General features: G+C 31.5%; 23 protein-coding genes, 1 long non-coding RNA gene, 1 other non-coding gene and 3 pseudogenes across 60 annotated transcripts; 13 read left to right on the top strand and 15 right to left on the bottom strand.

Moving 5' to 3' along the window:
- Positions 1 to 9676: 9676 nt before the first annotated feature.
- Positions 9677 to 12846, top strand: LOC111280430 (putative pectinesterase/pectinesterase inhibitor 34). Its single transcript, XM_022867823.2, has 3 exons — positions 9677 to 10801; positions 11155 to 11291; positions 11996 to 12846. Exons 1-3 carry the CDS (start codon positions 9831 to 9833, stop codon positions 12691 to 12693), a joined length of 1806 nt encoding a protein of 601 aa, XP_022723558.2. The 5' UTR covers positions 9677 to 9830; the 3' UTR covers positions 12694 to 12846.
- Positions 12847 to 17887: 5041 nt separating this feature from the next.
- LOC111280408 (uncharacterized) lies at positions 17888 to 23268 on the bottom strand. Of its 5 annotated transcripts, XM_089746331.1 has the most exons (7): positions 22955 to 23199; positions 22766 to 22854; positions 21996 to 22463; positions 20913 to 21107; positions 20104 to 20133; positions 18755 to 19855; positions 17888 to 18589 (listed from the first exon to the last, which is right to left on the bottom strand). In XM_089746331.1, the coding sequence occupies exons 3-7, from the start codon at positions 22443 to 22445 to the stop codon at positions 18038 to 18040; spliced, it is 2328 nt and encodes a 775-aa protein (XP_089602457.1). In that variant the 5' UTR covers positions 22446 to 22463; positions 22766 to 22854; positions 22955 to 23199; the 3' UTR covers positions 17888 to 18037. The 5 variants fall into 5 exon arrangements, with proteins under 5 accessions (XP_089602457.1, XP_022723517.2, XP_022723537.2 ...); XM_022867782.2 differs by lacking the exon at positions 22766 to 22854 and having other exon boundaries at positions 22955 to 23268; XM_022867802.2 differs by lacking the exon at positions 22955 to 23199 and having other exon boundaries at positions 21996 to 22141; positions 22766 to 22954.
- A 1580-nt stretch (positions 23269 to 24848) lies between these two features.
- On the bottom strand, positions 24849 to 29621 carry LOC111280401 (calcineurin B-like protein 4; annotated as a pseudogene). Its single transcript, XR_016329138.1, has 9 exons — positions 27137 to 29621; positions 26899 to 27045; positions 26496 to 26578; positions 26309 to 26368; positions 26007 to 26115; positions 25841 to 25883; positions 25443 to 25523; positions 25221 to 25356; positions 24849 to 24981 (listed from the first exon to the last, which is right to left on the bottom strand). The product of XR_016329138.1 is annotated as a calcineurin B-like protein 4 (transcript).
- Positions 29622 to 33349: 3728 nt separating this feature from the next.
- LOC111280383 (pentatricopeptide repeat-containing protein At3g49240, mitochondrial-like) lies at positions 33350 to 35780 on the top strand. The gene has a single exon (XM_022867733.2). It carries the CDS (start codon positions 33442 to 33444, stop codon positions 35398 to 35400), a length of 1959 nt encoding a protein of 652 aa, XP_022723468.2. The 5' UTR covers positions 33350 to 33441; the 3' UTR covers positions 35401 to 35780.
- Positions 35781 to 36943: 1163 nt separating this feature from the next.
- LOC111280392 (E3 ubiquitin-protein ligase SINAT5-like) lies at positions 36944 to 39800 on the bottom strand. Its single transcript, XM_022867743.2, has 3 exons — positions 39256 to 39800; positions 37783 to 38169; positions 36944 to 37474 (listed from the first exon to the last, which is right to left on the bottom strand). The coding sequence occupies exons 1-3, from the start codon at positions 39520 to 39522 to the stop codon at positions 37112 to 37114; spliced, it is 1017 nt and encodes a 338-aa protein (XP_022723478.1). The 5' UTR covers positions 39523 to 39800; the 3' UTR covers positions 36944 to 37111.
- A 1367-nt stretch (positions 39801 to 41167) lies between these two features.
- Positions 41168 to 47656, bottom strand: LOC111280357 (CLP protease regulatory subunit CLPX1, mitochondrial-like). Its single transcript, XM_022867659.2, has 15 exons — positions 46847 to 47656; positions 46514 to 46575; positions 45851 to 45951; positions 45417 to 45496; positions 44756 to 44806; positions 44329 to 44403; positions 44178 to 44255; positions 43890 to 43946; positions 43579 to 43649; positions 43377 to 43476; positions 43174 to 43278; positions 42765 to 42827; positions 42527 to 42649; positions 41514 to 41669; positions 41168 to 41429 (listed from the first exon to the last, which is right to left on the bottom strand). Exons 1-15 carry the CDS (start codon positions 47441 to 47443, stop codon positions 41358 to 41360), a joined length of 1791 nt encoding a protein of 596 aa, XP_022723394.2. The 5' UTR covers positions 47444 to 47656; the 3' UTR covers positions 41168 to 41357.
- Positions 47657 to 48717: 1061 nt separating this feature from the next.
- On the top strand, positions 48718 to 48789 carry TRNAQ-CUG (transfer RNA glutamine (anticodon CUG)). Its single transcript has one exon. It is a non-coding gene; the product is annotated as a tRNA-Gln (tRNA).
- A 231-nt stretch (positions 48790 to 49020) lies between these two features.
- Positions 49021 to 49838, bottom strand: LOC111280378 (uncharacterized). Its single transcript, XM_022867721.2, has 2 exons — positions 49703 to 49838; positions 49021 to 49608 (listed from the first exon to the last, which is right to left on the bottom strand). The coding sequence occupies exon 2, from the start codon at positions 49578 to 49580 to the stop codon at positions 49191 to 49193; it is 390 nt and encodes a 129-aa protein (XP_022723456.2). The 5' UTR covers positions 49581 to 49608; positions 49703 to 49838; the 3' UTR covers positions 49021 to 49190.
- A 141-nt stretch (positions 49839 to 49979) lies between these two features.
- On the bottom strand, positions 49980 to 55103 carry LOC111280364 (protein DEFECTIVE IN MERISTEM SILENCING 3-like). Of its 3 annotated transcripts, none has more exons than XM_022867707.2 (8): positions 54996 to 55103; positions 54134 to 54277; positions 53815 to 53929; positions 52297 to 52534; positions 51728 to 51919; positions 51312 to 51632; positions 50633 to 50858; positions 49980 to 50516 (listed from the first exon to the last, which is right to left on the bottom strand). In XM_022867707.2, the coding sequence occupies exons 1-8, from the start codon at positions 55014 to 55016 to the stop codon at positions 50475 to 50477; spliced, it is 1299 nt and encodes a 432-aa protein (XP_022723442.2). In that variant the 5' UTR covers positions 55017 to 55103; the 3' UTR covers positions 49980 to 50474. The 3 variants fall into 3 exon arrangements, with proteins under 3 accessions (XP_022723442.2, XP_089602455.1, XP_089602456.1); XM_089746329.1 differs by having other exon boundaries at positions 49980 to 50510; XM_089746330.1 differs by lacking the exon at positions 54996 to 55103 and having other exon boundaries at positions 53815 to 53959; positions 54134 to 54267.
- Positions 55104 to 61440: 6337 nt separating this feature from the next.
- On the top strand, positions 61441 to 62982 carry LOC111280350 (phytolongin Phyl2.2 pseudogene; annotated as a pseudogene). Its single transcript, XR_016329137.1, has one exon. The product of XR_016329137.1 is annotated as a phytolongin Phyl2.2 pseudogene (transcript).
- A 1916-nt stretch (positions 62983 to 64898) lies between these two features.
- Positions 64899 to 69627, bottom strand: LOC111280339 (PP2A regulatory subunit TAP46-like). Its single transcript, XM_022867626.2, has 9 exons — positions 69323 to 69627; positions 69121 to 69243; positions 68780 to 68866; positions 68493 to 68597; positions 68209 to 68370; positions 67320 to 67355; positions 67151 to 67222; positions 65675 to 65955; positions 64899 to 65439 (listed from the first exon to the last, which is right to left on the bottom strand). Exons 1-9 carry the CDS (start codon positions 69401 to 69403, stop codon positions 65193 to 65195), a joined length of 1194 nt encoding a protein of 397 aa, XP_022723361.1. The 5' UTR covers positions 69404 to 69627; the 3' UTR covers positions 64899 to 65192.
- Positions 69628 to 78261: 8634 nt separating this feature from the next.
- Positions 78262 to 82112, top strand: LOC111287743 (uncharacterized). Of its 12 annotated transcripts, none has more exons than XM_089746326.1 (7): positions 78295 to 78356; positions 78507 to 78625; positions 78800 to 78935; positions 79004 to 79096; positions 79213 to 80424; positions 80592 to 81499; positions 81624 to 82112. In XM_089746326.1, exons 5-7 carry the CDS (start codon positions 79236 to 79238, stop codon positions 81969 to 81971), a joined length of 2445 nt encoding a protein of 814 aa, XP_089602452.1. In that variant the 5' UTR covers positions 78295 to 78356; positions 78507 to 78625; positions 78800 to 78935; positions 79004 to 79096; positions 79213 to 79235; the 3' UTR covers positions 81972 to 82112. The 12 variants fall into 12 exon arrangements, with proteins under 12 accessions (XP_089602448.1, XP_089602449.1, XP_089602443.1 ...); XM_089746318.1 differs by having other exon boundaries at positions 78324 to 78356; positions 78800 to 78893; positions 80589 to 81499; XM_089746321.1 differs by having other exon boundaries at positions 78324 to 78356; positions 78800 to 78898; positions 80589 to 81499.
- A 1723-nt stretch (positions 82113 to 83835) lies between these two features.
- On the top strand, positions 83836 to 85480 carry LOC111287726 (uncharacterized). 4 transcript variants are annotated; one of them, XM_022878407.2, is made up of 4 exons: positions 83836 to 83979; positions 84174 to 84270; positions 84386 to 84435; positions 85132 to 85480. In XM_022878407.2, exons 1-4 carry the CDS (start codon positions 83900 to 83902, stop codon positions 85244 to 85246), a joined length of 342 nt encoding a protein of 113 aa, XP_022734142.1. In that variant the 5' UTR covers positions 83836 to 83899; the 3' UTR covers positions 85247 to 85480. The 4 variants fall into 4 exon arrangements, with proteins under 4 accessions (XP_022734142.1, XP_022734136.1, XP_089601931.1 ...); XM_022878401.2 differs by having other exon boundaries at positions 84386 to 84441; XM_089745805.1 differs by having other exon boundaries at positions 83844 to 83979; positions 84198 to 84270.
- Positions 85481 to 86803: 1323 nt separating this feature from the next.
- LOC111280327 (RNA-binding KH domain-containing protein RCF3-like) lies at positions 86804 to 91942 on the top strand. The gene is made up of 8 exons (XM_022867590.2): positions 86804 to 87833; positions 89155 to 89628; positions 89878 to 90126; positions 90303 to 90566; positions 90890 to 90969; positions 91173 to 91281; positions 91382 to 91508; positions 91621 to 91942. Exons 1-8 carry the CDS (start codon positions 87132 to 87134, stop codon positions 91638 to 91640), a joined length of 2025 nt encoding a protein of 674 aa, XP_022723325.1. The 5' UTR covers positions 86804 to 87131; the 3' UTR covers positions 91641 to 91942.
- Positions 91943 to 92736: 794 nt separating this feature from the next.
- PTAC7 (plastid transcriptionally active7) lies at positions 92737 to 94522 on the top strand. 2 transcript variants are annotated; one of them, XM_022867603.2, is made up of 4 exons: positions 92739 to 92901; positions 93011 to 93061; positions 93150 to 93209; positions 94068 to 94522. In XM_022867603.2, exons 1-4 carry the CDS (start codon positions 92839 to 92841, stop codon positions 94401 to 94403), a joined length of 510 nt encoding a protein of 169 aa, XP_022723338.2. In that variant the 5' UTR covers positions 92739 to 92838; the 3' UTR covers positions 94404 to 94522. The 2 variants fall into 2 exon arrangements, with proteins under 2 accessions (XP_022723346.2, XP_022723338.2); XM_022867611.2 differs by lacking the exon at positions 93011 to 93061 and having other exon boundaries at positions 92737 to 92901.
- Positions 94523 to 95775: 1253 nt separating this feature from the next.
- LOC111287707 (protein phosphatase 2C 57-like) lies at positions 95776 to 98969 on the top strand. 5 transcript variants are annotated; one of them, XM_022878383.2, is made up of 11 exons: positions 95776 to 96272; positions 96382 to 96510; positions 96649 to 96754; positions 96947 to 97057; positions 97255 to 97334; positions 97449 to 97502; positions 97720 to 97836; positions 97965 to 98019; positions 98147 to 98179; positions 98270 to 98316; positions 98727 to 98969. In XM_022878383.2, the coding sequence occupies exons 1-11, from the start codon at positions 95950 to 95952 to the stop codon at positions 98848 to 98850; spliced, it is 1179 nt and encodes a 392-aa protein (XP_022734118.2). In that variant the 5' UTR covers positions 95776 to 95949; the 3' UTR covers positions 98851 to 98969. The 5 variants fall into 5 exon arrangements, 4 of the variants coding, with proteins under 4 accessions (XP_022734118.2, XP_089602440.1, XP_089602441.1 ...); XR_016329135.1 differs by having other exon boundaries at positions 95777 to 96272; positions 96379 to 96510; positions 97965 to 98033; positions 98727 to 98784; XM_089746314.1 differs by having other exon boundaries at positions 95777 to 96272; positions 96379 to 96510; positions 98270 to 98359.
- A 1199-nt stretch (positions 98970 to 100168) lies between these two features.
- LOC149513989 (uncharacterized) lies at positions 100169 to 101152 on the bottom strand. Its single transcript, XM_089746316.1, has 3 exons — positions 100986 to 101152; positions 100859 to 100914; positions 100169 to 100718 (listed from the first exon to the last, which is right to left on the bottom strand). Exons 1-3 carry the CDS (start codon positions 101053 to 101055, stop codon positions 100593 to 100595), a joined length of 252 nt encoding a protein of 83 aa, XP_089602442.1. The 5' UTR covers positions 101056 to 101152; the 3' UTR covers positions 100169 to 100592.
- A 9596-nt stretch (positions 101153 to 110748) lies between these two features.
- LOC111280301 (importin subunit beta-1-like) lies at positions 110749 to 114873 on the bottom strand (annotated as a pseudogene). The gene is made up of 3 exons (XR_016329134.1): positions 114725 to 114873; positions 111748 to 114118; positions 110749 to 111642 (listed from the first exon to the last, which is right to left on the bottom strand). The product of XR_016329134.1 is annotated as an importin subunit beta-1-like (transcript).
- Positions 114874 to 117086: 2213 nt separating this feature from the next.
- On the top strand, positions 117087 to 120490 carry LOC111280306 (luminal-binding protein 4-like). Its single transcript, XM_022867557.2, has 8 exons — positions 117087 to 117219; positions 117340 to 117607; positions 117693 to 117907; positions 118038 to 118280; positions 118380 to 118859; positions 118973 to 119127; positions 119249 to 119331; positions 119421 to 120490. Exons 3-8 carry the CDS (start codon positions 117721 to 117723, stop codon positions 119914 to 119916), a joined length of 1644 nt encoding a protein of 547 aa, XP_022723292.2. The 5' UTR covers positions 117087 to 117219; positions 117340 to 117607; positions 117693 to 117720; the 3' UTR covers positions 119917 to 120490.
- LOC111280317 (acyl-CoA-binding domain-containing protein 1-like) lies at positions 120318 to 124220 on the bottom strand. 2 transcript variants are annotated; one of them, XM_022867577.2, is made up of 7 exons: positions 124109 to 124220; positions 123279 to 123672; positions 122681 to 122786; positions 122455 to 122555; positions 121379 to 121470; positions 121169 to 121266; positions 120318 to 120874 (listed from the first exon to the last, which is right to left on the bottom strand). In XM_022867577.2, the coding sequence occupies exons 1-7, from the start codon at positions 124143 to 124145 to the stop codon at positions 120698 to 120700; spliced, it is 1005 nt and encodes a 334-aa protein (XP_022723312.1). In that variant the 5' UTR covers positions 124146 to 124220; the 3' UTR covers positions 120318 to 120697. The 2 variants fall into 2 exon arrangements, with proteins under 2 accessions (XP_022723312.1, XP_022723303.1); XM_022867568.2 differs by lacking the exon at positions 124109 to 124220 and having other exon boundaries at positions 123279 to 124027.
- Positions 124221 to 155006: 30786 nt separating this feature from the next.
- LOC111280294 (uncharacterized) lies at positions 155007 to 159976 on the bottom strand. Its single transcript, XM_022867523.2, has 7 exons — positions 158279 to 159976; positions 158071 to 158161; positions 157763 to 157920; positions 157607 to 157658; positions 156915 to 156994; positions 156728 to 156821; positions 155007 to 156545 (listed from the first exon to the last, which is right to left on the bottom strand). The coding sequence occupies exons 1-7, from the start codon at positions 159452 to 159454 to the stop codon at positions 156013 to 156015; spliced, it is 2184 nt and encodes a 727-aa protein (XP_022723258.2). The 5' UTR covers positions 159455 to 159976; the 3' UTR covers positions 155007 to 156012.
- A 13859-nt stretch (positions 159977 to 173835) lies between these two features.
- LOC111280281 (uncharacterized) lies at positions 173836 to 175539 on the bottom strand. 2 transcript variants are annotated; one of them, XR_016329133.1, is made up of 4 exons: positions 175403 to 175539; positions 174759 to 175073; positions 174580 to 174656; positions 173836 to 174482 (listed from the first exon to the last, which is right to left on the bottom strand). It is a non-coding gene; the product is annotated as an uncharacterized LOC111280281 (long non-coding RNA). The 2 variants fall into 2 exon arrangements; XR_002689014.2 differs by having other exon boundaries at positions 174580 to 175073.
- Positions 175540 to 175989: 450 nt separating this feature from the next.
- On the top strand, positions 175990 to 181298 carry LOC111280259 (3'-5' exonuclease domain-containing protein). Of its 3 annotated transcripts, none has more exons than XM_022867476.2 (8): positions 175990 to 176355; positions 176443 to 176571; positions 177281 to 177404; positions 178629 to 179056; positions 179347 to 179423; positions 179579 to 179714; positions 179842 to 180045; positions 180949 to 181298. In XM_022867476.2, the coding sequence occupies exons 1-8, from the start codon at positions 175990 to 175992 to the stop codon at positions 181006 to 181008; spliced, it is 1524 nt and encodes a 507-aa protein (XP_022723211.2). In that variant the 3' UTR covers positions 181009 to 181298. The 3 variants fall into 3 exon arrangements, with proteins under 3 accessions (XP_022723211.2, XP_022723217.2, XP_089602438.1); XM_022867482.2 differs by having other exon boundaries at positions 180276 to 181298; XM_089746312.1 differs by having other exon boundaries at positions 176342 to 176355; positions 177295 to 177404.
- An 8818-nt stretch (positions 181299 to 190116) lies between these two features.
- Positions 190117 to 192234, top strand: LOC111287699 (dof zinc finger protein DOF4.6-like). Its single transcript, XM_022878373.2, has 2 exons — positions 190117 to 190282; positions 190756 to 192234. Exons 1-2 carry the CDS (start codon positions 190259 to 190261, stop codon positions 191554 to 191556), a joined length of 825 nt encoding a protein of 274 aa, XP_022734108.1. The 5' UTR covers positions 190117 to 190258; the 3' UTR covers positions 191557 to 192234.
- A 3443-nt stretch (positions 192235 to 195677) lies between these two features.
- On the top strand, positions 195678 to 198366 carry LOC111280228 (pentatricopeptide repeat-containing protein At2g13600-like). Its single transcript, XM_022867438.2, has one exon. It carries the CDS (start codon positions 195811 to 195813, stop codon positions 198295 to 198297), a length of 2487 nt encoding a protein of 828 aa, XP_022723173.2. The 5' UTR covers positions 195678 to 195810; the 3' UTR covers positions 198298 to 198366.
- On the bottom strand, positions 198152 to 201346 carry LOC111280234 (uncharacterized). Its single transcript, XM_022867447.2, has 5 exons — positions 200731 to 201346; positions 200434 to 200639; positions 200027 to 200125; positions 198995 to 199068; positions 198152 to 198730 (listed from the first exon to the last, which is right to left on the bottom strand). The coding sequence occupies exons 1-5, from the start codon at positions 201059 to 201061 to the stop codon at positions 198505 to 198507; spliced, it is 936 nt and encodes a 311-aa protein (XP_022723182.2). The 5' UTR covers positions 201062 to 201346; the 3' UTR covers positions 198152 to 198504.
- A 982-nt stretch (positions 201347 to 202328) lies between these two features.
- LOC111280247 (protein yippee-like At4g27745) lies at positions 202329 to 204256 on the bottom strand. Of its 4 annotated transcripts, none has more exons than XM_089746311.1 (3): positions 204088 to 204256; positions 203362 to 203489; positions 202329 to 202952 (listed from the first exon to the last, which is right to left on the bottom strand). In XM_089746311.1, the coding sequence occupies exons 2-3, from the start codon at positions 203452 to 203454 to the stop codon at positions 202725 to 202727; spliced, it is 321 nt and encodes a 106-aa protein (XP_089602437.1). In that variant the 5' UTR covers positions 203455 to 203489; positions 204088 to 204256; the 3' UTR covers positions 202329 to 202724. The 4 variants fall into 4 exon arrangements, with proteins under 4 accessions (XP_089602437.1, XP_089602434.1, XP_089602435.1 ...); XM_089746308.1 differs by lacking the exon at positions 204088 to 204256 and adding an exon at positions 203649 to 204034; XM_089746309.1 differs by lacking the exon at positions 204088 to 204256 and adding an exon at positions 203699 to 204034.
- A 3359-nt stretch (positions 204257 to 207615) lies between these two features.
- Positions 207616 to 208524, bottom strand: LOC111287689 (protein yippee-like At4g27740). The gene is made up of 3 exons (XM_022878363.2): positions 208367 to 208524; positions 208159 to 208266; positions 207616 to 208057 (listed from the first exon to the last, which is right to left on the bottom strand). The coding sequence occupies exons 1-3, from the start codon at positions 208415 to 208417 to the stop codon at positions 207833 to 207835; spliced, it is 384 nt and encodes a 127-aa protein (XP_022734098.1). The 5' UTR covers positions 208418 to 208524; the 3' UTR covers positions 207616 to 207832.
- Positions 208525 to 243793: the final 35269 nt, after the last annotated feature.

Genomic DNA, 243793 nt, shown 5'->3' with positions numbered 1-243793 from the left:
ATTATCAGATACGATACATCTTATTTTAACACGAAAAATTAAATAATTTATCTATCTTTAAATTTTTTCCTAAAAAAAAATAAAAACTTTTCCCTCGCCTATATCTTATGTGCCCAAATGTGCTAAAAAAGATTTTTAGCCCAAATGTAACTTTTCGGAAGTCTGAAGACTTGGGTAAAAAAATTAAATAATCCCCATTTTCGGCATTAATTTGATGTGGGATCCAGAGGAATTCAATCACCAATTAAATGTTCAACCCATTGCAAATTAATTCTTTCTTCTGTTACCTCCCAAATCAGAAGTCCAAAGAAACTCTAATTACTTGCACCATTAAAATTGACGTCTTAAAAAAATCTGAAATGATCAAATTTATGGCCACAAAGTACTGGTACAGGTGGCTGGTTATGTTTTCCAAACATATAACATCAGGGTCACACCAATAAAGAAACATAATCCTTTTCATAAAAATTGTACTGTGATTGGTACGACCCACACAAAATCGACCTCCAGTCTTCATCTGGAGTTTCTAATTGGAAGATGGATGGACGGAAAGCAAAACAAAAGGAAATAAAAAGAGAGTAAACAAGGTTGTGGCTAACGCAGAAACGGCCATATACATACATATATATATATATATTATATAATAAAATACATAGACAAAATTTATCATATGAATATTTATATAGAACAAGGTTGTGGCTACCGATGAAACGGCCATATACATATATATATATATATATATATTATATAATAAAATACATAGACAAAGTTTATCGTATGAATATTTATATAGACAATTCTTTTAAATGATATATTAGATAATTTTTTAAAAAAATAAGATATTTTTTTAATTATAAATTAGATATTTTTGAATTTATTTAAATATTTAAATTATTTAAATTATAATTAAAAATCAGATAAATTTAGAGATATTTATTTGAAATTAAAATATAAAATATAGATTTTATTTTTTTAATAAATAATATTAGTTGTTTACATAATAACCTTATTTAAAAATTATTTAATTATCAAAATCTTTTAAATATGTTTAAAAATTACAAAGATTAAGTTTATTCAAATCTTTCAATAAATTTTTTATCTTAATTTAAAAAATTATTTTTTAAAAAAATTTACGCAAAACTTTAAAAATTCAAGTAATTTTATGTAGGATTTTGAAAATTCAAAAAATATTCATTTTAACTTTTTAAATAATAAAATTATCAAAATGATTATATCCATTTAAACTCTAATTATTATATTTATATTCCAAATTAATACAAAAAATTTAATATTATCTTTATCACTTATTATGTCTATTTTAAATTTTAAAAAATTAATTTAAAAATTATCTATTTAATTCTAATTATCACTAAAGAATTCTTCTATAAATTTAAGACTACAAATATAATGTGTTATACATCATTTTTTATTTTTTCAATAATTTTTTAAAGATATATTCTATTACTATTATAATTTTTTTGTTTATAACTTTTTTAAAAAATATATTTTATTATTATTATAGTTTCATTCTTATAAACTATAATTTTTTATTTTTTTTTTCTTTCAAATATTTTCTAACATTTTTCATATTTTGTATAATAATATAATTAAGATTACTAAAGTAAAAATATGTTAATTTTCTTTATTATTTAATTTATCATTTAATAATATATAGTTTATTTTTTAAGAAAGATATAATTTATTTTTATTTTATATAATATTACAAGTGTATAAATATTATTGTAAATAATAATATTAAAAAAAGACAAATTTTTTTACTATTTTCATAAAATTTATTTTTTAATGATAAATTAATATATATAAATTTTATATATACAATAAATTTAAAATTTTTAAATATAATTTTTAAAAAATCAATATATATTTATATTAAATAAATAAAATTATTTCATAAATCATACGGATTATAATATAATGAAGACATATTCTAGGTAGCAGCTATAACTAGGGTTGGCATCGGGTCAGGTTCGGGGCGGGTTTTGCTCGCCCCGAACCCGACCCAACCCGAATTTTTTTTTTTCATATCCGAACCCGACCCGACTTCGATATTATGTAAACCATACCCGATCCGATCCTAATTAATAAAATATTATTTTTTAAATATAAATATTTAAAAATATCATTATATAAATATATATAATAAAAAATTAAATAATTAATTAAAAATTAATTTTTTATATAATATCGAACTGGATCGAGTCGAGTTTTAAGTAAACTCGATCCCAACCCGACATTAAATATTTTTTTATTTTATCCGACTTGATTCGATCTCGAAATCCGAATTTAAAAAAAAAAAACCGATTTCATAAAATCAAAACGAGCCAAAACCCATCGAGAACGGATTAACTCGCCATCCCTAGCTATAACGTGATAACAGTGACCTTCGATATGTGCTGAGGGCCTTGGGATTATATGGCTTATCCTTTCCTATATTCTAGCAGATGGCATGCTTTGTTTTTCTTTTTTTTTTTTTTTTTTTCATGACTGTTTTGATGGAACTCATGGGGTTGACTGATGGGCCTTAGCTAGTCAATGCTTTTGATGGACTAACAGAACATAACAAAAGGGGCTATGTTTGGTTTTAAAAAATATAGTTTTATATTTTTAAAAAATAAAGAATAAGATGAAAATGTGTATGATGAATAATTGGAAAAATCTTTTTTAGAGAATAAAATTGAGAATATGCTTAATTTTGGAAACAATAAAAAAAAGTTGTTTTTCACTATTTTTAAGTGCAATAAAAAATATAAAAAATGATAAAAACAATAAAAACACAAATATAAAATAATTTTTAAAATTTATATTTGATATATTAGTAGTGTATAATATATTATTAATGAATAGTAAATTATAAAATAATTAATGAGTAAATTTAAAATTAAAAATTATGTAAAAATAAATGAAAGTTAATTTTTATTATTTATGTTTTAAAATTTTTAATTTTTAAAATTTATTTATTAAAAATATAATAATTTATAATTTATTAATAATATACATTAAATACGAAAATTAATTTTTGTGCTTTTGTGCTATCCAGCTGAAAAACGGTGTTCAAATCTCAGAGATTTAAAGCATTATTTTTACAATTGACGTGTCATCACTTTGTTGGTTAAAATATTTCCTTTGCTTGCCAACTGACGTCCAATCAAATTATGATTCTGCATCCCAAAGGCTTTGTATTGCTTTTTTTCTTTATTTGACTACTTTCATCTAAAGAAAGGTAAAAAAATCTGAAATCAACGGGTTCGATCCGAACTGATTTTTTAGAATCGATGTTTTTTTTTTATTAAATTTGGATATCGGAGGTCGATGATATGAAAAAAAAATTAAAGTCGGATTTGAAGTTGAGTTTTAGGTAAATTCAATCCGATATATATATAAATAATTTTTTTAATTATTTTTTTAATTTTATAATTATTTTTATATATTTTATATATATTTAATTTTATATTTATATTAAAAATAATATTTTATTAATTTCAGATCGAATCAGATATAATTTTATACAATATATAATCGAATCGAACTTGTGTATAAAAATAATAAAAAAATTATTGAATCCGATTGAATTCAAATTTTACATGTTTAAAAATTATATCAAATTCAAGATAAATAAAAATCCGACCCGACACGATCCGTTTTCATCCCTTTCATCACCTTCATGTCCAAGTACGTTTTCACTATTTTTTTTATTTTTTAAATTTATTTTTCATTTAGATTTATCGAACACATTTTCAATAAAAAAGAAAACATAAAACTGTTTTTAAGAAATGAAAATAGAAAATGAAATTGAAATTGAAAAATATTTTTTGGAACCAAACTTTGACCTAGTTTTTCACATGAAATATGCAGTGTGGAATAAGCACACTAATATATCAATTATGACTTTTTTTTTATCTAATTAATTATATACTTAATTTTTCTCATAGGAATTTTTTTGATACTAAAATTGGTACAAAAGAATAATGTTGCAAAAGATAACATGGAGGAAAAATTTTCTACCAACAAAATGACACATATTTGTTGAAAATTTTTATTTAATTTTATTTAGAAACAAGTATATCTAGTGAGATTTGAACCCAAAATTTTATTTAGATAAATGATAAAATTAATTACTATAAAATTAAAAATAATAATAAAATTTATTATAATTGTGATTAAAAAAAATTATTATAATTATAATTAAAAATATTTTAATAAAAAATTTATACTAATTTAATCTTATTGAAATTGACAATTTAGATTCAACCAAAATATAATGAACTTAATCACACCACATAAAAAATACAATAAAATCCAAACAACTATTGAGTCTTATCATACGTGCAAAAAATTTAAACACACAAATATTACTTATTATTTTATATTAAAACACGAAATTTACATCTTAATCACTATTTTGCATATCTAGGGTGAAATACAACTTTGTTAATTTTTGTTCAATCTAGATAAACAGCTTTAATAGATTGTAATCACATTTAATTTTTTAAAATGTGAAATTAAAAATAAATTAAGACCAATTTAATTAATTATTTAGTTTCAAAATAACTAAATAGAAGCATATATAGATGATAATTAATGACCCAGCACCTCAATAATTAATTAAACAAAAAAAATTCAAATATTAAGAAAGTGATTGTTGCACGTCATATGGCAAATCATGTGATGGAGTTCGGGAAATAAGCTCCGATGTCTCCTACCACCATAGAAGTGGTCACGTGCTTAATTAATTTGCCTTTGGCTTTTTGGACTTTGGATTTTGCTTGGTGCCGCGTGGACTTCAAATTTTCTGCTTTTCTTTTTTTTATATATTCTTTTCTAATTGGTCGAATTGCTTCTTTTTTTTTTCTCCAATCTGTTTTCATGCAAGAACTTGTATGGCTAAGAATACTTGGTGAAATCAATTTGGGAATTAGCTTGGGAATTACAAAGAAAGACAAACCCGACATTAAATCCTAGGAATAGGTCGATGAATTTCTCATTCTAATTCCAAGGAAACAATTATACTTTTTTTTTTAATTTACTGTATAGAATCAAGTAGGTCATTTGCTTACTTGTTTTCCTTTCTCTACAGAATGGACAAACAAAAAAGAAGTAAGACAAAAGTTGTGAGTCATCCTATGTTAGAAAATAAAAGAGAAAAGTGGATGCTATTTTCATAAACTGCCCAAATATTTTACATTGACTCTCGTACTCATGGATGTTTACATTAGTCCTTGTTTGAAATCAAGAAGTGAAACCCCTAATTCTTCTGCTCCTTCTTTCCTGGGAACCAAACACGGTGCAAGAGTTTGCGAGAGAAACATGGTGCGATGGGGGAACAAAGTCCAAAAGCTGATGTGGCAAGTGACAAAAACGACGAAGTATATCTGGCTTTATTGATATTTTCTTCAAGAGATTTGAATTCCAACATAGTGAAATGTAACGAGTATCCAAAGAATTTGGTAAGATAATCAACTATCATATTTAACTTTATTATTAATTTTACTCTCATAATTATTATATTTAATTTTATCATTAATATATTTTTAATTTTACCATCCAGTCAAATATATTAATAATATGACTAATATTGAGAGTGAAGAATCTTGAATCACAGCTCTTTTCCCTTCCGATAACTAGAAAGAAAAGGCATAAGACCTCCACTATTTATTTTTCTTGTTTTGTCCCTAAAATATATATAAACTTGTTTCTTATTTGTTCTTCCTTAATTTCTTCGAAACAAAATAATATGTTCTTTAGAATCTCATCTGTTTTGGAAAAATTTATGAAGCATGCTTTGTATACATATGCAACATTATTTAATAGTCCATTAGCTTCATTCAATTAATAATATCTTCCGGAATGCTTTGGATAAATAAGAGCTTGGTTTCATTTTTTTTTTGGTATGAAATTACATTTAGCAATAAAATTAATTTTTTAAAATTTAAAGTTATTGATATTTAAATTTTGATTATTTAAATTAAAATTTGAATAATATATTAAATAAATTTAATATACATTAAAAATTAATTAGCAAATTAAACTAATAATTGGACCACACTGACACTAAATGACAGTTAAACTGAGATTTGAACAAATTAAACAAATCTCAAGCTATCCTTTTTAACCATTGAAACAGGGCTTTAAGTTGTTTGCTTCGGTAATTAGGTATGAATTGTGTTTTATTACTCAAATATTGTAGGCAAACGCAGATGCAAGAGTTGCAAAAGAATTCTTTTCAGTCACACGGCCTTACGAGGAGTGATAATAATTTGAATTCGATTTAATTTTTTAAATAATATATAAAATTATAAATTTTGAAATAATTTTTTATACAATTCAATTAAATCAAATTATACCATTTTGGTTAAATTTATCAAATTTTTAAATTTATTTTTATATATTATTTTAATATAATTTTAATATATTTAAATAGATTTAAGTATAAAATAAATATTTTTATTTTATAAAAATTAATAAAAATATATAATTTAATTCAATTAAAATTTTCACCTCTTAATATAAAATATATTTAATATTTGAATATAATTCAGACCAAATAAAAAAAATCCAAACAAAATTGAACAATATAATTTTGAATTGATTTTTTATTTTTAAAATTTTTTTCTCACCCCTAAATCTGACTAACCTACTAATAATAAATTAATCTCTATTAATATTTATCATTTTTTTTACATCATTAATGCTTTAATTAAGCAGTTTTTTTTAAGGAAGATAGTGTAAAAGAAGAGGATACTTATTATACAAATGTAAAAGTGACATTGATTTAATTACAAAATAATTTTTTATATATAAAAGAGACCGTAAATTAAAAATAAAAAATTTATAAGTATAAGATTTTAAAATTTTAAATTATTAAATATTATTTTTTAAGGGTTAAATCAACTTACATTAATATAAAATTTTTTAATTTTAAATATTTTTTAACCATTCATTTTAATAAATTCAAAACACGAAAGAGATAAATAAAAAATAATTTAATTTAATTTTTTAAATTTATTAAAATTAATGATTAAAAAAATAAAATTAAAAGTTTTGGACTTATATAAATTGATTTAATTTATTTTTAATATTATTTTTTTGGATAACTCAAAATTGTATCAATAATTTTTTCCGTAACCGGTAGCTGACAAGACAATCATCTTAATTTATGACAATGCTACAGTGATAAAGTACAGTGCATGAATGAAAGAGCAGCCTGCTCACGTTATTCACTTTCATTTCAAACTCAGAAAGTCAGAGAGAGCAGGTCACGACAATTTATTTGCTAAAAAATCACTACTCTAACAACTGTCGGTGGAGTCTTACTTCACACCGCGTGTCCTTCGGGGCTCAATTTACACGCTTTTATTTTTTTTATTAGCTCCAACCGTTTGTTTTAATTTAACTTTATTTATAAATGAAATTCAAAGTCTTTTCCAATAAATTTAATCAAATTTTGTTACCTAACTTATTAAACATTTTCATATATCTTTCTTATTTTTATTTTTGAAAGCGTATATTTCATTTAATTAATTATAATAAAATAATAAAATTTAAATAATTATTTAATTTTAGTTTAATTATATATAATTTTATTAGGTCCATGCAAATATATATGGTTTTATTCATGCAAAATTTTTTAATTTATCAATAATTATGTAACTTATTAATAAAAAACCTAACACTTTTTAATAATTAATTTTCAAATCCTAATAATTATAAATAAAAAAAATTCCAATCAGTGACCTTCAAAGTTTCAGGTATGTTATGTTTCCAACATTGTTTAATTATCAAATTAATATTTGTATACAACTTGTAGATACTAATATTTACCCCAGTTTCCGTGACTTTATCTTTTAATTTCCCCATAACTTTTCCTCTCTACCAGAAAAAAAATATTGTACTAATTTAGATAAACACCTTTTTTTTTTTTTTCTTTTTTTCTTTGTTCTTTTCATTCTCTTTACGAGCCTCACTTCTTTGTGGATCTCCACTAACCAAATGATAGAACGAAGCAAGTTTAGGAAGCAAATTACGTAATTGTAAAGGTAGAGGGAAAAAAAAAAAAGAAAAAGAAAAAGGATGAATTGGATGATATGGAAAGGATGAAAAAGCATCTTAACCAATTGCTTATGCATGCATAGAAGATTGGACAGGGGCATAATCTAAAAGATTAGAGAATAACAAGTAATCAAGTAATAATTTATTAGTATAATTTAAATATAATAATTCGTGTATTTATATTTATTTATTAAATATTTAATGCATTTTATTATAATTTGTGTCAATAAATTAAACATAATATTTTTTTTATCAAAATTTTATATAATTTTTATTAAAATTTTAAATTTTATCATATTTTTATATTTTTTATTATATTTTAAATTATTGAATTTAATAGAATTCAGTATGAGTAGTTCTCGATTATACAATTCATGAATTGTGCATGATCTTCTTTCACTAGTTTCATACAAACATGATTAAAATTGGGATTCTTTTAGCAAAGCCGGTGGGATTGTGCTATAATGGTATAAATTCTTCTGCTTAATACATTTTGGCATAACATATAATCTTCGTGAAGCACTAAATATTATTACTTTACTCCCTTCAAAAGAGGGGGCATAAAGCAAAGAACATAAAGGACCTACTTTTTGAGCAGACATCGTGCAATTAGCAAAGCCATTACAGAGTGTTAGTCCTTCATGTATATCTTGTTGGCTAAGCAATTACATGCATGATTATTGATTTGTCTTTGTGCCTCGTTTCTGCAATTAACTTCTTCTACCCTTGTTCAATTGTACTAATCAACAAAAATTGAAAATTAAAGGGTAATCATAATTAAGTACAATATTCATATAATAATATCATTGAATTAAAATTTGAAAATACGTTTGATCATATTATTAAAAAACCTAAAACAAATAAGAGTATAATCTTAATTGTACGTGATTTAAATAATACTTACTTTATCCGTACAGAATTAAACTAAAATTTAAAGCATACCCTTTTAATTTTTATATGTAGTTTGAGTGGAATAAGATTGAAATCAGACCTTGGTCATGAGAAAAACAAAGCAATGCAGACTTAAACATATGCATAAAAATCCAATTAGCCAATAAAGAAAAAAAAAAAAATCCTAACTACTGTCTCATAAAAATACCACAAAGAGTTTTAATTAGATTCTGAAATCTCTGTTTAAGTTCAATTATGTTCACAACTAACAGACATTTTATGAATCACAAATCCATTTTTATATATAAAAAAAAAAACCAACAAATCCACTCATAAATTAAACTTGTTAACTAAGTCTTCGTCCTATAACTGGTTAAAAGCAAACAAAAAATTCTGTCAACTTTCTGTCTTTCTTAATCATATCTCTATCGTTTCCTTAGTGCATCGAATCATTTTTGTATTTTTTTTTTATCACTCACTCTTTTTATCCAAAATATGATATGATATAATATGATAAAAGCAAAACAAGGAGATTTGTTTTTATTTTTTTTATTTTTGGTGGATGGGACTTGGGAGTTTAATTTGTAACCCAACCCAGTGGGCCAAAAGAGCTGAAAGTAGAGGACAGCTCATGCTTGGGACATAGACTTGACCCCAAACGTCTCTACTTCAACCATTTCTTTTTTATATATAACCACTGAACCACACACTCTTATTTATGTACGTACGTTCACATTTTCTTTCAACTTTATAACGTTGTAGATGTAGTGATATTTATAGCTTTACCGACCTCTAATTTATTTTCTAATTTCACTCTACATTTTCAAAGTTACTGATTTTGGAGCCACCGCAGACAAGAAAGGAAAAGAGAAATGGGATACGACAGGCTCCGACCTTCAGGACCTGGAGGCTCTGGAAATCCTCAGCAGCAGCAACAACAACATGAAGAACCCAGAGCTAAAAACAACAAGAAAAAGCTTCTTATCATTTCAGTTATTGCCCTGGTTATGATCATTGTCTCAGCTGTCTGTGCTGGCCTCGTAATTGGGCTCCGTGAAGGAGGCGCCGACCCTGTTGGCACCCCAATCCGCCGTAAGCCCACCCAAGCTATTTCCAAGACATGTAGTAAAACTCGGTTCCCAAACCTCTGTGTCAACTCACTCCTCGAATTCCCTGGCTCGCTGACTGCTAGTGAGCAAGACCTCGTCCACATTTCCTTCAATATGACGTTGCAGCACTTCAGCAAAGCTCTTTATATGACCACGTCCATCTCCTACGTCCAGATGGATCCGCGTGTACGGTCAGCATACGATGACTGCCTCGAGCTTCTGGAAGATTCTGTCGACGCCCTCTCCCGTTCTCTCTACTCCGTCATTCCTTCTCAGGACGGCGACAATAAAGGCGGGTCCACTCAGGATGTGATGACGTGGTTAAGCGCGGCGTTGACGAATCAGGACACGTGTACGGAGGGATTTGAGGGAGTGAGCGGGGCGGTGAAAGATCAAGTGGCCGCCAAATTGAATGACTTATCGGAGCTCGTGAGTAACTGCTTGTCGATTTTCGCGGCGAGTGGCGGAGACGATTTCGCGGGAGTGCCGATACAGAACAGGAGGTTGCTGGCGTTGGACGACGATAAATCAGGAGAAAACGTCGATGAGGAGAATTTCCCAAAATGGCTGGGGAGAAGAGAGAGGGAGCTATTGGACACTCCCGTGTCGGCGATCCAGGCTGACATAATCGTTTCGAAAGATGGAAACGGCACCGTAAAGACGATTAATGAGGCGATTAAGAAGGCACCGGAGCATAGTACTCGGCGGATCATCATATATGTGAGGGCAGGAAGGTAAATTGTGGTTATATTATGGATCCAAATTTACTAGGACAGCCTTTTTCTTGGGGCTTTTCTAAAATTACCTTTCCATACTTTTCCTCTTACTTTTCGTCACTGTTGTTTTATAACTTAAAACGACGAAAGTAGTCTTGTATTGCAGTTCGTCATTGAACTTTTTCCAGTTGATGATTGCATTTTTTCACTTCACCGCTTTTGGGAAAATTTTCTTCACTTTTTTTTAAAAAGAAATTATTTTTTATTTTTTATTTTTCTGAAATTAAATTAAATATAAAAATTGACTGGTTTTCTATTTTTTGAAATTACAACTGTCTGAAGATTACAAAGTTAGTAATAAAAATTTACAGGTACGAAGAGAATAATTTAAAGGTGGGGAAGAAGAAAATAAACTTGATGTTTATAGGTGACGGGAAGGGTAAAACAGTCATTACAGGAGGAAAAAGTGTATTTGACAACATGACTACATTCCACACTGCTGCCTTCGGTAAGTTTACCCTTCAACTATTTTTTTTATTCTCCTTCAACTAATGTATTCTCCTTCAAATAAAACAACTTATTTGTTAGGGGAAATGGAAAACCATTGGACCCAAACCACTAAACATGCATGAAGTAGAAATTGCACGTGGGCTGTTATTCTAGACAGACAAAGTCCTAGAGTCCTGTGGCCACTTCACCTTACCACCTTCCTTGTCCACACAACTGGAAATTACAATTACCCTTCCAGGAAACCTGAAAGCAGAAACAATATTAAAAAAAAAAAGAAATTTAAGGAAACTGTTGGGAAATGAATGGAATAATGACATTGCTTAAGCTATGTTTTTGTTGATTGCTAGTGAATTAGTATTGAGGCTGAAGCTCTCATTGGAATAATCAGAATGTTCTAATTCCCCTCTCTATCATAAAACATGCGCTTTTGGTTATCCAATTATCTACAAAATTTAATGCTAAAATGTTGATATTCTTGGAGGTGGTTCATGCGGCTATCTCCTTTCACTAATTGGCATCTTATTATTATTTTTATTTTAAAAAATATATAATTATTGAAATTAAGAATATAATATTCTATCAACGAATTACACATTTATTGGCGGCAACTTTCTGATCAAAAGTTAAATAAATACTAATGTTTGCCTCATTCTAAGAGAGAGCTGTATTCATTGGTCGTTTCATTTTTTTTTTTCCTTTCAGCGGCAACTGGGGCTGGTTTTATTGCACGAGACATGACATTTGAGAACTGGGCCGGACCAGCCAAGCACCAGGCAGTGGCTCTTCGGGTTGGGGCAGACCATGCTGTGGTTTACAGGTGCAGCATCACTGGATACCAAGACACTTTATATGTTCACTCCAATCGCCAATTCTACCGTGAATGTGACATTTACGGAACGGTGGATTTTATTTTTGGAAATGCCGCTGTGGTACTCCAGAACTGTAGCATTTACGCCCGGAAGCCCATGGCCCTACAGAAGAACACTATTACTGCCCAGAACCGAAAGGACCCGAATCAAAATACTGGTATTTCGATCCATGCATGTCAGATCCTACCGACACCGGATCTCGCCGCGGCCAATGGTAGCTTCCAAACGTATCTAGGCCGTCCATGGAAGTTGTACTCTAGAGCTGTAGTCATGTTATCATACATGAGTGACCACATTCACCCTAGGGGATGGCTGGAGTGGAACGCTGCATTTGCCTTGGACACACTATACTACGGTGAATACATGAATTATGGGCCAGGTGCAGCAACTGGGCAACGGGTCACATGGCCCGGGTACAGAGTCATCACTTCAGATATTGAAGCGGCTAAATTCACCGTGGCTCAGTTTATTTATGGATCATCATGGTTACCATCAACAGGGGTTGCTTTTTTGGCTGGTCTACAAGTTTAAAAATTAAATGTTCTTTTACCACTTTTTTTTAGTTTTTAATTGTATGAAATATAATTTTATCTTTCTAAATTTTTCGCGAATATTTTAATAAGCGTCACTGTTCTTGTTGATTTAACTCCAGACATGTAAGAATTACTACTACTACTTTCCTTATTTTTTTTTTCTAGTTATAAATTCCTTAGTCAAAATCTCGTTGTAATAATGAAATGAAGTTAGATATGTTTCTTCGTTTTGACCGTTTGTCACCTCGATGGGTTGTTGCTGCAACTTTTTGATTACGTGAGGCTCAGGTTTTCCTGTAAATTATTGGTGTCGGTGATTGACTGGAGAAATAAATGCTTAGCCACTACATTGTTGATTTGTTGGTCATTAAAGCAAAGCCCATGGGTGTTGAGATCAACCCACAGGTTTGCGGACCCAGGGGTTTAAAACGATATGGCCTACTGCACCTGGGTCCATTCGAGACATATGGAACTTTGTCCACCCTGTTTTTTATCAAACACCTGCCTCGATGGGGTAAGAGTTCAATCTTTTTAACCAAGAATAATGCTTTTGCAACACTGCATCCAGCTTGTGGCAATTGACATGTTCCATTAAAGTCAGGTACTTTGGATCAATTTTTCACACAAAATTTTGTTATTTTGTCGAGGGGTGGATGCAAGTGGGACACCCCTACAATAAGAAAGTTAGGCAGGAAAAGGCTAGCTAAAAGCCAAAGGATGCATAGCCAGCTGTGTGGAATAAATTTTTTGGTACTCTTGGTTCTAGATGGTGGCGCCAACCAGATCTTACTTCACATGGCCGAACCATTGGAGGTAAAGAAAGAGCATAAATGCCAAAAAAGCCAATAAATAAATTTAATGAGATACTGTACCAATACTATGAAGTTATATATACTATTATTGACATAGCTATAACCAAACAACTAAAATCTCCCCAATACAATTTGTGCTTGGATAGATTGCTTAAGGGCATTTCCAGGTAATAGACTATGGTTCGAGGATGTGCTGCAAAGGAAAGTTGGCTCTACGAACAAAATAAAACAGATGATAAAAACACAAGTTCCAGCAACATCCCAGTGTTACCCAGAACTTATGCAAGACCATTTAACAAAAATATGGACTACCATCATCCTTCTGCAGTATATCCGCATTGTCGAAGATGCAGACATGCAAAGCTACCTAACTGGTTGCCTTGGGGCTTACAAGGTCAGTTCATCAAGAGGATGATCCAAATGATGAGAATATTAATTCAGAGATTTGTTAGATATTATTTTATGAATAAAAAAATTACAAAAAAATAATTTTAAGAGGAAATTTTTTTTTGATAAGTAAGTTTATATATTTATAAATAAGTAAAATTTTTATAGGATTAGGTATAAAAAAATGATGTAATAGATTTATAGGATTTTATGAGATAAATAACTCATAATATTACTGAAGATTTATATCTTATAAGTGTATATGTATGTTTGTGAGTAGATTAAAAGTTATTAATATGGTTCATATAGATATGGTGCCTAAGTGCACATAAATATGCGTTTATTTAGATTAAAAATACTCTATAAAATTAAAAAAGATTAAAAGGATCTATAAATATTAATTATGAGTAAAATTAATTTATTTTGATATAATTTTTTATAACTAATAGATTTTATTTTTCATTTATAGACGTAAATTGATTGAATCAAATCATATCAAATTATTATTTTTTATGTAATTAATTAATTAATTAATTTTATTTTCTTTAATGCAATTATTTAATTGGATTGGGACTAACAATTGATAGACTGTTTAATTTTATTTTTGTTGACATAAATGTTCAATTTAATTGATTGAGGCTTTTTTATCATATCAAAGCTTTCGCAATCCCAACACCATGATCAATGCCACAGCTTCAAAATGAATCACCATCAGTCATTCTAGGGAGTAGAATTTCCTCTGATTCTCTACCAATCTGCTCGATCACTGACTCCTGTTTCACTGTTTCCCTACACATGATTCTTCCAATAGCAAAGGGTGTGAATCCTCTCTCTACGCCTTTCTTTAGAAGCATGGTGAAAATGCCAAGGGTGCGAGCACACAGACGTGGCATCTCCCAACCATGACACTTCAAAAGTTCAGTGTCTTGTTCAGCGTCCAGTAACTTAACATAATTGATGACATCAAGGGAATAAGGTTCATGAGCTTGAAGCCAGTAGAGCCAGTCAAATGTGTGTAGATATCATATTTGTCCAAGTTATATTTTTGTCCATTAGAAGTTTAATTGGATTTAATTTTATGTTCTTTTTAATTTTATAATGTTTAGTCTGGATTAAAATTGCTAAAGTCTTTTTGAGGTCAAATTCTTTTGATCTAGGATAATTGTTTCGTAAGGTATTTAAAGGTTAATTAGATTTTAATTTTGTACACGTTCTGGATTAAGAGAAAATTAAGAAATTGTGTTTGATTAAAATTTTGAGATTAAATAAGAGTGAAAGAAGATTCTGAAATCCTCTTTGAAATTGAAATCCTATTTAACCTCGAACAAAAAACCTATTTAACGACCCACAATTAATACAAAAGAATCAATTAGCAAAAAGAAAAATTCTAGCAATTTTTTAGTAAATTTCTTAGTGTGATTTTGGGATGGTGTGATTTAGACAGTAATGATTTAGAGAAACGAAAAAAGAATCCAACTTTGGGTTTAGAGATTTTTTTTTTTTTGAATTTTCTGAAAATTTTAATTTTTTTCATGATAAAATTTGAATTTTTTGATCCAATGATGTTTGAATTTTTCAAAGAAATTTAAATTTTTCATTGAAGTTTTCAACGACACTTTAAAGATTCCGACCAGCATTTAAAGTTTTCTAGAGAAAAGTTAAAAGAGAATCGGCTACCGAAAGGGAAAGAGGAAAGTGAGGGAAAAAAAAAGTGAAAAGAGCTAAAATATTTTGCAAAACCTGACTCGGCAAGATCTGCACGTCAACTTGACTCATTTTGTTTTTTTTTTTTTTTTTTTTTTTTTGATTATTGATTATTTTATTTGATTAATTTATTTGTTTTGATTAATTTTATCATATATTTTAATTAATTTGTAAAAATAAAATAATTAAAAATAATAACCTTTTGCCCAATGATAAAATTCTAAGTTACGAACAAGTAATTTTCGTAAAAATTTTTAAATAATTTTTTTTTTAATTTGATCAAGGAGTTACAAAAATTTTAAAATAGGCTTTAAGAATTTTTAGTTATTTTTAATTGGAAAAATTAAAATTGAGAATAAGTTATTGTGATGTAATTTCTTTTCATGATTAATTATTTTAAAGTGTGATTATATGTATTAACTTTTGTAGTTAGCCTTATATTTGATTATTATTATTATTATTATTATTATGAATTTGTATATTTAAATTATCATATATTAATAATTAATTTTATTTCATAAAATATTTAATAAATCTAAAGCTTTTTCAAAGAAAAAACATGTTACTTAAATACTTTTGAAATAAAAAATATTTTTAAAAGGTCGATCAAGGTGTTGGAAACAACTTAAAAATATTTTTAATATTTAAATATTAAATTAATAAAAATAAATTAGGATCATGTTAATTAAGGTTAAAAAGATAATTTAAGATTAAGTAGTATCGATTTATAAGTATTGTCAATGTGCTATAACTTTCATTACATGTAATTAAACTTTTTAATATAATATTGTTTAAAAGAGTAGAACCTATTATTTTTAGAGGCGTTTAGTCAAATTTTAAGATAATTTTAAGAAAGAATAGATTTGTTTAAGTAGTCAATCATATCTAATTAAATATCTAATGGATTAGTTCTCATAATTATGAGAATGTGCAATCCTCAAACTGCAGCAAAATAAAGAGCAATATCAAGGTGATGCAAATTGATGCTAAAGAAGCTCTAATCTCCCACAACAAAAGTTTGTAACAGTCGACAAATTTCAAGAATTTCAAAGTGAAGAAGGTAAAAGAGATTTACTGTTTTGTCAGACAATTTGGATTTGTAAAACAGCTTTAATTTCGAAAGCTAAGTTCCTAGCAGCTTCAATATAGAACCAAGAGTTCAAGTAATGACATGTTTAATAACATGAAAAGCAAAGCGTTTTCATAGCTATAAGAGGTTTTATGTTTTATGAACATAAAGATCACCATACAGTTAAACTAGAAACTCCTTTTTATGTATTTGACTTGAGTAATTCGCGAGCTTAATCGAATTTTTATATTTAAATATATTTTTATTATTTTAATTAATAAAATATTTCGAGTTCGAGCATGAATAATCGAATTCTTATCGAGTATACGAATCGAGCTTATTTTTACATATTAATCGAGCGAGCTCGAGTAGCTCGAATTCGATCACGAATCGAACTCGAACTTGAAAAATAAAACTCGATCGAGTTCGAACCGAATATCGAACTCCGAATTGTGAGTCAAATTCGAGTTCGAATTTCTCATTATTCAGTTCGGTTCGGCTCGTTTACAGCCCTAATTGTGCCTATCTGCATTTGCCAACCTTACGTCCAACACACAGATCTTGTGCATCTCATACAGTGGGAAAGCTCAAGGGCCCAATCTTTAAATCTACGGGCCAGTTATAGTATCGCAGACGCACATAGCATGTAAATATGCAAGTTTCGGAGAGATTATTAATTAAATCACAAATCACATGTATTTTAAAAGACTGAATTATTCTTTTTTATGCGTATTTAATAATAATAAATTTTCGATTGATAATATATATTGAAAAATATATCATTCTTGATTGAAAGAATAAAAATATCAAATTAATTTAAAATTTTATATGATTGACAATTTCAAATATATTGTTAAGTTTAATTATTAATAGTATACAAATTTATGAAATAATAATTTCATTTTTTCTCTTTTGTTTGGGAGTCTTTTGCTTGTTTCTCATTTTAATTGGTTGCTTAGAATAAAAGCCTAAAATATAAAATTTAATTTATCAACTTTAATAATTATAAATTTAATGTGAACTAAGCAATTACAACCCCATTTTTTAAAATTAAAAGATGATATTATTTTCTTTTTTTTTTTTTTATACTTTAAATTTCATATTTGATATAAGATCGTTTATTAATTGGAAGTAAATGAAGTGTTCTTTTTTTTCTTTCCGGACCTGGTACTTTGCTGTTAGACTGAACCAACAGATCGCATCCACGTCAAAACCAGCTCGGGACAAAAAGTTAAATTGCAATTTAAAAATTAAGAGAAATTGTCCAAGATTTTATGAAATTTGGAAAGAGGGTAGAAAAATCCGATGCTCTTTCCCAACAAACAACATTAGACTATGGTGGAGATGATGTATAAATAAGAAGTGTTACCTCACAAGCTCCTCTCAATGAATTCCCATATCCTCTCTTCCATATAAATTCGGTCCCTATGACGGCGTGGCATGTGCCGTTCATCTGGAAAAATCAATAGCTCATACGGCTTTCCGTTTGCAACGAGCGCGTTCACAAGCCTCGCCGTGTGCCTAAAATGGACGTTTTCATCGATCATGCCGTGAATCAATAGTAGCCTTCCTTTCATCTTATTAACATGGTGCATCACGGAGCCGTACTCGTAATTTTCAGCATCCTCGGAAGGCAGTCCCATGTATTTCTCGGTGTAAAATGTGTCGTATCCGTCCCATGATGTAACAGGAGCACCAGAGACAGCGCATTGGAAAACATCAGGGAATCTGGCCAAGACCATGGCAGAGAGATAACCACCATAGCTCCAACCGTACAAACCAATATGGCCAACCTTTGCCAGCCCTTGTTTAATTAGCCATTCAGCTCCGGTGTGCTGATCCTCCGCATCAACACGGCCTATGTTGTTTCTGAGACAGCCTTCGAACTTCAGTCCACGTCTAGCCGTTCCTCTATTATCCAACTGCAAAGAGCATATGTTAGGTGGGAAAGTAAAGGGATGCGGAAGATGTAATAATGATCTTCATCAACGGATAGAAACATGAACATGCATGAACCCCTGCAGTGAACTTCAAAGAAACTTAAGAACACAGATATGACGTAAGTTGTCAATGCAAGAAAGACAAACCTTCCAAACTAAAATGCCTTTGCTCCGCAAGTATTGCGCTCTCATGTCAACGGTATTTATCCAAGAATCACAAACAAGTTGTACACTAGGACCACCATACACACTGATCAAGGTTTTGTATGGGGGAGGTCCAAATCTTGTTGCATCAGGCTTATATAAAGCCCCATATAGTACGGTACCACCATTTGCCTGTATCTGAAATATCTCTGGAGGCTCAAGTTGAAGTCTTTTAAGCTCGGGAATTGTTAATGGCTGCTCATAAATAGACATTAATATACTTCCATCAATCAAGCTGCAAAGCAAAACCGTAGGGGGGGAATCAAGAGAATCATAAATATCAACAAACTTCTGCATGTGGTGATCAAGCACAACCACATGTTTTCCCTTGCCATTAGTCAATCTGACAGGGGGCTGCAATGTTGAATTTTCATCTGGGCATAGTCTAGCATGGTAAAGGTGTGATTCTAAAGGTCCATCAAGAGTTCCAGTGAAATACACAAGCCCAGCAGCCTCATTTACACCAGCAATTTGCTCAACCATCCATTCACCCTCTGTAATGGGTTCTAAGCAAGTCCCATTAGCATCATGCAGATAAAGATGTCTGAATCCTGTTCTTTCACTTGCCCAGATGAACCCCCCAGAATATCTGGTGACTCCTTTGTCCAGAGGTGTAAAGCAATCATGTAGATTAATCCAAGGTTTTAGTTCTTCGATCATTAAAACAGTTTTTTGGCCTGTCTTGATATTAAACTTAAGGATCTGTAGTTTGGAGTGAGACCTATTCAAAACTTGTGCTGTAAGAACATTTCCATGCATCCAGTTGACTCTAGCCAAATATTCATCATTGTAGTTTGGTCCCCCACAGATAATATCCATCCAAGTGACAGTACCACCAGTACTGGTGACCACCCCAAGGCGAACTTTGACATTTGAAGCTCCTGCAAAAGGATAAGCATGGTCTTCCTGGGCCTCTAGACCGACTGAGCTTTTACCTTGATGCATAATTCTAAAAAGAGGTATTTCCGAATAATCAACCTCTGTAAATGCAATGAACTTGCCATCAAGTGACCACCAATACCCAGTTTTACGATCCATCTCCTCCTGCAATTAGGGAAATTCCCAAAATATGAGGGTCAAGAATTTACATGCACAACATAGAGATTAACGAAAAAGGAAAAAGAATGAATTTTGGCATCATTGGTAACTTTATGGCATTGACTGTATGCCCCTGAAAGAAACTGTAATTTCTCTTTGCACTCAAAAATAGTAAGTTCCAAACTCATAGTAATCAGTGACCAAATTTACATAAATATGCTAACCAAAGGAAGGAGATTGAAAGAAATTGTCACCTGAGCTATATACTCAGCAAGTCCATGAGTCTGCAATTATTAAAAATAGTGTCATATTCAAGACAGTTTAAAAAAAAAAACCTAAACAAATGTCAAATGTTAAAGCCTAACTTGCTTCATTTGCCACACCCACACAGCAGATTGAAACCAGGTAAAAATCGTACAAATAATCCAAAAACTTGCCTGCCACCAAATTTAGAAGTCTGATTGATCCGTTTTAACAATTACAGCCTATTGTATTTAGAATTATTGCATTCACTAATTTTTATGAAAACCAGGAAAAGTTGCCCGATGATTTCTAAGCTGTATAATGTAGTTAATGAATTGGCAATGTGCCAGAGAACTTAGATAACTTTTCCAGGTTATCTAAGCTGTATAACTTTTACAGGTTGATTTGCTTCTTTCCAGGCAGTGTTGCTGTTAACAATCATTGCTCCCGCCGATAAGAAGCAACAAGGTAAAAGTAAAAAAGAGAAATTAGATAAAGCATAGACCAGACAACGAGGGAGCTGGCCCTATGTAGTCGGAGCTTAGGATGTCCTGCAATTAGCTGACTGAGCAAAGTGTTATACCATTCTATGTTTGCAGCCAAATATCAAATTGCTTGTTCTAGATGGCTCTGAAGGCCATATATGTATTGCATCATTAAAATTTCACATACTTTCTTCTAACAACTACCTTCCCCTCTCCCACAAAAAGGAGGGAAGAAGAAAAGAAAAGAAAAGAAAATTTGTTGTAAATATACAAACATCCAAAGATGTGATGCAATTAAAATTCTAACCATAAAGACACTGTTAATATAGACTTACCACAATGTTCCCATTGGCACCATATGTTAACTGTCTTTGTTCATTGTACAAAAGATTCAGAACATGCAGCTCATAATCTCTTATGTAAGCAAGCATAGTACCATCTGGGGAAAGATGTGGATCAATAATTGATGACGATGACATACTTGGAAGCATGAGAACTGGTTTTGAAGCAGAAAGGTCCTGGAAATAAATCTGCCCACAAAAAAGAGAACAAATTATGAGGGAAAACAGAATTTCTAAACTGTATGTTGTTAGCAAGACTTGGATAAAAGAATACACACACACACACAAGTAGCATAAAAGATAACAGTGCTAAGGGATCTGAAGTGGTAGAAGGTCGGGTGCAAAATGATTACATTGCAGGGAAACATGTAATTTGACCAGCTAATTCACACAACAACTGGGAATTTTTAGTAATAACTGAAGCTAAAATTGAATGTGGAGGGTATAAAGTTTTGACCAATTTGCAGGTGAAACACTGCCGGAGATGTTAAAGTGGTGCTACAAGTGATACGATAAGGTGATAAGCAGGCAGGTTGGTGTGGTGATGGTGTTCGAATTTGGTGTATCAGTACAAACAATGGGTATGGGGGGGTCTAGGAAATGATCAAAAGGAATCTACAGTGGTGGGGCAGCTAATAGCAATAGCAGCATCATGGTAGCGTCACTGAACCAGCATGAAAATCAGCGAATTGTGGTTAATGAAGAACCGAGAAAAAGGTTCAAAAGAACACACTTATTTCACCTCAACATACATATCGTTGCCCTTAGAAACATGCCCTGGTGACCCCAATTAAACAACAAAAAAAAAAAACAAAAAGACTTAAAGGCACTCTATTGGATAAGTGATATTACCAATAAAGAATATTCCCCCTAATTGGTTCAATTAGTTTCTAAGTATATTTTAAGATTAAAACAAAATTTATTAAAAAAGATAAATCAAACACGAAAAATCACAATGCTAAGATTTTGGGGAAGAAGTCATATGTAGGCTACCATAACTCATGCAGAACACAATGTGGACTAAATAAACCTTTATAATGGTACATTCAAATCAATAGATGGGATTCTTTAACATACCCCTCCAGGTAAAGGAACCATAATAGTGTTCTTCTTCGAGATACGCTTCACCCATTCATAACGTGTAACTCCCAGCCCACGCTCCCTGGACCTCTCCCTCCTCAACTTCTCTTCCGGTGATATATTACTCTCCTCGAGTCCACCATCTGGGGGACAGAAGAATAACTCTTGCTTGCCAGCATTGAGATCAAAGGCGAAAACCTTTCTACTCAAAGTATGACCAGGACTAAATAGAAAAGCTATCAAACTATCATCTGGACTAAAACTAACAGAAGTAGGTGCTACATATCCTGGTAATGGTGATTGAACTATCTCTTCAACAGGGAAAAGATTGCAATCATCAGGAGTTTGCGTAGCAGTGCTGTTGGTCACAGGCATATTGCGAGGGGATGATGATCTTGATCGTTTCAAACTCGTCTTCTTTTCTTTACTTTTATCAACTGATTGCATTAAAAATTGACGGAACTCCTATTGGTTCAAATTAATGAAGTAAAACATCATCATGAATTCAAGATTGAAAAGTTTTATTCTTTTTATTTTCCTCCAAATTCAACAATCCAGCTAATTAAATCCAAGTTATTCTAAAATGTTCCTTCCATTTACTAAAGCTGCAAATACCACATTTTGAAAATTGAACTCGTTATCATTTTTTTTTCTCTGTAAAAACCATAAAACGGCCTCATTTAAAGATTCACTCTGTATTTCCATAGTTTTCTTGGCAACCAAACAGAAAATTAATTACAAAAAAGAACACTTAAGAGAGCCATTACCTGCTAATCCAGCGGATCCGATCACAGCCTACTGAACTAAACCGAATCCACACTTTTTCCGCGAAAACCAAATCTTTTTTCTTCTTTTACTTTAATCATAAACTACACTAAATTACAAAGCAGCAGAGAAAAAAAAAGTGCAACTTTTTCTCTCTTTTCTTTCCAGAAGGAATAGGATTCGAATATTACCTGCAAAAAAAGCTGAGCCGATCTGTGACGTCAATATAATTTTTTTTAGAGCTTAAATTAAAAAAAAAAAATAGAAGAAGAAGGAATTAATGGAGTTGGATTCTGTGGGGGATTTTAATGATTTTTGTAAAGGTAGGGAATGATCTATTCATGTAAGAGCGTTGTTGGACTAACCGGCGTTAAAATGACAGACAGACAGACACTGACAGACAGGTGATAAGATAAGAGAAGAGAAGAAACTATTTGAGCTTTAATTAAGCTGCTTCTTGTTTTAATCTTTCAACTTTGGGAAATTTGAATCACTCTTTTTCTTTAATTACGCGCAACTATTGCGCGTTACGATGTCAAGGGAAAAACTGGGAAAGTAACCGATAATTATTCTTTTTTTTTTTCCTATTTTTGTTTATTTTAGCTTTCAATTTCTTAAGAGATGTTGCTTGTCAATTATATAATTTAACAATCCACATGATTTAGTTTAATTGATAAAAAACTTTTATTTTTTTATTAATTAATATTTAAATTTTATAAAAATAATTTTAAAATAAAATTTGAAAATATTAAGTGAATATAAAAAATATTATGTACTTTTAAAATTATTCAACCAATAAATTAAGTTCATGTAGAACTTAAAAATACTATTAATCAAATTAGATAAAAAAAAAAAAGATAAGTTCACTAAAAAATAGTAATGGTGAGAATTTTATCATTATCATTTAAATCTTATCTATAAAAAAGAATTTTATTTTGTAGTACCAATAGTTTTATAGAAGTTATTTATTATAAATAATATCTTAATTATTTAAAAAATATATCTTTGAAGCACTCAATAACAAAAATTTAAATTTAAATTACAAAAATTATTATATGTTTTATAAAAGGATTTTGCCACCTCAGCTATGAAATCTGGGATCATACTGTAATAGTACAAAAGTTTATTCCACCGCTCTGCAGGCGCGTGGAACTCTTTTTTCAATTTCCGGAATCTCTCGAAGAAAGAAAAAAAAAGACAGATAGGTTTCATAAAAAAAAAGGGGATAGAATCCTCAGTGTTTTCGGAGAACCAAAGTTCCTAAATGATTCACTGTCTGTGCGCCACGTGTTGTACCTTTTGTTTGGAAGAAAGTTGAAGTGCCTTTTGTGCTCGGGCAAGGGTGTAGATTAGGACATCCCTCCTTGGTGTATGGCGGACCATAACTCCAAACTGGCCACTAGGAAACTGACAACTAACACGTTAGATGGCTGTATCAGATTGGGGCCTTCCAATTAATCAAAGCTCTTAATTTGATGACAGCAGTTAGTTCAATTTTTTTTGGAGGAATGACTATGTTGTTTGAAGCATTAATTTGATGTTGTCATGTTGATGTACGAATATCACAATTTATGAAAATCATAATAAATTTAGTCATTTTTAAACCTCAATTTCTTGATATCATAAAAATATGATGTCGTAATTATTTATTAGTTCGAACGATAAAAAATTTAATTTTTTTTAAATAAACATTAATTTCGAGTCAAATTTTATAAATAAAAAAATATTTAAAATATTTTATTTTTTTTATAAAATTTAATTCGATTTGATTTTAAATTAATTGAAATTAAAAATAATTATCAAATATCAAAAATATTTTAACAAAAAAAGAAAAAGCATACGACGTCTTCAAGGATTGGATTGCAAATATTTCTCATAAAACCGTTTTTATCACAAAATTTCTGATGCTCAACATCAATGTACAAACCCCCGAGTTCCAACAACATTGAACAGCTGATGATGGCAGAATAAAGTTGCAGGTCGTGATTTGTGAACCTGATCTTGGTTCTTGGCTGCGCACAGTATCTTCTTCCAAGCTCAGGTTTGTCACCTTCAAAATTAATGAGACAGCACAAAACATTTTGACAAAATCTGATATGTATCTCCAATACCATTGACAGCATGATTTATGTCCTTTTAGCTTTAGCATTAAGCCTAGACTTCGAAGTCTTCGATTTCAGACCTAACCACAAAGCTGGGGAAAGCTAAGGTTAAATCCCTGCAAGACAGAATCCACTAGGGAGATCAGTACAAAAACAATTGATTCAAAACTCAGCAACTCTCTCACTCCACGACTAAGGTAAGTTGAGTGAATTTTGACTAGGATCAACTTGAAAGTTAGACCCAATGCACAAGGAAATCTGTTGATCACGAAACCAAATGCGGAACGTTAACAACTTCAAAGTTCATCTTACTGCTATGCTGCTATATGTTGTGAGTTTTAAAATCGGGCCGAACCTCTTATAACACTTGCTACTCACTTTAAATATGGGAGCGTCATGTTCTTTATCAGAGATGGATACTTTGATACAAAGTCCTTCCACTCTTCTGAATCAATTTTTCCATCACTTTTTGTGTCTGCTTCACTAAATGTCTGAGGAAAAGGTGAAAAAATAGATTTAGGACGTCCATATCAAATATGAATTGATAAGATAGTTGACAGGTTGGAGTTTTCTACACCTTATCCACAATTGTTTCAACAACAGCCTCTGGAAGAACCAGATCTGATTCATGCAAAAGTGCCAAAACCATCTCCTTCAACTGTGAGTTGATGACTATTTTAGCAAGTAACCAAAGCCCAAAGGTTGATTAAGAAACAGATCTTAAGAACCAAGAATCATGATGTACATTTATATTTTATACCCAAGGATCAAGATTTTTTTTTCTTTATCATCCTATAGAAAACAATTATAAGAAAGCATATAGACATTAGCAATATTTTGGAATTCACCCAATTGTTGGCGTGATGTTTTCTTAGATCAATAGATAAACCTATACAATTTGGTGGCCACCTATCAACAATATAAATAAAAGATTTGTAGACAGTGAAACTCATAGGTCACTGTTACAATACGAACCTCCTCACGCTCAATTGTCTTAGGTCATAAAGCCTGAAAGCAACTGCAAAAAGATTGTCCCAACTTAGAACATATTGCATTAAGCATGATATTTGAAGGCTACTTATGAAGAAAGGTTCATCATTTGTAGATATACTATCCAGAAAATTCATAAAATTGACCTTACATGCAATTTTGTCAGCCTCAGGTGCATGGGGGTGAAAGACACCCAACGATCGAACAAACTCGCCAAACTTGATAACCCCATTACTTTTGATATCAAATACATCAAAAACCTGCAAATCCACAGACGATGTTATTTAAAAAGAGGGAACAATAACATCACAGAAAAATAAATGTTCTGTCCTAGTGATCTGGCATTATGACAGTTGAAAATTCCTGAAATATTGGCCAAAGTTATTTTACGTTTCAGCACATTAATAAAGTTAGACAACCCAATACAAGAAATGTGGAGCTAACATTACACACCCTGTCTGCAAAAAAATTTCTCTGATTTCTGTTCTTGAAGAGGGCCAGATGGAATTCTTCCTAATCATAAAAAGCACAAAATTGTCAAAACTTCACAGCAATTAATTAATGTCTACTTATGGTTAGATTTGAATCGTAAATATCGAATAAATTATTAGTACTAAGTACTAACCACTGGCATTCATACCTTGTGAATAAGCCCATCAGCAATTATTGAATTGCTTATTTTCTTAAAAAGCTCATGCAAGGACTGTACTTCATTAACTGTAACTGCAAAGAAGAGAAAACATTTCATGCTCCGAATGACCAACTACTTAGCTATTTCAAACAGAAATTACCCTGGTGGTAATAAAGGCTAAATTCAGAAATTGTTCTCAACTTGCAGATATCTTGACATCTACTGTATTTTTCCAATACATGTCTAGATATAAGCTTAACAAGGTATATTGAAAAACCAATAGATTTCTTTAGAAAGATGCTAAGAATCATCGTGGATTTATGAGCAGCAATGTTGGAAAGAGACAGACAAGCAGAGGCAAACTTTGGTGGCATATTTGCAAACTACGTAAAGAGCTGGAATTGTTGCTCACAAGGTGTTTCAGCAGCAAGAACGGTCGGCTCTTCATAGCCAGGTACTCTTTTGCTTCTCTTCGAGCTTACACAGCCCATGACAACAACTAGTATTATTCAATCACAAAAATTAATGACAATGCACTCATTTGCTGCAGAAGCTTCACCTGCCAATATCAAAAGTATATATTTATCAAAAATCACTAGCCTCATCCAAACTCAAAATTCCCAAAATTTAAGAATTTTGTTAATACTCACAAGTATCATTCCAGAAGATTTATCTGTGGCATCTTATTATAAACTCAAGCAACAGCTGAGCAAAATCTTCTAGGACCATATCCTCCATGCCTGAGACAAAGTCAATTTCTAACAACAACAAATAAACATGACTCAAAAATCAATCTCATTATGATATGGTGAACATTGTTTTCAATTCTTAAACAATACAGAATAAATGATTCTAGGTGACTGTTTACCCAGAAGACTTCCTATATAAGACTGCTTGCCAAAACAGCTTCAAAGTATTAGAATGCACTGTTTTAGAGCTATTGCTTTTCCATGCTAGCTCTCCTATTAGGTTTTATGCTATTTAACATAGTCTCAAATCAAAATGTGGGCTATCAATAAAATGAAAAAGAATAAAGGTAGCTCAACTGCATCCACATGTTAAGAGTAGTTATATTAAGTAAATAACATACTTGACATCAGGACATCCTACAGATAAGTAAACTACCACAGTTCAAGATTAAGTGAGATAATAGATTGACTCCCTGGACCCGGAAAGAAAAAGATTAAAATTCAACTATGGTCACCATGTGACAAATTAGTTTGACAGCCATCCGGTAGAAAAACAGCTGTCCTAAGGGTCAACAACTCAAAAGAATAAAGGGGAAAGACAATTGGAAGAGTGACATAATTCGAACTTTGGTCATTTACAAGCTGTTGCTTGAGAGCAGGCACAGGAAAAAGAACATGGAGTAAAAGATATTAAAAGCCACGCTTATCTCAGCAACCACCCAGTTACTTTCCATGAGAGTGCTTATCCTCCGTCTGGTCTAACCATCTAATCTACACACTGGATATTTTCCAAAAGCCCGAAGACCAAAAAACTTAGGTCTATTCGTCTATGTATAATATTGTTTTGCTACCAAAAATCCACAATAATGGTTCTCAAACAGGTTGCTTTGATTGTAGTATAAAATTTTTGTTCAGCAGGCCTTAGACAATAAACAGACCTGAGAACACTCTAAGTTATTGCAGCAAAGCCTTTAACATAAAAACTTCAAAGTAAGGCTGTCAAAGTTCATTCATCAAGCATACGCTCTCATTATAGCTGACATTGTAAAGAAAGGAAAAAAACCATGAAAGCAACTTTATCAAACCCAGCAGGCCCTTTAGATGAAGCAGAAATTAACCATTAAGCAAGTAATTCCATATATGATCTTAGTCTCCAATTTAGGTCACAATATCTAGTAGGAGCAACAATGAACAAACAAATACATCATTAGCAGTCTGAAAACTCCATTTCATCCTATTCAAAGATATAACTAAAAAAAATGGCATCGAAAAACCAGAAGATTACAATAGCAAAAGTTTTTCTTACATAAATCAATCATTCTCTTAATACCAAACAAACTATGCAGATCTCACCCCCCTAAAAACTTCCACAAAATATTAAAGATAACCAACAGCCTCTAGCTTTGGCTCCAATATTTTTTAAACTAAAGAAAGAGAAATTTGATAAAATAAGAATATTCATGCTCCCCATACCTCCTCTCTGCCTGCCAGAAAATGAAGACTAGAAACAGCAGATAAGCTTTGTAAACATTGAACCTTGTATAAAATTTCACTTCTAGATCTTGTATGGTTGTACCTTAACGCAAATTTACAGGGTGAGATCCTTGAACTTAACGAGGATTTGTAACCATGATAACTCAACTCGTAATAAGAATCAAGAACAAAAAACAAATTCAGATACCACAATTGGGACCGCCCACAAAACACATCAGCATGGCCTAGCCGCCTTTACATAAAATTAAAAAATTTTCTCTTTTGAGTTTTTCCTTTTGTTTTCTCAGCAACCAAGCAGAGGCTGTATTCAATTTGTTTATAATGTGATTCTAGCTTCCTACAGTCTTCAAACTACTATGATCCACAAAAATCATGTGGCTTAGGCCTTAAAATCTGTCATTTGAGTAAAGAATAACTACCAAAAATTCATATTTTGAGCTTTTTAATTATCATTACTTTCTAAAATGCTTGCCTAGAAGTTAGAAAATAGAACCTCATCAAGACTCAAAATAAAAAAAAATTAAAAAAAAAGAATAGAAAATTAATTTCCTTTTGTTTTTGGGATGGTACCCGGAACAAAATCATAAATTCTTCAATAAAAAGCTTTAAATCCTAAGAACCTTACAAAGAAAATTAGGTAAAACATAAATTATTTAACAAAGATCCAATGGACCTGCGCTGCAACTACCATCTTTTCATTCTTATATTTTTGTGAGATTCAAGGCAAATTCCAACAATATTTTCTTAGCAAACAAACAGAAATCCAAATACCCACAAAGAGAAGCAAAAAGATAAAATTGAAAACGAATCCATTCCGAAGAAAAACCTCAAAAGCAGAGGGACCCAACACTCGAAAGATAATAACGATGATAACTGAAGAAAGCAATGTCAGTCAGATAACAACAAATCAAAAACAGCAAAATGATAATTGAGTGTGATAGAGAGAATCAACGGACCTGTTTGAATGGTGCAACTGACATTTAAGGCCGTGAGAGTTGAGGTTTGATTTTATGCTTATTCTTCTTTTCTTTTGCAACATGTTACCTAATTAAGAACAGATTCAAAGACAATAACGAAGGGAAAGCGAAAGAAGGATTGGAGTTTAAGACGGACAAAGATGTAACAATTGTATTCAGTTTTAATTTTTAATTTTTAATTCTTATAAAAAAATCATAATTTAAAAATAAAAAAATATTATAAATTTAAATTTATAAAATACTATCTTTTAAGATTACAGATTACATAATTCAACTAAATTAAATTTTAAATTCAATTTTTTTTTTTATTTTCTTTCTACTTTAAATGTACATCATAATTTCAAAAGTTTACAAAGAATAAAAAAAACCAATATTTTGGTTTGAAATTTGGATGCCAAATTTTAGAAAGTATTGTTCATTCACGAGCACATTATACGTATTACTAAATTCATGCTTCAAAATTAATCATCTATATAAAGATTCAAAAAGGCCAAAAAAAAAAGTTACAAAAATATGAAGAAGTATTTTTATCTCAATGAACATGCATGAAAATAGTATAAAATCATAGATTAATTAATTAATTAATTATAACTGTTGATGCTAAAATTATGGTCCTGTATCTTCTTTGAAATAAATTTATAAATAAAAAATAAGAGGTAAGCCGATGTTTATATTTAATTAAAATTTAGTTTGATTTGTTTTCTTGATAAAGCATGAATTATAAATAAAGCAACAAATATGAAAAAATACCTTTTAATTATATGATGATTGATTTAATGTTCATTTGATTCAATCGTATTTTTTATATAATATAATTAAATTTATTATATCATTAATTAAATTTAAATATTTATTTTGATAACATTTATTTAATATAAATTTTTTATTAAAAATTTTTAATCATAATTATAATAATTTTTTTAATTTTAATTACAATAATTTTATTATTATTTTTAATTTCATGTAACTAATTTCACGGCCTCTAAACTAAAACTTAGGCTCCAACTGTTTTTTCTTACTTTTCCTCAAGCGCCGAGACCAAATAATTGCGTTCGCTGCATCTTGTCAGCTTCTGATGAGAGTGTGACGCATTTTGTGGGAAGTGGAAACAAATCCATGTCCTGCATGTCTGATACGTATACATTAGTTTTTGTCCGCGACTTGAGGTTTAATATCTAAACTAGATTAGGAGCGTAAACGAGATATATGATTCACACTTAATTTGTATAAAAGTTAAATTCGGTTTAATTGACCTTGAATTTAAGTTATGGAAAGAGTTAAATTTAAATATTTTAATATCCATCTCAAATGTTTTGTGAATTTAACCAAAAAATTTTATTTTAATATATATTTTATTATTTTAATTAATAATTAATGATTTTTTTCTTAATATTTATAAAAAAAATCTCAATTTAAATTCAAAATTGAGTATAAATAATTTAGCTTAAAACCGATTATGAAAATCAATTTTTTTTACTTGATAAATAAATCTAATCAAATAAATTTAAATAATTTATTTTTTTTAAAATTAAACTAGAATTTAAAAAATAAAATTCAATTAACCTTGAGATAAATTTTTAATTTCTAATTTAAAATCTAGCTCAATTTAATGATTTTATGACTCGATTATATCATCAGTTTAAATTAAATACGTGTTAATTTTTTTTTTCATGATAAAGACTTCATATTAATTTTGATATAATACTCCTAAAAAGAATGTCTGAACTGATCTGATCTAAAGTTTGAAATTCTACTTTCTTCCACGACCGTTCAATCCAGCAGAAAATAATAATGTACATAGTTAAATCATTGAATAAAAAAGTGTTTTTTCAAGACACTTTCCATATGGAAAACAAAGCAACGTGGATTATTGGAGGCTTCATCCTTTATCAATCCTCCTACTTGTATAATAATTAATACTTACTCGTTTCGGTATTACAGCAAAGCAAATTTTAAATTCAATTATTAATAAAAGTTTTCATACTCAAGTGGTGATTTTTTTTTTTTTTTTAAGAAAAATTGGTGAAGTATTTGTCTATTCTAATTTAAAAAATTTTATGATATTTATAAAAAAAATTATAAATATAATAAGATAAACTAGTATAAAACTTTTTAGTTTTATATATTTTTCTAATAATTAATTTTAATAAATTTAAGTGATGAAAAAAACATATCAAAGAAATTTTAATCTCATCTTTTAAATATATTAAATTAATAATTAAAAATATATATAAACAAAAAAAATTTGTATTGATACAAGTTGATCTCTTCTCTTTATAAATATTTTAAATTTAAATTTATTTATATTATATCACAATATTTTTTTATAAAAAAAAAAAAGCAGTAGCATTAGAATTGTTCATCCAAATTATGTAATTATTAACTTTGTTAAAACTTGATCAACATAATCATACCCTTGAGTCACCCAAAAAAAATAGTCCAAATCACCGTATCATTTGCTCTCAAGGAAATAACTTACCTTTTTATTAAGGGAATAACTATCATAACATCTCCTACATTCAATCAAATCAATTTTTTTTAAGATTAATCATTTGACATTTAATTTATTTAAAATTACTAAATATAATTTAAATTTGTATAAAATCATTAGATGCGATTAGATGCAACTCATAATCATTCATATAAATTATTTTCGAGCTTCATATATACATCAATCAACTAACAACTATTCTAATTAGGTTATCATCCATGGTCTCGTAGATAATAAAACATCTAGGTACAAAGGAGAATAACATACTCAAACTTCACTTTCTCTAAAACTTCCCACATGCACTTCATCCTCTTCTTCGTTCCTTCTTTCTTTACTTCATCTTAAATATTCTACTAATTACGCTCCGAAACAATGACTTCCACTTCTCCTAAAAGTGTTCTTTGGCCTTGGATTCTAACCATCTTTCCGACAGACAAGTCCAAGACCTTAGCGTACCTTTTCGAGCCGTTTGGTACATAGTTTTTGGGTGACGCCTGCGATGTGACAACTATGTGATTAAAAAACAAAAATCAAAATCTCAAAAAATATCCTTGGTCCGTGCATTTGCCACAAAGTTTGTCAACCCTATATTAAAGTAATCGTTCGAGTCCCTTTCTCCCACCGTCCAACTTGCAAATTTTTAGCATCAGCCTGACCTGTTTCTTCCAAGGAAGATAAGACCTAACCTGTTTCATTTGCCACAAAGGCCAATTTTATTATAATTTATTATAATAAGTCCTCCTTCTTATCACATAATTTTGTACGGATAAAAAATGAAAATTTCATCTTGATAGTTACATCATTTTTAAATCTTATAAAATTTCAGAACATGAAACAAAATAACAAACTATTCTTCCATTTGAATTTAACCTGATGATGGCTCATATTGACATAAGCAAATTTTATTATACATTATAAATATTAATTGCTCCTTCTCTTTGTAGAGTCGAAGTTGTCAAATGTGAATTAGGGTCATGATACATACGTTCCATTCACTTAAAAAAAAAAAAACCACCTTTTTTTTTTTTTGAATTACACATGAAGGAAAAGAAAATATTAAATAGTTGGGCCAGTTTTAGGTGAAAGTGTTGGACTACAAATGTGGCCCAAACACTTCCTAAGACAACATTAATCCAGTATTGATTAGTCATCATCAGTTTACAACTAGAATATCCAGTCTATCGCCAATCGCCGGCCCATCCCTTAAACCCTCGGCAGAACCCTATCAAAATTATCCCCACAGTCCCACCACTCTAACCCTACCGATCAACAAAACCAAAACCTTTCCTTTCGACCTCACCAAAATGGCTCTTTCCAAACCCACCTTCCTCACCCACCTCAAAACCCTAGCCAAACCCCACCACCGGTCACCTCCCTCTTTCATTACACTCCGCTGCCTCTCGTTTAATACCCCAGAAGAAGCCGCCGCCGAACGCCGTCGCCGCAAGCGCCGCCTCCGCATTGAGCCCCCACTTTCCTCTGCCCAACGCTCTCAACAACAGGCTCAGCAGATGTCCCCACCAAAACCAATCCAAAACCCTAACGCCCCTAAAGTCCCTGAACCCGTCACTGTGCTCACTGGCAACCGCCTCAACCTCCACAACAAGATCTTAAAACTCATCCGCGAAAACGACCTCGATGAGGCTGCTCTATACACGCGCCACTCTGTCTACTCCAATTGCCGCCCCGCAATTTACACTGTTAACGCCGTCTTAAACGCCCAGCTCCGCCAATCGAAATACGCCGATCTCCTCTCCCTACACCGCTTCATAACCCTAGCCGGAATTGCCCCCAATGTGATTACCCACAATCTTATTTTCCAAACTTATCTTGATTGTAAAAAACCCGATACTGCCCTCGAACATTACAAGCAGTTTACCAATGAGTCCCCGGTGAATCCTTCTCCTACTACTTATAGGATTTTAGCGAAAGGGCTGGTGGATAATGGGAAATTGGAGAAGGCTTTGGAAATGAAGGAGGAGATGGCGGAGAAAGGTTTGGCTCCTGACCCTGTTGTTTATAGTTATTTGATGTTGGGTTGTGCCAGGAGTGGGGATTCAGATGGGATTTTTAAGCTTTTTGAGGAGTTAAAAGAGAAGAAAGACGGGGTTTTGGAAGATGGGGTGGTTTATGGGAGTTTAATGAAAGGGTATTTCATGAGGGGAATGGATAAGGAAGCTATGGAGTGTTATGAAGAAACTTGTGGAGATAATTCAAAGGTTAAAATGAGTGCTGTTGCTTATAATTATGTTCTCGATGCTTTAAGTAAGAACGGGAAGTTTGATGAGGCTTTAAGGTTGTTTGATAGGATGAAAAATGAGCACAGTCCTCCTAGGAGATTCGCCGTAAATTTGGGAAGCTTTAATGTGATTGCTGATGGCTATTGCGCAGAAGGTAAGTTTAAGGAAGCCATGGAGGTTTTTAGGTTAATGGGTGATTATAGGTGTAGTCCGGATACTTTGTCATTTAACAATTTGATTGATCAATTCTGTCAAAATGGACTGTTGGCTGAAGCTGAGGAGCTATATGGCGATATGGGTGATAAGGGAGTTAGCCCTGATGAGTATACTTATGTTTTGCTGATGGATGCTTGCTTTAAAATGAAGAGGATTGATGATGGGGCTTCTTATTTTAGAAAGATGGTGGAGTTGGGTTTGAGGCCAAACTTGGCTGTTTATAATAGATTGGTTGATGAATTGGTTAAAGTGGGAAAGGTGGAGGAGGCGAAATCCTTTTATGATACAATGGTGAAGAAGCTTAAAATGAATGATGCAAGCTATAAGTTTATGATGAAAGCACTTAGTGATGTGGGGAAGTTGGATGAGGTGCTGAAAATGGTTGATGAGATGTTGGATGATGAAAGCGCTGATTTTAGCGAGGAGTTGCAAGAGTTTGTTAAAGATGAATTAAGAAAGGTAGGGAGAGAAGATGATTTGACAAAGCTTATGGAGGAGAAAGAGAGACTGAAGGCTGAAGCTAAGGCTAGAGAAATTGAGGCTGCGGAAGCAGCCAAGAGAAGTGCAAAAGCTGCTGTCTCTTCTTTACTTCCATCTAAGTTGTTTGGGAACAAAGATGAATCTCAGTCTACTATGGCCAGTGAAAGCACCATTGACTCTTCCTCTGGAGGTGAAGCGCCAGTGCAAGACGGGAGTCAAGGGCCTGTAGAGGAAGCTACTGTTATAGAATCTGTTGCTGTTGATACAAATTCAACGAGTGAAGCTACTGTTGCCGATTCTAATGCTGTGGATACAAAGCCATTCTGATTAAACATGGTGTAAAAGTGATGTTGCAAAAGAGAGCAGGTAATAGCTCAATGGTTTTGGAAGGAGGACTTGATTTAATATGCTTGTCTAATCAATTTATCTGTAATTAGGGAATATTGAAAAATAATCTCTAATTATTGGTGGGAATGCTAGTTGAATAATTATTGCAGCAAATGGCACAAGTTTTTCGGAGTTTTGTAGCTCATGTGTTGAGCTCCCTTCTTTCAGTGCTGGAATAGTGGTGGCATAGCTTGTATTTAATGGTAGCTTTTGAGCCTCCGAAGATTCTTCTTTTGTTTTCATTTATTTTGGCTAACAAGCAGAAAAACTGAAGATGGAATCGTATTTGGCCTGGTAAAGCAAGTTTCATTTCTACAGAATTCTTTTCTTTTTTTGAAGTAGTCTAGTCTATACCCAATCTCTGGTTAACTTGTACTGCGAAATTATATAGTTTTTGACCAGCTAGGGACTTGGACAGTTGGATATGCTTTCAATTTCATTGCACCTCTTTACCCAACCGATGAGTTTGGGACACTGTCTCTGCAGTCTACACTGAAAGTCGGGCACAAGCGTCAACTCTACGTAGCCAATACTGTGTGCCCCCAGGTAGAGCTTCTTTCCAAGTTCTCATTCCCTGGTTCTAAAGCATCCTTGCAACTCCTTTTTTTCTTCCTCTTGCTCTGCCCCTTTTCTTCATCGTTATCCTCCTCCACCCAGGACCATATATCTGCAATATATAGATGATATATATATATATATATATATATATATTCTTTCAATATAACATTATAAATAAAAGTGAAAAATAGGACTTTCACTTTTCTTGTCAGTGTAATCTGCCCAGAATCTAGCTCAGGATTGCTGGAAAGGATCAGAGGAAGCAATTGAGACTTGCCATTCCAAACTACATGATATGAATTACTTGCAGATGAACTTTCCATCATGAATCAAAAAAGTGATTTCCTTATGAATTGGGTTTTATTTCTAAAAAGGTTGCGGGCTTTCATTGAATAGATTGTCTTCCTTGGGCCAGCCTTATCAGCCAAGCAATTCTTACTCTAATAACGAAAGGGCTACACCATTAATTTAGCAGCGGCACTTTGTTGCCCATTTGTTAATTTTGGCTTCAAGGTCTCATTGCTTATGTTTAAACTCCTAAAAGTTCATTGTTCATGAAAATTACGAAATTAAATGGCCCACTGCGAAGTCCATTAATCGACAATTGCTACTTTGTATGAAGTAGAATCTTTTGCTCGAAGTGAACTTGTCAAGTAGAAAGACGAGAAGCAATGAAGCAAAGTTAAGATACTTGGGGGCTGCAAAGAAGGTGGCTTGATGTTTTCAATGGTAAACGAGGGGCAAGGACAGGATGGTTTATACCACCCGATGGTTTTGCAGCAATAAATGGATTTGATAGTAGTCAAAGTTTGGCCTCATCACTTTTATCTTGCCACATTTGTCTCAAGCTGGCACATTTTTGTGACATCACAATGCATATTCTATTCGAGCATCAGTTAAGGGTCATATTTTTGCAAACAGAAGGTTAGAGAAGAAAATATGCTTATTAAGCATTTCATACAAGCTGAAAACTTCTCAAGCCTTTTAAAAATTTCCATCCATTACAACATACCATAAAGGGTTGGCAGAGGTAGAACACACAGTGGCAAGCGTTCAAAACAAATCAAGAAAAAAGTTATAAAAATCAATTCTCTCAACTACATAAGTTTGGTATGCACACACCAGAGTCTGGATTTTGTTGTTCCTTCCATATCCTTCCTGTAACCCTCAGCTTTAGCTCCTTCCTATCCCCACCAGAGAAGAAAAGTGCCATGTTACGTTGGATAATTAGACCATCATGGCTGTCCCTGACTTTCCGGTGACTATCACGGATGCTTCGTGGGGTACCTTCCCATATAAGTTTCCGGCCATTTGCACCAACCTCAAGGCTGTAGCTATAGTTCCTAGCCTCCACCTCATCACCCATGAAACGGAGAAATGCCATGTAGACAGGGGCCACGCCCAGCTGGAAGGCTTCAAAGTGAAGGCAGAAATACTGACCAAAACAATGGAATACCTGACAAAAGAGCAGACAAGCCAGCAGATTGAGGCTCATACTAGGAAGATTATTACAAACCAGAGAATTTTATTTCTAGGCAAAAATAATGTTTCGTTTCTTTTTTTTTTTTTTTTTCTTTTTTGTGGCAGAAAGAAGTAATGCAGTTTTCTTCAGCTTGTTGAAATCTGCCCCATTGTATTCATCCCCCAAATAACTCATCAAAAGATGGCATGGCTGAACGATAGGGCACTTCTTATTATCATTTTAAAACATAGTGGGCCGCTTTGGAAAATAGTAAATGCTATATAAAAAATTATAAAACTTACTGTTAGCATCCAAGTGGCATTTTCTACTTCACGGGGGTTGGATTTCACATAACGATGGTTAAATGTGAAGCCACTGTGCATGTCCACCTTGTGGTCATCCCTCAGATGGGCAACCAGGAAAGGAATATCCCCAACAACAGAACACTCTGAACCAGCATATGGACAATTGTATGGTCTGTAGTTGCAAATTCCCTCATGCTTGAGTTTGCTGTAATAGGGAAATATTTCTGGGCATCCCAAATTGTGGTATTTGCAAGGCAATTCAAGGGACTCTGCCACCTTCTCCAATGCTAAACATCTAATATCACCAAGTTCCTGTCTACAAGTGGGGCACCGGTTGTGTACTCTTGTTTTACATGTAGAACAAAGTGTATGTCCATTGTGGCACTGCAAAAAGCTGTAGTGTTAAAGAGAGCAGCAATTTGTCCTCTAAATGAATATTTAGAGATCTCAATGTCTAGTACAACATCTCTCCTATATAAAAGCAAGTAAAAACAGAACATCTCAAATTATCCCGATATTTCTTATCTCTCTATTTGCTAGAGAATAACAATTAACAAGCACACTTTCAAATCTGAAAAAATCCTCTGTCAATCTGAAAATGTTCCAATTCGAAAGGATTCTCAATATGAAAAAGTAATCAACTAACCTTTTTAGAGTGGAACTTACAGTTGTTTCTGGCTATCTATTTTGATGAAGATTTCAGGGAAGAACTTAAATTATCCCAAAATTTTTTCCCCTGAAAACTAAACTATCCAAGTTTTCCCCCAAAAACTTGAATCAAGTGCATTAGGAATTGGATTACTACACTGTCAATGCAGTACTTAAGGGAAATTAGCATTCCAAAATCTAAGAATCACCTCTATCAAACTCAAACATGCAATCTAACAGGCTTTTCTCACAAAAAATATAAGCCAAAGACTTTGAGCTTCTAAAAAGTGACTCTGTATTAGCAGCAGATCAATCTAATAATGGCTAAATACAGTCTAAGTCACAATCCTTTATCTATATCTATTGCATCATAAGTACTACTTCATCTTTCCTTTCTAGGCATCACCACAAAGTTCTCAAATTTCAATTTTACAAACATGCTGATAACAAATTCATAACACTAATGAAGAACTCGAATTGCTACCACAGAATTGCTAAAGTAATATGTAAAAAAAAAAAAAATCATAATTCATGTTAAAATTGAAAAGAAACCACAACAAAAACAATCACAAATCAATATAATTAATAACTAGGCTTAAAAAAACCTAAACTTAAATCCAACCAAGAAACAATCATAAATCAATATCTTTCATAGCAACAAAAAGTAACGAAATCCCATTCAAATGCACAGCAAATCTATTCGAACGCATCGACCAATCAAATTCAACCAAATCAACAACAAATAGCAAAATTTAAAACAACAAAAAGGACAAAAGCCCCAAAATTACAGTACACAAAAGTAGAATGAAATTGAAGACAGACCTGATGGATTGGTGGGTACATAGAATTGGTACAAACAGGGCATTCTAACAATTCATGGACGCTGGTAGCTGGAGCGATCGCTGTAGGACCCACAATATGGTTGATGGTATTAGCATTGTTGGTGTTGTTGGTGCCATTGTGAGGCTTTGACGATGAGAATTGATGGTGGCCATGGTGAGGGTGTGGATGGTGCAGATTATGGTGATGGATCTCATCCTCGTCCATTCCATCTGTGGATGACACACACTCAATACTATCCAACTCCATTCACACACAACACCACCCGAGATCTAAGATTCTATTATTTATTTGAAACAGACCCAAAACTCCAAAGAAATTTACAAAATAAACCCCCACCCCAAATTTTCTTTTAAATTCTTTTTCTGATTCTCTTCTTCTTCCTCTTCTTCTCTCAAAATTTTCTCTTTCTTTTCCTTTTTCTCTTACTTTTTTTTCTTGAATTACAGATTACAGGAAGAAGAAGAGAAAGAGAAAAGATGATGAGAGAAGAAATTTGTAAGAGAAAAAATGGATTCCAAAGAACCAAACAGCCCCTCTTTTTCTCTCTTCTTAAAAAGAGGTTATTTTCCTCCTTGGCTGTCCCTTTTTTTTTTTTTTTTTTTTTAGTTTCTTGTTTTTTGTTTTGTGGGTAAGGCCTTTCTTTTTTCTTTCTTTATTTATTTTTTTACTACTTTCTCTCTGTTCCAATATTTCGGTGCACAGAGAGAGAGGGAGAGAAGGGGGTGATCGTTGAAATTAAAAAGTTCCAACGGTGGATGGAGAAAAATCAAACGGTTCTTATTGGGATAGGGCAATTATAGAGAAAAAATAACTAAAAAGGAAAAACAAGGGTAAGACAGACAGACACAGACACAACAAAGATTTTGGATTTTTGTTTTGGGGTTAAAAAACAGTGTTTAAGGATGTTTGAATTGAAGTAATGGAAACAAAGCAACAAGTCTTCATTTTCAGACAAACGTAATTATTAATTTGTTATGCTTTGACACTTTGGTCTTTGCAGCTATTAAGAAAGAAGAATCTATTGATTTTCTTATGTACCATAGAATCTTACAATGCGTATGGTAACTGCTAATAACAGTTGCAACTGATTTTTTTTTTCACCATTTTTAAAAGAAAAGCGGATAAAGTAATAATTATAAAAAAAAATGTTCACACAAATTAATTTAATTCATAAAGAGACTTTTTAATTAGTATTTGATTTGTAAGATATTTTAAGAAAAATATATACCATTGAAAGTCATTCAGAAATAATAAATTTGAACAAAATCTAAAAAAAACTCTGTAATTTTGTATAATAATAGATTTTAAATTATGATGTATTAATTGGTATATAAGATCAAACTTGGATTTTGATCCTGACTTAATTAGGAACTTAATTTCATAAATCTACCTGATAAAAACTCACTTTAAATTAGACATTTGATAAAGAGAGTAATAATGAGGTTGTTGTTAGTCGTGCTGAAAAGCCTAATTCTAAAAAGCTTTAATGACAAATTATGAGCTGGTGAAGGTTAAGGTGAAGGGTGCAATCAGAGTCTACACAAAGACTATGCCAACGTGCATGATTTAATCATATGCATACTTTTTATTACTGCAAATATAAAAGCATCTTCCAATTTCATTCACTCGCAACAATTAATATAAATATGTACTGATAAGCTTCATGATACATAAACCATTAATATATATACATACAATTTACTCCATACATCTTATTCATAAACAATTCAAACTCAACTCAATTATTGTCAAATCATCAAACAGACCGAATTCAAATATCTTGATGCATGGTAATTTGCAAATCTAATGAAATTTTAATATATGTTTTTATGTTTTTATTCTAATATTATCCATTAGTACTTGAAAATGTAGCGGCTCATACAACAATGAATTTTTCAATCACTAATATCATTGATATAAATGAACCGAAATCAATCAAAATATCCATTTGGGGGGTTGGGGTTGGTTGCTGCTACTAGCTAAGTGGAATTAAAACTGCATGTTTTGCGTAAAATGGTAGTAATTGTATGTATAATCTATTATGTACAATTAAGTTACATTGTACAGGTTCATCACAATGATCACATGATGGCAACAACTGAAGGAAGCTCTGTTTCAACCTCGGGCTCCCCATCGGTTCCCTCTACGGTTGTCTGCAACACATAGTTTTGAATATTAGCTTAGCTACTGATCTAAATGCAAAGTCACGTAAATGATATTGGCCAAGTCATACACACCTCCAAGTCCTTCAATTTTTGTTGTGAAATGTAACGGTCCAATGCACCTTTACCATAAAGAATCTTCGCTCCATTTCCATGGCCTTCAGATCCAACGGCCTCCTCATCAACTACTACTGCATCTATTACATCATCACCAGTCCGAACATCTGGTATCTGCAAGCAGAGATTAAAGAAAATCCATGAAATTAAAGTTGCATGGCATCTAAAAGCAATTCGTTAAAACAAGTAACTTAAGAGTGACCGAAAGGAATAGAAATTCAATCTAACTCAATGATATCTTGTTCTAAATTCAATCTAGTCAAAGGTTCACGTTTGTTTAACCCCACAAACCGATAGTTTAGTGAAACTTTCTGCTGCATTTCACAAGATCTCCAAATGCATATGCTCGTGAAAGCATCGAGCTCAGTAAAACATGCCACTGGGTTTTAGATGGCAAAGAAATTCAGAAGGGGGTAGGAGCTGGATTGGAGAGAGACAAAGGTCACATTAAACAGTTATGGTCCCACCAGAGTGGGGCCCATAGAGGGATGAACTGGAAATGGTCCTTACAGTCAGAGCACTTGTCATAGTAGTGCTCAAGTTCATATAAGGCCAACGGGAGCCAAATAAATGCCAAATAAGATAGTTCTAACCATACATAGCACATTTCTCTAGATGGTAGGGTCTGTGGCGAGAGATACAGAGAAGTCCGATTAAGAAAGGCAATCTCAGTTCTAATCAGGGAAATTTAGAATATAATTCCAATCATGGCCACAGTTTTGATAGCCACCAAAATTTCCTAATGTTTAATCTGTGACATACCTTGGGGAAAGCAACGGATTTATGCATTCAGAAATTGTGGAATAGCGCATAGTCATGTAATAAACAGGCCATATCAAGCATAAATCAACTTTGAATAACTTTTTTCACTTAATTACCAAATCCACTAAAATTGGTTTCCAGATAGAATACCGGCAATCTATGGTCTTAATAGCTGGTGACAAAAATCAGAGTAGCACAACACAGCATACCTCATACATGGCATCCATCAAGATACTCTCCAAGATGGATCTTAAGCCCCGGGCCCCTGTATTTTTAGATATTGCTTTTCTGGCAATTAACTTCAAAGCATTTTCTGTGATATGCAGTTTGACCTGAAGGAAAGAAGATCAAAGTGAAATCAATTGCTGCACATAACGGCAGGCAAATTAAATGTACTGAATACAAATGGAATTAGCATTTCAAAGTAGGGACATATAAAGAACTTACGCCATTCATTTGGAACATCTTTTTGTACTGCTTGCCTAGGGCATTTTTTGGCTCTGTTAGGACCTAAAAAAGTATTGGTGCCAGTAATAGTCACATATGATGCTGAATTAAACAATCATATCACTTGTGCAAGAAAGGAAACTTCAAAGACCATAATTAAGTGGATAAATTGCATAGACTATTAATTTTCCATTAAATTTTTTTAAGATCATTTGTAGAGATAAAAGATAAGGTAAGACAAGTACACTTTTCATTCATGAAACCTAATAAAAGAATTCAAAACTGTGACTGCAATACTGTCAACAATCACTTCCTGCCATTCTTCACCATCCCTTAATAACCTAGTAAAATATTATTAGCAAAAAATAGTTTGCAGACTAGACAGCAAGAAACAAAGTAAAACATTCACCTGAATAAGTTGTTCTTCAGTTAGAGCCAATAAGCTGACAAGAACCGGGAATCGTCCAACAAATTCTGGTATCAAACCATATGCAATGAGATCACTACTTTCAACCTGCCAAACACAAGTGGTTCATATAGAATGTGAGTATCTAAGCTTTTATGTCTAAGCTATTTAAGAATTAATCATCTTGAATGCTATAGAGCACTTACAGTCTCCATTAAAGATGATGCCACAGAAGCATTTGTAACACCACCTGCTCTCATGTTTGCACGCACTGGGGCTCCAAAACCAATAGAAGAATCTTGACGTCTGAAATGCATTCAAGAAAGTTTAAATTGACGTTGGGTAAAAAACTAGCTGTATGTTAAAAAGTATTGGACACAAATAGTGTAATTTCTATGTTGGTATAACCTTTCTGAGATTGTTTTCTCTATGTCAATAAAGGCACCCCCGCATATGAAGAGTATCTCCTTTGTGTCAATCTGCGAAAAAAGTACAAAAAGAAAATCAACAATAACAAAGTGGTCCCCAATAGAGGGGGAAATGAGCACAAAAATGCAAAACCCAGCAAAGTCAGAGCCATAAAAATTTTGCTATGATGAAGTCCTGATCAAATCTTGAAAAAAATGCACAGCAACATATTTATCCATCTGCTTGACATAGTAAATAATGTAACTAGGTAAACACCCAATAAACAATGTTACAACTCAGACTGTGTATACCTGAATATTTTCACCTCTAGGATGCTTTCTAGCTCCCTTCTCAGGAACATTAACAATCTGGATCATCAAAAAATGCTCCATGGATCAGGATAGTGAATCACTTAATTAAATCAACCTGACTAAATACTAATTACAATTAGTGAATAGTCAGCTTATGAATACGATTTGCAATTTCATCTGATCTGGAGTTTGATCCATAACCAGAGACAATAATCCTAATATCTGGTGCCAAGCTTCTAATTCTCATTTACAATATAACATTTCCACAGTTAGGAACCATGCACTTACTGTTCCCTCTAGCATCTTTAGTAATGCCTGCTGAACACCCTCCCCAGACACATCCCTGCTAATGTTAAGGCTCTCAGCCTGCATAGCAAGAAGAGATGAATAAAAAGCAATAAAAAATAAACAGAATTTTGCAAAGAAGAAGGAAAGGAACCTTTTTGGTAATCTTATCAACTTCGTCAATGTAAACAATGCCCTGCTGTGCAGCTGCAACATTATAGTCAGCAACCTGAAAAGGTGTACAAAAGAAAATTCATAAAGGGGTTATTAATCAACAACAGACATAAGAGTACAACCCCAAAAAATTTCTCATGAGATAAAAGAAGTCCCATTTACATTATGCTGGCCTAACAGCAATTGACTTTGATATGCCAATAAAATTTTTCACTTTTACTAATGCTACTTGAAAGTTTATCATATGAAGACCTATCCAATTCAAAGTTTATATTCTTCCATAAATAATAAAGCTAACTTCGGTAGAGATAGGAAATGCATGCCATTAAAAAGTATTGTGAAATGAACAAAGAGTTGCAATTGAGAACTTTTAATTCATGCAGAGTACAAAAGGCTCTTGAATTTACCACGAGGAGCTTGTATAATATAGATTCAACATCTTCACCAACATACCCTGCCTGCACATAGCATATGAAGGACACAACTGAGTTCCGAGCAAAATGTATGTAAATAACCAAATTTCAAACGAAGAGGCATAATCAATGATGAAATGTTTTATAAAACAAATGAAGAATAACAACAATGAATTATATAAAAACATATATTCACTCTTAATTTCATCAAATAGAAAATGCCAAAGAAATTCAATTTATTATCATTGTCAATAGCTGATGTCTAGCAAAGAGATACCCCTGGAGGGGGAACATTAACAGAGCATCAAACTCTGATATTAAAAAGTACTCCACAAAGACCCTTAGGCTGGGGTGGGGGAAGACAATGCAATTGAAGGGAAACTCTATATGCTCCATTGAGCAATTTGATCATCTTTTTTAACTAAGTTTAATAAAATGATGCTCTATAAACACTTGTAGAATCACATCAGAAAAATTGAAAACAAAACAAATTCCATGACCTATTAAGGTTATTACAATTAATTAAACAGGACTAAGTTGTTTATTGCAGAGCTAATTAAATGAAAATGAAAAGCACCAGAAGAGGAAATAAATTCATTTAAGAAGGAAATTAGCAAAGACATATAAACACAACAATCAAGAGTAAGTGGCTTGCCTGAGTCAAGGTAGTTGCATCTGCAATAACGAAAGGAACATTCACAAAGCGAGCCAAGGTTTTGGCAAGTAATGTTTTCCCTGTCCTTGAAACGATGTCAAAAGGGAACAAGTGAGACTAGTAACAGAAAATAGAGAAAATTATATTCAGGTAAAAATTGAAACTACCAAAGATAATCTAGAATTGGCTGGAAAACAAGAAAAAGATAACAACTTAAAAATAACGAGCAAAAGTGGAGGTCAATGAATCCTCATATCTTGATTTAAATGATTAATTAAAACGAAGAGGAAGACATAGTGATACATTAAGAAAACTGCAACTCAATCAAAGAAAATCTATCTTGAAATGAACCTAGGAGAAATAGTTAACAATCACAAAGCAGAAATATAGAAGTAGAATGCTGAGTTTTCGCACCAAGTACGATGAAAAATTACCTGAGCCTGTTGGCCCCATTAAAAGAATGTTACTTTTCTCCAGTTCCACCGTATCATCATCTAGTACATCTGCTATATTGCTACCTGAATCTCCTGCAGGCCTAGCTTACCAAAGAAACATGTTAACAACAGATATTCCCCTTAAAAAACAAAGTAACACAGCAGCACATGCAAAGACAGAGACACACGTACATCTGCACGCTACAAGAAAAGACAGCTACTACCTTTCGAAAGCTGAAGTTGTAATTCAAAGATATCCTTGCCATGCTCAAATTCACTAAAAAAATACTGGTATTACAACTGGCAGTCACAACTAACAAGAATAGACCATATCTAAGGATCTTCAATATGCTAAAAGTTTATGTCTATTGCTTTGACATTTTCCTTTCCTTTTCTTTTCTTCTTCTTTTTTTTTTTTTTTTTATCTAAATATTTCAAACATTCTAAATATTTCATCTTATTATGTGAAATTTAATGTTTTTTAGACATATGCAAAGCTGCGTGTCTGACAATTAACTACCTCAACCATCTATATCATTACAAATTTGTGTCTAAGAATTAACTACTTCTACCATCTATATCATTACAAATTTATAAGTTTAGCAATGAAAAGAAGGAAACAAATTAAACAACAACTGCATATCTTGTAGGTACTAAACTAACCGTTTCTGTAATGACTCATGGTAGATTCTCATATAGTGGTTGTAAACTGCCACTGATAGAAACTGCATTCATGGTATAACATTAGACCAGAAAACAAAATGTAGAAGGATGTTTACATCCTATGTAACTTCAAGAACTGTTATTATTCAATTTTTACCGCCTCATTAATGAAAACACACCCCACAAGTGGTATGGTGTATTAGCAATCAAAGCAGTTTGTAATTTCTAAATACTTTAATTACTTTCAATAGCCCAAACTAATGGCCATTTTCAGTTGAAATGGCGTATAATAATAATTCATAAATAAATAAATAAAACAATGATAACCAACACCTTTTTTGCCCTCTCCTGCCCAATCACAAACCTGTCCAATCCTTTACAAATCTCTTTGGGTGTGGGAAAATTATGCCCCAAATTAGATCCCCCCCAACAACCATCCTTTGAACCCAGCCCAAACCCGCCTCCAGAGCCCGGAGTTGCCCCTCCTCCTCCACCTCCACCTCCACCTCCACCAGCACCGCGGCCCACATTCACCCCACTAACCCGAATCGCAACCCCATCACCAGGTGGCTGCCAAACCTCCGGTGGGTCCCCATAAGAACTCAACACCGTATAATTAGCATAACTCAATTTCTCTCTCAATTCTACATCGAAATCCTTATTTAAACCGTGGGAATTCCTCCTAATATCCAAAAATTGGGAACCCTTTTCAACGAGTTCGCCGCGAAGCGAGAGGGGCTTGAAAGAAGTGAAGTAATAAGGAGTGTTGACAAAGTGGTCCTCCCATTTGGTACGGTTGGTGGTATAGTGAAAGGAGCTAGCCATGCGACCACAGTGCATGTAATTGGATAGAAAGTGCCTGAATTGAGAGACTGTTAAAGATGCTGTTTCGACGTAACGTTTGGATCTGATTGCAGCAGCTGCAGCCATGGGAAGAAGAAAGACAAGCAATTCAATGGAAATTTGGGGTAAAAAAGATGGTTGATTTTAAGGGTTCATAAGAAGGGTTCTTCAAGACAGAATCTTTTTAAAGGGGTTTGAGGATTTATGGGGTGAATTGAATTTGGTTTTTCTTGGATTTTGGGATTATCATGCACATGAGAGGGAATTTTTTGGTAGAAGGAGATAAATTGGGAAAGATGCAATGAAGAAGTGAAGAACGGACATGTTTTAAAGGATAGAAGATGAAAAAAAAAATCATAAAATATCTAATTACAGAAGAGGACAGACTAGTTTGGAGATACATTTCTTGACATTGGGGGTAAAAAGGGTAATCTGAAGTTGGAAAACGACGACATCTTAGAAATAAAAATGAAAAACAACATTTATCTTTTGTTGAAGATAACATTTAATCCTATAATTTTGGTAAAGAAGTTTTATTATAGGCTTGGCTTGAGATAACCTTGACCAATGCTGCAATCTGACAAAAATGGGCAAATTATTTAAAGTCTTATAAGAATTAGTTTGAATATTGCTTTGTAAATGGCTTCTTAAGCTTCGTTTTGCATTTATTAATGAATGGACAAAACTCTTTCTGGGGATATCTTCCGATATTTTGAATCATAATCGGATTTGGCAACCTTACATTTTGGTCCAAGCTTACAGACAAGGGGACTCTGATGCTAGGATCTATATATTTTGACATGATTTTTAAGATAGTAGCCAGAAAAGGTTGAAGTAAAGGAAGAAATAGATTGAAAGAAGTCAATGATTTTCTTGTCTTAATATGACGTTGACACACTAACCAAAGATAAAATTGCAGACAACAGCAAAGAAAAAGGATGAAAAAGATGGAAGACTGCAAAAATAGATGGTAATAATGTTCAAGAAACCTTCTCAGTTCTCACACAATCACACCAAATTGCATTACATGCATGTCTCCTGCAGCATCAAGAACAGACAAAAAAGAAGTTGCGTATTAAGTTGTGCAGAATGACTAAGGTGCCAGTGCCACATCTAAAGTAGCTGGTGACATCAAAATATGTACAGGTATATGCAAGCATGCAAGACAGACAGACAGGAGCACAGAGAAAGTACTCAAAAGGCATTCAAATCTAAAACAAATCTGAAAACAGCCAATATAAACATTACTAACCCAGAAGTCTTGGTAAGTGCTTGCTGGTAAGTAGATATGGTTAGCTGCAGCACCCCCCATTAGATTTTGTTGGCCATTTAATATAATGATAAAATTTTAGTTGCCAACAGGTTCCATGGTCTAGCGGTTAGGACATTGGACTCTGAATCCAGTAACCCGAGTTCAAATCTCGGTGGAACCTACGACTATCTCTTTTGCTCGTTCCTGTTTTCTACTACTTGGGATTAGAATTTTGTTCCAAATTAGGATTCAATAATGATTTACAAAGGATTGGGATATATGTCATCAAGTTCATCAATATCTTTGGACATAGCTTTGCGCAAAGAGCTTTGAACTTGTTGGTTGTCGATGCATTCTTCTGGGAAAAGAAGTACAGTGCGTTGTATGAAATGAATAACTGCCAAGACAAACAGGCTAAAAAGATCTGTATAAAAATTCAGACAATACATAATCTAAGCAGATTCCCAACATTGAGTTCATCGGTACAAGATTTGGCATTTGCAAATTCCAAACCCAAAATCTTTTCTTATTTTGACCCAAAAAGAAAAAACAAAGGAAGAAAATATGTAAATATTTTGAGATTTATTTTTCTTTCAATTTCTCCTCTTCCTTCATTTTCATCTCCCACCTACGTTTCTTATAAGCAAGCAACATCTCAGGCATTTTCTGCATCAAATTAGCAGTATTCTCCCTTTTCTCAGCGGCAACTCTGTCACACTTGTGACCTTTCATCTTAGTTCTCATTTCTTTCCTCTCTGGATCGTACGGCCAATCTTGCCCTGCTAAAAGCACTTCCTTGCGGAGCCTGGCTCGACGGCGAGCGCTGATGCCCAGAGGCTTCCAGGCTCCGAGTTCCCAATACCCCCACACTCCCTTTGATAACTCTACTTTGTATTTGGCCAATTTTTCACGCCATGGGTATTGGTATTCCCCCACTGCCTTCCCCAAAGATTGCGCTGCTTTTCCGGCCATTAAAAATAACTCCTTTTTTGGTGGGATCCTGAGATCGACGAAATTTGATTTCTTAAAATGTGTTTGATAAAATTGGTTGATATAAAAGAAAACAAAATTTGAAGTTTGAGATTATGACTTACACAAGATCAATCCGATGGATGAGAAAACGAAACGCTTTTTTCAACTGAAGCCCTCTACTAAGACTGAGGAAATTAGGGTTTTTGCTGCAACCAGAAAATTCGTTCCATTAAAACCAGGGACAGGGATTGGGCATTGTAGGCCCAACTCATTTTTGCCACTGGACTTCGGCTACATAAGCTGTTCAGAACAGAATGGGCCAAAGGGCCAAAACCTAATTGATCCTACCATTTTTTTTTTCTTTTTATGCACTAAAAATTTTACGCTCTTCATGGCAGATGCACGAGGACCAGAAAATTGTACAGCATTTAAAGATTAATGTGATGTACACTGTACAGATGACTAAAATGAATCATCAGAAAAAACACAGTTCAGAAGTTGGGGACTTCGGACATTAATGAAGCAAAGCTAAAATCCTCTTAAAACAGTTTACAACATACAGGTCCTGCCTTCAATGAACAACCACTCATTACACTTTCCTTTTGTCGATATTAAGGACCAAGGGATGCCTTCCGTGGTCTGTCAATTTCTGGTTCACAATGGTGCCTGTGTCCACATTTGAGAAAAAAACTAGTCCCAGTTTTGACATGTGAAAGCAGAAGCTTATCAAGGAAAAAAAAAGTCTCAAAAAAGAACATTTGCTTTTGCCTTTCCTCCAATTATTCTGTGTCCGCCACAAGGCAAAAAAAATTTACCATGGTGGCAGCAGCTGAAATTTTGTGTTTAAGGCTTTTGCACTCTTTTCAATCTGCTAGCTAGACCAAGTTGTTGTCGTCATCTTGGAGTTGACCTATCTCTTGCCGCCTGAAACTGATGCTGCCATAAAAGTGATGTTATGTTTAAGAAAACTTGAAGGGATACTGCAATTTGCAAAGAAAGAAAAGAAATGAAAGGGAGAATCTCATTTCAGTTCAAAGTAGGATTCAGATTACCTGAGTTGCATACGATGAGCTTTGAGCAAGAAACTTGACAAAGTCTTGCTTCTTGCTTTCAAAATTGAACTTCACACTATTCAGCAATGCAAGTTCCCTCTTCATATCCTCTACCAACTTCTCTTTTTCCCATCTCATCTCTTTCATCTGCTTCTCAGTTTCAATGTAATTTTGCGGCACGTCTGATGTTGCAGAGGGTTTCAGGAATCTCACATCTACCTCTTCCCTAGAATCAGACAGAGTGAGAACAAAGATGCAACAGCAAACTAATCCCTATTATTATTAATCAATAAAAAGTTAATCTAACATAAAATTTTAATTGGTGAATAACAATACCAAGATCATTTTTCTAAACAAGTCAAATGCCCTTATGTGCTGCAAGTAAAATGGTTCACAATTTTTCTAAGGTTCAACTTTGTTTGAAAACATATTTGAGAGATGGAAAATATGTATTCTGTCTTAGAATAAGTAATTTCATATTACCATAAATAGAATAGTATTATTAATGCATTATGAATTTCGACAACCTCCTTACATCCAAAGACATATGCATCACAAGCTAACTGTTAATTTATTGCCAAATTGATAAAGTTTAACAGAGAAAAGTATAAAAGAAGTTATCTGTATAATTTATTCTTTCAAAAATGAAATCTAGCTCTTGCCAGACAGAGCTTCTTACCGACTGCCTAGGGAAAACACACCAGGGCTTCTGATCATCCCACCGTCCAGAGAGACTGCTCCTTCACTTATACAAGGGAGAGCAAGAACCATCTCTGCCCTTGTTCTGTACACTTGAAGGCGGGAGAACAGATTGTAAAATAAAGTCTCTCTGAGGCCATCCCCACTGGCAGTATCATAAAATAAGTTTGAGCTGTCCACATGTATCATATTCACTGCAAAGCCAAGAAAGCCTGGAGGACATTCCCCATTTGGTAATCTTGGCATTAAAAGATCAAGCCTCCTCTGGGGGTCATCAGCTACAAAATCACCAGCATAAGGTCTGCAGGGAAAAGGGCAGAAAGGAAAAGAAAAAGATTTTTACTATGTCTTTAGTAAACCAGATTGTAATCAGAAACAAATATAAGAGATTGATACCTTAAACTTTCAAGACAAATTACAAGATATCGGCCATCTAAAGACCGTCCAACGGAAGCACCAAGCCCGTGCAGACCAGAAGTTTTATCAATGCAGCCATCCTGGTTGTATGTTTCCAAAGCTTTAATACCTTCATAAGTTTTACAAACAATTGCCAACATAGTCTGCACTCCCAGGTACTCCGAGAAAAGCCTACATTTAAATAAAGAAATGTAAAGCCACACATCAATTACATAGAAGCATTAACAGTTGTCATAAATCCCTCAATCAAGATGCCCAATTGGTAATTTATTTAATAAACATGCAGGCTATTCACTTGAAATTCCATATGTTATGATGAAGCCCATGCACTCATGCATCACTATTCAAAAACACAAGACATGGTGACACTAACCCACTTGTACATAAGGCCCCTATGCATGGCCTATCCATAGCAGGGGAAGGATAAAGGTATAGCTTTCTCATGCAAAACATCCAAGATATTCCAAACAATAGATGGATAATAAATTAAATGTTGCTAGGCATGATGCGGAAAGATAAAGAAAATAATAAATACAATTCAAACATACCTACTAAGATTTTCATCATCTACTTTGCCAAGTGCAGCAACAGGACCAAGTACATCCTTTGTCAAAGTCAGATGGGAAGCCTGAGTGCCATGACGAGTTTTCAGCTGACACAGAATTCCTGCTGCTGACTTTTCATGCCGAAGAATCTGTTCAGTTGTTTCCTCCTCACTTTGAAGGTGCAACTGGTCCTTGTTTTCAGTCTTAGGTGCACTAGAAGAGTGATACTTGCCAAGCATGACTGAGAAAAGATCAATTGGTAACCAGAGATACGGAAAATAAATATGCAACAACATATGGTTACCAAGAGTCAATATTTATGTTACATGGACTCAGGTATGAGTATCTGATACGGGTATCTTTCCATGTGTCAGACTAGTCTTTTTTTTTAAATATTTGACTCATAGATTTGGCTAAAAAGTGTCCAAAAATAATATACAGATACAAGGATCCTTCTAAAAGTTTTTATGGAATATAATAATACTACTTGTATAAGTTAGAAATTTTGAAAAATCCATTTCACTCGAACAAAACCTTGTTATAAGGGCCTAGTATGAAAAAAGCTACAAAAAAAAAAAAAAAAGAAATTATCCTACCTTGCCCAAACAACCTTAAGCTCATAATTCTTCTTTTCTTTCCCTTTTTAATTGGGTTTACGACGACACAATAACAATGCTATTGCCTTGAATTGTGTTTTTTCCATTTTAACAGAAAACCCAACCACTAGCACTTATCTGTCATTTGTCTATCTAGAATCTTCTTATTGTCTCTTAATCTTCCTTCTCTTCATTTACCCAAAAAAAAAAAAAAAACCTTCTCTTCTCCGTAACAATTTCATTTCCTTTTTCGTTTTTTTTTTCCCTCATTTTCTTGATCCTCTTTTTCTCTATATTTGCCAGAATGCTTACTCTTATACTCCCTCTCATACTTTCTTTCATGATGCCATCTGGTTATCTTTTCTTTGGTCAATTTGTGATTTTTTTTTTTTATTTGCTGCTAACTTGAAAGAGCCAAGTCTGAATAACCAGTGCCATATCATGTGCGTATTCCACACCCAAATCCATATCGTGATATAATGACACAGGTATGGAACACTAGGATGCTGAGTCCATGTAACACAGGTCAATAACTCAAAATCATCCCATTCAAAAATAACTAATACTAGCTGGCTACCTTATTTGCACCTAATGCTGAGTTAATAACATCTCTTAAACCTTATGACTAACATCCAAATTAGAGCAATATTAATTACATGGACTTATGGGTGGAAAGTACGAAGAGTCGGATCTAGGCAATTAAACACAAGTGAAATAGTATGTCACAGTGTAGCTGGATGTAAACCCCTGATAAACAAAATCTAACAAAAGTGTATTAATTTCTTGTCTTAACAAACAGTACATTAACTCATTCCGATCATCATTGGTAGCAGCCTGCCCAAATATTTTCAGCATCTTTAGTTCCTTTCCAGAATTGCAAAATGGAGTTTATGCCATGCATGCATTCAGAATAATAGAAGTATACCTTGCATATCAAGTATAGAGTCATCTAGTTTGTTCTTCTGAGTCTTTAGAAGTTTTATGCTATCCTCGTGCTGCTTGATTTTCATTCCCAACATGCGAAGATCATCTTGACGTTTCTATATAGAGCACGTTATATCAAAATTTACCTTAAAAAAAAAGAGGCACAAACACAAAAAATTAAAAATTAAAAAAAAAAGAAAAGAAAGAATGTTCATATCCTTTTATGACTTCTAATGTCCAAATGAACCAAACAAGAATAGATTACCATTCTTTTACTCTCTACTGAAACACTGTAAAAGAAAGTTCAAAACCAAAACAACCTTAGAACTCTCAATGATGGATTTGGCTTGTGAAAATTCTCCATTTTGCATTTCATCCCTGGCAACGAAAGAGGCTTCGTTCTTATCCACTTGCATTGAAGTAGTGGAATCAACAAGAGCTGACGGCCTCGGTTGACTTGAAAACTGCAAAGAGTGAGGGTAATTAGCTTAGATCTGAGTCTATCTTGTTGACAACATCAGCACAAGAAACTCAAAAACAAATTAGGCTTCCACATTTAAAAAGATAAAAAAAAACCTAAACTCAAAAATCTTTCACTTCAACATGAAAATATATTGCAATGCACTAGCTAATTATGAGTTGTCTTGTATCCCAAAAATTTTCTCAGTGAAAAAACAACAAAATAATAACGCTATCATGAGCATTTAAACAGCGTCCAAGTGAAAGCAAAAGGGTACTCCAACTTAAAATTTCAAGAATAAATACTATTAACCTAATTCATGAAAAATCTTCCCGATAAAAGAAAATATGATGCCAGGAAACGTATGAAATCTTTTCCAGATTGTCATTTGAAAAAAAATAAAAGCTGCAATCTTTTTTCCTTTTTACTTTTTGAAGTTCCTGACTCTGAAATTGAAGCAGTAAGTATAAACAAGGGAAACACATGCATGCATGACAGACATTGACCATTAAACGGCCGATCGATCCAAGACAAAACATCGGAAAAAGGGAACAAATAAAAGAACTTTGCGTTTTAAAGTAGTAAATGCCAGAACTTGTGCATGAAATTACAAAAAAGAAATAAAAATTTTTTATTTTCTTTCTTCCCTTTTGCGACATTTTCTCGGTGATCAAACAGAGTGTTGAGTAATTGAGAAAGAATCGAGAGAGAGTGAACCTCACCTGGTTGTTAGACGGAAGCATTGCTGAGTTGAGCTTTAAGTGGCCTCCTGGTTTTTTGTTTAGGAAATAGAGAGCATTAAAGTTTTAACTTAGGAATTTGGAATTTGTAATCGGGTTTTCATGTTTTAGGAAATATCAACAACGTCCCCAACTCTTTTTAAAATATCATATTCCACACAGTTTTTTTTTTTTTTTTCAAATGTTCAAAAATCAGTAAAATTTTTAATTTAAAGCTTTTTGGATATAAACTACCAGAAGGAATCTATGCACAAAGAAAAAAAAAAAGCGTGAATGAGTTAAAATTTTTGTTTAAAAAAAGTGTTACTATAATTAGAAAATAAAAATAATCGTTTAAATTTAGAAAAAAAATTTTCATTTTGTTAGTAATAATATAAAGGAGAGTGGAATGTTAACCTTGCATAACATGTAAACATTAAGAAATGAACCAAGCTTAATATAGATGAATCTACAATATATATCTTCATACGTATCGATATCAATTAAATATATATAATGAAATATATGTAATGTATATAGTATCTCAATTTTATTTCTTCACTTGATCTATTGTATTTGTATTGATTTCAATCAATTTAAAATAATTAAAAAATAAATCTTACGATTTTTTAATTCTTTCATTTTATAGAACCGATTTTAAATTTAATTATTTTTCTTTGATCTATGATATGAAATGAGTTAATAAAATATGTCATAAATGAAATTCTCACTTGGACAGTTTCGAGGTCAACGGAGTCTTTACGTGCGCAAATTGTGCATAGTTTAAAAAACCATTAGATTGTTGCTCTTGGTAGATAATGAAAAAATTCGTTTTGTTTTGAATAATTTTTTTGTCTTTTTTAGCAATAACGTGGATGAGAGTGAAATGCTAACCTTGCATAACATATAAGTACTAAATAGGAAAGAAAATAAATAATCTTACTTGGATGGTCTGGACTTAGTATTGACGTGCATATATTGTGCATAATAAAACTTATATAAGTTTTTTAAATGAAGTTTACAATATTTTTTTAAATGATTTCATAAAAATTTTAGTAAAAAATCTAAATCAATAAATTAATAAAATTTAATATAAAAATTAATAATATGTAAAAAATTATTTATAATTTAAATTTGATAAGTACTTATTCAATAACAAAAATTTTATTAAAATTTTTATAAAAAAAAAGCTTATATAAAACATATATAAAATTTATTTATTATTTTTTTCAAAATTTACATGATATGTATAACAACATCTTTTAGTCTATTGGTTTTGGTTTTTTATTTTAATTTTTATTTAATCATTTTTAGTGGAAAACTACATGAACTTAATCTAAATAATTTCATTTAAGTCTTTCTCTATTGTGTATAGGTTAATAAACTATTAGAGTGTGTGATACAACCCAAAAGATAAGATTGTTGTCAAGCTTAATTATGCAGAAAACAAAGAATAGTCAAGAAGAATTGATAGTGTTCTAAGAGTAAAAGAAGAAACACAAATAGCAAGAATAGCTATAAACAAGAGAGTAATTTTTTTGTTATGGTATTCCTTCTTTCATACAATGCTCATTTGTCTTTATATATATTTGTTTCTGCTCATCCATTACTAACTCTGCTAATTAAACATTTAAACAACAATGAACTAATTTAATGATTAATAAAACATAAGCAAATATTGGAATTGGGTCTTGAATTCTTATTGGGCCTATATTAGTATGCTTGCCAGAGTGAAGAAGTGAAATCATGGATAGGAAAAGGTAGAAAGTGAAAAGAAAATGACTTTTAGGTGTGATTGGTAGGAAAAGAAAAAAAAAAATTTTTTACTTTTATTTTTTCTTTACTAAGCAACGAATAGCATTTTTCAACTTTTTTATTTTTTTGAAGCAACAAACACATGTTTTTCATTTTTTTCAATTTTTCTCTCTTTCAATTTTTTATCTTTTCAATTTCTTTCCAATTTTCTATCTTCCCATTTTTATATCCACCAACTAAAGTTTTAAAGGTTTTGTTTTTGATTAAATAAATAGATATATGTGCCAGTTGTAAGTTGTCCATAATGCTTTCCCTTATTGACACGCAATTAAGAAAAAGAAACGAACTCCCTTATTTGGACGGTTCGAAGTCTTAACATTAAAAAAAGGTTTTTGTGAGGTTGGAGAAGATAAGAGCCATTGTACATGGGTATAAGTGTAAATGATATATATTTATTTATAAATTATTTGAGTTTGATTTAAATATAATTTAAATTTAAATAGTTTGATTTATCGAATAAATCGTTTTTAAATATTTAAATATTTAATTTAAATAATTCGTAAATTTATTTTAATATATATTTTATTATTTTATTACGAAATTATTATTTTACCCATTCTATATATACATAAGTAACCTAATCTAAAAAACGCTAACTCAAAATCTATTTACTCACTCGCTCTCCCAGCAAACCAACGGCACCTCTTTCCTTTCATATCCACTTTCTGTCGCTAACATTTTCTTCCATCATGGCTCTAGAAGCAACTATTTCATCTCTACTCTCATCTAGTGGTGACCCTTTCTTTTTCTAAGCCTTCGAAACAGTAACTCCTCACTCTAGGTTTCAGCTTGTTGTTCACCTCAGGCATTTTCTCGATCCTTCAGTCTCTCACCTTTTTTCTCTCAGTATGATTTTCTCAATTATTCATTCTCTTGCGTCTTAAGTATTAAAATATATAGTAGATTTTTATTAAAAAGTTTGATCATCTAAAAGCTTAAGAGCAATTGCTCAAATAAGGGCCTTTTACCTTTTACATGGTGATTTACTTCTCAATTAAAGTAACCTATTTGACTTCCTGCTTGTGTTTAAAAGGGTGCTAGTCCACAGCTTTATGCTTTTCTTTATCTGATTGCTTTTCAAACTTTGGTGGCATTAGGTAATGGGAAACGGGGTATGAGAATCAAAATTATTAAGTGTTAATAGTAGTTAAACAATAATAAATGCAGACTAATTTCAATATCGTTAAAACAAGGCATGATTAAGCATTGAACACAACTCTATTTAAAATGTATATGATGCTGTGATGGTCGTTATGCTTTATTAGTTTGTTTTAAAATTTCTTTCCATGTGATATTTGTTCTTATAAAGGTTCAAAATCCATGCCATGTCTCCTTATCCATAAGAAACTTTCTCTTATGTCTCTTATTGGCATTTGGTTTAAATTAGTGAAATTTGTTTGATCATAATGCTATTTGGAAGTGTAAATTCACTTTAACATCTAGTTTTATATTTGATTTAGAGGAAGCAAGCTCATTTTGTTTTATTCTTCTATTCACTGCTTATATTGAATTCTATCATTGATTCGAATTTGTTTTTTTGGATTCTTTATTTATAATTGAAGTTAGGGATATAATTGAGTTGAATTAAACTGATACAGTGAGAAGTTCGAGTTCGAATTCAACTCTCAACTCGTAACTCGATACTTAATTTGAATTCAATCGAGTTTTATTTTTTTTATTCAAATTAGATTCGTAATCGACATCGAAATACTCGAATTCGTTCGATTAAGTTCGATTAATATATAAAAACAAAAATTTTAATTTTGCAAGTTCCTTTTAAAACTTATGCAAATTTATTTCGAATTGATTTGAATATGAATTGTCTCACGTCTGCTACATATTATGGAATGTGCAGCAGAGCCTAATCCAACCAACTAATGCCATAACAAAATCTCGTTTACCAATTTGTGCATGAGAAAATGATAGCTCCTATAATGCAGCTTTAGTTGTTGGTGATAGCTTTCCAAGCAATCAATTTACAGCAAATATGAGTCAAAAGAAAAAGAAAAAGATTATTTTGAACTTAGCGCCACCTTTTAGGTATGCAGATAGTAAAAGTTCTCTCACTACCAACCAGTAGACATCATCTGGTTGGGTCTTGCCGGTGTCAACAACGAGAAAAAAACAACCAAATGGAAATAGCAACTAAGTGTGGCTGTTGGCCCAGACAACGCCCTACGCCTAGACAACAATTTTATTCCTGGGTTGCAGTAAGTAGATCGAGAGGTCATTCCGCCCCTTGTCCTCGAAGATAGATAATATATTCTCAACAAATGTTGTTCCAATCTGACCTAGCTGGCGAGCGATCCCAGTTCGCGACAGAGAATAAGACAGCAAGCGAGCGTACCTTTGTTTGCTTCTTCTCCAGAATATCCACCAAGTACGAAAGTTTGACCAAATATAGCAGATGCGGGGGCGACGCAAGGGTTTTTTTGGTGAGAGATGAGAGAGACAGGGATAAAGAAAATAAAATTTTAGGATTTTTTAAGTTAAAAGGTAAAATAATAATTTTATAAATAAAACAATAAAAATATATATAATAAAAAAATTTGATTAAATTTACGAATTATTCAAATTGAATATTAATATGTTTGAATTCGATTTGATGTCGAACTGTTTGAGTTTGATTTAATAATTATCGAAACGAATTTGAATTTTAATTGAATCAAATTCAAATAATTTGTAAGTATTACTGTATCATTTATATTTTTAATTGAAGTAAATCCTCAAATTTTTTCAAAATGACTAATAAATTATTAACATATGATTGTTGTAAGATTAATGAGGTAGGTTAACCAAGAAAATTTGTTAAACTATAATGCTAAAGCTACATTTTTGTTAGTATAGTTAAGTTACCATTTTTTCTTATTGTAAATTGTAATTTATTTTGCTTTGTAATTATTCTTTTGTATAGGTTTATTGAGAAAATAATGTGTGCCTAATCTTTATTTGAAGACATAAAATGGTGAAGGCTTCCTGATAGGCATATGATATTATTGTTGATTTGTTAAAACTTGTGTGGACTTATTTGATTAGATATTTAAAAAATTTTAATTATAACTTTAATTTTTAAGTTTAAATATGATTTTATTTGTATTGTATTTGAATAATTTGATGAGAAACTTTTATTTTTTTTTGAATTTAGATAATTATGGATTTAATTATTGTGTAAATTATTATTATTATTTTAAAAATATTTGACATAAAATATTTATAAAAAATTTAATTCAAATTCAAATTTAAACAAAAATAATTAAACTTAAATTAATTATTAAAATTAAACTTATTTTTTAATAATAAACAAATTTAATAAAAAAATTAAATAATTTAAATTTTATTTTACTTTAAATTTAAATTAAAAAAATAAAAATTAATTCAGTTGGATTTAAATTTCAAATTTGAAATCAAGACTTCATTTGATCCCTCGTCAGAATTGTACCATATGGAGCTTGGGATGGCGATCGCGGGATCCTATTTTTTCCTGGGTTGGAAATGGGATGTGGGACCTGATGACATGTCTGAAAAGACTGTTGATAGATGTTATGGCTTGTGACAACAACAGATTCAGGGTCGCATCGCAGAGCAGCAGCAACCGCAATCAGGGTCCAATAATGTCCTTAGTCATGTGGCTCCAATCCAATCTCCTAAGTCGAAGCTGCGAAGAAGACTCGGTCAAATAGCAACATGGAACGTGGACTATAATGAAACCTATGCCATCAACAACAAAATTCTCAGGCTGTGATTTCTCAAGTTCATTTAGAGGAGCAACAATCTACCAGGCCCCAAGGAGCCCTGACCTAAAAAATAAATGGTGCCCATAGTCTAGACGTAGTAAAGGAGGCTGTAGCCCGAATGCTGGTGTCGGTGGGGAGGATTGGAGGTCGTCTATTGGCCGTCATGGCTAGTGAACTGATTTCCGTTGCTGCCATTAAATTAAGAGTTCATCTTTCATAAATCTATTTTAATTGTTTACTCTCATCATATTCTAAAAAAAAAAAAAAAATTATACAAAAATATAAGAAATTTGGCATAAAAATATTTTAACAAAAAAAAAAAAAGACTGTTAAATGTAAATTAACTATAAAGAGTAAAAAATTTTAAAAAAACTTCAAAAGTTTAAAACATTTTAATACATACAAATTAAATTTTTTATCTAAAAATGTAAAATGTAAAAAAGAATGCACTATGATATGACCTTAAAAATTTTTATTTTGCCAGATAATTGAAAGGTATAAGTTTTTTGTTAATTAATAATAGTAAATATAATAAAAAAGATTATTTAAAAAAACATAAAAAGAAATATAAAACTGCAAGTAAATAGAGAATAAAAAAATTAAAAATAAATTATACAAATGTAATAAACAAATTAAAAATTCATATTTCATAAATCCTTTTTGATGGACAGTAGTCAATGTTTTAATCCCTTTAAGATTATTTTAATATAAGGCAGTATAGACTTTAGAAAACCATAAAATAAAATGATTGGGGTGGATTGAATGGATGAAAATGAATAAATTGAGGGGGCTGCTGTGAATGTGGAGCAGCCGAGATTCGGGGCATGTTGGTAATTACATCTCTTGAAAAATGCCGACGTCATAAAATTCTTCGTCCCGTAATTAGAATCCCTAAAGAAGGGTATTTTGACGAAATGGGAGTCGTTGTTATGTTCGTCTCAATTTTATAGTTGTTTTTTTATTTGTTTATTTCAATTTCCTACGAGGGATGCAATTCATCATCCTTCTCCTCCCAACCCTAGCAAAAACACGATTCAATCTGTAATCGGAGAAACCAGAAAACAGACACCTTTCTTCGTTTCTTTTTAGATAGAGAAACGAAAAGAGGGAGTTTTTTTTTTTTTTTTTCTTGAGAGGGGAGGGGTGAGAAATTAGGAATCCAATCAAATCAAAATCGAAGTTCCCATTTTTAAGAAGAACCCATCAAATGATTTCCGATCCAAATCTCATATTCTATGCCTGCATTGCAAAGGGACACACAATTCTTGCTGAATACTCTTCCAAAGAAGCGGGAATCGAATCGTTAGCTCGAAAATGCATCAAAAAAACCCCTCCTATGCATTCCATGTTCTCTCATACCGCTTCCAACAGATCCTACTCCTACTTAATCGATGACCCTTTTGCCTATTTCATAATATTCCACGAGGATCTTGAGAAATCTGAGTCTTTGTGGTTCTTGAATCGCCTGAAATGTGCTTTTGAGGATTTTCTTCTGAATGGTTTACTTGTGGGCACCGATAATTTGACCCCAAATTGTCTCCAATCCCATTTCAATCCAATCTTTTCAGAGATAATGACTTTGGATTTGGAGTTTGTTACATCCCCAACAAAAGAGAGTCGAAACCCAAGTTTAGATTCTAACAAAGGGAAGAGAACCGTGATGGCTCCTCTGTTAGGGAAGCCAATTAAAGGGTTGAAAAAGAAGAAAAGATTGGGTGGTTTGGACGTCAACGGGGGTGAGGCCAAAGATGTTGATGGTGGGTTTGGGATGGAGAATACGGTTGATGTGAGTGATGATTTTAGAGATTTCCCTGTTTCTATGCAAAAAGGTGGTGCTGTTGGTTTTAATGTGGGTGGTGGGGATAGGCAAAAGGCTAAGCAAACTTGGAGGAAACATGTTTGGGTGGTTTTGATATTGGATTTGTTTGTTTGTGCTACTTTATTTGGGGTTTGGTTATGGGTTTGCAGAGGCTTTCAGTGCATTGATGGTTGAAAGTTTTGTGTTTTTGCCTCTGGGGAATTGTTTTTCATTCTATTGTATAATTTGCTGGTCAAAGGAACGAGTTGAATGACAAATTCCGTTGACGGAAGCGGCATCCTGCGGGTGGACAAAGAACAGTGTAATGGGGATTGTAAAAATTGTAATAGAAAGTGTTTGATTTACTCTCAAATTTTCAGTTCTGGCTTCAACTGGTAATTCTCTTTTGAGTTACGAACTCTTTTGTTGATGATCTCAGAACAAGTCTTTGTTTTTTTCAGTTGTTGGTTTGCAAAATTACATGTAATTGTACCAAAACTGTTTATACCCACAGCCTATAGATAAATCCTCCGCTGGCATTGTTGCTGATATTCTTTTCTCTTTAATTGATAAAAGAATCAGCTTATTGCTTTTCCTTTGCTCTTTTTGTCAGTAATAGAAGTAATTCCTTTTTGAGGTAACAGTTTCCATCTTTCTCTTCAGAATAATTAATTTTTAGATCATTCTGCATTTCAATAACTTTTCTTTTGAGATTATTAATTGTTTGGAAGGTTAAAAGTTTGCGGATATCTTTCTTCAAATGTTGGTTTTAAGAAACATAATTCTATATTCAATACTCTCTGGAATTGAATTTGTGCGTCTATTAGTACTCTAAATTCCTGCTACTGTCAGTTGCAACAAATTGGCTTTCAATTGGCAACCACCAGGAGTGCATTCTTCAGGGAAAAAAAGACTACCTTCTGGTATGTCTTTTGCTGAGAAAATTGATTTGTTCAGTAGCATTAGGTTCTATGCACATTACATTACTATCTATTCTCTTTATGATACCTGATTAGCAAGATTGTTATCTTTTTTTCTGCATCAAAATGGAAATGGTTGATCTTTTATGAAATTAACCATGTTTCTGGTTTATTAGCAAGAACTGACCTGAGCTTAATGCAACAATAAATGTCAAGCCTCAGTTATCAGTTTTGAGTTATAACTCATCAGCCATTAAAAGCTAAAATGTCTACTATGCTTTTGCCCCATGAATTTTCCTTTTATGAACCGATATATAGTTTATTCAAAACGTGCAAAGACTGGACTGTAGAAGATAAAGAGTAAAATTTGTGGTGTCAATCATTTGCGTAGATGGTTCAAGTTCTTAAGAGAACTGAACTAACAAAAGGTCATGGATTCATCGGCTCTGTACATAAAAGCTGTGGCTCTGAGGTGACGTGGACTGGATGCCTGGAAGTTATTGGTAAGACTGATATATCATGTCTTAAAAACTAAACGTCATCCAATCAACATCATCAAAGTTCTCGTACAATTTGATAAGATTGTGGAACTCATTTGCCTGTCATGTTCTTAGGCAAGAATCCTTACTCCTGACACGGTAGGCACTAAATTGATAAGACTCCCTTCTATTGTCAAATAGCAGGTGTCTGCCAGAACGTTTCTGTACTTTGCATGTATTTCAATTTTTTTATAATTAAAGTTATTAGAATTTGAAACATAATTATTGAAATTAAGACTAGTATTTTATTTTATCATTCTTACCCATCGTATTTTTTCTTTTGAAATGTTCCAAAATAAAGGCGGTGGGATTTTTATTTCAAGTCCACTCAAACAGAAAAAGTTCAGTGGAGTTCACCATTCTAAATTCTGCAATCAATAGGCTTGCCGATCCTTGCCACAAATCAGCGGGCAAGGCTATTGGTAAATCTAACAAAACACTAATGACACATCCACAAACTCCAGGAGGTCTTATCCTACGAGATGAGGGATAGTTAAAATTTACTTTGAAATTGTATGCGGTTCCTTTTAACAACTGATGAAAAGTTTGTTAACTATTATCTGTCACTGGCTGGCATTGTGGCATCTTTTAAAGAATCACTTGTAGTAATCAAGAGATGGTTGCAGATGGTGGGAGAGGAAAGAGGGTTGGGAAAAAGTTGGTCTGCCAGCATTCCCACCAATTGTCAAGGGGCCGACACTTAACCGACCAAACTGACCAATTTTGGTCCTATTAAATCACTTGTTTAGTTACAGATTAGCCTGTGTTGACGCTTGGATCTGGCTTTGTGATGTAGAATACTGTAGTAAACATATAAACTAACAACTTGCTGAGGAATAAGAAGAAAGAAAAGGCTTATTTTTTTAAGAGTAAATCCTCTACCGTGAATTCCAAGCAAGAATGGTGAGTAATGGAAAAATAAACAGGCAACAAATTCAATCAAAGGGCTGTTAAGCATTCCATTTCGTTATTTGCCAATATTTACGGACACCACCCACGTTTTCAGCAGCACAGCACATGGAATGAGTCTATGAGAGTTAAGCCAGTAAATGTTTACATATTGGTGCCAATGCAGAGTACTCTACAGTGGGATCTCTATGTTTCATGCAATTTTCAAGTTCGTATCTCATTATTCTCAGTCTCAAAGTTTGGCACCTAGACATTTGCTTGAAGCCTAAAACAATCCACTCAGATGACCCAACTCGGTAAAACCTACACAGATCCAAGTTTGTTCTAATTGACATGAATTTTATACATTGCTCAAAGCAAACTGACAAAATTTTATAAGAACATCTATTAGAAAAATAGAAATTGGGAAAATGTTTCTAAAACCACCAATAATTAAGTCTGAAAGAATGCATCATAAGAGAAATATGAGAACTACTTGTCAGCTTTCATCCACAGGGGGTAAGCTTTTTATTACCAGCACCTCGAGGGTTATCATCTTTCCAGTCATCCCATGCTCTTGCCTTCTCTTGGGCAGCATCATCATCTTCATCATCTTCACTTGGTCCCAACTTTGGGCTGTCCTTATACCATGCTGAGTTGGCTTCTTCAAACATTTTTGCATTCCTCTCCTGCCATTTATTCATCATTTCCATCTCCCTCAAACCAGCTTCCTCGATACTCATAGTTGGCATCCTACCACAAGATAATTTTGATTAGGCAATTGAAAACAATACATTCAAGAAACACCAATGTTTTTTTTTTCTTTTTTTTTTTCATATGATGAGAACCAATATGTGTCCATTAATCAAATGCTAACATTGGCATAACATGGCAAGATGTTTAACAAGAGAATTTGATGCTGGAACCTCTCCTTCATCCCAGACAATAAAATAGAAAGTAAATAAAAGTTTTCAGGACAGAGATTTACCTATAACCAGGTTGGAAAACCTGTGCTGCCATCCTTTCCCTCTCATTTGTTAGGCTTCCACCTATAAGGCTTTGCGGTCCAAAGATCATTGGCTGGTGTTTGTGGTCATGTGCCTGCGAAACTTTTGCCCTTCCTTCAATAACATCTTGAGCAAATGTAGCACATGTGATAGGTGGTGTGGGTTTAGTATATCGTGCACGAGCTGCAGCATCATGATGCCATGCCTCTGCTTTCTTGGTGCGATCATCAAGGATAGCCTGAGAAAATTCCTTTTCTCCTTCCTGAAATACAAGGAAAAAGAGAAATGCCATCAATTCATGTTCACACAAGAAACTTCAAACTGCTTCATTAGGAATGGACTTTCAAATTTTAAGTAAAAAGGTAAGAAATGAATATGGTGATTCCTTTAAACAAAACTGTTATTTTATTGTCTGAAACCCCAAAAAGAAAACTATTAATCTTTTTCAACACAAGTTACCAACAGAAGCTGGCCATTAGTGCACTGGCCTAAGCAATTCACAAGAAATTGGGCATTGTTATCAGTTGGAGATACTGCCAGGTAGTAAAGTCATGGTTGGTCTGAAAGGCAATGAAAAGATTATAATGTTTATCATTTAGATCATGTTTGGTACACAAGATTATAATAGAATAGGATAAGATGATATTATGAGTAAGATTAGACTAAATAATGTCATCCTATCTTATGTTTGATGTATACAAGAATTAAGATAGGATAATTTATTTATTGATCAAAATTATCCTTCCTCAAAGTTTATTCAATTTAAACTATTGATGTAATTTTTAAGAGTATAATAGGACATAATCACATAGATTAAAAATAATCCTCTCCACTTTGGGAGGATTGAATCATCCTATACCAAGAGGATGATAATCCTTTTTGTAATCCTATCCCTCTCAATTAGATACAAACCAAACATAATATAGAATGATTATCATACTATCCTATCCATCATCCTATGCACCAAATATAACCTTAAACTACAACACTCTGCTTCAGGTGATTTAATCAAAGATTTCTGTAAATTATAGAAGACTATCCAATATTCTCCAATGTCAATGGCCAGTTGACCTTGTAGAAAGCCTAGAGTATAAAGTAAAAGTTACAAGAACTTTAATATGATAACAAGGTTCTTGTATTTACCAGAAAAATTAAGTAACCAATCTCTTAAAAGGGGTGAACATTGTCAATCTTGGCGTTCTACATTTAAATGTCCTCTTCCAACGCTTAACATCATAAAATATCTAACTTAAGTGATGCTTCACATCTCCTAAGTGGGGTATAAAGTGTCATTCTTCAAGTAGTGCTCTACTTAAAGCTTTAAATCTTCTTCTGGGGAAATTTTCAGAACAACTCATTACTAAAAAGTTCACAAGGCAGAGAAGTAAAAATTTCAGGAAAGAACACAAATACTTAATGCAACAGTTAAGCTATAGATCATTTAAGCAGATTAATACCTTTAGTTGTTTTTCCTTTATAGCAGAAAGCATTTCTTCTTCCTTCTTTAGCATTTCAAGCAGATCAAAAGCCTGCAATTGTAGTAACATGGCAGAAAGTGGAATGAAGTTATCACTATCATGGAAAAGAACTTTAAAGCTTTTACATGGCAGATTTTATAAGACTAACCTTACAAATAGTTAGCGAGATAGTAGTAAGCCAAGCCTGCACAAGGAGAACATCATTCTTTTAGAGAAACCAGAAAGTTTTGCAAAAACAAAGAAGCACAACTAATCTCTTCAACAATAAGCATTAGGAATAACATTTCTGTTTCAATGTGTGATACATTTATTCCGACAACAATAACCAAATTAATTTTCAGTATCAGCTACATTCTTCATGACATAAAAAGGACCATCATCAGAATTTTAGGGATAATAAAGGACGGCAAATATTTCCTTTCTGCATACCAAGGCAACAGGTCAAGTGTAGTTGTAATTCCCAATTGGACCCTAGTAACATCCAGTAGATAAAATATCATACCTCACAAAAGGGGAAAAAAATGAGCAAAACCTGAGTTACAAGATCTTGAATTATAACAGGGAAGTATAACCTTACATATACGATTTCAAACTGTAGATATACAGTCACCCCGAACATAATCACAATTCTAGCAAGAAATTTCTTATGACAAAACATAAAGCAAAAGAAACAAAGAAAGAACCAATTCAGGTGGAACCTTCTTATGCGCTAGCCCTAACTATACCTTCCTTGCTCCCTGGTTTCATGAACACAAGCACAATAATTTAATGAACCACAGACAAATTCAAAAGAAACCTTCTTAAATAATAACCTTAAGAAAAGCTTCCCGGCATCTTGGTTTTAACAGATAATTGATAAAACAGTTGCTAGAGATTCCTTCTGTGCCATTTCATGCATTACCTTCCATAAGTTCCGTGTATTTGCAGATTTTCATATCATAACAGTTCAGCATCTAACAGGAAAGGCTTAATAGTAGTATCATATCTAAAGAAGTGGTACTTTAAAAGGTATTTCATGAAGGCGAGTGAGGACTAACCTCCCGTTCTTCCTCCCCATCGTCATCCAGCACCTCCTCCTCTCCAACCTCAACAGGAGTGGATAAGGCAGCTGCTTTTGCTGAACGCCCGCGCCGCTCCTTCCGCTCCTTTATTTCGGTCAGTTTTGCTTCTGCAGCTCTTTGGCGTCTGAATCGAGCAATCTGTATACAGGCACAAAAACACACACACACCACAGCAGCTTTTCCATTCAAATCAAAGAACCAGGATGCGTCCAATAAAAACAAAATTCATGCTGTTACTCAGAGTATACATAACTAACTACCTTTAAGGCTCTTCGATCAGCAAAAGAATTGCAAGCTCCTTGTGCAGAAGCTTCCAACTCTTCCTTTGGTACAAGTTCCATTGCCTCACAAAATGAAATGAATTCCTAGAAGACACCACATTTTCTATAAGTTCCAAATGACATACAAGAAAAACTAATAAATTACAAGTTGAAACTGATTTTAAAAAAATAGTTATCAAATAACGTTGTTAAATTTTATCTCTAATGCTAAACTTTCACAATGAGCTTTCAACCACAGTCCGCTTCATGGTGTGAACTAAATATACCTTCAATTTTGCCTGTGAAGTTTTGAGAATCTGTATCCTGTCATCCTGGGCAAGCTTTTCAGTCAGCTCTGCAAGATAAAATGGCACCTGTAATGTAAAACAACAGTTAGAATCTACCTTTTATTAAATACTACTTAAATTACAGGCTAAGCCATAACTACTTTTATCAAAATATTCTAAAAATAAATAACTCCCAATTTATTTAAGGAGAAAAAAGAGTAATTACAGTGCTATTATAAATGAACTAAAAATCAAAACTTCAAACAAAAACTTGATGTAAATACTAAGTACTATCATTTATCGTAAAAAGTAAAAAAGAAAATAAAAATATTGATGATTACCAAAAGATACTTGAGATTGGTGGTGCTGATGTCTTCTTTGGTCTCATTGGATGAGAAAAGCCCTAGCTTGCTGATCATGTCCTCGCACTTCCCCAGCGCCTCGCATCCTTTCTTTACCAGATCCTGCGGACCCAAAAAATTCACATTTATCAGATCAAAAAGCAGTGAAGGAACATTGAATCAAGCATGGGAAGGAGCGTACCTGATCAGCACCGGACTCCGTGGCCGTTAGATGGATCTTACGAGCTTGTTCGAAGAGAGCTGGCAACGGCAAATCCTCCATTTTGCATTCACCCAAGGGTGATTCTATCAAAAACCCTAGAATTTACACCAATTCGACTTCGACAAAAGAAAAAAAATTGAAATCTTCAATTAAATTTGAATTTACAGAAATATTGAGGGTACGTTTAAAATTTTAATCTTTTTTAATGAATGAAAAAAAAAAAAAGCAAGCTGAGAAATGAACTTGAAGGAGAAGATGAAAGAGAAAAGAGGCAGTGGAAAGACAAATTTAGAGGAGGCTAATGTGTGGATATCGTCATTGCATATCAATGGACATCTCGGCCCAAATTTCGCCACGTCACCCAAATAAAATGGCTTTGAGAAATCTTAACCGTTTCCTTTGAAATACAGCATCTTTTTCATGCGGCGCGACCGGAGCTTCTCGAATCTACCAGAAAATTCTACACCGTGAACAAATTTTACATGTTAATTAAAAATTTTTAAATAATAATTATTTATAAAATATATAATTATACAAACATACACGTTATCACAAAACCTAGCCTCAATTGATGTAACAATGGAATTGGGCCTTGGAACACAACAATGAAGCATCAAAATTGGAAGTTAAGAAATCGGAGCCTGAATTAAACCCGACTCATATAAAATGGGCCCTACAAACATGTGCGGAGTTGGTCCACACAGTGATACCATGGCCCATTTGTTACCATATAGGACGTCCTTTATGTTCTTCATTTCCGTTTCCTAGTGTTCAGAGTTGCAGGCACTTTTAATAAACAAAAACCCCACTTACGCAAAAGGAGGACATCTCTTATTTTCCTTCTTGTCTTAAATCTAAACGGCAATCCGGCTCACTTCTACGCTGTCTTCACTGTCAAGTCTCCATCTCTTTCCTTTTTAAAGGCCTAAGACAGCTGCTGCTACTTTGTTTAAAATTCATCTATGGTTCTTATCACAGGAACATGGTATGTCTGTTGACCATCGGAGGTTAATTGACATTTTGTTTTTGATCTATTGACAATGTTTCGATGCAAAGATTGTTGGAGATATTTGACGATTTTGTAGGTCTGACATGACCTTTGTTTTAGTTTTGTCTCTAGAAAAAATATGTGTCGACCAGAGAGAATAAACCCTTATTTATAAATCACATGTCGGGACATTTTATGGTTAAAAAAAATAGTAGTTTTTTTTTATTAGAAGCTTTCAATAGATACAATAAAAGATAATTTTGATATTTGTGTCGATCTGACATATTCTTCGTTGCATTAGTTCAATTATGTCTTTATTGTCTTTTAATAGTTTTTTATTTTTTATTTATAAATATGAATGTTCAAGCATCATTAGGGTAAGGTTAATCTGTACTACTTTCATTCTGACTTCACTCATTTTGATTTACGTATCGGAGTGCGAAAGTAGGGAATACTCTTTACCTTTGATTCTAATCATTTTTTAATTTATTTTTTCAAGAATACCCAAAAATGTTTTTATTTATTTTTTCAAGAATACCCAAAAATGGAAACTTAGCACAAATATTTGGCACACTAGGTAACGAGCTTTTTCCACTCACTAACCGAGCATGAAATAATGCCACCTAGAAAAATAACTTTAGCAGAAGGAAAGATCGTTATTTTGGCTGAGACGAACACACACAATAGCTAACACTCAAACCAATTTGCCCCACCATAAATTGGCCCAACCAAGGAATAATTCTAGGTTATGACTGAGTAGATACATGCCCTTAAACAGATGCTGCAAACCATAACCTAACAACAAGCTTCAAAAGTGATTGACCCAATCACCCCTGACAAAGGAGCTATAGTAAGATAGCCAAGTTATGAAGAAATAGAAACCTTCTCGGCCTCTGAATAAGAAGAACACAATACCCTAGTTTGTCATTACCCTAATCATAATTTGACACATGTTATGACCTATCCAAACAGACAAACCTCAAACCTTAACCAAACAAGGACCTGGAAGCTCATATGTAGGCCATGGAGAAAGAGCTGAAAACAAAGGCAGTGGCATTCGAGGATGAGCTTAAATTTTTTAAGACATCGCATTTTGTTAAAGAGATTGATAGAGCCATGTCTCTTAGAGGGTTCAAAATACCGACCTTAAAAACTTATGACGATACTTTTAACCCTTTCGATCATTTAAAACTTTATAGGACTAATATGATGATGCAGGGTGCAAATAGAGCTTAAATGTGTAAGGGCCTTGCTACCGCTATAAAGGGTGCAGCTCGGTCATAGTATAGCACCTTGGAATCGAGGTTAATTACAATGTTTAAAGAACTCAGCTACTTTTTTTTGTCTTAATTTTTATGTAGCCAAAGAATGAAAAAGAAAACTTTGAGTTTGATATCTATCCACCAAGGTCGTAACAAATTTTTAAAGAGTTATGTCACGTGTTTTAATGCGAAAGCTCTGTAGGTAAAATACCTGGAACAAACAGCCATTGTAATCACCTTAACAAGTAAACTCAATGATAAAGAGTACTATATAAAGTTGACCTTGTTAGTAGAATCATCTAAAATTTTGGCTGACGTCTTACTTGTAGTTGAAAAATATATAAATGTAAAGCTACAATGAGAAACAATTGAGGTGAGAAAGGCTCATCCCTCTTCCTCGATGGCTAAGGTGAAAAAAGCCTATTCTCCATCCTCGATGGTAAGAAAGACAAGGATTTCTATGATCACCCCAAGAGTGAGATGATATAGAACTAGAAATCCTAGTGGAGAAAGAAATTACACTGCACTGAATATCTTTTAAGAGAGGATTTTGATGCAAATTGAAAAAAATTTTAACCTCAGATGATCGAAGCCATTGAGATAGAATATAAAGAAGGATCCGACTAAAAGATACGCCTTTCATAAGGACACAGACAATAATATTGAAGATTGTGTTAACCTAAAAAATAAGATCAAAGCTGTGATTATGCAAGGCTAGTTGAGAAAGTTTGTAAAGCAATAAAAACAATGTCAACCCAAAATGAATTACAAATTATACCTAAGAAAGCCTACATGATGTGGAAAATGAAAGCCAAAAAATAAAAGAAAAAAAGTTTAAAAAGATGAATCGAGATGAGAAAAAAGTCGAATTGATAACAACAGGCTGATCGCTAGAGTGATCAACGTGATTACATGAGGCAGCTTAACCTCAGCTAAAAAAAAGTTCAATACGGGCATGATCATGGCTGTGGGCACCTTGATAAAAAAAAGATTAAAAAAATGAACCAATCTCATTTAGCCCGAAAGACTTGGAAAGAATCCAGCACCCACATGATGATGTCATAGTAATCACAGCTATAGTAAACAATTATATAGTCAAGAGAATCTTGTTCGATAATAGAGCTCGACTAATGTTATGTACTATGGCACCATAAAAAATGGGAATCAATGAAGACTAGCTGCAATCGATCATTACGACGCTGTGGGATTTAGGAATGAACAGGTACCAGTAAAAAGAATAATCAAGTTATCGATCTCTTTGGAGATAAAATCAAAAACTGTCACTTCAATTATAGAATTTATGGTTGTGGATGTTCCATCTACCTATAATATGATATTAAACTAACCTAGCTAATTTGTTATGCGACTTATAGGACTATATGCCCTTGGACTATAAGTACATTCATAACAAGCTTACTTTTTAAAACTGGTAAAAACTAGAAAAACTTTTGCTCACTCGTCGCCCACCATAGGAAACTTACAAGAATTGTGAATATTTTGCTTGTTTTAAGAGAAAAAAGATTATAACGGTGAAAAAATTGATACCTTTTTATCTAAAAGTAAGTTTTTTAACACCCTAAGGGGTTGGAGAGGTTAGAGGAGATCAATCAATGCCATGATAGTGTTATGTCACAATAATAAAAAGAAAGACTGAAAAGCAAACCGGTCCACTGCGACAAAAGCCCAAGTTATGAAATTTATATGGAAGAATATAGTTTGTAGATTTGGCCTACTCGATCCATAATAACAGATAATGGTAAACAATTTAAAAACCTAAGATTTAATGAATGGTGTTTAAACCTTTATATAAACCTGAGATTCACGTCAGTTGCCCACCTTAATCCAATGGATAGGTCGAAGCGGTGAATAATATAATACTAGAAACCCTAGAATAGAGACTAGACGAAATGAAGGAAAAGTGGGTCAATAAACTACCAGAGGTGTTATGGGCTCTAAAAATGACCATTATGGTACCAATAAGTAAAACCCTATTCCACCTAGCATTTGGATCAGAGGTCATAGTACCTATCGAGATAGACCTTTCGAGTTTAAAGGTTGAATTAGGGTCAGAAGAAAAAAATGAAGAAGCGTTAAAGGTTGACTTGGACCTCATTGAAGAATAAAGAGATGTAGCTTTAATATGGATAACAACTTATCAACAAAGGGTATCCAGCTATTATAACAAAAAAATTGATGTAAGTATATCAAGAAAGATGATTTGGTGCTTAAAAAAGCAAAAGCTTCAGAAGTAGATGACTAAGGTGGCAAATTAACCTTGACCTGAAAAAGAATATATGTAGTTAAGAAGATCGTCCATGATACGACTTACAAGCCACATGATATGAATGGTAACATTATCTTGAGGACATAGAATACGAATAACTTAAAAGTCTATTACCAGTAGCTCGAACTAAATTGAGCTCACACTTATACTTTATACTTGAATATAAAACTCATATTATGCTCACCTGATGATGCATACGCTTACACTGAGCTTATACCTTAATCGATTTAATAAAATCTAACCTAAAACTTAGATGAATTCTCAAGTTAATTAATTCGAGATATTCTTAAATGACCAGGTAAATCGTTAAGGCATTTAACCGGGCTTGATTAAATTAACTTCAGTCAAATCAAACACTAAGTTTAAAATTGTTACCATAAATCCATAGAATTCATGCTACCATGATTAATCGAGCTTAAACTCCTATGAAAAAAATAATAAAACTGAACTGAAACTTAAACAAAATGAATAAAATATGTATTTTTTATTGGTATGATCGATACAAAAATTGTTAACTAAAGGGTTGTCATTAAAATATTCTTATTCAAGGTCGCCATAAAAATTGACCTCATATATTAGCATTTCTAAAACAAAAAAAATTACAAAAAATTAAAAAAAAATTATGTGTCATCAACATCAGTAGTAGTAGCACCCTCATCAACATGAGCAGTAGCAACGGCCTTAACCTCTTCAACCTCATCCCTCTCATGCTCAATCCCCAAAACTACCTCGAGTTTAGCATCCATGGCCACATCATTGTCTTTTTCTTCTTTCTTTTCCTTGGATTGACATGGAGGAGGCCTCGACCTAATATTGTTAATATCAATATCGAAGAGATCAAGGTTAGAGTTGATAAATTTGAATTGTACCTTATCCTTGGTCAGATCAAAGGCATCGATTATGTTGACCCTTGAGAACTCCACTTGGAGTTGGAATAATTAGCTTGAAGCCTTGAAGTCCTTAATAGCTTTCTCTTTTAGATATTTTTTTTCTCTCTTCTCAGCTTACAACTTAGACCTCAACCTTGCTATCTCGGCTTAAGCATTATTAAGCTTGAGCTTAGCCTTAACTAAGGCTTTTTTAATCAGTATAGCCTCTAACTTTATTGTCAGCTCATCATTCTTTTTCTTTTTCTACTTAGCCTTTTTCTTATATGATGCATTGAGGTTGGACCTAATATTGACCAAAGCATCTAAGCTCTCTTTGTGCTCTTCAATCAAGGTAACCATATCTTTCTTAACCTTGAATAGGTGGATCATAGCAAAGTAAGCATGGTTGAGGGCTTAGCTGGTGTTGTCTAAGGACTAAGGTGGGAGTTTCTGTTAGACTACATAGTTGGTGTTTTGCCCGCGCATTATCATCATTCCGTTACTACCCTTCTTTAGACATTAAATTGAACTAGAAGGCTATCTTATGATAATCATGACCTTTGATGATTAACGAAATTAGGTCATCATCATCATGCTCAAGCTGACCCCTTTTAGGTTATATTGTGAAACTCTCGACCTCCCTAGAACTGAAATTAGAAAACATATTTAAAAATATGTACTAAAGAAAATGAAGAAAATGGACGATTAAAAGAATAACTCTAAGGCTAAAAAACTTTTGAGGGTGAAAAGTTTAGATTGGACGGGATAACAACAAAAGCAAAAAAGTGAAAAATGAAAGCCCAAATGGTCATTTATATACCTGTTCCTCATATAAGATAAATAGTATAAACTACACTAAATGTCAGAGTAAAGATGGGAAGACATCTTTTCGTCTTCCTTTTTAAAATTTTTTCACTCAAACTACCTCTTTCCTTATTTAATGCCATCAAATTGACTAAACCAGATGGACCCTGGTCAAACCAACCAGACTGGACGACTTTTCGAGACGGACTGGACGTTCGATTCGTCATCAGAGTTCAAAATAGACACTCGAATCCAAACTTTTGAAATAAAACACAAAGTCTCACATTGAGCAGATGAACTCCAATACTAATCTCGTATCATATCAAATAATTGACACTTCAGCGACCCTCAAACTAGCTATGCACTTAACCTAAGACATATGCATAAGATCAGACCTTCACAAGGTCGGATCACAACTTAAGGCTAATTATCTCCCAATTTCAACCTTCACTGTGACATTGGTTGCAAAGAATCAGATTCCACATCATCTTTTTTTGCTTATCTAGCCTACACAAAATATATCGATTGCACACCCAACAGTATGATATTTAGATTACTTGAGAGAAAAGATAAAATGTTGGAGGGATTTGATGGTCAAAAGGGTATAATAATCTTTTTTCTTATTAGAAGCCTTCAATAGATAGCTATAAGTAATTTTGATATTTATGTTGATTTGATATGTCAGATTGACCTGACATATTCAGTATCATATTAGCTTGATCATGTCTTTATTGTTACCCGTGATCTTTATCTCTTACTTATAAATATAAATGTTTATGCATAATTAAAACAAGTTTAATCTACTAATTCTTTTTATTACTTTTTTTTCGGCTTCACTCGTTATGATTTATGCATCAAAATGTAAATATTAAAAATATTCTTTACTTTTGTCTCTAATTATTTTTTTTTTTTTTTTTTTAAGAATATCTTGAGATTAGAACTCGACGTAAACACCACAATACAATTTTAATTGGACGATTATCACATGAATTAAGTTCGAAGAAAATGCAAAATTAAAAAACAATGACAGATTTTTTTTTTGTTGAAGAATTTTAACAGGGAAGGCTCTTAATTGTCTCAATTATTGAATATAATAGTGTCACAAAATTAGTACACGTCGCTTCAGACAGGAGGAGCTTGATCATTGAAAACAAATCCAAGGTGGGTCCGGGGTGCTGTGCTTATTGATGACCCACTTAACTCAGACCCCCTAATCATGTTCTTCAATTTTTATTAGTAATTTATTCTTTATCGATTGCTTCGAGTATAATCAAACGAATTAAAGTACTTGGTTAATCCAAATTCCAAGAGCAGATCTTAGAATATATATATATAATATTAGAATTAAAATTATGGGATTAGGGTGGTCATTTGCTTTTGTATAGTTTTTTCATATAAAGAACAGATTTAGAACAATGGATTTGCTAGTATCCAAAAAAAAAAAAAAAAGATTTGCGAATGCTTTCCTGGATAAGTTCCTTCATTATGGTTCTCAATTAAATAGATTTAATAATTTATGTATTTATATATTTATATTAAATAAAATATTAAAGTTTATATTTTTATATTATATTTTATATAAAAATTATTTATAATAATTTATATTAATACAAAATATAAAATATTTTTTAATATTAAAAAATTTATATGTAATTAATAAATAAAATTTTAAATTATATTGATTTTATTTCTATTTTTCATATATATTCATATTATAATATTAAATTATATTTTAAATTATCAAATTTTAAAAAAAAAAATCAAATTGAGAGACCCTAATAGCTCTGGACCCAGGAAGAATTGGCTTCTTAGGTGGCCTCATCATGGTGGGTACGAACTGAAAGTGACCTTCTCTGTTGCCCCTCTCTGTTTAAGAAAATACTATTCACCCCAAAATTTTCCTCTTACCCACTTGGAGGAGCTTTCACAGGTATTAAATTCTATCTCATTGTTGGGAATCGGGATATCTTTTATGGGAAAATTCTTGGGTTTTTGAGGAACCTATTGAATCATTTCAATTTTTTTTTTTTCATTATTGGCAGTAATTTTCATGATTTCTGACTGTCAAATGTATCGGTCAATAATTTTGTTTGCCTTACAGTTGTAGTTGGTGTAACTAGTGGTAATATATATGACTTGATAATTTGGTCCAAGCAAAATACTTACATGGTTCATATTTTTAGTTTTTATATAATTATTATAGGTTGGTAAGAGTTGTAATCCAAAGTCACGCAATATCTTTTTTTATAAATTTATATTTGATATATTATTAATATATATATTTTAAAATATTATCAATAAATTAAATAATATCATTTTATAAATGAATAAATATTAATTTTTAAAATAAATATATAAAAATAAATATTTTTTAAAAATTATTCGTTAATAAAATAATATTATTTAATTTATTTATTAATGAGACGATATCATCTAATTCATTGATAATATTTAAAATTTATATATCTTCGAACTTTTGATTTAGTGATTAAAGATATTTGAGAGATATAAAAAATTTAATTTCGAGTCAATCTTTATTCTCTTATTTGTATTAAGATTTTATCTTTCTAATATAATAAAAAAAATTTATATGTTAATAATATATTAAATATAAATTTGTTTTTGTACGATCTTAAATCATTGAAAATGAAAATAAAATACACATGTTCAAGCATTTTATTTTTAAGGCTAAGGGCTCTCTATTATGTGATAACTGAAAAGCACTGTCATAACTATGTTGTTGCCCTTTTCAGCATTCCTTTTGATTCCTATAGAAAAAAAAAAGGTCAACTATTGAGTTGAGCAGGTTTTTTTAGATTATTATTCTATGCATTACAGTTTCAAACAATAATTTTATATTTTTAAAAGTGAAAGACACTCAGGAAATAATAAAATATTTCCAGGGTTTTCAAGGAAGATTTATTTATTTTCTTCTTCAATTCTTTTTCCTTGTTAGTAATGGTGACAAACCACCAGGAATCTACTGTTCTTGCGTCCCGTTTCTGTCATGGTTCATGACCAGTGCTGAAGGAGGAATAGATGAAAAAGTTGATTGGAAGCAAGTGGGATTATCAGGTTTGAGTCTTTCACTGAAACCAGGGAACAAGTCCTTCCATTCTGTAGAAGTTTTGCCCTTTTTAACTGATTTGGCAGACTTCTACAGGTGCAAAAACTCATGCTTTTTGGTATTCCCTGATCATTTATAACGGATAAGTTCCAAATCAAACTCGTACTTCAAATTTTCTGCAGTTGACTTTTGATAGCCCCCTTGAAAGATCTTCTTGGAAAACCAACGTTGGTCTCTCTAGGCTAATACAGTTTTCTCAAGAAGTTGTAGCTTCTGGTCTGGTTTGAATCGAAGAAAGCCTTTCAACCTTTTGTTCTTGTAAGTTTTACATTATTTTGCCATTGATTGTGCAGTTTTATAAGGTCTTTATGTTGCTAACAATGCAGGGTGTTATTATTCCTCCATTATTGTAATGCCTTTTGTGGTCAATTATTTGTACTAGACTGCCATGAATATATAGAAGTGGTTTTCTTTTATAGGTATGAATTCTGTCCTGTTAATGCCTGGAATTTCAGTTTTCTTTCTTCTTTTAACTTATTAATTTCACCTCTCAACTTGATTTCTAACTTCCTTTTTCTACCTAACATTTCCAAAGGTGAAAAGGCGAATTCCTAAGCAATGGATGAGAAGACCATCTCTGCTTCATATTTAATTATCTCCGAAGAGAAAAGTGACAGCTTGTATTCAATGTATTTTGGTGTTTCTTGTGCTTTTTTTGCTCTCAGACTCCTATCAGAACCAGAAAAAGAAGATGAGAAGTGGTCCAAATTACGGGATAAAATGCTTCAAGGAAGTGCTCAACTCTTGGGATTGCTTGTATGGAGAATCCGGAGAGAAGAAGCCAATCTAGCAAAGTGCGAGCTTCTCCAAAAGCTTGAGACAGCTGAGAAAGAGATTGAGGAGTTAAAGAAAAGGAGACATGAAGATGCAAAAGCAAATGAGAAGGTTGTCGGCATCTTTGCATCTCAAGAGCAGGGATGGTTAATTGAAAGGAAGAAACTTAGACAGCAAATTGGAGCTCTTATAAATGAATTGAGAGTCATTGAGAAAAAGAAAGATGAAGAAATTGCTAACTTGAATAAAAAATTGAACGAAATGGAGCTCTTGATGGAGTCCAAGGATAGGATGATTGAAGAAATGGAGCAGAAGGGGAAGGCATTAGAAGAAAAGGTAATGAAGTTTAAAAGTGTTGCTGAAGAATTGAGAGAAACCGCAAAGCGCGAAGCTCAGGAGCATTCTACTGAACTTTGGAAGCACAAAACCGCCTTTATTGAGATTGTGTCAAATCAAAGGCAACTTGAAGCAGAGATGGGGCGAGCCTTTAGGCAAGTTGAAGCTACAAAGCTGGAGCTTGATGCAGTCCTAGAGCAAAAAGAGGAGTCAGTTTTATTAGCACAAAAGTTGTCCATAGAAATTACAAAAATGCGCAAGGATTTGGAGCAGAAAGACAAGATTTTGTCCGCAATGCTAAGGAAATCTAAGTTGGATACGGCAGAGAAGCAGTTGCTTTTGAAGGAGGCTAAAGCTTCAAAGGCAAAGAAGAAGCAAGGTGAATTAGAAACAGAAAAGTGGAGGGCAGTCTCTGAGTCTAGACATGAGAAACATTCATTGAAGGGTGTTTTTCCTAACCAAACTGGTGCAAAATTGGATATTTCCTTGGGTGTCAAAGAGTTGTCAAACTCTGGCAAAACCAGATCGCAGCCGACTGATATTATTTTGGAATATGACTATTCAGAGTTGAAAACAAACCCAGAAGTCTTTTCTCCTCTTCCTGATTATCATTCTCCAGAAGGGAGTGAGGACTTGGGTAAGAACAATTTCCCTATAATTCTCTTGATCACCAAGCATTGTGTATGAATAGTATATGGGATCCATTCAAATGCTTAATGTGTTAAGATCGTTATCATTTCTGTATTATATTTTCTTTTCTTGTTCTGTGTTTTTATTCCATTTCTGTCCTTGCATTTGAAGTAGTGACGGTTGATGTCAAGAGGTTGGAAGGTTGGGTTCGAACAGCAGCAGAAAAGTATGAAACTGTAATTGAGAAGAGGCACCATTTGGAACTGGATGCCTTTGCAGAACAAATGAGATTGAAAGATGAGAAGTTAGAGGCTTTTCGTTGGCGTCTGCTGAGCATGGAACTAGAATCCAAGCGGCTGCAGTCCCATGTTGAAGGACTGAACCAGGATGTGTCACAGCTCAGACAGGACAATATGAAATTGGAGGCCTTGCTACTAGAGAGAGAAGAAGAATTGGATTCCTTGAAGGAGCAGTTTGCATCACAATTAAAGCCTCTGACTTGTCAGAAGACCAACCTATTAAATTTATCTTTGCATGATCCAGCATTATCACATGATTCCTTTTGGCCCAAACTCAAGATTATAAAGAAAAAGTCAACTGAGAAGGAGCAAGAAACAAAAACAACTTTGCTAGATAAGTCTCAAGAAAGACATGCCAAGAAAGAAGAGGTAATCCCATCTTACAACGAGTCCAAAAACATCAGATTGATAATCCAATCACCTGAAAAGGAGTTTGAAGATGAGAGAGAATATCCCAACCCTGATCCTCAGAAAGAAACTAATGAATCAATAGTAGTTGATTCTGTTGAAAAGTCAGCATTACCTGGCCAGTCCTTGAGTAAAACCAAAAATACCCCCTGGAGGATGGATCTCCAAGCTCTTGGAGTTTCTTACAAGATCAAAAGGCTGAAGCAGCAACTTCTCATGCTTGAAAGACTAACAGGAAAGCAAGAAAATGGAGAGGATATGAAAGGCAGTGACAATGGGATGGAAGGCTTTCTACTGTTGATATCTTTGCTAAATAAACAAGTCAGCCGCTATCAGTCCCTTCAAGGGAAGACTGATGATCTCTGTAAGCGGATGGTAAGCGAATTACTTAATTTCTAATTTACCGGCTTCCACTGATATCAATGTCTTTCACTGGTGATCTGCAACTTTTATCCATGCAAATTTTTGACCATTTTCTTCTTTATTTGTTGTTAACTAGAATTTTCAGCATGACAATGATCTAGACACGAGTCAAGGAGATTGTAGTACTACGAAAAGTAAAGGAGAAACTAAAACTCTTGAGCATTTCCTTGAGGAGACATTTCAGCTGCAGAGATACATGGTTGCAACGGGTCAAAAGTTGATGGAAATTCAATCCAAAATTGCCATTGGGTTTATTGGAGTGGAGCTAGACAAGACAGCCACCTTTGACATGAAGCGCTTCTCTAATAATATAAGATCTTTATTTCAGGATGTTCAAAGAAGTCTTGAGGTTCGCATAGCTCGAATCATTGGAGATCTTGAAGGTACATTGGCTTGTGAGGGAATGATAAATATTAGGTGGTAGGAATAATATAGGACCTATAATACGAAGGTGAAGCTCAAATATGGGTTCCATATGTTCTGTTTTGAATTCTATATTTGGATTTGTATATACGAGCTAATACAATTTACTACAACAATAATGCCATGAATTTTACTTAATTTGTCCATTCGAAATTATAAAAGAATGTCTATTATTAAAAGGAAAAACCTAACAGTATTATTAAAAGGAAAAACCTAACAGCTAAGGCTCCGTTTGGCAGCTTGGTGGGAGCATTTCCACCACAAAATATGCGATTTACGATTGAACTTATATTTGACCGATTAGTGCAATGGTTCTATCTTGAATTTTTTTTCAAAAAAAAAGGAGAAAGAATAAGGAATTAATCCCATCATCGTATCTTAAATCAGTGCAGTCGTTTTACCAATACCCTTTATTGTGCGGAATGAATATCAGTGTCATGTTATAGTCTTAAACTCCCAAATTCCTTTCTCTTTTAACAGGCAATCTTGATGTTTCTCCACTTCAAAATGGCATTATATTGGTGCATAGCATTTTGTTTACTCTACCAAATTTGTGGATGACATGCATTTGCATCTCACCTAACTAAAGGACAAGAAAAATCATCCTCTTTCACAAAATTGTGTTTGATTCTACTATTAAAATTGTGGTAAGTGGATATTTTCAAATGTCAAATGATATTTTGCAGGAAGAAAATTTTGGTTACATAAGTCAGCAAATTTTATGAAGGAAAGAACATCAATTGAATCATGGGAAAATAGATTAAATATTACCACAGACAATTACATGCAACAGCCAATTCCAGAGACTTTTGTCGATTGTTATTACTATAGACGATATAATATATAGTTTAATCATGTTTTTTTTACTCTGCATTTTTTGTGATCTTTTTTAAACGTAATCAACACATACCTACAAGCTAGTACTTTGTAAAGTGAAAAATGGATGTACATGACAATTGGTGAAGATTTTGATAACTAATATTCATGCTTGCTGTTGGGGGCATAAAAGGACGGGCAATTCTCTCAGGATGAACAAAGATTGTGATTTGCATTATAGTTATTTAATGTTTGGAAAAAGGCCTATGATTGTTCAAAAGCTAACCAGTTGAAACCTCTTTCGCCCAGTTTATCTGGATGTCCACCTTCATCTTCATCTTCATCAAGATTGGATTCTGATTTAACACCAAGTAATGCTGCCAGTGGAGTCAGGGAAGGCCTATGCTGAATGTGTGAAAAGTGACCGTGATGTTATAAACGAAGAATCCAGTAGAGTACTCAATACCAATGCACAAAAAGAACCTAATAGGAATGTGGAGGAGTCCTGGTATCTGGATGATCATCTAAGAGGATTGGAAAACAACTGCTTAATGTACGAACAGCTTTTTATTCTGATTTTGAATCTCAGTTAGTGCAAGCCGAGAAGACTGAACCTTGGTGGCGCATGACTGACAAAGATGAATTGGCTTCCATGGTTGCTCAAAAATCACTTGAGCATATTGAAAATTGTGATCTTCCACGACCACAAACCAAGGATTTCGGAAAGGGGCAACTTCCTTCTCTAGAGTTTTTTGTCTATCATCTTTAGATTGGAGATTTCAGACAGGCTTCTCTGATGTTAGCAACCATCACTGAGGAAGGACCAGCTACGTCAGTTTAGATGAAAACCAGTGCGTGTTGGGTGATATGCAACTATCATTGCCAAATTCAGATGGTTTATAAAGATGGTTTACGTATTGTAGTTTTATCATCACAAGTATTTCTTGGTCGGTCTCGGTTCGTGCATAATCGAAATTTTGGGCTTTAAAATCAACAAAATGGGCCTTGATTGGTCTGGATCAACTGCTCTCTTTCTTTCTTCCCTGACGTAAGCTAAAGCCATACACCCTTTTGTCTGTTGATTCTCTTTAGCTGAGTCTCTCACCTCTCCCGATGCAGTTCCAGCTGGGAAGACAACACATGGCTGCTGTCTCGAACTTGTTAGATTCCCAAAACCAATGGAAATTCAGCTGGTAATGTTCTCTCTTTCTCTCCTTTGCTTCTTTGAGAATTCCATGGGGTATGGGTATTCTTTGGCACTTAAAGTTACTTGGCTCTTGTGTGCGGTTTCTTTTTTAATTTTTCGGTTTTAGCTTTGCCTTCTGTTTTTTTGTTTCAGTTAAGTGGATTTGTTTCATAACGTGGGACTCATTAGTAATATCTCTAGGAACGAATTTTTGCTTATCTGCAGCGATTTGGAGGTAGATTTTGAGTCTGAAGAGAATGCTTCCATTGTCTACGCTGCATTGGTTGTTGATAAGGAGGTAATGTTTCAACTTTCAATGATACTGAATACTTTTTTTTTTCTTTTCTTTTGGCATAACTTCTATAGTTGTTTTTTTGAGCAGATTCTAAATTTGATTCCATTTTCAAATGCAGTTGCAACCTGACAAAGTGACAAGGCAAATGTCAATCTCTGATGGGAAACTGTCAGTGTAATCACTAGTTCCAACTACCTTCTTTAGTTTGAACAAAAAATTTTCTTTGAATGATTGATTTGAAACTCTTCTTTTATAGGAATTGCATGATTGGTATCTTTTGTTTAATTATTTGAAATAGGCTTAATTTAGCTTTGGGTTCCATACTTACAAATATTTGCCATAATGTTTGAAAATGATTTTTTTTTGGCCCTGTTTTTCCCTAGTCCATGAACTTCTAACTATCAGGTTTTTCTGCTGATCAACTGAACTATCAAAATTGACAACCTCATAAAATTCAAGATAATGACTTTGTGGTGTGGTAGTGCCTTAATCTTGAGTTGTAGTCATTAGAATGGATGTGTTAAGAGATGGGAAATGCTTGTCTCTTGTTGCATAATCCAACAAATGGTATCCAAAGTATACGGGACAAGAAACTTCAAGGGGTAAAATTGTTCTCAGATTATTTCGCCTTTTCCTTCCTAAATACAAATGCCAAAATTTTGATCTTAGCTTTTAATCGGACATCTTGATAGGATGATTTCGGCAATCCAGTGGGAAAACTCATTCAACCCATTTAGTATATGAGCTAACTAGATCCTCTTTTCTGTTTGCTGCTAAGTTTTTTCCTTGTGTCCTGAAACAATTCTTAGTTCAATTCTTTATTACTTTTAATGCCTTTTCCTAACTCCACTCTGAAATGATCAGGCACTTTGAAGCAGTAGAAGCAAGGTTTCTCCGTGCATCGTTTTCAGCTTTTGTCGATGTACTCACACTTGCCTCAAAAACAATTGAAGAACTTGGGCCAGGAATGGAATTGTGAGGTCTGATTATCGCAATTTGGCTATAAATGCTGTGGATTTTAGCAATAGTTTGGCATTAATGTTTTTTTTTTTTTTGTATTTCATCTTTGGAGTCTTCATGATATACATGGAACATTAATTAGAATGTAACTTTAGCTTGTAGGTTTCTTCTTATGTGTGTTGATCAGCTTTAAAAATACTTCATACATGTAACTTTGGGAAGCTATGCCAAATGCCCCTTTTTTTTTTCCAAACCTGTATCAATTGTGTTATACTAGAAATGGCTAGGCTATGAAGAGAACTATCTTGACTCACTTGAATGAAAAGTAGTTATTTTTATCCCAACTACTCAATTTGATCTTCCAACTGATGAAAACCCATCAGAGTTTCCAAACTTTTGCTAGTTAAGAAGATAGAAGAGAAGAGGCACGTCCAGAGTCTTTCCTCACTTCCTTTGACTCGCCCTTTTTTCTTTGCCTCTATCTCTGTGTCCATTTTGTTGGCCCTCTTATCATTTTTTTTTCTCTGTATTCATCCAAATTGAGTGTATAGTTAGCATCTCATCTCCGCTTTCTCTGATTTGCGACGACTAAGCAATGCTTTGAGGAGTCTTTTACTTTTGCTTGGGTACTCTTCAATGTCTTTGGAGTTGTCTTCCTCGGACTGAAGACGCATTGAAGCTGATTTTCGAGGATTTAATGCAAAGGTGGATTTAGGATTTTTTTTTATAAATAATTTATAATGTATATATAAATCTTATCAATTTCGTGAAACAGAAAAAGTGTTTAAAAAAATTTAAAGGTGTTTGAGGAATATTTTTTAATTTTTGAGATTTATATGACACTTTCCTTGTCAGTATAAGTAGATTATGCTCTAAGAGACATAAGATATATTTGATAGATGAGATTATGATAAGATAAAATAAAATAATATCATAAATAAAATTATATTAAATAATGTGATTTTATATATAATTTAAATTATTAATGTAATTTTTAAGGTATGATATGACAAATAACTTTAATCTCATAAATTAAAAATAATTTTTTTTTTATTTCAAAATTGAATCATCTTATATTAAGAAAATGATAATTCATTTTATAATCATATTTTTTTAATTAAATATAAATCAAATATAATATAAGATAATTATCATCTTATTTTATTTATCATTTTATATATCAAACATTATCATAGACGATAAAAAGCAAATTAAAGTAAAAAAGGGGTAAAACAAAGAATGAATTATAATTCATAAGCATCGTTAAAGTATGCATAATTTTTAATGCTAACACACTTCTAAAGATGTGTAGCAATGCTTCATTGACAGACTAGTTGATATTCTTCCAGTTAACCATTGAGTTATATATTAGTTAATGGCCATTCAGTCCCCTCTAACAACCATAAATTAATTTGTATATAAGATCAAAAAGAAAAAGTGAAACTAATAAAAGGGTGTTTTAGTCAATGCAAATTTTCCCAAAAACAAAACTAGAATCTCCAGACGACGTCGTTAGAACCATGTTTACCGGAAATTGAAGTCGTTTATATATATGTCCCACGACAGCAAAGCATCCAGCGTAAAATTCCTTAGCTGCTGAGCGTAGTCCGTACGACTCTGCCAACAGCTGTCTGCCTTTTCAGATTCTTCATCTCCGGTTAGGTTTTACATTTTCTCACAAAATTTCCCGAGAAACAACCTGAAAAGAACTGAAGGGACAGTCAGACTGATAATCGGCGTAAATGTTGCTTTGCTACTCTCAAAACCCTAGACCTGATCCATGACAAGGAGCAGAACCGTCATTCGTCAGCATCATGCGAATCATTGACAAAAGAAACAAATTGAAATCTTTTTGAATCGAAAGTTCAGAACCTTAAAAAAAGCTTTGAGTAAAGTATTTTTGGATGGAGAGATCTAGATCCAAGAGGAACTATTACTACGACCAAGACTATGATGGAGAGTCCATGGGTAGAACAAAACCTCGGTACAACAACCATCACTACCTACCCAATAGTCAGCGCCACCGTGGCAACAATCCCAACAACAACGGTAACATCGGTCGACCTCAGAATAAAGGTGGCAGCAGTGGCGGACAAGACTCTTCCCTAATGGTAACCACGAGCTACCGCATTCTCTGCCACGATGAGAAAGCCGGGGGCGTAATTGGCAAGTCGGGTAGCATTATCAAGTCCATAAGGCAACACACCGGCGCGTGGATCAACGTCCACGAGCTGATTCCCGGCGACGAAGAACGCATTATCGAGATATCCGACACGCGCCGCCGTGACCCTGAAGGGAGAATGCCGTCGTTTTCGCCTGCTCAGGAGGCGTTGTTCCTTATACATGAGAGGATTCTGGAGAGTGATTCGCAGTTTGGGTTTGGTGGCGGAGGAGAGGAGGAGGAGGGTTACGGAGGGGTGGTGAGAGGAGGAGGGAATAGGGTGGTGACGAGGTTGGTGGTTTCGAGGATGCATGTGGGGTGTTTATTGGGGAAAGGAGGGAAGATTATTGAGCAAATGAGAATTGAAACAAAGACTCAGATTAGGATTCTACCTAGAGACCATACGCTGCCCCGTTGCGTTTCCATGTCTGAGGAGATTGTTCAGGTCTGATACCAATTGCATTTGGATTTAGATTTGGATTTTATGCACAAAAAAATGGGGGAAGTTACTAAATCCTGATGCATGGGATTTTTAATATATGATATGTTTAAATGCAATGGCTTAATGGGAATCATTGGGCGGTTAAATGTTTATATATTGATTAAGGAATTTCAAGTTTTGATTTGGTTTTGTTTAGCACTTGAGCTGAACCCAAAATCTTGGTTTGAATGAATGCTACTCGTGGATTTTAGGAGTTACTAGTGTGGTCTACTTGCATTGCTTTTTCCCTTAGAGAAACCTGGACGACTATGTATTAAGAAGCTACCTGTATATTAAGAAGCTAATTACTAGTATATGCCATTGGCAGCGGTGTAAGTGCTGCTTGATTAACCGATTTCTAAATTTTAAACAATTTGCCCTTTGCCAGAACAAACATCTTCTTTTCATCTACTCTGCTGTTGAACTAAAGAGGGTTAAGATCCTCAGAAGGTTTTATTACGGATTTACTTGATGAATTTGAGCTGGTATATTGTTTCAAATAAGAATAACTTCAACTACTTGGGAATTTCAAACTCTTTTCCCTCTTTTGGTTGCATGCATGTGTGTTTTGGTCAATCTGTTGTGTCTTCAATTTTGTTCAAGTTGTTGCTTTATGCATAGTGCAATTTGTATGTACTTTTTGTAGATACTTGGATTCTTGGGCAGTAGGAATGTGTGTGCAAAGTACTTTTTCTTCTAATGATAGCTTACTGTTGGCATATATTGTTGATTTGAAAGCTATTATGTTTGCACATAATGTTTTATGTTTAAATGCTCAATGTCATGCTCTTTGTTATTTGAATGTATCATCCTTATAAGATGCAAGTTCTTTTGATTTTATCCCAGCAGTTCTACAAGTATTCTTCGCATATTGTTGATTATCAATTATTTATATGAATGCTACATGACTGTTAGTCTATTATCATCTTCCATTTTACACCATTTTGCTACTGAACCATCTATCTGTGATTGCTGACAAAGCAGTCTGGGTCTAGGTAATCCATGCAGCTGAGCTGCAAATGGGTCAAAAAAATTGAATAGTTCAGATCCATGTATCTTAAGTAGTATCTAACTTTTCATGCTGCATTGCAAGAATAATGCTCCTGATGGTGCTATCTATTAGGAGTAGTTTTGCTACAATAAATGAGTTATCTGGTTTAAAATCTATTATGCATATTCAGTTTGAACTTCGAATTTTCTCTCTTAATTTCCATCTGGTGGAAGATATTCAAGTTAAAGTTACTTTATGATATGGTAATTTTATCTAATGTTGTTTGTCATGCAGGTCGTAGGTGATGTGAATGCTGTAAAAAATGCTATAGCAATTATTTCATCACATTTAAGGGAGAGTCAGCATCGTGACCGCAGTCATTTCCATGGACGAATGCATTCACCAGAGCAGTTTTTCCCTGACAATGATTATATTCCACACATAAACAATGCATCACGTCGATCATCAATGGATGGGTTGACTTTTGGTTCACGAATGTCTACTACGAATTACAGAGGCAATAATTATTCCTCACGTCCATCTGGCTTCATTGAAACTGGGATTGCTCCTATGGCTGACAGTACACAGCCTCTTTATGGTGAGGATCTTGTGTTTCGAATACTATGCCCTATTGACAAGGTTGATAGTGTTTTTGGAGAGTCAGATGGCATAGTAGATTTACTCCAAAATGGAATTGGTGTGGATGTCAAGATATCTGATCCTGTGGCTGGGTCAGATGAGCAGATAATTACCATTTCTTCTGAGGAGGTACTGACCATCTCTCTTATCTTTATTTCATGAAACATGGCCACATGGGTCGATACTTGTTTGTTAAGCCTATAAAGCTCTTTCTTTCTTTCTTTTCCATCTAACTTTAGTCTTTGAGTTAAATCTTGTCATTTACAATGTTTAAACACTTGAAAGAAATTTAAAAAACAAATTGTTCCTTTCCTTCTGAATTTTGAATGATGCATGGTCATATGTGTTTCTAACATATCTTTGGTTTTTTGTCCTTAGGGTCCTGATGATGAGTTGTTTCCAGCTCAGGAGGCTTTATTGCATATCCAGACCCAGATTGTTGACCTTGTTCCTGATAAAGATAACATCGTAACTACTAGGTTACTTGTTCCATCAAGTGAAATTGGATGTTTAGAGGGAAGGGGTGGATCATTATCTGAAATGAAAAGATTAACTGGTGCAAACATACAGATCTTGTCAAGAGAAGAACTTCCTTCTTGTGTATCAGGAGCTGATGAGATTGTACAGGTTTGCTGCTCAGATACCTTATTCTTATGAAGCATGGAGAACTTAGCTTCTTGGTGTTTATTCAGTCCAGTTTGGAAGGATTCAAACCTGGGGTCTGTTAAGTTTAATAAATGAGGGTGGGATGATTGGATTGATTTACCTTGTATATTCTGAATTACATTTGATATACTCTACAGATTGTGGGGGAGATAAAGGCTGCTCGAGATGCTCTTGTTGAGATCACGTCACGATTAAGAAGTTACTTATATAGGGAATTCTCTCAGAAGGACACTGCATTATCACCATCTGTCTCTGCAACAGCATTCCTTGGGACTGTTTCAGGAATGGAGAATGCTTCTCCAAACTTAACTCCAGCTCGAGATAGTCAAACTGCCAGTGATCCTCCTTTTGGAGCCTATAAGAATGTGCAAACTTTGGCAACACCTCCATCATCATCAAAGGTTGTTCTTATGCTGCCTTTCCGTTAATTTAGACTTTTCTTTTACTTTCATTGTTAGTATTTCTTTTTCTGTGTTGCTTATGTAGTAAAAAATAAAATAAATATGCTCTCCAAACTCAACATCAATTATTTCTTTAGCTTTTTAGGATGAAAATATTTGACTGCTCTTGGTTGTGCACAAGGTGAACAGCTTGAATGTGATCTATAACTATTGACTTATCTCCAAGTCAAAAAAATAAAACTAGTCACTTATCTTGATAGTTTCTCAGGTCCTTCTTCTGTATTCTAAGAACATGATTATAAGAAGTTAATTCTTATTTATAGGAAATTGTGAACTCTGGCACTGAAGTGGCCAGGCAGATCGAAAGTGAACGCCTTGAAGATATACCAAGTGCAATTAGCAGGTGACTAAGTTTTGCGTTATTTCACTCTTATTTGGTCATCTTTTAAAATGAAGGTTGCATCACAATCTCTATGGCCTTTTGTTATTAAGTATTAATTTTTAAAAAATTTCTATTTTTAGAAAAAAGGTTCTTTCAATCTTTTTCCAGTATTTAGAGAGCCCTTCTAACAAATAATGCATGTGTTGCTTGTAATTTTCTATTAGAATCCCTGTGCCACTCGTTACTAGGAGTACACTTGAAGTTGTCATACCAGAGCACGCTGTTCCCAAGCTCATAACAAAATCGAAAAGTAAATTGGCACAGATCAGTGAGGTCGGTAACACTTCTTTCAACTACCTATTTAATTTATGTTTACTTTGATTGAATCTGATTTCAAATCATTCATCTCTTGGCTTGTCTATTATGGGTACAGTTGTCTGGTGCCAATGTAACTCTGGTAGAAGATAGACCAGATGACACGCAAAAGATCATTAGAATATCAGGTACTCCAGAGCAGTCTGAGAGAGCCCAGAGCTTGCTTCAAGGCTTTATTTTAAGCAGTAAGTTTAGCTATGTATCAGAATGTTTGTGCGTACTTCGTATGACTATTCCTTCACCCTTGTTCTTGTAAAACTGGTGTCTCACATGGCTCTTTATCTTTTTTATTGCCAGCATTAGAAGATGGACCTTAAGCTACTGCTAGTAAGTGGGTTAGAATTCAGGTGTCTGTACGCCGACATTGTCGTTAAGATTTTCTCTACATAATCTGATTCTCCAGATGTATGATTCTGGAGTGTAAGGGGCTTGGTGTGATGGTGTCCCCTGTCACGTAGGCACAAAACGATTTTTTTGTCTTTACTTAGCTGTTATTTTAGATTGAGACTGTTCGGAAGGGTGAGACAGCTGCATTGTAAATGTAAATCAGGAGCACTTGTCTAAGTCTTTTTTCTTTTTTTCTGAATTAAGAAAGACTGCAGTTCTTCTGTTGTTCAAAGTTTGTTTTGCCGGAAGCACATATCTCCCCTCACCGCGATCATGTTGCTTGTGGTGTTTCATCACAAAATGGCTTCAACAGGCGGTAACTTTTATCTCAATTACCCTTGTTTTTTTTGTTACTGTTTCTTAATTAATTTTTCTGTTTGTATTTGATAATATTTAAATATTAAAAATAAATAATATTAATATCAACAAATTATATATAATGAACTCGTCTAAACACCTTTCATTTTTTTTCTTTACATGCTCACTTTTTTTTTTTTCAAAATTATTATTAGATAAAATTGCTTAATTATTTTTTTTCATTTCAATTTTAAAGTTTTTAATATATAATATAAATCATGTAAGTTATATAATTTACGGAATGTGTAAATTTTATAAATTATAAATTACATTTAGAATTTAAAAAAAATCAGTTGAGAAAAAATAATCTTATTTCTGGAAGAATTTTTATAACATTATAAAAAATGATTTGTTTTAAATAATTATAAATATATTTATAAATTGATAAAAATATTAGGCACATGAGTCTTTAAATTTTTTTTATTTAAATGATTTGGAAAAAAACTTTAAAAGCTCATGAATTTAATAACTTTTAAAAATTTTGTGAATTTACAAATTCAAAATTAAAAAATGAGAAAGAATTAAAAAAGAAAATAATTAAATAATTTTATTTAAAAGTAATTTAAAAAAATATGAAGGAAAAAAATGTGGTGCGACTAGAACCACCAATATAGTCTCGTATAGGAAAAAGGAAAAAGGAAAAAGGTAATTCTATAGGTTTTGGACTTTTGGGACTCTAGTGGCCTCAACCTTTATTTTATCCTCAAAAATAGTCTAAGGGTATACTAAACCATCCTCGCTCGAGCTTTTGAGAAAGTGCAGGGCAAGGCCATGGCGATTGCTATTTCCAACCCAACTTGCATTTCTTCATCAATTTCACCTCTACTTGAAAGGGTAAAGGGTTCAGCCATTTTCCACATTCCAATTTTGTTCTCATAATTTACTTTTTTAAATTAAATTTTAGTTCCATTAAGTTGGATTTTTTTCTCTTGGTCTGACCCAGGCGAGAATAGGAACTAATTCATGGCGTCTCAATACCAATTTAAGCTTACGGGTTTTGCATTCCGAAACCATTTTACTTATAGAATTTAATTTTCCAAAAAATGTTTTTATTTTTCTGATAAATAAGTTCTTTTTTTTAGGTTGTTTCCCGGTTACAAAGCGAGAGTGGTGGTCGCCGTGTTTGGCGCCGGAGAAAATTGGTATAAAGTTTTATTTACTTTTTTATTTATAAATTCTTTGTTTTCTTGTGTATATGATAATTTTTAGATGAATATTTTTAATTACATGAATGCTGAAGATTGAAGAAACGTTTGATTGGTTTGAAAGTTGGGATTTCTTTATTTGATTTCTTGGATTAGTTGAGGTTGCTCTTTTCTTTATGAGAATTTATGGGATAAAGTTTTTCAAGAAAAAAGTTTGATGTCTCTGTTGAAACCTGTTTAAGTTTAATCCAATTCAAATTCGGTGTTGAAGACTGATTGTTGTTGAACATTCATTCGTTTCCTGATTTGCAAATTTATGAACATAGTGTAATTTCATGCTAGAAATACAGTTTAGAGACTGACTGAGTAACTTGCAGTGGGATATACCAAGCTTTTATTTTTCATCTTCTTTTTCTTTTTGATTCAAAATTTCTGGAAATTGGTAGGATAAAGGGTTATTCAAGTCCTTGTTCTTCTATTAAATGCATAACGACTGAAATATTCCTCTTACAACTATTTTTGTATCTTAAGAAAGGAACCTATACCAACATAAGTTCCTTTGCATTTCTGAATCTGCTTCTTGTTTCTTGCATTCCACTAAAATTGGAATGAATAAGGAGTTGAGTATAAATAAATGTTAGTATAAGTTTTAGATGTTCGAATATTGTGGAAATTGTCCGGTATTTAGGATTGAATAAGGGATCTTACACTTATCCAAACAAATTTCGAGCTATGTCTATCCTTGGTCCTTGCTTCGGTATAAATATGTTATTGTTATGCAAATATTATGCTCAAGGCAATTTAGTTGCAATGTTTATGCGGAAGTGGAAATTTAGTCTCTCTTTGTTTAAGCAGACAAAGAAGGATGAGATGTTGCAGTACAAGCTGGAGCGGATTCCTTTCCTGGAGGAGCAGGTTAGGAAGATAAGGGAAGGAGGAAAGCTGTTGTCGGTGGACATAGAGAGACTGTTGCAATCAGAGGACAACCGGTTTGATTTTGTAAATGATGTAGCAGCTGAGGCCATAGAATACGTCGAAAGTAACCGGGATGAATATGGGTTTGAAAAAAAAGCTATACTTCATGTACTTAGTAACCGTATCAATGATCTTGGGTTCTACCGGCCAGATGCATATTTTGAACCTGACCCTTTCAAGCCTGGACCTACTTATTTGAAGGAAGAACCGACATAAAAGTTTTCAAAGATTAAAGGCTGAATGCTACGCTATTATCCATTGTATTCTAGATTTTCTTCCTTTTGGCAAATTCATTCCCTCGGATTTAATGCATTGGTGTATTTCTTTGAAACCAATTCATGGTTACAGCTATAATCATGCTAAGGTTATATATCCCCTTAATATAAATGGCTTGACTGCAATAATTCATTAATTATTTACATATAAACATATTCCTTAAATATCAATGTATTCACTCGTGTATATCTTATTGCCATGATTTAACAAGTAAATGTTATGGCATTACCTATGTACATATATAATATTTTAGTAATTTTAAACCCAATGTATCTCAAAATTTTAATAAAAATTTTATATTAGTTTGATAAAAACAAAAAGATAAAATAAAATTCGACTTTGGTATGTTAACACAAATTATGACAATAAGTTTTTTATTTTATAGGTAATGCTTAGTGCATAAAACGATAAATAGGGTATGATGATAATTATTTTATATTATATTTGTTTGTATTTTAAAAAAAAGATAAGATTATAAAAAAAATTAATAATTTTTTTAGTATAAGACAATTCAATTCTCGAAAATGATTATTTTTAATCTATGAAATTAAACTTAAGATCATGTTTAGTGCATAGGATGATGGATAAGATAGTATGATAATCATTTTATATTATATTTAGTTTGTATTTAATTGAAATGAATATGATTATAAAGAAGATTATTATTCTTTTAGTATAAGACGATTCAATTTTTTTAAAGTAGAAGAAATTATTTTTAATCAATAGGATTAAACTTATATGTTCTATTATATCCTTAAAAATTATATTAATAATTTAAATTATATAAACTTTTAATAAAAATAATTTTAATCAATAAACAAATTATTCTATTTTAATTCTTGTACATATCAAACGTACGATAAAATAACATTATTTAATTTAAATCTATTAATAATATCATCTTATCCTATTCTATCATAATCTTGTGTATCAAACATAATCTATATATCTTATTATATCTCTTAAAAAATCAATAATTTAAATTATATAAACTTTAAAGAAATATAATTTTGATTAATAGATAAATTATTTTATTTTAATCTTTATATATATATATCAATATAAGATAAGATAATATTATTCAATTTAATTTTTTTATAATATTATTTTATCTTATCTTATTATAATTTTATGTGTCAAACATATCTTATATGTATTAAACACAAATAACATATTTACATATACGTGCAAGATCTATACATTACTTATAGCGTCCTATATGAAATGACGTGGCAAAATAAAAACCGCATTTGCCAAAAAAAAAAAAAAAAAGAATTCTCAAAGTGTAGTGGGAAAAATCCGTAGGAGATCCCAGCCATAGATACAATCCGTTAAAGCAGTTAGAGGCTTAACTTCGCTCTCTTATCTTCTTCGCCAAACACCATCACATTAACCGAGGAGATTCTCATCCTTGCAAAACCGAAACTCCAATATCTAATTCGTCCCCCTTGACTCAGCGGTTCAACTCACTGAGTCACTAGGATCAATGGCGTTATCGAGTCCACAGTTGCAGAGATTCCTCGCAACCGAGTTCAATTTCATCTCCAATACCAAGAACGCTAACAGGAACCACCTAACCACCACAACGGTCATAAGCGCCAGAAGCCCCTGTCGGTGCTCCGCAATCGCAATTGACGCTCCTTCTTCGCTAACCGACGTTGCGGGGATCCGTTGGGGGTCCACGAGCGTGCAGGGCACTCGCGAGGAGATGGAGGACGATCTAATCATACGATCGGACGGCCTTGATGGATTCTCGTTCGCAGCTGTGTTTGATGGTCATGGTGGCGTATCTTCCATCAAGTTCCTCAGGTACGATAATTCATAATTACATGCAAATTACTACTTTTTTTTTTTTGCATTTTCAATTGCGATTTTATTAGCAAATATAATTAATTTGAGATGTTTTGGGTTAAAGCAGAGATCAGCTGTATAAAGAGTGTGTTACAGCTTTACAAGGTGGAATTCTGTTGAAGGGAGGAGATTTCAACGCAATTAAAAAAGCATTAACAGTGGCTTTCGAAAATGCTGATAAAAAGTTGCTAAATTGGTGAGTCAAAATAGATATATGCTTTGGAACTGACAAATATTGACAATCTTTTAATTTAATCTTGTAGTCTTAATATGATTATAGATTTTTTTTGTATATTATTGGTTGAAGGATTAGCGGGTGTTTCATTTTGTAAAGGCTTGAAACGATTGGAGAGGGCGACGATGAATCTGGTTCAACCGCCACTGTTATGTTAATCGGCAATGAAGTGCTCTTGATTTCTCATGTTGGTGATTCCTGTGTGGTACGAACACCTATTCCTAGTTCCTTTTTGTACTAAAGCTGTTTTACATCCGAAACCATAAGATTTATATAAGACTACAATTTCTGGATTTCCTGTATAATAGTAGCATTTTGGGAATTAGATAGAACAACCCTTTATTCTTTGAGGGTTATATCACTTTTCATTCTTTTGTCTGCTGATAAATTGATGCAGGTTCTATCTCGTGCGGGAAAGGTAGAAGTCTTGACTGATTCTCATCGACCCTATGGGAGCAACAAGGCCTCTTTGCAAGAAATTAGAAGAATCAGAGAAGCAGGTGGATGGGTGTGTTTTCTGTTCTTGATTTTCTTTTCAGCACTCCTAATACTCATCCTTTTTAGTTCTAACTTCTAATGAGAGTTCTTATATCTTTAATTGTATAAAAGACCTAATCAGAAATTCGAGCGCCTCAGAGAAGTTTTGCTTACATCACCCGGCCCCAGTCATAATATATATTTTTTTCATGTAATGTCGTTATACAGATTGTCAATGGAAGGATTTGTGGTGACATAGCTGTATCCCGTGCTTTTGGTGACATTCGGTTCAAGACAAAGAAAAATGAGTTTGGTTCTTTCCTTGCCTTCAATTTAAAGATTTTTTGATAATAGTTTGTACATATTTTCTGTACAATGTATGTTTACATCATAATGATAACGGTATGGCATCATTTGCTCAGAATGCTGAAGAAGGGAGTTGAGGAGAGCAGATGGTCCGAAAAATTTATTTCTCGGTATATCTTCTATGGATCCTTTCTTAGCTTCATCTTCCCCCTTTTTATGTGGGTTCATTGAGCCTTGATTTATACTTTGCAGTTTAGTTTAGTTAGAGTAACATCTAGCTCAAGTGATTTTCCTTAATTAGCATTAAGTCAGATAGCTGTTTGATTTATTTCAACTGTGTTTCAAATTTACAAGATTGTTTGGCCATTATTGTTGGTTTTATTTCAGAGTAGTATTCAATGAAGACTTGGTCATTGCATCTCCAGACACCTTTAAAGTAGCTCTTGGGTCAGATGCAGAGTTTGTCCTGTTGGCATCCGATGGTTTATGGGATTACATAAAGAGGTTTTCGGAGCTATATATGCTTTTAACTCTTACTATTGTACATGAAAAGTCATTGTTTTATTATTTTGCTGTGAGTTTAACTGAGAGAAGAATGTCACTCTGACATACCTACTATTCTCTTCTTTCAGCTCTGAAGCAGTTGCCTTTGTCAGAAATCAACTACGAGAACACGGAGATGTTCAGGTGACTTTTACATTGTACGAAATATCACCACAAATAACAATGTCATGTCTTCTAGTTCTGTACATAAACTCTCAGATGATATTCTTACCTTGGTTTAGTTATAATTTTCCCCTTATTCCTGATTCAGGTAGCATGCGATGCACTTGCACAAGCTGCTCTGGTAATCAATTGCAATAGTAATTTGTCAAATCATCTTATATATGTTTGTGGACAAGTTCCAGTAACCTTAGAATCATATAATACTATGCAGGATCAAGGCTCACAAGACAACGTCAGCATTATCATTGCTGATTTAGGGTATGCGGCTGTTTCTACTAGTATGATTGCTGTTATATATGCTGTGAGTTTAAATTAAGCTGACAGATTATTTAAATCAACCTCTACTGCAAAAATAATGCTTAGATTTTTTTTTTTTTTATAGAAGCAATTAATGCTTAGTTATACAGGTGATATTAGTCTTAAATTAACTGTTACCAATACTTTCCCTGTTTCTCAATTTGATGGTGTATTGTGGCTGCTAGCTGAAATGACATAAACAGTAGCTATCGCTCAAATTCCTATATAATCTTCAATATCAGAATCTGCTTGTCTTAGCTTTCACGTGCATCTGATCAGTCTTTGGTTTATGGCTTTACGTAATTTCTATTAAAAAAAGGATCATACTGTCTCTGTTAACTTTGTGTTCCCTTGGTTTGACCTTTACACAGGCATACTGACTGGCAGAGTTTGCCACTTCAGCGACAAAGTTTTCTGTATGAATTTGGCCAAGCTTTAGCTACGGTTGGGATTGTGTCACTTGGAATATGGTTGTCATCTCAGGTTTCTTTTTGATTTTGAGTGATCAGTTGTATATAGATTTCACTGTCTGTAGAATGAAAACGTATATGACTAGCACTTTTGTTAAAATTGATCTAGTCAACTTTTAATAATTCAGAATTAATGTTTAGTTACTTTTGTTTCTTTGTATTGGTTTTTGAAATTCAGTAGTATATACCGAATATTATTGATGGGGAAAACACCAGGGCCTGAACATACGAGCTAATAGAAATCACATAGCTAGTATATCATTTTTAACCGTATTTCCTTTATTCCTAACAGATTTTTCTGGCACCTTTGATTTCTGTGATAGCCTTGACCATGTTTGAACTGATAAAAGTTGTTTATCACAGATTAGAAAGAAAGTAGAAATATGAGAGAATTACCATGAATTCTTCCGTTCAGAAGTTTTGTCAATGCTATGGCATTCTGAAGCAGAAACAAAGGAAATTGTTAGTCGAGGGTGAGGCATGCCTATAATCTGATCGATAGCTTAATTATATGATATCTTTCAAATTCCATTCTTGAACTCAATAGCAGTATCGAAAACAAAAAGGAAATTTTGGAATAAAATTTCATCCATAACATATAATCATAATTAAGATATGCTTTTTTGATTTGGGGGAGATTTTGATCATCTGGTATTCTACCCTAAATTAATATAGAAAAAAAAAAAAGAAAATTCAAAGGTGACTGATCTGCCTCACAATATTCATATAAACGTGAAAATCATTTAATTATGAAAAGGTTCTGATGAGTCGATAATGTTGGTGGAGATTAGGCTGCCCGCCGAAGCACAAATCTATATGCTTTTTTGCAGTGCATAATGGATTCTATAAAAGGTTGAGAAAAAAATTGTTGAGTAGAATTTCTGTAATTGAAGATAAATAGGTAGTCAAACATTGGATTATTAATGGGGTAGGGAGAAACATGAAAAGTATAGAAGAAACATCTCTTGATAAGTGACTAGATATCACGCTTACTTTTTTAGTTTTTGGCCGCGTCTAATGTATCTAAAAACTGGACACAAGATCCAAAAGCCTTTTTTTTTTTTTTTTTGAAAATTTTAATTTGAGAAATTTTTAATGAAATTCAACTTTTTGAATCATGAAATATCCGAGAGCTCTTGACATGATTGAGTATAAATTAATAAATACAATAAGGTTAGATATCGGAATGAAACAGTAGATTCGCTGTTGTTGCAATGATCCATCCTTTTTAATTTAGAATTAATTTTGACCCACACAATAATTCATCAATAAGTAGATATGTTTGTACAAAATTATTCCATGACTTCATCATCAATAAGTACGTATATAATTCCACCCACGTTGATAACATTCCTTATATCTTTTCAAGACCAACATGATTGAATGCAAATTATATATATTCCTACCGCCTTATTCTTTTTTCTTTTTTTTTTTTTTGAAAAAAGAAAGATGTAAAAACTTTTCATTTGTTTTTCCTTTCTAGCTATCGTACTTATAAATTGCTACTGAAATATATAACAAAAGCAGGAAAACTTCATTATTTATTCTTATGGCAGGCAATAGCAAGGAAATTATAGAAACAAAAATTTCACATCCGGATCATACAACACTAATACTGAGTAGTTAGGGTATTGTACTATACTATTATTACTATTATTACTCCCTAATAAACTCATTTAATAACACCATATTCAAAAAGAAAAAAACCATAATCCTTTCTACTTAAATATTATTCATATTAATATATTATATATATATGTATATATATCAGGGCCTGGCAGGTTTTTTCCTTGGATCGTGCTTTGGATTAGCGCCTACATCATCATAATCCATCATTGCACCCATCACCATCAACTTCCTTGATGAACTCATTTGGATCATATTAATACCCTCCTTCATAACAATAACAATCAAAATCAACAGCATTTCCATATATATATATATATATAATGTTATACGTATGTAAAATGTTATTTATCTGCATTTGCATATAAATGACCAAAACTCAATAGAGGGATTGTGCTAGTGAGTACCTGTTCAAGTGAGTATTTAGCCTGCATGTCACCCTGAAAGCCCTCATCAACCATGCCTGCCAACAAAAAGTACTCTGATCAGCGATTGGGTGTACAGTAATTGATAGAGTATTAATTTATTCATTACCATAAGAGAAAGGAGTGATTAGGAGGACCAAAGACACCAGAAGCAAAGTTTTGAACCAAAGAGCAGCCATGGCTGATGTTTTCTGCCTAATGGATAGGAGATAAGGGTGTTCGATCAGCACAATGGGGAGAGGGGAAGGTGTGCTTTTATTGTTGGGGTTTGAGGGTAGGAAATGTGGCATGTGAGAGATCAGATAGCTATAGCTATTGTCATGGTGCACACCCCACCCAATAACAACGGAATCATGATGAGGTGCTTTACCCTTCTTTTGCCCACAAGCCTAAAGTCAACTGCACTGTTTTTGTAGATTGTTACATCACAAATACCAAAAGCTATTGTAAAATTTTAGGTCAAATTTAATACTAGATCTCTTATTTTAATTATATAGTGAAATCAGTTTTTTTATTTTAATGTGTTCAAATTAAATTCTTATATTTCAATTAATTATCGAATTTAATCAAATTATTAATGGTTTAAATTTGTATTGTTAAAATTAAAAACGTGATGTTTTGACTTTTTATCACGTGGTATTTTGCTTATGTGATTATTAACTTTGTTTATGTGTCAAGTCTACGTGATCAAAGATGATGACATGATAAAATTTTTTGAGACATCAATATCTTTTTATGTCAATTTTTCTAAAATTGTATTGCTTGTTCCTATACTTTGGTTAAATAATGAAATTAATCATTCTACCTCAACATGTGTTTAAATTTGATCTTTATACATCAATTAATTATCGAAATTAAAATTTAACCTAAAATAACACATAAAAAACATAAATTATTAATTCAACCGTGACAATATTTTTTCATATTTAGATAAATTTTTTTGGATATATGAATTATTAATTGGATTAATTTGATAAATTGGGTTAATCTCAAATTAGATTATAAGTCCAATATAAACTGAATTATATATTTTCTTTATCTTTTATTTATTTATTTATTTATTCATTTATTTTGATTTTGATTTTTTGTTTATTTCTATTTTCAATATTTTTGAAATATAAAAACATAAAAAATAGATAAAAAAAACTTTAAAAAATGACAAAAAATAGATATTAGATTAGAAAACCCATAATCAACATGCCCAATAAGTCTAAATACACAATCAACTATAAAAGCAATTGTAGGCATCCCATTTTGTCCAAAAAAATTTTTGTTATTAAATGGCCTTCAAATTTCATTTTGACATTGGATTCTAAAATTGTTTTTGGATCAATTGAGCTTAATTGTGAAATTAAATTTTAAGCCCAAATTTAAAGGTACAAAAGTGTTTTATTTATTATTTACTATTTATTTTTATTGTTCAGTTTGTGAAAATAAAAAAATCAAAGTAAAAAAAAAAAGAAAATTAAAAATTGAAAAAATAAGAAAAATATGAAAATTGTTAAAAAAATTGATTTGAAAAAATTTTGAGAATTCAACAGCAGTCAACAAGAAAATGCAACAAAAACAATGACAACCAACAAAAACAATTAGAAGAATTTTTTGATTGAGAAATTCCTTTTTAGAGGTTTCAGGTCTAAAATTTTTAGGGCATTATACTCAGTTTTGCTTTGGATGACAATATAAAATAATGGTGTTGGTGGTTGATTTCTGGGTATTGGTAGTTTTTGGGACAAAATTTTTTTATGATTGTTGAATTTTTTTATCACTGGTTATTGAAAATCTATTGAAATATGAGTTTGTTATATGACATTTGTAGAAAAAAAAAGGAAAATAAGGATGAGAGAGGGGTAAAAAGGAAAATAAAAAAAATATTTTTTGTTTTTATAACATGTTGAAATGAGTAGTTTTAGAAGACAAGTCTAGCATATGTTGACTCATGCATTGACTTTGTTATGACTCAACCTATTTGTATTGAAATTTTTTTGTGCTTTATTTTAGTTTTATTTTACTTATTTTAGGCCAAATCTTAAATTCGATAATTGATTAATATATAGGGATTAAATTTGTTAGACATTAAGAACGAAAGATTAATTTCACTATTTAACCAAAGTACAAAGACAAGTAGTATAATTTAATAAAAGTTGATGTGAAAAATATTGATATGGAAAAAGTTTTTATGCTACTTCATTATTTTGACCATGTGAACTTGACATGTTAGCAAAATCAATGACCACATAGACAAAAATATCATGTCAAAATGCCATATCATAAATTTTAATAGAAAAAATTTGAACTATTAACAATTTGATTGAATTTGACAATTTATTAATATAAAGATTTAATTTGAACATATTAAAATAGAAGTACTAGTTTTACTATTTGACTAAAGTACAGAGATCTATAATACAATTTAACCTAAAATTTTATGCATATTGGACAACTACCACAGTTCTTTGTATGGCTCAAGCTTCGTATAGCCTATTTTCGGGGTTGGCTTTCTTGGGGTGCATATATCACTCTTTAAAAACATTTAAGTTGTTCGTCATTTTGGAATAAAAACGGTGATATTTCTCTCCACTTGTTTATAATTACTTAATGGAGAATTTGTTGTTTTTTTTTAAAATTTTTTTCAAACAAAAGATATCACAATCTTAAAGTAGAAAAAGAAATTGTAAGTATTAAAATTTAAAATTTAGATCTTTTAAATATTATCTTTTAAAAATGATTGTACTAACTAAACTAAACTCATATTTTAATTGTAATTTTTGATTTTTATTAAATTTAATATCAAATAGTGGCTTTTAAATCCTTCTCCTAGACTTCTTTTTCCCTGGTACCAAACACCATTTTGTTGAACAGTGCTTTTGATCCTCATGTTTCGGCTTTCATCACATTATCAGGCAATTAAACATGGAGAGACAAGCATGTTAGTGGGAAAGCATTTAAAGAATGTTTGATTCAGGGGAATCCACGCATTTCTCTTTGAAATTTTGTTTGTGGGTATTTGGTTTCAATGTTGGGTTTAAGGTAATTTGATTCCGAGGGAAAGTGACAAATTTTTAATAATACAAAAAGTCTTGAAATCAAAAATTCATCTCTCCCTGTGGTATTTTAGGATTTCGAGAGAAAAAGTTGCATTATTTATAAATTTTACTAGAATAAAAAATTATAAAATAATCGTTACCATTTTGAAAAGTATGTCTAGAAGTGACTGTAAGTCAGTTGTAAGTTTTTACTGCTAAATTTTTTTTTATATTGTAATTAATGGCTTTTGCCATGAAAAACACCTTAAATAATCTTATTCAATTTTTTGGAGGATTATTTAAGACGTTTTGGCCAGAAAACACCTTAAATAATTTTTTACAAAAAATTGAATGAGATTATTTAAGGTATTTTCTAGCAAAAAACATTTTAAATAATCCCATAAAAAATTAATCAACATTATTTAAGATATTTTATAGCCAAAAACGCCTTAAATAATCTATAAAAAAATCTTATAAATAATTCTAAAAAATAAGCGATAGAGGGTGGGGTTGAACTAATGATCTTATAATTAATAGCTATATGCTTTAACTAACTAAATTACTCTAACTTTTTTATATTTTATCTCTTAAATCTTATAAATAATGAAAAGGAACTGACCAAGCTACTTCAATTTTTTTATATTTATCTCTAAATTTTATAAGTAATGAAAAAAATTATTTAAGGCATTTTTGATCAAAAATGCATTAAATAATCCTCTTTAAAAAATGTTAAAGATTATTTAAGGTGTTTTTGATTATAAACACTTTAAATAATACCCTTTAAAAAATTGAAAGGTATTATTTAAGACGTTTTTGACAAAAAACGTCTTAAATAATCTTTTTTTAAAAAATATTAGATATTATATAAGGTGTTTTTGATAAAAACGTTTTAAATAATCTCCTTTAAAAAAATTTAGAGATTATTTAAGGTATTTTTAAACCAAAAATACCTTAAATAATCTCTTTTATAAACATAAAAATGATTATTTAAGATATTTCCCATCAGAAACGTTTTAAATAATCTCCAATATTTTTTATTTATGCTATTTTAAAATAAAAACAATAATTAAATAAAATATTTGTCTTCTTTTACTGTTAAAGGCATAATTTATCATTTGGATATTTATTATTAATAAAAACTAACAAAAAGTTATTATTATATATGTTAAGGAGATTATGATAATTATTTAACAGTTAATATTTGTAGATTCTTCTAACCAAATGAAATCTGAACATGAAATGCTCTAAAAATAAAAAAAAATCTTAAATATCACACTTTTTCAAAGATCACATTTTTTTTTTCAAATCTAAAATTCTGTGAACAAGACGTTTCTTAAAATTTTGATTTTTGGCCAGAGCCATTAGTTGGAGCACTAGCAAAAAAAAAAAAAAAAAAAGAGGAGGGGGGAGGGGGGATAACATAACACTTTGAACTCCCAACACTAATTTTAGTTTAATCATTTATTAAGATTAAAAAAGTTCAATTAATCATTTTTAAGGAGACCGTATGTTGGCAATGATGTTGTTTAAACCAAGGTAAATTGACTAATGAATATACTTAAAAATCAACTTCAACAGCATATAAATATAATCGCATTTGCGCATTTTATTTAGAAAATTCGTTTCAAACTTTTATATTTAAAAAAATAAAACATAACAACTCACAAACATGCTCACATATGATGTATGTAACATGTTTTGAATTCGTAGAAAACAACAATGGAGATTTAATCTTAAATTCAGACATATTGTGGACTCTGAGAATTAATTGAAGGAAGCCAAGCTAAGCTGATAATATTGATAGACATGTTTTTACACATCAAATGGTTCAACAAAGGCAGGATTTTGTGGAGTCTTTATAAGACTACTGCTCAAAGTGGCATATGCTATTCATTTTGGATGCTTACAATATAAAACTTCCTTTTTTTTTTTTTTGGCTTTTTCTCTCTGATTCTTCCTTCATTATCCAATAGTTTGTTTTTTCATTGCATTGTACGGCCATGAAAGGTAGTGATCAGATGAGAAGGAAGGATTTTATTACCAAAAGAAGAACAAAATGTAGAAGACTTCAATTCATGTGATCGATCCCTCGGCCATTGTTAGATATGGATGGTGGCAGTCATATCACAGCAGGTCACAGCACATTCTCTGAACTACCTTCAAAGGCATGACATGCCTACGCCATCTTTTTTTTCTCCACTAAAGGCCCTAACACCTATTTGGATGCGACAGCTAAGAAGAATTGGGTTCATCCAACTCTTTTCAGTAATATCTTCTCCTTCCTGCTAGATTTCTTCAGTTTAGAGGCATGGAGGAAAAAAAATGTTTGTGTAATTATAATGGCATAAAATTCCACCAATATATAGGAGTAAAGAGAAATTAATCGCAAGTTTTTATTTTTTTAAATGTTAAAGAATTTGAAAATGTAATGCTGACATATGTACTAAATTCGATAAACTCCAACTAATCAGAATGCCATTTCTTGTTTTAACAGCAAGGCCTTTTGAAGGTTTGAAAGGTTATTATATATGTAATATAACATGCAAACAATCTTTCTCTTTTCAAATCCTTATGTAAGACAAGATGCTACAGATCATAAAATCCAAGAACCAAGTAGGGCAGCAAGTACATCAACTTGTTGTCTTGATAATAAGCTCATTTGGGTTGTTTTTTCTTTTTTCCTGAATTTCTAAATGAAGTTGGAGTCTTAAAATTACAAGGCCTTTTTTTGTTGGATACGGTAACCCTGAGTTGTATAATTTACTGTGAGTTCATGTAATTATTTTACTTCATTTGCAAACCTTGTTCGAATCGGTATGGTTATAAAAGGCTTATAAAAGATCGGTGCACGCCCAAATCAAAGAAAAGTTTGTTTTTCTAACTTGCTCATTGTTTCATTCAAAAGCGTTATCTGAAACTCAACAAAAAAGACTAGTGCTGGCTATCCAGTGATCACCTTTGCTTCATGATTTTAAGAGAGCAGCTTTGAATATATTAAAATTCGATTAGGTATATAGTGCTTATATCACCGTAAATTATAAGTCATTTTTTAAAAAATAAAATTGTAAGATCCAATGTTTTAAAATAACAATATTTTATAAGTCCGTATGAATTGTAATATTTAATATTAAAATCGATTTATAGGTACTAATAATATCCCATTGAAGACACTGGAATCTAATTAGAGTGAAAAAAAAAAATTATGATAATCAGCTATGTATTAAAGTTTGATCAGGTATACCATATTATTCATACCATCTTCAACATGTGGGACAAAACCACTGAATTTTAATAAATCAAAGAAGGTAATACCTTAAAAATTAGTACCAAACATGACACTCTTGTATGATAAATGACTAAGATGAACTCTTTACACCACAAGTAAAATTTCTCACCACATTCTATTCCACGTCTTAGTAAACATTATAGCTCCATATTGGTCTTTGGTCAATTTGTTCTTGTCAGGCTTGGAATTGGGTTCAAGCCCCAAACAAAAACTAAAAAGTTTTTTTGAATAGGTAGCACAGTCCGAGCCAAATTTGAGCTGGCATATTGGGGTTTTGAAGCAAAAGCGTTTGATCATTTTATGTGGGATGAACGAGAAGCCTTATCTCATCTCATTCTCCGAGTAAAGTTGAATTCAATAGAACAAACAGTAAAAGAGGCTGCTGTTGAAGAATTGTTTGCTTATGAAATTAGGCTTCTATTTGACAGCAACAAGGCTGGATATCATATATGTTGCAAATTTACTTTTTAAGTTTATGCAAAGTCTTAAGAGTTACATTTCAAGAATGCTAAAAGGGTGTTGAGATATGTCAAAGGATCCAATAAACTTAAAATTTGGTTCAGGAATAATGGAAGTTCAAGATTGGTTATGACATACAGGGACTTAGTTGGCTTTCATTAAGACATGAAAAGTACTTCAAGTTGTGTATTTTTCATTGGATTAAATATGTTTAGTTGGAACTCAAAGAAATAAGGACCGTGGCTTAATCGATAGCAAAAGTAGTGTATATACCTGCTGTTAATCAAGTAATTTAATTAAGGAAAATTTTGATGAATTTGAGTCAAAAGCAAAATGATCCAACATAAATTTTTTTTGTGATAATCATTTAGCAATTGCAATGGTTAAGAATTCAGTGTTTTATAGAAGAACGAAACACATTAATATCAAGTATCACTTTATTAAAGAAATTGAAGCTAAGAATGAAGTGAAAATGGTGCATTGCAAGTCAAAAGATCAAATTGTAGATATTTTGACCAAGGTCTTACCAAATGCAAGGTTTGAAACACCAAGGAAAAGACTTGGTGTTCTAGCAAAAATACCAAAGAGGAGTGATAGCAGTTCAAGCAACCAAGTATGGCATTTTTTCTACTACAACTTATTCTAATTTTTTTTTATCAATTTATTAGACTTTAGGTAGCATAATGTATATGTTTGTGGTGATCCACAAAATTTGGCAAATAACTTATGTAGTAGTTAAAAGTTGTTAACCAAAATATTTTTGATGTTTATAAATGATGAAATGCAATCTATGCTCTGTGTGAGGCTTTTACTGCAATTCAAAGTCTTTCTTCATTTTCTTATTAGTTCTTCATACTCTTCGTATCTTTCAATACTCTTTGAAATTTTGAAGACCCATTTCTAAGTACCTATAAAACACTGGCATTTACTTCTATATTTTTAAAATGATTTTGCAAAAAAAAGTGCCTAAACACTTATTTATAAAAAATATTTTTATTAAATATAATAATTATATGATTAAAGATTAAAATAATATCCTTAGAAATTATTATATTGTCCCTTCAAATTCCAATTGTTTGATCATTGTTTGACAATGTTCAAAAGTACAATAATACATCTATTTTCATAATTGACTAAATTATTATAATGTCTTTTAAGCAGTTCTAAATACATTCATATATTTTTTTTCATTGCCTATTTTTTTTTTCAAAATTTTTAAGTAAAATTATTTAATTATCCTTCTCATATCAATTTTAAAGTTTTTGGATACGCATTTTTGACAAATTATATAACTTACCAGAAATATGTATCTGAAAGTATAAAAAAAAAATTATATTTAGATTTGAGAAAAAATCAATTGAGAAAAAAAAATCTTACAGAAAATTTTAAATTTTCGAATATGTAAATTCCAAAACTTTAAAATGCATCCAACTATAAAAATCCAAAAACTTTTAAAAGTTTTCGGATTTGAAAGTTTTGAAACTTTTAAAAGCGTCAGATTTACAAATTTGAAGCTTAAAAGTGGAATAAATGTTAAAAGAAAAGAAAGAAAGAGTAATTAAGTAATTTCATGTTAAAATGATTTTGAAAAAAATAAAGTCGTGAAAAGTAAAAAATGAGATGTAAATAGAATTTATGATAATTATGAAGATGCCCCTCCTATTATAATCTATCAAAATTATTATAATTTTTTATAATATAATTACGAAAATCCTTTAACTATCATAATTGATCAACTATAATTTAAAATAATTCCCTGAAAATTACTATATTACCTTTCTAGTTATTTGAAAATTGTTTGACACATGTCCAAAAGTATAATAATACCTTTACTCTTATAATCCATTAAAATTATTATAATATCCCTCTTACCATAATTACAACATAGCCTTTTTATCATAATTTGCCCATATTATTATAATAGCCGACTTATCAAAATTATGAAATGATATGTGGCATTTTATTTGAAATTTACTATAATATTCTTATTAAATTACATATTAAATTTTATCATAATATACAATTAATTATATATTAAATTACTAAATAAACTTGTCATTGCTTCATGTAAATTACATAAAACTTAACTAAATATTAAATTATTATAATAAAATAAATTTATATAATATATTAAAAGTAATCTCATAAGAAAAGTATTATAATGGTCCTCTCATTATATGATTAGTAATTTATACATGCCCAAATTTAACATAATGTCTTTTTTTTTTTTTTTCATAATCAACCAAAATTACTATAATGCTTTCCTACCACCATAATTACAGAAATAAACCTCTTAACATAATTGATCAAAATTACTATAATGTCATCCTATCATAATTATAAAATTATCCTCCTAATATGATTAATATAAATTATTATAATACTCTTCTTATCATAATTATGGGATGCTCCTCTTATCATAATTGATTAAAATTACTATAATACATTTATTAAATTATATATTAAATTTAATAAGGTATAAAATTAACTGTATATGAAAATTTAAAAATAGCTTTACCATTACTTTAGAAAATTTGACATGCGAAATTTTATAAAAATTATTAAAATATTTCTATTAAATTATATATTAAATTAATTAAATAAAATTTAATTACATATTAAATTACTATAAATCTGTACAATATATTGAAAATAATCTCCCATCAAAATTACTATAAAATATATATTTATTATTTTAAGATAAATAATAAATATATTTTTATAAAAAATATTAAATATACTGAAAATAAAATTTGACAAAATTATCAACCCGTCAACGCAAGAGCAAAAATCTTGTGATAAATTAAAAAAAATTAATGCATTGATAGAATATAATATTCTAAAATAATTTTACATTTTATAGAAACTTCAAAATAATTTTAAAGAGACCCTTAACCTTAATACACTGGACAAATTAACTCGTTAGGCTTGTATTGGCTACTACCACGCGTTCCATAGGATGTTTAAATGGGCCCACTTTTAAGACTTAATTTAAATGGGCCAATACAGAGATTCATTATAGTACTTTATAATGAAACCTTTTTATGAATTATACAAAATCTCAACTTTGTAGCAAAGGGAGAGATTTGTATACCCAAAGGAAACGCAAAACAGGTAATTTATAAATGCATGATATTTGAACAATTGACTCCCGACATTTGGTACCAAATGAAATTAAAAACCCACAAAAAGAAAAAAGGGAAACAACTATAATGGAATACTCCCCATAGCATATGCAGCATGCGGTTAACCCCAGATCCCTAGTATATGAAACAAGCAGCGGAGATCATATGCAACCCAGCCACTGATGTGTACTTGAGAAATATTCAGACTTGAACTACAAAACGAAGGGGTGAGGAACACCCGGAACCAGAACTAGGCGATGGAAGACGTTGGTGAAATGCAGCACTCGAGATGTCTTCAAGTGCTGCAGCACTTTGAACCAGATCCTTAGTTTGTCGCAAAACAAGAGTAGATACAGCAAGTGACCAAGCTACTTGACTTAGTCGGTCACTCCAGTATGTTACAGTTACTGACCCTCCCTGACTTCAACCCTTCAAGACCAAGAGATACTTTATCCCCAATTTCATGGAGACATTCATCTAATTCTCTGAAACCATCCCAACCATGATGATGACGACGATGATGATGATGCAAGAGTTAGTGACAACTTGAAGACTGATTACTTCTGTTGTCTTGACAATGGTGATAACTTGACATATGCAATTCTAGACCCTTAACACGCCCAAATGCATGGACTTCCCAAAGAAAATAAACATGATGAATGGCAACACCCTCAAACAGAAATGGCACGAGTAATGGCCAATTTGGCCCATTCAGCAGATTCTTTAATCATATGGTCTTCTGAAGACAAGCATTCTTTTAAAAAGTCTTTGCTTGAGAGAGATTGCTGTGTCAAAGAACCAGCAGGACTTCCCAATGTATCAGCTAGATCACCAAGGACCCCAATGGAAGTCTTCATGACCACATCATCCCTATAGGCAAATAAGTAACATAAAATACCAATAATAAACACACATCAAATCACAAGCCATTCAATAGAGTAAAAGCTTAAAAGAGTATCTTTTAACAGAACTCACATGTCTTTCTCCATGTATATGCCATCCAAGAACTGGAGAATGTGAGGCTAATAGGGAATCAAGAGCTTGATTTTGGGAGAGTTCTTAAACCCTTGGAAAATACCAGACTATTCCTCCAGAATTCCATTTCTCAGGGAATTTATGTACTCTGTCAATTCATCATCACCTGCAGCATGGGTAGACAACTCTGCTGCTCTCTGAAGAGCAGACATGGCCCACATTAAGTACTTTTCGAAATACTCTCCGACTGCCAATGCAATGTCCCCAAAGCATGAAAATATGGGAGGCTTGACAGAGTGATGCAACTGGTTGCTTGATAAGTTCTTGAGAAGTTGTGTCATAATCCCATCACAGTAAGGCACAATTTTTTCCTCCAATGCCCAGGAAATATCACCCACAACACCAACTGTGACAGCAAAGACTTGGTACTCTTCGAAATTCTGAAGACCAATTTCCGGGTACCTATAAAACTCTGGCATGTACTTTGCAAAATCTGGGCCAGTTGCATAAGCAAGGGCTCCAATTACAAGCATGGCCTCCTCATGTACGGTAGCACTCCTACAAGCAAAAACCTTTAGGAAAAGTCCCATTATCTGATCTGCATTCTGAATAATAACATGTAAACACCCACAAAGAAGGCCTTGCAATTCATTCTGCTTCTTCCTCTCATTGGTTTTCAGTTTTTGCCCCTCAAGAGTGTTATGAAGCTCCATCATGATGACAGACACCAATTGCAACACCAATGGAGCTGTCTCATCAGTTGAACACCTCACCACCTCATTCAATGTCTCATAGGCAGCAGTCCTCAGCTGGGATTCCCCAGCATCTTCTCAGTGAGTGACAGAGAGAAGGGACTGGACAATTTCCTGGAAAAAAAGGAGTTAAAGGAGATGACTGACCTACATCCTCATAACCTTGAGCAAGAAAATAGAGAGCACCACAGGCTTTCTCAGCAACATTTGGAGTGTCCTTCATAGTCTGTAGCAGAACCGTGACTATTTGTTGGCAATTTGCCTCAGAGATGATGGGTGATTCTACAGCTGAACCATGAAGGAATTCAAAGATACGTCCCAGAGTCCAGGCAGTAGTGTCTTTGACATGGCCATTGGGGTCTTTTGTCAAAGCACTGAGCATGAAGGTTAGGGCAACATTCACAAGAGGTATTAACTTTTCAGGGGAAGGGCCCTCCAAGATTGAACCAAAGGCATAAGTTGCCGCCTCTCTCTGCCTCCAATCTGGTTTTGTTATATTCTCCTCAATAAATGCCATAACAAGTGGGGCAATATCGTCTCCTACAGTCCATGCAACCAAACCAAGACAGGTTCCCCCAGCCATTGCAATATTCCAAGCCCCCTCATCCTGATCTTGATCCTCCTCCTGCTTCAATAGTGTCTCCAACAGCATAGGAACAAGCGCAGGGAGTGCCTGCTTGATAAAGTAAAAGCAAGGAGTATCAGAGTCCCCAGTAAAATCACCTCCGTATTCTTCCAAAATATCTATCTCCTCATCACATATTGATCTCCAGAACTCAATAGCTTGAAGGGCGACAGGTTCTTCGTCTTCCCTCACAGCCTTTGCCGTGATGTTAAAAATATCCTGGATAAATGGCGCTAGTTTCTCATAATAAGTTGACGAAATAGAGACCAAACACTCGAAAGCTGCTTGCCTTATCCTTACTTCTGGGGACAGGGTTGCCTCACAGACAACTCGCATGATATAATCCTGCTCCATGTCAATGCTGAAATTTGCCTTAGCAAAGCCCAGCGCATTGCAAAGTGCTCTTGTAGCAGCAATCCTCACATCAGTGTTTCCTTCTGATGTACTCATACCTTGAACTACAGCTGTAAGTATTTTATTTACTTGATCTTGATCGATAGCATCAAGGGAGACCTCCTCACACAAATACCCAAGAGGCTCCAAAGTGGCTTGCTTTGCATAAGCTGGTAGCTGATGATCATTTGATACAAGTGAACCTATCAACTCAGGCCACAGTTTCTGTGGCAACTCAATGCCAGCAATCTTGGCAATGACTTGAGATGCAGTTGACCGGGCATCAGATACTGGAGAAGAGAGAGTCTTTAATAAGCATGCCTTAATCTGGCTCTTTGTATTGGCATCCAATGACATCCATCTTTGAAGAAGCTCAAACTTCCTGGGCTGTTCCTTAGCATCCAATGCATTTTTAAGTATCAAACCAGCTAATTTACACGTTTCAACAGGCTTCTCCTCATTTGCCAACTCTCCAGAAAGTGAAAGAAAGAAACCAGGAAGGTTCTGCTCCTGAAACTGTTTCAAGCTTTCTTCAGCAGTCTTCCGAACAGCTCCATCTATCGATTGTGCATTCAAAAGCACCTGTGTAACTTCCATCACCCTAGTAGTTCCGAAAGCATCAACAATTTAATGAATTATATACACAAACTCAATAGCTAAATTCAGTATAGTGTAAATATTCCAACACCTCAATCCTGAAAATACATATAAAGGTAAAAGAACTGTATAATGAGAAACAAATCAAAACTAAAAGGAAAATAACATAAAACCCTTTCGTTAAATTTCATTTAAAAAGAGCAAACAACAGTTAAAAGAATGATACCAAATATGCAGGGAATAAATCAAATCGCTATTTTCATCTCCCCTTACATACTTAGCAACTAATAGGAACACTTAAATATTCACGGTCAATTGTGCCAGTTCAACATTAAAAACTTAAACTTTGAAATTTGACAAGTAAAATCAAAGAAAGATCCCAGATCAAATTATACCTAAGTTAAATACACTATCACGTAGAAATTCGAACACTCAAATTTTCCAAAGAAAACCTAACAACTAAACAGAACCCTAAGACTATAAAACAAAATTTGAGAGCGGATCAAAGTCATTCAATACCCAAAACCCTAATCACAAACAAAAATGAAACATTCAGAGTGGAGTTCCAAAAAAATCACCTTAAAATCAGGAAATTTGATGTAGACTTTACCTTTCACTAATCGATAAGATCAATAGCATCTGCGCTGAATAAAACCCTAATAATTGGAGAGCGAGAAAGAAAAAGAAGAAGGGAAAAGAAGAAGAACAAGAAGAAATGAAGAACAGAAGCAGAAGTGAATTTGAAGCTGGAATCGAATAATTTACTGTACAGAATCTAAATTTTAGATTATTTTTTAAATATACTAATATTTATAGTAGTAGCGTTAGCGTTGGCTGTTATTGGCTAGCAGGCTTTCCACAGTTGTTTAAATGGGCCCAGTTATAAAGTTGACCGACTTCTTTTTTCTGGGCAATTTGATAGTTAGGATTTGCTTACAGAAAAAAAGTCAGCCTACTTAACGGTTAAGATTGATTTTTTAGAAACTTGGTTGACCTGAGCAAAAGGTGACCTTTAGTCATCTTGATCGGACGGTTGAAACTCTTTAGTAAAACAGGTGGTTGATTTTGTTTTACTTATTTTATTGGGTTCGCATGAAATTACATAATAGATCAGTGTGGAGTTCGTTATCGTCGAGGCTGTCATCATAGAGTGTGCAGTTATGGAATGTGTTCGTGATTGAGCATCTCTTCATGCGTCAAATTCGCATCTTTGTTATCATCAGGCTGATGTTAAACAAAACTCAAACAATGTCAATGTCATGATGATGATACTACACTTCACCTCGTAAACCAGATAATTTGTGAAGTAATTGGCTTAAAACAGTTCACCAGAGTAAATATTTAATTTTAGAGGTGAATTATCGAATATTTAATAAATATTTAATTTTTTATAATTTTATATTTAATTTTATATTTATTAATAATTAATTTTAAATTAAATACTTAATATAATATTAAAATCAAAATTTTATCCTATGATCTTATATGTGATGGAGATATATTAAAATAAGTTATTTTATATTTAATAAACATTCAAAGTATTTTTATTTATTGTTAATTAATTTTAATTTGAATATTTAATATGATATCATCGTCATGATTTATTTTTTTTTGTTTTATATATAAGAAAGTATGTTAAAGTGAGTTATTTCATATATAATAAATATTTAATTTTTGATATTCTTAAAATGATATCAAATTAAAATTTTTTTTTTGTTTTCTTACATGTGATGAGGATACATTAAAATAGATTATTTTATATCTAATAAATATTTAATTTTTTGAATATTTAACATGATATTAGGTTAGAATATTCTTTAAGAAAATCTAAAAAATTTTGATCTATATTATATTAAATATCTAACTAAAATCAATTGAAAGAAAGTGAAAGAGTCCGACTTCAATGAGTTCAAAAAATTAGATATTCATCGGATAATATCACTCAGAGATAAAAGGAGTATGGGTCTCAATTCCTCCCTCCACCACCAGGTTTCTGCAAAAGGTCAAAGTTTGTATCGGATCATCAGCTGGGAAGAGTGGAAAACAATAAGACGTGGATTTGGGACCTGTAACTACTTGTCCTTGTTGAGATCTAGGTTTGCAAATTTGTACTGTAGCTGCAAGAGCAGCAGCACAGCTTTTGTAAATGATCATCATCCATTCGTCTGCTCAATCAGGAAAAAAAAATCAGTAGTTGATCCAGTGCATGCAAATGACAGAAGCTCATAGCTCAATTAAAAAACTAATCAGTGAAAATGTCAGGAAACTAACTTCATCTTTTCCCTCAACAATTATTTCTGAACTTCTTCATTGTAACTATCTTCTGGATGTAAGAACCGAGGGGGAAAAATTGGTTAAACTGATCTAACTTTACTGCATTGACCAAACAAGCGAGCACTTTCAACAAAAAAAATTGAAGAAAAAACCACCGCCTTCGCCATTTAATGACAACGAAAGGGATTAGAGATGCGTGGATAGTGGCAGCATAAACCGATAACAAGAAACTGCAGCGAGGAATATCGTGATTTTTATTGTTATCCATTGAAGTCAATGAACATGGGATGGCGGGAAAAACAGTTATTGGCAGTTAGAAGTGAGAGGCGCAAACATAAAGCACTCAAATTAAGAGCAGCGAACGGGGTTTTCTTCGAATTTTTTGGCTTTTTAATTTTTTTTCGAAAGCCAAAAGAAGAATGTTAGAAAGTTATGCTTCTTGCCTATTTCGTAGAATCTTCAATCTAGTTTAAATCGTCAAGGTCAACCTGTCAACCGTGTGTAACACTTCTCAAATTAACGACCAAGATTGTCCCAACACAATGCTTGTTCTGATTGGATTACATTACCAAGAGTGAGTTTTTACTCGTCCACATCATCATGTATGACAAGTTCCAACATAGGAGGTTTGAACACAAAGTCCCCAAGAGTTACGGAATAAGCTGCTATATAAACCTCAGTTGACAATCAATGTCCGTGCAGTTTATCAAGGAAGCATTTCTCATCAATTATTCAGAAGCTAGCAGATAATTCTTCACTTGGCTCACTCAATGGATTGTGCATTGAGACGAAGCTCGTCTCTGATCTCATCACTGGCAATGATTTTGTTCGGTAAGTGTGTTGTTTCTCCATTCCATTACCTGAAAGCTGCTTCAGTTTTGAGTAAAAGAAAAGAAATGGAGATAAAGATTCATCGGCTAATTTCTCTTGAACCTTTTAATTTCTTGGCAGGAAGTTTATTTGCATTCACTATTGCAAAAGAGGAGGCCACCAAGTTGGGAACAGTAATCGGGATAGACCTTGGAACTACTTATTCTTGTGTTGGTGTGTACAAAAATGGTCATGTTGAGATCATAGCCAATGACCAAGGCAACAGAATTACGCCTTAGTGGGTGGCATTCACAGACAGTGAGAGATTGATCGGTGAGGCAGCAAAGAACCAGGCTGCTGTCAATCCTGAGAGAACTATCTTTGATGTCAAAAGACTTATTGGAAGAAAGTAAATATTTCTTTTCTTAGTTTACAATGTTCATAACTTCATATATAGAATTTGTGCACTAAAAGGCTGGATGGGTTTGGGGCAGATTTGATGACAGAGAGGTTCAGAAGGACATGAAGCTTGTACCATACAAGATTGTTAACAAGGATGGGAAGCCTTATGTTCAGGTGAAAATTAAGGATGGGGAAACCAAGGTCTTCAGCCCTGAGGAGATAAGTGCAATGGTTCTTATAAAGATGAAGGAAACAGCGGAATCATTTCTTGGAAAGAAAATAAAGGATGCTGTTGTAACTGTTCCTGGTAACAATTTTTTTTTTTTTTTTTTTGGTTTTTTACATTTGCAGAAGTCAGGTCTTGTTGACTTACAGAGTAAACTATGGTTTTTGTTCATTAAGGTTGACTCGAAATTTACATGTATAAATATCAACAGCTTACTTCAATGATGCACAAAGGCAAGCTACCAAGGATGCCGGTACGATTGCTGGACTGAATGTTGCTAGAATAATCAATGAACCTACTGCAGCAGCCATTGCCTATGGTTTGGACAAAAAGGGTGGTGAAAAGAACATACTTGTCTTTGACCTTGGTGGTGGAACATTTGATGTCAGTATCTTGACCATTGATAATGGCGTTTTTGAAGTTCTTGCTACTAACGGAGATACTCATTTGGGAGGTAAGCTTCTTGCCAGCTACCATGTTGCTTTGGAAGTTAAACTCTCAGTTGAAAATTCCACAAAGAATTAGGACTAATGCAGACTAAAATTTTCTTCAGGAGAGGATTTTGATCAGAGAATCATGGAATACTTCATTAAATTGATCAAGAAGAAGCGTGGAAAGGACATCAGTAAGGACAACAGAGCTCTTGGGAAGCTAAGGAGAGAATGTGAGCGAGCCAAGAGAGCACTGAGCAACCAGCATCAGGTCCGCGTGGAGATTGAATCTCTGTTTGATGGAACAGATTTCTCAGAAGCACTAACTAGAGCTCGATTCGAAGAGTTGAATAACGATCTGTTCAGGAAGACCATGGGACCTGTCAAGAAAGCCATGGAGGACGCTGGACTGCAGAAGCACCAGATTGATGAAATTGTACTTGTTGGTGGAAGCACTAGAATTCCGAAGGTTCAACAACTTCTCAAGGAATTTTTTGATGGAAAGGAACCTAACAAGGGTGTGAACCCAGATGAATCTGTCGCTTTTGGTGCTGCTGTACAGGGAAGTATCTTAAGTGGAGAAGGAGGCGACGAAACCAAAGGTAAAAATTCTCTTTCGAAATTTTCAGTTGCCATATCTCTTTCTTTTCACTAGATCAATCAAGTTCTAAAAACTGAGAACCGACCCTTGTTTTTGTCACCAAATGTGCATAAGATGTACTTCTACTGGATGTGGCACCGCTTACCCTTGGAATTGAAACTGTTGGTGGGGTGATGACCAAGTTAATTCCTAGAAACACTGTTATTCCGACCAAAAAATCTCAGGTTTTCACCACCTACCAGGACCAGCAGACAGCTGTCTCTATCCAGGTAATATATATTTTACTCGCTTGATTGATTGAGTGCTCAATCATCGACTCCATTGTCTATGACATAAAATAACAAGCATTTGATGGAAATTAACTCCGTAAACTTGATTGTAAAAAAACAGGTTTTTGAAGGTGAAAGGAGTCTCACAAAGAACTGCAGGATGCTTGGGAAATTCGATTTATCTGATATTGCTCCAGCTCCAAGGTAATTGATTTATCAATTATCATGGCTATCTTCGATCAATTTTAAGAGAATTACATGAAAAGGCGTGCCTCATTCGTTCGTTTCTACAGAGGAACCCCCCAGATTGAAGTTACATTCGAGATTGATGCCGATGGTATATTAAACGTGAAGGCAGAAGACAAGGCCTCAGGGCGGTCAGAGAAGATTACAATTACCAATGACAAAGGGAGATTGAGCCAAGAAGAGATTGATCGTATGGTTCAGGAAGCAGAGGACTTTACCGAGGAAGACAAGAAGATGAAAGAGAAGATCGATGCTAGAAACAGCTTGGAGAACTATGTTTACAATATGAAGAATCAGATCAATGACAAAGACAAGCTTGCTGACAAGTTGGAGTCTGAAGAGAAGGAGAAGATTGATTCAGCAGTTAAAGACGCCCTGGACTGGTTGGAAGACAATCAGAATGCAGAAAAGGAGGACTTTGCTGAGAAGCTGAAAGAGGTTGAAGCTGTTTGTAACCCAATAGTTAGTGCTGTCTATCAAAGGACGGGCGGAGCCCCGGAAAGTGGATACGATGCAGATGATGACTCGCGCGATGAGCTCTAAAATCTTTGGTTGGAGCAGCAAGAGGATAAGAACTAATAGCTACACACCATCGACTACAGGAGCATTTTTCCTTTTTTGGTTGCCAAGACTAGAGACGGGTGGGGAAAAGGGGGACTGGGACACTGAGCTGGGGAGAGGATTGCTCACCTGTTTGCTTCCAATTTCCTAGATCATTTTTTTTTTTTTGGTAGAAAAGATTACATTTAAGCGAGGGTTTCGACAGGGACTTTGGTGAATTGGCGCTGCCCAGCTCTTCAGCAGAAGAAGGCAGAGGTTGGGTATTGGTTACACCATGTTCCTCGTATGCGTCCTCGTTACTACGGCTATTGCTTACATTTAAATTTAATCTCATATACCGTCACATCAAACAATAGGTAGGTTCAATGTTCACATCCCACACATGACATAACAGTATATATGATACATTCCACTCAAACCCTTTGAAGGGAAACATCCAAGTTCTCTGGATACTCCACAGTAACCTCCAGCTAGGCCTCTATCCAAGCTCTCAACTTTTACTGGATCGGTAACTCGTGATACATTGAAATTAAATAATTCACCTATCTCTATTTTACCACCTTGCAGAACAAGATTGGGAACCAGTTGTTTGCAAATTTTTTTTATGTTGGCACCCCGAAAAGTTCAATGACCAACATAGTGCCCAACAATAGCATTTGACGATGGAAAAAGAACAAAAGTTTACTTATAGCCCACATACATCCATGAGAAATTTGGAAAGAACTATCTTTAGCAGAAAGCAACCTCAGAATAAACCAAAGGGTCAATCAGCTCTGCCTGCATGTTGCAACCAAGGCCAATCTGACTCACACAAGTCAACTGGAGTGTTGCCATCAACATCCTTCATATCTTTGTCTGCATTTTGCTTCACAAGAAATTCAGCAATATCTTTCCTCTCACACACAACAGCGTAATGCAAGGGGGTTTGGCCTTCATTGTCCTTCCAATAGAAAAATAAAAAATTTAACAAGGATGACAAGACCAGAAATAGAAAGAGAAAAATATATGAAGAATATTATGCACCATGGAAGAGGTTCAAGCTGATGCATGAACTACCTAAATCCCTTTTTCTCATTTACTCCGGTAATCTTGAAAACAAACATTGCAGAGATAATTATTTCCTATTTTTTCATGCTTAACGGATCCACCAATATATTATGAATAGTTTCAGCACACAGAAAAATTATCAGGGAGTGAAAACCAATAAAACAGCAACAGCAATAACAACAATCACCTTAGCATTCACATCAGCATTCCTGCTAATAAGCGCTTCCGTAATTTTAAGATGGCCACGGTCAACAGCCCAATGCAATGGGGTCCGGCCTTCACTGTCTGCAAGCATTATAAGCAAACAGCTTGTAAGGTCAAGAAAGTCTTTAAAATCCCTGGAATGCAAGTCTAGTTCTTTCTTTAAAGGAAAGAAAACAACTAAATAGAAACAAACCTAGCAAATTCACAGAAACACCACTTTCAATGCATTTAAGCAAATTATCCAGTTCTCCTTCCCTGGCAAAAGCATGAATAGCATCCATTTTCCTGAAAAATAATATTTTTTTCACATTCCCATCAAGGTTCTCACAATAACCTCGGATATGAAGCAATAAAAAATTTTTTGTTCAAATGACAGAAGAAGGAAAGTTTAATTCATCAAAGAATCACTTATAAACATGAACTCCTGTGTCCTAACAGGAACTATTTCATAGTACAAAAAGGACAAGCATATCAACAACCAGCACATAGTTCATTAATGGATCACTTATAAACCTGCACTCCTTTGTGCTAACAGGAACTATTTCATAGTCCAGAAAAGGGCAACCATATCAACAATCAGCACATAGCAACTTATACTACACCTAAGGCATCATATATGAAAGGAAAAATCAATGCTTGTGAAAGAGAATTTAGAATCCCTGACAAACAGCAAAAAGTGAACCCATAACGTGCAGAACAAACAGTAAAATGAACTGAGTTATGCCCAAAATCAGACTTGAAAATATAAATCATAAATCCTGAAACAGGCACATTCCTTATTCATAGTCCACACTCGACAGTTAAATGACCTTTAATTATGGAGGGTTAAAAAATTGTCTGATGGCACCATAATTATATTTTATTGTATAGGCAAGTGGTAAGTAACAACCACAACTTGGCAGTAACAAGTAAAGCACACATTGTTGACTTATACCTCAAGAAAGGAAGAAGTTTTTCTATTCAAATTTTACAGAATAATCTTTCTTTTTTAAAACTAATTAGGCTACCATAAACACTAGTAACTTCAAAGGCCTAGATTTTGCTCAAGCAAATATCGCACATCTATAAGATAAATCATTAGCCGTGCCCATGCCAATAAATTCAAGATTGATCACATTCAAATATACAACAAAAGGTCCAGTTTACATCAAAATGTACCAAAAGAACAATTCAAGTAATTATCTCCTACATTGTTAACCTCAATATGACGAATAGACCTAATGAAAAGCATTTTGAAACACCTATATGATGAAGTTCTAAGAACCTTACAACTCATTTCCAGATTCCTCTTCATATACAAAAGAGCTGAAAACTGGTCCCATTGGTCCTTTGACATCTTTACTTTCAGCATTATCAGCCCCTCCTTTGGTCTTCCAGGAACAACAGCAACCAGTGAATCAGCAAAAGAGGAAGAAAAATGCAAAGAAAATAGATAAAAATAAAAACAGGATCAAGGAAAAGGTAAGATAGCAACCCAATAAGATTAAAATCGCACCATAGTTGAACCAGCAGCCCAAGTTGGATAAAGCTCTGTAACGATGTCAATGTATTTCTCCATTGCTTCTTCTGGAGGCATAGCACCTAATTTGTGCCATGCCTGCCTAAGAAAAACAAAATAACCAAAGTCAATAACTAGGGCTGCAAATTCTCAATCATTTTTCAGTCATTAAGGTATTGAATTACGTAATAGAAACACTTTTCAAGCTAAATGGCAGCACCTCGCAATGAGGGAGTAATAAAGAAGAAATAAGAAAGAAAAGGGACAATCCAACTTTCGCTTATTGAATGAGAAATCATGTTAATACTCATCAAATTTACCGAATGTCTACTCATAATAAGAGCTTCATGAAAACAAGGTGAACTTTGAATCGTAGAAAGAACAAAGAATACGCTTATCAGAACTAATTCAAAACTTTAATAAAAGAATCTGTTGTCGCCAGCGGAGTAAATTAAATTATACTCAGCGAGCTCATCTGTAGCATTCGCATTTCCAAAAAAATGAAAAACCCCACAAACAAACAAACAAAAAATTCACGAAGAAATTCAGAAAAGAAAATAAAATGAGCAGAAAACACCAGTAAGCACCGCCTTACCACTTAGCACGAGCCGTCATTTTCAACGCGGAAGGCTGAGGAGCAGTGCAAGGTCCTTCGGTGGCAATCTTGTACAAACCGTAAAGCTGCAACTGCACATCACTCGACACTTTCTGCGACAATCGATCAGCCGCCGCAGCCGCCACGAACGCCGCCGCCATACTAAACGCCTCATCCAGCTCCGTACACTCCACCCCTTCCCAATCGTCGTCATCGTCATCATCGTCATCACCATCACTCTCGTTCCTAACACTTCCCACTTCGGCGATCACCGAATCCGCCTCGTGTGGTCCCCCGCAATCAGTACGGTCATGGCGGTCGGATCCGGGTCCGGTGTCGAGTTTGTTGTGCGATTCGACATGGGTGGTTCGGGCTCGAGTGATTGAAAGGTTATCTTCTTTGAAAGAAACGACCAAGGATATTAGCTTAGCAAGAAGATAAGAGAAGATAAGACCTATGAAAATTGATTGTAAAAGCTGTTGCCACTCAGCCATAGAACCAACCCAGATTTTATTTTCTCTTTTTAAAGTCAAAATCAAAACCGAACCCAAAAATTTGAGCTTGAATGAACGGACAAAAGATGAGAGAAACAAAAAAAAAAAATACTACAAATGAATCATCGTTTTCATCGGGGTTAAAGTAAAACCCACCCTATAAATTTTTTTGAAGATTTGAAGAAAAAAAAATTTTTTCTTCCTTCTTTAAATTTTTTTATATGAGTAGCAGTTTAAAGAGAGAGAAACTTTGGCGCCGGAGGAACAGATTGCAACCCCATTAATAGGAAGAATGAACCAGGGATGTAAAATGTAAATCAAGGACATATACTTTACCAAGTGGAAGACAAAATCTTTGGTCGTACCCTGTCATTACGTGTTTAAGGACAACCTCGTTCGCATATTGCACATCTTGTCGTGTAAAAATCACCTGTATAAATAATAAAAAAAAACAAAATAGTGGGTCAGCTACATTAATAGCCCAATTAAGGTAGGTCAGCGGCGTGGAGCTTAACAACTTTTCTATTCGGCTGCATACTACTTGGTCCAATATGAAATCTATTTGTATGCACTGTATGGGCCCATAATGGAAAGTTGAAAGAAACCTCTCTATACCCAGTTTCAACCCACTTCTCGTCGATTCCAAATTTGAAACGGCACACTCTTTATATCTTCCACTGGTTAATCTTTCTGTTCTTGACGAAACCACAAGCAAGAATAGATTCTATATATGCTGGAAAGAAACCGGTGATGCAAGTGAAAAGGAGATTCATGAAACATTTATATTACAGGCATTTCCCCATGATATTTCCTTGTACTTCTTAGCAACCATTATAGTTAAAATTAAAGCACTTGGAGATATCAAACACATTTTTTGTTTCCTGGTCCACAAAGAAACTATAAAAATAAGTCCATTAATCCTTGGATCAATTGATATTTTTTTTAAAGTTGATATTTAAAGATTGCTAGTTTAATATGCAAATAATATATTCTTTAGCCAGTAATAGAATAAAACTTAAGAGGTTTAAATGTACATGAGAAACTTAAAAAAAACCTATAGAAAGAAAAGCTAGAAGAAAATTGAAACCGAATCATTTGCAATTTTATATCCTGGATGGTTGTCTGATTGAAACAAAGTGTTAGTAGTGGCACTTTCCATAGCCTACAACAGGAAAAGAACGAAATGGGTTTAAAGAAAGTTTGACAAAGGTGATCTCTATCTATATCAGAAAGAAATAGGAATGAATTAGAAAAGGGAATTAAGAAGATGCGTCGTGATCATCTGTGATGGCTCCAGTAAGCATTCATGGCAAAAGCTGCGCAAGCTCGAACAGTGGTAGGAAGGAAGCAAACGCCATCTTCTTGAATCGGTCCACGTACAGTCCAAACCCAGGCCGCAAACATAATAAATAGTCCTTTGCAAAGCATTTTCATCAGCGCATGTTTAGGGAAGACACCATTGTTTTCCCTTAGACCTTGGCGTTGGATTCAACTGTGCAGCCGTTGGCACTGGGGTTGGGTTGTTAGGAATGGATGATCCAAACCGTCAAAGCCAACCAAAACAATCAATAAAACTCATTAATTATTATTATAAATCGACGTTATCTAATAATTCATGGAATATGCTTTTACTATGATTATTAATTACTAGTGGCAGACCCGCACTTCGTTGCAGACATAATTGATTACATTAATAAATATATATTTGAAAATATAAATAAATATATATAAGTACTTGTGTAATGTAAATTTGAGTAGTAAACATATAAGATAATCATATGTTTATATTTTTAGTTGGGTAGTGTCTAAAATCTTTAAACCAAGATAGAGGTTTGTAGATGATAATGAGACAATATATAAAATACCTATAATATATTCTCAATGAGTTTTGTAAGGTATGTTCAAAATCAATAGCAGAAAATTAAATTTGATGTGTTAAGTAGACAATGAATAAGAATCACTTAGACAAATTTTGGTTTGATGTTCATTCTAGTGAATGTAAAAGCTGATGATAAGCATACCATAGAAAACGAAATTGATAAAAACTGTATATTAGAGTTGATATATATGCCTGGTACATTAGATGTCTTCTACCTTCATTGCATACTTTGCATCTTGAATTTAGATATCTCTCTTGTCAATCTCATCATTTTATAATTTAAACAAACTTTTGATATTGGTGTTATAGATGCAACAGCTTCAATTACATATAAAAAATTAAAAAATGTAAGGGTACATTATGACTTAAAAAAACCTTAAAATAATTTATTTAGAATATATAACTAAGCACACTAATTGATGTAATTGTTGCCGATTAATTCTGTAATTAAGATAACGAAAGATGTAAAGTTAAAATCATGGATAGGATATGAAGCCATCTACAACTTCTTTAAAATTAATGCACCTTGTGAAAATCACAATAATATCTCAAATAATAGTATTGAAAGGATTTTTAGGCCTTGTCATGATGTAACTCTGGAAAGAACATAAAGTTGGTCATGTGTTGAAACAGAATTTGGTAAATATAGTCCAATGATATCAAGGAACTGTTCTTCACTTTTGTTGATGGTTATAGCATAGTAAAGCTTGACAAGAAATTATTTCCTATTAAAAACAAAAGATCATTCTTTATGTATAACAGTGAGGACTATCCTAAGTATAAAGACTTTGTTCTTGGCAAAAGCACTAGATAAAATCTTTCTTTTTATAATGTTTGGAGTTAATTATACCATCAGCCATATACATTTGTTGAATAAGCTAGAAAATTGGTTCATATTTCTAAGAAGCATGATCAAAACACTTATCTTAAGTTGAGTTGATGGTTAGGAATACCAAAAAAGTTGAGCAAGTAAAAAATTTCTATAAGACATAACATTTCTCGGTTTGAATTAAAGTTTGAAAATTGCTTGATTGATTAGATGTTTTAGTTTTTTTTTTTTTTTTTTGTTCAAACAACTTAGAATTTGCAATACAATAATACCTTTATATTTTGAACTGAAAAAAGGAAGATTAAATATTAATTGTTTTTTTATTTGATAAACTAATCAACAAAACATATAAAGGCTTTAAAATGGTTAGAAGTGAGCAACTTAACCATCAAATCATATATGGTATGGTATGCTTGTACTAATGCTGTGAATGCAACAGTAGCTTGAGTATGCAAATGCACCATCAATTGTACATCTAATAGATTTTGACCTCTACTATTGGTTAAGGCATTATAGTGTGTCATTAATTGTGAAAGAATATCAGAGTCATTTGGTAATTAATAGAAACTCTGAGTGCTATTTGTAGTCCAAAATTAGGAATTAGGTTCAAAACAATATTCATTAGACAAATGGTGCTACTGTTAGTTGAACCATTATAGACAAAATTGGATTGAGACATTTTTGGTGGAGATTCAACAAAACAGTGAGCTACCACATCATGTTGTGCAATTAAGAATAACTTGAGCCTCAAGTGATGTAAGGTTGCTGCCTATGTGGATGCCAAACTCCTTTTGCATAAAGATCTTGTTCACAATCATTCTGATGAAATATTTGGAAAGACATTAAAGCACTCTCATACCATCATTTTTTTCAAGTAGGCAAAAAATCTAAATGAACAACCAATTTCTTCCTCTTTGCTAGTTCTATTATTTGTTACTACGATGAAAAATAATGTAACTTTCCAATTTCCAACTTGGTTTATATAATTATTATCTAGTATGCCTTACTGAATGAAATAAAATAATAAAGAAATGATGGAAAGATGGATATAATATTAGCATACATCCATGAGCACCAAGCTATATTAACTAATAATAGCTTTAACACTTTCTTATCGCCTATTCTGTCATGAAAGACATAATATGAGAAAAAAGTAAAAGGATATAAAGGTGGAATACAAGGAGTATGGAATATACATAAATATTGTGGATTTCATTTTTTTTTTCTTTTACATATAGGTTAAACATCACAAATAATTAATCGATATCATGTGAATATCTCACGATAACTTTTGAAATTATGAATTAAGAGATGAAATATTTTAATAAGATAATAATATTAAGAATGCCACCAAATTGCTATAACTTTTAACCATTTGAAGATCAAAAGATATAACGACATAAAGATGAAAATCCTTGTTACTCTATCCTTCAAAAAAGGTTTTAATATCATTTATGAAATTTATACTTTTTTTTTTTTTTGCTGAATAACAAAATTTATCAATTTAAAGATTCAATGTATTTCAATATTCGTTGACACATTCTTTTAATAAAAAATTAAACATGATTTTTAAATATAACATTAAAAAAAAAGTTTAAAAGGCAAAAGAACTTCATTTGACAAGAGCACAAAAAAAACTTTTATAATGTTAGCAAAAATATTAAACAACAAATAATATGAGTACATTACATTAAAATATTCATGTTAGCAAAAAGTATATTAAATGAAAAAAAAAATATGAACACTAAATGTCAAAGAAAAAATTGTCAAGACATCATTAAATATGAATTGACAAATCATTCATTAATCATCTAATTCAAAACATGAAATGAATCATAAATGAATTTAACTAAAACATTATCATCACAGTTTCCTTAACAAATTCAAAGTAAAATGAAATCAAAGTAAAATCTCATTTTATCCTCTATTGGATTAATAAGAAATTTTGACATTTAATTTTTATAATAAAGTTATTTAATTTATCTAAACAGAAATTATTGCAGCAATTGAATATCACCAAGCACAACAAACCTGCAAAATTTAAATTAAAGAAAAATTAATGCAATAAACTATAATGAAACAAAAGAAAAGTAAAAATAAGAAAATTTAATAATATTTTAAAAAACTATAAAACATTAAAAAATATTTAATTGTAAGAGATAATTGTTATGATAAGAAAACTAAGTGAATACAATTTGAATTTGACTATACTTTCATCTACTTTCATTAAGGAAGTCAACAAAGAGTGAAAAAGTTTAAAAAAGATCAAGAGTAAGCAAATTTATTTAACTTTGATACTTCGATTATTTTCTTGAAATTAAAAAAACTCTTTTGTCCCTATTAACAAGTTCAATAAAACAATATTGAATATAATAGAAAAGAATTTGTGGGCCTATTACAATTTGAATATTAAATGAAACAAATAAATAGCAATAAATAACCATATATTACTCTATATATGAATGTAGACACATATTTTGAACTTTTAAACTCTAAATGATTATAATTTAATGTTTGTCACTTCCTATAATGTAAGAAAGTATTACCAAAATGATCGACCAAGCAAAGTAATGAAAAATATACATGATGAAATCCCTTACATGAACCTTCCACCACATTTCTTATTTAATGATACTTTTCACCTACCAACTTTATGTTATTTATATATTTATGTGCTTTAGGTTGCTTGAAATTTGAAAAACCATGCGCATTAGATATCATATTTAGGAATTTATTATAAATTGGTGAGTCACATTTGAACAATATGTCACTTTTATCTTAATTATATTCGAAATGAAGAGAATACAAATCTTATGGATTTTGACAATCAAATGTATAACATAATTACATGATAAAAATAAAGTAAACAAAATTTTGGGCTTCCTTTTAACTTTAACTTCATGTGGTATAAAATATATATATATATATATATATATATATATAAAATCATCTTATATATGGTTCACCTCACCTTAGCTTAAATGCCAAAGATGTACGCTAATTCTCCTTTTTTAGTATTAGTGTTGTTTCGAAAGACTTTTTGCTATGCTTGGTATCATATAATCTTAACCTAGTCATGAATTATTTACTTAGAATGACCAACCCCCTATATGATCAAGTTGAACCTTGACCTTTAGTAACAAAAATATTTGGTTGGTACCCTTCTGAAAGTAATTTTTACTAGAATATATTGCATTACAAATATCATGTTTAATGAGATTAATTAGGTAGCTTAACCTGCCTTTATTTAAAACTATTAAAGTTTAAGATCATATTTTAACAACAGATATACTGAATTTTAAATGCTTAAAATTCTACTCATTGTCAATAATAAAATGGGTATTTCAATAAGAAAAATTTTAGAGTTTATCTTGTATACCTCACTTTTGATAAAAAAACAAAAAATTTCGGGAACTATCTTGTATGCCTCATCTGCTTATATTCCTAATGAAGACAATACAAATTTTTTTAAGATTTGGGCAATCAAATGCGTAACATAATTATTTGGTGGAAGTAGAATATATAGACTTTGGGGTTTCTTTTCAATTCCATGTTAATACTAAAATATAAAAAATATTTTTTTTTACAGGAAAAAAGAAAAAAAGAAAGTGATTTCATCTTTCTAAAGCCTTCGCTAAAGTTTTAATTTAGATGTTAACGACCTTGTCTCAAAATGGGTATACTCTGAGAGCCTTTATAACTATGAACTATACTCAGCACCTAATCAACTGAACATGTGACTTGTTAGGCACCAAGTACATTTTAATAATTTTTTTATAAATACAAAATATCACCAAAGTTTACCTTCGGTAAAAAAATGAAATCAAATATGTTAGTATCAAAATCTAAAACCAGAAAAATTTGCAAAAAATACCTTTTTTTTCATCTCCTTCTTTGTTCTTCCTTTTTAATCATCGACTTGATATTGCTTGCTTCACGTGATTTCTCTTATCCATTATATACTCTGCTCTAATCTTTTTCATTCCTGTAAAATCAACAATTCTTTTCTTAAGCTCACCCACTATCTCTCACCTCCTCCATTCTTTTCTTCTCACCCACCACCTCTTATCTTTTTTGTTTTTAAATTTAAAGGGAATGATAAAGAAAAAAAATGTCAGATCATTTTTTCTCTCTTACCAGTTGTGTTTTTTTTTTTTCAAAATTTTTAATGCTTCTTGATCCTTTTTTCTTTTTTTCTTCCAACTTTTTTTTAGTCAATCATTCTTTCTCACCCACTCTATAGAGTCTCACGTACTTTGCCTTTCCAATTTCTCCAAATAAGGTAAAAGAAAAGAAAATTCTATTTCAAATCTATTATGAAAATCAATTGTCAGATCAAAAAAATATAATGTAAAGAAAAAAAGAAAAACTTTGATGAAATGTGAAAAAGTTATAACTTGTATGAACAAAAAAATATTTCACCAACTCTTCAGATGAATTTACGAACAAATCAAATCTTTACCAACTATGACCATAAAAAAATCATAAAAATGGAATATGTAAAAATGTTTTTTTTTTTTCTCGCAAAGTCAAATCTTTTATAAAAAAAACCTTTATTCTAAAAAAAATTGATAAAGTGGTAAAGAAAATGAAAAGACCAAAGATAAAGTTCATCACGTGGGTTCTAATAAAGTGCAAAATAAAATGGAATGAAAAGGAACAAATAAGATGAATGACATGGATCAAAAAATAGAGTCAATAAAAAAAGGAAAAATCTACAACAACAAAAAAAAGATCGACTAACGTGAACAAGCCGAGAGCTCAGCAATTATTGCAAAATTAATAATATGAATTAAAAGCTCCACTGTAATGAATAACAAACATGTAACATGGTAAACATCAGCGGCAGCAGCTAGGAACAAATACCGTATAAAGACTTTGCATGGCTAGAATAAAACTTCCTATCAAAATTTAGTTTGCCACTGATATTACTTCATTGCCTACTAAAATACCGACTATATACTTATGGCTAGTGTGTGAGGTTGGATATTATCTTCCACCTATTGTTGAGAAAAATTTAGGTTGGTAAGGCTAGGAATTTGATCATTTGAAAAAGTTATTGTGATAGCAATGCCACTTGAGTTGGTGGGGGGATTTTTTTTTCAACGGTGCCATAGTTGACCCTAATTGTCCCTTCTACTCCTAGATAAAAGATATCCATACCAATTAATTATACATCTATGTTGATACAACATTTTTGCATGTGGAATATCATAGTTTCCATACCTCGGACAAGTGTTGATGCCTGAAAGAAATGAAATTACTATGACCAATATTAAGTAAGATAGGGATGAATTATTTTGCCATGGCCATGGTGGGTTAAAAAAGATGCTAAATGATGCATTGGGGAAAACTATGGCTCAAGAAGTGGAGTATGAGATGCTTTTCTTTATAAATTAAGGGCATGAAGCCTACTTTAGATGTAGCTTTAAATTATATCTTTTCTTTTGATTATGTTTCATCATTATTAATCATTCTTCTTTTTGGTTTGCAAGAAAATTTTGTTATTGTAAGTAACTATTTATGAACCAATCCGACGATGTGAACTGTGTTTTGTATAGTTAACAGCTTGGTATTGAAGTGAAAGTATCATTAACAATACAGCTTGGAGACACCCACCTATATCCGGGATCAATTGGTGTCGATTTTTTATGTGTACTAGTACTTTTATTATTGTTGTTATTATTAGTATTATTATTATTTTTATTATTCCTATTATTATTGTTATTATTACTAGGATGTTATTATTATTATTATTGTTATTATTATTATTATTATTATTACTACTATTACTCTTTTTCTTTTCCTTTTTCAATCTGAGATGGAAATAAGAAAATTGAATCTCCAATCAACCGAGTCAGAAAGATTCAATCTGTATGGTCAAGGGTTTTAACTCAAAATCAAATCAAAAGACTTGTAATTCAATTAAGACAAATCAATATAAAATCATGTTCAGGCAGAATCCAATCTCAGAATTCAAGCTTGAATTGATTATATCCAATCTTTAAAATTGCTACCTAAAGTAGACTATAAATTGGACACAATAATGCAGAATAGTTCATGAATGGGTATTTTGGAGAAAAGATTGTGTTTAAATTTTCGAAAAAAGTTTTTGGGTTGGTTTTATGGGATTTTAGTTTTGAAGTTTTTGGATTCAAGGTTATGGTGATCAAAAGGTGTTTAGAATTTTGGATTTTGGTTTGAAGAGTTGGGATTGAGATTTCGAGTTTCGAGTTTCGAGGTTCAAGGTTAAATTTTTGAAAATTTTTTAAAGAATTTGAAAAACTAGGTTTTTGATGTTGAATGTTTTAATTTTTTGGTGAGTTTTTTGGCAGAGTTTAAATTTTTCGACCAAATTTGGGTAACTTTTTTCTAGAAACTGGTAAGTTGCCTAATTTCTGGTTAAATGTTTTTTTTTTTTTTTAGAGAGAAGACAGACGATTTTGGGCTAGAGAGAAAGAGAAAGCCAGATGTTTCTGAAGAAAAAGGCTGAGGAGTTGGCTTTTATACGGTTGCCAAACGACACCATTTCGTCTAGCCTATGACATGTTTCAATCAGTTGACTTACGCGTGACCCCCGTGTTCGACCCGACCCGATCATAGGTTTTTTTTTTTCATTTTCATTTTTATTTTTTATTTTTATTTTTATCATTTTATATTTTAGGTTTAATTTTAATTTTATTTCCAGTTTTTATTATTTGTTTTATTTTACTAATTTTTTTATTATTTGTTAAATATTTTGTAAAAATTCCTTCTATTATTTTTATTTTTGGAAAACAATAAACAAAATGATTGAAAATTTTTTTTCAAATAAATTCACGAATCCTACCAAACTATTGGAAGATTTCGTGAATTTAAACTTTGTGAAATCTACCAAACTATTAGAGAATTTCATAAATCAATTTTTAGAAGAAAAATAATTTTTAATAAAAATTTTGTATTTTATCCTACCAAACAATTGGAAGATTGCATCTTAAGTTAAATCTTATCAAACTATTAGAAGATTTAATGAGTTTTTTCAAAAATAAAAATTTAAATATTTTAAAATAAAATCTCACCAAACTATTAGGAGATCTGCATCAAAGTAAACCCTACCAAACTAATTAAGGACTTTACTAATTATTTTCTTGGATAAAATACATTAATAAATCTGACGATAGAGCCTTTTTAGAGTGGGATATTAGTCTCCATTAATACTTCTAAGGTAAGAGAATTATCTTAAGTTGCTACCAAACTATTGGAGTAATCTTAAGATCAATTTTTAATGGTAAATATTTTGATAAATTATAAACATATTTAAGGCTTATATAATTTGAAACCAAACGAGTATCATCTTTTGGATGGCATTGTGGGGGTGATATAATCTTTCTCACACGTAATTGTACTTTCGAACCTAAAATTTAGTTTTATATATCAAAATTTACTATTTAAAGATACCTAAGTAAATCTTAGAACTTTTTTTTAAATGAGATAGATTCAATCAGGTAGCCAATCACATCTAAACAAAAAAGATTAGTGACAATTTCTAAAAATCATATCTAGAGGTAAGTCTACGGATATATATGTTATGACACAGCTTAAACAGCCTAAAATTCAATTTATCAATATTGACCTTTTTGTTTTATTGAATTTAGCTTTTGCTTGTGATATATGTTTACCAACAAATAGTTCAACAAACTATACTAGTAGGTATAGAATGGCGATTGGATCATGGACGCTTATTATCCAAATCAACTATCTTTGGGTTGTTAAACATTGAACATAAAACTAATTAGCTATAAGTGAAGGGATCTAACTTGAACATAAAATTATAAAAATTATATATTTATTATATGTTGAATAATGCCACTTTAACATGGGTGACTAGAATGTTAACACCTAGGCATCTACCAAATCAACCACAAACCAAGGGCAGATGCTTATACATGTTAGGATAGGTTCACATGTGAATAAAAAATCTCACATCACTAAGAAATATGAGTAAGAAGTTTTATATATACATGAAGGATATAAGAATCCAATAGCTTAAGCTTTTAAGCTCAAGCGGTATCCAACATATATGTATTAACTTTTAGTATGCTCCCATAATTTTTAAGTGTGGCGTATCTCCTCAACAATTAGTATCAGAGCCTAAAGTTTGACTTAGATGTAATGAGTATGATTATGATTGATTGCAAGCTTAAGGGGGCATTGAGACAACCCAGGCAGTAAGGTTGTGTACGATGATTAAGTATAAGCTTGAAAGGCATTAAGATAACTTAGACCCACAGAGAGACATGATTGAACGTAAGACCATCCAAAATTAGGCTTATTGAAACCATCCAAAATTAGGCTCACTGAGACCATCCAAAATGTGAGATTATCTGGCATAAGTGAATGAGAAAAATTATTAAGATAAGTTCACATGTGAGTAAAAAATCTCACATCACTAAAAAATATAAGTGAGATATCTTACATATATATATATATATGTATAAAGGACCTAAGAATCCAATAACTTAAGCTTTTGGATTTAAGTGATGTCTAATATATATGTATGAGCTCTTTAGTGTACTCCCATAAACTCTAAGTATGGCGTATCTACCCAACAATAAAAACCAGAAGGGGCAAGGCCCCCTTTCCCTCAAATTTGAAAACCCTTAGTAACATAAGGTAGAGGTGGATAGTTATACAAGCTAAAATGGCCTTTGGCCTACCAAAATTTTAAAAACAATCAAGTTTGTTAAGGAAATCAAATAATTTATATTGTTCTTGATGAGAATGCATTATATCTAGTTAACTAAATTAAATCAACTGACAATACTTTAAAATCCAAATGACATATTTGCAAAATACCAATAAAAAGATATTGTAAAGATGTTTTTTAGACAGTTACAATCCATTAATCTGTTAAGAGTCACACAAAAGAATTTTTTACCTTAACTTTGCTTCAGTGTTTATGGTCATAGATATGTACTTATCTTATACATTATAGTTTAAAAGGGATTAAAATTATATTATTTTTTGTTTATTTGTTATACCAATCAATTATTACTTACAAACCCTTAAAATCAAGAGATTTGTTGTAAGAATTTGGGATTGTATATCAATTACAATCATAATCATGTTCATTTAACAAAAGTCAAATTGTCTTCTAGTTTCTTTATAAAACTTTAAATCTACAATAAAACATGAAGCATATTTTTTTTAATCAATCTGAACTACTCTCTATACAATCTTCACTTTTAATTTTATTTTAGACTTTTTCTCCTGGCGTAATGCAATTTTTTTTCAACTCAAAAACTAAATTTGAATAAATTTTTAAAAGGTTAAAAATTATTAATTTCTAATCTCAAAATTTTAATTTTATTCTTTTAATGGTATATTTTATTTTTCTTGTTTTGATAAAAAATATACTATTTAGTAATTGGTTTATTTGTGTTTTTTTAAATCATTTACAATTTTAAGTAAAATAATTTATTTGATGTATTATGTTTCTTTGTACATTTATTTATAAATTGATAAAATTTATTTAATGTATTTCTTGTATATATATTTATCTTGATAGTATATATAATAGTTTACATAAAAAAAAAAAACTTAAAATTTAATATAATATTAATTAATTTTTTTAAAATCAAATATTAAGATTCATCACTATCACGAACTATCGCAAACTAACCGTAATTGACAACTTGAATAAGAGTAGGTAACTTATCAAACTATACCATTTTACTCAACTTACATCCTAGGCCTTTACGTACCGCCGAGAAATTATCAGACCCATTAACGTGGCAGAATGGAAGAACGCTTCTCACAACAACTCGCGTTAGCATCTAGAACTATTCGCTAAAAAGATATTTTGATTATCAGTTGCGAAAGAAAAAGCCAATTTAGCATTTCAACTCCCAATCAAAAATACGAAAATTTTATGCTGTTATGTCATAAATGGTGATGGCTACGTAAGTAATTCAGTTGCCAATAAAAATTACGAAATTTTTATTAGTAAATTAAAAAAAAAAAAAACATGTAAATTGCTTCACTATATGCCGGGGAAAAATCATGTAACCAAGATTATGAGCAAAATTTTGCAAGTTCAGTTGAAAAACGAGGTCACTCCGTATCTCAAAACAATTACCATAATCCACGATAAATGCAAAAAAATAATTTAAATGAAATTATTTAAGTGAAGTTTGTAAAATTTTTTTAATAAATAATTTAAAATTTTAATAAAAAATCTAAATTGAGTTAATGTAAAGATTAATATATGTGAAAATTATTAACAATATTAGTTATAATTAAAATTTGCTTGATACATATTTAATGATAAAAAATTTGTTAAAATTTTTACTAAAAATATTTATTAAAAAAATATATCAAAATTTATTATTATTATTTTTAAAATTTACATAATTTATATAATAAAATATTTTAATTTTTATTTCATCAATTATAATATAAAATTACAAGAATTTTCCCTTAAAAACTTTATTTAAATATTTTTCATAGAAAAAACCCAACAAAATTATTAGCAAAACCCTTTCTGCCTGCCTTGGTGAGCTGCTAATAAGCATGAATTCCAACTGCAATCAAGCATAAACCACCTATACTACCAGAAAATATCAATTCTTAAGTGAGCAAGCTCCTAATATTTCTGATGAAACAATGAATTTATCAGCTCTAAGGTAAAAAGTATGTAGTGAAGGATTCAAAAGAGCAATGCTAATCTTAGAGTAGAAACAGCGAGCTAACACCGATGAAGCATGTGTATGAGCTTTGTCTGTTTACCTGCATTTATTGAACCAAAAACTAGCAGTATACTAAAAGATCTGTTGAACCAAAACTTGTTTGTATTTTGATAACCGTATCAACATATTAACCATCAGATCAGCAAACACTACAATTTTTTACCGTTAAGTTAGCATAACTGCCAAATGGGCGACCACCTTAACTTATCCAACACTTGGCTAATATCAAATCAGTCAAACCGATCAAGTCAACACAATATATTGAATCTCATATTCACTCTCTTCCTTCCAGCCTACCGATTCTCTACCTCTTTCTCCCTTCCTTCCCCGCTCTTACACATTACGGACTCGAACAGCGGAGCGCATCTTGGAGTACTACGTACCTCTAGCACCCTTGACCACTCTTCTTGTGATAGGTTATCGAATCACCCACGCCAGCTTTCTCCTCCAGCTTCCAGCAAGCCTCCGATCTCCAGTACGAAGTGTGAGAATTTACCCGATATAGGTACTTAGCGAAGCTTTTTCATGAGCAGCAATGGGGAGCAAAAACAGGCAGCTGGTAAATTTCCACTTTTAACATTGCTTGCCCAAATGAGCATCTCAGTAACAGAAGCATATCATCAGCCAAACATACGGTGAAGAGGTGCTATATATAGAAACACCTATATTTTGGACTGAGATGCAACTGTGATTGGAATACTCATTTGAGCAAGAAACATTACAAAGAGGAATAAGTTACTTCTCTGGTTTCTGAATCATCCAAAATTGATGACCCCCAGAATCTTGTTCCGTTGTTATAAATAGAAGGTCCAGTACGATTAAAAATGAAAAGGCTAGTACCTATTGCTGAATTACCAAAATGCCTCTGCCCCATAGAAGCCCTTGTAAACAGAGACTAAATTTGCTTGTCACTATCGTTTTTTCTTTTTACTTGTTTTGATTACTAAGATGCCTCTCCAATGTAATTCAAGCCTGTTGTTCAAAGGACAGTTTGGGAAATTGACTGATAAGATGCTGGATAAATGAAAAGGCTGGTTTTTGGTGTCTAATGCTGAAGAAAATAGTTGGATTTGACATTCAGTTTAGAGAGTCCAAATAGAAAGGAATTGTAGTTGCTGAAAGAATGGCAGCTCAAGATTTTTAAACCCAACCACCTTCGGTCAATTAGAAAAAAAAAAAAAAAAACTTGTGGTGACAACTCTCTTGACATTGCAAACTCTCTGCATTATTTGCTGTAATATTATAGTGTTTCATCATTGCGAGGTCAACATCCAATGAAGAAAGATGAAGAAGTTTAGTGCATACTCAGTTTTATCTATCCATCAAGCTGTAATTCAATATGGATTAAAAATATGCTTTTCTTCCCACTTGTGCCAGCTAATCAGGTGGTGCAGACTATATATATATACATACACACACTACAAATGCAGAATAGGTCTGACTTAAAGTAATTGGATTGGAGTGAATGAGGCCTAAACATATCAAAAGAACTTACAGAGATGAGGTGATGATTCAGTTTACAGTGTGCGCAGGGATGGATCTAAGATTTTTTTTAGTGGGGATAAATTTATTATATAATATATTTATATAAAAATTTTTATTTAACGTAAAGATAATATTTTTTAAATCTAAAACAGATTTTTAATAAAAAATTTAAAATATTTCTTACAATATCCAATATATAAAAAATTTAAATAGAAATTAACACAAATATAAAAAAATTTTATAATATTAAATATATCAAAATTTTAAATATCAAATAAATATAAACACATAATATTGTTATTTTTCAAATGAAAATAATATTATATAATTGAGTTAAATGATTTTTATATGAAAAAAATGTAAGATTTTTTTTCATTATCAGCATTAACAATATATAACTTCATTCAATTTCGAATATTTCTTTTAAATTTTATTTTTTTATTAATGATATTTGTTTTTGACTAATTTAATTTTTATATACCATTGGTAAGCACATATGAAATGCAAAAATTTTATATATTTCTTTTTTCAATTTAGTTGATTTTGGATCTAACACTTCTTTGAGTGGATTCAGTACGTATTTCCATGAGTTAGAAATAACGTAAATGATCCAATGTATCAAAAAAAAAAAAAAAGGTAAATGAGAGTGGACAATTACTAAAAAGGGTAAAAAAAAAGGTGCAATGCCAGACAGTCACCCACATGTGATGAACTTGTTCTTTTTTTTTTTTTTTTTTTGGTCTTATGATAAGCCGATTTCCATATTACTGAACTAAGAGTTCATCTGTCTCTCTCTTGTGTTTCATTTCATATGTGTTTACGATTCCTTTATCAGATTTACCCAACCCACGTTGAATGTAATATATATATATATATATATATATATATATAAACAACTTTAAGAGAGTTTTTTTTTTTTTGTATATTACGTTTTTTTTTATATATTATCTCATTTCAATTTAAAATTAATTTTAAAATAATTTATTTTTTTAATATATGTATAATTAATATGAATATTTAAATTTATCATAATTTTTAAAAATATTATTTAATATCTTTAATTCTTTTTAGAAATAATCATTGCATTATCTTTAGTTTTTAAATATATTTCATAAAGAAAATGTAAAAAAAATATAAATACCAAAACAATTTAAAAAAAATTTCTCTTATACATCACCTCATCTCAATTTAAAACTAATTTAAAGTAATTTATCTTTTACAATTTATTTACCATTAACATGAGTATTTAAATTTATCATAATTTTTAAAAATATTATTTAATATCTTTAATATTTTTTTTATAAATAATCATTGTATTTTCTTCAGCTTTTCAATATTCAATATTCTTTATTTGTATAAAATAAAAATAATCTTCTGATTAATTGATATAATAGAATTATGTGCTATAAACAAAAACTTATGTACCAATTATACATTCAAATAGTGAATAATTTCTCAATTCCTATTCTTGTTATAAAACATATAACATAATTTCAAATCAGAAAATTATTTTTCATAAAAAAATAAAATTAAAAATAAATAATTCAGGGATAATCTCATCGGTAATTTTAATTTTAAATTTATTTATATTTTAACTTAAAAAAATCGTAGAAGTATAAAAGATTTTATCAGGATTCTTGAAAAAGAAAATATGAATCCTATGATAACTCTATAATTATGGAACAAAATTTTTTTTATAGCTTTTAGTATAATTTAAAAAGAAAATTTTATTTTTATTATGATTTGATATTTTAATTATATTATTTATATGTTATATATATTTTAAATATGTAAATAATTAAATAATATTAATTTAAATATTTTTTAAATTTAAATAAAATAAAAATAATCTGTATATGAAATAGTAAGTTACTGCTATATATAGCAAGTATACTTTATATAAAGTAAATATAAAGTATACTTTATATTTTGAACTATTGTCACATCAATATATGCAACCCATAACATTATTGAATTTCAAGTTTAATCGAGCCTAGGGATGGCATCGGGTCAGGTTCGGGGTGGGTTTTGCTCGCCCCGAACCCAACTCGACCCGAATTTTTTAAATATCCGAACCTGACCCGACCTGACACTATGTAAATCGTATCCGATTCGATCCGAAATTAATAAAATATGATTTTTTAAAATATAAAATATGATTTTTTAAATATAAATATTTAAAAATATCATTATATAAATATATATATATTTAATTAATTAATTAAAAAATAATTTTTTAATAATATCGAGTCGGGTAGGATCGGGTTTTAGGAATACCCGAACCCGACCCGATCCGAAACCCGAAATTAAAAAAAAAATTCGACCCTATAAGATCGGGTCGGGTCGAAACCCGTCGGGGACGGGCTTGATTGCCGTCCCTAATCGAGCCCATGCAATTTTTTATGATTATTTTATAATCATCTAATTAAACTAGTAATCTATTTACCCAAAAACGAAAATTATAAAATTCTTTGATGCACAAAGACTAAAATTATACAATTTGTTTAGTATTCATAGTTATAATTTATCACAAAAATTCAACATTTTGAACGAAAAATGATACCTGACCTGTATGTTAGTAACTCTTAGAACTTATACAATCACTTTGATTTATCTAAAAGTTGAGTCGCTCGTTTGCGTAGTAGTAAATAGTAATAAATTTTTTTTTGTAAAATTATAGTATAAAAAATTTTTTATTTATAATTAAATATTATATTTATTTTAAAATTATTAAATTAAATCATATAAATTAATCAGCAAATAATTTAATACATTTAAAATGAAATGAAATTAAATTCACACAAATTTAAATATGAAATCTCAACATTTTGAAATTTCTCTTTGCCATTAAACCATCAAGATCTCTTCGATGCTGTAATAATAAATAATTAAATATTAAGTAATCATTAAATGTAGGGTAGTGCCAATATGCGATGAAAATGATTTATCCACTTTTATATCATTACTTCAAGCAAGTCGCACCCATTGGTTTGCTCCTACCTACCATTATTTAACGTTGTCCTCCACTAATTCAAATTTCAAAGCTGTCTTTTTTTTTTCTTTGCTTCACTAATTTATCTCAATGTCTCTATCTCATATAATTCAATTTTCAAATTTCAGAAATATACATTATTTCATGTTATATCTCAAATTTCAAATGAAATGATCATTAAAAAAATTATTTATATACGATGATAAAATTATTATATTTAATATGCACTCAATAATAATAAATGATGTTAGTTTTAAATCACTAAGAATACTCATATCAATGTCTTGTAATATCTTTTAATTCTTATTCAAATTGGTATGAAATTTTTACTATTGAAGTTGAGTAATTTATAAAATTAATAATTATTAATATTATTAATTTAATATATGGATTAGATTTTTTTAAAATTATAATTATTTTGTATTATAAATGTGTATATTCTTAAACTAATATTCATTATAACAATTTAAAAAAACAATTTATGTGTTTTCTTTTAACTTTTTTTAATGTTTTATATATTAATATAATTTTTTTGTTATGTTTAATAGATTAGTTCTATTTTTTAATTTAAATGTTTTTTATATAATTTATATTATAAACATTATTTTATTTATCAATAAATATATTTGTTCTTTTAATTATATTTCACTATTAAGTAAAATAAAATATTATTAATATTTTACATATTATTATGTTTAAATAATATTTAAAATATTAACTTGTATATTATTACAATATGCACAATTATTTTGATACTTTCATACAAAATAATAATTGAATTTTAATAATACTAAACATGATCTATAATTCATAATAATTAATAACTGATGACAAAATAAAATGATTCAAAATCACGAGTGATAAGATCAATTAGTGATTAAATTATCATAATAATATTAAAAATGATACCAAACATTATCTTGAATAATTATTTTCATAATTATTAAATGTTTGATATGCAACAGGTTAAGATTACTTTCATCTCTTTTAAAAAAATTAGATAAACATATGAAAATGTTTCCTTCAGCTTTTTTATTAATAATTAATTTTTAATTTAGTCAATTTATATAACTATATAATGATGTAATATAAATCGGATATATATATATATTTTTACATAAAAAGTCATATTTTGGAGATAAAAAAAGAGGTTATAGGTGTTGATATTCAAATTTCAAACTTATTAGATATCATTTCTTTAAAGATATTTAGATGAACTAATTGAATTATGTTTCAAATTCTATAATCAGATATTTATATCTTTAAAATTCAAGAAAAAGTACATTGGTATTATATATAGTAATTTTTTCGCTTAATTTTAGCTAAGCTTCATATTTTTATTTTATATTATTTTTCAGCTCAAATCTACATATTACATTTAAAAATGTCTAACTCAACAAAGCAGCTTAACCAAAGAGCTTGAGCTTGGATTCAACCCAACCAAAAAGCTCAAATCTATATATCATTTTCAAAAAGGCCCAAATTAACAAAGCAGCTTGGCCAACGAATTCGATCTCAACTTAGCCAAAACGCTTGGATTTATATATTGCTTTAAAAAATGCCTAACTCGACAAAACATTTAGGTTAAAGAGCTTAAGTTCGAACTCATTTTGGCCTAAGAGTTCAAATCTACATATTGCTTTCAAAAAAGCTTAACTCAATAAAGCTCGACCAACTCGACCAAGAGCTCATTTCAATAATTTACCTTCATAACGGCTTAACTTTGCCACTTTGGTCAAAGTACTCATTTCAACAAATTATCTTCATAAAAGCTTAGTTTGGTCAAAAAACTCACATAGATAAATTACTTTAATAAAGGCCTAACTCAGTAAAAAAGTTTGTTTCTATAAATTGTCTTCCTAAAGGCTTAGATCGACCACTTTAACCAAAGAGTTCATTCCAACAAATTACCTTTATAAAGGTACAACTCGACCAAAAGAGCTCAGCATATTTAAATTTTCTTGATAAAAGATCAACTTGACCAAAAAGTATTAATAAATAAATAGCTAGGCTAAATTTCATTAATAAAAGCATTAGTTTTGCCAATTTAGCCCCAAAAACTTAGCTCAACTAAATTTTATTGATAAAGTATCAACTCTACCAAATTTTTTTCATAAAGGATTAGTTTGGCCAAAATAGCTTAACTTGGCAAATTGCCTTTATAAATGATCAACTCGATTAAGTTTCTTGATAAATTATCAACTAGGTCAAATTTCTCTCATGAAGGCTTAGCTCAAGAAAAATACCTTCAAAAAGGCTTAGCTCTACAAAATTACCTTCATAAAGGATGAGCTCAGCAATGAGCTCAACTTAACATTATGTTCAACTTAAGTAAGCAAAAGAGCTCACCTCGGTGAAAATCATCTTGACATATATTCATTTCAGTGTAAATAACCTTAGTATAAATTAACCTCAATGTAAATTACCTTAGCGTAAATTTATCTCAATGTAAATCACATTGGTACAGATTCACTTCAATGAAAATCGCCTTAGCATAAATTCACTTTCGCATAAATTCACCTTGACATGGATTCACTTCTGTGTAAATCACTTTGGCACAAATTCACCTCAGTGTAAATTTTCTCAACACAAATGAATTTAGAATCTTATTATAAAAATTATCAAGTGTCACATCGGTTATTGAATAATTTATCTCATTACATCAGTATCTCAAACCACTCATGTCACTAAAAAGTTGGATAACAAAATTGACATTCAAAGTCCTAACTCAGATGTAACCTTAAATTTCAACAAATCGACTAAACCCAAAGTAGTTCGAATACCTTGGCTCAACCTTCGTATGAATCTTCAAACTGATTTTTTAGGGGATCTACTATTAGAGGCATTTTTGGATTATAAAGGTATAATTATCTTTCACCATCAGAGAATGGCTTACAATCGGATCAAGGTTATTTGGTTCATTTAATTTGAGCTTACGTGTATAAATACCTCATCACTCCCTTTAAGTAAATAAGGATCAATTCTTCTTTCAACTCTTTCATTCCTACATTTAAACTTTTCTCCCTAGTCCGAACTTAGCATAAACACATATATTCTATTTTTTTTCTCATGAAAGCAATGTTTATAAAAAAAAAATGAATTGTTTAAATTTATTTATCAATATAGATATTGTAAAAAATACAAATGTTAATAGACTTCTAATTTTCATAAAAAAAAAGAAATGGAAATGAGCTTGCCCCTGAAACACATAAGCTATAAGTTATAGCACCCAAAGTCATGAAATGGCTAGTTAGTAACCGACTAGCTAAAAGCTAAAATGAAAAAAATACACATAGATACGCAACCATTATTATCCTAAATTAATAGTCATCCATAATTGTTAAAGAACAAACTTGTTCTTGATGGCATTTGATTGTTGAAAGCATGAAAGGATTGAGAAAAATAAGAGAATGTTAATATGCAAGTTGTCTCCAATTCTTTAGAAAGCAAACTCGTCAAGAAATAGCTTATATATACACTAGCTGCACAAATATTTGTATAGCACATAGCTTTTGAAGATTAGTGTAACCCATAATGGTATTTTCAAAAACTGCATCTTTCAGTTGAGCATTTCAATAATGGAACTAGATAATACAGTTGTTTTTTAACATAGCTTCTTAAAGACTGACTTTTTAAAAAAATTAATCCAATCCAAAACAACATTCGATAAGTTTGTACTTACAAATGATTTGGTAATTTTTTTCTATATAAAACAAAGCCATGATTTATTAATTTTTAACATTTATGTTGACTAAAGATGAAGGGACTTAAACATCGACAATCAAAGTTGAAGCAACAAAATATTAAAATTTTTAATTTTCTAAAGCTAAAATCAATCAATAAGATCATACCAACACACAATATATACAAACTGTATAGGTTTTGATTATGGTTGTTCCTTTGAATGTCGAAACTATTTTGGTTCAAGCTGATGACCTTTCAAATAATTTTTCAAGCCAAAAAGTTACCAAAGTGTTCAACCTTTAATGGTGATTCATAAGAACAAAGTGAAAGAACCTTCTCTAAGGGATAGGAAGAACTCAAAACTAAAATCTCTAACTAGTGAGATTTGTCGATTACCCTTTTTATATTCTTTTATCAATTGTTCTCAACATATGAGATGTCTATTCTCTTAGAAAATATAAGAGAAAGTGCAGCTTAAGTTCTTTTTATAGAGACAAAGGGAAAGTTAAAACCCTAGGGCATTAGGGTTTCTTTATGCTTAATTCTTTTTTCAATAGAATAACCCATTGACCAATTCATATCCTCAATAAGATTACTTAATTGGCTAGCCATACAATGTCCCATTTAGTATTGAACTTTTGTATGTTTCTCTATATTGGATTTTAACCTAATAAATTAAGTCAAACTTAATTTATCCAAATTTTAATCTTTCATAATATATCCTATTGTGTGTAACCCATTACGTTTTTTAGCATATTGGTAATAAATATAAGTATTGTAATCCTTATATTTTGACTTAGATGAATTATACCTTTTGACTTCATTACTAATTCTTTAATTAGCCAATCTTATATTTATAGATCATAATCAATGCTAGCTTCATTGTCATGACCCTCAATTATTAAAAAAATTAATATGGCTTGACAACCTATTTGTGAATGATCTTAGTGTATAATTAATATCCTTTCATCACATAATATCTCAATTTGAATATTAAATATGGTTTAGTGTCTACTCAATTATGTTTAACTATGTTAAGTCTTATCCTTGACATTGACTCACAAATAAATTGTAGAACAATTCTAAACTTTTATTTTATTTTATTTTGGCTAAAGATTTCTCAAGTTAATTCAATCAAGACTAGTTGAAATATTATTTTAATCACACAAAGTGATGAATCACATCTTAATTACTTCATGCATCTTCATATACCTTATGTTATACCTAACAATACTTAACTGGAACATTCTTGTTAGACCATAAGTAAAGCAAAGTCAAAGTATAACGTTCATCATATAAGATCATAAGTAATATCAAATCAAAGAATCACTTATAAACACCTCATTTAGTCCGGAGTCAATTTATATTTTAAGATTAGGCTTTGAATTTTTTGTTTATTTATTTTTTATATTGTATTTAGTTTAGAGTTATTATTATTATTTTTAAAAAAAGGGAAAGAATTATTTTGTTGAAACTTGAAGAGGGTTTAATTCTAATTGAGTTTTTGAATTAAAAGTATTTTAATTGAAAAAGGATTGTAAAAAAAATTGGTTTAAAAGGTGGATTTAGATTAAAAATCCAAGGTTGAAGTTGATTAAGAGATTTAAACCAAGAAAACTTTTTTTCCTATTGTAATTAGGATTAGAGGCCTATAAAAAGACCTCATTAAGATCAATTAGAAACAATTAAGAATCAAGAAAAAAAAATCAAGAAAGAAAAAGTTTTTCAAAAAAAGTAAAAAAATTAAGAGTTTTTTTTTTTATAGCCTTTTCTAGTGTTTTAGGTTTAGATAATTATGATGTTTTTTTGAAAATTTTGTGTTGGAGAAAGTAGTTGAAAGAAACAGAAAGGAAGACAACAAAAAGTTTTGGCAGTCAAATTTTCAACGGTTTTGGGTATATATGTTTTAGGTTTTTATTTGATTTTTGTTTAAACCAAAAGAAAGGCAATCACCACAAGTGAAGGATGTCAGTGAAGCCATAGGCTATTTTATAAAGAAACAAGAAAGAAGACAAGGGAGTGAAGAAGCAGAAAAAGTAAAAAGAGACTGACCCAGTTTGAAGATCTAGTCCAATAAGAAACCTAAATTGTAACTGGTTCCAACAACTAGCAAATTGAAGTGGGCAAACGCAATTACAAAGGCTCACGTGCTTTGAAATCAATTGTAACCCAATTTATTTGGTAATTTCTATTTTTCTTCTTCTTTATTTGTATATCTATTTATGTTACTTAATTGTTTCTCTATTTTTTATATACATATTTAAAATAAATTTTTATAATAAATTCATGATTCCTACCAGGCTATTGGATGATTTTCATAGGTTTAAAATTTTCAAATTAAGTTTTACCAAACGATTGAAGAATTTCATAATGAAAATAAATTGTCTTTAATCCTACCAAACGATTGGAGGATTTAAATCTTGAATCAAGTTCTACCAAATGATTGGAGCACTTAATAAATTTTTGAAAAAAAATAATTTTTCAATCCTATCAAATAATTAGATGATTCAAATTTTGGTTAAATCTTACCAAACTATTAAAAGATTTAATGTCTTTTATTTTTAAAGAAGGTTTTCAAAAAAAAAAATTCACCAAACAATTGGATGATATGCATCGATATAAAATCCCACCAAACAATTGGAGGATTTTATTGATTATTTTTAAAATAATTATATTAATGAATTCGATAACAGAGTTTTTTTAGAGTGGGACACAAGTCTCTATGAATACTCAGGAGGTGAAAAAATTATCTTAAATTATTACCAAACAATTGAAGTAATTTTAAGAATAATTTTCAATATTAAATTTACTATTAAATTACAAACACATTTTAAGATTTTTGAATAACACGAAATCAAGTTAGTACCATTCTTTGGTGGGCAATGTGGAGGTACTATAATCTTCCCACACGTAACTATACTCACAAACCTAGTCATGATTTCGTAGACATAAATCTACATTTTAAAAATACCTAAGTCAAGCTTGGGACACTTCTTTAAAATGAGACAAATCCAATTAGATAGCCAATTACACCTTAAATAAAAAAAGATTGGTGGTGACACCTTAAAGTCATGTCTAGCAATAGTTTTATGGATTTATATGTTATAACATCACTTATACAATTATTATATGAGAATGTAGCTATAAACATTATGTGAATTATCATATAGCATTCTCATCTCGGATTATGTTAAGTAAACTTGTTCTTTTGATAAAGACTCACATGTTAGCTCAAATTTACCTAAACTTTAATCTATGAGATCGATTATTTATTTCATAAGAAAGAGTATAACCATGTGTTAGTCTTAACAGTTTTTATCAATATCTTTTCTTGATAAAGCATCGATTAGAAATAATTTAGAAATAATACTTTAATGCAATGATAATATCATAATTATAATCTCATTATAATTCTTTTACAAAGTATGTTTATTCCAAAGACTTTATTTATAAGAAGTAAATAATATTAATTATGTATATATAATTAGATAGATAAAGAATGCCTTTAATAATAATAAAAATATATAATATGATATGTATCTCATAACCGATGTAGTTGGTGTTAGGGCATATTGCTAATAAAAGACCAGCAAATGAAAGGTTGGTGGTTAGATTTTGGAAATTCCTCCTCTTTATTCATTGAGTTTCATAAAAGCAAAGCACTGCATTTTTTATATACAAAAAAAAATGACAATTGCTTGTAATGTATTTGTTATTTAAAATAATGTTCCAAATGGGTAAAAAAAAAGAAAAAGTCAACTTCCAAGTTCTATTTGAACTCAAGGAAGCTATAGACGTAAGGATTTTGAGACGTGCAAATGCAATGGCTGAAAAGCAACAAAATGGTTTTTTAAAAAGTCCCTCATTTGCATGCCATGCATCGTTCTAGCAGTAGTCCAGTATATATATACAGAATTATGGACAGTGAAATTCTAGGTTTGAAATAACTATATATTAAATCCGGATGATTTCTCATAGTTATATGCTATTTAATCTTGGAGATATGTTGTAGTCATAGCAATCAAAATAGAATATTCATTTTATTTTTGCATTATTGTTCTTGTCAAGCAGTACTGGTTTTCTCAAGGACTTTAGTTTTATTTGTCATGGTTCAACTGAAGAATGTGTTCAAAACTCATGTGATGGAAAGAAGTAAACAATCATTCTTCTAGAGGCCTAAAATCAAAACAGTTAACCAAATATTTGTGCCAAAGTGTCTCAAACAGGTATATAATTGGCACAAGATAGTTTCCTAAGAAAAAATTAGAATTTTTCAAAAAGAAATTTATTTTAATCTTTAGTGAGGTGGATGGTTTCCGAAAATGCAACAGGAAGAAGATGAAGATTATCGTTGAAGCCAGGTCCCACAACATCTGAGGCGTCTGCACCATCAAACTTGTTGCATCTGACATGAATGCGGCTGAAAGACACTTTCCCTTCAGGCTAGTGTAATCACAGAAGCATAGATCAAGCGGCTTATCATATGCACCATTTGCCTGACCTATTGTATTACCTACCCAAAAATGCACGCTCACATGGGTTGGGTTCTATTCACAATGGAGGAAGCCTCTCTATGGCAAACATATTACAGTTCTAATTTTTTCTAATGGAATGAGAGTGGAACTAAAGGAAGTAAACAAGAATAGTTGCAGCAGCTACGTACATCTATCTGACCTGGCATGACACGTAGGATTTCCCGTCCTTCGAAGATATATTTGGAGGCACATTAACTGTTAGCCTACACCTTATATATATATATATATATATATTTATTTATTTATTTATATGGTTTAACTTTAAACCATGAATGGGAAAGGGGAAAAAAATGACATTACTTTGTCACAAAAATCCAAATACTAATTTGTCAGTAAGTCATGATTAGAAATATGAAGTTAATATTTTTTTTGGCTAAAATAGTAAAAAGTCCCTAAACTATTTAACTTTTTAAAAATAAATCCCAATTTCTAAACTATTTTACATTTTTTAATAAATCTCTATACTTTTATTTTATCCAAATAAACTCTCATATTTTGATTTGTATCTAAATAAATTTTATTTCAAATGAAAGAATAATTTATGTTAATAGTTTATTTAAGTACAAATTAAAAGTTTAAGAGTTTATTTTGATACAAATTAAAAGTTAAAGATTTATTTGTATGCAAATTAAAAATTAAAAATTTATTTAAATATAATAAAAATATAATAACTTATTTAAATAAAATTATAAAATTTAACAATTTTTTTACTATTTTAATATTTTTTTTAAACATGAAGATTTAATTTTTAATAATTGAAATTAAGAGTCCAATATTTGCTTAACAAATCACACAATTGTTGACAGAAATATGAAATATTGATTGCATAGTAAAGTAAATAAATACTAATAAACATAAAACGCTTTGTCATTCAAAGTTACAACAGGAACAATTTGTTCTTTTAAATGAACTATTTAAAATAATTTACTATCAATTGAAAATTGGTATTAAAAAGAGAGAAGAGAGATAGAGGTCTATATGTCACGGACTTAAAAAAGAGTCTTGAATTTCACATCGAACATAATAAGAGGGTCATTGGGGTATAAAATGATTCACATCACCTCCGTCTTGTGAGACGCCTTTTGTAGGATAAAACCGTGAGGCTAGGGGGCCAGAACGGACAATACCTCACAAGGGTGTGAACCGTGGCGGTCAGGCTGATTCGGAACGTCGGAAGGGTGAATGCTCGGGTCCCGGAGCCGTGCGGGTTTGAAGCTTGAGTCTCGACCACCGTGACAAGTGGTATCAGAGCCAGCCCTAAACCGTTCCATTTACGTCAAGCGTCTCGAGGGAGGTAGGCAGGGTGGCCAGCCTCCGTGACGAGAGCGTCACGAGGTTGGGTACGAGAGAATGTCACGGACCTAAGGAAGAGTCTCGAATCCCACATCGAACATAATATGAGGGTCCTTGGGGTATAAAAGGGTTCACACCACTTCCGCCTTGTGAGACGTCTTTTATAGGACAAAATCGTGAGGTCAGGGGGGCCAGAGCGGACAATACCTCACAAGGGTGTGAACCGTGGCAGGAAGGCTGATCTGGGACGCCGGAAGGGTGAATGCCCGGGTTCGGAGCTTAAGTCTCGACCCGTGACAAGTAGTATCAGAGCCAGCCCTAAACTGTTCGATCTACGCCAAGCGCCTCAAGGGAGGTAGGCAGGGTGGCCAACCTCCGTGACGAAGGCGTCACGAGGTTGGGTGCGGGAGAATGTCACGGACTTAAGAAAGAGTCATGAATCTCACATCGAACATAATAGGAGGTTCACTGGGGTATAAAATGGTTCACACCACCTCTTCCTTGTGAGGCGTCTTTTGTAGGATAAAACCGTGAGGTCAGGGGGCCAAAGCGGACAATACCTCACAAGGGTGTGAACCGTGGCAAGAAGGCTGATCTGGGATGTCGGAAGGGTGAATGCCCGGGTCCCGAAGCCGCGTGGATTCGGAGCTTAAGTCTCGACCCATGACAAGTGGTATCAGAGCCAGCCCTAAACCGTTCGATCCACGCCAAGCACCTCGAGGGAGGTAGGCAAGGTGGCCAGCTTCCGTGACGAGGGCGTCACGAGGTTGGGTGCAGGAGAATGTCACGGACTTAAGAAAGAGTCCTGAATCTCACATCGAATATAATAGGAGGGTTACTGGGGTATAAAATGGTTCACATCACCTCCGCTTTGTGAGGCACCTTTTGTAGGATAAAACCATGAGGTCAGGGAGGCCAAAGCGGACAATACCTCACAAAGGTGTGAACTGTGACGATCAGACTGATTCGAAACATCGAAAGAGTAAATGTCCAGGTCCCGGAGTCGCGCGGATTCGAAACTTGAGTCTCGACCTGTGACACATGGACAAGCAGCCATACCCAAGCCTCCAAGGCTTTGACCCACTTTGGGCCATGCTTGGGCTTGTGTTTTTCAAATCTAAGCCCGACCAATTTAGTTAGCGTTCGGTTATGTAATGGCCGGCGAAATCTAGGCAAAAAGTAAAAATGCAGATGAAATGTAGGACAGGAGGGGGCAAAGTCGTGTCGTTGACCCGTGAGTGAGCCTTTGGCCATCGCTTCCTCCGCCTCCTCCTCAAGCTTAGGGCTTTGAATTTCAAAGACCCCGCATTTTGATTTTGCTGTATCAAGAAAAAATATCAAAAGAAAAGCCAATCAAGACACCCTCAACAGTACAAATCAATCACATAATTCTGCAGAGAATAACAAAAGAATGGAAAATAATGAGGGAAGCTGTTTGTCTTACATGGCGGCGTGGTTGGGAACCACAGTGGCCCAAGCCTTCTTCGCATCGCTCGAACGTTGTTCTTGCATTAACCTCTCTACCTCCGACGATGCCGAAGATTCCGCGGCTCACGATCGCCCTCTCATGTTCACCAATTGCTCCTCCTTCTCGTCGTCTGTTATCTCTAGTGCCAACAACAACCCTCCTCCCAACGACGTCGTTAATCTCCCCGTTTAGATCTTGCATTGCATGCCTCCACCTGGGCTGGCTGCCCTCTTTCTGGGAATTGTATCTCGTCTTTTTCTTTGGGTGTTTGTCTTTGTCCAAACGCGTTTTCTTATTTTTGGTTTCTATGAAATTTCAAAGTTATATTTCTTTGACATAAATCATCGAAGGAATCTGAATCCCTGACATTTTTTTTCTTTCGGTGGAATTTTAATCAGGATTTAAAGCAGCGAAGATTTGTGAAATCAGGATTCAAAATTCAAAGCATCATGTAAACATCTTACCAAAATTGTGGAGTTGAGGAAATTAATTACAGGCTAATTTTCTTGTCACAGACGTTCTTCATGATTCATGGTTTTAGCACCAATTGGCTGAGGATCAAAGGAATGGGATCACCTGAAAGAAAGTGAATCCATGTAATTATTATTCGAGTTGATGAGATGTTCTACCCGCTAAATGTTTCCTCACTCTTTCTCTCTGTTTTTCTTTTTGCAAACTTGTTTCTCTTCTTTGGTTCTCTTCAAACAATTGTTTCTTCATGGAAATTATGGCATCCAAGCAATTACCCCGTTTATTATTCAAAGGAAATTGAAACCTGCAGTCCTAGTAAATGACATCCCCTAAGCAGAGCCACTGGAAGCCCTGTAGAGCTAATGGTTTATCGCCTGATCATGATCAAAGCCTGCTGCTTCTTCTGGGCTTTGTTTTCAACGATCAATCGTGCAAGGAGTTAAGCTATGGGATAGACTAGACTGATCTTTTATGGAGCTGATCAGCTGAGCGAATGCATCTGTTTTGGCTAATGGCCTATTTTGGCAGCCAATTAGTACGGAAATTAAGTGTTTTAAGAAAATAAAAGTGAATATGGAGTTTAATTTAATTAATTATATTTAAGAGATAAAATTTAACAAATTTAAAATTTAAATTTCAAAACGTATAAATCTTTTTATCTTAATATCTCTTTACATAAAAAAGATAGTGAGAAAAAAAAAAAAAAAAGACTGATTAAAATGAAAATCATTGCTAAAAAGATTAATCAACGAGGCTATAACCAAAGATGGATCACATGTCTCTTTGGGGGGAGCTTTTGTTTGTATGTTGTACTAACCTAGTTTTTTAAAACCAAACTAATCAGTCTCTTGTTCTGTCTTACGTGGTTTCATCTTTTAACATTTTAATCCAAATTATTAATGTTCTTACGTGATTGGATTGTCCTATAATGCTGTTGGCCTAGCATAACCAAAAAGCAAAACATGTACATTGTCGTCTAATGATCATATAGTCCAAGAAATCAAGAAATTAAGAATTTTGAGTAATATGCCTTACCATAGATTGCTATATCAACCCAACACAAAAAAGGGTATTAATTTAGGTTAACAGCTAAGTTTAAGACACTTAACTTTGTCCCTTAATAACTAATCATGTTTGTCGCAATAGTCTCCTAATCGTGGTACCTCCCTATGTCTTAATAACAATTAACTTTTGTCTTAGTTGCTAATTATCCGTTTTGTTTAACTTTCTCATGATTTTTTTGGTATTTGAAATTATGACTGATCACGAAATTGTTAGCGTGGCATCAAGATTCTGTATCATTGATATGACTCGCTTCTCAAGTATATGTTTTATCAAGAGAAAGCATGTGCTTCAACTTTGAAATTATTGTTCTTCTCAACTTTGATCCTTAGTTTTGTGTTTGTCTTTGCCTCGGATTCTTGTTTTGTCAATGTTTTTACCGACACTAACTTTTCTAACCGATTTTGCTTCGTCGTCTTTTTAAACCCTCTTTTACTTTCACCTACAACAACTATATCTACGACAATCAGAAATCTCTTTTACTAAACCTCGCAATCGGCCACGTACTTTTGTACTGTTCCTTTGTTTATGTGTAAACTGTAAAAGACTGAAGTAAAAGCAGGAAAAAAGAAAAATCTTACCAAACAAACAGAAAATCAGTGATGGAAAGCCATGTCATTTATATATTACTAAAATCTTTGAATTTTAATCGATCTTCACAACCTGAAAATCATAACATGTATATGCTAGCCTCATATTTGCATATTACATTTTTGTTCAATATGCCTCTACTTAACTCAATCGATTTATATAATTATTTAAAAAAAAAATTCATCACGACTAAAATTTGAATCTCATGACGACAATGCTTTTTTTTATTCCTAAATATAATCTTTATTTGGGAGAAAAACCAATCCAATAAGATTGAATTTATGCACAACAGTTGATTAAAATTACATGTGGGCTAATCTAAAGCCAATTCTGTTAGAGTCTAGCCTTCAAAAGAAAAAAATAAAAAAGTGGTACTAACTCTATTGCATGCTAACATAAATATCAAAGCAGTACATTTATGAATTGTGTTAGCATTACTGAAAAAGGATTATTGGCAACAAAGCAAGAATAGTCTTAGCCGCCTGTCAAATGCGATGATTAGTAACAAACACGCCATGAAGGAATGACATGGAACTGTGCTCTGCAAACAAACAAAAATGGTATGCATTCAAGCACTAGAGTCAGCAGGAAAGCCCGTCCAGTGAAAAATAAGGCCTGGTAAATGCCAACTGCATGACCAGATTAATGGCCCTACCACAAGGCAGACACAAAATGGCAGACAAACGATTCAATTATTCAAAGCGGCCAAGATACGATAATGATGAAGTTCCCCACCATTTTTTCCCGAATGAACTGCAACTAGATCTGGATTGCAACTCTTATTTAAGAGAACAAAAGGAAGAGGCTGGTTTACAAGGCCCCACAGGCTACAGGCACCTCCCTTATACATATAATATCTCAATGGCCTTCTCCTAATACATGACTTGTATAATCATGAGACAAGCTAACCCTCTTCACTCGTTCATTCCAAGATGATTTTCATTGCAACCGTAGAACAGCAACCACTTGTTGCGACCAAATTCAGTTGCAGATCACTATGAAATCTTAGATGGGACCACAGAAAACCTCAAATTCTCAACCATCTATCTGAGCATTCAGCCCTGAACATGCCATGGCAATTGATGCTGTCAATCTCAAGATCACTTGTCAGCTTATTCAAACTCAACATAGTATCTGCCTCAGCAAATAAATCAATGTAGGCACCAAACATGTGAACTGTCCCATTTCTAATTCTCTGATGCCTATACCAAGCCACTAGTATTTTCACACTGGTACTGGTAAACCATAATTGAGGAATGATCTAATCCTTCCATCCAACCCTGCTGTCACTATAACAAGACCCCACGCGTGAGAATTAACTGTACTCTGGCATGAAGTTTTCATAAACTTGTGCTGCGACTTATTCATTGAAGATGATACAGACAATGGACTGGATGGTGGAAGTGTTTCCTCTGGCAAAGTTGCAGATCCCTTGGGAAAAGACTCGAAAAAATATTCATGGCTCAGAGACAAATAAGGTGAGGAAAATGGCAGGTTATTGTGTAAATTCTCATTCAATACTTCAAATTGCCTTCTGGTTTCTGCATTCCCATATTTCAGGCCACACCAAGGGATTGCAATGGATGCATTAGCAGAGAAGCGCTCACAAGATCTTATATCTTTAGCCTGAGAGAGAGTAGGCTCATCCATATCAACACAATTCCATATATAAACATTAGCATCCTCACAAGCTGAAACAATATGCTTCCCATCAGCAGTTAGTGATGTGAATGTCTGGTTTCCATTGGTATGTGCTCCTGAGGAGTCAGAAAGAGACATGTTAAATTAGGAGAAGAATAAGAGTAAGGTGCACAAAGACTGTGTTTCAGATTCAGTGTTCAATAAATGTAAGAAACAGAGGCGTCCAATTGCCCAGGTGATGAGTTGGAGCAAACCATTTATTATAGGATTAAAAGTTTAGAGAACAACAGGAATATACCCCTGTATTTGCAGATCACATTCAGCCCTTGAAGAATTCTGACTTGTGAATCAGCACAAGTAACCATTACTTTGCTTGAATCTTGAGGAAAAAACTGGAATGAAAAATCTATAATGAGTGAAAACTGCACATCTCAGCTATTAAGACAAGCCTAAAGTGAAGCAAAAGCGGGGATGAGACTATCTACCTGCAGGCCAGTTATCCTTCGGCAGGGTGACTTCTTTTTCCCATTTAAGGATATATGAGCATCCAGGTGCAAATGGTTGTCTGAATAAAGCAACATAAAAATTGGTTTGTTTAAGAATCCATCCAACTGTAAATGCTGTTTCATGAAAGAAACATATTTCTGAAGCGTATGCCAACCATTTCAAGTTCAGATGAAAGTCCAAATTGTTACATCTGTTAGCTATGGCTATTCACTTTCTTTCCAATGCATAGCACAAAATTTGGCATAAGGCTTCTAAATCACTTCAAAAGAAGCATTTCGTTTCTGAAACCAGGTAAGTGCAAAGCTAAGTACAAGGATTCTGTTTGACAGGTATATTATTCACATCAGCTTCTTCAGCTGCTAGGTAATTTATCTAACAAATCCCTACTTGCACCACTAGTAGTAAAGGGCATCTTTTTTGAATCCAGCTAATGCCTATTATTTTTAAATCTAAGAATTTTACAAGCTTGTCCACTAGATAATTTATTTGTCCTCCGTATGGTTTTTAAAATTTTTTCTATGACAAGTTCTAAGAAACATACCAAAAGTGCTCCTTTTGATAAAAGTTATCTCTGATATGCCTATCAACTGTTTATATCATTCATAAACCCAATGAATAGAAATCGACCAATCACATGAATAAATATGAACCCCTATCAGAGGGAGCATACCTGACATATTGTAAAAGCGACAATTGCCTTTCATTGAGCCAACAATTGCTCCCTGCATAAATAGGGAAAAAAAAGATTTTTTAAATCAAATTTCAAACAACTCGACCTTGTGGTTGTAATCCCCTAGAAGACAAAGGAGGAAGAAAATCACCAAACCTGTCCATCTGGGCGATAACACACTGCAGTAACTATATCTCTTATATCAGTCCAGTCAACGACCTGGTAGCCAGAAATTGCCCAAATGCGCAATTTTCCATCTATTGAACCGCTAATGAAGTAATTGTCATCCGCAGGATTAAACTGAACACAGGTTACTGCATCATATTATGAGAGGCAATCCTTTATCAGTAGTCGGGACAAGATCATGCCCAAAATACAACAAAACTTACAGATACTTCAATTAGATAATTACATGTTAAGTAATGCACGCACAGAGATAGAGAGAGAATCAGCCAGAAGCGCACCATAATTACAATGAGAAAACACTCTGAGACAATGGTCACATCCAACTCGCCACATACAAACAGTTTTATCAACTGAGGAAGACAGCAGAAACTGCAACATGAACACAAAGTGAGACATATTAAATGAGACTCTTAGATGAAAATTTTTCTTTTCCCTTTTCTCTTATTTGGTGATGATTAAAACATGTAAATAAATCTGTTGACTCACATTTGTCTTTGACCATGAGAGATCCAAGATCTCACCATCATGCCCAAGAAACTCATGCAATGGTTTCTCCAAAAGCCGGAAAACTTTGGGAGGGAAGATAACGCATGCTGAATCAGAAGCTTTTCTCAGGCTCCTTAAATTGCCTGCTTTTTCCTTATCAACAAAGAGGGGTTTAAATTCGGAAAGATGATTCACTGTGAAGTATATGCAGGAAGAATCTATTTCTGGAATGTCAGGGTCATTGCACCTCTGATCTTCAACCACTTGCCACACTCGCACAACACCATCTTCACCAGCACTTGCTAGGTACTGCCCATCAGGACTGAACTTCATTGTCAAAATTGAACCTTCATGAGCCCGGATATCTTGTCCCTTATAGAGTGCAGAAAGTTCCTTTGTTCTTTTCCTAATTTGGTAGACCTTAACTCTCTGAACCTTAGTCCCCAGAATTGAATCATCTCTATTGGCTCTCAATCTATCATTTTCAACCTGTCTATCCACAACGCATGCTATTGAACGCAATTTACTCAACCATCTGTTCTTAACTCTCTTTGCTATTTTCTCTGACTTATTCTGCTTCTCAACTCCCCTCTCCCTAACTTGCTGAAATGAGGGCGATAGCACACGAAGATTCTTGGACTTCTTGCCTGTTACCAACTGCTCTGCACTCATTTCACAACCTTCACTTGTCTTCCCATCCTGCCACACTTCATCAGCATCACACACAGCTCCCCCACCCTCATTTCCTTCTCTACACACAAAATTATCTTGCGAACTTAACTCCTTAGACAAACCACAATTATCATTAGACCAAGAAGACATGCAAGAATGACTTGAAGAAAACTCCTCTTCAAAGCCGGATGTTCTCAAAACAGCATCACTGGTTTCCCTACCCCTGTCAAATTCTCCTTCCAAGCTAGGTTCATCTACCGAATTCTCTCGCGATAATTGATCTAAACTCACTCCAATCCAATCCAAGAATTTACCTCGGCGTTCCTTAACACTTTGTGGGCTACTAATCCATACATCATATTGGAAACTACACTTAGACCAATTATCAAAACAAGAATTTGAATGAGGAATCTCTACGTAATTAGAATATAAACCAGGCATTGTTGCAATGTGCTCATATGCATCAAAAAATGAAGATTCTTCATCTTCTTTTAAGCTACCCATTGTTCTTTGAGTTCAACCTATGAAACCCTCAGACGAAATAAAAACTTTTTTTAAGCCCTCAGCAATGTGGCAGATTCTAAATTCCTTCCACACAAGCAACCCCAGCAAAAAAAATAAAAAAGGCTGAAAAGAAAATGCAAAAATACAAGAAACACGAAACACAAGATCAGTTTAACAGAAACAAAGAACAATTAAACAAATGAATTGATAACAATACCCAAAAAAAAAAAAAAAAAAGCAAGAGATCCAACATGGATCCCAATCCAAACCCATTGAACCTGGTCCTTTCCATCGAATAAAAAAATCCAAATCTTAATATAGAAACGAAAAGTTTTCTAGTAAAAAAAAAGAACCCAAATTTTTGCAACAAATTAAGGGGCCTAAACAGTTTTCAGCACACAGAGATCAAAACCCATTGACAGAAATTGAAGTTCTTACAATTACATTTGAAGAAATGTAATAAACCAGGAAAGAAAAAAAAAAGCCATTAAGAAAATATCATTACCAAGTGATTAATTAAGCAAAGGGGAGATTTTGTTTTATATATATATATATATATATATATATATAATGAAGGAATATAAAATTGGCTGACATGGGGATTGGGCTCGTTTTCTATGAGATTCCTTTGATTCTGAAGGTGGCATAGGACGAAGCATCCAATAAATATGTTTTTGGAGCTTTTTAAATTCTCTCTCTCTCTCTTTGGGAAGCAAAGGGAGCACAGGATAGAAAAGAAATAAAATAAAATCTAGTGTTTAAAAAATAAATAAAATAATGAATACAAATATAATATGAAAAAGCGTTAAATACAATAATATTATATGTTTTCTGTCGATTTGATTTTTAAAAAAATAAAATTTATATTTGTTTTATTATATATTATATATTTCATATTAATAGCATTAGTTAAATTATTTATGTAATATTAATATCTAATAAAATTTTGACAAATGATAACAAAATATCTAATCATCATTATATCATTTATAGATTCACTATCATGTCAATATTTAAATAAAAATTTATAAAAATTTAAAAAATATATGAAAAATTAAAAAATCTCAAATATAAAAATCTGATTTTTTTTAATTCATAAAATATTATTGTCAGGTCATAGACTAATAATTAGGTAAAAAATAGTTATTCAAATTTTAATAATTAAATTAAAATTTTAATAGTTTAGGAGCATTTTAAAAACTCAATTATAATTGAGTGATCAATAATGTAATTTATTCTATTATTTAAGAATTTTTTTAAAATTTTAAAAACTATTTTCATTCAATTTTAAAAATCGATACATTAATTACATATTTTAAATATTATTTTAATTAATATCACCAGATATTGATTAATTTATAAATCTATATACTTGGTTTTATAAAAAATGGAAAAAAAAGAAGTTGTCCACATAGTATTCTATTCTTCCTCCAATCGTTATTTACTTTATTTTATTTATTATTAGATTTATTTATTATTTATTTGTTTTATAAATTTTTAGTTTTTTTGTTTGATTTTTATTTTATTTTTTATTAGATAAACTTTGTAAAAAAAGTTGATAAAAATAGAGATGATAAAATAAATTTTACCTGTTTGATTTTTATTCGTATCGATTTAATATAGATGTATTTAAAAAAAAATCGAGATTAAGTTGAAATTTTTTAAATGAGATCAAGTTAAAAACGAATATAAAATTTTTTGTCCCATTTCATATGTCTACCTGACATTTCTCTCCTTCAATTTTTTTTAATCTTTGTTTCTTTTTTAAACTTTTGCTTTTTGCTTTTTTTTTTTTAATTTTTTTAATTTTTATTTTTTATTAGATAAATTTTGTATTAAAAAAGTCATTTAAGTAGAGATAATAGAATAATTCATATACGATGGATTTCAATTTATCCTAATCCAATTGGTGTATTTTTTTTTTAATTCAAGATAATTAAGGTGAGTTTATTTTTTATTTTAATTGAGCATGGGTAAAATTAAGGTTTTTGGTATCACGCTTCATTCTTATATATAAAAAATATATTTTTTATTATTTATATAATTTTATATATATTATTAAAAAAAATATTATTTAATAATTTAATTTAATAAATTCACCTGAAATTTCATTTTGCTTTTTTTAAAAAAAATTTTATTTATTAGATAAAATTTTATAAAAAAAAGGTTAATGAATGTAGAGACAATATAATAATTTATATCTGATAGATTTTGATTCGTTATAATCAAATTAATACGATTTTTTTAAATAAAAATTGGCTTAAATTTTGACTTTTTAAATAATTTTAGTGAATTCAAGTTTCGAATGTTTTAACTTGGCCTTCCTTGAAATGTATAAAATATATATTTTATTATTTATTTATTATATATATTATATTAATAAAAATATTATTTAGTATCTTAATTTAATAAAAAAAATTACACTTATATATAATTAAATTATAATTTATATTAAAAATAAATATATATTTATATTATCTATACAATCTCATCCATTAAAATTTAATATAAAAATTTTAATTTTTAAAATTTAAAATATAATTTAAAAAATAAAAAATAATCTAAAAGTGCGTATAAAATTCTAATAAAGCATAATATTTGTATAATCAAATTTCAAAAAAGGAAATTAATAAGCTGAAAATGGAAAAATGGTGATAATCCGAAAATGGGGTCGTCAATAGTCAAAGAGGAGCCTCTCCTTCGCCGATCGGCCTAAAGTTTCATCCGTGATTCCTCTGTTCGTCTTCAATCTCTCTCAAGTTGATGTCTTTGAATTTGGTGACAACCTTCATCCTTCTTTCCCTAGCTCAAAAATCACCCCGTCAACGTGCAAACCCTTCAATCATTCTATAATGTGCAACTTCAATTGGACCCCATCTCAAAATTATGTGCTATATTCCTAATAATTGATAATTGAAAATATGATATCTATATGGTCGACAATCAAATCCGTTTTTAACGAATTTTGATTGATTCGACTTTGTAGGATCGTTTTTTTTTTTTTAATCGAGTTTCGAGTCAGGTATTATTAAAAAAAAAATCGAGGTTGGATCAGATTCGAGTTTATATAAAAATTAATTTTTAATTATTTATTTATTTTTTATTTATATATATTTATATAATTATATATTTAAATATTTATATTTAAAAAATAATTTTTTATATTTAAAAAATAATATTTTATTAATTTCAGATTAAATCGGATTGGATACGGTTTATACAAAGTCGAATCGGAGTCGAATATAAAAAAATAAAAAATAAAAATTTCGATCAGATCAAGTTCGGAGCTAACGAAAATACGTTTCGATTCAACCTGTTACCAACCCTAAATATCTGATTATTGTATGCTGTTGACACAGCATAATTGGACTATTTTATTCAATAATAATTGAAAATAATGAATTATTATAAGGTTAGAAGGTAATTCACTCAATCAAATTATTAAATAATTTAGCATATCCTGTTGATATTACCTTTTTTAAAAATATATATAAATTAATTGATTTAAATTTTGTATTTAATTTAATAGAATTTCTTGTCTCCGTCGAAACCAAACAAAACCTAAAAAAAAAAGTCGGAAAAGCAAAAGTTACCCTTGTTTCTAATTGATCCAACATTGCACTTAAGTTAGGTTTGGTTAGTGTTGAATTATATCACTATTTAAATTCGAAAGTGATTTAGTCATTTGTCTTAAAGCATAAGAGATACTTGTCAAAAGGATTACAACTTTCATTATTGGTAATTATTATCTGGACATCAAGGTAAGAAATGAAGGAAGTTGGTAATGAAAGATGCCCCATTACTAAGACAAGAAGACACAAACTAGACAATGGTTCAGTTAATTCTACATCCACCTTTCCCTTAAAAAGACTTTATTATTTGAAAAGTAACGTGAAAATAGACAACTTTCGTAATAAGGACATCCTAATTCTAAGACAAGAAAACACTGATTATACAAATGATTCAGGTACTTCTGAATCTACCCTTTCCCATCAAAATTCAAAACCTTTTGTTTCAAACTTTTAGTATCATGCTTGCACAAATCAAAAGAACACCTTTTGTTTCACGGTGTAAATAGGGCAATAGGCGAGTCATAATCTACAGGATTAATTATTGATTAAGACCTTTTTCTTTTTACCAACAATAATTGCAAATTGTCAATGGAATTCTTAGTTTAACAATTTATCTCATACATGGAAACATGGGAAAAGAATAGTAGGTTTACATTAACTATGATTTCTTATTTTGCAGTAGGAAGATCAAAGAGAACTTAATTGAATTGGCATACATTCAATATCGTAGTTTAAAGATTAAAAAAATAATTGTAGGTGATAAAATTTGAATTTTAAATATTTTTTAAAAATAATTATATACATCGATTGATCTAATTATTAAAAATTTTTATTTATTTATTTATTTATTTATTAATACATGTAAGAAGAAAGGATAAATCAAGCATTCAAATCACGAAATTCAATTTTTTAAAAATGGTAACTATTAAGATTTTATTTTGATGTTTAAGATGAATGATGAAATATAATAAAATATAGTTAAATACATTTATCACACATTAGCTTTTGTAAAACTTGAGTATTTTGTTTAATGATTGTTGCATTTTTTTCTCTTAAAAGAATTAGTTCGAATATTTCCATCTTTTTTATGAAAAAATATATATCTTTATAGGATTAAAAAAATTCCAATGCAAGAGAGAAAGAGAAAGATTCATGATCTCTTACCTATAGATTGAGAGAGAGTATAAGTTAAAACAATGCATCAACTATATACATATACACGAAGAAAAAAACTAAATGTATCTAGCTAATTGGACCATAATATACACTTTAAACAAATTTTTTTTTTAAGTTATAATTTAAAGATAGAGTAATATGTTGTAAATGTTGAAATTTGAATTTTAAATTTATTATATATAATTTTTTAAAAATAATTATATGAAATAATTAAATTAAATCTTTAATTCACATTTAACAACTTTGAGCTAATATTACATGTTTAATTTAATTAACTAGTTTTAAACTAAAATTAAACACACTTCTTGTGAATGATTTGGTTGTGCATAGCTTGGCCAATAAATGCCATTAATTGTTTCATTTTAGTCAACTTTATTTTAATAATAATAATAATAATAATAATAATTTTTTATTATTATTGTATGCGTGTGTAAAACCAATTCATAATGTGGTTTTTTAAGCATCGATATCGAGGAACTTAATAAAAAAAACTAGAACTACTGCAAATTCTGCAATCCGATTCTTAAAAAGTTGCGAAGTTTAAAAGGATGAGTTTTCTAATATTAATTGAAAAAAAGTCATCTAATTAATTTAAATGACTAACACGTTATTTAACTTTTTTTTTTTTGTTTATAGCGTCATGCTTGAACAAACTCCTACTCCCCCAATTGAGAAATTTTTAATACCAACAAGAAATAAGTCAAAATAAAAAACAGGGTTCCATGATTTTTGCTAAAGCTTTGCAATAGAGAATATTTGTAGCTAAAGTCTTTGGGTTGGGAATTGGGATCATTGCTTTCATGCACATGCAGTGCTAAAACTTGTCATTTATGGAGTTCCCCCCCCCCCCCCCCCCAATTTGTCATTTATGGGTTTTGTTAACTATAAAACGGGCCAAAAGTTGGTGCGCCACCTCCACCCCCACATTTACATGCATTGCATGATTTATGTTTGTTTTATTTACATTTGGTCTAGAAAATTTCAAAGTAATGAATTTAGAATTAATTTAATTTATTTATATAATTATTTTTAAAAAATAATTCTCAACAGATTTGATTTTTTTTTAATAAAAAAATTTCAAAAGCAATCAAGAGCTTATGTTACTTCGAGTTTGATGCAAAAATTAACAATGAAGATTTTACCAGCTTAGTTCAGCTTGACACCTAACTATATATATTCATTATATACAGGAGCATTTTAATTGACTTTTATTATTTATTCTATTCATCATTGAGATTAATTATACATCTAACTTTTTTGTTGTTAATTAAAATTTTTTGCTGCATCAATTTATCATCTAAATTTAATATCAATTAAGACATACATAGTACACATTTGTAATCTTTTATTTTGGATTTTTTTTTTATAAAAGATATTTCAATTTAGAATATAAAAATAAATTATAAGTGTTGGGATTTAAATCCTAAACCTATTAAATCTCAATTCTTAAAAGTGAATATTGCATGAATCAACTGATTAAACTTATGATTCATCCTTTATTTTATTTCTAACTTGTTATTTTTGCAATAAAAAAAGCGCATGAGATAATTCTAGATATATGACATTATTTAAAAGAGAAATAATAATAATAATAATAATAATAATAATAATAATAATAATAACATGGATAGTGTATGAGGGTTTCCTGTTTCTTAAGCAAGAAATCATTCCCAAGATTCTAGCCTTAATAATGTGAAAACAGCTCCTGGTTTGGCATAGCTGTTTATTTGTTTTGTTCTTGTTCCTCTTAAAACAGGTAGCAGTACTAACAGAATCTCCCTCAAATTGACACATCCAAATCTTGGGATTGTCGGTCGAATGTTTAACATTAATCCCATATATAAGTATATTACTTAAACCCTAATCCCTATGTTTGGTCCAAAACCGACCATAGTTGGATATATAAAGGTTAAGCTGGTTGGTGAGGAGATGATGAACCTCTCCCTTTTTTTTCTTTATAAATATAAAAAGAAACACGAGTTCATGCAAGGATAAATACAGGCCACATGATTAGTACCTTAAATTACTGCATAATTTGGCTGCCGACATGATTGAAAAAATGATTAATTATTTGAGGATGTTGGGAGTAGAGTTTTTTCTTTTCTTTTCTTTGTGCTAATAAAGATTTTCAATTGTTTTGTTAGTTTCAAGTCTATAGACGAGGATTCATGTATATTTGTTTTAATTCACAGTTGATGATGAATGAACTAATTAGGAAGAATGATTATAATGTATTACGTAAAAATTAGTATTTTTCAAATGTATTACGTAAAAATTAGTATTTTTCAAACTTTGTTGGATTCATTGTATACAATTTCAAATAATGAAATCACTTTGACTAAAAGAAACATATATATTTGTTGACTATCCGATACAGTTGACTTCTGGCACAGGACAAGTTTGAAGTTTTTCACATATACAGGAAGGGGGTAATAAGATCCATCAAAACTGATGTAGAAATTTATAAATGAACATTCACAAAATGCAACTAACCATAAGGCAGAGCTTTCAAGAAAAACTGAATCTGCAAAAAACCAAAAAAACAAGAAAAAAAAAAAAAAGAGGCAAAGGCAAGGCAAATAAGTCTACGAGTGGATATTATAAGTAAACTGATATAAGATAATTTGTGCTGTTGGGCCTCATCATCCAGAGTATAGTACTATGACTGCATATTCATCTTGGAAATTGAGCGTTGCAAAACCTAAAAAAGGAAGAAAAGGCTGTGATGGTGCAGGCAGCTTCCACCAAATTAACAAGCTGGTGCATGGGGCTGCTGGGTGGGCCTTTGATAGTTGCATTTCTGTGCATGGTTTTAATTAGTATGGCTCGTATGGGTACCCACTGCCCACTTTGTCTCTACGCTTTGACTTTTTCATTTTTTTTAATTTAATTTTCCTTCCACTTCCTTTGGTCTAAATTGCAGCAAACTGCCAACGGCTACGTTATCTATGGATAGAATACTTTATTTTTATTTTCAACGATCAAAGTTCAATTTCTAAATTTGAAGTAAGCCTCGAAAACAAGTTTCACTTGGTTGACAAAATGTGTTTCTCCCCTTGCAAACTTACTTTAGAATCCTCGAATCTGCCAGGAACTAATTTGAGCAAGAAATAACTAAGAAAGCCATGAATTTTGATGACTTGTTACTGTTGGATGACTTATTACTATTGGATTTGAAGCAATAAACATAATAATACAGAAGTAATATATCGTAATAAATTTACATTAATAAATAACAATCAACAATTAAAAAATGCATGAAAAATAAAGTACATCAAAATTTATATGAAAAACCTTCTAGTGTAAAGGGAAAAATCACGGACCATAAGAAAAATCTTTACTATCAAATAATGAATATACAAAGTTTTTCTTTAGCTAAAATTAAAACAAATCAACAACTAAAAAAAGACAATTGAAAAAATTTTATCAAATATATGACTCAACAAATACACATTAAATTTATTTCTAGAGAGCTTAAAATCCGATCTTCACTATTAAGAATGTAGAACTCTGAATCATAAACTTGTTGATAAAATTTCAGCTTAATCAAATCACGGATCAAATTTCGTTCAACCAACTCTCCTTTCTCCATTTTCTCTCTATTTTTCTGGCTTTTCTTTTTTTTTTCTTGGTTTGCAACTCCACCTTAAAACAACCCCACCTCTTTTTATTAAGTAGCTAGGACTCTGTGTAAAAAGAAAGACCAAGGCCCATAGCCTTTGATTGATCCAAAACTAATTACATGAGGTTGGACCTTATTTTCCTAACAATCTCCCTCTTCAGCTCCATTAGAAGGAGATTCATCACCATAGCAGTTTCATTTTAAACTTACCTTGGCCAAAGAATTTATTCTGGCCAAGTTATTGCAGAGCTTAAGCTTTTTTCTAGAAAGTATCTTAGGCAACATATCTACTATATTCTTATCAGTATGGACTTTTTTCAACAACATTTATTGTTTTTCAATTATTGAACATAACTAGTGACATCTAACATCAATGTGCTTTGTTCTAACATGATACATGGTACTCTTACTCAAATTTAAAGTACTCTAGCTATCATAAAATATCACATACTCTTTCTAATTTAACTTCAATTCAAGAAAAAAATGTTTCATCCAAAGTATTTTTTTATCTGCTTCAGTTACTGCAATATACTCAGCCTCTGTAGTTGACAAAGCAACACACTTTTATAACTTAGATTGTCAAGATACAGCTTCTCTTACAAAAGTGAATAAATATCTTGAAGTAGATTTATTACCATCAAGATCAGTTGTCATGTTAGCATTAATAAATCCTTCTAGAACTTGTTGTGAAACTTCATAACTCAAGTACATTTTTTATATGCCTCTCAAATATCTAAAAATTCATTTCACTGCTTCCCAGTGAACCTTTCTCAGATTAGAAAGAAATCTACTCATTACACCAACTGCATGAGCAATGTCAAGCCGTGTGCAAACTATAAGATACATTAAAAAACTAACTGCAGAAGAATAAAAAATACTAGACATAGCTAGTTGCTCTTCTTTAGACGTCGGATAAGATTTTTTACTCAAATAAAAATGGTTGACAAGTGGACTGCTAATTGATTTAACATGTTGCTTGTTGAATCTACTAAACACCTGTTAACATATTTTTTTTATGACAACCATAGCTTTTTAGCTCTCCTATCCCGGATAATGTCCATACTAAAAATCTACTTTATTAGACCTAAATCCTTCATGTCAAAGGACTTAAACAATTATTTTTTCAACCTGCAAATCATATTAGCATCTTATCCCACAATCAATATATCATCAACATATAATAAGAGAATAATGAAGTTATCATTAGAGAATTTTTTGACATATATACAAGGATCTGCTATCGTTCTTTTATAACTATGGTTCACAATAAAAGAATCAAACTTTTTGTACTACTGTCACGGAGCTTGTTTCAAGCTATATAAGTTTTTTTTCAATTTACAAACTAAGTACTTGTTTTCTTTCACTTCAAAATCCTCATGCTGATTCATATAAATGTTCGACTGTAAGTTACCATGCAAGAATGCAATCTTGACATCAAGTTGCTCAAGCTCAAGATTCAAATTAGCTACTAATCTTAGTACCATTCGAAAAGAACTCATTTTCACAACTGAAAAAAAGATATCATCAAAATCGATGCTTGATTTTTGAGAAAAATCATTTACCATCAATCGAGCTTTTTACCTCACTAGCTTATCACCATTTTTTTTTCAACTTGAACACTCATTTATTTTTTAACGACCTCTTTTATTTCGAAAGTTTAACAAGATCATAAATATCATTTTTCCACAATGACTCCATCTTTTCTTTCATTGCTTTTAATTAGTGCTTTCTATTCAGAGTAGCCTGCACATCTAAGAAGTTCTCTGGCTCCTCTTCACTAGTAACTAAAATAAAATCTAAACTCGGATACCTAATTGATGGCTTATGCTCTCTAGTAAATATTTTAGGTTGAAACTTTACACCACTTGATACCGAATGTATCTTTCTTTGCTCAATACTCTCAGGTAAAGAGGATTGCTCTTCCACATCTTAGAAGTTCTCTGGCTCCTTCTTATTGGTAACTAAAATAAAACCTAAACTTGGATACCTAGTAGATGGCTTGTACTCTCTAGTAGATCTTTCAAGTTAAAACTTTACACCACTTGATACCAAAGGTATCCCCCCTACTTAACACTCTTAGGTAAAGATGATTGCTCTTTTTACTCAAAACTTATTGCATCTGACTCATCACTAACTATGGCTGGCTCATTCATATCTTCAAGTTTTATTTCTTACTTATTTTTACCATCTGTGACTTTTTCTTTAGAACCTTTATCGATATTAAAACATCATACTCAATAGTAACTTGTGTAAGTTTTTTATTTTTTTCAAGGTCTGTTATAGGTTTTTTCAGGAAAAGTCACATCTATATTTTTGACTATTTTTTTTAACTGGATATTATATCCTATAGCTAAATTTTTCATCATCATATCCTACAAACATACATTGTGTAGCTTTATTATCAAGTTTTGACATCTGCTCTTTTGGCATATGCATGAATGCTTTACACTTAAAAACTTTCAAATAAAAGTATGAAGCATCTTTTCTTACACTTATTATGGGTTAAGACTTAATATTCAAGCTTGCACAGCTCTAGAACCCGGGTATGCACTCATTCGATGTCTCAGATTAACCTGACAATCACGATTTACACTCTTATGAGGTATTATCCACTCTAACCTCTTTGACCTCATGATTTTATCCCACAAAAAATGTCTCATAAAGAGAAAAATGTGTGAACCCTTATATCCCAAGATCAACTCTAGTACTCAATCGATATGAGATTCTTGGCTTGACTTCAAGATCGTGATATCTTTTTTCACTCCAATGATGGTTTACCGTCCTCGATGGCACATCTTTAGTACCTCTAAAGCTGACTTTGATACTACTTGTTAGAAAAATAAATCACATTTAGAGCCCATTAAAGCATATCAGAGAGCCTATATATATGTTGGACACCACTTGAGCTCAAAAGTTTAAGCTATTAGGTTCTTAGGTCCTTCATGCATATATAGGATATCTCATTTAGATTTTTTAATTATGTAAGATTCTTTACTCATATGTTAACCATATCCTAATAACCTCTTACGTTCACTTGTGAGTTTTGATTAAGTCCTATCTCGATTTTCTCATGCAAATAAGTCCTATCAATACCTTTTTTGGGCCAGGTAACCTCACATTTTTAGTGCACTTTTAGACCAAGACACAACACTTAACTTGGCTACCTAGGTTGTTTCAGTGCTCTCTCAATCTTACACTTCAGGTTAACTCAACATATTATCCACTTAGTTGTTTCGCTTTTGTATATTATCATAGACTCGCTGCATCTAAGTCAAACTTTTTTAATACCGACGTTCGAGCACATAGAGTTAATGGATGCGGCCAACCTCTGATCTGTCAATAATCTCCCCCCAACAACACCACTAGAACTCGAACCCGCCATAACTTTGGCTCTTATACCACTTGTTAGGCCTGAAGCAGTAAACATAACAACACAGAAACAATATATTGCAATAAACCCACAGCAATAAATAACAATCAACAATAAAAAAATGTAAGAAAAATAAAAGTATACCAAAATTTACGTGAAAAACTCTCTAATGTAGAGGAAAAAATCACAGACCACTAAAAAATTTTTCACTATCAAATAATAGATATACAAAATTCTTTTCTAACTAAAATTAGAGTTAATCAATAACTAGAAAGAGACAATTGGAGAAATCTTACCAAATAAGTGACTCAACAAATACACCTTAAATTTGTTTCTAGAGAGCTTCAAACTCGATTTTCACTATTAGAAATATAGAACTCTAAATCATAAATTTACTGATAAAATTTTAACTCAATTAAATTACGAATCAACTTTTGTTCAATCAATTTTTTTTTATTTCTTTTCTCTTTATTTTTTTTTGTTTTTTATTTTTTTGGTTTACGACACTATCTTAAAATAGTTTAACCTCTTTTTATTAAATAATTAAGACTCTGTGAAAAAAAAAAATCAAAACCCATAACTTTTGATTAATCCAAAATTAATTATATAAAGTTGAATCTCGTTTTCCTAACAATTACCGCAATAAAAGAGAGAGCGAGAGCGAGGATTTTAATAATGATTTTAGTTGGTGCACGTTTTAGGACCGCTGCGATTTCTTTTAGGACGAAACAACTCAAGCCCTTTCCCTTGGGATTTGAATTTTCGCTTGAAAAATCTCTGGTGACAGATATTGCCTGCTTTGTAGCCCGGTAAACCAACACCCAATGAAAAGTATATAAAATAATAAAATTTTCCGGTTCACAGGTTAGAACAATGGAAAAGGACCACCCTTTTGTTTGAGGGGGATGGTAGTCCCAAATTTACTAACAAAAGCGTGAGTAGACCACTTCTCCTGTGGGGGTGCATCGGATCCTAATCTGACGGCATACACACCTCTCTCATCAGCCTGTCAATGCTTATGCTTTCGCAAGCAACTGTAAAATTTATTAGACAATTTTTTTTTTATATAAATGGCATATTATTAGACAATTTTTTTTATATAAATGGCATATTTTTATTTATCCAAAAAGGCAGGGGCAGAACCTGTTACAAAAACAAACTGTACAAAAAATTATACATATAAAGCATATACACTGTAAACTAGAATTTTAAAGAGTCAAGAAGTTTTCAGTGCTGACAAAGAAGAAAATACTTGTACTTTGTTGCTTGTGAAAACCTTGCAATCTAAACCTTATAAAATCAACTATATAGTTAAAAATTTTCACAGCTTCATAAGCTTTCCCTCTAAACTTCCCATTGTTCCTTTCCATCCAAATAGATGCATGCATTCCAATCTAGTTTTAGGGTTATCACCGGCAGAGATTTTCCTTTCAAGAACTTTATCCAACCAAATTCATTTAACCAATCAACCACATCCTTTCGAAAACCAGAATAATACAACACCTAACTCCATACTAGCTTACTGCAAGAGCAAGAGAAATATAAATGATCTCTGTCCTCATCAGTTTGCTTACAAAAGAAGAACAAGCAATTTGCAAGAGGGAAATTCCAAAAGGAAAGTCTTAGAAGAGTGAGCAACTTGTTTAGGATAGCCATCCAAGCTACCAGTCCATGTTTAGGGATATTATGCCGAAACCAAATCACCTTGTCTCAATCCACTCGCGGCTGCTTATCTCGAATGGCATTACAAATTTTTGCAGCGTTATACATACCAGATTTTGTTACCAACCACCTTGGCTTGAGAGAAGGATTAGCTACACTGGAAGTGAAATCAATCAAGGAGGAAGTTAATTGGCTAAGTTTAGACACACTTAAATTTTAGACCACCCTAAAAGAGTTCTTTTTTTTTTTTTTTGGTTTTGTTTCTGAATCAATAGGGTGGTCCTGAGGTTTAATCAAAATTCATAAGGTTGAAACAATGTGTTCTGGACTTCTGGGGACTCACTGTCCATGTTGCTTTCTGTACAAACTTAGTATTGAGTCATGAATTGAACTTCCTCACTATCCACCACCATCATTATTTTAAAACACATTTCAATTCTGAAAGTGATTTGAATTGTTAGATCTCGTCCAACTGGAGTGGAGGGTTTTAACTGGATTGCTTTATTAGTTGCAGTAATATTGCTAAGCGTACTCTGTTGAGAAGAAAACAAGAAGCTGATGCTCTAAGCAAGGATTTGAAAATTTGAACTTCCCAACGTAGCTTTAGCTCTGGTATAATCTGGTCATCCACATAACATTCAATATCAGATCTTGTCTATATATAATGCATCTCACACCTGAAGTTAGCGCAGATGAGTTGCTTTGATCAAATTTCATTCGTCGAAAACATTAGCTTTGAAGAGGCCTTGGATAGAAAGTAAACAAATGGGCTTTGAACACAAAGGCCTGATAAAGTAAGATTTTTGAGCCATTCTCCTATACTTCGTAGGTTTAGATTTCAATGAAAATCATCTCTTAAACTTACCCTCCGATCCTGAAAGGAAACAACCTCCTCTAACCCAGACTTTTTCCGACTAAAAAATGTCCAACCCAAACTTTATTTTTTAGAGAAGAAAAAAGTGGAAAAAGTACATAGATATAGGATCAAAAATTGGATTTCCTTATTGAACAAAATGTTAAACCCTCAAAGAAAAGGGCTTAAATGAGTTACAAAAAACTATGGAACCAGGGACAAGCAATCATGTGCATACAATTAGCTTGCTAACTTTATAAATTAATTGCATCAGCTCTATCCTAGTATGGGAATCAGTAATCAGGGAGAACTTAAAAGCTACACAATGTTCTGCAGGGTATTCATTCTCATATCCATTGTAATCATAGTACAATTTTTCTCCTTTTCGGAATATCTCTGTTAGCAATCAGCAAAACTCGATATTCCCCATTGACATCATATCTTAACACATTTTACATCTTGCTTCTTTCTACCATCCCTGCATTAAGATAAACAATACTTTTATACTATACAAGTCGAGTTTAGTACATCTGAACAGGCCAAAGAACAAAAACATGTTGAAGATCAACTTAGGGTGAGAAGTTGTTAATGCCATTGACAAAGCGGGCAATGCTACCATGCCTGCCAGGCTTTTTGAACGATTTGATCCATGAAGCAGGGTCATCATGCTATCTCCATCATCATGTTCATGGTTCTTCAAGTAATCAACATCTCCAACATATTCTGTAATTATAGTTAAATCCTTTATATATCTATCAGCCTGTACAGTGAACCTGCCAAAAATCAAACAACAATTCCCAGCTCAGGAATCTAAATGTACATAATACTGTAATACACTAACAATTCATAAAAATATAACATCTTATATACCCTTCCACAGGTCATTCCCCTTTTTCCATCATCCTCTTGCATAAATTTAAGGTCTCTTTATCTTCTTTGGGTAGAACCTGAAATGCAATTCATCAAAATTAATCGTAGGAGTTATAAAATGTAGTAATGGAGTTTCAGTTATAAGAGGCAACCATGGCCTAATGGATAAGGTGACTCACTTCTAATCAGCCTAATCGTGCCTGCAAATCTCATACTATACTATTTAATTTTTAAGTGAATTACTTGAAAGGAGTGAATTTTCCATTCCCGGCATTCCTCCCTTCTCAAGAGCTGCACAATTTGCTGACCTTAGTGCCATGCCAGGCCTGTAGATGAGCTCATCACTGTACTCGGTCCCAGAGGCATTCAGTGCTGTTGCCAATGATGCTATTTGTATCTCCTTTGAGTGTCTTCTGTTGGATAAAATGCCAACAATTTCCTTTTCTTCTTTGACATGGCTAAGCCACTAGCTCTCTTTCTTTTTCTAATGTTACCTAAAGAACAAAATTACACTAATTAATCTCAACCTGTCAAATAATTTTATAATTCTATGAAAGAATGAGGGGTAAAATAATTTGAGAGATTAATTCTGCTACCTACTTTGACTTAGCTTTTCTGTTGATTCATATGACCTTTGAATCCGAAAGAAATCAACAATTTTGGTTTGAACAAAAGGAAACACCGAATATAATGAAATTCAGCAGTCATTAGACTAACTAAACACCGAAATACAATTTTGACATGTTTCAAGACATTCGCACTTGAGAACCATCATTAAAACCCAGAAAAAAGAACACCATATATTAAGGGAAGAAAAACATACATTGGGGTTTCTTGATGTTGAAGCAAGAGGGACAGAACCAAGAGCCTTGGGCACCGAAACAAGAATGGGTCCAAGGCAAAACAGATGATATCCCTTGTCGCACGTGTCGCACAACAAATGCTTTGACCCAAAATCACCACACCCACATCTCTCGCAGTAAACGTCGTCGCAATCCAAGCCATCCTGGTCTTTGAAGAGGGTGTTGGGGTAGCGCTCCAGAGCTCGAGTTCTACGCCTCAGAACCATCGTCGTTGACGACGCCACCGCCGCCATTGATAAGTAAAAACAAAGGGTGGGGTAAAAGGAAGGGAGCTGAAGAATAATTTTCGGATATTTCCTCCTCTCATTTTGGGCGGTGGATTATATCGGGAGGAGCGTATTAGGTGATTTCGCGGGAAAGGGTTTCGGCGCCATTGTTTAGGTTTGGAAGGTGAAAACATGAGATCGCCACATGAGTTCGTAAAATTATAGAATGCTAAAGAAATAAAGCCCAAGTTCATTTTACAACGGCCCAATAGATGAAGAACCGAAGGCTCTAAAAGTAGTAACCCCATTTAACTTTGGCACTGGAGTTTTCTCTTATTATAATGGATGTTCATCTAGTCTCATCGATCGACTCGCCCGAGTTCACCCACCTGACTCGGGCCCTGTCTCGATCCACGCTCATCGGACTTGACGCCGAATGGAAGCCCATTCGGTCACAACAGTCCACTTTCCCCACGGTGACCCTCCTCCAACTCGCCTGTCAACTCGGAGACGACCCAGCCCAGTGGGACGAGTCGTTGGTCTTCTTGCTCGACCTCGCCTCAATTCCCTTATCTTCGATATGGGAATTGTTAAAAGACGTGTTTGTTTCCCCAGATATATTGAAATTGGGGTTTAAGTTCAAGCAAGACTTAATTTTTTTGTCTTCCACTTTTCGTGCCCAAGGATGTGATCCTGGCTTTGATAAAGTAAGTTTTTTTTTTTTTTCTTTGGGTGTATCAATCATATTTTCATTGTAAATTTGTGCTAAATTTTTGTCTAAAAATGGTGAATAGGTGGAGCCCTATTTGGACATCACAAACGTCTACAAGTTTTTGCAACATAAACAAGGGAAGAAGGTATCAAAGGATACAAAGAGTTTGTCAGCTATATGTAAAGAAGTGTTGGGTTTTTCTCTTTGCAAGGTACTTTTTTTTAAACTCCCAACCCAAGTTTTCATTCAGTTTCAAAAATTATGCTTTGATCAATTTTAGTTAATTTGAGAGTTCTATTGGTTTTGTAACTTTGGTATGTGTAGTCACTTCACTTGTGAATGCAAGATAATCAATGGTTTCTTGGTTTAATTTTGATATAATGCCACTGAAATATTTATGTTTTCAAGGTTGTTTACTAGCTCTCACCAATATAGTTTTGTGCAAGGAAATGAGTGAGAAGGGACATCCTACAAATGGTTGTAAGGAAACTGATGATGATGAATGACAAGATAGGATATGATTTGTTATTACTATTTATTATAAGAGTTTTACATTTTAGAACGAGTATCCTTATTTGATTTTCATCACCAAAAATGCTCTTTTTCCCCTTTTAATTCATGTAAGGAAGCATAAAAATCAGGATGTAGATGATAAGTTTTATACTTTCTAAATCTTGGATGGTGGAAACAGTTCAGTTTCTATTTTCCTTTTTTCTTCTTTCCCTTTTATTGGTTGGGTACGAAAGTCTTTAACACTCTCTCCTGTGGAACTCATTCTTTTAGCCTGCATCTAATTTGTAAGTATGAAATAGCCACTAAACTTAGTAGCTTTTGGAAGTCGCATGTTGGGTTCTTTAATTACTATAGGATTATATGTTAATCACTGCTGGTTCTTATAGCAACTTGTTAATGTAATTTAGGAACTTCAATGTAGTGATTGGTCACATCGTCCTCTTACAGAAGAGCAGATAAGATATGCAGCTACAGATGCACACTGCTTGCTTGGAATATTCAAAATCTTCCAGGCCAAGGTTGTCAAAGAAGGTGAATATTATCTCTGAATTTGGAATTTGTAGATTGTGATCAGATTTATTATGCTAAATTTTAGGGAAATATTGCTGTATCTTTGAAATGTTTTGTTTTTGTTGGTGAAATCACTTGTTTTGAACACTTTTCCTCCCCTGCTACTTGACATTTGAGAAAGCTAGATGTAGTGTTTCTCTGAGTTTAGCTAGATGTAGTGTTTCTCTGAGTTTAGCTAGATGTAGTGTTTCTCTGAGTTTACTTTCTACAGCATTCTGGCTTTCTATTGACTAACAATATAGCATATCACCTCTTGTAACTTGTCATTGCTATATTCATATGATTTCTCATATTACAGACTTTGCTGCAGGTGGGAATTATTCAAATGCATATATGGTTTCTATATTATTTTTCCACATCGCCTGTGATTTTGCTTTGGTTTACAACATTTACAAAATATGAAGTTCAAAGATGCTTATAAAATAAAATTTCTGCATTACTCTGATTTATGATTTAGTAATTTGACGGAGATTGAATATTACTGTATGATTATAATGAGCATATAAATCTGTAAAGGATACAGGAAGATTTAATATATTTTGCAGGATTCTTATCTAAGGAATTACCTTGTTTGCATGGCTGTTTGAACATATTTTTTGCAAAGGCATTAAAAGCAGCCTTAACTTCTCTCAATATAACCTTTCTGAAACCTTCTTCTGCAATTATGGATTAGTCAAAGAAAAGATAAATAGTCATACATGAATAAGGTGCAAGATTTAAACAATATTTTATATGTTTTTAATATATGTTCTATTTGTCATGTTAGAGCACTCTGTGCATAGGTGATATATTCAACTTTTTCATGCAAACATAAATTGTCTCTCATCCTGCTGCTTTTATGATTCTTTTCCAATCAAGCAAACTAATATACGTTCTTATCATGTTAGAATTTAGACAACATTTTCTGGAGGCAATGCACCCAACTTTCTTTCCCAATTTTCTCTGTGTTTGTTACGACCATAATGTGTATTCCATAGCTTGCATCTCCAGTGATTGCAAAGGTTCCAGTTATTTACAGACAATCCTTCCATTTATTTAGCATTGTAATTTGCAAATCAAGTTTTTTACTTGAGCATCTTTTTGAAAAGGGCATTTGTTGTCGTTACCCTGTTAGATTCTTATTGTCTTATCCAGTTTGCCTGAATTATTTTATGATGAAAATATATGTAACACCTTTTATCACAGGGCATTCATGTAATAAAGTCAAGGAACTGCATCAATTTAATGTTAGTTTAGGACTGAAAGATATTCTTGAGATGCCTGATGGTGATAATAAGCTTATTGGGACCAAATTTTGCAATGCACTTGATATTGTCCAGGCTACTGCATCTTCTGAAGACTGTGAAAGAATAGCCAAGGGAGTGGAGGTTATCAGAAAAACTAAGCCTATGGATGAATCTCTCTGGAAGATAGTAAGAAAATATGGTGAAAAACTTTTGTTGCGAGAATCTGATAGAATTCCTAAAACTTCCAAAAAGAAAGGAAAAAAAGGGTCCTTGATGGTTGTTTGCAGAGAAAAGCAGCTAGAGAATTCTGGTGACTGGCAAGGCCCCCCACCATGGGATATTTCCTTGGGGGGTGATGGATGCCCTAAGTTTTTGTGTGATGTGATGGTAAGTAATTGCTTAATTGCACGTCATAATTCTTTTTTAGATCATGACTGAATCAGAAACAAAGATTTATTGTACGTAATTGTAAGATTATCGTATTAGTACTGGTCTGCAATAAAATTCTGATTTATCATATTAGTACTGGTCTGCAATAAAATTCTCTCGTTCTTCCTTGTACTATCAGCTATTTAGTTTTATTCCAGGACTCCTTCGAACTAACATACAAGATCATGTGAAGACTTCACTGTTAATATTTATTCTTTAAGTTTGAGTGTAATGGGAAGCTTATTTAGGTTGAAGGCTTGGCGAAACATCTACGTTGTGTTGGTGTAGATGCCGCTATTCCACATTCCAAAAAGCCGGAACCCAGGTTTTCCTCTCATCATAATTTGGAGATATATGTTGCTGAATACTTTTTTTTATAATTCTGTGTGTGTGTGTGTGTGTATACATAGGTAGTTTTTTTCTGAACATATATTAGCAATGGAAGTAATAACTCTTTTGTCAAACTTTTATTGCATTTAGGGAGCTGATAGATCAAGCATACAAAGAAAAAAGAGTGCTTTTGACTCGAGATGCCAAGCTATTGAGACACCAATATCTGATAAGGAATCAAATATATAGGGTGAAGAATCTTCTGAAAAACGAACAGCTACTGGAGGTGTGTATGCTATCACAGTCATTAGGAGAGTTATGGCCTACAAGTTCAACTTGGTATTTTGAGGCCAAAATAAAATTAAAATGATAAAATGTATTTTTGAGGCCTAAACTCCATAAACATTTTGCAGGTAATTGAGATTTTCCAATTGAAAATTAGTGAGGATCAGCTGATGTCGAGGTGCACCAAATGCAATGGGAGATTTATCCAAAAGCCGCTGACAACAGAAGAGGCAATTGAAGCTGCAAAGGGTTTCCAAAGAATTCCTAACTGCTTGTTTGACAAGAATTTAGAATTTTGGCAATGCATGGATTGCAACCAACTTTATTGGGAGGTAGTTTCTTTCTTCTTTTCCTTGCTCTTTAGATGAGTTTTTTTTCTACACAAATCAACACACCATAAGGCTTGAATCTTGGATCTCTATCTAAACCCAACCCTACTGCCAATCACTTCAGCCACATGAAATGGCCTTGTCCTTAAGATGATTAAATTACTTAACTCTCTCATTTTTTTATTATCTACTGATGTGGCGGGGTATTGAACTTGGAACTTCCATGGTCTCAGCTTGTTCTCGTACGAGCATGAATTAAATCTTCAATGGCAGTTATGTCAAATCCTTCAATATGTCAGGTAGGTTTCAGTACATGGGAAAACAAATCTACAGTAGACTTACCATGTCATACCTTCTCTTATCAGTTCGTATTTCAAAGGGGCTAGTGTGGTTCTCCTGTTCACGATGCAGCCCCCCTGGACTAAAACCATGGTCATGTTGGCTCTAAATAATAATTGTAGGCTTGGGGCCGATCTCTCCATATGCTGACATGGGGAAGGGGGTTATCTAAAGGGTTTGGTTTTGTGGTGAACCCTAAACAACTGAAATCAGCATCAGCATCACAATCCCGAGCAGAGGAGGTCGTCCCTTGAGATTTTTATGTTCTTTAAGTTAATCACTGTTATGTAGATTATAATAGCAGCAGAGACTATATTAAGTAAACATAGTGAGTGAGAATGAGAATGCAATTCGATGCATCTCAAGTATGACTTTCGTGTGTCTATTATGCCTTATACTGGGACCAAATATATCTGCACTTGCTTGAACTATAGCATTTTCATCCTATGCTGCACTTTTATCTGGAAACTATGATCTGTTCAGTAAATCTGCAACTAACCATCCATGGTTGGATCTTAAGTAGCAAACGTTATTAACGTCTTTGTAAAACTTTTTTGCTTATTACAGGGAACCCAGTACCACAATGCTGTTCAGAAATTCATTGATGTTTGCAAATTGAACGAATGACTTGGAAGAACAACACTATGATTTATGATATATCATCTTATGGAAGATTGTTGCACCAGTATTTAAGCTCACAATTCCTATTGTCCCTACCATTGCTGGAAAGTAAGAAGTATTTGATGTTTTAGATTTTTTCTTTTTCTCAAATATTTGACGGTTCATATTCAACCCATTTTATCCTTTTCACATTAAGCAAAATGTACGAGTTAAGATGACAGCTTTTGTTGATTGAATCTTTTGTGGTAAAATGTCTAATTGGGAAATGCCTCTAAATTACCTGACTCTTTCTATTATTATATTTTTTTAATGAAATTATCTAATTTTATTTCATTACTAATTATTTTCTTGAAGTACTAAGTTTGACGAAGAAAAGTTGTGGGACCATTTAAAAGCGCTCGTGCTTAACACTTCCAACTGCTAAAACGAATAATTGAGCATAAAAAGAAATTATGGAATCAATTCTTGGACTTCAGAAAATTAGAATTTAATTTCAATAAAAGAATTTGAATAAATTTAATTTATGTACCTTTTTTTTTATATAAAATGTCAGTTTAAAATGTAATAAAATTATAAAACTATTGTTAAAGTCACTCACGTGATAATTTTTTGGTCATGTAGATTAATGATGTGATTTTTTTTTTCGGATATGTAAATGTTACATAGGCACTTACATGTGAATTTTTTTTTCTTTTACTTGAAATGTACGATTTTGACTATAAATTCTAAAAAAAAATTTTCCTTTCCTCCCTTTCTTTACGTCTAGAGCTTTTTCACTAACCTTCTGCCCTTCTCTCGTCCATTGCCCGAAGGCCCCACCCAAGAATCTGCTATAGCAACCATCGTCGTCGCCACTGTTGGCCCATTGTCGTCGCTCGCAGTTGTCAAAGTTGCATCGAAATTCATCCGAAAGTTCCTCTCAACCTTCCATTTCTTTTCTGAAATCAGATTTTCCTCAAACTATTTTTAAATCTGTAAGTTTTAAAATCAAAACCATTGGAACTATTGCTGTAGCTTTTTAAGTAGATCTAAAAATTTAAAACTAAACATAGCAATATCATACGAATGAAAAAAATAAAAAGATGATACTATTTAAAATTTTAATAAAAATTAAATATAAATTTAAGAAAATCAAAATAATACATTTTGTATTTTTATTTTAACACAAATTAAGATACGTAATTTTTATATAAAATATGATATGAATACAAAAATTGTTAATATTTTTATACAATACAAATACATGAATTATCATATCTACTCTTACATTATATTTAGATTGAAGTAAGAGGAGAAAAAAGAAATAAATGGCAAGGCAACAAAAGAAAATTGGGAATCCTTTCTCTTGTTTGTATATGATATAAATAAAAATAAAGAAAAGGAATGTATGCTTAGCTCTTTTTTGTTTTCCTTAACTTTCTTCATTTTTTAATTATCTCAAATTGAGGGGAAAATGAAGGAAAAAGAAAATAATAAAAATTTTAAAATATAAAATGACTATTATATCTTTATTAATTTTTTTAAATTAAAAGTGTACTATTTTGAATTTCAAAATTAGATTGAAAATACAAAATATCATTTATCAATAATTTTATTATCTCTAATTTTTCCTCTTATTTTTGTGAATTCTATAAATTTCATTAATGATTATTTTTATGAAAAAATAAAAGAAAATTGAAAATATGGTATACGTTAACACATACATGTAAATATTATAGTAAAAACAAAGATTATCAAATGTTATAATAAAAAACATAATATAATAAATTATTTTCTTCTCATTTCATTATTTAATCAAATAATAGTTGTTAATATTCTTTTATTTTCTTTTATTTTATTAATTTTAGCTATCCAAATAAATGATACATATATCATTTCTTTTCTTTTAAAAATTTTTTTCTTCCTTTACGTTCTTATCTTTTCTTTTACTAATATTTATCCAAATATAACGTTAATCATCTTTAATGTTGGAAAACTAGGATAAAGCTTTGACCTTTTAATCAATCTGACCTTTGAAAATTAGGATTTAAAGGTGGATTAACTGTTGTTTAACTCTTGAAATATGTTATTATTTTAGATTTTATATTTAAAATAATCATGATTAGTCACTGTAACTTTATTTTCATTAAACATTTTATTCTATAACAATAATTTTATTAATGGTGAGATGATGTGATTAAAAAATAATCAATAATATTTGTAGATACCTTATTTAGTCTTGGTTCAAACTGGTTGAACTCGAATTTGCTTCAAGTTCAACTGTTAAATCTGAAATTTTTATTTGTACTTTTTTATTATCTTTTCATTATTTTCTTTTTCTATTCTACCTTTTGTATTTATTTTTCTTTTTCCCCTTATATATCATTATTATTTATCTTTTTTATCTTTATTTATTTATTTATTTATTTTTTTATCTCATTCTTACTTCTAATTGTCTAATTATATATAAAAAAAGAGAATTTTGAAATTAAAAGAAGTTTGGTGATAAGGTTAAAAGGAACTGAAAGAATCTGAGTGATAACTCAAGCTATATTAAAGTTGAAATTGGGTTGGGACTTGTAAAGATACATTTTTTATGATAATTTAGAGTTTCAAATTTTGAATTTGGAGTTATCAGAAGCTCTTAATTTTTCCTATAAATAATGCTATAAACAACACAACAAAACACATAAAAATCACAAAGGAGAACTTGAGAATTAAAAAGTTTTAGGTAGCTTAAGTTTAAAATTTAGGCTTTTTTCAATTCATGACAGTTTCTTGGTGAGGTTCCCAGGCTCAGGTAATATTTTTCAGTGAGCACTGAAGTTCCCAACAAGGATTCCAACAATACTTTCAAATTCTAACAACGATCTCAATTTCCTCAAGCATAAACCTGATTTGACCTGACCTAAATGTCAACCTGATTGCAGACCAGACTTGTAACACCAAGATCTAGTAACTAGCATCTCACAAGCCTCGAGCCGAGCTGCGTATTGAGCCATCGTGCCATTATTTTTTTTTTGTAGCTGAGCCGAGCCAAGATATTCTTTTGTAAAATTTCTTATTTTGCTTATTTATTTAATATATATTTTTCAAGTGAATTTTTTTTAAATATAAATAAAAATAATTTTAAAAATGAGGAAAAAGTTGAAATATCACATTTTTCTTAAATTAAATTTTTCTAAAATTTCAAAAAAATAAGATAAATATTAAGCAATCCAACGACAGAGCCTCTATAAGATAAACTATTATTTTTTTACTTACTCCTGAAGTGAAGGGATTTTCTTAATTTTTTTATTAAAATATTAGAGTAAATTAAGAATAATTTTTAATACGTGTAAATTTTTAAGACTTAATGGATAACATAAAAATAGTTGGTACCATTATTTGATGATCGTATTCCCTAACCTAACTTGGTTTCATTACTATAATTTACCTTTTGAAGATACATAAGCTAAGCTTCAGACATATATTTTAAATGGGACAGATTTAATTAGGTGACCAATCACACTTAAAAAAAATGGTGATTACTCCTAAGCCCATGTCTAGTAATCAAGTTCATGGATTTGTACGTTATAACAGTTTGGTGATTCCGTTTGGGGCTAGTCAAGAGTCAGGCTAGCAAATAGATTTGTGTTATCTAAAGCCTAATAAATTTGATTTTCTTTAGGAAGATTTTTTCTTGTTTTCTTTATTTATTTTTTAAAAGTATTTATTATGTCATTCATGTGCATATGCATAATATGAGCTCTATACTCGAGCTCTGTCTCTCTCAGAAGGAATATAGACCTACACTTTTATGAGATTTTAATGCTTTCATAGTGGCTAACAAAGCACTTTCACTTAAATTGAATATTTTCTATTTATAGCCTATCATAAGTGAAGATTGAGGTGCCTCTCTAGTCTATGATGGATAAAGATATAAGGAATAATTTGAGAACCCTTAAATTGTAAATCCAAACCACATATAGTAAAACATAAGAAACCAACTATAGGTTAGAGCCATATCTACCCATAATTAGAATATAACCCTAATTAGGACATATTAGTGGACTTTTTGAGTTTCATTTGTATTAGGCATATGAAATGTTGAGGAATATTATTTATCCTTTTATTTACTGTTAAGTTGGTATATATCAAACTTTAGTACATCATCATATGCATTCAACCATGCATCATAATATGGTAAATATTAGTACATGCATTCATTTATCTATTCATACATTGTTATACATACATTCATGCATTTATGCATCATAATTTGCTATGTATCAAGTGTTTATACATTCATTACCTTCAAAGCTGCAAGTTGTTACTGTTGATCATTTAAAGGTTACTCTTGCTTATTAAATCTTTACTGTTGCTACTAAATGATTGCTTTATATTCTGTATTTTTCATTAAGAGGTTGGGTTAATTCTTGAAGAACTGTGATGGTGACATAAATCTACCAAGCTCCCGAACTCGATCATGTTTGTCTTTAGATCCTAAAGCTAAAAACAGATTTTTACCATCACTAGTTCGCAGGTTATCAGATTTATATCTCATAGTAAATTCATTCTAAAACACAAAATGATGGTGCGTAAATAACCAAATACAATATATAGTAATGCATAAAAGCACATTCATCATATGTGATAAAAAAATGAAATAAACTTACAATTTTTTTAACAATTTCTTCAGTTGTTTCATCCGTAAACAATCCATCTTTATGCATGTCTTTTTTTCTAAACATCCCATCTAGAAGCTTCGATTCTAAAGCTAAATGATTCCTAAAAAAAGAATCATTATAAAGTTCACATTTCTATTTACATGTTCATAAATATTAATATACGAGATAAAACAAGCATTTGAATACTTACAAGATTATGCTTGACATTTGCATAATCTTTTCTCAATGTCCGATAGTGATATAATTATAGGGCCTGAATATTCTTTTGTTGTTCTTTGATTTTTTGAAAAAAAAAAAGATAAATCACATATTCAGATAAAATTATATTAAACAAAATATTATAAAAAATTAATAAATTAAGTATGCATACCGAGAATACATCTGATAGACGATATCAAATAAACTGCGATCACTCTTCATAATTGATAACATCTGCATATGTTATTGGAGGATAAGCCAACAAATCAAAATTATCAGTGAACGGTAAAATATATTGGGTTATTAATCTGTTTTTAAAATCTTTAAATGCTTTTCTAGTCGATTGTAACATAAGCTTTTTATACTCTATTGGGACATCAAATAGTTCCTAAAAAATGAATAAATTAAATAAAATCAACACATTAATTTAATTCAATTAACGATTAACTAAAATTTAGATGTTGTTGAATAAACATACCACAATCGAATCGCATATACTATATTTTTTATCATCAAAAATCATCTGCTAAGTAGAGTAGGTAATAGATATACTTTATCAGACGATAGTTCCAATGTGGCTAGCCAATTTCGCACCTCTACTTAGCATATGCTACTCATTTTGATTGAACTCCAAGTGAATTTTCATCCCACTCATTTTAATTTGTTTACCATATCCCCTTAATTTTTTTCATAGCAGGTATATCTTCTTCATGTTTAGTAGAAGAAGGCATGTGTTCTTTGAATGTCATAATACATGCGATTTTGATCAAAATTATATGAAATACAACTAACTATCTCTTTTTATATCCCATACAGTAAAAATAACCAATATCTTATACAGTAAATTCACCAATATACATTACACAAAATAAAACCAATAATATTTTACAGGGCGTAAACTACACTATGTTTTATCATATCATAAGAGTTTAAGCAAAACTAATGAAAAAAAATATAACAATCATTTTTCATAAAATCATTCAACAAACCACAATACTCCAACCAAACAATAAAAAAAATATCATGCCTGTAATGCATAAAGGGTATACGACGTTGATGACAGTGGTAAATGCTTATATAAATAAATAAATAAATATATATAGTAACGAAGAAAAAATAACATAGATAGATGAATAAACAATGTAGAAAAATGAGTAAATTTGCACATACCAAGTAAAAGCTGTGTGCAACGGTGTTGAATGATTCACGGTTAACAACGACACGAGAGATGAAGAAACAAAATACTAAGTGAATAGATTGACGGGTTTAGAGAAATACAAGCATTTTAACTTTTATCATTCAATTGTATTTGTCGTTTAATCTTTTAAAGTTCAATAACAGAAAATAAATATTTTAAAATGATCAATTAAGACATTTATAAACACAAATACCTTAATTGATTTATTTTATAATTTATAAAATAATCAATTAAAGCGTTCAAAATAACAAATGTCGCAACTGATTTTTTAAAATAATATTTACTTTATTAATTAAGGTGTTCATATTAACAAACATCTTAATTAATGATGTTTTATAATATAAAACAATAATTAATTAAAATATTTATTTTTTTATTGTTAAAAATATCATTTATTAGTGAGATATTTATTATTAATAAAATAAAATAAAAAATTACCATAATTTTATTAAAGAGATTATAATAATTATAAAAAATTTAATATACATAAATTTTTTTAATTAAACGAATAAATTTAAATACGAAATACCTTAAAAATAAAATCGAATATCACAATTTTTGGTCGGATTTCAAAATTTTACGACCGACACACACCAGAAAAGAAAGATTAAAAGACAGATGAGTCAGGTGGCTTTTTTTGGCTGACGTGTGACGCGTCGTCGTCCTGGTGCAATAGCCATCACGTGACGTCCGTTGATTAGAAGCCGATTTTTATTTCATCAATCATCCATACATCCAACGGCTATGGCTGGCAGATTCTCTCTTTCTTTCTTTTTTATGTTTTTGCCATTTCAGAACAGGCACGTGCGTTTCGCATGGGACCGATCTCTTCTGCTTTCCAAAAAATATTATTCTTCGATCTGTTAGCAACGGCTTACGTCATGGACACGTTTCGCTTGCTCCTAGACTCGTTTTCGTGAATCTCACGTCTAAACGCCACGTGTACTATTTCTGTCGGGAATAGTTGACGCGCGAGTGCCGAGTTGGAGTTCGAGCCGCCGCTGCAGCCATTTCGCTCGGTCGGCACGGCTTTCTAATGCCTTTGGCTTTTGGCTTTGTCCTCCTCTCGAGTAAGGTTCTTCAAATTTCGTTTTTGTTAGCTTATTACCATGTCTACTAAATTTTGAGGAATTAATGTAAAAACAACTTTTTTATGGATAATGGTAATTTATACTATTGGCATTTTTTAAGGTTAGTTAAAATATTATTTTAAAAATATTTTTTATATTTAATATGTTATTTTTATCAAATTCAATAAAAAATAATATAATAATTATATTAATATATTAAATATAAATTTATTTCTTTAAATATCATATTAATCAATAACGCTAGACAATGATTGACATTTCTCTTTATTAAAATGTAATCTTATAATTAAAGATTTTTTTATTAAGAAATTAGAACAATATTTCAGAAGTATATTATTAATCTATTGAAATTAATAATAGACTATAATATGAATATGGCAAAAATATCATGAGTCTTATCTTTTCAATTTTTTTTCAAGTATTTGTATTTCTTCATACGATAAGGTGTAATTATTATCTTATTGAATAAACTTAAAAAATGAATTAATTATTTAATTTATGAGTAAATCAATTAATTTATAAATAAAATGTTAATTATAGTTAAATTAATAAATTATCATCACACAAAGTAAGACAAAAATATTGATACAAAAATTATGGAAACAGTAGTATTTTCCAAACACTATATATTCATGACCAAATCTAAATAGAATAGTAAGATAAAGAACCGCGTTTGTTTATCTTCAAAATTAAAAAATAAATAAATAAATAAAGTTGACAAAGAATACGTGATTATTTCCATGTCGCCCTGATTAGGGAGATTTTCCATCAATTACCTGACATTAACCTCTTCCACCTCAAAATTGTCAACCCTTGTTTTTTTTTTTTAACCAAACACTTTTTTTTTTTTATATTTTGGACCAAACACTTGATTCCACTAGTTACAAAAAAAAAAGAAGATTGATTTTATATGAAACATTATCGCCGCCGTGAGATCATTTGTTCTTCAGTTTCGGCTGAGCTGCGATATCATAGTTTCCCACCCTAGGAATTGTCACTTCTTTGCTACATAGCAGCCTGTGCTTTCTTCCCCGACAAATCCTCTTTTCCCTTTGTACTCGTCTGCTTCGTTAGCTTGCCCATGGCTTTGCCTAGTAGGATCCACTTCTCTCTCTTTACCATTTTTTCTAAAAATTATCATAAAATATAAATGAACAAAAGAAAAGTCTTGTAAATGAATCATAACCTGGTAGACTTTCATCTGCTATAGCTATATAGCTCAAGGCAAGTTTGCTTTATGCTAAGAATTGACATGATTTATCCAAGTTCATTTGTCTGCATAAAAAAAAAAATTTTCTCATTATGATCGCTTTATGATGAAACCCTACTTAATTTGATTGGCCTTGATCTTCATGAAGCAGTAAAAGCTAAACCCACCCTCATTTTTTTTGTTTAATTTTATCTAGGCATTTCCATTTTTTTCATTGCAATTTACTAGTGTTTAAGGGGGATATATATCTAACTAGTTTGCAATTGCATGTAGTAGAAGCCTGATGTTGAATATTGATGTTATGAAGGGGTTTGAAGGAGCAAACCGATGATCACCTTAACCTAAACTTGTTCTCCTTCTATTCTCTTTTCTCTTTTTACCAAAACAAAGGCTTTAAAAAAAAAAAACAAAACTAGAAAGTTAATAATAAAATAATGAGAAGAGAATGAGAAGAATCCTTAGTCTATCAATTTCATTCTCTCTCGTCAGAAAAGAACCAACAACTTCTAGAGTGCAGAAGCACTAAACTCACCCCCAACAAAGAACAAGATTGAGTAATTTGACTATTGCAAGAATTTAGGAATATTATTATTATTGGCAAAATGATGTGCACAATGAATAGAAATTTCCCTAACGCATAGACTGGCCAATTTTTTTATGGCAATAATGAATTAACAACAGAAAGACAAATTTGTCCCCATTTCAAGTGCTCTCTCTCTCTCTCTCTCTCTCTCTTTCATTTCCTATTAATAGTAGGCCAACACATGCAACCACCACAGACACCATCTCTCGAAGTGTTTCAATTTTTTTTTTTTTGTGGGGCTTTAAGACCAGCTTCCTAGCAATAGTAGGTGATTTTCGTCTTTTTGAAGACTCCGTAGCTTTTTTCCCCCTTCTCTCACTCTACTCCATGGATACCGCTCAGTGGCCGCAGGTAAAGAGGGTCTTCTTTTATTTTTGTTTTTCTTCACGTGAAATCATGAACTTTTTTTTCCTGGGTTGAGGAAAAGCTAATTACTAGAATATATATGTAGCTTTGGGTTTTGATTTTTTTTTTTCTCTCGTTGATTACTTTGTTTAAAGTTTCACTTTTTGCCATGAGATAGTTGAAATTATGTTCCTGTCGTTTAAGATCTTTCAATTTTTTTTTTCTTTTTGAGAAAGGACTGCACTTTTTTCTTTCTTTTTCCACTAATAAAAGGACCTGGAGAAAAAGTTACTATTATTATTTGTTTTTATTGCTGGTGTTATGTTTCAAAGTGCAAAGCAGCGTCCTATGTTTTCTCTGTCTTGTTTGTTTCTTCTTTCATCTTTGCTATCAATTTATTTTTGTAAGAGACAAACACTTAAAATCATGGCTTTTTCCCGTCTTTTGTTTCTTTTTCACTTTTCTTTTAAAAATTTCAGGGAATTGGAGTTGTTAAGCCCATGGAAGAGTCAAGACCTATGGTGGAGAGAAGGGCTAGGCCTCACAAGAATCAAGCTTTGAACTGTCCCAGGTGCAATTCAACTGACACCAAGTTTTGTTACTATAATAACTATAGTCTTTCTCAGCCAAGATACTTCTGCAAGACTTGTCGAAGGTACTGGACGGAAGGTGGTTCCCTCAGGAATGTTCCTGTTGGTGGAGGTTCAAGGAAGAATAAGAGATCTTTATCATCAGTATCACCAGCTTCATCAAATAAGCTTGGCGATTTAACCCCACCTGGTCCTCCTCATTCTGCTTCTCAGAACCCTAAGATTTATGAAGGTCAAGACCTTAACCTAGCTTATCCACCATCAACTGAAGACTATAATGGCTTATCAAAATTCGTAGAGGTGCCCTACAGCACAGGTAACAAAAGCAACCATCAAAACTCTAGCTCCTCCTCAACTTCGACTCATCTCAATGCTATGGAGCTGCAGAAGATTGGTATGAATTCAAGAGGCTTGAGTTCATTCATGTCGATGTCGGTTTCTGATTCCAACGCAGTGTACTCAAATGGGTTTTCAATGCAAGACTTCAAACCGCCTCTCAATTTTCCTCTTGATGGATTTGAAACTGGCTATGGGAATCTTCAAGGGGTACAAGAAATTGGTGCAAGGCTTTTGTTTCCTATGGGGGAATTGAAGCAGGTCCCAAGCACTAGTAACGATTTGGACCAGAAAAGAGGGCAAGGAGAATCCACTGGATATTGGAGTGGAATGTTGGGCGGAGGACATTGGTGAAAGTGAACAGAAAATTTAATAACAACATGGTTAAACAGGACAAAGTTGGTGTTTTTGCTTTTCTTCTTAGATGTTCGGTGGCTAGTTTGATGTTTGATTACTAACAGTTAGGTTACATGGGCTTCAATCTTTCTTTCAAATTTAGCCTTTTACCCCCTTTTCCTTTTAGTTGTTACTTATAATGCTTTAGTACCTTTCTCTACCCTTTGATCAGTACTGTGGGTGTTTGAAGCTTCTTTTTAGATCGGCTTCAAAAGGTTGACATTAAATGCTGTGCATATATATAAAAGCTGGAGAGGACTATGCGGCTAGGCGCCAAGTGATCCAAAAGACTTTTTTTCCTTCCTTTTTCTTTTGAGAGCTTCCAGCTATAAGACAAGAGTGGAACTAGAGTTCTTCGGCTCGCTACTTTCTGCTTCTTGGGATTGCACTGTGATTTTGGTTCACATGTTTCTCCATCCACAGCATGGATGCGATGCAGGGGACCCTCTCTCCAGTGTTTTAAGTTGTTCATGACCTTCTCTAATAATGTGCCATGTTGATGAACATATAATGATTTTGGTTGAATTAAATTTGTTAAATTTAATTTAACAGTGGGATTTGCTAGGGTGATTGGTACTAATTATAGATATGGATTTTCAAATTTATTAGTATTTCCTTGAGCTCAAAGTGAGTTGGAATGATGGGCGTCAATCTTTTACAGCATACTTCTTTCTCTTTTTGCTTGTCAACAGGTCACGACTGTCGGGTCTTATCAGCATCATCTGGGTGTTGAGAGATTCTTCCAACCCCTCTTAAAGGCAAAACCTTCATGAGCAAGTGTATATTATCTTTGGAAGGAATAACCCAGAATGAATTGCTTATTAGGTATGACCCAATATGAGCCATACCTGCGCATGCTATTCCACTTTCTAATGCAGGTTTACTATTTTCTCCTCTCTTTCTTTTCTTAGAACATACCTTTTCTTTTAAATGAACAGCTTGGTTTTGATACTCATAATTATTCGGAATGATTTCGTGAAATAAATATTACTATTTCAATAAATTTAGATCAAGGTCTAGATTACTTAAATAGGCAAACTAATTAGTAATAAATACGATAATTTTAAACATGAAATAATAACATAATAAAAAAATTAAAATAATATGATTTAAAATTTTATTTTATATATAATTGAAAATTTTAAAAATATATATTTTAGTTTTAATGAATTGACATAAATTATAATAAAATTATTTTTACGTTTTATCGGTGTTATTAATACATGAAATAAAAAAATATAAATACATAAATTATTATATCTAATTAGGGATATGTTTCTTTTATGGCTTTCTTAGACTCGTATCTTCCTCCCATTTCACCAGTAACCCATGTATAAAAATACATATATGTATATCATGGTTTCGTTATCTTGGTGTCGGAAAATTCTTGTATAGCAATGTGCTCCATTTCCATGAAATTACCATTACTTCCCCATATCCCACCATATTTTCTTTCTTTATTAGTAAAATCGAAGATTAAAAAGCTCTCAGCTTGACTAGCATTCCCATCTTCGGTCATGGATTGGACCCACAAACATTCTCCTTGGGAGCTATGCTTTAGAATAATCTCCTCCACTCGTTGCAAAAGCTATCAGAAATAGTCCTTATGTGCTAGATTCCATAATATATACAACTAGAATATACATTCTTGGACGCCAAAAACGAAATATTACTCTTTTCTTTCAAATTATATGGAGAGTGCCATTAATTTTAACGGAATAAAAAAAGTTTAATTTTAATATATTCAATATTAAAATTTAAAAATTCTTTATAAAATTAAATTTTCATAATTATATAACATAAAAAAATGGACAAAAAAATCACGGAGAGAGTACTATTTTTTTCAACGTGTTCACCGTTAAGAAGGGTGTTTCAAAGCCGTGAATTGAGGGTTCACCAGTTACCACCACCCACACATAATGGAGGTCTCTTTCTTGCCGAACTAGAGGCCTCAGACACCGTATTATTATTATTATTATTATTATTATTTTCCTTGGTATGGTTTTCTTTTAGCTCTCCTCGAATTGTCAATGAGACGGGGCAAGATTTTCAACCATTTGAATCATCAGGCTCTAGAGTGTCGGTGATGGTTAGAATTTTTGTACATTTTACCAGGTTTTTTCAGCCTTCTTTTTACTGTTTATGATCGGTGGATTAAGATTCAAGAGGTGTACGTCAACTTTAACCAATGAAATACAAAGAAATATCTGAATATAATATGCCTTTAGAAATATTTGCCTGCATATGGTTTCGTAATAATTCTAGCCCTAAATCACAAATAACAAAGAAAATGAATCATCATATATGTTTTTAAAATGTTTTTTTTTATAATTTGATGGGCCACTCTCACTGTAGTCTCTACAAGTCATTCCATCTATTAAGTTATTGAGTAGAGAATTTAAAAGTCATAATTTAAATTAATTTTAAATATGATATATACAATAACATAACATAAAAAAATATAAAATAATATAATTTAAAATTATAATAAAATTTTATATAAATTTAATAAAAAGTATATTTTATATTTAATATATCGACATAAAATGTGATATAATAATTTTTGTTATTATATATATCAAATATAAAATAAATAAATATAAATATATAAATTATCGTATTAATTGTTCAAAGTCAAAATAAAAATGTATTACACTTCACAAAAATCATGCATCGATCCAAACCAAAAAATCAATTTATGGGAAAAAAAAAACTTGTCGAAGCAATTAAACTCATCAATTGAGCTAACTCCTTATTGATACTTTATCTTAATGATCTACAACAATGAAAAAACCCGAAAGCAAGAGCAGTTCCTAGCTTCAAAGCTTATGTAACTGAAGTTGTTTTGATCTCCACAAGAGTAGTTCCTCTAACCATGACTCTCCAAGAAAATTGCTTGTACCAAAGCTGCAGGCTTAATTTTGTGTGGTTTTTCCATTAAAGCGTAGACAGGCCACGCAACTTGCACGTAGCTAGCTATAGGGGGCGTCACATATGAAACTGTTAACCTATATTGATAGTCAGTGACAATGTCACCATCAGATTTGACCTTGTCATCTACATATAACGCTTTGTTTCTTTGTTTTGGTTCATTGGCTCTCCACTAAATATCAATGGCCACAACTTCCTACCAAGGACAAATCAAGTTTTGTCGTGCGGGATAATTCTATTATTTATATATATGCCACAACAGGTAATGCAAGTAGAACAGAGCTTGAATAGATGTTTTTAATTTCTTTGGTATGGTTTTCTTTTTTTTTTTTTATCCGAAATGAGGTGTTGTAGGGCTTTCGTATTGAAAGTTATCAATTTACAGTTCTGGGTACTGCCTGCCTGCTTTACATTATTGAGTCTTCAACAGATTAAAAACAAAAAGCAGGTGGAGAAATATTGAAAATTTTATCTACTTTTTTTTTTGCAGGAAGGAAAATTGAACAAGGGAAAAGAAAAAATAGAGTTAAAATAAAGACACTAAAGTCAAGCCCTTGTTAAAATGAATTATCCAATTGACAACTTCCATCTTAATCATTTCTTTCAATGCATAGCCAAGCAGTTTACTTCCCAAAAAGGGTCTTGTTTTTTAAAGTTTAAGATAATGATTCAAAGTTAATTATAATTTTAACATTGTAATCTCCCAAAAAAAAATAAATAAAATAGTGTAATTTTATTATAAAATAAATGATGAATCGGTGATAATTACATTATATTTTAATGACCATGTCAATAACAATTTTGATTGTTAAATGAATACGAATACGAATATACAACTCAACTCTCTCCATTTTTGCTGTATTTATTTGATAAATTTTTTGCTGAATTAATGTTGGAACGTCCTAAAGCATCACCTCAAACGCCACTTGACCTTTCTTTTTTTCTTTTTTTTTTTTAATTTCGATACACTTTTCAGCTCAGTTTCCACTGAGTTGAAATTATATCAACAAGGTATTTATTGATGTTGGTTAAAATGATACTGTATTTGAGAGAGAAAAAATTACTACGTTATAATGCATCAAGGGTAGAGTGAAAAAAGGCTCCTATCTGCCCATAATTGGGGCATGGGCGTCCTTGTAACCAAACAAACCCATAAATATCTTTCCAGAATTGTGTCAAGACAATATTAACGAGGCTGCACATGTTGGTGACTGACTCCCTTGCTTTCCGTTTCTGGTACTTGAGTTGGCTACCGCCTACTACTGCCCACACTCACAAAAAATGATTGCTCAATTGTGGGAATCCATCACCATCCCACCACTAAACCAAAATCCCCCTAAACCTCACCCTTACCCTCACATGCCCAACACTCTCTCTTTGCTTGATAAGCCAATAAGTTCAAGCACCTATGCTTCAATTCTCGAATCTTGCAATAACCCAAGCCTAGGAAAACAGGTCCATGCTCATACTTTCAAGACTGGGTTTTTCGGGCAGGAGTTTGTGGACACCAAGTTGCTCCAAGTGTATGGGAAGTTTGGTTGTTTGGATGACGCGGATTTGTTGTTTGATAAAATGACGCTAAGAAACTTGTATGCTTGGACAGCTATGCTTAGTTTGTATGTTGATAATGGGCTTTTTGAAGAAGCTTTTTCGCTTTTTGAGAAACTACAGTTTGAGGATGTTTTATTGGACTTTTTTGTGTTTCCTGTTATATTAAAAATTTGTAGTGGTCTTGGTAATGTGGAAATAGGAAGACAACTGCATGGGATTTTGATTAAATATCAGTTTGTTTCTAATATTTATGTAGGTAATGCTTTGATTGATATGTATGGTAAATGTGGAAGCCTGGATGATGCTAAGAAAGTTCTAGAGACAATGCTTAAAAAGGATCGCGTGTCATGGAATGCCGTTGTTACCGCTTGTGCTACCAATGGGAAGGTTTATGAAGCATTGAGTTTTTTTGAAAGAATGTCTTTGTTTGAGAATTCAAAACCAAATCTTGTTTCTTGGAGTGCGGTTATTGGGGGTTTCTCAAAAAATGGTTATGATGAGGAAGCCATTGAGATGTTGTTTAGAATGGTAGGGGAAGGCATTGAACCAAATGCACAAACTCTAGCAAGCGTTCTTCCAGCTTGTGCTAGATTACAGAAGTTGAGGCTTGGCAAAGAATTTCATGGATATATCACTAGGCGTTCGTTTATGTCTAACCCTGTTGCCGTCAATGGATTGATTGATGTGTATAGGAGGTGTGGTGATATGACAAGCGCTTTCCATTTGTTTTCAAAGTTCTCAGTGAAAAATGTGGTTTCTTGTAATACAATGATTGTTGGGTACTGTGAAAATGGTAATGTCTCAAAGGCCCAGGAGCTATTTGATCAGATGGGCATCATGACTATCAAGAAGGATATAATTTCATGGAACACTATGTTATCTGGATATGTAAACAACTCCCTATTTAATGAAGCTTTGAACTTATTTAAGCATATTCTGATGGAAGATGGAATTGAGCCTGATTCTTTCACTCTGGGAAGTGCTCTAACAGCTTGTGCTGACACGGCTTCTTTGAGACTTGGTAGAGAGATACATTCTCAAGCAATTGTTAGAGGCCTGCAATCTAATACCTTTGTTGGTGGAGCATTGGTAGAAATGTTCTGCAAATGTCAAGACCTAACGGCTGCTCAAAATGCTTTCAATGAAGTAAGTGAGCGTGATACAGCAACATGGAATGCTTTGATATCTGGCTTTGCCCGCTGCAATCAGATTGAAAACATTCAGCATCTGCTTAGAAAAATGAAAGAAGATGGTTTTGAGCCAAATGCTCATACGTGGAATGGTATTATTGTAGGTCATGTGGAAAATGATCTACACGATAGAGCCATTATGTTGTTCTCTGAAATGCAGACTTCAACTATGAGGCCTGACATTTACACTATTGGAATAATTCTACCTGCTTGTTCAAGGTCGGCCACCATTGAGCGGGGAAAGCAGGTTCATGCACATTCAATTAGATGTGGTTATGATACTGATGTCTACATAGGAGCAGCCCTTGTGGACATGTATGCTAAATGTGGGAGCATACAGCATGCACTACTAGCAAATAATAGAATTTCAGACCCAAATTTGGTGTCCCACAATGCCATGCTCACAGCATATGCCATGCATGGGCACGGGGAGGATGGAATTGTTCTCTTTAGAAGAATAATAGCAAATGGCTTTAGGCCAGATCATATCACTTTTCTTTCCGCTCTTTCTTCATGTGTTCATGTTGGGTCGATTGAGATGGCTCAGGAATTATTTTGTTTGATGCAGCAATATGATGTCAAACCCACCATAAAACACTATACATGCATGATTGATTTGCTAAGTAGGGCAGGTCAGCCTAATGAAGCTTATGAACTTATCAAGAGAGTTCCAATGGAAGCTGATTCAGTGACGTGGGGCGCCTTGCTTGGTGGCTGCGTTCTTCATGGTAATGTTGAGTTGGGACAAATTGCAGCAGAGAGGCTTATAGCGTTGGAGCCAAATAATACTGGTAACTATGTATTGTTGGCAAATTTATATGCTTATGCTGAAAAATGGTCTGATGTAGCAAGAACAAGACAGAAAATTAAAGACAGTGGAATGTTTAAGAATCCAGGATGTAGTTGGATTCAGGACAGGGATGATATCCATGTATTTATTGCATATGACAAGTCTCATGAGAAAACAGAAGACATCTATGCTACTTTGGATAAACTAACCCTTCACATGAAAACATTTGCTTTGTAAATGCACGACACTTAATACTTTGAATCATTTGTACCGAGTATACAATGAATCACAGATCTGAATTTCTGCAACATTCTCCCCCATCATAACTAGCAGTCACTAAAACCCAACATAGTGTTGGTTCCATAATAACATCTTGGAATCTTCTAAATCCACCATGAACCATTCCTTGGAACTAGTAATATCAAGAGTAGTATGAATTAAAACTCAGTACAAGTCTAGGGATTCCAGAACCCTGCGAGCTTGGATGTGAAGAGCTGTCAGTCTCTGGTCTGGATCAAGAGTTGAGCCAAATTGACTTGCTGCCCATATCAAGGAAGCAGATTCTTCACCTAAAAGTCGTCTTAAGTCATCACTAATGGTTGCCATGGGAGACCTTTCCATCCCATTTACATGTCCTTTGAGTAGAAGCAAAAACTCTCCGCATTTCAACCTAAGCAGCAGAATAATATTCCTTTTTCAGTTAAATGAATCAGTGAGACATAGGATAGCATTAAAAAGACAAATATGCATTGGGAGATCAATGTCATCTACACGAATCAACGGGCAAACTTCATTGAGAAAATAATACATTTCCTAATTTATTTTCACTGGGATTACCACATATGATATAGACATTAATAAAAAAATAAACAAGAGAATTAGAAAAAGAGAACAAGGCGTTGAAATAAATATCCCAGCTACTATCTTCATGTACCTGAGATTTTCATCCACTTGCTTGTCTCGTATGAGCTCTGCAACTTCCTCAATGCCATTGCATGCTTCAAAATCCTAGGGAGTAATACTAAAAACATTATGCACACAAACACCGGATGGAATGGACATATGAAAGATATCATCACCAGAAATCCAGGGAAAAAGTAAGGAAGCCTTTCTTTTGCTACAAAGTTTAGGATAAAACCTCCGCTCAAATCTGGGGTTAAAGAGGCTGTTCTCACGACCAGTTAACCTGAGTGTTTCCCATCCTTATTAAACCTTTTCTGTTTTAGTGCCAAAACTAGGCTTCAATGAGAACCAAGTTTCTGGGAAGACCTATGAGATGGAAATAATATGACTGTTGCAAAACTAAATATCCAATACAATGGCTATTACGAAGTATTCTTCTTTTAAGAAACATCCTTTCCAAAGGTTTTTGACTAGCAGGTTGGAGAGGATTTTGACAAACATTAAGTCAATATTTGAGAAAATAATTAAGTTCCTAGAACCCATAGCGTTAATCATGTCAAATGGCTGGAAGTCACCAATCCCTATTTCTTGTATGAAAGCTGAGAAGACACAGGAGAGAACTGGCAACTTATATCATCATCAATAAAAGAACCAAAATTGAGGGGAAAGAAGTAAAGTTGGGTGTTTCCTTTTTCATCTTTTCCCCTAGAAACCAAAAGGCTATAAAAGAACATTTTTTCTATCGTTCACATTGACTATTGATGGAGCTAAACATCATCTTTGACAACTAAACTTATTTAAGAAGTAAGATCAAAATGCTTTCCCAATGGCATGAAATGAATTTACAAAGTAATCACACAAGCTGAAACAGAATTCAAGGTTATGTAACCATGAAGATGCGGTGAAATAGGTCAGTAGGCTTAGCATTAGCATAGAGAACTGCTAATAAAAATTGGTGGCCAAAAAAATGGAAATAAAACTAGCTAGACTATAAATTTAAACTAAAATATTAGCAAAGTTTACCGCGTAACACATTAGCACAGCCAAAGAATGGATAAAATACCATTTGATTGGATGAGGAATCCAACATTATCGAGATTAAAGCATCCAGGCATGCACCTTGTTCAAGTACTCCTCGAGTTGATAAGACATTCATCAAAACCTGCATCATAACAAGTACTCGAAGATTACATTTAAATATTGAGATCTATATTCCCCAAAATATAGTGGTTAAATGCAGGCAAATTGCAGCTGTGAAATAGCACGCTAATTATTTGTTTTGACACAAAGTGACATGCTTAAAACTTTTCCACAACAATATCCAATCTTCACTTTTCAATCCCAACTCCCATTTCTCCTCAACAAGAGAACTGTCACTCATTAATGCAAGACATCTTTCTATAAAAGTGCAAATCTAAACCGAAATTCTGGCAAGCCTTTATACTTTCTTAAACGTATATATAGAATTACCGGGATGGCTTTGTGTTGATGGGCCAAACGAGTGCTTTCAGGGTGAAGTAGACAGCAGCCTTCCAAGACTCTGAGCGCAAGAGCAACTTCCGCATCCGTGGAAGGACTGTTAATCTTCATTGGCTCCACAGTGAATATATGATCCAAGTTTTCCACTCTATCATCCTCGGTTTCCTTGAATGAATGCTCAAACAACACAGGAACCACTGTCCCCAAAAAACCCAAATTTCACACACAAATAAAAATAAAGAAAAAAACCCAGAGATTTTTTTTTTAAAGGATTTGAAAATGATGAACCTTGGAGGTCGGGGATGGATTGGGTGTGGGAAAAGAGGATGATGGAGGAGTCAGACTGGGCTATGGATCGGAGGGATTTAAGAAGGAAACGGAGGCCACGAACTCGGAGGAAAGAGAACTCGGCGCGTGCGTCACGGAGGCCGGTGCGGAGAGCAAGGTTGACTTCTCTATAGATTCGTTGCTTGTTGAGAGAGTTAACTAGCTCACCAACCACATTCGTTGCAGCAGTCGATGCTGCTTCTGATTCTGGGTCCCTTCGTGATGACGATGATGGGGATGGACATTCGTTGGAATCTGATTGCTTGCTCCATAAAGCTTCTTTCAGGTTCATCTGTGTTTTTTTTTTAAATATTAATACTGTGCTCTCTGTTAAATTTGAAACTCCCTTAACTTTCCTTTTGACCCTGTGTTTGTTTTGAGGAAAATTTGGAGATGGAAAAATTGGGGGGAGAGAAACAAGACAACAGAGAGTATTTGTAAAATATAGAGCACCTACGATCCGCTACTAAATTTTCCGGCGATACATTTGACTCTAGACGGAGGTGCGGCACGTAGGTCCTAGGTCGGAGGATGGAAGTTCCAGATGAGGGAAATCTGAATCTAATAGGCGAAGAACGAAAAAGAAAAAATACGGAATGGCATAAACTATGTCGTTTAATATAAAAAATGTAGAAGGGGGCAGCCCAAGGTTAAAGGCCTAGTAGAAGGGGGCAGCCCAAGGTTAAAGGCCTATTGCAAACCCAACAATAAAAAGGACAAATGCTTGAGGACGATGTTTTAAGGTTAAGAAGGTTTTATGAGGACGAGATATTAGGTTCGAGTCAAGATCTTCCCCTTTCTTTTCACAAGAATTATGTTCTCTCTTGAAACAGAAAAAATTAATTAAATTTTTTTTTTCAATTTTATCATTTTTATTTAAATGAACCTTTAAATTTTTGTTATATTCAAATAAATCCTTTTAATGAGCCCTTAAATTTTATTATACCTAAACAAATTTTTAATTTATACTTAAATAAACTCGTAACTTTTAATTTGCATTTGAATAAATTTTTAATTTTTAATTTGAACTTAAATAGACCTTTAATATAAATAAATCGGTTATTGTTTGAAAAAAGAACTTATTTAAATATAAATAAAAAATAAAAACTTATTTGGTACAATAAAATATAAAAATTTATCTAAATAAAACGATATAATTAAAAAAAAAAAAGCATTTTAACCATTTTTTAAAACTGGAATACTTTTTTAATCCTTTAAATTGAGTATTTTTAAATATTTAGCATGGTAAATATGAAAATATTTTTATTTGAACAAAATAATATCACAACACCCCATTTTAAAATTACTGTTTCTCAGCTCAGTGTCAAACTAAATCAACTGCAAAATGCAAATGGTTCTTTGTATTTGTCCTGCTGCTCTCTACGCTAAAAGTCCAGATTCTTCCAACATTGCTAAACATTGAGCTAACATTGACATGGCAGACTATGAAAGATACTAGTATAAGCTATTCAAACAAGTGCCAAGCGCTATCAGCCTGCAGCTACCATAGCATCCAACTATCCAAACCAATCAACCTAACTAATCTGAGCAAGAAGATATAATGTTTCATCTCCTAGAGCTTGAAAAACCAATCTTTCATTGAGAAACCTATTCCTTTCCTGCCAAAACAAAAGGCTTTTGTGCAATAGCCTGGACATCAAGGGGATGGAGGAAAGGAAAAGTGTCTCAAACTCCTGTAACAACCATTTCATTCACAGGTATTTACACAATGGAAAGTCATGGTGGGTAGTTGACAATACCATAAATTTATTAACATGGGAATTGCCAATCCATCATGGATCCTCTGGATGTAGTACATGTTACGAATGCACGGTGGGAAACAAGGAAAATTTTCCAAATGGGTTACAAGTTTCTGCACAAGATGAACGTGGAGCATTGATGAAATCACATCAACACAAGAATAAGTGGAATGAAACCCTTAAATGGTGCAGGTGCTACCAGTTCTCCTTAACAATCTTAGCCTTCTCAAGTATAAATTTCCCTTCCTTGTACTTCTGCGATGCCTCATAAGCTCGCTCATATTTCCAACCTAACACCTGATGGCAATCAGCACAATAAATATCGGCAACAGTATGGAGACCAGATAAGAGATGCCTGTCTTCTTTTGGTCCTGTTGTTAGATTCATTGCATGGGAGAACAAAAATGCCCGGCCATTTCTTCCCTATAAGAACAAAATTGTGGTAAAGAATGTTGAGCAGAAGTCCCCTCAGATCATTTATCACGGTCAAACATGAGATTATTTTCTGAAATGCTCGAATCGATTCATATTGATATCAGATGATGCAGTTTTTCCTAACTATGCTCACATTTCGCAAGATATACGCCAAGTTATGGGCCAAGGCTGGTATAAACAAGTGCAAAGCTTTCATATTACTTGATATCATGATCATTACTTTCAAGAAAAGCACTTGAATTTCCGCTCTGTTATTCACTATTTATGAAGTGTTTCAATCCAATTATCATATGTGCAGAAAAAATGCACGCCCAATTTAAAAGTCTGAAACTACCACATAAAGGGAAAGGTGCTACTAAAATTTCAAAAGACAAATTCAGAATCTTTTGTGCTCTACCTGAAAAGACTTGGAAATTATATCGTCGTGGAGAGAAACAGGGTTTCGACAATTAGAGCAGCTGTACAATCGTGGAACCAAGGATTCGGCCATTGATCAATAACTTTCAGGCTCGAACACCGTCGTCACTGACAAAAGAAACACACCAAGAAAAGGGGGGAAAAATGAAAAGGAATATCAAAGCACAACCAGAAAGCAGCTAACCAACTTAAAGCAAAGCAAAGAAAAAAAAAAACCCAAAATCAACACATGAACAAGAAAAGAGAACAAAAGATGAAACTCTTCACCTAAAACACTACAAAAAGAGATTGAGAACTAAATTTAAGTATTTGCGTACAAGTTTAAACCGAAGTGGATTACAAGGAGAGCAATGATTCATTATAAGATAAAAAAAAAAAAAAAATTCTGACTTCCCCTCTTAACCTAGTCTAGTGATTAAGAGACCGATTGAAAATCATATAGGCGTGAATTCGACTCCGCCGTCCCCCTCTCCCTTGTTATTGTTAGGCACCCCCCTTTGCACCCAAAAAATAAAAATCTGATTAAACAAATGGGTGTATGACAAAGACAGGATTGGAACTTAAAATACTAATGACATTAATAAACTAAATAAAAAAGAAAAGAAAGAAAAAGAAAGCACGAATCCATTTTCAAGAAAAGTTTGAAGTTAAAAAAAAAAAAGAAATAAAATAAGAGAAGAAACCCCATTGACAAATCGAATATTACAACTGAAATGGATGAGGATGTGAGCTGTAAAACCAAAACATCAGTCATTAGCCAAAAAGAAAAGAAGGGCCTTTCTTTTTTTTTTTTGGTTTCTTGACTTTTGTAAATCTAAGAATGTCCAAATTCTCTGCTTGAGTGTGAACTAGATTTTTCATTGGTTACTCAATCAACGTAAGAAGCTTGAGAGGATTTACAAATTTCTTTCATTCCTGTTCTCACCTTTGAGGGTGAGAGTTGGTATTCATTAAAGAAGCACGAGCCTCTAAGAAACATGGAGAGAGAGATACGTCATTTCGTTTAATTTCGAATTAAATTATTTAAAATTAAATTAATTATTCTATTTTATTTTATTTTATTTTTATTAATTAAATTGAATTAATTCAATCAATTTAATTAATTTTTATTAATTAAATAATAAATATATTTAAATTAAATTATATTTTAAATTTTAAATTTTTTATATTTTAAATAACTTAAATAAAATTATTTAACAACATATTCAAATATTAAAATATTATATTAAAAGTTTTAATAACTTATAAAATAAAATGATTTATTTTATATATTTTTATTTAATTTTTAATTTTTTATATTTCGATTAAAATTTTGGTTTTTTTTTTTTCAAATTGAAGTAATAAAAAATTAAAATCTTTTAAAATTTATTTTTTATTAATCAATCAAAATTAATTTGATGAATAATCGATTAACCTAATTAAATTAATTTAATTAATTAATTCGATTAAAACTAAATTATAAATATTTTACAGAGAGATTAAAAAAAAATAAAATTTTGAGATTTTTTTGTTTTTCACAAATATTCAAGACTAGAATTAGACCTCTATTTTATTGCTCCTCTATTTTTTAAAATTATATTTTAAGTATAAAAAATAATATTTTTATGTTAAATTTTAATGCTAGATAAGATATAAATAAATATATGTGTATTTTTTTATAAATAATAATAATAATAATATTTAAGAAATATAAACCCAAATTAAAGGTAAATATAAAATACATATAATCTTTGAACCTAGATTTTATTGGAACACCTCCCGTTTCATTAGCATGATTATTTTTTCATGTTATTTTTTGAGAGAGTTACGAGAGAATGAAGTAATTTATAAAGGAAGACGAAAGAAAATAAATTTTAAAAAAATGAGAGTTACATATATATATATATATATATATATATATATATAGAAAAAGGTATGTGAAAAATATAAAAAAATTAAAAATAAAAGTCGTTTGCTAAGATACCATGATTAAGGCGTAACACCAAAATTTTATTTTTACTTAAACTCAACTTAAAAAAAATTTAATTAAATTATCTTGAATTAAAAAAATACATCAATTGAATTATTGTGAATCGAAACTCATCAATTACAAGTTTTTTTTTTTAATTTTTATCTCAATTGATTTTTTATTATAAAAGGAATTTAATAAAAAATAAAATTAACAAAATAAATAAATAATATCCCAAAAAATCAAAAGTTTAAAAAAATGAAATTAAAAATACAAACAAAAAGAGAGAGGTGCCACTTACATACTTGAGATAAAGTGAAATACTTTAAATTTATTTTCAATTTGATCTAATTTTTAATAAAAATATTGATTTAACCAAAAAAATTAAAAAAAATTAATGTTAAATTAACATGAATTAAAATTAATCAAATACGAATTGCTTGATCATTTACACTCCAATTAATTTTTTTATAAAATTTATTTAATAAAAAGTAAAATTAAAAATAAATTAAATTAAAGAATTAAAAACAAAAACAAAAATAAACAAAAAATAAATTTAACAAATAACATAAATTATTTTTTAAAAAAATAAGGTCACGTGAATAACCTCTTTATTTTTCATTTTTTACAAAATTAAACAAAATTTAATATATAGGTAGAGGATGATAGTTTTTATTGTTGATCCTAAAAATTTTAGTCAAGTGATTAAAGACGATTAAAAAAATATAAAAAATTTAATATTTTTTATTTACCTTTATTATGTAAAAAAAAAAAAAGATTTTTTGTTGAAGAAAGGATGGTAGTATTTAACACGCGTGGGATGTAGAGCGTGATATGCGCATTTAACGTCAGTTCCAACTAGCTAAGGGGAATGAATTGCCGTTTAAAGTAGGGTCCGCTTTCCTTACTTGAAGCTTAAACATGCATCGTGATGTTGAGACGCGACAGAGGCGCATGAAGTTAAGGCTATCCCTTGAAGGAAATTTACATTTCCCTCCTTATGTCTGTCAGAAGTGGATCTGCAATCTTTTACTTTTTATATTAATTATGACTTTATCTTTTAACCGGGATAAAGTTTAAATATTATAGTTTAAAATTTTAATAAAAATTATATATAAATTTTAAAAATAATAAAATATATTTTATATTTTAGATATTGATATGAATTATAATATAGTAATTTTTTATTATATATATTTTAACATAAAATATATATTATATAAATATATAAATTATTTTATTTATTATATTTTAGTTCTATTTTTTTCTGATGGTATCGAATTTCTCTTTTGTAAGTTAATATCAATTTTTTGAAGTGTTAATATGTAAAATAATTTTTTATTATTTAATTTTTTTATCAGTTTAATATCTTAAAAAAATAAAAATTTTATTTTAATACTTTAATTTTTATTTTATTAAACATTTTGATACCTTACACTTTATCATCTTAAGTGATGGTGTGATATAAATATTCAATAAAATTATATTATATGTTATAAATATTTAATTATCGTCACATCAAAAAAATTTTAAAAAATAAAAGAATAAAATCTTATTTTAAAAAAAATAATAAGAAATTAAAAAAAAAAGGATGACATGGAACATTTACAGAATGTGTTATAATTTTTTTGGATATTAGTATCACTTATGCAACTTGACTAACATGTTAGTATGAAGTATCAAATTGTTTGATAAAATGAAAGTTTGATTACAGAAATAAAAATTCTATTTTTTTAAATATCAAAATATGTAATACATGCGTCAGTTTTATATTTAACCATTGTTTTTTTAATATCATCTTAATTAATCTCATCAATCCATGTAACTTATCTTAGCATGTGTTATCTTTAAAAAAAAAATTAGTATTATTACTGGAAAGGGAGAAAATGAATGGTTGGCTAGAAGCAATCTATAATCATATATCCATGGTGAGTAACCAATTACCAGCAGAAAAATAATATCGGAAACATTTCTTTCCCTAACTTTTTTGTTTTGTGTGCCTCCTTTTTTTTTTTTTAATTTTCTCTAAACTGCTTGAAATCTCACAATAATAGACTACTAGCAGTAAATTTGAGATCGATTATAGAAATTTAGTTTACTCGTAAAGCCTTCATAGTGCTTATAATACAATAAGAGCTTGATCAGAAATGAAATCATAATTACCAGGAAAAAAATTCAACCCACAAAAGCCAACTATCAATGAAACCTGATTCGACCATCCGTTCGAATTGAACTCAATTTTGACTCAAGATGAATTCAAATGAAACCCGAATTAGCCCTTTTGAATTGATATAGCAATAGCCTTAATAGCATATCTCAGATTAACAAGAGAATAAGTAAAGTTTCCAACATAATTTTAATTTATACAAGTGCAGATATTTAAATTCAGACCATAAAACTCGAACATAGATTTCCAAGTTTCATAAATTAAAGTAGAAGTATAGTTTCCAATCCGAGATCATCCAATTTCCTTATTTTTTCAAGGAGGGGTATTACCAGTAAGTTAGTATTCTTCAACCATCTTAAGTTTTTCGAGAACAAACTTCCCTTCCTTGAACCTGTTTTTCAAGTCATAAACTTGCACATATTTCCAGCCCAGTTCTTCACCGCACTTGCTGCAATAGATATCAGCAATGCTGTAAATCCCAGTTAACATCTGTCTGTCCTGCTTTGGCCCCAAAACAATGTTCATTGCATGATGGAACATATAAGCTTTCCCTGATCTTGCCTGTTACAACCAAATCAATGGAGTAAAAAAAAAGATAAAAGTTAGGCTGTAATTCAGAGAAAAAATAGAAACAAAAGAGAACTCAAGGTTATAGCAGTAACTATATAGTTTTTAGAAATAAGATCATCGCCAAGGGCAAGGGGATTTCGGCAGTTTCTGCAGCTGTACAATGGATTACCGCCGGATTCCATGTTGTCCACTGAAGCCGGCTAAAGACCCAAAGTAAGAGATACAAATAAAGGAAAAATAATGAGTTGCTGAAACAATTCTAAATGTAACTTGCAAGGAATCAAGGAATGATCAACATACATAAAAGAAGATGATCCAAATTCTGCTACTGAGATCAGAGATACAAATCATGTTAGGTTTGGGGGTGGTTAAATAAAAGAGGGATAGGCCAGAGTCAAAGGTTGACTGAAAATATATTATTGGATAGGCAGATCGATGGATGGTTGGCAAAAGATGTAATAAAACATATCCGATCTTGGTTTGTTTATTTTTATTTATTAAATTTAATAAATGATCATGTGGGGATATGTTAATTAAATATCTAAATTATAATTATAATAAAATTTATTTATATGTTTTTTATATATAAATGAATAATATATTGGACGAAGAGGTCATAAATATATTTTATTTTTATTTATTTATTAAATTTAACAAATTATTATGAATTACATTTTAATATTTATTAATTATATAAATAAATAAATAACATAGTAAAATTCATTTGTGCATAATTTTTTATATGTCTACCTTCGTGACTAAGGTTATTATCCGGAAAAATAAGTACTACCAAAGAAAAAGATTTTTCCATGACTTCTAGGCTTGTGACGGAGGAAGAGTAAGAAGCAAGCAGTAGCATGGTGATGCTCTTCATTTTCTTTGTGCAAACAAAATCCTTTGGTTTTTACCTTATCTCACTGGTAAATTTTTTGTCTTTGATTGTTTGGGATTGGTCCAGTTTCAATTAACCAACAACACTGTTTCCTTCTTTCACCTGGTGCTTTGACTGGGAAAAGCCTGGCATTTGTTTATAAAACTTGAAGCTAATATAATTATTTTAAGAGTTTGTTGAAATTTTTAATTTTATAAAAAAGGTTACTGATTTTTTTTTTTAATTTTTGATTCATCCCGAAGAGTTAATTTTTATATTTATTTGACTAAAAAAGTATTATACTCATAAATTTTTTTAACTCATCAAAAATTTTAAGAATCACTTCAATATCACAATTAAGGGTATAATAGATTAAATTTCAGTTAACACAGTATTAAATTCGAATTTGACTCGAAATAAAAATTAAATTATTTGATTATGCTCGATTAATATGTTAAAATAAATTTGATTATTATATTCGATAAAAATTTGATTATTTATACTTGAGGTTGAATTCAAAATATTTTATTTATTAAAATATAAAAATTCAATTAGGTTTGTGTGCTGTTTGAGTTGGGTATAAGATTGTTCAAATTTGACTTAATCGATAAGTTTAACTACTAACGTTCAAGCTCAATTCGATAATAATCGAGTCAAATTCGAATTTTATTCAAGTCAAATTCGAATTTTATTCAAGTTAAATTCGAGTAGCTTATAAGTACTATTATATCATTTACATCCTTAATCACAATTGTTAGTCTATGTTTAGATTGAGGAGGGAGGAGAGAAAGGAAAGAAAGTAAAGAAAAAATGGGAAAAGAGATAATCTTTTCTTTAATAATACCTAACGTTTTTTTTTGTTTTCTCAAAAATTCAATTTTTTAATTCCTCCAAATTAAAGAAAAAGAAAGAGAAAGAAATGACAAAAATAAATTTAGATACTAAAATATTTATAAAACCTCCAATTATTTCAATAAATCAATACTATTTTATATAAAAAGGATTCTTTAAAGATCCTGACGATGAGAGTCCTTTTTTTTCTTTCTTATTAGTTGTATATCGGATGTTTTGCTCTTTTTATTTTGGAAGTTTCTTTTCCACTTGAAAGGTGTATTTTACATGCGTCTTTTCTGTTATGTTTTATTACTAGCATTAAAGATGGTTTCAAATGAAGGAATCCCAACGTGAAACACACAGAACTGGTATGTGTTTTGGTTATTCTCTTTTGCTTTTGGTTTTTATTTTTTTATGTGTTTTTGGGTAATTTTTTTGGTTCTTTTTGTTCTTTAATTAAATGTGGGTTTCATTTTTTTTATTTATTTATTTTCTTGGGATGATTTTGGTGATAGAGACTTCAATTTCATTTGATAGAGCTAAGTCATTGAATGGGATTTGGGTTTTTCTTATTTTTTATTTTATTTTTTGTTATTAAATAAAATTTTTTAATGTTATAACTTTTTTTTATCTTTAATTTGTCTAAAATATTTGTTGTGAGGTTTGCATTTTTCATTTGTCTAAAATATTTATCTAAAATATTTGTCGCATGTTGTATAGATGATAGTCGGATTGAGTTTTTTTGTAAATTGTTTGTGTTTTTAATTAGTGTTTTTTTGTGTAAGTATTGTTGAATGTTGTTCGGCATTAAGTTGAAGGTTAATGGGTGTTTAGTTTTTGTGATTGTGTTTGTGTATGTTTAAGTTGAGTAGGATTTGGTTTTATTGCATGTTTAAAAAAATATTGTTGTTTTTATGGTATGGGTTCGTTTTTGTGTTTGGATTTTTTTTTTTTTGTATGGTGTCTTTTTTGTTAAGCAATGACCAACAACCTCTTCTTGGTTAAACTCGAATCAACCCATTACATCATTATTTTTCTGCTTGAATTGTTGGCAGATCCTAATCAAGTCCTACAAAACCTAGAGCCAAATAAATGCAATGGATGTGATTGGTATGATTGAGATAAACTACCCAAGCCTTTGTTTTGGCTATTGGAGAAAATGGTACGAATTAGCTTCAATCTTTTTCTATCTCAATCTCATTCATTTGAAAATTGCTAAACCCGTTTTAGGATTTTGCTTTGTTGCTTTTCTAATCATTGATTGATGGGTTTCATGGTGTTGCATTGTAATTTTATTGTATGGTTAATGTGAATTTTAATGGTTATAGCTACTTATTAGTAAAAGACTAAATTGAACACACCTTTTGGATAATTAAATTGGTATTTCATGTGTTTTTGTTGTGGTTTTGAAAGATTTTATCCTTTGTATATTTATTATCTCAGATGAAGAGGTTGTTGGTAATTGTTTGTATGAATTGCAACCATGATGTTTCTAATAAAATGAATTAGCCTTGAACAAATTCATGGTTTCATCAACTTTGTTTTATTGTGGAGGGTTTATTTACAAGACAAGAATGGAACACTAGGTAGGATGCTTAGGCTATAGTTTACTACTTTGTCATAGTATACAAAAATTTATGCCTGTAATCACCTATACATATATCTTGCTTGGAGTCTTTGATGTAGTGTGGGATTGATGCAATGCCAAGAATGACAATTCTTATGCCTGTTTAAAGACTACAAGTTTATGGATTTTTTTTTTTGTGGTGAACAAAATTATGAGAACTCTTGAACTTTTTTTCATGCAAGTAATAGCTACTTTAGAGAATTCTCTTATAGTCTAGCCTCTAACTTGCATATTGTTTAGTCTAAGCATTGCTTTTCACATACCTTAACAAAGTAATAGATAGATTAGATCAATTCATTAACTTAGTAGTTCTCTATATAATTATGTCCATTAATGTGCAAAGTGTGTATGACAAATGAGTGGAGAAAGGTAAGGCTATTTGTAAGCAAATGACCTTAACACTACATTTGCTAGTGAAGTCTCTTAGGAGCACCTGCTTAGTATTATTGCACAAGGAACATGGACACCTAACGTAAGAAAATATGGTTCAATGTAAATTTGTTAGTCTTTCCCTAAAAAATGTCAGTTTTCTTTTGTTGAATCATATGTATTAATATAAGGTATAATCAAGTCATGCAATCTCTTATATCTTTTTTTTTTGTTAAACATAACTTATTGTTATATTAGTGATGTAACATTTTGAAATTCCTCAAACTCATATAATATACCATTTTTTCCACTTGTTTTTTACCATTTAACTTTAAAGCTGTTAGTATCAACATTGGCTTTAAGAGTCTTTACATGTTTTATTATTGTTGTAATCGTTTGGTTTGTGGAAACATAGTTTTTTAGTAGATATTTTGTGGCATTTTTATGTTGAAATGATATATTTTTAAAGTTTTTATGAAAATGTAAAATATTTTTAACAAATAATTTATTTTATTTTGCATGTTGTTTGAATCAAGTTTTGATTTGTTTTTTATTGATCCTTTCTATTTTTTTCTCTCAAGGTTTTTTCCTTGCTTAATTAATTTTCAAGTTAGTATCAATTGTATTATGTGTTGTTTTACCATTTTTTTTTTTTTTTTTGTATTTGTGGCCTTTGTTTGTTGATTTTTCTTAGATGTTTGATTTGTTAAGTTGTATGTGGTGTTTGTTTTTTTTTTTTTTTCATTTTTTTGGTTTTATTTGATTATGCTCCTACATCTCCATGATGAATTAAAATCTTTACTTCTAACATTAATTCTCCTATTACGCCTATTTATTTAGTTATAAAGATGTTCCAATATTAGTATAGGTTTTGTGATGAGAAAATAATCTTACTCAAATGCTTAAAAGAACAAACAAAAGTAGAATCCAATTGTCGCTTAATTGCTTGGTGTCGAACCAGCAAAAATAAAGGTAAACCTGATAACATTTTTTCTTTGGTAAGCATAGGGAATCCGAATTGCAATCTTCTTATGCTGCTTTTAACAATGATCTGTCCAAGTTATTTTAACCTTGATAGCCTTATCATTTAAATGAAATAGTAGGAATAAAAAAAAATTACAAGTGTTAGAATTTAAATTCATGTTAAACGCCATCTTTTAAGGATGGATATATAAATCAACTAGATTAAGTTTGAGTTCTTTGATAATCTTTTCTATCTTTTAATATTGCATCCTTATTAATACAACTCCAAAATTTAAAAGAAAAAAATTAGTAGTTTTGGACTTGAATAAACCCTAACTAGAGTTTGTGAAAAACTAGGGAATGGTTTTAGTTACCTCCAGTTTTGTTTTCAAATTTACACACATGACCTAGCTTCAATGATTTGTTCGAAACTTCTTGATTTTTTGCTTGTTTTACTTTTTTTTTTTATTATTTGGTAACTCATTAGTTTTAAATTTAGTAAAATTTTTCATAACATATAAATCTGTGGACTAACCACTCGACATAGACTAAAAGAGTCGCCACCAATCTTTTTTGTTAAGTTGTGATTGATCACTTGACAGAATTTGTCCCATTTAAAAAAGAGACCTAAGATTAACTTAGGTATCTTTAAATAATAAATTTTAGTCAATGAAATCAAAATTTAGGTCTAATAGTATGACTACACATGAAAAATGTTATAACACCTTCATAACACCTATCTAAAAGATGATATTAGTCTGATTTCAAGTTATCCAAGTCTTAAAACATATTTAAAATATACTAAATAATTTAATATTGAAAATTTTTCTTAAAATACCCAAATATGTTTATAATAATTTAAGAATATTTCTTCACTTCAAGAGTATTTAATAAAACTATTTGTCACGCTTTAAAAGAGGTTCTATCGTCAGATTCACTTAATTTTGCTTTTAAAAATAAATACCTATAAACTGAGTTAATAGTTAAAAATATCCTTCAATCTGTTGGTAAGATTTTCTGTTGAAAATTATCTTCCAATTTATTAGTAGGATTTTATGCAAAAAAAGGTAAGAAATATTATTTTATTATTTTTTAAAACTTGATTTTATTTTTTTTAAAAAAATTATAAGGCTTTCCAATATATTGGTAAAATTTTATTTTGAAAATAAAATATTGACTTTTTAATCTGTTGGTAAGACTTTTATTTTTATTTTTTTAAATAAAAAAATGTTATAAGTTTTTTCAATATGATGGTAAAATCTTATTTAAAAAAAAATTACATTTCAATCTATTGGTAAAGTTTTTATTTAAATATGTTTTTATAAAAATATATTTAAAGAATAATAGATAATCAAATAAATAAAGTCATAAATAAAATAGTTAAATAGATAAAAATTAAATTAAATTAATAAAAACCTAAAGTCGGCTCGGTTAAGCAACTAGGCTACTAGGCTTACTAGAATAAATACTCACAATTCCATATTCTGCAAAGAATTCTAAGAAAAAAAAACTATTACTAAAAATCGTATCTTTTTTTTGAATGATGTTCTTATCCTTTTTGCTTAAAAGTTTTCGTATAATCTTTTTCTCCATCCCCGTTCCTTGTCTGCCTTAAAATAATTTATAGATATTTTTTAGTCAGAAATTGTAAGGTTCCATTGATTGTCAAGGATTTACAAAGATTTTTTAAATCCATTTAATTTAGGTAAAATTATTTTAATAGAAACTCTAGCTTTGATGCTTTGTGATCCTTTTTTATTTGATTTCATATTTCATGTAGGTTAAGAAAAAATCTAAAAAATTCTTCTTTGCCTTATTCTTGTACAGGATTTTTAAAAAATTTTGTTTGATTTTTTTTTTTAGTTTTTATTAAAGAATAAACAAATAAATAAAAATAAAATATTTGTTAGGGCAAAGTCCACATCAAAGTAACATATATTGGGCTCAAAGCCCATTAATCTTTACAAAATCAAAATCAAGAATTTAGATACATGCCCCAAATGAAATGGGGTGTCTATAGTTGTCCTTCTTTGCACATTTCTATGAAATAGAAATGATGCAAAGATATAGACAACCATTGAATTCGGTTCAACTCAAACAATTTTAAAAGGATGCAATTTTTGAAAAATTTTAAAGAGTACCTCTAAACAAAGGCATAAAGCTTAAAAACTCTGATAACTCTTTTATGTAGAGGCATAAGCTCCTCTATACAAAGGCTAAACAACTTTAAAATAGGAAATTGACTCTTCTGTATAAAGGCTAAACAACTTTAAAATACGAAATTGACTCTTCTATATAGAAGCTAAAACAATTTTAAATTAAAAAATAGATTCTTTTATACTGAGGCTAAATGACTTTAAAAACTTCAAATAAGAAATGTCAAAAGACATCCATTCACCCAAGCCTAAAAAAATTTTAGCTTAAAATCCAAAGATTCATAATTTGAAAATTCAAGGGTCTACAAACTACAAAGATTCACAAGGTTCCATAACAAAAATTGAAAAATTCCAATACTCCAAGATTCGCAAAAAATTCGTAATGATTTCAAAATTCACCAAAAGTCAAGATTCGTAGAGGTATACAAGAATTCAAAGTTTCTCAAAGATTCCAAAAGTTTATAAATGATTCAAGATTTTCAAAGGTTCTAGATTCACAAAGATTTCAAGTTTTACAGAGGTTTCAAATTCAAAAAGATTTCAGATTCGCAAAGGTTCCAAATATAAGATTTTTTAGATTTTCAGAGGTTATAGATTTGTACAGTTTCCAAGTTCTGTAAAGATTCTAGATTTGTAAGAATTTCATTTTTGCAAGAATCCAAATATTCGTAAGAATTCATATTCACAAAAATTTTCAGATTTATAAAAATTCAGATTCATAGGACTTCAAATATTCACAAGACTTACAGATTCGCAGGGATCTAAGTTTTGTAAAAACTTTAGATTTGTTAGAGTTTCATATTCTCAAGAATTTCAGGTTTGCAAGAATTTCAGGTTCCTAAGAATTTTAAGTTCATAAGAATTTTTGGTTTAAAAGAATTTAAGGTTTGCAAGAATCTATGGTTCACAAGAATTTTCAAATTTGCAAGAAATTCAATTTCATCATTGTAAAGATTCACAAACTGTAATGCAAGATTCAAAGATTCACATTTAAAGGATATTTGTTAGTGATTCACATTCAAAATTCAAATTTTCATATTTGATAATTTTATGCATTCATATCAAATGTTTCAAAGCTCACTTCTAGAATTCAAAAATTCTCATTTGAATAATTTCAAGGTTTCACATCCAAAATTTTAAAGATTCACATTTGAAAAATTTTAGAAATTTCCATCCAAATTTTCAAATATTCTCATTTAAAAAATTTTAGAGATTCATATCCAAGGTTTCAAAGGTCTTTTTTCAAAAACTTTATGGCTTCACATTTAAAAATTCTCATTCAAAAAAATTTTAGGGTTTCGCATCCAAAATGTCAAAGATTGTTGTTTAAAAAGCTCTTTTAAATAAAGGCTTTATAACTTTAAAAGTTTGAAAAGTTTTCCTTATCTAAAAATCTCAACATGAAAGATCTTTCCATTCGTGGAAACAAAAGTCAAATATTTTCTTCCAACAAAGACAAATGTCATTCTAATAGTGCAAATGCCTTCTAAATTATGCAAATGCAAATGTCATATAATGATTCAAATATTTTTTACATGATACAAATGCATGCCCCAACCATGATGCAAATACAATTATCAATGATGCAAATACAATGTATATAATGCAAATGTCACTACATCAATGTCATAAAATTTCAATTGCGGTAACAAAGTTCTCAAGATTCCACCATTTCTTCTTAGCTTTTCACTACTAATCATTTTAGAAACAATTATATCAACTAATCCATATTATTTTTCTCATATGGTTTAAACTCATAGATTTAATTGACCAATCTATTGCTATATTCATCATTAGGTCACCTTATTTGTCCTTTTCAAATAATTTTTTTAGGCTTTTTTCATTTTAGATTTTTCTCAAAAGAATGAAAGAATCTTTTACGAACATTGTCATTCATTTATTTATCATCATTCTAATTCATGACAAATATGATACATTTTTTTAATTTATTCAGGAGATGCAAACTTGGTAAAGATAAGAAAAATGAGTATTCATTAAAGTAAATCTGGTCAAGAACAAATCAAGGATGAATAAAAGTAAAATACTATGAAAATGGTGTATTAACATCTAAAATAATGATCAAACAATTATGAATTCTAACTCAAAATTCTTTCTCAAAATTCTTTCTTAAAAACACATTCCATCGATATTCTCAATCTTTGAGCCAATTATCATCCATATTTATGAAATCCTCAAATAAAGTTGTTTTTTAAAATCTCTATTTTTACTTAAATCGTTCTTTCAGATTTTCAATTTAAGTCTTCATTTTTTCTCTTTTTTTTCTTTTTTTTCTTTTTTTGCTTTTTTTTCACTTTTTTTTCTCATTTTTTCTTCTCATTTCTCTTTTCCCTTTATCCATCAGTGACTCTTTAATTAAAATCTCAAACAATTTAATGGCAAACCTGCTTTAGTTCAATTCATAATTTTTTAGTTCAAGTATTCACATTCGATCAAAAGGAATTTTTAAAGTACGTAATATAGGCCAAAGTAAGGGGCTATAAAAGAAATGGATAAAATATGCCCCAAATATATTTAAAGGGTAATCAAACCAATGATCATTTCTTTCCATATAAAGCACATTGATATTTTGCTATATCAATTCTTTTTTTTCCTTTTTTTTTCTTTTTTTTCTTTTTTTTTTCTTTTTTATTAATTTTTTACTTTTGTTTTTCTTTTCATTTTCATCATTTTTTAAGAAAAAATTTAAGTACAAAAGGGTTTTGCCCTTGAAATCACTAAGGATCATAATTTTTCAAGCTTTTCAAGCTGTGCCCCTAATGTAGGGGTGATCTTTGGTTAAGGTTCCTTGAAAGAAAATTTTAACAAGCTCAAATAGGGTAGCAAAAGATAATTTTATTATTTTTTTAAGGATAAAAAAAAGATAACAATTTCTCATCTCAAATATGAATACTCTTAATGAAAAATATTCATTGACCAAAAACAAAGATTGATTTCTGATCAACTTCATTTTTCAGTGAGTAAAATTTTTTTACCAAATTTATCTTTTTTTATTTAGCAATATCAATTTATCAATATAAGTGATGTTCTTAAAATCGAATCCTAAATTATTATCATGATTGTTTGAACTTTCATTATTTAAAATTTAGAAAAAGATATAAAAAAATGTAAAAAAGCAAAAGCATATATGGTGATTCACACAAAAAAAGAGGTGTTATGAAAATACATTATAATTGCCACGTTTATTAAAATAATGAAAAATGAAATGAAATTCAAGTACATAAAATCTGTCCATTATTCCAAATAAATCCTAAAATGATAAACAGTTCAAATTAACCTTTCACAATTATGTCTTTGAGTGATCAGGCAAATGGCATTTATTGACATTCAGTACCCTGATTCATTGAAGCTTATCGAGCCTACTCAAATTAAATTTTTTACCTTACGTTTAAAAGTAGGGTAGGTTTCTATAGAGTGACCTGTATTTCAATTATAGTAATCACATATGACATTAATATTATACCATTTAGGATAAGGTGGCTTCAATGCTTTCAAAAGAACTGGAGATATCAAGTCATTCTTAACCAATTTTGAAAATAGCATAGTGTATGTTATAGGGATAAAATCAATGTGAGCTCTTTCTTGGTTGCCCCTAGATCTTTTCAAATCACTCATTTGATTGTTAGGCCTTGAAATTTGTGTATCGACAAAACTAGACCCATATATAGGTGCTTGAAAAGCTTATTGATAACGGTTTGCGTAGATGTTATTCATGGTTAGGTAATGAGGTTGGTAAGGGAGTTGTGCAATATTATTGATTGAAATGTGGTAAACAGGATGAACATACTGTGGGTATAGAGCATAACCTCTGAACTGTTGCCCTTTAAAACTTATAGTTTGGGTCTTAGCTTTTTTCTTTTTAGGCATCATCCTTTTATAGTACTGTTGGCTTCTTCTTTTTCAAGCTAGCCACTCTTAACGGTATTTTCAATAATCTCTTATGAGATTACCATGTCAGTAAAATTTTAAGTTACATTTCCTATCATCTTTTCATAATAGGACGACTTCAAAGTACTTATAAATAAAATTATTATCCCTTTTTCGATCAATGATGGCTGGACCTAAGCAGCTATATCTTTTCACCGTTGGGTGTGTTCTTTGAAGAACTTTGTTGCCTTATTTTTCATGCTTTGTAAAGAAAGACGATCAGGGACTAAGTCAATGATGTGGCGATGTTGGTTGATAATTGCCCAGGTGAGCTCATTCCAAGAGCAGATATGAGTTTAATCTAGTTGAACATATCACCTTACAGTTTTATCAGTAAAACTATCTTAGAATATATGTATCAATAACTTTTCATCATTGTTATAGGTAGCCATTTTTTACAATATATGGTGACATAAATTATCAAACACTTAGTATCATTGTACTTTTTAAACTTTAAAATTTTTAAATTTCAGAGAAAGCACAATATCTAAGACCAAACAAAGGCCAGCAGCATCCATGGACCCATAAAAATCTATTCCTTCAACAGCTTACAACATCTCATTGATTATGTTCATCTTATAATTAGTTTTTGAATTTTTCAAAGCCTCAACTATTTTCAATTTCTCTTTTAAGATGTCCAAATTAGGAACTTGAATCGGTTCAATTACCTTTTCAGCAATGGTAAGGTTGTTATAGCTTTGGACATTCCTTTTGCTAAGTGCGAACGGTATTTTTTAGTAAGTATAGCCTGTTGAAAATGTAAACTATTATGATGAAAAGTATGGAGTGGATTGGACTTGATATGGGCCATAACCCAAAAGATACAGAGAATCAACAATGTCACGTGAAACATCTTCTTCTATCATTTTCCTTTATTAAACTTACTCAATGCCTAAAGGATTTTACTCAACTCTCCTTTAATCTTCTATTGGGCTTTTTCTAATTTCTTAACACGACTTATATTATCTTATTTCATTATTTTAGCTTAAGCCCAGGTGTAATACTAGTATTGAGCTATTTTTGAACCTTGATTTCTCACAATTAGAGTGCAATTTTAGAATGATGTTTATGGAATCAGATTATGCATGAGAATGAATGCAAAAAATACGTGAATGCAATAAGAAGAATTTATCACATAACAATTGCTATTTTTTATTAAATTAAAAGTTATTTCTTACTAAATCCAATATTACATCCATGAAAGGTCTAGAATTTACTAAGAAAAGAAATCCCTAATTTGTCAATATTGGCTTTGCATTTCATTAAGGCAATCTAGCAGTTCTTGACCATGTATTCTCACTGGTGTCACCTTTGTCTTTCATTATTCAATTTTTTCTACCATGTCCTTAGCTTTGTAAGTAGCCATAGTGATTTGGTTAAGTAAGGACTCTGACCGATTATATTTTCTCACATATACCTCATTTAATTACTTGCACAATTCATTCACAACTCCTATTTGTGTTTCAATTTCAATCACAACTTCATTTAGCATTTGAATACACCTTTATGCTTTAGGGAGTGCATTCTTTTTTTTTTTTTGTAGCTATACTTTGAACTTTTCATTTTCTTTTAAAAGTTGGACTAGTATTTGATTGATGTAGACACCCTATTTGGTCTGGGCCCAAGGCCATTGGGTCTGGGCCCAAGGTCATTTGGGCCTAAGCCCATTGGGCCCGATTCAAGATCCAATTAACATGCCCAATTGGCTTTTATTTTTATTATTTGTCTATTTATTAATATATATTTTTTATTTTTTTTATTATTTATCTATTTTATTTTATTTTTTTATTATTTATCTATTAATATTTTTTTATTTATCTAATTATTTTCTTTTAGTTATCTATTAATATATTTATCTATTATTTTTTATTTTTATCTTTTTTTCTTGATTAATTTTTGATTGAGATTAGGATTAGGATCAAAAATTGAAATGAATTTAACCGTGATTTGGGAGCTGGCAGAGTTGAGATTGGATTCAAAGATTAAATTCAAATCTCAGAAAGAGTTGGGATTGATCAGAAACTCTTCTAATCAACCCCTATAAATAGGTCCACAGAAAATGAATAAGACACAGGCACGGAGAGAGAGAAAAAAAAAAAAGAAAAATGGGTGTTTAGAAGGGTCAGAAGCAATATTAGGAGTTTTGGAAATTTTTGAGAATTTTTTGTGATTTTTTTTTGGAAATTTTTAGAAAATTTCTAGATTTCGATGAATTTTTTGGTGAAATTTAAATTTTTTGATGATTGTTTCGACACCAATTGACTTTTTCAGCCAGCTACCTAGTTTTTGATGTACTATTTTCAAAAATCGACCAACTTTTCGATGAATTTTCGATGAACAACCCAGATTTTGATAATATTTTTTAAAATCTGACGAGATTCAACCGGTGTTCTTAGGTTCTTTAGAGAGAAGAAGGAGAAAAAGAATAGAGGAGAAAGAGAGAGAAAAAAGTAGTCTATAGAAAAATAAAAGTTAGAGCATTTTATAGTGCCGTAAAATGACATCGTTTTAGCGTTAGTGAACACACAAGATCCGCACATTTTGTCAAGATTCGATCTGACCCGATCATGACCCAATTCAGTAACCTGCGTGCTAACCTTCCTCTGGAGTCGAGCCACATACTCTCGAGCTGTGTTTTTCGAGCCATTTTTCCTCCTCAGGTCGAGTCGATCCTAGCCGATCAAGCTGAGCTGCATTAAGATTTTTTTTTCTCATATTATTATTATTATTATTATTTATTGATTAGATTATAATTATTTGGTATTTCTTATTTTATTTTTTTAATGATTTTTCTAAAATAAAAAAATTTTCAAAAAAAAAATTTTGAAAAAAGTTGAAAATATCAATTTTCCTGGAAAATAAAAAGATTTTTTAAAAAATATTTTTAATGAAAAGTTAAATCTTTAAAAATAAAATTTTCAAAAACATTTTTGAAAAAGTTGAAAGTATCAATTTCCTTTGAAAATAAAATTTTCAAATGCTTTAAAGAAAAGTTGAAAGTATTAATTTTATTTGTACAAAAGCAATGAGTTTTTGAAGAGAAAAAGATTTATATCTAAAGCTAAATCATTATTTTTTTTATTTTTTTATTTTCCTTTTTGTTTCTTGGATTTTTTTTAATGTTAAATAATCTGACGATAGAGCTTTTGCAAGTGAAACAGTAGTCTCTTTGTATACTCTTGAGGTGAGAAAATTCTCTCAATTTTTTGCTAAAAGTATTAGAGTCAATTGAGAATAATTTTCAATAATTAGTTACTTGATAAATTTTTAAGGCTTATTAGATAACACAAAATTAAGCTTGTATCATCTTTCGATGGGCATTATGAGGGTGCTATAACATTTCTCACACGTAATCGTACTTTTGAACCCTGTTCTAATCAACAGACCTAAACCTATTCTTTTAGGGATCCTTAAGTTTAAGTGTTCTTTGAAAAGATAGATTCATTAGGTGATCAATCGCACTTAAATAAAAAGATTGGTGGTGACTCCTTAAGCCAATATCTAGCGATAGATCCTAAATCTATATGTTATGACAGTTTGGTGACTCCACTGGGGATATGTCGAGAGTCAAGCCAGTAAATAAATTTGTGTTGTCCAAAAGCCTAATAAAATTAAACTTTTTATTTAGATTTTTTATTCATTCATGTTTGTTTACTTTATTAATTATGTCATTCATATGCATATGCATAATATGAGCTTTATACCCGAGCTCCGTCCTTCTAGGAGGGAGTAAAGTACCTATTGCTTTCGTGATGTTTTAATGCCTTCACAGTGGCTAGCGAAATACTCTCACTCAAATTAAATTTTTTTCGTTTGTAACCTGTAATGGGTGAGGATTGGGGTGCCTTACTAGTCTGTGACGAATAATGATGTAAGAAGTAATTTGAGAACCTTTAGACTTTAGCCTGAAACTACATATAGTGAACCTTAGAAGTGCCTAACCCTAAGATAGAGCCATTTCTACCCAATGATAGATATACCCTGAAACTAGGACACAAAAGGGTATTTAACTAATCATTTTGATTGTCTGACTTTGTGTATCATTTTTATTATCATATGTAACATTATGCATCGATATCACTTTCATTTCATCTATGAAACTAACCATGTTGTTTGTCTGATTTTGTGCATCTGTATTATTTTTATGATCATGTTTTAATCATTTGCATCCATTTCATATTAGATTTCATCCATAAAAATGTACATTTCATTCGTGCATCAATGTATCATACATAAAGCATAGCATAACATTTCTAATCATAATTGTGGTGCCAAAGATTCAAGGATAGCTCTACCAAGTAATCTCACTCACTAATACAATACAAAAGCTCGAGCTAGATAAATGGAACAAAAAAATTCCAATCATCTCGAGAGATTAGAGAAAGCTCAAGGAAGTTAGAAAGGGAGTTAAATAAGATTTTAGAGGTTTTGAACAAGTTAAACAAAGAAAAAGTAATAAAAGAGAATGCTAGCCAACAAGATCATCCCTCACAAGAAGAGGATGACCTACTGTACCCTCATAGTTTCGAGCCACATCAAGTCCAACCTGCACAAGGTCCACCACCACAGCAGTTCACTTATCTTATATGGTACACATATCTCAGAATGCCATTAGCTTCAAATCAAGGATAGTATCAAAGTTATATAAATCCTATTTTTATTGAAAAAGTAGTAGAACCAATATCAATCCCTAATTTGGATGATCTAAAAAAAAAAAAAATTGAGGCTTAAAGAAAAAGAGCCTGTAGAAGCTTCAAAAACTGAACAAAAGATAAACTTGTTAGAAGAAATGCTATGAGCAGTGGAAGGAGGTAATTTGTATAGCTCAGTTGATGCTGTTGGACTCTGTTTAATCCCATATGTGGTTATTCCTCCAAAATTCAATGTGTCAGAGTTTGAGAAGCATGATGGTATGAAATGTCTGAAAACTCACATTACCATGTACTATCAAAAAATGGCTGCCCATGCTAATAATAAAAAGCTATTAATGTATATGTTTCAAGACAGCTTAACAGGCTCTGCTACTAGGTGGTATGTTCAGTTGGATAGAACCCGCATTTATTCTTAGAGCGATATGGCTCATGTTTTCATTAGTCAATACCGACATATAATAGACTTAGCCCCTGATCATCTTTTTTTATAAAATATAGAGAAAAAAGTAACTGAATCATTCAAAGACTTAATGGTGGAGGGATATTACTTTTCAAGTGTAACCTTCTTTGACTAAAAAAGAGACAACCGTATTGTTTGTCAGCACTTTGAAATCTCTTTATTATGAAAAGATGATAGGGAATGTCACAAAGAATTTTACTGACATGGTGATATTAGACGAAATCATTGAGAATGTCATTAAAAATGGTAAGCTGAAAAGAGAAGAAACCAAGAAGACACCCGAGAAAAAAAAAGACTGAAGTTTAAGGTGTAGGCTTTGATAGACAGTTCAGAGGATATCAACCTTATCCACCCCAAGGTTACTCTCCATACTATCTTGCTATGAATAATACTTCATCTTATCCATACCAACCAGCCCCACAACCAGCTAATTCATTCACATACTAGCCCATTTTTATCCCCCAAGCTCTTACATATAGCTTTAACATTCAAACTTCTGCAAGACCATAAATTCATTCTGTTAGCCTGACAAGTGATTCACGAGAGCAACGAACTATTCAAGAAAAGCTCGTATTTGATCTAATCCCCATAACTTATATGAAGTTATACTGAGAGCTCTATAATAGCCACTTGATTGCCCTCAACTGTGTGGAGTCATTTAAGCCACCTTATCCCAAATGGTATGATCCTACAACCCACTGCGATTACCACTAGGGAATTACTGGCTATTCCACTGAAAATTGTACTACTTTGAAACATAAAATACAACGGTTAATCAAGGATGAAATGATAAGTTTTGATCAAGGAAGAGCAACAACACCTAATGTTAGTGGTAATCCATTGCCTAATCACAATGTCAATACTCTAAATGAAAATAAAAAAACATATTAATTCAAAAACGCCTGAAGAGCTGTAATAAATTAAAGGATAAGATGTCAATAAAGATATTTCACTTGACTGCATAGGGGCATAATTTTAGAGAATGAAAATAAGGCTGGTTGGAAGTTTCTTGTCATTTTAGGATAATGTTAGAATTTTTTTTATGCAATAGGATTTTATTTGTTATCATTTTTAATAAAGATAAGTTAATGCATTTTATTACATTTTTTCTTTTATTTAACCATTGTTCCATGCTCTGTTACCTTTCATAGCTTTTCATTCCTGTTTTCAAATTTTGAATGATGAATGTTTTGACAATGATAACAATAATTTTGAGATTTAATTTTGAAAACTCATTCACCTTGATTTGAAGAGATCATTTGAGAAGCTAGCTACTAATAAATATAGAATAAAAATATATTAAAAATGTACAAAAATCTACAAGCTTATTTTTGTTCAATATATGAAATTTAAGGAAAGCATTCACAATTGAGATGAAAAATGATCATATTTCTTTTACCATTCGAAAAACCATTCATTGCTATTTCTTTAAGCCTATTATGATTTTTATTCTAAAGAACCCCAACCAAAGATCACCCTCTACATTGGGGGTAATTTTTAAAAAATAAGATCACAAAAGATCTCAAAGATGGAAAAAAAAAGAAAAGCAAAAGAAAAAATAAATGCCACATATGATTTAGGGTAAAATAATGAGAATCTTTTGTGTGAGGAAAGAAAAAGTAGTGAAATGATGTGGGAGCAAAATGCCAAGTTGCATCAAATGATCTTTTGGTTTTAAGCCTTTTTAATACATGTTTTAAGCATATTATATCCATTTCTTTTATGACCCCTCACCTTGACCTATGTTATAACCTTGAAAAGTCTATTTGGATTAAGTGTGAATGCTCAAATTAAATGATCATATGTTAGGCAAAGGCATGCTCATGATCGAATAATGGAATCATGCTACATTGCTCTAAAGTTTGATGTGTGAAAGATATCAACAATGGATGAAAAATGAGAAAAAAAAAAGAAGATGATGAAAAAAAAATTAAAGAAAAAAAATAGAGGAAAAAAGGAAAGAAAGAAAAAAAATGAAAAAATGAAAAAAAGATTTAAATTGAAAACTTGAAAGGGTGATTTAGGTAGAAAAAGATCTAGGTCAAATGGTTCACATGGATGGAAGATCAAAAACATCTAAAGATCCCTCAAAGACTGGGGCAAAGTTCGTCAAGCTCAAAATGACTTCAACAGTAGATGGAATGAGTTTTTAAAAAAGAATCTTGGATTAATGTTTAGAATTATCTAAATATTCATTGTTTGGATATACCATTCATCCAATCTATTTTCTTTCCCATTTATCTTGTACTAAACTAGTTTTTCATTAATTACCTTTCCCGTAAATCACCCTGTGTTCTCTTATTGTTACACCTCTAAAATAAATCGAGAAAATGTATGAATGCATTATATTATCAAGAATTGAAATGATGATGAATGAATGACAATGTGCATAAAAAAATCTTACATTTTTTTAAAGAAAAATCCAAGATGATAGAGGGTAACAAAATAAAGAAGTGGTAAAAACCTAAAAGAGATTATTTGAAAAGACATATGATGTGACCAAATAGGAAATATGATAATGGATTGGATAACAAAATGAAGATGGGGTAAATCTTGAAAAGTGGTATAATCAAGTAATAAATATGTGGATGTATTGGTCGACATAACCTATGAGTTATGATTGAGTGATGAAAATGATATGGGATAATAGATGAAACTGGTACTGAGAAGCTTATGAACGATGACCAAGTGACAGAAGATGAAATTTTTTTTGAAATAGCTAGTACTGAGAAGCTTATGAATGATGACCAAATGACAGATGATGAAATTTATTTTGAAATGATTAGTGCTGATAAGCCTGGCATATGGGGTAATAGGTAAAATTTGTTAGTGCTGAAAAACTTTTGGATAGTGATCAAGTAATGGAAACAATGATGATCAATCGATGAAGCTTGTTCCAAAATGTTGAAAAGCTAAATAAGGGAAAAATATGAGATGATAGGGTTTTGAGGACTATATTCCATAATTATTTAGGATTTCATGACATTATTGACATTCGCATCACATGTAACATGTTGGCATCGTTGCTTAAATAGTACATTCACATAATTTGATGTTTGGACATGCATGGCATTATAAGAATCTAGGTTGTTGTATTTGCATCATTAAGAAAGCATGTGCATATTTGATCATGACATTCATTCATGCAAAATTTTGGGTCATTTGGGAAGAAATTATGAACCTTTTGATGAAAATCTTTGAATTTCAAAAAAAAATCTTAGAGTTTTAAGTTTTAAATGAGAATATTTGAGATATGAAACTTTGAGGTTTATTGAATGAGAACTTTTGAGCTTGAAAAAAAAGCTTTGAATTTTTTATGTGAATCTCCAAAATTCAAATAAAAATCTTTAGAATGTAGATGCGAGTTTTATAATTTGTGTCTGCAATTCTTATAAAACTGAAATTTTGAGAATCAAATTTCAATGAATTCCTATGAAGCTAAAAGGTTCTTGCGAATCTGAACATTTGATTTGTAAACTCAAATTATGAATCTTTGAGTTTCCATCAAATACGATCTATGATTCCTTCGAAAATGATTGTCAAAGAGCCATTTGTTTTTCCCAAAAGTTTGTTGTATCTGATTAGAGGAGCCTTTTATTTTTTCAAAGTTGTTGAGCCTTTGTTTAGATGAGCTATTTATTTTTTCCAAAGTTCTGTTGCCTCTGATTAGAGGAGCCATTTATTTTTTAAAGTTGTTGAGCCTCTGATTAGAGGAGCTTTATTTATTTTTTCAAAGTTGTTGAGCCTCTACTTAGATGAGCTATTTATTTTCCCAAAAGTTCTGTTGCCTCTGATTAGAGGAGCCATTTATTTTTCAAAGTCGTTGAGCCTCTAATTAAAGGAGCCATTTATTTTTCAAAGTCTTTAAGCTTCTGATTAGAGGAGCTTTATTTATTTTCCAAAGTCGTTGAGCGTCTGATTAGAGGAACCATTTATTTTCAAGGTCATGGAGCCTCTGTTTAGAGGAGCTTTTTTTATTTTTTCAAAGTCGTTGAGCCTTTACTTAAAAGAGCTTTGATCAAAATTTTAATTAAAAAAAAAAAGGAAAAAAGCAAAAAAAAAAAATTCAAGTTGAGTCTTGAATGGGTGTCTACGTCTTTACACAATTCTTGTTTCATAGAAAATGTGCAAAGAAGGGTAGTTGTAGACATTCTATTTGGTCCGGGCCCAAGGCCATTGGGCCTAGTCCAATAGGGTTTAGGCCTAGCTCATTGGGCCAGATTCAAGATCCAATTAGCAGGCCCAATTGGCTTTTATTTTTATTTTTATTTTTATTATTTGTCTATTCATTAATATATATTTTTTATTTTTTTATTATTTATCTATTAATATTTTTATTATTTATCTATTTTTATTTTATTATTTATTATTATTTATCTATTAATATTTTTTTATTTATCTAATTATTTTCTTTTAGTTATCTATTAATATATTTATCTATTATTTTTTATTTTTATCTTTTTTTTCTTGATTAATTTTCTGTTGAGATTAGGATTATGATCAAAAATTGGAATGAATTTGACCATGATTTGAGAGCTGACAGAGTTAAGATTAGATTCAAAGATTGAAGCCAAATCCCAGAATGAGTTGGGATTGATCAAAAACTCTTCTGATCAATCTTTATAAATAGGTCCACAGAAAACGAACGAGACACACACACGAAGAGATAGCAAACAAAAAAAAAATGGGTGTTTAGAAGGGTCAAAAGCAATTTTAGGAGTTTTGGAAAATTTTGAGAATTTTTGGTGATTTTTTTTTTGGAAATTTTTGAAAATTTTCGAATTTGGGTGAATTTTTCTATGAAATTTAAATTTTTCGACACCGGTTGAATTTTTCTACCAGCTACCCAGTTTTTGGTATACTATTTCCAAAAATCGATCAATTTTTCGATGAATTTCTGACGAACAATCCAGATTTTGATAATATTTTTCAGAATTTGATGAGATTCAACCGATGTTGTTGAGTTCTTTAGAGAAAAGGAAGAGAAAAATGAGAGAGGAGAGAGAGAGGAAAAGAGGCAGTTTGCAGAAAAATAGAAGTTGGAGCCTTTTATAATGCCGTAAAATGATGTCGTTTTAGCATTAGTGAACCCACAGGATCCGCGCGTTTTGTCAAGATCCGACCCGACTCGATCGTGACCCGATCCAGTGACTCGCGTGCTAACCTTCCCCTGGAGTCAAGCTGAACCGAGCCACGTGCTCCTAGCCGTGTTCTTCGAGCCATTTTTCTTCCTCGAACCGAGCTGATCCCAGCCTTTCAAGCCGAGCCGCATTAAGATTTTTTTTCTCATTTTATTATTATTATTATTATTATTTATTATATTAGAATTATTTGGTATTTCTTATTTTATTTATTTTATTTTTTTAATGATTTTTCTAAAATAAAAAAAAATTTTAAAAAATATTTTTGAGAAAAGTTGAAAGTATCAATTTTTCTTAAAAATAAAATTTCCAAAAACATTTTAGGAAAAGTTGAAAGTATCAGTTTTTCTTGTATAAAAGCAATGAGTTTTTAAGAGAAAAGGATTTATATCTAAAGCTAAATCATTATTATTTTTTATTTTATTTCTTTTCCTTTTTGTTTCTTGGATTTTCTTTAATGTTAAATAATCCGACGACGGAGTCTTTACAAGTAAAATAATAGTCTCCTTGCATACTCTTGAGGTGAGAAAATTTTTTCAATTTTTTACTAAAAGTATTAGAGTCAATTGAGAATAAATTTCAATAATTAATTACTTGGTAAATTTTTAAGGCCTATTGGATAACACAAATTTAAGCTGGTACCATCTTTCGATAGGCATTATAAGAGTGCTATAACCTTTCTCACACGTAACCGTACTCTCGAACCCTGTTATAGTTAACAGACCTGAACCTATTCTTTTAGGGATCCTTAAGTTTAAGTGTTCCTTGAAAGGATAGATTCTTTAGGTGGCCAATCGCACTTAAATAAAAAATTGGTGGCGACTCTTTAAGCCAATGTCTAGCGATAGATCCCCGAATCTATATGTTATGACAATTGGTAGATGACCTTGTTGTGTTAAGGTCAGTGAACAAATTTTTTCATTCATCATTTTCTTGTTCAAGTGCTTAAACTTTCCTTTATAGCCTTTTGTTTACAAGCTTTAACTCTTCAGACTCTTTTTTCAGGCTAGTAAAAGGCTTTGCTAGGCTTTTCTTAGATGTAACTAAGATTTTTTTTGTTAAAATTAATTTGTGACAATTACTCCTTATGTTAAACCTAATGATATGAATGCATGTATAGTAATAAAAGAGTTAATAGGCATTAATATATACAAAGAATAATATATAAATATAAAGGACAACATAAATGGTTAGTATGCAAATAACATATATAGAAAAAACAATATATAAATTTACAAACAGAATAAATTTCTTATCATATGTCCTATTTATGAATTTCTAACATAAAAGAAGGCATGGTTCTAACCTAGGTTCAAACTTTTAGGGTTTATTTACATGTTAGGTTAAAAAATTTGACAATCTAAGGGTTTCCAAATTGTTCCTTACGTCATTATCTATTATAAACTAGTAAGGCGCACAAATCCTTATCCATTATAAGCTACAAGTGAAAATGGTTCAATTTGAGTGGGAGTTTTTAGCTAGCCTATACGGAGATATGAAATCTCATAAAGGCATAGATACTTTACTTTCTCCTAAGGGACAGAACTCAGGTGTAGAGCTCATGTATGCATATACAAATGAATGGCGGATATATGACATGAACAAATGAATGAATAAATAAATAAAATACAAGCAAGAGAAAAAAAATCTTAAATTTATTAGGTTAGGCTTGGACAACAAGAAATTATTTATTGGTTCGACTCTCGATCTCTTTAACAAAGTCGCCAAACTATCATAATGTATAGATTCGTGGACCTATTGCTAGACATAGACTAAAGGGTCACCACTAATATTTTTTATTAAGGTGTGATTGATTACATGACAAAATCTGTCCCATTTAAAAAGAAGTCTTTAGATTAACTTATGTATCCTTAAATAATAGATTTTAGTCTACGAAATCAAAATTTAAGTCCAAGAGTACAATTATACGTGAGAAAAGTTATAACACCCTTACAGCATCCATCTAAAAAATGGTATCAATCTAATTTCAAATTATCCAAGCCTTAAAACATTTTTAAAATGTATCAAATAATTTAATATTGAATTTTTTTTTAAATTACTCTAATATGTTAGTAATAATTTAATAATATTTTATCACCTTAAGAGTATTCGATGAGACTATTTGTCACGCTTTGAAGAAGCTCCTTCGTCAAATTCACTTAATTTTGCTTGTAAAAATAAATACTTATAAACTAAGGTTATAGTCAGAAATATCTTTTAGTTTGTTGGAAATTATCCTCCAATCTTTTGGTAGGATTTTATATAAAAAGACAGGAAAATTTATTATTTTATTTTTTAAAAATCTTAATTTTTTTTAAAGAAATTATAAGGCTTTTTAATATGTTGATAAAACCTTATTTCGGAAATAAAATATTGGCCCTCTAATATGTTGGTAAGATTTTTTATTTTTATGTTTTTTTAAATAAAAAAAATTATAAGTTTTTTCAATATGTTGATAAAACCCTATTTAAAAAAATGATTGCCTTTCAATCTGTTGGTAAGGTTTTTATTTAAATTTATTTTTATAAATACATATTTAAAGAATAATAGATAATCAAATAAATAAAAAATAAAATAAAATAAAATAAAAACATGAAGTTTGCTCAGCTAAGTGGCTGGGTTGTATGATTTACTAAAATAAATCCTCACACTTCTAGATTTTGCAAAGAATTCCAAAAAAAAAAAAAACTTATTGCTAGAAATATTATCATTTTTCTGAATGATTTTCCTCTTTTTTTTCTCAAAAATTACCGTATAAACTTTTTCTCCATCACTGTTCTTTGTCTGCCTTAGAACAATTTATAGGGATTTTCTAATAAAAAATTTTAGGGTTCTATTGATTGTCAAGGATTTTTCAAAAAGGATTTTTCAAAATTTTTTAAATCCCTTTAATTTAGGTAAAATCAATTTAACGAAAACTCTAGCTTTGATGCACTACGATCCTTTTTTATTTGATTTTCTATTTCATGCAAGTTAAGAAAAAAATCTCCAAAAATCCTCTTTGTTTGATTCTTGTACAAGATTTTTAGAAAATTCTATTTGATTTTTTTTCTTTCCTTTTTTATTTATTTAGTTTTTTTAAAGAATAAACAAATAAATAAAAATAAAATATTTGTTGGGGCAAAGCCCATATCAAAGTAACATACATTGGGCTTAAAGCCCAACAATCTCGACAAAATCAAAACTGAGAATTTAGATGCACACCTTAAACAAAATGCGGTGCTTACAAAATTTTAGCCTTAAATTCAATCCTAATTGTTCCAATTAATTCTTGCAAGTTGTGGTTAAAATCTTAAAGGTAGTGTAGTCTAGATGTGCAAACCAATTTAATGCTTGGATCTTCTTTTCTCTAAACGATTTGTTTGCTTCTTTTAAACCTTGCACTCTTAGATTTACATGTTTACTTGCTTCTTTCATTTTATTTCAATTTAATTCATATATTTGATGGTTGTTTGGATGAATTTTGTTGATTGTGTTATGTTTTTCTCTACTTTGAGTAGATATAGAGTTGTTATTTCATTGAATTTGTTTTCTTCTATTTTGCTACGATTTTCTTGTTGGGAAGACTACTAGCTTTAAAGAGACTTATGCTAATAAATTTCAGATCAAACGCAATTTTGCTACCCACAATGCCAATATTTTGATAGCAAAATCATGTTAGTATAGCATACTTTCAGGAAAAAAAAAAAAAAAAACCCTAAGTTGTGTTGCACCTAATTTACTTACCTGTTCTGAGACATACCATCGGCATTGCACCTGTGTCGACACGACTCGACATTGACAATGATATGGGATTTGTATTAGATTTATATTCGTGGGATATGGTTAGAGAAAAAGTTCACTGTCAATTGAGCCTAGGGTTGATAGCTCAACCCGAGCTCGACAGGTTCTGACTTGACCCGACCTTATAAGAGCAATTTTTTTTTTGAAAATCGAGTTTTGAGTTAGGTCGGGTCGGATATTACTAAGAAAAAAAATTGGGGTCGGGTTGGGTTCGGGTTTTAGGCAAACCCGATCAAACCCGATATTATATTAAAAAATTATTTTTAAAATTTTTTATTTATATATAATTATATAATTATATTTAAAAAATTATAGTTAGTTTTTATAGTTAGTTTTTATAGTTAAAAAGCAGAAGAAAAGAAAATGTTCTTTTATAAAAGTGTTAGGGAAATTAGAATCGTTACCTTGGCACCAAGAGTTGATTGTAAAAGGGTTGACTGGTGTTAGCCTCAAGATCAAATTCAAGCGTACTCATATTCGAAAGTTTTCCAGGAAAATTGATTTTTGAACGAAGTCTTTCTAAGGAAATTGATTTTTGAACGATCCCAAGTGCTAGTCGAAAGGTTAAGTCAAATGATACTTTCACTGCTTTCACTACCATAGTTGAAGGAAGGAGAATAGAAAGTCTAGCAAAAACTCTTTCTCACTTTCTCGATATAAAAGAAAAATAGTCATTTAATTTCGGTTTCTTGCTTTACTCAAGTTTTTTATATAAAATAAATTATCAGTTTGTCAATACCTTTTATGTGTTAGAATAATGGTAACATTACTTACATCAAAACCTATATATTAGAAGTTGGACATTGGTGTTTTATTTTTTTTCTTTTTTTTACTTATGGCACAATAAAATTTTGATATCTATTTAGTTTATATATTAAAATTTAAAAGTTAAAATACTCTCTCTGCATAACATTTGGTACCTTATTCTTTTGACTTATGAAAGTTTTGACATTTACTTGAGTTTTTTTCTTACATTATTTTTTTTTTATGAAACTTACTTTTAGTTTTAAACTTCCTTTATGCACTCTAAATATAATTAAATTAAAATATTTAGTTTATGACATAAGTCAAATTAGCATAGTGTCATTTGCTAACATTATAAATTTTTTTCTTTTACTTTTTTTAAGTTTAAAGTACAAAACAATTTATAATATTTTTAAAAATCTACTTTAAAAATGTCTAAATTTGGTAGAGATAAATAATTAATCAATAAACGACCTAAACTTTCAAAACAAAAAGAATGTAACAAAAAAAAGAATTCAGATAATTAAAAATTAATAAAAAATATTTGAAGAAAGATAAAAACATTAATAAATAAAATGAAAGAAGTAAATATACTTAATTATATTGTAAACATTCAAGAATAAATTTTAATTGTGAACTTGAATTTATATTAAACTTTTAGCTATGAAATAACCATTCGTAATATTTGTAAGATAAAACCATTTTTTGCAAATAAAAGAATTTTTTATTGTTTTTCAAATTGCCATTTATATTTCTTCAAGAGAATAAGTGTTGTTATATTTCTTTTTTTTTTTTCCTCCTTACATAATATTCAATGTAGATAACTTATATTTTGGTAACCTTTAATATAACATTAGTAATCTTTAATGTAATTTTGGTAATTTTTAATATAGTTTTGGTAATCAAATTTGTATCAATTATTTCAGTTGTTTGTCTCTGGTCAAGCATTCTACTGCCTTATTTACAGACATAGTAGTCGATACCTTTGATCGGATAGTCAATTGTAATTGTGTAAATTTGAAACAGAATCAAAATTTCATTATGAAAATATATAATAGTTAAATCTCCATGCATTAGCATCCAACTGCCTATATCAGAAGTCATTCTAATGGATTCTTTCATGTCTTTAAAATCTATTTCCATGTTCGAAATATTTTCAAAACTAATAGCTTCTTAATCACAAGTTTCTCGTTCCATTAATTAAATATCATGTTTAATCGATTATCTTTCACAATATTTCAAATATGTTTTAATAGAGACAAGTTTCAACAATTTTTTTCATTCTTGTAATTTTTTACTTAAAAGTTTTTAAATTATTCATTTTTGTTAACTATCCCACCATCTCTTTTACCGTTGATGTTCAATTCCTTTTTTTTTTTTTGTTTTTTTTGTTTTTTTTTATTTTGAAGTTTTCAATTAGGCATTCATTTATTTAAAGTATAAATAAGTTTATATATATGTAACTTTATGTATAAATTATTATTTTATATTTATGATATATAATTATTAATTTTTTTATTACTTATATATTATTGTAATATAAAATAATATGTCACTACTTATTAAATAAAACTTCAAAGATTTTAAATGTTAAATAACATTAAATATACATAAAATAATTTAAATAATTTTTAATTATTTATTAATTTCATAAATATTAAATATATATTAGAAATTTCATTATATACAACTTTTAATCTAATATTATTAATGATCGTTTTCTTTTTTCATTAATTTTCAAATAATTTTTATTATTACATTTACATCTAAACACATAATTTATTTTAATCTTTCCACCATAATATCAAATTCCACTTTACAATTTTAATGTCAAACGCTACTACTATTAGTAATATCATCGAAGTTAATTTCGTCATTTATCCAAATAAAACTTAATCAACTAAATTGATCTCCTAATCTATCATAGTAACTTTTTTTAAGAAAAAAAATTTGAAATCAATACAATTGGTTTTGCTAAGAATAAAGGAAATGATTTTTTATCTCTTCTAAATTTTACTCAATAAATCATCGTAAATTAAGCACGGGTGGGTTTTTTTTTTTAAGTGTGTAGAATATATTCCTTTTTTTTTTTTTGAAAGAAAAATATTCTTCTATTGATATTAAAAAAGGCTGGCACAATCTCATTCAATTGTTTCTTTAAGGAAAATTGGGCTCTCCTCTACCCAAACCACATCATTTTTAACCTATTCTCCATATTTAGCTAAAGTGTGCACAACCATGTTCCCTTCTCTTCTAGTGTGAGTCACCTAACATTTATCCATCCTTCTTAGTCGCATTCAAGCTTCATCCAGAATCAACCCACATGTTGAGAAGTCATGTTCTCTGCTTCCTAGTTTCTTGATAATACCCAGAGCATCACCATCAAGTACAATTCGTTTGAAACTCATCTCGTTGCGAAGATCACCGCTTTTACAACTGCCCAATTGTCTATCATCCATATATCACTTTAGTCTCGTATCCTGCTTGTTAGAGCCCTCATAGTTTCACCCTTGTGGTTCCTTATTATTACCCCACTCTCCCACCCCCAAGGTTGCTGTTCATGGATCCATCAAAGTTCACCTTAACCTCCATATCTGTTGGTGCTTTCCAAACTGTTCTCACAGTGGTGTTTTGCACAGCTCCTCTATCCTGTGTCCTTTTGAACTCAGCTATGTAAGTCGAGACAAAACGTTTAGTTTGTTCAGGATTCTTTTCAATTCCATCGTGTACTTTTTCGTTCCTGCACCTCCATATTGCCCATGCTATTATGAGGAAAATGTCAAAACGAATAGACCATTCCTGCTCTGCTGCCATTGCCAGCCAGGTTGACAAGTCATTTGGATTGTTTATGCCCCTAACCTAGGTAAAACCTAAACTCTCCTAGGATTTCTTGGCTTTTGGGCAGTCCCTCAAGATATGTAACTCTGTTTCTTCTTCCCATTCACACCTTAGGCAACCCCGTCCGTAATTATTTTCCTCCTTATTAAGTTCCTTCTCACCGGTAGAATGTTTTGTTTCACCTCGCATGCAAATACTTTAACCTTGCTTGGTACTTGTGTCACAGGTCGAGACTTAAGCTCCGAATCCGCTCGGCTCCGAAACTCGGACATTCACCCTTTCGACGTCCCGAATCAGCCTGACCACCACGGTTCACACCCTTGTGAGGTATTGTCCGCTCTGGCCCCCCTGGCCTCACGGTTTTATCCTTCAAAAGACGCCTCACAAGGTAGAGGTGGTGTGAACCCTTTTATACCCCAGGGATCTTCCTATTATGTTCGATGTGGGATTCAGGACTCTTCCTTAGGTCCGTGACATTCTCCCGCACCCAACCTCATGATGCCCTCGTCACGGAGGCTAACCACCCTGCCTGCCTCCCATGAGGTGCTTAGTGTGGATCGAACGGTTTAGGGCTGACTCTGATACCACTTGTCACGGGTCGAGACTTAAGCTCCGAACCCGTACAGCTTCGAGACCCGGTGAATCAGCTTCGAGACCCGGGCATTCACCCTTCCAACGTCTCGAATCAGCCTGACCGCCACGGTTCACACTCTTGTGAGGTATTGTCTGCTCTGGCCCCTCTGGCCTCACGGTTTTATCCTTCAAAAGGCACCTCACAAGGCGGAGGTGATGTGAACCCTTTTATACCCCAGAGACCCTCCTATTATGTTTGATGTGGGATTCAGGACTCTTCCTTAGGTCCGTGACATTTGCACATTCCATGTTCTCTTCCAATGCTCTCGCTTCTAGCTTTCTCCTCTTTGAATCGTTTCCTCTGCTATGTTGCCTAAGGACTCTGATCTCAAAAGTTTGTAAGCCCTTCACCGAGTACTCTCCATTCCTATTTAAGCGCCAAGTAAGGACATCTTCCTAGTTTAAAGAGCCCAGTGGAATACTACATATCGTTGTTTCCTTTTCAATAAAAGAAGATGCATCATATCATATAAAAACATTACAAGAAAATAATTCCACATTTTAAAATAAAAAATGAAATCTCGAAATGCATGATTGTTTGCGTGTTAGTGTGGCATAACAGAAATATATGTTTTCATGACGCTTTGTAATCTTCCTTTATGATGACGACTTTTGCTGATAGAATGGCTAAGGAGTTTAAGGAAGCGTAGGAGAGTGCAGATGTAGAACCAGGAGAGGCATTGAGTCAAATCAAATCGTCAATCAAATTGATTAAACCGGAGGATAAAATAGCCAAAAGAGTCTTCTTTCTCATGGATTTATTAAAAGCTAGTAGTTCACAACCTTCAACGTCTAGATCTTCGTTTGGTTTGCCTTCTTCCTCTTGTCTTGTAATTAAAAAATATTCTTCTTCTAAGTTAGATTTCTTGTGTGAAATTAATTATGTTTGAGAAAACAAAAAAATCCAAAAAACATATCTTCCCCTTGTAAATCCCTATTGCTTTTTCCAAAACTTCTTCCCTTGTTAGATCTATAAAAACCCTTTTCAAACCAAAATATCAAGCCCGAAAAGAGAATGTTTAAGCCTCAAAGTTTGATCAGTGTATTTTTCCAAAGGGATTTTAAAAGCACTTTGTTACTTTACGATTCCTTCTAAATTTTCACAACAGTAGTTGGACCAAGGATATATACATATTCATTTTGGTGCTATCAGAATAGCATTGAACTTTCATGGCAAAAATGATATTCATGCTTATACCATGATGGCTTTACTGGATACAAGATTCAAAGATTACTAACATGCAATACTTGGCATAGTTGAGATAATGCTCAATGCAATAACTATTTTTTTCATAGGTTTTTTCAAACTACATGTCTCTCCATGATCCAATGTTGCTAGATACCTTAAAAGTTCAAGTGCAGATTGTAAGAACTAAGATGAAAAGATTCTAGGCAACACTTCACTACTAGATGACTTACAAAATTCAAGATCATGCCATAAATCTACCTTTGCCTAACTCTGGTGATGCTGTATTTATAAAACTAGAAGCTGCAAACAAGAATCCCATATGTGTTCATATTACAAAGCAGATCTCAAATGAAGAGCTTGTTGCCCTACTTTTTAAGTCATGGACAACAAGTAACCAAAAGATTTGAAAGCAAGATGAACCAATTCAACATTTTGATCTTTCTTACACCATAAACCTAGATGGTACTATGACAATTGAGTTAGATCATAGCAATGGATAAAAGATTCCTACCCCAACTATCTTTCCCATATAATTTATGATACAACCATGTCAAGCTAAACAAAATGTAACAGTTACACATTTCAAGTTTGATGGAAAGCCTATATATGTATACAGATTTCTAGAATAATATTGCTATTGGGACATTAATTGTAAATGCAAAAGATGTCAAAAAGATAGCTACAAAAGCTTTCTTGATAGTGATGATTTTTAAAAGAAGCCAAGTCAAAAGTCTTTACAATAAAAATTAAAAAAAAGATATAAAAAAAAGAGACCTTGAAATTGATCTCCATGGTAAACCCTTAGGAAAGTTTGACTATTATGTTATTTATCCAAAACACAAGAAACCAAACTTCCCTCAGAAAACCTATAAACCTCAGACACTTGAAAATCCAAAACCAAAAGAACTTTTACCCCAAATGTGTATGATACAACCAAGTCAATCCTATGACTCAGAATTTTTTCATTTTCAACAATTCCACAAAAACCAGTACAAACACATTTCAAAAATCGCAAACCCTATTGATAGAGATGAATATGGAAATCAGAAAGCATCTTTCAAGTAGAAGCAGTCTTAAATTGGCAAACAACAAACTCTATTTAATAGAATGCATTTTTGCACAGAATGAAAAACAAGCTAGATTAAGTGAGCCAACATTTTAATCAAAGTATCATCAATCTTCATAATATTATTCTTGACATTCAGGTAAGGATAATAACTTTAATGTCAAGGATAATAACTTTAAATCAAGAACTCAGATATATGGTACAAACCAATACTGGTTACACTTATGCTTTTACAGAAAGAGAAGAAGAAATAAAAAGCCTCAAGACTCAACTTGCAAATCTTTCGATCAACTTTGTCATAAACAATAGCAACAACCATTAACATCTAATATCTTTGCTCCCATTAACATTAGAATGACTGATACTCCTTACCAAGCATATGCTCCTCCTTAACATCAACCTTACACCTTATCTTCACCTTCTAAACCTTTTTCCACTCCATTTCATTACAAACCCCTAACCACATCATGCCCATTTTACTCTACCAAGATAATTCTTCATGCCAATGTCAGAATAACCATTCCAAACTCCTCTCTCAAACCAACTTCTCTTTAGCACAATTAAAAAATGGATTCATAAATTTAGAGAAAAATAGTTAGTTGACTAGAAATCTAAAAGAATTATAGAACAACCACTTTCTCAACCTCCAAAATCAAATCCAAAGATAAGCATTGTTGCTACTTCCTTACACCCTATACCAGAACACACCTCTAAAAGTACCTCTTATAATTCAAAACCTTCAACACAACTCATAAGTTCTCCTACTCCGAATATTTTTCCAAAAATACTCTAACAAGTGGCACAAGAAAACCTCTTTCAATTTTTCATTGAAGATATTTTCCCTATCGAGTATGAAACAAAATCTCAAATGAAAAGTGATAAGTCAGACAACTCAAATGATTTAAATGAAATATTCCCATAAATCTTTGTGACATAACCAACAGTTGAAGTTTCAAAAGATAACCCAGAAGTGCATAACCCTAAAGTAATGGATGTTGAATAATAACAACCTCTTCCTTCTTAGACACATGCTCTTTCCACATCAAAGTTTTCAATGTTCACAATTGACGACATTTCTCCTTCCAAATGGCCTTCAAGATTTCAAAAGTTCCTAGTATAGGGACTTATTAAATTAAACTACAATCCCAATGTTACGATGAATACGATTTTAATTAAATTTATCTTAAGATTGGTTGAAACCCTCAAGAATTTTTGAGACAATATTAGTGAATAGAAATAGTTATAATTTCTCTAATACCCAACAATCACAAAAATTGTATCCTAGTTTTCAACAATATTTTGTAGCCAAGAAGCTTATAGAATGAAAAATATCAGAGAATAATTTTTTAAGCTGAAATGCTATTCATTTCATAAAAAAAAAATCCTAATAAACACTACCAACAATTTTCACAATATTTTTACATTCTTAGTGGATTTAATGATATCAATTTGAAGTAAGCTTTTCTCAATTTTTTCCCAAAAGAACTTGTTCAACAGACCAGGACTCAACTTAATCTAAGATCTCTTGATTTGAGAACTATGAATCTTGGTGATACATGTAAAATGATGATAAAAGCTTTTGACAAAATTTGCAAAAAGCACAAATACATTTTAGATTTAGTGAACAACTCTAGAAAGATAGATAGACTATATTCTTACTCTTCCATAGGACTATAGATTAAATGTTCTTTCAAAAACTCATGTCTTTATAATCATAAGAAAAAGAAACACTTTCGAAAAATCAAACCTTTTAGAAACTCTTACTTTTCTAGACATAAAAAACTCTTTAAATCTACAAACAAGCTAAGAAGATTCCAAAAATTCAAGTTTGGCCAAAAAAAAAAACCCAAAGAAGAAAGGAAACAAATGCTTTCTTTGTGGTAAACAACGACATTTTGCAAAGAACTGCCCATGGTCAAACAGAAAGTCAATAAAGATAATACAGGATATTACTAATATCTCTAGTACTAATCTTTTAGATAATGACCTTGAATCAGGCTTCTCATTCGATGATTAACAAACTCCTCACTTGCTATTTATGATCAAGCAATATGATGATGATAGCTCAGACTCAGACACAGATGGCTACTCAAAATATGATCATTATTTTGAATACATGACAATTTAAAGACTCCAAAAGATCCAAACCATTTAACTTCCAAAAGCACCCTTAGCCCCAATAAAAATCTTTACTTATAAACACTCTTCTCCCTTAACAGTCATAGCCTTTTTTGACATTAAGGTTACCCAAACCATAGTCAATCCTATTATTTTACCCAAATCCCTTTACAAAAAATAAAAAATCTTTTCTTAGACCGTTGATGAAAATGATTTTTTAACAAACTTTATCAACAACCCTATTACCGTTTAAATATTTTTAGGTTGTTAGATAACCCAAAGGATTTTATGATTCCTACAGAAAGACCTAATTATTAGTTTTGATATTATTACCAATATTTCAAGTTTAAGACTCAGTGAAAAAGATATCAAGTTTGAAAGTTATTTTTAGCCTTGAAAAAACCTTTTGAATGTCTTCACAATGACTATCTAGACAGACTTGTTCAGATTTTATATGCAAACAATCATTTAAAATTCATCCAGAAATGCAAAAGCCCATTGTGAAAAAACCCAAAAGTTTTCATTACCCTTTTTTTTTCAAGAAAGATGAGAATGCTAATCCCATAAAAATTAGTCATTTAATAATGAACCTTAATCATTTTGAAGCTTGTCATTAAAGAATGTTCACAACTTCAAGCTCACGGATTAATTGAACTAATTCTTCTCTATGGGCGTGTGAAGCATTTCATGTCAACAAAACATCAAAAAAAGTTTGAAAAAAGGTAAGATTGGTAACAAACTACAAGTTTTTTAATGTTTTCTTTGCAGATGATAAATTTTCTCTTCCTAATAGGAAATTATTGTTCATGAACCTATCACAAGCAAAAGTTTTCTCAAAGTTTGATCTCAAAACAAGATTTTGATAATTAGGTATACATCTATAGGACAAATACGAAATAACATTTTGCATCCCTCAACACCATTTCCTATGAAAAATTATGCCTTTTGGCCTAAAAGTAGCTCTTTCTTTGTTTCAAAAACATAATGATAAAGATTTTTGCCTCGATCTTCAAGCAAGCATTCATCTAAATTGACGATATTCTTCTTTTTGCCTTATATATCACATCTCATATATAGTTATTGGTTAAGTTTCAAATGATTGTCCAATAGTATGGGATAATACTTTCAGAGAAAAAATGATCATTGGTGCCTCAGAGATAGATTTTCTTAGTATGCATTTGAAAGATAGTCAGTATATTACTTAACCTCTCATTGCCAACACATTCGAAGATTTTTCTAATAAAAATCTCTCCAATACACAAGTGTAATAATTTCTCAACATAGCCAACTACATAAGTGAATTTCTCTCAGACCTTACGCAGATTACCCATCATTTCAGACAAATACTAAGGAAAAAACCTTTCAAATGGTCCTAAAAATTGACACAGTCAATAAAGATGCTGAAGATAATATCATAGCCATTTTCAACTTTAAAGATTTCTTCTTATGGAAAAAAATTACAGACAAACACAATTGATAAATATTGGTCAACAATTCCCATAAAAAAAAAGATGGCAAAAAATAGATATGTGACTACAAAAGTGATAGATTCAAAGATTCAAAAATCTATTATCACTCTACTGATGAGATTTTAGCAATGAAATATAAAATCCAAAGATTTAAGTTTTACCTCAATAGATACCATTTTCTTGTGGAACTAGATATGTCAGCTTTTGATTAGATACTTAATTTCAAGAAAAATAGGTGCCAAATGCACAGTTACTTAGATTATCTTAATGGTTTTCAAAGTATTCATTCACTACAGTACATATAAAAGAAAATGATAATATTTTTTCATATATATTATCCAAACCACCTTCTAAACCTTCTTAAATTTCTTTAAAGATTATTCTTGTGATATCAATGATGAACCCTTCACCCTTACTTTCTTCCTCAAAAGTCTCATCCTTAAAAAATCCTCTTATTAATCCCACAACAAAGCCTCACCCTAATAATGAATTTGACCCCCTAATGAATCATTCAAGCTTGTGTTTCTAGTGGAAAACCTTCATTCCAATATCTTGGCATTAATCTCTAAAATTAAATCACAAGATTGAATGATTTTGGGGATCCTAATCTGCATGAAAAAAAAAAGGTCATAAAAAAACAATTCATTAAAAATCAAATTACATCATTTGTTTAAATTAATTTTTCAAAAATTAAAAATGATTGAAACCTTATATAAATTAATTCCAATAGACAAAAAAAGAGGAGAGAGGACACAAAAATCAGAGTAACACAAAAACAATTAGAGAAACACTGTGAGAATAAATAAAGTGTAGGCAACAAAAGGAAACAGTAAAAGCACTAGAAGTCAATATTTTGGTAAAAAAAAAGT

Source organism: Durio zibethinus, chromosome 17 (assembly GCF_047325235.1).
Source record: "Durio zibethinus cultivar Kanyao isolate XHJ-2024 chromosome 17, ASM4732523v1, whole genome shotgun sequence".
NCBI classification, from domain to species: domain Eukaryota; kingdom Viridiplantae; phylum Streptophyta; class Magnoliopsida; order Malvales; family Malvaceae; genus Durio; species Durio zibethinus.
Note: the sequence above shows the minus strand (reverse complement) of the source record. Positions and strands in the feature narration are given on the sequence as shown.

Excerpts from the sequence above, each read along its gene's own strand:
- PTAC7 (XM_022867603.2), top strand. The coding sequence starts at position 92,839 with ATGGCGATTGCTATTTCCAACCCAACTTGCATTTCTTCATCAATTTCA. Across the intron at positions 93,062-93,149 it reads ATACCAATTTAAGCTTACGG|GTTGTTTCCCGGTTACAAAG; the intron begins GTTTTGCATTCC and ends TCTTTTTTTTAG. Across the intron at positions 93,210-94,067 it reads TTTGGCGCCGGAGAAAATTG|ACAAAGAAGGATGAGATGTT; the intron begins GTATAAAGTTTT and ends TTGTTTAAGCAG.
- LOC111280383 (XM_022867733.2), top strand. The coding sequence starts at position 33,442 with ATGGCTCTTTCCAAACCCACCTTCCTCACCCACCTCAAAACCCTAGCC.
- LOC111280357 (XM_022867659.2), bottom strand. The coding sequence starts at position 47,443 with ATGGCTGCAGCTGCTGCAATCAGATCCAAACGTTACGTCGAAACAGCA. Across the intron at positions 44,807-45,416 it reads ATGCAACTACCTTGACTCAG|GCAGGGTATGTTGGTGAAGA; the intron begins GCAAGCCACTTA and ends TGCTATGTGCAG. Across the intron at positions 42,650-42,764 it reads AGATGTTCCAAATGAATGGC|GTCAAACTGCATATCACAGA; the intron begins GTAAGTTCTTTA and ends TCTTTCCTTCAG.
- LOC111280339 (XM_022867626.2), bottom strand. The coding sequence starts at position 69,403 with ATGGAGGATTTGCCGTTGCCAGCTCTCTTCGAACAAGCTCGTAAGATC. Across the intron at positions 69,244-69,322 it reads CGGAGTCCGGTGCTGATCAG|GATCTGGTAAAGAAAGGATG; the intron begins GTACGCTCCTTC and ends TTGGGTCCGCAG. Across the intron at positions 65,440-65,674 it reads GTTTTCCAACCTGGTTATAG|GATGCCAACTATGAGTATCG; the intron begins GTAAATCTCTGT and ends ATCTTGTGGTAG.
- LOC111280392 (XM_022867743.2), bottom strand. The coding sequence starts at position 39,522 with ATGGAGTTGGATAGTATTGAGTGTGTGTCATCCACAGATGGAATGGAC. Across the intron at positions 38,170-39,255 it reads TGTACCCACCAATCCATCAG|TGCCACAATGGACATACACT; the intron begins GTCTGTCTTCAA and ends AGCTTTTTGCAG. Across the intron at positions 37,475-37,782 it reads ATGCCACTTGGATGCTAACA|GTATTCCATTGTTTTGGTCA; the intron begins GTAAGTTTTATA and ends CTCTTTTGTCAG.
- LOC111287707 (XM_089746313.1), top strand. The coding sequence starts at position 95,950 with ATGGCGTTATCGAGTCCACAGTTGCAGAGATTCCTCGCAACCGAGTTC. Across the intron at positions 96,511-96,648 it reads GATAAAAAGTTGCTAAATTG|GCTTGAAACGATTGGAGAGG; the intron begins GTGAGTCAAAAT and ends CATTTTGTAAAG. Across the intron at positions 96,755-96,946 it reads ATGTTGGTGATTCCTGTGTG|GTTCTATCTCGTGCGGGAAA; the intron begins GTACGAACACCT and ends AAATTGATGCAG.
- LOC149513989 (XM_089746316.1), bottom strand. The coding sequence starts at position 101,055 with ATGGCTGCTCTTTGGTTCAAAACTTTGCTTCTGGTGTCTTTGGTCCTC. Across the intron at positions 100,915-100,985 it reads AATCACTCCTTTCTCTTATG|GCATGGTTGATGAGGGCTTT; the intron begins GTAATGAATAAA and ends TTTTGTTGGCAG. Across the intron at positions 100,719-100,858 it reads CTAAATACTCACTTGAACAG|GAGGGTATTAATATGATCCA; the intron begins GTACTCACTAGC and ends ATTGTTATGAAG.
- LOC111280408 (XM_022867782.2), bottom strand. The coding sequence starts at position 22,445 with ATGCAATCAGTTGATAAAAGTAAAGAAAAGAAGACGAGTTTGAAACGA. Across the intron at positions 19,856-20,103 it reads TTGCTGAGTATATAGCTCAG|GAGGAGATGGATCGTAAAAC; the intron begins GTGACAATTTCT and ends CCCTAATTGCAG. Across the intron at positions 18,590-18,754 it reads AAGGCATTTTAGTTTGGAAG|TTGGATAATAGAGGAACGGC; the intron begins GTTTGTCTTTCT and ends TGCTCTTTGCAG.
- LOC111280306 (XM_022867557.2), top strand. The coding sequence starts at position 117,721 with ATGAAGCTTGTACCATACAAGATTGTTAACAAGGATGGGAAGCCTTAT. Across the intron at positions 117,908-118,037 it reads TGCTGTTGTAACTGTTCCTG|CTTACTTCAATGATGCACAA; the intron begins GTAACAATTTTT and ends AAATATCAACAG. Across the intron at positions 119,128-119,248 it reads AGACAGCTGTCTCTATCCAG|GTTTTTGAAGGTGAAAGGAG; the intron begins GTAATATATATT and ends GTAAAAAAACAG.
- LOC111280364 (XM_022867707.2), bottom strand. The coding sequence starts at position 55,016 with ATGCTTCCGTCTAACAACCAG. Across the intron at positions 50,859-51,311 it reads GTGTTTTCCCTAGGCAGTCG|GGAAGAGGTAGATGTGAGAT; the intron begins GTAAGAAGCTCT and ends GTCTGATTCTAG. Across the intron at positions 50,517-50,632 it reads GCTCATCGTATGCAACTCAG|CATCAGTTTCAGGCGGCAAG; the intron begins GTAATCTGAATC and ends CTTTTATGGCAG.
- LOC111280294 (XM_022867523.2), bottom strand. The coding sequence starts at position 159,454 with ATGGGTAGCTTAAAAGAAGATGAAGAATCTTCATTTTTTGATGCATAT. Across the intron at positions 158,162-158,278 it reads TCTCATGGTCAAAGACAAAT|TTTCTGCTGTCTTCCTCAGT; the intron begins GTGAGTCAACAG and ends TTCATGTTGCAG. Across the intron at positions 156,995-157,606 it reads TCGCTTTTACAATATGTCAG|ACAACCATTTGCACCTGGAT; the intron begins GTATGCTCCCTC and ends TGCTTTATTCAG.
- LOC111280228 (XM_022867438.2), top strand. The coding sequence starts at position 195,811 with ATGATTGCTCAATTGTGGGAATCCATCACCATCCCACCACTAAACCAA.
- LOC111280430 (XM_022867823.2), top strand. The coding sequence starts at position 9,831 with ATGGGATACGACAGGCTCCGACCTTCAGGACCTGGAGGCTCTGGAAAT. Across the intron at positions 10,802-11,154 it reads ATATATGTGAGGGCAGGAAG|GTACGAAGAGAATAATTTAA; the intron begins GTAAATTGTGGT and ends AAAAATTTACAG. Across the intron at positions 11,292-11,995 it reads ATTCCACACTGCTGCCTTCG|CGGCAACTGGGGCTGGTTTT; the intron begins GTAAGTTTACCC and ends TTTTCCTTTCAG.
- LOC111287699 (XM_022878373.2), top strand. The coding sequence starts at position 190,259 with ATGGATACCGCTCAGTGGCCGCAG. Across the intron at positions 190,283-190,755 it reads ATACCGCTCAGTGGCCGCAG|GGAATTGGAGTTGTTAAGCC; the intron begins GTAAAGAGGGTC and ends TAAAAATTTCAG.
- LOC111280259 (XM_022867476.2), top strand. The coding sequence starts at position 175,990 with ATGGATGTTCATCTAGTCTCATCGATCGACTCGCCCGAGTTCACCCAC. Across the intron at positions 179,424-179,578 it reads TCCAAAAAGCCGGAACCCAG|GGAGCTGATAGATCAAGCAT; the intron begins GTTTTCCTCTCA and ends TATTGCATTTAG. Across the intron at positions 179,715-179,841 it reads AAAACGAACAGCTACTGGAG|GTAATTGAGATTTTCCAATT; the intron begins GTGTGTATGCTA and ends AACATTTTGCAG.
- LOC111280234 (XM_022867447.2), bottom strand. The coding sequence starts at position 201,061 with ATGAACCTGAAAGAAGCTTTATGGAGCAAGCAATCAGATTCCAACGAA. Across the intron at positions 199,069-200,026 it reads ATTCCTCATCCAATCAAATG|GATTTTGAAGCATGCAATGG; the intron begins GTATTTTATCCA and ends ATTACTCCCTAG. Across the intron at positions 198,731-198,994 it reads CAAGTGGATGAAAATCTCAG|GTTGAAATGCGGAGAGTTTT; the intron begins GTACATGAAGAT and ends TCTGCTGCTTAG.
- LOC111287726 (XM_022878401.2), top strand. The coding sequence starts at position 83,900 with ATGCAGTTCCAGCTGGGAAGACAACACATGGCTGCTGTCTCGAACTTG. Across the intron at positions 84,271-84,385 it reads CATTGGTTGTTGATAAGGAG|TTGCAACCTGACAAAGTGAC; the intron begins GTAATGTTTCAA and ends TTTCAAATGCAG. Across the intron at positions 84,442-85,131 it reads TCTGATGGGAAACTGTCAGT|GCACTTTGAAGCAGTAGAAG; the intron begins GTAATCACTAGT and ends TGAAATGATCAG.
- LOC111287689 (XM_022878363.2), bottom strand. The coding sequence starts at position 208,417 with ATGATTTGTATCTCTGATCTCAGTAGCAGAATTTGGATCATCTTCTTT. Across the intron at positions 208,267-208,366 it reads TTTGGATCATCTTCTTTTAT|CCGGCTTCAGTGGACAACAT; the intron begins GTATGTTGATCA and ends TTGGGTCTTTAG. Across the intron at positions 208,058-208,158 it reads TTATTTCTAAAAACTATATA|GCAAGATCAGGGAAAGCTTA; the intron begins GTTACTGCTATA and ends TGGTTGTAACAG.
- LOC111280317 (XM_022867568.2), bottom strand. The coding sequence starts at position 123,772 with ATGGCTGAGTGGCAACAGCTTTTACAATCAATTTTCATAGGTCTTATC. Across the intron at positions 122,556-122,680 it reads GGGCTGCTGGTTCAACTATG|ACCAAAGGAGGGGCTGATAA; the intron begins GTGCGATTTTAA and ends TGTTCCTGGAAG. Across the intron at positions 121,267-121,378 it reads TGTTTCTGTGAATTTGCTAG|ACAGTGAAGGCCGGACCCCA; the intron begins GTTTGTTTCTAT and ends TAATGCTTGCAG.
- LOC111280327 (XM_022867590.2), top strand. The coding sequence starts at position 87,132 with ATGGAGAGATCTAGATCCAAGAGGAACTATTACTACGACCAAGACTAT. Across the intron at positions 90,970-91,172 it reads ATACCAAGTGCAATTAGCAG|AATCCCTGTGCCACTCGTTA; the intron begins GTGACTAAGTTT and ends ATTTTCTATTAG. Across the intron at positions 91,282-91,381 it reads AATTGGCACAGATCAGTGAG|TTGTCTGGTGCCAATGTAAC; the intron begins GTCGGTAACACT and ends TTATGGGTACAG.
- LOC111280378 (XM_022867721.2), bottom strand. The coding sequence starts at position 49,580 with ATGGCCGGAAAAGCAGCGCAATCTTTGGGGAAGGCAGTGGGGGAATAC.
- LOC111280247 (XM_089746311.1), bottom strand. The coding sequence starts at position 203,454 with ATGGCCGAATCCTTGGTTCCACGATTGTACAGCTGCTCTAATTGTCGA. Across the intron at positions 202,953-203,361 it reads TAATTTCCAAGTCTTTTCAG|GGAAGAAATGGCCGGGCATT; the intron begins GTAGAGCACAAA and ends TTGTTCTTATAG.
- LOC111287743 (XM_089746317.1), top strand. The coding sequence starts at position 79,236 with ATGGATGAGAAGACCATCTCTGCTTCATATTTAATTATCTCCGAAGAG. Across the intron at positions 80,425-80,588 it reads AGAAGGGAGTGAGGACTTGG|TAGTGACGGTTGATGTCAAG; the intron begins GTAAGAACAATT and ends TTGCATTTGAAG. Across the intron at positions 81,500-81,623 it reads ATGATCTCTGTAAGCGGATG|AATTTTCAGCATGACAATGA; the intron begins GTAAGCGAATTA and ends GTTGTTAACTAG.